Source organism: Nematostella vectensis, chromosome 14 (genome assembly GCF_932526225.1).
Source record: "Nematostella vectensis chromosome 14, jaNemVect1.1, whole genome shotgun sequence".
NCBI lineage: Eukaryota > Metazoa > Cnidaria > Anthozoa > Actiniaria > Edwardsiidae > Nematostella > Nematostella vectensis.
This window is the reverse complement of record NC_064047.1, coordinates 9,397,854-9,652,574: the sequence shown is the minus strand read 5'-3', so window position 1 is coordinate 9,652,574 and position 254,721 is coordinate 9,397,854. Positions and strand designations below refer to the sequence as shown.

The 254,721-nt window shown below is 42.0% G+C and overlaps 19 protein-coding genes and 3 long non-coding RNA genes across 32 annotated transcripts; 8 read left to right on the top strand and 14 right to left on the bottom strand.

Annotated features, from left to right (window-relative positions):
* Nucleotides 1-5,005: 5,005 nt before the first annotated feature.
* Nucleotides 5,006-10,401, bottom strand: LOC5500609. 2 transcript variants are annotated; one of them, XM_032369000.2, is made up of 8 exons: nucleotides 10,247-10,401; nucleotides 9,873-10,045; nucleotides 8,868-8,952; nucleotides 8,355-8,467; nucleotides 7,923-8,019; nucleotides 7,025-7,148; nucleotides 6,460-6,686; nucleotides 5,006-5,317 (listed from the first exon to the last, which is right to left on the bottom strand). In XM_032369000.2, the coding sequence occupies exons 2-8, from the start codon at nucleotides 10,022-10,024 to the stop codon at nucleotides 5,165-5,167; spliced, it is 951 nt and encodes a 316-aa protein (XP_032224891.2). In that variant the 5' UTR covers nucleotides 10,025-10,045; nucleotides 10,247-10,401; the 3' UTR covers nucleotides 5,006-5,164. The 2 variants fall into 2 exon arrangements, with proteins under 2 accessions (XP_032224891.2, XP_048577783.1); XM_048721826.1 differs by having other exon boundaries at nucleotides 6,460-6,629.
* Nucleotides 10,402-11,889: 1,488 nt separating this feature from the next.
* LOC5500611 (WD and tetratricopeptide repeats protein 1) lies at nucleotides 11,890-21,507 on the bottom strand. The gene is made up of 8 exons (XM_001621986.3): nucleotides 21,170-21,507; nucleotides 20,990-21,073; nucleotides 18,928-18,974; nucleotides 18,386-18,497; nucleotides 17,987-18,174; nucleotides 16,699-17,481; nucleotides 15,547-15,779; nucleotides 11,890-13,589 (listed from the first exon to the last, which is right to left on the bottom strand). Exons 1-8 carry the CDS (start codon nucleotides 21,215-21,217, stop codon nucleotides 13,030-13,032), a joined length of 2,055 nt encoding a protein of 684 aa, XP_001622036.2. The 5' UTR covers nucleotides 21,218-21,507; the 3' UTR covers nucleotides 11,890-13,029.
* A 2,085-nt stretch (nucleotides 21,508-23,592) lies between these two features.
* Nucleotides 23,593-48,684, top strand: LOC5500372. Its single transcript, XM_048722035.1, has 14 exons — nucleotides 23,593-23,748; nucleotides 25,818-26,011; nucleotides 28,901-29,161; nucleotides 30,567-30,679; nucleotides 32,544-32,774; nucleotides 33,925-34,037; nucleotides 34,704-35,008; nucleotides 40,931-41,179; nucleotides 41,390-41,601; nucleotides 42,292-42,769; nucleotides 43,292-43,525; nucleotides 44,334-44,466; nucleotides 47,085-47,210; nucleotides 47,753-48,684. Exons 1-14 carry the CDS (start codon nucleotides 23,706-23,708, stop codon nucleotides 48,199-48,201), a joined length of 3,141 nt encoding a protein of 1,046 aa, XP_048577992.1. The 5' UTR covers nucleotides 23,593-23,705; the 3' UTR covers nucleotides 48,202-48,684.
* A 2-nt stretch (nucleotides 48,685-48,686) lies between these two features.
* On the bottom strand, nucleotides 48,687-50,058 carry LOC116606621. The gene is made up of 2 exons (XR_004291968.2): nucleotides 49,762-50,058; nucleotides 48,687-49,544 (listed from the first exon to the last, which is right to left on the bottom strand). It is a non-coding gene; the product is annotated as an uncharacterized LOC116606621 (long non-coding RNA).
* A 32,609-nt stretch (nucleotides 50,059-82,667) lies between these two features.
* Nucleotides 82,668-98,594, top strand: LOC5509892 (M-phase phosphoprotein 8-like). The gene is made up of 11 exons (XM_048721634.1): nucleotides 82,668-82,777; nucleotides 87,238-87,393; nucleotides 87,538-90,906; nucleotides 91,139-91,237; nucleotides 92,261-92,321; nucleotides 93,279-93,508; nucleotides 96,133-96,219; nucleotides 96,643-96,797; nucleotides 96,879-97,033; nucleotides 97,510-97,637; nucleotides 98,018-98,594. The coding sequence occupies exons 1-11, from the start codon at nucleotides 82,712-82,714 to the stop codon at nucleotides 98,141-98,143; spliced, it is 4,632 nt and encodes a 1,543-aa protein (XP_048577591.1). The 5' UTR covers nucleotides 82,668-82,711; the 3' UTR covers nucleotides 98,144-98,594.
* LOC5509891 (pre-mRNA-splicing factor syf2) lies at nucleotides 98,150-103,742 on the bottom strand. 2 transcript variants are annotated; one of them, XM_001630324.3, is made up of 7 exons: nucleotides 103,655-103,742; nucleotides 103,387-103,542; nucleotides 103,142-103,267; nucleotides 101,169-101,286; nucleotides 100,626-100,716; nucleotides 99,754-99,855; nucleotides 98,150-99,524 (listed from the first exon to the last, which is right to left on the bottom strand). In XM_001630324.3, exons 1-7 carry the CDS (start codon nucleotides 103,667-103,669, stop codon nucleotides 99,359-99,361), a joined length of 774 nt encoding a protein of 257 aa, XP_001630374.3. In that variant the 5' UTR covers nucleotides 103,670-103,742; the 3' UTR covers nucleotides 98,150-99,358. The 2 variants fall into 2 exon arrangements, with proteins under 2 accessions (XP_001630374.3, XP_032234825.2); XM_032378934.2 differs by having other exon boundaries at nucleotides 103,151-103,267.
* A 12-nt stretch (nucleotides 103,743-103,754) lies between these two features.
* LOC5509895 (acetyl-CoA acetyltransferase, cytosolic) lies at nucleotides 103,755-110,510 on the top strand. Its single transcript, XM_001630345.3, has 7 exons — nucleotides 103,755-104,182; nucleotides 104,902-105,083; nucleotides 105,883-106,000; nucleotides 107,516-107,659; nucleotides 108,300-108,577; nucleotides 108,732-108,842; nucleotides 109,888-110,510. Exons 1-7 carry the CDS (start codon nucleotides 103,987-103,989, stop codon nucleotides 110,056-110,058), a joined length of 1,200 nt encoding a protein of 399 aa, XP_001630395.2. The 5' UTR covers nucleotides 103,755-103,986; the 3' UTR covers nucleotides 110,059-110,510.
* A 6,833-nt stretch (nucleotides 110,511-117,343) lies between these two features.
* Nucleotides 117,344-118,738, top strand: LOC125559800. The gene is made up of 2 exons (XM_048721565.1): nucleotides 117,344-117,439; nucleotides 117,676-118,738. The coding sequence occupies exon 2, from the start codon at nucleotides 118,076-118,078 to the stop codon at nucleotides 118,631-118,633; it is 558 nt and encodes a 185-aa protein (XP_048577522.1). The 5' UTR covers nucleotides 117,344-117,439; nucleotides 117,676-118,075; the 3' UTR covers nucleotides 118,634-118,738.
* A 357-nt stretch (nucleotides 118,739-119,095) lies between these two features.
* LOC5506308 lies at nucleotides 119,096-122,142 on the top strand. The gene is made up of 4 exons (XM_048721564.1): nucleotides 119,096-119,292; nucleotides 119,393-120,555; nucleotides 120,651-121,030; nucleotides 121,096-122,142. The coding sequence occupies exons 2-4, from the start codon at nucleotides 119,977-119,979 to the stop codon at nucleotides 121,160-121,162; spliced, it is 1,026 nt and encodes a 341-aa protein (XP_048577521.1). The 5' UTR covers nucleotides 119,096-119,292; nucleotides 119,393-119,976; the 3' UTR covers nucleotides 121,163-122,142.
* Nucleotides 121,945-139,091, bottom strand: LOC116616854. Its single transcript, XM_032378953.2, has 14 exons — nucleotides 139,028-139,091; nucleotides 137,770-137,963; nucleotides 136,609-136,869; nucleotides 135,575-135,687; nucleotides 135,070-135,300; nucleotides 133,919-134,031; nucleotides 131,284-131,588; nucleotides 128,933-129,181; nucleotides 128,504-128,715; nucleotides 127,554-128,052; nucleotides 126,566-126,799; nucleotides 125,041-125,173; nucleotides 123,851-123,976; nucleotides 121,945-123,237 (listed from the first exon to the last, which is right to left on the bottom strand). The coding sequence occupies exons 1-14, from the start codon at nucleotides 139,068-139,070 to the stop codon at nucleotides 122,774-122,776; spliced, it is 3,177 nt and encodes a 1,058-aa protein (XP_032234844.2). The 5' UTR covers nucleotides 139,071-139,091; the 3' UTR covers nucleotides 121,945-122,773.
* A 1,725-nt stretch (nucleotides 139,092-140,816) lies between these two features.
* LOC116616847 lies at nucleotides 140,817-159,759 on the bottom strand. Of its 2 annotated transcripts, XM_048721561.1 has the most exons (13): nucleotides 159,605-159,759; nucleotides 158,611-158,871; nucleotides 156,163-156,275; nucleotides 155,647-155,877; nucleotides 154,766-154,878; nucleotides 153,673-153,977; nucleotides 151,383-151,631; nucleotides 150,963-151,174; nucleotides 149,754-150,231; nucleotides 148,936-149,169; nucleotides 147,743-147,875; nucleotides 146,631-146,756; nucleotides 144,511-146,037 (listed from the first exon to the last, which is right to left on the bottom strand). In XM_048721561.1, exons 2-13 carry the CDS (start codon nucleotides 158,824-158,826, stop codon nucleotides 145,574-145,576), a joined length of 2,874 nt encoding a protein of 957 aa, XP_048577518.1. In that variant the 5' UTR covers nucleotides 158,827-158,871; nucleotides 159,605-159,759; the 3' UTR covers nucleotides 144,511-145,573. The 2 variants fall into 2 exon arrangements, with proteins under 2 accessions (XP_048577520.1, XP_048577518.1); XM_048721563.1 differs by lacking the exons at nucleotides 144,511-146,037; nucleotides 146,631-146,756 and adding an exon at nucleotides 140,817-141,022.
* A 2,676-nt stretch (nucleotides 159,760-162,435) lies between these two features.
* On the bottom strand, nucleotides 162,436-165,960 carry LOC125559799. Of its 2 annotated transcripts, XR_007306464.1 has the most exons (4): nucleotides 165,596-165,957; nucleotides 164,785-165,311; nucleotides 164,542-164,604; nucleotides 162,436-162,545 (listed from the first exon to the last, which is right to left on the bottom strand). It is a non-coding gene; the product is annotated as an uncharacterized LOC125559799 (long non-coding RNA). The 2 variants fall into 2 exon arrangements; XR_007306463.1 differs by having other exon boundaries at nucleotides 164,542-165,311; nucleotides 165,596-165,960.
* Nucleotides 165,961-166,932: 972 nt separating this feature from the next.
* Nucleotides 166,933-172,843, top strand: LOC5509900 (extracellular calcium-sensing receptor). Of its 2 annotated transcripts, XM_048721560.1 has the most exons (3): nucleotides 166,933-167,070; nucleotides 167,534-170,437; nucleotides 171,335-172,843. In XM_048721560.1, the coding sequence occupies exons 2-3, from the start codon at nucleotides 168,709-168,711 to the stop codon at nucleotides 172,555-172,557; spliced, it is 2,952 nt and encodes a 983-aa protein (XP_048577517.1). In that variant the 5' UTR covers nucleotides 166,933-167,070; nucleotides 167,534-168,708; the 3' UTR covers nucleotides 172,558-172,843. The 2 variants fall into 2 exon arrangements, with proteins under 2 accessions (XP_048577517.1, XP_001630376.3); XM_001630326.3 differs by having other exon boundaries at nucleotides 166,960-170,437.
* Nucleotides 172,844-174,313: 1,470 nt separating this feature from the next.
* On the top strand, nucleotides 174,314-203,671 carry LOC5509884 (sentrin-specific protease 6). 2 transcript variants are annotated; one of them, XM_048721558.1, is made up of 27 exons: nucleotides 174,314-174,483; nucleotides 175,233-175,356; nucleotides 175,883-175,929; nucleotides 177,323-177,366; nucleotides 177,458-178,004; nucleotides 179,522-180,237; nucleotides 180,377-180,443; nucleotides 180,625-180,666; nucleotides 183,565-183,674; nucleotides 184,070-184,195; nucleotides 184,773-184,809; nucleotides 185,653-185,717; nucleotides 186,254-186,368; nucleotides 187,218-187,294; nucleotides 187,477-187,514; nucleotides 188,278-188,348; nucleotides 189,512-189,590; nucleotides 190,063-190,179; nucleotides 190,430-190,540; nucleotides 190,856-190,948; nucleotides 191,748-191,841; nucleotides 194,701-194,790; nucleotides 195,063-195,196; nucleotides 199,156-199,224; nucleotides 201,581-201,668; nucleotides 201,840-201,908; nucleotides 202,242-203,671. In XM_048721558.1, the coding sequence occupies exons 1-27, from the start codon at nucleotides 174,465-174,467 to the stop codon at nucleotides 202,392-202,394; spliced, it is 3,342 nt and encodes a 1,113-aa protein (XP_048577515.1). In that variant the 5' UTR covers nucleotides 174,314-174,464; the 3' UTR covers nucleotides 202,395-203,671. The 2 variants fall into 2 exon arrangements, with proteins under 2 accessions (XP_048577515.1, XP_048577516.1); XM_048721559.1 differs by lacking the exon at nucleotides 194,701-194,790.
* On the bottom strand, nucleotides 184,410-191,752 carry LOC116616846. Its single transcript, XR_004295488.2, has 2 exons — nucleotides 191,512-191,752; nucleotides 184,410-184,618 (listed from the first exon to the last, which is right to left on the bottom strand). It is a non-coding gene; the product is annotated as an uncharacterized LOC116616846 (long non-coding RNA).
* On the bottom strand, nucleotides 192,033-193,855 carry LOC116616845 (sphingosine 1-phosphate receptor 3). The gene has a single exon (XM_032378944.2). It carries the CDS (start codon nucleotides 193,512-193,514, stop codon nucleotides 192,489-192,491), a length of 1,026 nt encoding a protein of 341 aa, XP_032234835.2. The 5' UTR covers nucleotides 193,515-193,855; the 3' UTR covers nucleotides 192,033-192,488.
* A 2,519-nt stretch (nucleotides 203,672-206,190) lies between the features above and the next one.
* Nucleotides 206,191-209,652, top strand: LOC116616842 (collagen alpha-1(IX) chain). Its single transcript, XM_048721904.1, has 3 exons — nucleotides 206,191-206,364; nucleotides 208,435-208,595; nucleotides 209,188-209,652. The coding sequence occupies exons 1-3, from the start codon at nucleotides 206,342-206,344 to the stop codon at nucleotides 209,544-209,546; spliced, it is 543 nt and encodes a 180-aa protein (XP_048577861.1). The 5' UTR covers nucleotides 206,191-206,341; the 3' UTR covers nucleotides 209,547-209,652.
* LOC116616841 lies at nucleotides 209,588-218,200 on the bottom strand. 2 transcript variants are annotated; one of them, XR_007306551.1, is made up of 7 exons: nucleotides 217,980-218,200; nucleotides 216,555-217,191; nucleotides 212,668-212,857; nucleotides 211,967-212,069; nucleotides 211,336-211,558; nucleotides 210,389-210,651; nucleotides 209,588-210,131 (listed from the first exon to the last, which is right to left on the bottom strand). XR_007306551.1 is itself a non-coding variant. In XM_032378936.2 (6 exons), exons 1-6 carry the CDS (start codon nucleotides 218,034-218,036, stop codon nucleotides 210,455-210,457), a joined length of 1,407 nt encoding a protein of 468 aa, XP_032234827.2. In that variant the 5' UTR covers nucleotides 218,037-218,200; the 3' UTR covers nucleotides 209,588-210,454. The 2 variants fall into 2 exon arrangements, 1 of the variants encoding a protein (XP_032234827.2); XM_032378936.2 differs by having other exon boundaries at nucleotides 209,588-210,651.
* Nucleotides 218,201-221,267: 3,067 nt separating this feature from the next.
* On the bottom strand, nucleotides 221,268-225,706 carry LOC5509886 (protein Mis18-alpha). Of its 4 annotated transcripts, XM_048722005.1 has the most exons (7): nucleotides 225,492-225,706; nucleotides 224,711-224,777; nucleotides 224,374-224,376; nucleotides 224,124-224,210; nucleotides 223,954-223,989; nucleotides 223,753-223,852; nucleotides 221,268-222,874 (listed from the first exon to the last, which is right to left on the bottom strand). In XM_048722005.1, exons 1-7 carry the CDS (start codon nucleotides 225,673-225,675, stop codon nucleotides 222,653-222,655), a joined length of 699 nt encoding a protein of 232 aa, XP_048577962.1. In that variant the 5' UTR covers nucleotides 225,676-225,706; the 3' UTR covers nucleotides 221,268-222,652. The 4 variants fall into 4 exon arrangements, with proteins under 4 accessions (XP_048577962.1, XP_032234847.1, XP_048577963.1 ...); XM_032378956.2 differs by lacking the exon at nucleotides 224,374-224,376 and having other exon boundaries at nucleotides 225,492-225,705; XM_048722006.1 differs by lacking the exons at nucleotides 224,711-224,777; nucleotides 225,492-225,706 and adding an exon at nucleotides 224,532-224,677.
* A 5,377-nt stretch (nucleotides 225,707-231,083) lies between these two features.
* On the bottom strand, nucleotides 231,084-243,005 carry LOC5509899 (importin subunit alpha-7). The gene is made up of 13 exons (XM_001630350.3): nucleotides 242,757-243,005; nucleotides 242,577-242,666; nucleotides 241,859-241,955; nucleotides 241,465-241,556; nucleotides 240,299-240,430; nucleotides 238,191-238,279; nucleotides 237,250-237,349; nucleotides 236,954-237,117; nucleotides 236,227-236,305; nucleotides 235,710-235,835; nucleotides 234,916-235,043; nucleotides 234,171-234,346; nucleotides 231,084-232,454 (listed from the first exon to the last, which is right to left on the bottom strand). Exons 1-13 carry the CDS (start codon nucleotides 242,877-242,879, stop codon nucleotides 232,267-232,269), a joined length of 1,584 nt encoding a protein of 527 aa, XP_001630400.1. The 5' UTR covers nucleotides 242,880-243,005; the 3' UTR covers nucleotides 231,084-232,266.
* A 4,027-nt stretch (nucleotides 243,006-247,032) lies between these two features.
* On the bottom strand, nucleotides 247,033-248,130 carry LOC116616860. The gene has a single exon (XM_032378960.1). The coding sequence runs from the start codon at nucleotides 248,128-248,130 to the stop codon at nucleotides 247,033-247,035; it is 1,098 nt and encodes a 365-aa protein (XP_032234851.1).
* Nucleotides 248,131-248,661: 531 nt separating this feature from the next.
* Nucleotides 248,662-250,596, bottom strand: LOC116616861. Its single transcript, XM_032378961.1, has 3 exons — nucleotides 250,366-250,596; nucleotides 249,994-250,221; nucleotides 248,662-249,900 (listed from the first exon to the last, which is right to left on the bottom strand). The coding sequence occupies exons 1-3, from the start codon at nucleotides 250,594-250,596 to the stop codon at nucleotides 248,662-248,664; spliced, it is 1,698 nt and encodes a 565-aa protein (XP_032234852.1).
* Between the last annotated feature and the right edge of the window lie 4,125 nt (nucleotides 250,597-254,721).

Sequence of the window (254,721 nt, the reverse complement as noted above, 5' to 3'; positions counted from 1 at the left end):
GGGGAAGTTCTAGCACCTAATATTACTAGTCCTAATGAGATTTCCTTTAAACTCTCCTAAGTGTCACAGTGAAATGGATTTAGCATAAGAGGCTTGGGTGTGATGCATAAAAAAAATGCAATTTCTCATTGAGTGGCCTCAAAGGGATATGCCAAGACCAATACTGCCCATGGATTTTCGACTTGCATTTGGATCTGGAGTCGCAGCCATTATTTGTTGTGCCCTGGGTTTGTCCCAACAGACAAGTTTTATACACACTTAACATATGTAAATCATATGGTTTTTTTATGCTTATTTACTATATCTAATTTGTAATCTCTATGTACATCGTGGCTAGTATACAGCTCTTGAATGCTTGAATGCTTTGTTGACAATGAACAAATTGAATAGGTGCTCTGGAATAACACTTATCACATTTGATGTTAATTTAAGTGCATTGATATTTGGCTTTATAAATATACTTGCCATGGTAATATGCAGTCTCTAAGTCTTTCATTGCCATAACGCCCTGAGACGCCTGTAAAATATAGGCCCAACTCCAAAACGTCAGAAATGTAAACTAAACATCACCAGACCCGGATACTCACAGATTCCTCCAAGGCATAGACGGCCTTGAAAAGCGCATCCAAGCAATGTAATAGAATTGACTCTTTTGTCAAAATATCAACCTTGATTTCTGACCAATTCATAAACAAATGCTTGAACTTAGAAACATTTCTTACCAAAAAAGACACAAAATTTCGAACTACAAATAGAGACAAGCAAACACAGATCAAGTCACAAATAGATACCTTTATTGCGCTCCGTCAGGTCCCATTTTACAGCAATCAGTCACAATAATCAATGCTAGAACCTCCATTATAAGCGAGTCACCATGTTTAGCCTATTTTGCATGCCTGCACTGTATCATAGGGGTATTGGAAACACCTTGACAGACAGGCGGGCAATCTCCTCCCCCAGAATCATAAAAGTTTTTTTTATAAGTCTCTTTGCCCCGAAGCCAAAAAAAAATTTCCAGGTCCAAGGAACCCAGAATAGTCTGAAAACAATTTTTGAACAAGGTTGGGTAGCAAAGATGGCCCACATTGGAGAGTATGAGACCATTCACCAGAAAATTCCTCTCTCACTTGGTGAACCCCAGACAAGGAATTATCCCATTGAATCAACCTCAGCGTGCAAACATCCATAAGCACAGCATTAATTATGCCCAAATAGACTTTATGATGTCCTAAGGCAATAAAGCTGTAATTTTTAAGCAAATTACAAGCAAAACTGTTGTAAGCATCAGGCTGTAGCAGTGCCTTCGCTAGAAAGAAAAGGCACGCAGTGCATTGTTGGAAACTTCAAGGCATACCGTCTTGGGTCAGCGGTAGCTTAGCTTAACTGGTAGTGTTAAACTTGAAATAGGGGCGGAGGTTTCTGTTTTTATTCTCTTTTTCTTACAATTTTGCTCAAAAGTACCCAGGAGTAAAAGGGTTAATCAAGGAACAATACTGTTCTTAAAGAATATTGCATTATTACATTAAAATATTGTTTTGTTCCAACAATATTGCAAAACTCATCTCTGCAATGAGTAGCTGAGCTTGGATTTTGGTAGAAGTAGACATGATCCCTACTGAGTTTTATATCACCATCATCATCTTCTACCAGACAGGATCATAATAATTTCATCAGGAGAAGCCCCTAGATGTGCCACTTGGCACTGAGGTGTTGACCAGTGCTGCAAACTGAGAAATTCTCATATGCTTCACTCATGAGCTTTCTCTTGCATGTGTATCAGGCGAGTACACAGGAGGGTGCACAGATTGCATGCTCACCCCTTTTGGCCACAAAAAATGGGTGATTTCTTATTTTTAACTATCCTTTTTCAATATACCTATACCTATGACTGCACACCCCCATCTCAGCCAATCCTGGGTACGTGTCTGTATATCATGATTACGACTATTTCCACATCAAAAAGACAACAATGTGAAAATATACAAGGTAACCCTTTTTCTAGAATTCTGCAATACTGTCAAATTGGAATATCCCCAATATTCATGACTGCACTAGATATGATATATAACAAATGTGTGTGATTGATTATGAATATTGTAATAATCATACCTTGGTTTATTTTGATTGACAGAATGTGAAATTTGCATGTATTCTGAGAAAATGGACTTTACTTACATTAATAACAGTGCCTCAATCGTAAGGCAGAGATGACTATGATTGATAAAAATACTCGAAGTGTACATGTTAAAATCGAGACAGCAAATGTAACGACAAAATAAGCTCATTGAGTAAGATATGTAATACAATTCAATCCAGGAATTTAAAATAACCTTGTACCTGATGTACAGAAGCTACGGGCTTCAGGATACTAAATAGCCTTAATAAAGCATTTTTCTTAAGTAATAATGCTGGTTCTTGCAATTTATTAAGTGTGAATCTGCCATTTTTCGCCGAACAAAACATAATAAATACACTTACCAGAAGACAATCATTTTTCATCCGTTTAATACCGAGGGTTTCAATCATTCACAAACGAAAAGTTGTGGGACTGTATGTTTTTGTAAGCTTTCATGTCGTTTGAAGAAAAAAAAGAGGACCTTAAGGGTGTACTGACATTAGTGTTGCTCAGTAACGACGTTGCTACGCTGGTGGCGTTGAGCGCGCGCATATACATAACAAGAATTCGTTATTTCAAGCTTTACTGAGTAAAACTAATAAAAATATGCGTTTCAAGTTCCCAAAAATTTACTTTAAAGTTGATCTCATCCTTTCCGGGTGAGGATAATTCCAATATTTTGTAAAAACGAAGGTTCAGCGAAGATTTAGTGAAGCCAACCTTTTTGAAGCCAAAGTTTTCAATTTTCACTACCTGCGCGAGCTGAAAACACCGAACGCTTGCGCACGCACTGAAAATTTTATTTCAAAGTAGCGCGCGCTGTATCAAAATTTTAAAATACTTTTTCAATTTTCATCATGACATGACGGATATCGTTCCTTTGATATGTACATACCACGAAACACTTTTGGAATTTGTTTTTATACTTCATTTCAATTTCATAATGTGAGATATCAGTGTGTCTGAGCAGGCCGAATGAGCACGCGCGGGCTTTGTTTCACTTCCGGTTCTGAGTTTTCTAAAAAAAAGCTTTTTTGTCGCCAAGTTATTTCAAAACGCAACATTCTTTCTGTATTCCTTTTTATTAAATGCTTCTTCATATAGCCAAGCATGGATTTAGCGTTAATCTAACAGAAACCAAAATTATATCAAATAATCTGAATTTCAGGACCTTTGAGAAATCATAAACAACAATTACTCAATCATTTCTAAAACGCATGCTTGGCTTAATGCACCCATCCCTCAAGATTCATAAAACGTATTCAGTATTTGTTTTCGAGCAATTTTATTTGAAATATTTGCTTTTATCTGTATCTATGACGTCACATTATGACGTCACGGAGTAACGTCATCATAATAGTCAGCACACCTGTGGTGGTCAACTTGGCAAATATCAGACCCTAAAGACTTTCTAAAAGGCTTTTATGCTTTATTCAATTTTCCTTAGCAACAGACGTCAGTACACCCTTGAAGGATAAAAGTTGAAAATCTGTTGAAAAAATCTACTTTTTTAGAATGCAGGGGTCCACTCCGTTGGAATAACACATCTCTTGAAAGTAATGCTATCGAATATCTAATTGGAAAATACGGGAAAAACCTGTTCTCGCTTATAGCTGCCATGTTCGCGCGTTGCTGTTTTTGACCACTACTTTATCATCGGAAGTAAATTCACACGCCAAAAGTCACGTGACTGAAACCCAAGAATTCTCACGAGCGCGCGCTAGGGTCAGATACATAATGCTCGAAAATTTGAGCATTATGCTTTTGCCGGCATAATGTATCGGCCTAGCGCGCGCTGTTTTTGAAACCTACAACAAAAACGATATTTTCTTTTTTCGCATACAATTCTCGACTTTAAATTATTCTTCGCTTCATTGTGGGTAGCATTGAAATAGAAAACACCACGCCAATATAGTGGTATTGCCGTCTCTGAATTTTAACGGATTAAAGGAAAATACGTTGTTTCAGATTTTCCCGCCAAAACTTGCTTGGAATTATTCACTCGATTCAACTTCCGCGCGGCCAGGAAAATTTTCAAAGATCTGTAGAAAATTCAAATTTCAATCAAATTCAATTTCCTTTTCAGAATTTGAAGGTTTATCTATGCTTTGTTTTGGCTAGATTGATACAAGTAAAAGGTTTTAAGAACTTTAAAGCAAATGCCAACAAACTATATATCAATTTAAAGCTTAATTATTGTACTTTTCTCCTAAAATAATCATTTTTCTACACGCGCTTAATTTTGAGTGATTTTGTCTGGTCCGAAGTGCAAAATCGACCCACTTTAAGCATGCGAATTATTTATACACACCAAAAGCGCGTAACCTCTCGGGGATCTGCTTTATATCCTTCTTCATCTACTGAACTGACAAACCGTGTCTGCATTTGACGTTACACAGCCTCGTTGATTAATAATCAAGGGTCAAAGTTAGGCGTGGAATAGTTTTCCTTCTTTTGCTGGAGCCAAAAAAGGAAAACTAATTAAAGCCGCATTGTCACCAGTTTACTTCCGGTCGATTACCTAACAATATCCGATGATTTTTAAAGGAAAACGCGAAAAATATTTCAAAATATTGAAGCAGTGTGTCTATTGGAAGTTTCTTTGAGGATGTGATTGATTATTTAGAGCGGATGGCCTGTTAAATATCTCGGATTCTAATAGATTCTTTTGTCATTTAACGGTTGAGGTTTCCGTCGGACCTCCGGAAGTAAACTGGTGACAATGCGGCTTTAAATTCGTAGAGAAAAAAGCTATTGATTATCCGCGGCACGGTGTGACAGAAAAATATCTACACAAGACGCTTGCCAAGTTGCGCAGGAATCGGGCGGTTAGAAGTGTACCAGAGCAAGAACTAGAGCACGATAATTCTGACAACAACTACACGCTCCAAAACAGCCAACAAGATCGAGACGCTGATCTCTCTCATAAAGCGGGATAGCGTGATCGGATGTGGGAAAGGCCTGTATCCCCCCCCCCCACCCCCCCCCCCCCCCCCCTCATGTATAAATCTGCGTTGTGCAGAGAACTCTAAATCTACAGAGCAACGCTCACACACCACACTGTCCATGTGGGTCGGGCTCAGAGACCGCTATAGGAGGGGACAAGCGATGTTCAGGCACGTCAGGGACTGGAAACCCAACAACTGGAATTCCAGATTCTGGGTGTGGCTCCACTGCTTCAACAGGATTCCTCCGGTTATCCTTAAAAAATAAATCAGAAAGAAATCTTTATCAATTTTCAGTAGTGGATCTAGGGGGATCCCCTACCCCCCCTTGGGCTGCCGAAAGCCATATGTTCCACACAAAAATACCCTCTCCCACTTTCTCACTGAGCCAAACACTCTTTAGCGAAAAGCTAGATCCATCCCTGGTTTTCATTGGACTGCCTACAAAAAATGTTCGGAAGTTACAAAAAGCAACATAAAGTATAAACTCTAAATACTATTAAAAACTTTAGGACAATGTTTTACTTTCACAGTGTGAGAACCAAAACTATGAACAGTTTGGAATGACTCACATACTTCCGAGGCTTGATTACTTACAAGTATCTGCTTTGAATTACTATGTATGTTTTTTTTTGCTTTCAAGCTTGCATTGAATTTCTAATTTGTCTCAATGCATTGAAAATTTAAAACGAGAAAGAGAAGTGCACTGAGCATGGTTTAGGGAGTTTGTTTGCAGTAAACAGAAAATAAAACCACTTCAAGCCATTTCAATTCAGTTGTTTTCTTTCATCTTTATTGCCATTTTTTCTTATCAAAAATCTCGAAGTTGATTGGAAACAGGCCTCATAACTGCCCATACTTTTGATCACATGCTGTTAATGAACATCTGCTATCGTGGGAGGTCCCAAGTATATAGTAGTGTTGGTATCTTGCATTGTGATTATCTCCAAGCCAATCTTTGATTTATAAGCGCCAGTACCGAAAAACGCAAGACTAGTTCCAGTACCGCGCGGTTAAACCAGCCTTTTTGTTTTGAAATGGCGGCTTTTTACCGGCGAACTGTCACATTTTGGCGAATGCTAAGAAAACTAGACCAAACCTAAGGCTATAATTTTCTTTATGATTTCCACATTATCACACAAATCTGTCAACTTTTGTACAGTATGGTTTTAATGCTGTACAGTTAGTCAAATCAGCCACTGAAGTCAGCCTTTCGTACCTTTTCTCGAACGATTCAACACTACGATTGTGCTTGTTTTCGCCAGAGCAAGCGCATGCGCATACGTTATTCAGCACTGTCTTTATAAGCTAATCTCTAAAATAATCTGGTTATCCAACGGAATGATAACATGAGCTAGCAGAGGAGCTTTGGTTTGTTTTTCCTATTTTCATACTCACCTCAACAACTTCAGGGATCTCCTCATATCCACCCCCCTCATCATTACCCCTGCCTGGGGCGACACCTTCACCTTCCTGAGCATCATTACCCCCATTATCCCCTTGGAGGAGGGGTGGGTGTCCATCTGGTCCAGGATTTCGTCTTGAGACTATTGCTGCAACCACAATTACTAAAACAACAAGGGCTGCTGCACCAGTGCTACCTCCAATTATGTAGTTTGTGTAGTCTAATTGAAAAGAATAAGAAAAAAAGATATGATTAACATCCCTTACACTCATTCTCTTTATTCCAGGGAGTGTTTTGAAATATATAAATCAAAGATTTTACTTATTTGACTTGACCTTCTTGCCTTGTATTTATTGCTAGACTGATCAGGTCTATAGCCAGTATTTAAAGCAAAAAATATTTTATTGACCCAGTTAGTGAACTTTTCATCTTTTAGGTATTTTATCCTAGCTTGCAATAAGTACCAATTGTTTTTTCAGTCGAGTGAGTTGGTTCTTCCAAAGCCCCCACAACCCCCTTACCCCCCTCCCCTGGCTGCAAGGCAGCTATACCTTGTACCTGTTGGCTCTTTGTCTGTAGGGTCAGGTGCGGTAGGGTCAGGTGTGGTAGGGTCGGTAGGCGTGGCTGGGGTAGTGACTAGGCATGCATTAGCACAGCCGCACATATGGGACAGCACATACTCCTATTAATCATACAAATTTATAATGACAGTGAGTTACACACCAGGGGTTTCCATAAAAGTTGACAGTGGTGATTGTTCCAAGGGGGTAGATAGCAGTTGGTCAAAATTTTATACCTTAAAAGATAGGACGATCACTCTCTGTCTACTTCTATGGAGAGTTTTCCCCTTGATGATTGTCTTATCTTTTAGGGTATAATATTTGACCAACTTCTATCCCTTGAGGGTATTCGAAGATTGTTTCAGTTATCTTTTAGGAGGCCTTTAATGGTGTTTCATGCCAGAAACTTAATTTACAGTAAGCCAAAAATCGCATTCCCAGGATTGGCCAATTGGGGGTGGGGGGGGGGGGGGGGTGCACATTCATAGGTATCATGGAAAAAGCAAAGTATTTGAAGATTCCTGTGCACCCTTTGCACCCTCCTGTGTACACGCCTGGAACTAAGTCAACTTAATTTTTTGGTAACTATGGTAGTTTCTTATCATTTATTTTTTGGTTACAGTAAATATAGCTTTGACCACGCCCAATGTGCTATCTTTTAGGGTTAAAAATCGCTTTCTGGCCACACCAAAATTGCTATCTCTCCGCTTTAAAATTGATTTTGCTGACAATAACCCCCATCTGTTTTTATGGGAGTTCCCTAATTTTCATATAGCAATGATAAGTAGCTGCAATTGTAAGAAATTTTGCAATAAATTTGAACATTACGCCTCCTATTTTCAACTTTCATGTCCCTGTGAAAAAATTCCTCACTGTCTCTGATTATTATAACTTACAGGAGAGGCACTGCCTCTTTGAAGCTTGAAAAGTGCATCGTCAGGTTTGACCAGCTTGTGGTTGCATGTCACGTACACAGACACGGTGAATGATTTGCTAAAAGGTAAATGATCATTAGGAAAGTCAAATATCATACTGATCAACTATCAGAGTTGCTAAGGGGGGCAGGTGTGCAATACAGAAAATGTTTAAAAATTAAAAATTGCATTTTTTTTAAAGAAAAAATATATGTTGCATAATAATATTATAGTATAGTTGAACTGTTTTTTTTCTTATCAAGATTCTGTATTCTTTATTTTTGAAGCTTTGCATAATTCTCATACTCTTATACACTTGACTTCGTACACATAAATTTTCTGATCATCCTGCAAGCTGTGCAAGGGAGTAAGTATGCTTGCCCCTACCCTAAGTTTCCCTTTGAGGGAACTTACTCATCAGGCCGCATGTATTTCATCACATTAAACCCATCAACATTGGTGCACTCCATTGACGCCTGGTCGCCGAGGGTTACACAGTCTTTTGTCAAAATGGATGTCTTGCTTGCCTGAAAAAAAAGTTTTAGCAAAGTTTCTCCTGCAGACACAAACAAAACGAGAACGCAAAAGAGCAAACTTGGGACATGGATAAGTGAACTGATAGAAACAAACAGGAAGAAAGTCTGCTAGCAGGTTATAAGCTGTGCCCTAGCTCGGAAAGTTTAACATTTCCATCGTATGTCCTCTCAAAGTGGCACTGAAAGCTAATAACAATGATGTTGATAATAAAGAATAAGAACACTGATAATGGCATTGTAATAGTGAAACATATTCTTATGAGAATAAGCTCCAAGCAAAAAAAAAACATGCTTATTAGATTAGATAAAGAAAAAATTGCTTGAAAGCTATCATAGAGAAAATTAAACAAAGATTGCATAAAATAGAAAATAATTTGGAATATTCACATACAGCAACATCCTTGGAACATCCTGTCGTTTTGTATGGCACACATGGATTGTAGGCAAATGTGTACCCTGATGAATTCACACTGTACCTGAGGAATGACAAACAAAATGTTTTTTTACTAGTATACACCTATTTAAAAAAAAAAAGGAACAAATATTTCGTTACCTATTACAATTTCTTTTATAAAGTAGGTGCATTCCACACAAAGTCGAGTTGGTAAAGCAGATATTTGGAAATGCTGCTCCTGGTACTTAATCATATTAGTCATACTTAGTCGAAAAGGGCCTGGGGAGGGCATGCAAGAAACATAAGCGTAACACCTCTCTTTAAAAAAAGCTAAAAAAATCGTAGCTTATAAAGAAATTCTCAACTTCCTGAAAAATAAAAATTCCCCTCCCCCTCTCTCTCCTGCCTCCCCCACAGGGGCAAGAAATTAAAAATCAATCAATTCTTTGGCACTGTAAATAATACAGATCACAAAGTACATAAATGAAAGTCCTAACAATAACCCAGGGGAATCTGATAAAAATAGACAGGGGTGATTGTCCTCAAAATCAATTTTAACCGTAAGGGATAGCACTATGGGTGTGGTCAACAGCAATTCTTACCCCTAGAGATAGCAAATTGGGTGTGGTCAAAGCATTTTTTAACCCTAAGATATAGCAGAATCGGAAGAACCATTAAACATTCCCTAAGGAATAGCAGTTGGTCAAATTTTATACCCTGAGAGATAGCAGAATCGGAAAAATCCTTTAACACCCCCTAAGGGATAGCAGTTGGTCAAATTTTATACCCTGAGATAGCAGAATCGGAAAAATCCTTGAAGACCCCCGAAGGAGTAGCAGTTTGCCGAATGTTAATACCCTAAAAGAAAGGAGGATCACCCCCGTCTACTTTTCTTGAGAGTTTACCCCCCCCCCCCCCCCCCCCCAATGACATTTAAAGGAGTGTTCAGGCTAAGTGTGTACGAAAGAATCTAAGCTGTTTAGTGTGTAATATGAACTATACCTCGGTCTAAGTCCATCTTGCCATGCTAGGCTTTCCAAATTTACAATGTCTCCATGGAACTCGCATGCACACGCAGATATTTTCTTCTGTGCAAGAATCCTAGTCGGCAGCAGAAGTAGGACAGTTACTACTGCGAATGTCGGTAATTCCATGGCTGCACTCTGTCAGGCTCTCTGTCGTTAAGGGAATCGATGATGAAGCAATTAACAAGTAGTAAAATAAGAACATTGTTATCCAACCTGCACACATTACAATAGACTTCAAAAATCGATCCAAAATGATGATTCGAATTAACTTCCGGTTTGTGTTTTATCAGTAACAAAAAGCAGGCAAAAGATAATCGGACTCTCCTAGCTCCGGCGGAACTCCCTCACCTTTAGTCTTCTCTGCAGCTACTTGTGATTGTTTGCAGCTATATTTTCAGAATTGCGTAGCCCAGCGAAATACAGAGAAAAGAGGCCTCTGCTAGCCGGGAACGTTCTTGCTTGTTCCACGACTCATCAAGAGGCTCACGGGATAGGGAAAATTCCCGGAAAACCTCCCTTCCAAGATTCAGTCACGCAAACTTCCGCCCTCATCTTGTAGAACAAACCACCGTCATAAATCTGAGTATAATTTATCGGGTGTTTGTCGTCCCCCTTAAGTCAACAAGTTTATAAAATTAATTACCGGTTATTTTTTATACTCAATTTTGACTTCCGTTTGAACAGGGAAGGAAGAATTCAAAAGGCTTGTACAGGACCCGAAATGATCCCAGGACCCGAAATGATCCCCAAAAGTACCCCAACTGATCCTCGGACCCGAACCGATACCGAGGAGTCCCCGAAATCAACGCCAAGGAATCGCGGTAATGGACAAAGGGAAAGCAGAAGAAATACTTGCAATTTTGAAGCATAATAAAGGGTTAACAGATACTTGATTTCTAAACAACGTGACTTTAAAATATTAAATTCCAACACAATTCTTCTATTTATTACATTGCCCGGCGTTAAACCCATAAACAGAGTCCAAAACAAATACACAACTTCAAATTGCTACTGAAAGGAATACAGCATAGACATAGCACAGCTTTGCTCAGATCAACCAAACTTTTGACCTTCCATCACACTCTTAACATTTTGCGGTTCCGACACATGACTCTGACACTATAAATGAGAGTCTCATTTCCGGTAAACATCACCCCTAAAAATTGATATTCATTTGACAACCAAACATGTATTTCACCACGAAATCCTGGACCACACGAGCGAATATTTACCGACACATTTTAAGCAGCCGGTTTGGCCGAGAAGATGGAATGACAAAAGCACACTGAGTAATACAGTCGAACAACCCTTCTACTACCGATGCAAAATATTTAGAGGATGTGGCTTTTGTTGAAAGCAATATTATGTGAGTTTGAACTTCCTTATGTAGTCGTGCGTTACACCCCAGCATGATCTCATATGATGAAAATAACTTTAAAACATCTCGCTTCCTATGAAAAGCGGGATGTCCTATCTGTAAAGACTTTCTTTTATGGCTTGCTATGTAAAAATGATTTATCCACGCCGGGTTCTTCAAATTACTATCACAGGAATTGTTAATTTCTGACTCAACCACTGTATTTCCCCCGCAGTCGTATATTAAAATCTTAATACTATAGTTTTAGTTAATGTAAATTTCCTTTTAATAACACAAAACTAAATGTTTCATATGTTTTTAAAACTGAAAGCCAATCCTTACACATTCCTTTAGTTGTCCATTACTGTAATTCCTTGGGGTTTATTTCGGGGACTCTTGGGGATCGTTTCGGGTCCCGGGATCAGTTGGGGAACTTTTGGGGATCGTTCCGGGTCCTGGGATCGTTTAGGGTCCTGGGATCATTTCGGGTCCTGTACATGTCTCCTTCGCAGCCGTCGTGGTCTCTGTCACGCAAGCGCTCGTTGGAACCTTGCGTGACAGAGACCACGGCGGGTGGGAAGGATATATGTTAGAGCATGTTCCGTGCGTAATATTTTAAAAACAAACCGCGAAATGGCTTCCAAGCCACAAAATGGGTTTTATTCTAGCGCTGTCTTTTCCTATTATAGAACAATGAATGAGTTATTATTTGAACTAGTCTGAGGTATATAATTCTAGAGAGTTTGGCCTTTATACGACAGGACTCTATGCTTTTTATTTATTTTTTTTTATCCGTTTTTGTTTAAAGCGACCAGAGAAAGACCTTTCCATTATTAAAGTCTGCCGAAGCATACGGAAACACTATCTGCACATGTCTAGAGTCCCATGTAGATTGTGTTCTGCAGCAAGTTTTATTACCAATTCATAGCTCTTTTTTTATCCTTGAGGCTAAGTTCAAACGTCGTATTGCATGCATTTGCATTGAATTCGGCTCATGGATAATACGACGTTTGAACTTAGCCTAAGGTTTGAACTGCCTCTTGCTTTTATTTAAAAAATGATTGACAAGTGCCAATATTATATTAACCATGTGTCACATAGGGAGAACCAACTGTCACAGCGCTGTGCGGCATCCACCCCCATTCCCCCACCAGTTTTGCTTATAAAATGATAAGAAAATGAGATGTTTGGGTCTTTGGACTTCTGGTGAGCGGACAAACAAAAGGAAGCCTGATACATGGCGAACGTATTTTCGAGATTTTTTGCCTAGCGTGTACCCGATCAGACTGCCCGTGTCACTGCACGTGATTTCAAACTTGGCACTCGTCATGTGTAAAGCTTCTGTATTGTGCCCCCACCCCCTTTTCCAATAGGGACCTTAAGCAACGACGACGGCAACGTGGACGACGACGGCAGAAAACAATGGGATTTGATTCGGAATTCAATATAGCAGCACGTGAAAATGCGTTCTGTCTGATACATTTCAGATGTTATCCATAAAACCACGACGAGAGATTTCCAGCTTTCAAGGTCAATTGAGGATGCGAACGTTTGCTGTGTAAACTCCTCTAACCACGTTCGCTACTGTAGAAATAACGTCCTTAGTTTATTTTATCATCAGAGGAGCTTAATTTAAACAGGCATGTGTCAATCATACTTCATCAGTAAATTGGGGCGCCAAGTCATTACTAATTCACCTTCCTCATTAACTCGCGATCTATATTATTTTGGCAAACATGACTGGCAGATGTCAATCAGGCGTTCTGTAATTCTGTCAATTCGGGCGGCAAGCCATGGGGAACTCATCGCTCTCGTCGTCGCTCCCCTCCGCCACGGAAAGGCGTGTCCTGTATCCCATATTCATCAGCATGACCTCTAGCGGGTCAGCGTTCATGCGTCTTTGATTGGCGCGTGCAGCCGCCTCTAGCTCGTCGACTTTCCGCGTATCGCCGCTGCCATCAACAGGTCGCGGGCTCCACAGCCTGATGACAGGGTCAATGCCACTCGTTGCTAGGATACAGACCGACGGATGCGGCTGGAGGCAATTGACGATGGAGTCGTCACCTTTGAGTACGCGTATTAAGTTCGTGGTATTTCGATCCCACATGAAGAAGGATCCGTCGTCGCTACCGGCGACTATATATTGTCCGTTGTCACCGAAGAAGTTCGCCTCCTTGATGTCCGTAGTCGTATTACAGTGGCCGCAGTACCTCTGGCTGTAGTCGAATGATGTTGAACGAAGTGACTTTTCCTGATCCGAGATTAGGCTGAGGCGCCTGCGCCGACGTGTGCTGCCGCTGGTCTCTGGTTCACTTGGCTCCTCGGGCTCTTTTTCTGGGAAAGGAGAGGGGAGGGTGGTTATGCACAGGGAGTTCGACAATTCTCGACGTCAACTTCGTCATCTAAATATGAGCTATCTTTGCTATATCACCACATTACATTATCACTGTCGTTTACTAACATGGACGATCCACGATAATCCTCATTGACATCACACACAGTAGTGTGTGTCCTTGATGACTGCGGTCGTATTACAGTGCAGGGCCGTAACGGACTTGAAATACTTGGGGAGGGGGACGGTACAGAGACATAAGGAAAACTGGTCGTTTCCATGCAGTTTTAGAGAGAAAAAAACTCTCTCCTATAGGCGTTACGGCACTGCAGTTCCTTCTGCTGAAGTCGAGCGATGTTTAACTGCCATCATTACCGAGATCACCGTCATCATCACCAACATCAAAGTAATCATCGCCAACATCACCGTAATCATCACCACCATCACCGTACCATCACCGTAATCATCACCACCATTACCGTAATCATCACCGTTATCATCACCACCATTACTTTACCATCACCACCATCACCGTACCATCACCGTACCATCACCGTTATCATCACCACCATTACCGTAATCATCACCGTTATCATCACCACTATTACCTTACCATCACCACAATTACCGTACCATCACCGTAATCATCAACACCATCACCGTAATCATCACCACCCTCACCGTACCATCACCGTTATCATCACCACCATCACCGTACCATCACCGTACCATCACCGTAATCATCACCGTACCATCACCGTAATCATCACCGTACCAACCTCGTAATCATCACCACCATCACCGTACCATCACCATTATCACCGTACCATCACCGTAATCATCACCACCATCACCGTTATCATCACCACCATTACCGTAATCATCACCACCATCACCGTAATCACCACCGTTATCATCACCACCATTACCGTACCATCACCACCATTACCGTACCATCACCGTTATCATCACCACCATTACCGTAATCATTACCGTAATCATCACCACCATCACCGTAATCATCATCGTAATCATCACCACCATTACCGTAATCATCACCGTAATCATCAACACCATCACCGTTATCATTACCACCATCACCGTAATCATCACCATCATCACCGTAATCATCACCACCATCACCGTTATCATCACCACCTTCACCGTAATCATCACCGAGATCACCGTAATCACCACCAACATCACCGTAATCATCACCACCTTCAATGTTATCATCACCACCATCACCGTAATCATCACCACCATCACCGTAATCCTCACCGTTATCATCACCACCTTCACCGTAATCATCACCACCATCACCGTTATCATCACCACCATCACCGTTATCATCACCACCATCACCGTAATCATCACCGTAATCATCACCACCATCACCGCTATCATCACCACCTTCACCGTAATCATCACCGAGATCACCGTAATCACCAACAACATCACCGTAATCATCACCACCTTCACTGTTATCATCACCACCATCACCGTCATCACCACCACCTTCACCGTAATCATCACCGTTATCATCACCACCTTCACCGTAATCATCAACACCATCACCGTTATCATCACCACCATCACCGTAATCATCACCGTTATCATCACCACCTTCACCGTAATCATCAACACCATCACCGTTATCATCACCACCATCACCGTAATCATCACCACCATTACCGTAATCATCACCATCATCACCGTAATCATCACCACCATCACCGTAATCATCACCAATACCACAGTGATCATCACCGCCATCATCACCACCACCACCGTAATCATCACCATCGTCACTTTTATCATCACCACAATCACCACCATCATCACCGTACTAATCACCACCATCACTGTCATCAACACCACCATCACCAACATCACACTAATTATCGCCACCATCTTTATCATCACGTCACCCCTAGTTTAACCCTTGTACGAATATACCTTGGGTCTCAGCGAATGCGGCGGCCCTGATGTCCCGCTCCAGGCTCCTGGCTGCACTGCCCTCGGCTTGATCGGGGAACCGCTCTTTGAAGTGATTAAGACAAGATAGGGCCTCTTGGCACCAACGTAACTCGTACAGGCAACGCGCCTGACGGAAATGCGCCTTGGTGTGATTTGGGTCCAGGGTTAGCGCCTTGTGACAGTCACGCAACGCTGCATAGACGTCCCCCTCCCTGAGAAGAGAGGAATGTTAGTCACGTGTGAGTCACGCAATGCTGCATAGACGTCCCCCTCCCTGAGAAAAGAGGAATGTTAGTCACGTGTGAGTCACGCAACGCTGCATAGACGTCCCCCTCCCAGAGAAGAGAGGAATGTTAGTCACGTGTGAGTCACGCAATGCTGCATAGACGTCCCCCTCCCTGAGAAGAGAAGAAGTCACGTGGGGCGAATAGCCACGTCATTTGATAATATCCTGAACAAATACCCTCGAAATAAAAGTTGTAGCTTGTAATCCACAGAAATATTCACATAAGGAACTATTACAATTGTTGCTGTTGATATATAAATATACAAGAATACAAGGATGCCCTTTTAAATATTAAGCATTTAAGTATTTTAAAAGGCACTCGTTTCTACTGATCCCACATAGTAGGGCTTTACAAACATAAAGCACTCAGAAGAAGTGAGAGGCCACATACGCCAGGACAATGCAGACTGGGCAACCTGTAATTCCAGCACAATATACCGAGATTCCCTCACATTAATTAAACCTCAGCGATATTTAGGGGCTATGGTACTATCTCGTTGCTACGAAACTCCGTTGCTACGAAAGGGAAAAGCGCTACATTCGGTTTAATAGATTAAAATCACTCCGCGCCTTCCAACTTGATTCCGTGGCCCAGTGTTTAGCACCTTTGACTCGTAAGCAAGCGCTCCGGGTTCAATTCCTGGTGGAGTCTTAAACTTTCGACATTTTGTAGAAGAAAATGCAATTTTTATATGTTTTTCGAGAATACAAATAGATGGCGAAAAAACAAGATGGCGGCCATTTCCGCGCGAGAAAAACACGTTAAACAGAAGCTTTTATAAAACAAACAAATTTCCCTAGCAACGGCTCAAAAGGTAGTACCATAGAAACAACGCAACACTTACCAGGATCTCTTGATAAAAGCCGCAGCCCTGTTGGCATAAAGCACCGCAGAATTTGGCGCTAAATTCAGCGCCTCATTGTACATGTTTACAGCGGTCAAGAACTGCTGTTTGCAAAAGGCTTCATTTCCTATAGTTTTTAGATGCAGGGCCCTAGGAGGTAGGTCTAGATCTAGGCCCTTGCCTTTAAGATATGGGCTACTCTTGTATACGTGGACGGGAGTCTTCCCATTTAAACCGTTCAGAGTATACCCATTAGTTCCCCCACCGGATGGATGGATTTGCATGCCGTCTATTACATTCTTGACTACACCATTTGTTGTGCCAGTTAATCTTTGATAGCTGACTGGCTTATTCGGGTGATTGATGTCGAACAGATAAACCTGTTCCCCGCCCATGTTCGTGAGAACTTCGCTACCGTCCGGACTGAACGTCACATACGTCGCCACGTACGTCCGGAATTTTTTCGGAAAATCTCGGGTCAACCTCGGCGGGAGGTGGCCGGGTGCGAAGTAAGTCACACAGCCTTCGGGTAAAGTGAAATCTTCGGGGCTCTGAGCGCCAGAGGTTCGGATATCGAGGTTGTATTTTGCTAGCATTCGGTGGTCGTAGATTCGAACGAAGGGGTCGTTACAACCGATCGCCATCATGTTAGGACGAAGTGGGTTGATGGCAATGCATTTGGGCTCAGCCAGCGCACTTGAATGGACGTTCAAGTTGATGAGAACATTGTTGCAATTCTTGCTGTTTGAGTTACAGCTATGGGGCTGCCTCAGGTCGAATTGCCTGTAAAGACAGATAGATCAGTACACGATTGACACACACAGGCAATCAGTTAAAAAGGGTAAACATATAGAGACAGTCAGACAAAAAGTGCAGACAGAGAATCAGATAAAAAAACTACAGACACACAGGCAATCAGATAAAAACTACAGACACACAGTCAATCAGATAAAGAGGCAAACAGACAGAGACAATCAGATGGAAAGAACCACGGGCTGAAGGATAATCGGATAAAGCATGTATCCCTGTACCAAGGCAAATACATCCAGTTGAAGTTATCCTCTAGCCCGTGGAAAGAACAGATAGACACAGACAAAAAGATCAAAAGGCAAACAGACAGAGACAGTCAGATAAAAATACAGACAGACAATCAGATGAAAAAGGAAGCCAGATGGACAAAGAAAATCAGACAATCGTAAAAAGGGCAGAAAATAAAATAAGGGCAAACTGAGGCAATCAGATAGAAAAACACACACACACACACACACACACACACACAGAAACACACCTTATAGTCCCATCTTCTGAAGCACTCCACACAAGTGAAGGCATGTTTGGAGCCACTGCAAGCCTCTTGACTCGACCTATGTGGCAGTGATACACTTGGGTGGTCTCATTCTTTTCCACGCTGTGTATCCGTACTTTGGTGTCAGCTGCAGCCGTTGCTATTATTCGGTCACCAGTGCAGGGCAAGAACTATTGGAAGAAAAAACAAACATTTATTTCTATGTCTTAGCAAAGAATCAGATGTTTCCCCAGAAAATGGGGTTCCATAAGTTCTGACGGAATATCAAGCAGTATTCATCATAGGCCTCAAAGATCTTGTATCGATTATAAGGTGTCTATCTGGCCATTATCCACCCCCCATTTTGAAATCCTGGCTCCTCCCCTGTACTTAGTGGTGTACCTTGATAGAGAAGATGTTGCCTGTGTGGCCAGTAGCGATGACGTATTTCTTCTTGTAGGACAAGGGTTCCCAGATGATAGCATTAAGGTCATCTGAGCCTGAGGCCAGCAGCCTAAAAAAAAGTCCAAGGACAGTTATTAGACAATAGGCCATTTAAAGAGGTACTTGCATGGAGGAAAAGTGATTTTAGTGTAAACTCAGGAAGCCTGAAAATAGTCAAAATCATGTGAAGTAACAAAAAAAAACACCAAGGTTTAGTAAAACCTCTGACCCTCTGACAGCATGTAACTTTCCCTTCAACAGGGACAGATCATTTCTAGAAATGAATAGTAGAAGGAATTCCTCGAAATGTGTTGAGGGTGACTTATCTTCTTCCATAATATGTGTTTAGGTACCCCACTCCCTTCAAGAAATCCAGATAGAGGCTAATAGAGTCAGAATAATAGAATAAAAGAGGCTAGGAAAGATGACAGCCACAACATGCAACCTGCGAGTTTTCTCGGTGCTGTCTTGCTTGGAAATACATAAAAACCTCTACTTACTCTCCAGATTCAGTCCACTCTAGACAGTTAACACAACCAGTATGGCCCTATAATATAAAAATAAAAAGACAGTATTACAGTATGACAATATGATTATGAGAATACAAACAGACAGTTTCCACATAATAAGTATGACACAAATAGACTATCATTTATCACTATTGTGGACACCCTTTCGACGGTAGTTTTATGAGGGGGAAGTAAGGGTTCGCGGTAATGAGTTTTTGCCTTAAATCTGGCACGGCTTTTCAGTTTTTCTTATTTTATTCCACGGTATTGCAGTTTCTCTAGACTGTGCGGTTTATGATTATTGACTTATTTAGGAGGATTTTGGTTTTTGGCGTTTTTTTCTGTGCATTTTTGTGGTTTTCACACCCCCTCTTTTATCAACGTCCATAATCATTTTCTGTATTGTTGGATCAGGTGTTTCTAATGGGCTTAAAATAGTAGCGGAAATTTAAAAAAGATGGCCAAAAAAACAAAGGTGATTCTTGAAACTATTTCATATAAACCTTCACTTTAATTACCAAGTAATTGTTTTAATAGAGGCTATAAATTTGGATACATAATAAATAAAATAAATTAATTAAGAAGCTAACCACTCTCCTCGCAGCTGAAATGCTGAATTACAAGAGCTCAGATACAACATGGACAGGTTGATGGCATGGGAAGGTGTCTCGGGAAGCTGCCATACAACTTTTGTCTGACCATGGATCAGATGGAAATTGTTGGTTTTGTGGAGAAAGGAAAACCAAGGAATCCGGAGAAAAATCCACGGAGCAAAGGCGAGAACAACCAACTCAACTCACATCAGAACTGGGAATCGAACCCAGAACCCAGTGAAAATGTTGCAAGCCAATGGTCCACTGTCCGTAATCTTTCTCATAAACCCACAGAGAAAGAATGTATTTTGCAAATTATAAACAAAGACTAAGAATTTGCGCTTGGACATAATCAACTTAAAGGGCCTGTGTCATCAACACCTTTGTATTGTTTTCATTTAATATTGGAAAGCACATAAAATCTCAAAAATACCATCTGAAAACAAAGTTTCATACTTTATTGACCAAATTCAATCGAAAATATTGTATTGGCTTTCTCAAATCAGCGGATGGAAATGGATGATTTTTTATCAGGCTTGGTACTTTGCTAGGATGACAAAATTGCGGCTAACAGAGGCTGTTAAAGAGAGGTGCTGGTAGGTTTAGTTTTTAGGGCTAGTCATGGTTTGACAATGGCTTCCAATTTTGTTTTGTTTAATAAATAATGCTATTAGCAATAAACTTTTGTCTCTTTATAAACTTATGGAACAAAAGGAGAAACCGTGAAGCTAAGTGTTAGTGCTCAGACAAGACAGTGACTGCAAAGGAAAGTGGTCTTGCATAATTGCTTATGAAAAATGTGTATCACCTATAAATATTTGAATTTTACCTTTGCCTTAAGTCGGTATCAGTGTTGTTATTTCACATCTTCTGGTATACAACCTTAAAATAACTTCCTGGGTGCTTTTTGGTAATTGAATCAAATGACCAGCTAATATTGTTGCTTAAGCACCTAACTTCTCCATGAGAACCTCTCATTATATATAGGATAACAAATATCTGTCACACCTTACATTGCATTTTTTTTTGGGGGGGAGGCTATTTTTTTTAACATTTTATAGGGGTTTTGCCCCCCTCCCCTCCCGCATGACTTTCTATCAGTCTGTGCCTAATGGAAGTTAAAGCATTCATCAGTGAAATGTCGGGACGATTATCATAAGTCATGCAAACAACCAGTAAAACGAGCTCTCGGTGTGACAGACAGGTCAATACATAAATAATCAGTGAGTTAAATAGAAGAGAATATATAAATCATACTTACTCAAACATTCCTGTTTTATATACTGATCGCAAATTTCGAGTTTACTCTGACTTTTGCGCGCACCGGATTTACTTAAAGATACCTTACAATTTAAAATCATTTACAATGATTTTAGGTTAAAATAATAAAGATGATTTTACGAGGTTTTGAGAAAAAATAAGTAAAAACCAATCCGGTCATTATTCTTGCAACATCTTACCTCTAACTCTTTTTCCAAGCCAAGTCGTTCAACAAATGGAGGATAGACATGCAGTTTGCGTAGAAAATTTCGCGTGAGGGACGACTGCAAACAATCAACGACGCGGATTCATGCATGGATTATCTTTACACTTCGATAACAAACTTCCTACTGTAAAACACACAAACTTAAAATGCTTACGTGGTATTCTCTGTTCCTCAAAAGGATCGCTGTGTTTTTTGCTTCCATTTGTCTATCAGGAAGCAAATCCGAAATTAAAAGCTAGCTTCACCATCGACTAAGAACTTTTGGCACGAAACTATACACGAAGTCACGACAGCTAGATGATCAAACATATGCGACGCCATTGGTCCCTTCAGTCCTTTCTGTGAGCAGGGAAATTATGTCTAATTGTGTATTAGGTCTGTTTGTGATTTGATAAGCTGTACTGGCGATCCAACGCCATTTTCTGCCAAGTTTCCCATAAATCGTAACAGATTGCATGAAGAGCTCTTATAAGCAGGTGGCTCAGCCACCAGGCCTTCGTCACGGAGCGCGGAGCATCATGGTTGGCCGCACCCCCCGCGATCTCAACTTGGGACCGCAGGATCACGTGACCTCAAAAACAGTCTTTCCCTTTGCCCAGAGTCTGTTTTGAGTTTAAGGAGCCTTTTCATATTTTCCATCTTAAAGGGAGGACAGTTTTTTTGCGACTGTCATTTTGGTTACATTTATTACCGCCCGGCGTAACTGAACGTTCTATAATCGAAAACCAATTGTTTGGATTTTTTTGATTGGTAAAGCAAAAACAATACGGCCCTCCCCTTAGACTCAAAAAAAAAAAATGTAGAGATAAATTATATAAAAAAAATTCAGTATAAATAGGGGGGGGGGGTGAGAGCGAGTTTTCTAATAAAAATCTGACCACGCCTGAAAGAGCAAAAAGCGATTTTTTTATGCCTTTCCATTATCTCCAAGGGACGTTAATCGTCGGGTTTGGTTACAAAAATGTCTGACATATGGATTGATACCAGAGTGATCTAGCTTATTCTTTATAGTTTTATCAACAAATAGCACGTCTATTACCCTATTGAGAACCGAAAATGGACTTTCGGTAGTTGTGTGGTGTGTGTGTGTGTGGTGTGTGTGTGTGTGGGGGGGGGGGGGGGGGGGTTGTGTTCGCACCCCCTTCACCCCCCTGGGTAAGGACCTTGAAATCATGTGACCACCCCTTTAATGACAGCCAAAAAAATTGTAACCCCCTAAAACCGCGCTTAAAAAAATGTGCCCCCCCCCACCCCCCCCCCCCCCCCCCCCCCCCCCTACATGGATAGATGTACGTCGACGGCAAAGACATCATTCAAACAAGTACATATATGGCGGGGGTACAAGATAATAGGGGGAAGCAAGTCTGTGATTGGACAAGAGATGGAGGCTTCGATCTAGCGAATCATTTGTTGGTAGTGTCACTGTAACTGTAAACATGTGGGATCGAATCCTTAGTCATGCCGAGATTTCCCAATACGCGAGTAGTTGCGCAGGCGCGTATACAGGATTGGCTGAGGAGGGGGGGGGGGGGGGGGCGCAGTCATAGGAATCATATAGAAAATGCATAGTATTTGAAAATTTCTTAATAACTAATGACCCACTTCTTGGCCTTTTGTGTACGTGCCTGTTGCGCCCCGCCTGAGGAAAATTTGGTCAGCTGAAAAAAAGTTCTGGAGAGAGCTGATGAGATAAAGAACTTTTATCTGAAAAACAAAAAAAATCACCGTGTAAGGGTCAGACATCTAATCGTTAGATACCAAATACGTCGTCCTTGTATTAGGCCATTAGATATGGCAACTATTGCCTAGAAATTCTTGCATCTAGCATGCATGCATGTGGCATCTAGGCAAACACGAAAGTAAATAATAAACCTCTCTTTAAGTTTACATGCAAGAACTGCAAAACAGGCAAGAAAATAATACTCCTAAATATGGTATGTAAGGGAGTTTTCCTGTTCTTTTACTACACTGAGGAATTGACAGATCTAAAAAAAACATTGTTTTTTTTACAGGATTTTATAATGTTCATATGATCGAGTCCTTAAATTCTGCTACTGGTGATCAACAGATTGACGTGGGACGGAAAGAACAATAAAAAACGTATTAAATGCAAGAAATGCCATTATAACCAAGGCGGGAGCGAGGACGAAGCAGTTTATTTGCAAAGATCGGTTTATAGTCATTATTTAATCTTATTAGATTTTGTGTTAGCGTGTTACGGCGCAAAATTTAATACCTAACATAAAATCTAATAAGATTAAATAATGACTATAAACCGATCTTTGCAAATAAACTGCTTTTAGTTTGGTTATGACCTGGTATTTGGTAAAACGAATATAATAGGAAGTGCTCTTCAGGAAAAAGCTCCCCGGAAAGATGGAATTTGGGAAGCTTTAAAACCCTAGAAATTCGTAGCTCATTATTACTTTTATTTGAATAGCTAATATAAATTTCTTTTTTGAATTTTTATCTTCCAGCATCTAATGAATAATTTTTGTTCGCCACCTTAAATCAAACAATATTGTCACAATAAATTTACTTGTCACATTAATTTTTCAGTTTTGCGGGTGTATTTTACCACAAAAGTAAAGTGTTCATTTTCCTCGTGTCATTGTTCTACTTGAGAGCTAAGAGGAGAAAACATAGTTGAACACAGAATTTAACAACTTAATTCTTCGGCTAGCAGCAAAATGCAAGCTCTTCTGGTGGTTTGTATTTTCTTTCTTTTAGCGGGTGAGTATGAAACATGTTTCTTTGTTTTACGTGATATTATTTTCATGAAGTATTTGTTAGATTGTTTAAAAACTTGATAGACATAACATATATTTGAATCTAGCTTTTAAAGCGATTTTGATCTGTATACTTATCCCAAAGAATCTTTGATAATTCAGGATAAAGTGTATGGTATGATATTTAAAATAGTATAAAGCCGCTTCTTTTATTGAGATTTAGTTAACCCAATTAATTCGCCTAAAGTAATGGCCTTTGGAATATTATATCTTGGAACACTCTTGTATTGTCAATGCCCGTAAGTAATCAAGACACGCCTAGAAAGCTCTTACTCTCTAGAGGGGGGTGTAAGGTTTTGCGGTGATGCGGTTTTGCCTTAAATCTGGCGCGGCTTTTCGGTTTTTATTCCGTGGTATTACGGTTTCCTTAGACTGCGCGGTTTACGGTTATTGAGACTTATTTTGACAGTATTGCGGAGTTTGGCGTTTTCTGTGCGGTTTCTGTGTGTTTTTCTGTGCGGTTTTGCTTTTTTCGCATCCCCTTACGCCCCCCCACTTTCTAGTTTGGACCTTTTCTTTTATGTCCTTTTTCTTTATTCAAGAAAAAAAGATATTGTTTGGGAAGCAAACGATTTATCAGCATCGACTTTTTATTTCTTGAAATCTACAAAGAATGTCGACTATTCCTTTGTTATTGTTTACAACTGAGAATCCATCGTTTTATTTGCAGGATAACTTTAAAATAACTAACAATTATTAAAGTTCCAATACCTTATTAGTAACGATATTTCATTGAAAGCATCTCAGTTACTTGCTAGCCGATGGAAATGGATGTTTTGTGTTACCAGGTGAGCGTAAAATGGAGGCGAAATTGGCTTTCTTTAAGGTGATTTTGGTCAGTAAAACCTTGAAACGTTAAAAGAACACCAACCTGAAAGTGCTAAACACTTAAAGTTAAAGAATGTCAATCACCCACTCCTTTGTTATTGTTTATCATTAAAAAAACAGGGATTTATTCGCAAGGAACCTTCAAAATAACAGTGTACGAATGAAGTCTGATATGTTATTGAAGGATACAGCTCAATAAACGTTGTCCCATACCGCGAGGTGGTATGGGTAATATATGCTGTAACAGGTTTTCAGTAAATATGCCGCAGTCTTATAGTGAAGACCTTCGCTGGCGAGTTATCTGGATGGTACAGTTTTTTGCATTATCTATCGAACACACTGCAGCATTTCTTTCTATGTGCCGCGTACTATTGTAAAAGGTATCTGCAAAAATAGGGACGACAACGGCAACGCGAAAGACGACGCCGTTTTTCTTCAAAACAACGTGAAAATTCCAAGTTTCATGGTGTAGCGAGGACGGGAACGTGTGCACTGAAAACTAGACTATCCTTGTTCGCTATGCTAGAAATAAGATTCTAGGTTTTATTATAGTTTTTTGGGGGGGAATACATAAACGAGTGAATTTTATCTAAACTAGTTTAAAATTGAGCGCAAATTATGAAAGGTTTTTTGGGTTTTCCCTGCAGTCGGTCGCCGTCGTCGTTGCTATTTCGTTCAGGCACTTTGCCAACAGGTTTTCTTTTAGTGTAACTATGGAGTCTCCGTTTGACACCTCTACGGGATAGGTGCAAAACCTGCTCTTGTTTTCTTGTTTAAGGACGCGCAGATATATATTTAGAAACTTATCAGACTGTACTGCCATTCAGATAGCGTTGAACGAAGTTCGTGTCGGCGGTAAAGGATGGCAGAGCTTGAAACAACATATATTACCCATACTACCTCGCGGTATTGGCGCTCTTTGACAACGTTTATTGAAATAGCTGTATATGATTGAAAATATCTTGGTTGCTTGCTTAAATTAGCCGGTGGAAATGGATGTGTGACTCGCCGGCGAGTGATTGCGGCGTGATTGGCCTTCTTTAATGTCGCAGTAGGCGTTCTCTAAACGCCTACTGCGACATAAAAAGTACAAAATCGTCAAGGATCCTGTTTTGACTTACAAAGTCTGATCCAAATCAAAGGCTAATATACGCGTCGGTATAAAATATAATGCTTTTGTTCTAGACAAAGCCGCCACTCGCTCCTCCCGTAAAAAATACTTCCTGCCACATGATGATGTTGGAACCAGGCGGGCAGATCCACAAATAGTAGCGGGAGCAGCTGAAATAGCGACTGAGCAAACCAATAAAATTATCGACAAGGGTCTTGAAAGAGTTGATGAACAGCAAAAAAGGGCTGAGGACTTCCTGAAACAAAAGGTATAGCTTCCTACGCCTTGGGCTCCCTGTGCACAATCAAAAACAAAAGATAGCCTTCTACGCCTTAGGCTCCCTGTGCACTATCAGAAACAAAAGGTATAGCCTTCTACGCCTTGGGCTCCCTGTGCGCTATCAGAAACAAAAGGTATAGCCTTCTACGCTATTGGGCTCCCTATGCACTTCCTAAAACTAAAGGTAGAACCTCCTACGCTTTTGGGCTCCCTGTGCACTTCCTAAAACAAAAGGTAGAATCTCCTACGCTTTTGGGCTCCCTGTGCACTTCCTAAAACTAAAGGTAGAACCTCCTACGCTTTTGGGCTCCCTGTGCACTTCCTAAAACAAAAGGTTGAACCTCCTACGCTTTTGGGCTCCCTGTGCACTTTCCTAAAACAAAAGGAAGAACCTCCTACGCTTTTGGGCTCCCTGTGCACTTCCTAAATCAAAAGGTAGAACCTCCTACGCTTTTGGGCTCCGTGTGCACTTCCTAGATCAAAAGGTTGAACCTGCTATGGTTTTGGGCTCCTTGTGTACTTCCTAAATCAAAAGGTTGAACCTCCTACGCTTTTGGGCTCCCTGTGCACTTCCTAAATCAAAAGGTAAAACCTCCTACGCTTTTAGGCTCCTTGTGCTACACTTCCTAAAACAAAAGGTAGAACCTGCTATGGTTTTGGACTCCTTGTGTACTTCCTAAAACAAAAGGTATAACCTCCTACGCTTTTGGGCTTCCTGTGCACTTCCAAAAAAAAAAGGCAGAACCTCCTACGCTTTAGGGCCTCCTGTGCACTTCCGAAAACAAAAGGTAGAACCTCCTACGCTTTTGGGCTACTTGTGTACTTCCTAAATTAAAAGGTAGAACCTCCTACGCTTTTGGGCTTCCTGTGCACTTCCTAAAACTAAAGGTAGAACCTCCTACGCTTTTGGGCTCCCTGTGTACTTCCTAAAACAAAAGGTTGAACCTCCAACGCTTTTGGGCTCCCTGTGCACTTCTTAAATCAAAAGGTAGAACCTCCTACGCTTTTGGGCTCCCTGTGCACTTCCTAAATCAAAAGGTAGAACCTCCTAAGCTTTTGGGCTCCCTGTGCACTTCCTAAATCAAAAGGTAAAACCTCCTACGCTTTTGGGCTCCCTGTGCACTTCCTAAAACAAAACGTTGAACCTCCTACGCTTTTGGGCTCCCTATGTACTTCCTAAAACAAAAGGTAGAACCTCCTACGCTTTTGGGCTCCCTGTGCACTTCCTAAAACAAAAGGTTGAACTTCCTACGCTTTTGGGCTCCCTGTGCACTTCTTAAAACAAAAGGAAGAACCTCCTACGCTTTTGGGCTCCCTGTGCACTTCCTAAATCAAAAGGTAGAACCTTTTACGCTATTGGGCTCCCTGTGCACTTCCTAAATCAAAAGGTTGAACCTGCTATGGTTTTGGGCTCCTTGTGTACTTCCTAAATCAAAAGGTTGAACCTCCTACGCTTTTGGGCTCCCTGTGCACTTCCTAAATCAAAAGGTAAAACCTCCTACGCTTTTAGGCTCCTTGTGCTACACTTCCTAAAACAAAAGGTAGAACCTCCTACGCTTTAGGGCCTCCTGTGCACTTCCGAAAACAAAAGGTAGAACCTCCTACGCTTTTGGGCTACTTGTGCACTTCCTAAAATAAAAGGTAGAACCTCCTACGCTTTTGGGCTTCCTGTGCACTTCCTAAAACAAAAGTTAGAACCTCCTACGCTTTTGGGCTTCCTGTGCACTTTCTGTAGCAAAAGGTAGAACCTCCTACGCTTTTGGGCTTCCTGTGCACCTCCTAAAACAAAAGTTAGAACCTCCTACGCTTTTGGGCTCCTTGTGTACTTCCTAAAACAAAAGGTATAACCTCCTACGCTTTTGGGCTTCCTGTTCACTTCCTAAAAAAAAGGTAGAACCTCCTACGCTTTAGGGCCTCCTGTGCACTTCCGAAAACAAAAGGTAGAACCTCCTACGCTTTTGGGCTACTTGTGCACTTCCTAAAATAAAAGGTAGAACCTCCTACGCTTTTGGGCTTCCTGTGCACTTCCTAAAACAAAAGTTAGAACCTCCTACGCTTTTGGGCTTCCTGTGCACTTTCTGTAGCAAAAGGTAGAACCTCCTACGCTTTTGGGCTTCCTGTGCACCTCCTAAAACAAAAGTTAGAACCTCCTACGCTTTTGGGCTTCCTGTGCACCTCCTAAAACAAAAGTTAGAACCTCCTACGCTTTTGGGCTTCCTGTGCACCTCCTAAAACAAAAGTTAGAACCTCCTACGCTTTTGGGCTTCCTGTGCACTTCCTGTAGCAAAAGTTAGAACCTCCTACGCTTTTGGGCTCTCTGTGCACTTTCTGTAGCAAAAGGTAGGCTCCCTGCTCCTACTAGCCACCTTAACCCCTAACCCACAGGAAGCTCAAGATATATAAGCTTCAAGTTCCCTGTTACGTCACACCTCAGATAATCTTCCCCAGGAAACAAGCAGACCGCGTAAATTGGGTTAAGAAAACTATAAAAGATAGCAAAAGCGTTGTCATTTCTTAAAGCGGTGGGAGTATAACAAAATTTTGCATGATATTGAAAGTCAATCAATCAATAAAGTAAAGTACATTAGATGGTATTATATTACATGAAGTTGATTTTTAGTTATATGCATTGGGTAGCTGAGTTATTGGTTTTCATCCGGCATCGCATATATAGTGTAAGTTATAGAATAATAAATTATTAATTCGCCTCCTTTGTAACTCCTCTTTCTGTCAGCCAAATCTTATTAAATGTCTTAACGTGAATGGATAATGTAATTTCTTGATGCGCGAAGATTCCAATGAGTCAAAATACCACAATTCACAATTCCTGAACTTTCTAGTGTTTCCTTGTTCTAATTCGTGCTGATATAAACCACAGATTTCCTTGGACATCAGACCCGACGTTGGATGGAAAAACGATGACATGTTTGCACCACCCGGATTGCATTATGGGATTGGTCTGTCGAGTGACGATGATGGAAATAAAGCGGAGGGCAAAGCGTCAGAAAAGATAGACCCGCCCCCATACTCATACGCCAACGGCTTTGTTGGACCCGCTCTCATGAATGGGTGCTTTGGTAGCGGTTATCAACCCGGGGATCCGTGTTACACCGCCAAAGAAACTACGAATCAATGTCGGGTAAGCTTTTCACTCCTTCAGTTCTGTTATCGTGTCAGGAACCCGCCATCACTAGGATGATGCAACTATGATACTATAAATAATATAATGAGCTTTTCCAAAGGCAATGCCCTTTTTCAGGAAAGAAGGTGAGCCAATCAGAGTAAGACGCATTGCTAAAGCCTGACCAACCAAAATGGCGGCAAATCTCCCTTTCGTGAACGCTCACTACTTCTATTTTAACACTTTAACTGCAGTAGCTACAGCAGTGGGAAGGTTTTTTCAGAAGCGGCAAAAGGCGAACTTTTCGTTCCTCTATAGCAGCATTTCTTAGTCTTGAAACCCTTTATAAAAACCCCATAGAATAGCGGAGCCACGCTTGCCTTCTCCGCAGGCAACTCTACTTTGTAATGGCCTTTATTCAGATTCGGGATACCTGTGTTTGTGATTTTAGTACGGCGGGAGACTAGTACCGCCCCTCCCCCCTGCGTTATTTTTTCCTCTATTTGCCACAGGAACCCCGTTCACAGGAAAACGTTTTTTTCTTTCGGATGAGAGGAGATGCATGCTAGAACCACGATAACTGCCCAACTACTTGAAGTAAAGCTTTATTTAATTAAAAAGTTTAATTAACGTCAGACTCTCTTCAGTCTGAAACAAAAAAAGCAGGTGTGTGTGTGTGTTTTTTTTTTTTAAGAAAGAAGACCCTGTGCGCAGGGTTGACTGGGATACCTGAGGGATTGAATTTGGTTCTGCGATATTTTTGGGCACCTGTGTTGTGACATGTATGACAAAAACTTTTCTGGCATATAAAAACACTCTCCAGAGTTAGGGGGGTGTTTGAAAATTGCTATATCTTAAGAATGGCTTTGACCGCCCTCCATGTGGCATCATGAAGAGGTAAATATTCTGGTGAACCATCCTCAGGGACCCAGGGCGTCGCGGAGATCGGGCACACAAGGACATTTTTAGCCTGCGTGGCATGGAAGGCGATAATGCTTGTCTTAGGTCTTGTGATCCAAAATGTCATTTCTAGTGTCTGGGTACTCATATTGGGCACTCGGAATCTTCCAAGTCTTCTGCATTGAGATGTTTAAACGCCTTGGACGAAAAAAAAAAACGGTGGGCTACCACAGGTTTCCCAGTAACAAACCTTCTATTCCAGCGCAGGGAACTGAAAATTACGGGGGAAGGGGGGGGGGGGGGGGGGGGGGTGAATTTAGGAAGTCCGAGCACAAGCCCAAGTGGCACGTGACACAAAAGCCAGTTTGCAGGGGCTTTTGGGCGTTAAATAAGGTTACACTTAACCATGTTAACCAAGGCCTGCCCCCGTAATAAGGGGAGTCCTGGTGTGAGCAAGGGGCAAGGGAAGGCCAATCAAATTGCACGATTAACCATTTTAAAAGATACGAATGCTTTGTAACAGAACATGATTGATGGAGCTGCGTTTATTGGTGTTGGGTTTGACGGCAAAGGAGAGTTCAGCCCTGAGTCCAGGAAGATGAGCATCATACAGAGGAGTTGTGGAGGACATTCCTAGTAAGTCACACCAGGCGCCCGTTTCTCGAAACACCCGAGAATTCTCGGGCCCGAAAACTTTATTTTGCATTTTTGCCCAAAATTTCGCATGTTTTCCTTTTTGAGAACCGATTTCATGATTTAGAACAGTTTGAACTTCCTCTTGGTTCATATTCTAAATGATTACGCTCAAAAGAGCTATTTTCGAAGTTTTGATTAAGCCAAAAAGTTACCCGAAAAGTCTCGGGTGACTGAGGGGTCCCGAGAACTTTCTTAATATTTAAGACATGTGTTTTTCGGGCCCGAGAAGTTCGGGAAAGATCAAAATCTATAAATCTATAAAGAGAATCATCCTTTACATGAATCTTTGTGGTAAAATACAATGTTTGACAATATTTCAACACGTTTAGATACCATAAATTTTAAAGGAATTAGCAACTGTAGCAAGCTTTTCAAATTTAAGAAATAAATCGTTTTCGTGCCTGAGAATTCTCGGGTGTTTCAACAAACAAGCCCCAGGAGGGGATCTAGATTTTGGCTAAGGTGATGGTGGGGTGGGCGGGGGGCGTGAGGGGGTGGGGAGTTCAGCCCTGAGTCAAGAAAGATGAGCATGATAGGAGCTATGTGCAGGACAATCCTAGTAAGTCCATTCTCCCCACCACCACCACGAAAGGAAATAGATATTAGTGTCAACTTTGTGTATAGTACAGAACTTCCTGTGTCCAAATTTGAAACAGTTTTAAAACTTTCTGAACTAAATTTTTTTTATAAGAACGTCTAATTTTCACTTGAGGCTAGACCGTTCTTATTTTTTGGCATTTTAAGGCTGAATATGTTCTTAACGTTGTTATTAAATTTAAGTGTATAAAAAAATATAATACCCAATGAACTATAAGGACCAGAATTACACAAATGATCAATAGCAATAATAAGTTTGTTACTATGACCACAATTTGATTCTGCATTTTAGAACGCCTAGGCATGTTCATAGCATGTTCTTAAAATTTGTTGAAATTTCAGGGTGGACGTTCTTATAGAAAAGGTTTATAAAAAAAGTGTATACACAAATCTGATGGACGAGTTTATAGAAGGTTTTTATAAACTACATCCAAGATTTAACAGGCGCGTACAGGAGTGTACACGAACCCCCCCCCCCCCCCCCCCCCCCCCCTATTCGCGGCCAAAAAGTGGGTCATTTCTTATTAAGGAATCTTCAAATACCATTCTTTTACCATATGATACCTGGGCACCCCCCCTCAGCCAATCCTGTTTATTTGGCTTTTTTTAAAATATGTATGCAAACTTCCAAAATATAGTAAGTACGATATTATGAGAAAATTTTAGAAGCTGGGCAACTTTTAAGACTTTATAAAAAATCATTATTTAAAATTTTCCACAAGCTTGTTCTGGGTCAATTTTGTTTAATTTTTATTGCGTCGAACGAAGCCCATTATGACTGGTCGAAAACGGGAAAGGTGGAGAGGCCCTCTCTTCCATGAGAGTAGTAAAGGGATCCTTTTACTGGAATAGAGCAGCTCATACCACGTCCACGGATGAAATGGGGAATAAGAGAGGTGTACCAGGGCAAGGGGTGTGGCAATGGGGCCATCTACTCCCCCCCCCCCCCATAATATCTTCAAAAAGAAAAGGAAATGACCAGTTGGGGTGTGGCTGTGCCCCTTAGTATTATCTTAATGTTTCTGTATTGTGCCCCCCGATCTTACGTGGCCTTTTACGGCTCTGTGTGCAGCGCTGTTATATATACTATTACCAGAGCAGTAGCAAGCCCCCCCCCCCCATATTTGGGGACCAAATGATTACAGCATTAGGAAAGCATGACAAAATAACCTCTTTTCCTTCTTATCTCCTTTAATTTCTTGTCCAGCTACGACGATGACCAGGTTCCCGACACGATGAACGTCCACGGCATCTACGACACGTCCGCCCACATGTACACGTTCTCGTCACGATCCGAGTATCAGAGTTTCCTGCAGAAGGAAGCTGGAGTCTCGGGGTCTTTCTTATTTTTCTATGGTGGAGTCAAGAAAGCTTGGGGAACCTCTGAGAGCTCCAACACACAGCAGTATCTGTCTATCTTCGACATCGATGTTACAAGGTAAAAAAAAAATATCACCATCACCATCATCATCGTCGTCATCATCATCATCATCATCATCATCATCATCATTATCATCATCATCATCATCATCATCATCATCATCATCATCACCATCACGTCACGGTTTCAAACCGAGCACGCAAGCATACGTAAGAAATTCGGACGTTGCGACACGCCCGTAGCCAGGGTTGGGGTGGTTCCTTTTTTTTTCCATTTCAGAGGAACAAATTTCCGGTATACCCCTCTCCTCGCCTTTTTACATTAGGTAAATCAATCTTGTATAGAAAATGTTATTAAAATGGTGCTTTTTAACATATATCGATAATAATAAAAAAAATTATTATAAAAAGATTTTTATAGTCATTTTAATAATATATTGATGTGCACGGTATATCTCCAGCTTAACGTTATATATTTTTGTTTGTTCTGAGCGAATCTTCAAGCTGGGTGGGGAGGGAGGGTTTCGTCCGAACCCCCGAGCCCCCCCTAGCTACGGGCCTGTGCGAGTAAGCTGCTGCAATACTGCTTGTGTTCAATCTTTACCATTTTAATATCTGAAGTCTTTCAAGGGAGTATGCATTGGAATTCGGAAAAACGCGGCGGATTCAAGTTTCATACTCTAGAGTGACGTGACGACAATCGGGTTTAAAAATTTACAAAAAATCCTTGAATACTTTAAGTATGTCAGTCCGTATTCAGACGAACCCGGGCCCGAACACTCGGCTTTTCGCACAGTGACCATCATCACCATCATCAGAACCATCATCAGAACATGACCGTGGCAGGGCATGAAATTTTTGGTCGCACAATTCAAACACATAAAGATGTTCCTGGGCACTAAAGTGACGCCACTACTCGTCATATCCTTATATCTTTAAGAAATACTGTCCCCTTCCTTCCCTCCCCCTGCTTCGGCCCTGCACTGATTTTATTATTAATTATACAATGCCAATCCAGCAGCAACAACGCCATCCCTCATTGTTAATTACCATTATCATTTCATTATGTTGACATGTTCCAACACATTTGGAACTTTGTTGTCGTTATCTCAGCATCAGCATCATCATCAGCGTTATTGCCATAGATATGGCTAGTTTTGATTTTCAAATTCTATAGTCTTCAAAATAATGTATTGCTTTTTTTCCAGATATGAGATTTTCAAGGACGAAGTAAAGCCATCAGACCTCAGCCAGTCCTTTCTCAAAGAGTTTTTAGACTTACCTGAATCATATTCGAATTCCAATGAAGCCAGGGCTTTTCGTAAGTAACTGTTACTATTAAAAAAGGCAAAACGATTGTTTGCAATAGTTGTTATCTTTTTTACTAGGCCTCTTGATACTTAGTTGTTATAAGAGCCTGCTTACTGCGATTTTTAATATGTTGCGAACTCTCGTGGAAAAACCTGGAGGTTGCTTACTGCTGTTTTCATTTTCATCGAACTTTTCATTTTCATCAATTTCCAAGTGGCGAACCGTTACTTTTCTGGCTTCTGTCATCCGAACTAACGGTATCGCATTTGTGATACTTTTTAATTGGTCAGTGCTTGCGGAGAAGTGACATGATTGGAAACCATTTCAGTGCTGGCCAATAAAAACTCTTTAAGGATTTTGAATGACGGAAGACAGTAGGCAATTGAGCTGTTGGAAATCGCCAACCTCGTCCCCAGCGCCTTATGGGTAGTTTTCAATATTGCGTATTACCCAGAAGACCCTGGGAACGAGGTTGGGAAATCACCGGCGGGATTTCGCAAAATATTGGAAAATAATACAGTAATAATACTTTTTCCCAAATCATCATAGTTTAAAAATGAAACATTAAATTACGGTTGGAGATGACCTTTGTATTTTCAAACTTCTCAAATTTAGTTAAGAAGTGTTTAAACTATAATTCTCTTTTCTTTGACCCTCTTCTTGTAACGCATTGCAGAGGACTTCATCCTTCGCTGGGGGACCCACTATGTCAAGTCTGCAAAGTTCGGTGGGCAGCTCGAGTTCAGGAAAACCCTCCAAGGCACCTCAATAGCATCAAAAGAGGAAGCGTCCGTTGTCATGGAAGCGGAGTACAAAGGCTTGTTTACAAGCGGTGGTGTTAAGTACTCATCTAAAGAAGGGAAAACCGAAAAATCAGAGAATAAATACTCCGCATCTTCGATTGTTGTTCAAGGAGGAAGTCACGAGATTGCTGCTGTCATTGCCGATGAAGGCACTCCTCTGTTCAAGAACGAGCTAAAGGTGTGTTACTATCTTCAATATTTTATCACTTCCACCATAAGCACCTACTATAAAGATTATCATCACTAATCATTATAATCATCATCATCATTATCAGCTTGATCGTCGCCATCATTGCAACCACCTTAATGGGCGATTTTGAGTTGAGAGCTCATGCTAAAATAAGCACAGAAAAAATAAGGCCTTTCTGACATATAACTTTTTTGGTTTCTTAGTAAGCGCTGGAAAAGTTTTGTTGTTGTTGTTGTTGCGCGCAAGTTTGGAAAAAAAATAGCGTAATTTCTTAGTGCATTCGCACTCATGTTATGATGATCTGATGCGCCATCGCCATCGCCATCGCCATCGCCATCGCCGTCCACGTCACCGTCACCACCAACACCACCGTCACTGTCACTGTCACCATCACCATCACCATCACCATCACCATCAGTCACCGTCACAATCACCAACACCAACACCATCACCTTTACCATCACCGTCACCGTCACCGAAACCGTCACCGACACCGTCACCGTCACCATCACCATCACCATCACCATCACCATCACCATCACCATCACCATCACCATCACCATCACCATCACCATCACCATCACCATCACCATCACCATCACCATCACCATCACCATCACCATCACCATCACCATCACCATCACCATCACCATCACCAACACCATCACCATCACCATCAACACCACCACCATCACCATCACCATCACCATCACCATCACCATCACCATCACCAACACCATCACCATCACCATCACCATCACCATCACCATCACCATCACCATCACCATCACCATCACCATCACAATCACCATCACCATCATCACCACTGCCATCACCACTGCCATGACCATCACCATTGCCATCACCATCACCATTGCCATCACCATCACCATCACCATCACCATCACCATCACCATCACCACCACCATCACCATCACCATCACCACCACCATCATAATCACCGCCACCATCACCATCACCATCACCATCACCATTGCCATCACCATCACCATTGCCATCATCACCATCACCATCACCACCATTGCTATCACCATCACCATCACCATCACCAACACCATCACCATCAACACCACCACCATCACCATCACCATCACCATCACCATCACCATCACCATCACCATCACCATCACCATCACCACCACCATCACCATCACCATCACCATCACCATCACCATCACCATCACCATCACCATCACCATCACCATCACCATCACCATCACCATCACCATCACCATCACCATCACCATCACCATCACCATCACCAACACCATCACCATCAACACCACCACCATCACCATCACCATCACCATCACCATCACCATCACCATCACCATCACCATCACCATCACCATCACCATCACCATCACCATCACCATCACCATCACCATTGCTATCACCATCACCATCACCAACACCATCACCATCACCATCACCATCACCATCACCATCACCATCACCATCACCATCACCATCACCACTACCATCACCATCACCATCACCACCACCATTGCCATCACCATCACCATTGCCATCACCATCACCATCACCAACACCATCACCATCACCATCACCATCACCATCACCATCACCATCACCATCACCATCACCATCACCAACACCATCACCATCACCATCACCAACACCATCAACACCACCAACACCATCACCATCAACACCACCACCATCACCATCACCAACACCATCACCATCACCATCACCATCACCATCACCATCACCATCACCATCACCATCACCAACACCATCACCATCAACACCACCACCATCACCATCACCATCACCATCACCATCACCATCACCATCACCATCACCATCACCATCACCATCACCATCACCATCACCATCACCATCACCATCACCATCACCATCACCATCACCATCACCATCACCATCACCAACACCAACACCATCACCATCAACACCACCACCATCACCATCACCAACACCATCACCATCACCATCACCATCACCATCACCATCACCATCACCATCACCATCACCATCACCATCACCAACACCATCACCATCAACACCACCACCATCACCATCACCATCACCATCACCATCACCATCACCATCACCATCACCATCACCATCACCATCACCATCACCATCAACAACACCATCACCATCACCATCACCATCACCACCACCAACACCATCACCATCACCAACACCATCACCATCACCAACACCATCACCATCAACACCACCACCATCACCATCACCAACACCATCACCATCACCATCACCAACACCATCACCATCACCATCACCATCACCATCACCATCACCATCACCATCACCAACACCATCACCATCACCATCACCATCACCATCACCACCACCACCACCATCACCATCACCATCACCATCACCATCACCATCACCACCACCACCACCATCACCACCACCATCACCACCACCATCACCATTGCCATCACCATCACCACCACCATTGCTATCACCATCACCATCACCATCACCAACACCATCACCATCACCATCACCACCATCACCATCACCATCACCATCACCACCACCATCACCATCACCAACACCATCACCATCACCATCACCATCACCAACACCATCACCATCACCAACACCATCACCATCAACACCACCACCATCACCATCACCAACACCATCACCATCACCATCACCATCACCATCACCATCACCATCACCATCACCATCACCATCACCATCACCAACACCATCACCATCACCATCACCATCACCATCACCATCACCACCACCAACACCATCACCACCATCACCATCACCATCACCAACACCATCACCATCACCATCACCACCATCACCATCACCATCACCACCACCATTGCTATCACCATCACCATCACCATCACCAACACCATCACCATCAACACCACCACCATCACCATCACCAACACCATCACCATCACCATCACCATCACCATCACCATCACCAACACCATCACCATCACCATCACCATCACCATCACCACCACCAACACCATCACCATCACCATCACCATCACCATCACCATCACCATCACCATCACCATCACCATTGCCATCACCATCACCATCATCATCATCATCACCATCACCATCACCACCACCTTCCATCGCCATCACCATCACCATCACCATCATCACCATCACCACCACCATCACCATCACCATCACCATCACCATCACCATCACCATCACCATCACCATCACCATCACCATCACCATCACCATCACCATCACCAACACCATCACCATCACCATCACCACCACCTTCCATCGCCATCACCATCACCATCACCATCATCACCATCACCACCACCATCACCATCACCATCACCATCACCATCACCATCACCATCACCATCACCATCACCATCACCATCACCATCACCATCACCATCACCATCACCATCACCATCACCACCACCAACACCATCACCATCACCATCACCATCACCATCACCATCACCATCACCATCACCATCACCATCACCATCACCATCACCATCACCATCACCATCACCATCACCATTGCCATCACCATCACCATCACCATCACCACCACCATCACCACCACCATCATCATCATCATCACCATCACCATCACCATCGCTATCATCACCATCGCCATCGCCATCGCCATCAACATCACCATCACCATCACCATCACCATCACCATCACCATCACCATCACCATCACCATCACCATCACCATCACCATCACCATCACCATCACCATCACCAACACCATCACCATCAACACCACCACCATCACCATCACCAACACCATCACCATCACCATCACCATTGCCATCACCATCACCATCACCATCACCACCACCATCACCATCACCATCACCATCACCATCACCATCACCATCACCATCACCATCACCATCACCATCACCATCACCATCACCATCACCATCACCATCACCACCACCATCACCATCACCACCACCATCATAATCACCGCCACCATCACCATCACCATCACCATCACCATCACCATCACCATCACCACCATCACCATCACCATCACCACCACCATTGCTATCACCATCACCATCACCATCACCAACACCATCACCATCAACACCACCACCATCACCATCACCAACACCATCACCATCACCATCACCATCACCATCACCATCACCATCACCATCACCATCACCAACACCATCACCATCACCATCACCATCACCATCACCACCACCAACACCATCACCATCACCATCACCATCACCATCACCATTGCCATCACCATCACCATCACCATCATCATCATCATCACCATCACCATCACCACCACCTTCCATCGCCATCACCATCACCATCACCATCACCATCACCATCACCATCACCATCACCAGCACCATCACCATCACCATCACCATCACCATCACCATCACCAACACCATCACCATCACCATCACCACCACCTTCCATCGCCATCACCATCACCATCACCATCATCACCATCACCACCACCATCACCATCACCATCACCATCACCATCACCATCACCATCACCATCACCATCACCATCACCATCACCATCACCATCACCATCACCATCACCATCACCATCACCATCACCATCACCATCACCATCACCATCACCATCACCATCACCATCACCATCACCATCACCATCACCATCACCATCACCATCACCATCACCATCACCATCACCAACACCATCACCATCACCATCACCATCACCATCACCATCACCACCACCACCTTCCATCGCCATCACCATCACCATCACCAACACCATCACCATCACCATCACCACCACCTTCCATCGCCATCACCATCACCATCACCATCACCATCACCATCACCATCACCATCACCATCACCATCACCATCACCATCACCATCACCATCACCATCACCATCACCATCACCATCACCAACACCATCACCATCACCATCACCATCACCATCACCATCACCATCACCATCACCACCACCGTCACCATCACCATCACCATTGCTATCACCATCACCATCACCAACACCATCACCATCACCATCACCATCACCATCACCATCACCATTGCCATCACCATCACCATCACCATCACCATCACCATCACCATCACCATCACCATCACCATCACCATCACCATCACCATCACCATCACCATTGCCATCACCATCACCATCACCATCACCACCACCATCACCACCACCATCATCATCATCATCACCATCACCATCACCATCGCTATCATCACCATCGCCATCGCCATCGCCATCAACATCACCATCACCATCACCATCACCATCACCATCACCATCACCATCACCATCACCATCACCAACACCATCACCATCACCATCACCATCACCATCACCAACACCATCACCATCAACACCACCACCATCACCATCATCAACACCATCACCATCACCATCACCATTGCCATCACCATCACCATCACCATCACCACCACCATCACCATCACCATCACCATCACCATCACCATCACCATCACCATCACCATCACCATCACCATCACCATCACCATCACCATCACCATCACCACCACCATCACCATCACCACCACCATCATAATCACCGCCACCATCACCATCACCATCACCATCACCATCACCATCACCATCACCATCACCATCACCATCACCATCACCATCACCATCACCATCACTATCACCATCACCATCACCATCACCATCACCATCACCATCACCATCACCATCACATCACCGTCACCATCACCGTCACCACCACCACCACCATCACCATCACCACCACCTTCCATCGCCATACCCTTTCGATACCATCATGGTTTACCTAATGTCATTTGCTTGATGTCTGATCTGCAGGAATGGTTAGCCAGCATCCCCAAATATCCCAAAGCATACAAGTTCCATTTGGGGAGCATCACAGAACTCGTCAATTTTCGCGCGGGCGAATTGTTCCCTGAGAAGTACTCAGGCAAAGGGTGCGACAGGGCTGCTCTAAGTATGGAGCTAGATAAAAAATGCAAATTTAAAAGTCGCAAAGCGTTGGAAATAAAGATCAGAAAAACAAGAAAGAGCCTAGAGCGAGCGGTAGAAATCTACTTGAGTGAGGTATGCTTCAAATTAAGACGAAGTCCGCAACAAAATATCTCTCCCTTATGAATTTTGAGGGTCTTTAAACATAAATATTTATTTGGACTATCAAAAACTTCTTTGTTATTACTGGGGTTAGTACATATGACTTTCTAGTAAGTAGTTTTTAAAGATAGCGGACATTTATTAGCAATTAAGCTTCTATTTTATTTTTATGTTAAATTCCAGAATCCTAATTTATCGAACGAAATCGTTATCGGCCCCGGTTCCCCGTCGTGTGAACTCGGCCTTGGCGGACCTACTGAAGTAAAAACGCATCCGACATGGGTTCAACTTAAGGAGACAACAAACATCGCGGAGGTGGAGTTTGACATGCGCAAGCCCCTTTACGGGAAACATGCAACTATAGCAAAGGACATGAAAAGGCGGATTAAATTCAGGTGGAGTATGAATGCGGTACCAGGAAGGAGCGAACTATATTTTAATTCGATAATAGAAGGGAGGGGGGTCAAGGTTAGCTTGGGGTTTCAAGCTTGCAGGTAACAAATTATGTAATCAATCTAATCGAATTTGATGTAATTCAGTGAATAAGGACATGACGGAAAAACCTGGAAAACGCGCAATTCCAGATAGAGAGAAGACACAATTACATACAATGGCTATAGGTTCCTTATATTACGGACTGATTTTCAAAACACAAATAACGTGAGACCGAAGTGCACATAACCAGATTTGGTTTTTTAATATAATTTTTCCTTGATCATCATTGCCCTGTGTATCAGCTCAGGGACGAAAAGCTCAAATTTCAATGACACTTTACAAAAATTCGCATCGATTTAAAAAAAGTCGCACTTGATATTTTGTTTTGCTATAAGTTACTAAGTACTCAGAGAAATTCTCCTCCTTTATTCGATGTGAAATGGGCTTATTTGACGCGTCACGTCATGTTTTTCCGTCATGTCGTGAATAAGCTGATTGCATATGCGATCGAAAGGCGTTTGGGTTATGAACCGAATAAAATGACTTGAGACATTCGGGTAAAAAAAGAACTAGTTATATTCCAAAAACACTTACTTTCGTAAGGCTTGACCAGTCAATAATCTGTAAGAAACATTTTTCATATCCTTTAGGAATAACAAATGGTTCACGAGTGACGAGACCGGAAAATTCGTTCTGTACAACGCTTATCCTGAGAAGACTTCAGACAATAAGAAGATCATTACGATACTTGGTGTAGAATTGGTTTACAACGAGGGAACAGGTTTCCTCACGCTAAACGACGCCTACTTTGAAGGGGAAAATAAACCATACAACATAAAACTGAAGGACATACCAGTTGCTTTAGTTACATGGCCGAGAAGCGGTAAGCAAGAACGGCCCTCGGGTAAACGTGAAATGGTAGAAAGGGACGAACTGAGACAGATCCTATGGCCTTGTAATGTGGAATGGCTTAACGAGAACATGGTCAAGCGGTCACGGGAAGGCGAGTGTATACATTTCGCAGCGGCCAGTGCAGGACCGATCTACGTCGTGTTCTCATTGAACCCGAGCAACAAGGACACGTGGTACCACCTAAGAATTGGCCAGGAAAATGTTGCTATCTTTAAGGTAGGAAAAACTTTACCCTCAAAAACATGAGTAACTATTAAAATTTGACTAAAAGATGTTATTATATCCAATGTATCTAAGGTAAAGACCTAAAAACCTTAAAGATTTTGTCTGGAAGATGAATTTAAGGTATTCAAGGCATTATATATTTATTTTAAATATTGGTAGTGTACTATAAACTACAGCCGAAAAAATTGTGACATATCAGCTATTGCTTTCCTTATGTCTTCTCTGAAAGAATAGCTCCAAATCATGGCCTTGTAAACATGTAAACATCGTGACATAAATGTAATGTTAGCACAATAAGTGCGTAGTTAGGATTAGGGACATACTTTTCATATATTCAAAAAGTTTAAGAAATTGCGACTCATCAATATACAGAAATACCTCTTTTGGTAAAAATAGGATGGATGGCGCGCCGCATGCGTTAAAGCGTCAGCCCTTGCTACGCGTGCAGAACTCAATTTGAATTTTGTTGTGTGCAGTTGAAAGTAATTTGGTAATTGGATATTCTTAATACAGAAAGGCCTCCATAAAGTTGGGACTACCCACAAAAGTGCCCTTGGACTTGGTGACCCGTTCCTGTTCCAGCCGTACTTCGTGTGTATAAAGGAGGGCGAGGGGAGTACTGTTATTGAGTACGGGAAATCTCATGGACGTGACCACAAAGGAGACGTGTATTTATCCCTTGTGGACACAGAGAATCCAATTGATGCTTCGTACTATGCGTTTGGAAACGGCGAAAAGTCTCTGCAAGTAAGGAAATAGACCGTTTTCACCATGTTCCGCGCGTCCAAAATGCCACAGACTGGCGGGCCATCCGAAATGATGCGGACAAAGGGGAATTTGACTCTAGCGCCAAAACTCTGTAAAAGAAGCAGTCTGGCAGATTTTTCTAGAGCTTCGTCTGTAAACTCCGCCATTTTGGATCAGCTGTGGCCCGCCACTCTGTGGAATTTTTGAATGCGCGCGCAACATCGTGAAAATGGTCTATATAAAAAACAGGGGCGGATCTAGGGTTTCCATAAAGGCGGGGGGCGAATCAAGGGTTGCAGGCAAGGGGAGGGTTCATTGTTTTTCTAAGGATTTCCTTATATTTCATATCAGTCAATCTTGTTTGAAAAACTGTCGTTTTTTCTAGCAGGCGCGTACACGGGGGGAGGGGGGTCGCCGGGTGCGCGCGGACACCTTTTGGCGGCATAAAGTGGGTCATTTCCTATCAAGAAATCATCAAATGCTATTCGTTTTTCACATGATACCTATGACTGCGCACCCCCCCCCCCCCCCTCCCTGACAATCCTGTGTACTCAACTGTCTAGGGATGCAAACCTGCATGAAGATTGCCCCCGTCCTTCCCTTTAGATAAGGGTGAAGCATAAATTACTAGCACTTCGGGGTAGAACGAGCTAACTAAGAGAAAATGGTACCCTTTATTGGTAAATAAACTCACCCCCCCCCCCACCCCCTCCTCCTTTCCTCCTTTCCTCCCGCACAAAATCCTGGCTACAGGCCTGTTTGTCCCTCCCCTTTAGACAAGTGTGAAGCATATGTTTGGTATTTGTAGGTCAGTAATGTCCACGTGGTTAAAGGGAGAGCCTCAATCCAGACGAAATGTAGAGGCGTTACTTTAAGTCCCGAAGAAAACAGCCCATACTGTGTTAACAAGCCATGCCACAGACTCTGCGATCCTTTAATGGGTAAGAGTTAAGAGATTAACAGGGACTCTCGACCACGCAGAAAGAAGGGGGGACTTATCAAGAAACATGACGGAGAGTCCGACAGAACCCAAAATTACACAACAACAGAACCAGAAATAACAAGAATGGAGACTGTTAACCCTATTCAGACTGACATGACGTAAAAACATGACTTAACGCTTCAAATAAGCTCATTTCAGATCTAATGAGTCGGAAAATTTCTCTAAGTACTTTTTGAGTAATAGCAAACAAAATATCAAATGCGACTTTTTTAAAATTGGTGCGACTTTTTGTAAAGTGTCATTGAAATTTGAGCTTTTCGTCCCTGAGCTCATACATAGCGCAAGGATGATCAAGGAAAAAAATATCTTAAAAAGCAAAAATCTGGGTATGTGCATTTCGGCCTCACGTTATTTGTGTTTCAAAAATCAGCCAGGGATACAAGGAACCGATGGCCATTGTAAGAAATTGTGTCTTCTTTCTTTATCTCAAATTGCGGTTTTTCCGTCATGTCATTCAGACTGGGATTTTTGGGGCTTCCTCTGACCAGGGGGCGGGGGGCTCTCTTGTTCCCCACCCTCCCCCCCCAACCGTAACTTTGGAACCATTGGAGCTATTATGAACAAATTTTTAAAGAATCATTATCTGGCAAAGAATGGTGTTATTGTGTTGCCATAGCAACACAATATGACGTCATTATGACGTCATTTAAGGGCATCTTAAATGCCTATCGTTCGAAACTGCATAGAACATCCAAAATCCAAATACGCTATCATAATCAGTTCGTATTCAAAAACGACTGATATTCTTAAAAAAAATGTCTTTGTGACGTCACGATGACGTCCCTTAAGTGAGCAGAAACGGGCAATATTTTTGTTTTTTTAGATATGTATTTCTGTATGTCTTTTTCAGATAACCTTATTATCCTTGCAGTAGACATATATTATTAGTGACACTGTTTCTATGACAACAATATATGACACCTGTGACGTCATTGATTGGCATGGTACCTTTAATATAGCATAAATTTGCGAATGGACTCTCAATTAAAGTAATAGTTTAAATCTCTTTCCCCCCCAAAAAAATTCTACTTTTTATTTAAAATAAAGTAACAAAAAAAGGATTTTGCCAAATTTAGATGTTAGTTAAAAAAAATTAGCCTATTATGTGACATCAGCATCCGCCATCTTGGATCCGCAATCTTGGATCCGCCATCTTGAAATTAATGAAAGTTATATATTTTAATCAATAAAAACTCGATGGCAAGATCTGAAGCTTTTTGACAATATTTAATCTTCGTTTCAAGTTGTATTAATGATTTCAGGTGGATATGAATGTTTTTTTTTCTATTTCCACAAGCACTAATTCGAGAAGGTTATAATTTGACAAAAAATATCGTCAGCCCTCCCCCCTAAAATAAAGATGTTTCATCAAAACTTGGTATAAAATATTTATATGACATGGACTTACGTTGAACAAATCGAAACTTGGTTGCTATGGTTATCAGGTTACACATATCAAAATGTTGTTTACACCAAACTGCTCCCAGATAAATTTTAGGAAATGCTCTAGCCCTACTAGTTCAAAGATTATTACAGCTCAAAGGTGCTGGAGGCCTCAAAAGCCCCCCCCCCCCCCCCCCCCCCCGGTCTGAATAGGGTTAAGTTTCTAACACACCCAGAATTCCTCTTCCTCCCTCCTCCCCTTAAAAACACAAAAATTAAATGGAAGGGAGGGGGGTACTTAGCTATAGACATAACGGAGAGTCCGACTGAGCCCGAAATTACACATCCCAGAAATACAAAGGATATAAACTAACAACACCCAGAATCCCCTCACCCTAAAAAAATAAAAATAAAAACAAATAAAATCAAAATTCGAGCGCAAGCAATAAAGAAAAACATTCCAGATAAAATACTTTGAGCAGGAAATTCTACTTTCCCTGTCACACAGATGAAATAGTTGGTCCCTGACTCGCCCTCGCACACCTGACAACCAAATATAGTATTTAGTACTGTTTGTTTGATGGGAGCCAATTTGCAGACTTACGATTTACATTAATTTTATTTTTTAAAATATCAAAAGGAATGATAAATATTCGATAGCTTGAGCAGTTGTTAGGAGTCGATTGTTAAGATGATAGATTTTTTTCCCTACAGGCTGCCCCCAAAATGACACATTACGCCAATTGTTTTCCCTCCTAAAAACCTGTAATACCCGGATAATCCCCCACGCTCCTGATGACCAAATATGTTGTTTACAGCACTTTGCAAGTCGTTCGAAGTGAAGAGTGACCTGTGTTATATACACCTCAACGTTGGCAGAGCAAATGTCGAATAGCAAATGGAAGTTATAAGACCGAACTGTACTTTGTGTCTCGTTATATTTCTACCGTATTCAGAGAAAAGTGGGAAAAATAATACGACAATCTATTAAAGACCATCAATCAATTGCTTTGGTATAGTTGAAGTTTATTTATCACATTTATTTGTACGAATAATTAGAACCCAGAAGCAGCTTTCGGTCGTAGAACTGCCATTTGGCATTTGCTATTCGCCGTTTGCATATTGACAAAGGTTTTTTTTTTCGGTTTCTGACAACGTCTTTTTAATGTAAAGGCTGTTCCAGCCAAGATGACCCTTCACAATGTGGGCGATGTCGTCACGCAAAAATTGGAAATACTTGTGTTGAGAGGTGTACTGTAGAAGGACAAGAACCCAAGGGCGAAGATAAACTATGTATAGGTACGTGTTCTAGCCGTTTCAGGCGGTGGATGGTGTTTTATCGCCAAACAAATCGATCGGCCGCCATCTTGGATCTGGGGCTACGCGCTGTCAATGAGAGGACTTGTTAAAATTTCCGCTAAAAAGTCACGTGATTTCTGGGGCAAATAACCTATGCACAGTATGAAACAAACAAAATTACGTTATCTCCTTTTTATATCGTGTAATAAGATGTGACTTATGTGTCGATTTTCTGTGCCTCGTGGCGTCACGAGGGTTCAAAATCCCGTAAACTGCAACTCCGGTGGTGTTACTATACGAAATATTTGCTTACATATGAAGAAACCGTTGTCGTTTTAGGCGTCTGGTACCGAGGAATTTTAGTTTCTTTTCAGAAGCTTTCTCCATTGACTAAAGATGGTCAAAGTCACTGTTTTTCTCTTCTGAATACAATTCACAAAGTTTGCGAAGCACCTGCGGTACGGCAGCCCTAAAAATGACAAGAATCGTGCAGGTTTTCCAAAACGACAATTTTTGGCTAAATTTTGTTGATACGTTTTTAGGTTTATTCGCATGTGGAATGAAAAACAAAGTCATCCCTGACGGTGTAATCTCCGCGTCCACCATGTGGGACAATAGACACCGTCCCCAGCGATCGAGGCTCGACACTGTGGCAGACTCAAGGGGCACCGGCGCCTGGTCCTCGAGAGTCAATGACAAAAACCAATGGCTCCAAATCGCGTTTGGCGGAATCACAAAAATTACAGGAATTATCACCCAAGGGCGGCAGGATTATGACCAGTGGGTGACCGAGTACAAAGTGGAGTACAGTGAGAATGAATCAGATTTTACCTCCTACGATGGCGGGAAAATACTCACAGGGAATACGGATAGGAATACAAAGGTGCAGCACATTTTCAGGCCAACAATTTCAGCCAGATTTATCCGCGTGAGACCTGTAACTTGGCAAGGACATATCTCTATGAGGATGGAGCTATTATGCAATGAATAATCTTTATATAAGTAGTTTCACGGCGTTTTTTTATGGACCAGGCTATCTTTAGATGCGCGCGCACGAACGGGTCAATCAGTTACGTTTACGCTTGTTGCTCGCGCAAATTTCATTTAGGAAGAATTAATTTTAAGTGTTCATCACCCGTCGGTTTGAATTTGTTTACAAAAAGAAATACTGCAAATTAGAATTCAAAGTCGTTAGAGTTGGATCTATAACCTCAAATTCAAGAATAGAAAATATACGAAAGTCAAAGTATCGGAGAGAGAACATAGCTTTTTGTTTGACACTGCGCGGGCATATGAGTTCAGTCAAACGTCAACAAAAAGGTCGCATCTTATTGGCTAATCCGCGCGTCTAAAAATAGCCTGATTCATGAAAATGCTGCATTCTTCTCTTCTTCCACCCGAACAAGAAAATGTAAAAAATTGTTGTATCGGCGTGTTGGGGGATTAAAACTACGATTAAAACTATGGAAAGAGTGCTTGTCTGAATGGGTTTTTAATGAACTGAACAAATCCCTCGTGGACTCAACAATAATAACGATAATGCAATTTATGAATGTCAGTTATATATGAGTTCAGACAATTGTACTCAATTAGTGAGATCCAGGTTATTACAGTTGTGTGCAACTTGTTATTACAATTGTGGGTTTAGTACATTTGTAGACAACTTCTTATTACAGTTGTGGGATGATAAATTTGTGGGCACATTACATTTGTGACCCTACCTCTTTTACCAGCACTCTTATGAGTGGCATATTTTAATAGGCTCTCTTATCAATGGTAATCGCAAATACTATTTACTATTAAATGTATCTAGCAACTTTATGGTCACACCGTTTTTGCATTTCTCATATATCAAAGTTTGCTTCTTGCTCAATCTTACATTTCCATTTTTAACTAAAAACTACATTAAACGCCCAAAACTAATAAGAAGCACCAGCGAATGGTTAAAATCTAATGCACTCCTGTAATTTTAAAGATTTGATAGCCATAAATATATACGGTATAGAGTATAGCAGCCTTTGGTTGCCCTGTGATTGTTGACTATAGACAGGACAAAACTACGCTATTTTTCGAAAACAAAGAAGAATTAGGAATACACTCGCATTTCTGTTTCTACAAATGCGCACCAGAGATTGAAGTTATATGCCAGTATCCTCTTTTCCCAAAGAGTCCTGACAAGATCAGCAAAGTTGACAAACTTTCATCTCTTCATGGACATTTCAGTGCTGTTGTGTTTTCATCGTTTAATTGTTTATGGTACAATGTTCTTGTGAAATATGGGCTTATCTTTACTAGATTCTGGAGTGGCTCGGCGAGATTATTCGCGGTTTATGCCTGCAAAACAAAATATTGAGACTGTATGAGATGAAAAAGCCACAACAGAATTCGAGGATTGATAGAAGCGAAGTTAGTAATATGTATTAATAAGATATGTTGGACTTCTGAAGGCGAATTTCCGCTATCTTTAAGCGAACATTCAAGGATAAATTTCGCTATGTAAACGAAATGAATTCTTGTATTAAACACACGTTATCATCATCAGTACTCTTACCTTAAAATCTAAAACGTTTCTTGTCCAATTCCCGACCTAAATATGTGAAATTTATGGGCAAAGTTATTTGTATTTGGCGGCCGCTTCCAAAGTTCAAACTGTCGCAGCAGGCCTTCTAACACAGGTAACCCGAACGTTTTCGTCGATATGTCGATAAGTCGATATGCAGAGGAAGTATAAGCTAGTAAGAAATGTTTGCTTATTCTAAATACTATGAAATTTCGAGTTATATTGTTCCGGTAATTCTACGATTGGGAAAAAAACGTCTTGCAGAAGGCCCAAGGTTTGAACTACCAAGATGTGCCGGCGTCCTTTGCTTAAGTGTCTAAGGGGGGGGGGGGGGGGGGGGGGTCTGGATTAAATGCGCTGCAACGCAAGCTGTAACGGTCGGTCATTCCCTTACAGTAAAGTTAGGATAGGAAACGTATTATTCCAATCTGTATTAACAGTGGCGGATCTAGGATTTAGAAAGTGGGGGTGACGTCTGTCGCGATTTTTTAAGGAGTATATATTTCATATTACAAATTCGTCTACGAAATTTCGAGAATACTTTTATTTTCCCTGTTTGTGAAAATCGCGTTACTTATTTCTTGTTTTTTGAAAAGTGACCTTCTAAGAACCCCTCGAACGAATTACAGAAAACTAAAAGCATACACCAGCTCCTCTTACTATCTGGAGGAATACTTAGAAAAGAAGATAAAAATAAAATACTAAATAAACAAATACATTGGAGTAGCTAATAACTCTAATTGCAGCTGGGAAGCTGAATCACGAGAGCGCAGATTCAGACGTAGTCGAGTTGAAGGCATGTCAAGGCAGCCGCCATTCAACTCATGTCTGACCACGAAACACAGCTAATATCGAAATTGTTGGTTTTGGGGGAGGGATGAAAACCGGAGAACTCGGAGAAAAACCCTCGGAACAAAGGCGTGGCCAACTAACTCTACTCACGTAGGGACCGGGAATCGAACCGGAACCCATGGTGAGAGGTACAGGCACTACAGAGCGACGCTCTGCCAACTGCGCCACCTGGGCCACCACCATCCGCCATGGTTGCGCTGCCTTAAAACGCCTACAGACCTCCATCGATCCACACTATTGCATATCCTATAGTGCAACCCAGCAAATTTTGCAAAAATCTTCTAGTTTGCGCTTTCTATTTTCGGGTGCGAGTGCATCATTAACAACACAATTTAAAAGGAATTCTGCCGGCGAGTTGTCGAAAAACTTGAAAAGCTCATGGCGAGAACCCAGCATATTGCGTACTATATCGCAGGCGTGGCATATGACTAGATTCAGTGAATGAAGGCAGCATCCTCGATATTTGGCATCTGTTGATGATTTAGCTATTCCCACATAACCTCTTATCCGAGCTCATGGGTGAGCTCATATGTCTATGCCCGCGGCAGTTGGTCAAGTCAATCTCATGTTTAGCCCGGGATTCTTGTATCGTCGCCAGGCGGCTCTCCATAAGAGTAGACGATAGCGTGATCGCCCTATCTATAAAATTCTCTCGCTTTTGCTATCTCTTAGGGGGTCTCAAAGTGATTTTAGAGCTTAGGGTTAGAATTCGACCACACCCACTGTGCTATCTTTTAGGGTTAAAAAATCTTGAAAAGTGCTATCCGATGGGGTTTTCGGCTTTTCTGTTCCGCCATTCAGACCATTCTTGGCCTGGCATTTTGTCTTGTTTTCGTCCAGTGAATATCGCGATACATCAAATTCCAAAAAAATGCGTTTTTTTCCGCCCAACAAGGGGGTGACATGTCACCCCTGTCACCACCCCTGGATCCGCCACTGATTAAAGTCCGCAGGTCCGTACCCTGGGTACCAGAGTCTTGAGCTTCGTTCGTTTACAATGCGCTGACTACTGAAACAAACGAAGCTCGAGACTCTGGTACCCAGCATTCCCAGAAATAAGAGACAACATGGCCGCCACGCATGCGTAATAGTGCACATACAATGTCAAAATGGCTGCCATTTATTATAAGGAAAGGGGGGACTGAGTAGTTTGAGTGAAACCCCCCTGGGGGCCGCGGCGGGCCCCTCCGACCCCCCCAACCCCATCTTAGGCTAGGGATCCGCGGATCCCCCCTCCGGGCCCCCCAGCCCCGTCTCTATATATCAAGCGTATAATGTTTCACGTACATGAATAATTAGGGCAATCGTTCATGTAGGCCGGGCGCGTTTCGCGTACATAAATAATTAGGGCAATTGCTAAAGTAGGCCGGGCGCGTTTCGCGTACACGGCTTTTTGGGGCAAATAGCGATGGCGTCGGGGAGGGCCGCGAAAACGAGGAGGGCCGCCAACCTACGGGGCGCGGAATAACCGTTTTTCGGCCGTAAATTCAAAGCCGCTGGCGTGGCGTTTACACCTGAGTTCTACTCGAACACCTCGCTCCCGAACTCCTCGCGAATTTTTCGCAGTCTCTTTTTCATCTTTTCGCGTGCCTTCAGGGAGGGCCCTTTCCCGCTTTTTTTATCACGCGATGTGAGGCCGTATCGAGCTCTGATAGCGGCCTTGAGCGCGTTGTATCTCTCTTGTTCCTGAAGTATCAGCCGAAACTCTTCGTCTGAGATACGCCCGTCTTGCAGAGCCTTAGAGACCAGCTCGCTGATCGAGTTTTTCTTACTCTCCGCTAAAACCATCGAGTCTTCGTGTTTAGCCACCTTGGTCGTAAGACCCCTGGAGGCTACCCCCGCGCCCGCGCCCACGATACCGACCAGCCCAGCGACCCCTGCCAGCGGACCGCCGATCAGAATCCCCATCCCACTCAAAGAGACTCCCACCCCGGCACTGGAGAGCGCCCCTGCAGCGATGCCGGATGCCACAGACACAGCATGGGTAACGGCAAAGGCGCGCTTATACTTCTTCCGCACCTGTCGGTAATGCGTTATCTCCTTGTCTAGAGCCGCCTGAGTGTCACGTATTATCTGGAGTCGGAAACTTTGCGCGTCGCCGCCGATGCTTGCCGGAGCGGTAGGCGTCATGTGCGTTTGCGGGGTGCAGACGCTGGGAAGCGAGGGGTATATGGCACCGCTGCTAACGTCGCTGTTTGCCATGCTTGTTATGTCGGACCTAGGTTAGCTCTAATACGAGGCGAACAGGCTTGCCCTTAAAGTCCACCCGTCTACCGCGGTCATCCCTGATCCATATTCGGATACTCGAGACAAACTCAGAGGAAGATGCTGCGACACAAACGGGGATGTCGGGCCCATAGACGACTTTCTCGTGCGGCCTCCCGCGGGTTTCTAGGCAAGCGAGAACGTTTGAAGGCTCGTCTAAGGCAAGGCATTGCGAGCGGTCTACGATATCGCAGAAGATGTAGAGGGCCTCTATTTTCGGCAAAGTCACCTTGAGGGCCGGGGCGCCCCCAGGGGCAGTGCGAGGCCCCGCCCCCCAAACTGATCGTCTTTAGCCTCTAGGCCAAATAGTGCGCAAAGCTCGGCGTTCAGGAACACAATGACATTGGACACGAGTACGATCTTCCCGGTGAGGGGATCCACCTTCGCGGTCAGAATCTTGCTCTCAGCGCGGTTGATCGTTTCCACGATGGACTCGGCCGTGTGCGACGGGTGGGAGGGAGGCTATAGTCGTTATCTGATGCTCCCGCTCGAGATTATACCAGTTGTTAAACAGCGAGCACTGCCGGAGCGCCACGAAGCGTGGGCGCCTTATCGGCTGCTCGAAGAAGAGCGTCAGTTCGCCTCCGGTGAACACAGCATGTAGGACCACCATTGTGTTGAACATAGACCGGCTTCGTGTTTAATAGGGCTGAGCATGGATTGGGAAGGCTGGCGGATGCTGAACGAGGTTCCCCGAAGGAAGGAGGAGGAGACGAAGAAGGCGGCGGTTGCGGCGGGAGCCTCTATAGCCGAGCATATCAAACACGCTATAGCCGAAACAGTCAAAAAACCGGTTTCCCTAGGTTTCCCTAGGTCTCTGACCCTCGCGCAAAAGCTGCTCTACGCCTTGCCCGCGACCCCGTGGAGAGCACGGCCTCAGACATCACCCCACTAGTCACGCAGCTGGAGATACATGTGGCTGAGGACAAATCATTCACGACTAGGGTCCCGAGACATATTCAAAGAGACGGTAGTCACGCACAAGTCCGCCAAGGAGTCTCGCCGGTGGCTATCGGAGCCTTCCTATGGGTACTGGCCACAGCAACTCAACTTTGCGGTCTGGTGCGCAACCGCCGGGTGCGGGGTGTCCCTAACAGACCCCACTTTCGCCACGCTCCCCTCTGTCATCAGGGGATTTCTAAGGTTTCACGTCTACTTTACCACCCGGAGGATACTCTACGAGCTCGGCGCCCCCCTGCCTGGCGACAGCCCGTTCACGCAAAAAGGTAACCCCTACAAGAAGGCCGCTTTCGAGCGTCTATGTATAGAGTTCGGTTTGCCGCGTAAGCCGGACTTCAGATGGAAAGGCGGGCGGAACCACGGGCTAGGCGACGTGTTTGTGTTCTACCCTGGGGAGGGGTATCGCAACGTGCACGTGATCCGTGGCTACGACACGGCGGCGGACGAGTACCCGAGCCACCTCAATCTGTTTAGCGACGAAGGTGGGACGTACAATAATGGGAAGCAGGTGGGTTACATACGCAACGACGACCACGGGGGCGTGCAATATAGCTGGTTTGCGCCTCCCAAAGGTGAGGGGCTGACGAAAGCAGGACTAGGAAGACTCGATCGCTCGGTCGAGGCGTTCGTCTACACAGTGCTTGGCGCGCAGGTAAACGTCCGTTCCTCTATCGCGGGGACCGGTGGGCCGGCCATGGAGGCGCAGGCGGAGTTCACGAAGCTGCTCAAAGACGCGATCATAGAAAACGACATCGCTCAAAGCGTGCAAAGGTACCAGTTAGTCGTGCAGGAGGCCAAGGTGAGACTGAGTCTTGCGGTCGCACCAGGAGTGTGGCTGATGCCGAGCGATCTGGTGATAAACACGCAAAGCGTCGTGGGCTACAACAATAAGATGCAGAAAGCCACAGACTCTATGACGCTCGGCGCAAACGCGATCAACACCGAGACAAAGCCAGTCGGTGCTCATAACATGTCCGGTGGGCATCCTAGGGTGCAACACGGGATCGACCGCGTGCCGTCCCGGCGGCAAAGCAAGGGTTCCGCCCCTGCGAAAGTGCACGCAGAGGGCGTGGCCCCTGCCCCCTCTCCACGTACGCACGCTGTGCATAGCATGTCGGGCGAAAAAAGTGACCACATCGCCCTCAAGGCGGGGTTGTCGGCACTCGCGGTGGCCGCGGCGTATTACTTGTTCCGATGACTGCTTTGCTATCGACGAACCAAGAACGTGGCTACGGCTAGAATGAGCAGCCACGCATTTTTGCCAAGGAATTTCACCGCTTCTCCTGCAGCCTTAAACACGAAGTTCGCGATGCTGCCTACTAGCCCGGGGAGAAGCTCGGCCAGCTTTTTCCCGATGGCCTTAAGCCCGTTACCGACCCCTCTGGCCACGGAGGAGAGCGACTTGCCGAGCTACGTCACAATGGCCGCGATCGTCGTCGCTACGGCCAACCCGATGGCGGTGACTGTAAAGCCGTACTTTTTGAAGATTGCTTTGATGCGCTCTCTTAGCGTCTTTCGGGTCTCGAGCTCTCGGTTTTCGCGTTCTAGTTCGTCAATCTCGGACAGCCTCTCTTCGTTGCGCTCACGGGCCTCTTGGCGGCTACTCTCTGACGTGTTAGGGTCGTCGATGGTCTCCCTGTCTGTGGCTACCACCCCTTGCAGCTCTTGGACCCGTTCTGTGTTCTCCTGGATGACCGCGTCTACCTCTGCCACGGACCCCATCGCCAGCTTGAAGCCTTTCAGATTTGCGACGTCCTGTCGGACGCCCCCGTCCTCGTTGAACAGCTGTCTTGGTTTAGACCAACCTCCTCCTTTGCCGAGGTTGCGAACCTGTATTAGCGTCTTTCCCCTCCGGTCTGACTGGAACCGTAGCAGATTCTCGTTAATGTCTGGGTATTCCTCCCTGAGGGACTGGAGACCGAGTCTTGTCGCTGCACCCTCTGTGATGAACGAGGTTTCAGCGCTTGCCGTTCCGGCGGTTTGCGTTGCGCTTCGCGTAACCATGCCATGCGCAGCATGCGTACGCGACGACGTGCTCGTCATTGGGATCGACTCCCCATCGTCGGGGTCAAACAGGATAAGGGGCGTCGTCTCGTCGTCCCCCGCCCCGCGATCGGCGGACGCACCCGGCAAGGTATCGTCAATGTCAACGTCAACATCACCAATGATGCGTGCGCATAACTCGTGCTATGCTATGTTAGACATGTCTAACAGTCTGCACCATAGCCATGCGACTTCGTACTTTATGTGTATACACGTATACGATGTCAGTCAGCGATAAACTTGACCCCCAACGAACACCCAGAACTCCTCTGGGGTTGAAAGCCGAGAGAACTGTTCACCGGGTCACTCTCAACCCTTCGACGGCCTCCCCAGGCGAGACGCTATATGTGGCGGTCCCAAAGCTATCGGAAGGCGTCACGCTCGTGCCTGGCTCCTTGAGGGTCGGTCTCGGTCTCTCCATCTCAGGCCATGCAAATAATACCGTCCTGAACAACGTCGGCCGAAATCTCGTGAGCCGCCTGAAAATCACAGGAGAAACGCTCCAGGACACCAACCGCTACGACGTCTTCAAGACGTATGAGGAGCTTTACCTGTCCAAGGTCGAGAGAGAGGACCGCCTGGAGCAGGGCATACAGTCAGAAAACATGCGCAAGCTTCGCTCCAAGGCTGGCGATAAAGCGACTAGTAACGCCAAGGAGAACGCTCTAAACGCCTCCCACGGGGCGAGGTACACCATCCCGCTAGACCATTCTCTGCTGACGGACCACGGCGTGCTGTACCCAATGGCGCTCTCCGAGGCGCTGCTCTTCGAGATCACGCTCGCAACGGTTGACCAGGTAGTAGTCGGAAGCGATGCTACCAAATTATCCTATGCCATCAAAACTCTAGAGCTGGAATACGAAAGCCTGAGGGACGACATTCTCGCCCGGTCTGCAGCCGCCGCCTACCAAAACGGCATAACGTTCTTCTACGAGAAAGTGAACCTTCACAAGACCTTCCATATTAGCAAAGGGACGGACAGCATAATCAACGAGAGTGTCAACCTGCCGCGAAGGTCTATGAGTGGTCTGTTGCTCCTCTTTGTGGAGCCATACACGGCAGGGGCTCGCGACTCTGAGAAGTTCGTGTACCCCGACATCAAGAGCGTTCGCGTTACAATCGACGGCATGCCAAACAAGGTCTTCAGCCAGGGGCTGCGCCCCACGGATTTCTGGAGGGAGGCGAAAAGGCGGTTTGTCCGCCACTCCCCGGGGGGGGGCACAGCGGAGCGCCCGCCGCCCCGGCAATCGGCCCCGAGTCGTTCTATGGCGATAACAAGTTTGCTCTGTGGATCGACCTTCGAACGACGGACGACAGTGCTATCCATGGGGGTGGTCTCCGATTGGTCAATACCCGCGACGGTGTGCACCTCGAGATAAAACGCACGGCGAGCGGCACGGGTACCGTTAACTGTCACGTGTTTGTGGTGGCCGACGCCCAGATGAACCTTATGAACGGACAGCTAAAGTCCATACAATACTGAGCACATACGCCTGAGCGTGTTTCTGCGCGAAGCGGTATGGACCCGAAAAAGATCCCATTTAACGCTCTCATCGTGGGCCCGACGTCATGCGGGAAGACCCAATTCGTAGTGGACCGGCTGCGCGGCCCTTTCCGGGGCAAGTTTGACTACGTCGTACTCGTGTGCCCTACCTTTGTCTACAACTAAACATACGACGGCTTCGGCGAGGGCGACAATCGTCTGTTTGTCATCGCACCTGAGGCGGGTCAGATCGGCATACTGCTGAGGTTTGTCTCCGCTCTCTTCGAAGGCACTAATACGCTAATCATACTCGACGACTGTGCGGCCTCGAAAGACGTAAAGAGGCGCTCTGACCAGCTCGTCAACTTGGCGTTCAGTGCGCGCCACGTGGGTATCAGCGTGTGGGTGATCACGCAGCAGCTCACCAGCATCACGAAGCCGTTCCGCGAGAACATCGCGGCCCTGGTGGTCTTCTATACCCCGAGCAAGGCGGACATGAAAGCTATCCTGCATGACTACGGCGCGGAGCTCTCATAAGAGAAGATGAAAGAGTACATGAAGGCCCTCAAGACGAAAAAGTTCTAGAAGTTAGAGTTTTGCTTGCGTCACCCTTATACCATCGCCCTAGTTGAACGGTAACCACCGCCCTAGGGCATAACGCATATATACGTATATATACACACGTGTTGCACCTTAGCCACGGCATGATGAGCGACGAATACTTTGAGAGTCTTCTTGCGGGGGGCGCCGCAGGCCTCCCGGCCGTCGAGTCGTTGGACTGCTCGACGCATCCTGCCGGAACGGCAACCGGAGGTGAGCAAACTGAGATAGCAGACGCGAGGGAGAAACTCGCGATTCTCGTAGCCTCGGGGAAGTCGAAAGAAATGGTAGGCAAGGCCCTGACTCACGACGACGTCAAACGCATGAGCGCCGAGGAGGTGAGGAAGTACGAGAGGCGATACGAGACCGCTCTAGCCAGCCGGACTACAGACGCCCTGGCAGACAGCTTTCTGAATGTTACGACCAAGCTAGTAGGCATGGCGCTGCCGATAGACAGTGTGGCCGTTCTTCACAACGACCTAGTGTCGGACTACATCATCAACAACGAGCTCCGCACATTGTGCGGAAGCCTGTCTCTGCGCTGCGGTCGTTTGATGGCTTTAGCCGCCGGGGCGTTACACATAGCACGTCATGTGAACACCGCCGGAACGGCAAGCGCTGACACGCGGTGTTAACACGAGGTAGCAGCCGCGGACTCACCTGTGGTTTGCCCGCCGGAACGGCAAACGCACAGTGGTGAGTCTGCCACTCCAGAGAAGACGTTCATTTGAAAGTTTGCCACTTCTTCTACCGCTTGGTATCAAGTAGTTGACACCGCGTGTCAACACAAATGGAGGAACCTCGAGGAAATACTAGTGCCCAGCCTGCCGGAACGTCAGCGGAACCTGACAAACAAGCTGCGGAGCAAGCTGCTCAAGAACCTGCTCGATCGCCGCGTCGAACGCCACCCCATCCCACTCCTCTCGAAACACCTCAAGCTGTTGGGAATCTGGCTGACACCAAATCCGGCCCTTTATGTCGTGGAGCCTGGAGGAGGGCGCGGCAGAGCCGCAGTCGCATGTACTGTACGGCTTTCCGCAGTCTTCACACAGGCAGCGGTAGTCGGACTCGAACCAGCGGATGTTCCCTTGTGCCCACTCCTTGAGCATATCGTGAGGCCCCTCTTTATCTCCCCAGGGCGGGACCTGCCCATAGTCGCCACAACACACTACCTGACACGGCCGCGTGGCGAGATACCCTAGGATGGCGCGTAGCACTTTAGTCTGTACCTTGCAGCACTCGTCAATGATGATTACTTCTGCGAGACGGTCGAGTTTGTGCCCCAGCTCGGAAGGTCTCCACTCCTCTATCGGCTTCTCCGCTGGTATGCAGAGGTAGTGGTGGTAGGTTTGAGCCTTCACCGCGAGGCGCGGGTTGTTGCGATGGTCGTGGGCGAGGTCGTTCTCGAGGGTGAGCACCACAACGTTGCGGCCGCGAAACATGCTCACCGCCCACTCGGTCTTCCCCGATCCTCCCTGGCCGGCTAGATACATCCTCGCAAAGGTTGCGGCCACTAGATCGCACAGCAGACCCGGCGCAGCTCCCTAGCCAAGCACCCCGACCTCTTCGGACCCCAAGCCGCTTCGGGTCGCCACTCGTACCCAGGCTTCTTGTGGCGCCACTCTCCATACCTCGGATTTCGCTCCACGAGCTTCACACCACTGGGCACCGCCTTTGCGTATATGGCATCTGTGCACACTCGGAGGACGTCTTCGCGAGGGATCCGCCTCAACATGCGTCGCAACGCTATGTTTGTGTAAGCCAAGACGAAGGCCCTGATATGGTACCATTGTGAGCGCCGGACACCGTCTTTGTATTGGATCAGATGAGCCCCGTCGGCATGCTCGAAGTTAAGTAAGTGGTCGGTGCCCGCAAGGAGGTTTGTCAGATACGCGGCCTCTTCACGGTCGCGGACTATGATCGAGGACTCGTCGCCATGGCGAGCGCACTTTCCTACGAAACGGACAGCAAGGTCTCGACCCTGCGAGTCTTCGCCGCCGGGGCTGGAGTGGGGGAACTTGATGGAGTATGGTACCATGGAATATGGTACCATTGTGAGCGCCGGACACCGTCTTTGTATTGGATCAGATGAGCCCCGTCGGCATGCTCGAAGTTAAGTAAGTGGTCGGTGCCCGCAAGGAGGTTTGTCAGATACGCGGCCTCTTCACGGTCGCGGACTATGATCGAGGACTCGTCGCCATGGCGAGCGCACTTTCCTACGAAACGGACAGCAAGGTCTCGACCCTGCGAGTCTTCGCCGCCGGGGCTGGAGTGGGGGAACTTGATGGAGTCCTTTTTTCCGACGCTATACAACACCTCCCTCGCCGCGGCCATGGCGAGGTCACCCGAGTCTAACAGGTCCTTGAGCTCTGGCGTGGTGATCCAGCCCTCGTTTTGTTCCAATTGCTGCCCTACCCTCCCGGAAGTGTAGGGGTGGCAGGCCTCACAGAACCCCCACTCGGTCAGCTGAATGGCCCCGGTCAGTTTAAGAACCTCGCTCAATGGCCGTCCCGCAACATCCGCGATACGATACACGTTCGTAGGGAAGCCGTATTTCCGTAACAAATCAATGGCGTCCGAGGCGCCGCCGGAGAGACTGTCCTCGCATCCTAGGTACGCCGCACGCATGTCGATGTGCGCATGAGGCTGCGCCCCTAAGTTTTCCTTGCTATTCCACACTTTGGACTCAACCTGCGCCGCTCGCCAGACGTCCCTGTATTTAAGAGGCGTTGGCCTGATGTGCTCTCTTTTGGTCCACTTCTTGAAGCGATACCCTATTGCGCCGCCCATCGAGTGCGTAGCTTCGGTGTACTCTTGGTAGGCTGGGTGATCATCAGGGAGCCATTGAGGATCATGTCCAGCATCGTCTGTAAACGCCCTGTCGATAGCCGCCCCGTCCTGTCCCGACCGGTACAGTTTGCCTTCGTGCGTGACTATATCACGCCCACACAGCCAGATCCTCGTGCTTCTGGGGATCGCCCTGTTTATAAAGCGGATGAGCACCTCTCGCACCTTCGCCTCGCGCGTCTTTGTGGCGGCACTGGTGGCGCGAGGCGCTGCCTCCCCGTGGCATAACGAACGAAGCTCCCTCTCAGCCTCGAAGTCTAGGCCGTGGACGCTCGCGATCGCAGGTGGTTCAGTCGGAAGCTCCGCCCAGGCGTGGTTATTGTGGCAAGGGATGCGGATTTGTGTGTACCCCCTCTCGTACTTCCCCGAGTCCCACAGGACGTTGCCCAGGGCGTCCACGGCTACCAGCTTTATCCCGAGCTTCTTTTCCATCTCAAAGAGGTCTTCTTTGGTGCATCCCGTAGTGGCCAGCTTCTTATCGAATCGCTCGAGGATCTTGCCTCGTGTCTTGGTTAGACCAAGGGAGCGCGAGGTGCCGCGATTCCTCAAGAAGTCGGCAACATAGCTCACAACACAGTTAGCGAAGGCGTCACTCCCCTCTCGCTAAAACATTGGCCCAGGCTCACCATTTTGCTCAGGAAGAGGGCGAAGCTCGTATCTCACGTAGACGAGGTACTCTCGTCCTTTCTCCCAAATACCCGCATCGATGCCTTCCAGGGCACCGACTGCGATTTGGCCCCCTCTTTTGACTAACGACCCACCGATCTTGTGCTCCGAGCGCCCTTCCTCCTCTGTGATTGGCGCCAATGGCTCTGCGGGGGCCTTACCAACGACCGTAAAGAGTCTGTAACGCCGGCCGGGGTCTACCATCTCGAGCACAAGCGGAAGCACTGCGTTCGCCCGCAGTGACTCTCGCTCGTGCGAGACCCACCACACCGAGCCGTCGTCATTAATATCAGGCCCCCGCACAACCGGCTTAAGAGCAATGACACCTGTTCCACCAAGATCTCGTATCTCCTGGTAAACACTGGCGCTTATGTCTTGGCCCCGAAGATGGGCGTCGCCGACGAAGAGAGGGTGGTACTCCTCGGGGTCTAAGCCCTCTGGGCCCTCTTGCCACCGTCCCGGCAGCAAAGGGTCGACTTCCTCTGTCCACACTTTCTCCGGTACGAGCGGCTTAAGCAGCTTGTGTTTGACATCGTCGGGGATGTCCTCGTCCAGGATGTTCTGGACCAGCCCTGCCAGTACGGAAGGCGCCTCTTTGTCAGGCATGCTATCGAGAATCTCCTGGTAAACACTGGCGCTTATGTCTTGGCCCCGAAGAGTGGCATCCACGCTTGGGAACCGAAGATGGGCGCCGCCGACGAAGAGAGAATAGTACTCCTCGGGGTCTAAGCCCCCTAGGCCCTCTTGCCGCCGTCCCGGCAGCAAAGGGTCGACTTCCTCTGCCCACACTTTCTCCGGTACGAGCGGCTTAAGCAGCTTGTGTTTGACATCGTCGGGGATGTCCTCGTCCAGGATGTTCTGGACCAGCCCTGCCAGTACGGCGGGCGCCTCTTTGTCAGGCATGCTATCGAGAACCCCCTCTATGTAAGCGTCCATGTTTGGGTATACCCTGCGCCACCCAGTCTCCGACTGCCCGTATCACAACCGGAGGGACGAGTGTTCGGGTATGACCTATGCCACCCAGTCTCTAATTGCCCGTACCACGGCCGGCGGGACGAACGTCCGGGTATGACCCACGCCACCCAGTCTCTAATTGCCCGTACCACCGCCGGCGGAGCGAACGTTTGGGTATGCCTTGTGCCACCCAGTCTCTGACCGCCCGTACCGCGGGCCGCGGTGTCGGACAGGACGAGCGTTTGGGTATGCCCGTGCCACCCAGTATCAATCGCCCGTACCACGGGCTGCGATGTCAGACAGGACGAGTGCGAACCGTTTCCGAGCGCGCCTCTCGACGCCACGCATCCTCTGCCCTTCACGATTCGCTCCGCAGGGGCGGCACAACCGCGTCTCCGACCGAGTCCCTACGCCGCAGACCCTGCACGGCACGGGGAGGGGGATGCCCTTACGGAGCCTTTGGAGGTGCACCTTGCAGTAGGTGTCTGCCCTGAAGAAGTCTTATTAAAGACGAAAATTTGGCAGAGTCAATTTCCAGTTTTTGGTGTATTGCAGCAGGTGTCCATGCACCTCCAGGCCGCACGTGCCTGCGTGGCCGACCTTTAGCCACCCGCAATAATCCTTTCCGCACCTCATCCTTCGAACGCTCGGTATACCACAGGACAGACGGATGTCTAATTGCAAGTCCTTGGGGGTTCGAACTGCATCATTGGAAAAACATAACTGTGATACTTCATAACAGCTTCATTTACTAGAGTGCGAGTCACAGAGTCCTTAAAAACGTATGTCATGAAGTACCAAGCTCGATTGCCCCAAAAAGTCGTGTACGCGAAACGCCCGGCCTACATTAGCAATTGCCCTAATTATTTATGTACGCGAAACGCGCCCGGCCTACATGAACGATTGCCCTAATTATTCATGTACGTGAAACGCGCCCGGCCTAATACATGAACGATTGCCCTAATTATTCATGTACGTGAAACATTATACGCTTGATACATAGAGACGGGGCTGGGGGGCCCGGAGGGGGGATCCGCGGATCCCTAGCCTAAGATGGGGTTGGGGGGGGGGGGGGGTCGGAGGGGCCCGCCGCGGCCCTCAGGGGGGTTTCACTCAAACTACCCAGCTCCCCACCCAGGAAATGTGGGGAGACATCACAATTTATCAAATTTTCTCGTTTCAGAGATTTTGGGCTCACGATGCAGGACTCGAAAAAAAACCCTTGCCATTCGAGTGATACGCTTTCCGTTCAAACGATGCCAGAGAAAGCCCTATTATTGTTCCTTTTGTTCGCTTGAGAGCATACAATCCTTCATACATTCTCTGTAATTTCATTGAAATCGGGCATAAAAGTAGTCGTTTAAAAGGTAGAACTGTTCGCCGCATCACAGGTGCAGGACTCGAAATTGGTAAATCGACTATCCTTCCATCAAATTGGCCAATAAAATAGGCAGTAGCGCCTTTCAATCTCGTTCCCGAAGAAATAACATTTGATGTAGTTATGCCTAGTTCAGGAACCATTATTGTTGTCTTTAAGATACAGACTGAAGCAAGGAAAACGGTGCGCTCCGCAAGAACAACTTCTTTCCGTTCGTCCGTGCTCCATTTTGTTTTTAAACGTCCCCACGGCTTTCTGGGTAGACACAGGGGAACCATAAAGCCTTTCTAAAATACATTTTTTTTTAATTTGCGCATATAATGTTTTCCAACCTCAGCAAGACTGCCGCACTTCCATTATCATTGGACGTATCAAATCAGAGATGCCCCTTGCACGTTTAAATACCGCTTATACTACTTTTATTAGGAATTTTAGTCAACCTGATTAAAAACTTCTAGTGTAACAACAAAAGGGAAGCCCCTGTGCTGGCAGGAATCTCGTTTTTATTTGTGATACCGCTGTTATTCCTCGCGGGCCTAGCAAAATGTGAGCCCAGAGAAACCGCTGGCTAATGTCCCTTATTTCTGGGAATGGGGTAGTTGGTCCGACTTGATAATGTTGTTTTGTTTTTGATATCCCAAACTCTAATCATTTTTCAAAATACAATTTTCCCGTCATTATTTGATACTTTAGAAATAGAATGGAGGTGTTTTAGATGTAGGATGGGTTGAGATTTACCTTGGATTATAGCGGATTGAATTTAGTGAGATGAACATGATCTGCGCAGGGGTCAGGGTCCACAGTATACAAAACCATACGTTACTCAGGTCAGACCCAGGGACTTGAAGAATGTCACTCACCCACTCCTTTGTTATTGTTTATCATTAAAAATACAGCGGTTTATTGGCAAGAAAACTTCAAAATAACAATCGGCGAATGAAGTCTGACATGTTATTGAAGATATTTGATTGAAAATATCTTGGTTACTTGTTTGAATTAGCCGATGGAAATGGATGCGGCTTTTTTGACTCGCCATTGAGCGGAAGCATAAAATGGCGGAAGGATTGGCCTTCTTTAACGACATATCTGGGTATTTACAAAAACAAGTATATTTTCTTGGCGGAATCTGTAGCAATACGATAGAAATCAATCAATCAACTTTGTATAAACATCTCTGTTTGTACAACAAAGAACTCGGTATTTAGACGTGTGTTTTTTTAACACAGAAGCAGATTACAAAGTTTTTCTCAAATACATTACAAATCTAGCATCATGGTTGGTGAAATTAATAATACAAAATCTACAGAATATCGATTCATTGATGAATACTCTCCCTTACACGACCCTTACCCCAATATCACAAAACTTGTGAATAAATACAAAAAGCCCAAATAGTCGTGCTCGTGAACCAGAAAAATGAATACAATACACCAAAAACTGGAATTCGACTCTGCCAAATTTTGTTTTTAATAAGACTTCTTCAGGGCAGACTGAAGAAGGTGAATCGTTACAAGCTTATTTACATCAGAATAGTGGCGCGAGACGCAAAAACATTACAACTATAAAAACGCGCATATTATAGATATTCATCTTCCCCACCCCTCCCTTGGTGTCAGAACTTTGCGTGTGCGTGCGCTGAACCGTTCTTTTCATGTCGCTTGTTATCAGTGGAAATGACAAATGGCAAATAGTACTTCTAAAATTAATCTGTCTGCTTTTAACTATACAGTACTTACCCGCTGTTAGCCTCATTAAATAAGAACATTTTTAGCCTAAAATTTGAAATAGGTTCTTATTTTTTTTTTTTAAATGAACCTTTAAGATCTCCAAGCAATGATGAAAATCATGATTCTTAGCAATATAATGAGAGTTTAGATATATATTAAGGGGTCTTAACCTGTTGACCACATATTGTACGGGCCAGGCCGGTATTGACATTTCATCAATCTAGATATCCCACTTCTACCAGCCATTAAGAACCGAAGAAGCCGAAAATCAAAAACCCGTTAACCCGTTAAATAAAAACCTGTTACGGCTATCCTGGAAAAAAAAACAAGGATCTTATAAGCGGGCAAGTGCTGTAATTCACATTCCCAAGATAAACAAAAAGCTAATCGCACCAAGTAATTAACATTTTTCTGCATTCAGTAGAAATATTACGATGGTATTTACCAATTGCGCTAACTTGCGCTATCTAGAAATAGTTGTATGTGGTGGCATTTAGAACTGCACATTAAAAAAAAACATGAATCACTGGATGGAGATGCCATAACACCTCGCTTTCGCCTTCCCACTTCTCCCCTGACATCTCAACGCTTGTCACTTCTCCTCCCCGCCCCTCCCCTGCTAACGTCACAGCTCAGCGCGCGTGCTGAAAGTTTGTACGGAAATGTGTACGGTGTGCTTTCATGCCCAAAATAGCAGCGTAACGAGCCAAATGCCGTAACCGAGATACTAGTTTAGCCTGCTATAAGGTCTTGGAATTTATCAATACGTCTGAAGCGGGCCAGCGAACAATTGATAGAACCGCATACCTAGCATTTCAAACCCGCGTTCTATTATTACCCCTATGAAGTGTGTAACTACAATCAGAAAAGGCAGAACTACGCAGAGTCACAAGTTTTAACACACCCCCGATACTAGTGTGTGACTGGAGTCAAACCTTGAACGTACGAAGGCTGCGCGTGAAGTTCAGAAGCTGGTTTTACAGAATTGCACACTTTGTTCATCATATGGCTTGCTACGATAAATCATCCTGTAGTCAAGTCGGTAAAAAGTACCCGACTTCTACGACCGAGGGGCAGATGGAGGATTTATGGTACGTGGACAGGGTTGATGATACCGTATTGATGGAGATGATAGAGGAGTTTGGACTTAGCACAGACAAAGAGCTACCTGACTTGAAGGATGTGCTTCTATTGAATAATAGTCCTGTTACAGAGGATGACCCTGAGAGATGATAAAAAAGTACAGGGAGAATTATATAATATTAGCGACAGAGCCCCCCGCGGTTAGTGTTTCGAATCTAGTCTCTCTGCTGGATTGCTTAATAAGAGCTTGGACGTGCACTGGTGAATATATTGAACATAGACTGCTGAAAACTTGAAAGCTTTGATGAGCATATGAAATTGTATTGGTCATTATAAACGGTATACACCCGTGAATATCGATGAATATTCGGAGTGTGCGCGGGTGTATATCCATGTGTATGGTCTGCGCTGGTGTATTTATCTGATAAAAATTCTAATGGGGCCTATAGTTTAGCTGAACTGGACTACAGAAGAGGGTAGAGCGATCGGCACTTCACAGAGTTTGCATCAGAAAAGTGATATCTCAATAATATCTTAAAAAGGCTCGGTATTCTATAACGGGAAGGAATTAGCGTTAATGGGATATTGCACTGTGTTACTAGTCTCCCTAGAGATTTATTACGGACACTGCGCCCATTCATGCTCGACTCCTAAGGTCAACACATACACAAAAACGTGTCAGAGAGATGCCAAGAATTAGGCAACCGGAAGTTCAAATGTTTCCTTCTTCCGTAAAGGCTCGTTCGAGCTCAATGAAAGTAGACGGATCTGCTCCATCCACCGGGCTTACACAAGAAACCTGGAAGCGCTGCAGTACCATTAAAGACAAGAATCCTCTACTTCCGGTTGCTGGAAGAACCCAGTCAAAGAGATAGCTAACCAAAACAATGACACACGGGGTATCAATAATTGCGTACGTCAGCGGCTTGAGGTAATGAGGTTGTATTTCAAAGAAAAATATGCACAAGGAATTATGCGGTGTTGTTGATGTAATCGGCTTAGAGAGGGTTGAATTCGACTGTTTTGACACGCACATTTTGCTGAGAATGTTAAATAAAGTGCTTTACGATAGAAAAGGGGGAGAAATGAAGACGTATGATAATCATTGCAAATCAATCTAAGGTGCGTCGATCAACACTCTAGGCCCTGAGGGAATTGCTTGATGTCAAGACGATTAAACCACTTAAACTAATGAACCCTTTATGCGCATAGTATAGACACAACATCCCCACCCTTCCCCGGAGCTTATCGTCTTTTGTCACTCAACTCCAAGAAGGCGGCCACGGAGCTTATATTTCGAGTTTATTTTCGAGTTTATTTTTTTCTCAGAAAACAGCATCCAAAGCCTGTACAGGATCTCGATTTTTTCTAGATAATTCATTTGTGCTAATTACTCACGTCTCCCCCAGGGAGAGGGCCCGTACTCGAGGGAGGGAGAGAGGGGGGATGGTGTTAGCCTACCTGTTGGCTTTGATAGTTTTTCCGGCACGAAAACCCCGGAAAAACTCCCCCTCCCTCGGCCCCGCGCATTTTTCGTCCCCCTCCCCCTGCGGAGCGCATTATTCAGGATAGCGGCCGGGTTGTGCGAACTCCGTGTTTTCGGGGCTTTGTGCCGGAGAAACTATCAAAGCCTGCAGGTAGGCTAGGGAGGGGGGTCTTTAGAGTAAAACTGATTAGGATTAGGATAGGGGTGATGTGTTCGTCGGAAAATTCGAAAAAAATACTTCTAAAAATACCCTCTCACGTAAAGAATTGCTAAGCTAAAAAGTGCCCCAGAAGCATTTTCTCAGATACCCCCTAAAAAACACACGAAGCCCAATTTTGATTCCTGGTTTTAGGGTAGGGGGTGCCCTTTTTTAAGGCTCACCATTATAAGTCCAAATATTTACTCTAGTCAACAAAAGCCGCGTTTCCAATTGTCGCGTTTCCAATCGCGCGAAAGGTATTCTCAAATTGCACTTGCTCGATTTCCAGTTTTTTTCTGTGAACCCACAGTATGTGCAGCTGAGGCCTAGCAACGGCTGAAAATAGAACTCCTTTGTTATTGTTTACTACGAGTGAGGTGCGAAATGTTATTGACGATGTTTGATTGAATATATCTTGGTTATCAGCTTGAATAAGCCGATGGAAATGGATGCTTTGTGTGACTCGGGATTGAGCGGGAGCATAAAATGACGGGGTGATTGGCCTTCGATCAGGCTATCAAGAGTTGTCAAGAATGTTTTTGGGACCCGTAAGGTACTCAGACGGGGAGGGGAGGGGGGGGGGGCAGCGCCCAAAAGTTCTACTTAAAGCCGCATTGTCACCAGTTCACTTCCGGTCGATTTGCACCTGCACCGTAACAATCTCCGATGATTTTTAACGGCAAGCTATTGGAAGTTTCTTTGAGGATGTGATTGATAATTGAGAGCGGATGGCCTGTTTAATATCTCGGATTCTATATAATAGATTCTTTTGTCTTTTAACGGTTGAGGTTTCCGTCGGACCTCCGGAAGTAAAATGGTGACAATGCGGCTTTAAGTGAAAACGATAATAATATTAAAGATAACCAAACCTGAATACTCTTTCCCGATGTACGTTTCTGTTACAGTTCAGAGTATTATTTTCTCTCGAGCTTGGGGTGGTATAGCCTCCCTCGCAGGCGTTTTTAGGCAGGCGTCGCTCCCTTTCCCTCCCTCCTGCGAGGGAGGCTGGGGCGGGGTGGTATGATAAAATTACCTACAGGCAAAATGTTTATCCCAAAAAAGTAAAAAAAACAAAAACAAAAAAACAACAAACAGATCAAAGCTAAAGAATACACCTAGCCCACCCACCCTCGTGTAAATACCCGATTCGCCCCCCCCCCCCCCCCACCCCCTCTCTGCCCTTGTTCATCCTTTAATCCCCTTTAGGCGCGTTCCCAGGATTTGCCGGGGGAGGGGGTGCGCAGTCAAATGAATCTTATGGAAAAAAGCATAGTATTTGAAAGATACCTCAATAAGAAATGACCCACTTTTTGGCCGCCAAGGGGGGTGTGCACGCACCCTGCGCACCCCCCCTGTGTACGTGATTGATAAAAATTACCCTCATCACCCTTGGAATGTGATCGGCATGTTAAAAACAACAACATATGTTTGTTGTAAGACAATATTGACACAAAAATTTGGAGTCATTGCCTTTATAACCACTGAGAATTTTTAGCTTTTATGCAGCCGGGTAATGTGACCTTGGAATGCAGTAATTTCAATCCTTTTTAAAGTTTTTAAAATACTTTTTAAAATACCTTTTTAAAATACTTAACATATGCTACAACACATGTGCTTGCTAGTATAGGACTAAGATAAGCTCTTACGTAGAGCGTACAAGAGACGTATAGGACAAAATGGTATTTATTCGAACTACGGGACAGACTACAACGGGCGCATCTAGAGACAAGCGCAGTTTGGGGTCCAAGTAATTTACTTGCCACGGATCAGTTGTGTTTAAATCGGCATCATTTGACCTTGTAACGGGTCACTAAGTCAATCTAGAAACTTTTTCTTCACAAATAGAATTAACCATCTTTTCAAGGAGCCAAGCACATTTCGTCATATGGGCAGGCTGGGGTCCGGACCCAAAAGTGAATAGACAAATTATAAAAAAAAAGGGAAAAACAATCCAAAGATAAAGTCTTATACTTTATTTACCAGATTTAATCGAGAATATTGCAATAGCTAACCTAAATCAGCCGTTGGAAATGGATGCTTGGTATTTTGGAAAGTATAACGGCTGACAAAAAATCTTAAACTTAACCATGTTATTTCTGTGGGTTACTATTGCATAATAGCTCAATCCTCATACATATACCACTATGAAACGTTTGAGGGTTTACACGGATGTATCTGGCCTTAATGGACGGCTTAAAGATATGTTTCACCTTGCTATTTTTATCCTCATTTACACTAAAGATATGTCCACCATCGTACGACTGAAAGGAATTTCCATCCTGGCCGTATTCCACCTTGTAAGTAGTTACCCACTGATTGTAGTAATTGTTGTTGCGACCTTGGGTTATTATTCCTGTTACCTTGGTTGGTTGAAGGAGATCGATTTGTATCCATTGATCCTTGCTCGCCCCACCGGGACACCAAGCGGCTCGCTGTCCTCCACTAACCGGTTCTGCGTCGAGGCGTCCATGGCGTGCGCCGTGATTGGAGTTCCATTTAGATGAGGCGCTTATCTGGTTGTCTTTGATATGTTCGTTTTTCATTGCACAAAAATACAAACCTACCAAGGAGAAAGTGAAAATAATCAATGCGTTTGAATTAAAGCAGAATTGTCAAAAGTTTACTTCCGGAATGGTGACGGAAACCTCAACCGAGAAGAGACCAAAGAATCTATTAGAATCCGCGCTATTTGACAGGCCATCCGGTTTAAATTATCAGTCACATCCTCAAATAACTTTCAATAGACACACTGCTTTTATAAGTTTGAAATATTTTTTCGCGTTTTCGTCAAAAGTGATCCTAGATTGTTACGTAATCGACCGGAAGTAAACAGGTGGTTATTCCTAAATCTTAAGAGGCATAATTGGTGTTTTTTCCATAGATGAGATCCCTGAATTGATATTTATAGGTATTTACCAAACAGACATTTAAACATTCAAAATAGAATTGTCTCTCAATTTGGAGTCCTGTAGTAACCATAACAAAAGGCTTCACCTAAAATAAAACAGTGCGTAAAAACAAAATGACCGCTTAACCAGCATACTCAAGAAATCTGCTGGTCAATCGCAGGCTCATTGGATGAACAATGAACAATGTTACATACCAATACATTGTTTATCCTCGCCCTTGGGCTCCGGTCCTTCTACCGTACATTTCTCAATACAAGTATTTCCCTCTTTTGCGTGACGACATCGTCCACATTGTGTGGGATCATCTGGACTTGAACAGACTTTAGATGACGTGAAATACATTTGTAATGAAATATGTTATGTTGGGCTCCCTTTGTAGGCCAGGTTACCTGGCAACTGGGCAGATTGCGTATTCAAAACGTATTGTGAAACTATGCTCTTTGTTTATGATCATTTTAAGATTGAAAAAGGCTCCTAAAAGGGGGGGGGGGGTGAATAGGTTCGCGGATTGGCGGATTCAGCCCCGAAATGCTCACGGATTGCGGATTTTGATGATTATTTCAGCGGATTGGCGGATTTTGAAAATACGGCGGATCACGCTGTTGACAATTTGGGCACGGATCTCGGATTTTGACTGCTTTGATTTTATATGAATGTCAATCGATGCTATTGTTTATCTGTCAAACCATGCGGATCTAAAAATATCTGCGGATCCACGGATTTGCCCCGAAAATTTTGCGGATCGGCGGATTTACATACCCCTATTCACCCCCCCCCCCCCCCCAAAAAAAAAAAAAAAACACACAACAATTAGCGACGAAATGTGCCCAATTAGAAAAAGGTACCGTTGTACACACATTCTCTTCTCGACTCACCCATTAAAGGATCACAGAGATGGTGACAGGGCTTAGGCACACAGTAGGAACTCCTCCCTTCAGGATCTGAGAGAGTATTGCCTCTTCAGTGGGTCCTTATGGAAGCTAGTTTTTACTACCATTTCACCTACTCCCCCATCAATTAATCTCGGGCCCCCTAAATACCTCTATACTGGCAGAATACACCAAAAACTGGAATTCGACTTTGCCAAATTTTCGTCTTTAATAAGATTTCTTTCTTCTGTCTGTCTGTCTGTCTGTCTGTCTGTCTGTCTGTCTGTCTGTCTGTCTGTCTGTCTGTCTGTCTGTCTGTCTGTCTGTCTGTCTGTCTGTCTGTCTGTCTGTCTGTCTGTCTGTCTGTCTGTCTGTCTGTCTGTCTGTCTGTCTGTCTGTCTGTCTGTCTGTCTGTCCGTCCGTCCGTCTCCTCTAACACAAAAAAAACAAGCCCAAATGTGCCTCACGTTACTTACTTGTAAAGTCCTCTCTCCGTTCCCAAATGCATAGTAATTAACGTCAAAAGGATCTTCCGTGTCCAGAAAGGACAAATACACATCTCCCCTTCCGTCACGTCCCTGGGATTTCCCGTACTCGATAACAGTACTTCCGTCCCCCTCCTTCAGACACACGAAGTACGGCTAGGAACGGGTCTCCTAGTCCAAGGGCACTATTATGGGTCGTCCCAGTTTCTGCAACACCTTTCTGTCATCACAAAGATTTTATTTGTTTATCATCTTTCCTACGATAATATTAATCTAATTTTACTCGTCTGAAGACTTTTGATAGTTGCTCGTCCTTAATAAGATTGTAACATATTCCTGGCCAATTTTTACGTTTTGTGGGAGTATTCATGGCCAATTCTTATGTGGACTTTAAAAGGAAACTAGCATACACACATTGGCATCAGTCGGGCCAAGACGGGACGCTAGCACAGTCTATTACCCGTGCAGTTCGGCAACCACGGACAGCTGTTTCGTCCTTATTAGGACTCGTCAGCATGGCATAGCCGGTTTACCTCAGTTAAACTTCATCGGCAAAAGACTGCAGGGCGACTTCGACTCGAACGAAGTGCTTTAAACCACAGCTCAGATCCATGTGGGATCTAGAGCTGCGACCGGGCTAGCGTGATGCCAATTGTGCGGATCACGCATGCGACCTTTGCTAGTCTAAAACTCCGTCGGATAGCCAAACTATCCTTGCGTATGTATACATAAATGTGGACTTTAAAAGCACACTAGCATACACACATTGGCATCAGTCGGGCCAAGACGGGACGCTAGGAAAGTCTATTACCCGTGCAGTTCGGCAACCATGGACAGCTGTTTCGTCCTTATTAGGACTCGTCAGCATGGCATAGCCATGGCATAGGGTAATAGACTGTGCTAGGGTCCCGTCTTGGCCCGACTGATGCCAATGTGTGTATGCTAGTGTGCTTTTAAAGTCCACAATTCTTATGTTTTGTGGGAGTGAGTGGAGTTCCTAACCTACTACTCCGTTTCTCCTACCCCTCCATTTCTTCTGGCCCTCATTTTTTCCCTACCCCTCCATTCTCCCACCCCTCCATTTCTCATAACCCTCATATTCTCCCTACCCATCCATTCTCCCACCCTTTCATTTCTCCTAACCCTACGTTTTCCCCTAAACCTCCATTTCTCCCTCCCCCTCCATTCTCCCACCCCTCCAATTCTCCTAACCCTACGTTTCTCCCTAAACCTTTATTTCTCCTACCCCTCCGTTTCTCTCAAAACCTCGATTTCTTCCTACCCCTCAATTTCTCATACTTCTCTGTTTCTCTGACCCCTCCGTCTCTAGTACCCCTCCATTTCTCCTAACCCTCCATTTCTCCTACCCCTCCATTTCTCATACCCCTCTGTTTCTCCTACCCTTCCGTCTCTAGTACCCCTCCATTTCTCCTAACCCTTCATTTCTCCTACCAATCCGTTTCTCGTACTCCTCCATTTCTCGTACTCCTCAAGTTCTCCTACTAATCCGTTTTTCCTACTCCTCCGTTTCTCGTACACCTCAATTTCTACTAATCCGTTTCTCCTACTCCTCCGTTTCTCGTACTCCTCAATTACTACTAATCCGTTTCTCCTACACCTTATGGGTTGCCATAGCGCATGTCGACGGAGAAGAACCTCCGCAAAAGGAATTCCCCCAATTCGGCACTAATTCCATGCTAACTATACTACTGCTATATTTAAAAGAGTTCAAGCTTTTACCTTAAAGATGGTAACATCTTTCGGACCAATTCTCACGTGATACCACGTGTCCTTGTTGCTCAGGTTCAATGAGAACACGACGTAGACTGGTCCTTTACTCGCCGCTGCGAAATGAATGCACATGCCTTCCGGTGTCCGCTTGATCATATTCTCGTTCTGCCTTTCCACGTTACAAGGCCACAGCATCTCCATACCTTTATTTAAGACCTGATCATGTTTATGAGTATTGTTGGCGCCAACATAATCACTTTGTTTATCCTTCCTCAGCCATCTTACCATCGCTATGGGAATGCCTTCTAGGTTTTTATTATACAGACTCACGGCACCACTGAAGTAATCATCTTTGAGCTTAAGTAGGCCTGTGGTTTCATCATAATCCAGTTCCATGCCAAGAAATATTATTATTTTTTTATCATCTTCACCTTTCACAGGCGTGGTTCCAGGGTAAGCGTTGTATAATAAGAATTTGCCATTTTCGTCACTCGTGTACCATTTGTTGTTCCTGAAAGTTTTTAAAAAAGGAGTTGCAAAATCTAAATTTCAACCAATATCATGATGCACAAAATAAATCTAAAACATAAATACTAAAAGTAGATATTGAATTAATTTTGAATTTACAAGGGGCAAAAGACCATTTCACAATGCCCATATTATATTTTATTTACAACGAAGAAATGTCAACGGATTACCTGTATTTAATAAGCCTTTTCGCGTCCTTTGCTATAGGTGCATGGTTCCCGTAAAGAGGCTTGCGCATGTCAAACTCCACCTCCGCGATGCATGTTCCGTCAGTAAGTTGTGTCCATGTGGGATACGTTTTGACTTCAGTAGGACCACCAAGACCGAGCTCGCATGCCGGGGGACAGGGACCGATTGTGAAATCTGGAGAAAAGCTGAGTCCCTGTTGATTGAAAAAAAAATGAGAAAAAAAAAACACAAAATGACACGATAAAGTTGAAGATGTTTTCAGCATATTTGATTAGGTGTTTCAAGAACATTTGACTAGCAATTGATTGCTGAAAATAAACTAATGACAATTAATATTTAAAAGAGCGTCTGCGTCGACTTTTACTGTGCGATCGGTTACCTCGTCCATGTAAACATCAATTGCTCGCTTCAAGCTTCTCCGTTTCCTTCTGATTTTAAGCTCTAGCTCTTTGCGGCTTTTGAAGTCACAATAGATCTTGTTGCCGTTCTCTACGTAGAAGGCCTTTTCGCCCTCAATACCCAGAGAAGCCTTGTCGCAGCCTTTTCCTGTGTGTTCTGTAGGAACAACTTGCCAGCGCGGAAATTAACTAGTTCTTCGATGCTCCCCAAATGGAACTTGAATACTTTGAGGAATTTCGGGATAGTGTCTAGCCATTCCTTCAACAAAAAATCGCGACTTTTAAATAAAGGTAAGGTAAGGTAAGGTAAGGTAAGGTAAGGTAAGGTAAGGTAAGGTAAGGTAAGGTAAGGTAAGGTAAGGTAAGGTAAGGTAAGGTAAGGTAAGGTAAGGTAAGGTAAGGTAAGGTAAGGTAAGGTAAGGTAAGGTAAGGTAAGGTAAGGTAAGGTAAGGTAAGGTAAGGTAAGGTAAGGTAAGGTAAGGTAAGGTAAGGTAAGGTAAGGTAAGGTAAGGTAAGGTAAGGTAAGGTAAGGTAAGGTAAGGTAAGGTAAGGTAAGGTAAGGTAAGGTAAGGTAAGGTAAAGTAAGGTAAGGTAAGGTAAGGTATAAGAAAAGTAGTGGTAATGATGGGTAAATTCGAGACGCCGTGACGCCGTGACGCCGCGCCGCGTTTCAGAATCCGAGCCCGGGACTTTTGTCAAATTTCAGAATCTGAGCCCGATCTTGTTCTCTGATCATTTGCTCGAGGTAAGTCATGAATAACACCATTTATTGAAAAAAAAGAAGTAGAGTTACAATAAGATTTTGCTAGAGCTGCAAAAGTTTCTGTTTAACTCGAGACTCGAATAAGAAGGAGAAACCCGTAGCATGGTAAACAAAAAACAGATAGCGTTTAAAAATCCGAGACTCCGAGATCGTTGTAGAAAAAAAAACGAGGCTGCGAGACTCCTAAAATTTTGAAAAAACAAGACTTCACTTCGAGACTTGCGTTAAAAGGGGCCGAGATTCCGAGACTTCGCGAGTTTTTTTGTGATACTCTTTTTTAGAAAATTTAGGGTTACCCATTGCTACGCCTGGTAAGGTAAGGTGAGGCAGGTAAGGTTATGTAAGGTAAAGAAGGTTAACTAGCAAGTTAGCTTATTCCTGTTGCCATTCGCAGCAATAGGCGGGATTACAGAAACAGAACAGGCGACATCGACAAGTAAACATTTTATTTAGAAACTTGCGTGGGGCAGCTCGTAGATAAGGTGAGGAATATATGTGAGGTGAGGAAAGGCAGGTTAATTGAGGTAGGTAAGATAAGTTCAGATAAGGTAAAGGCAAGTTTATCAAGATAGGTGGGGTTAGGTTAGCTAGGTGAGCTGAATAGATATAGGAAAGCAAGGTAAGGAATTTGAGCAGAGACATACGTGTAATGCACCATGATTTTCCTACCTTTACTTCATTCTGCAATGCCGGTGTGCCCTCATCTGCAATAACTGCGGCGATTTTTTTACTTCCACCCTGTACAGCAATCGAAGATGCCGTGAACTTGTTCTCTGTCTTCGTATCTTCCCCCTCTTCTAGATATAGGAAAGCAAGGTAAGGAATTTGAGCAGAGACATAATGCACCATGATTTTCCTACCTTTACTTCATTCTGCAATGCCGGTGTGCCCTCATCTGCGATAACTGCGGCGATTTCTTGACTTTTACCCTGTACAGCAATCGAAGATGCCGTGAACTTGTTCTCTGTCTTCGTATCTTCCCCCTCTTCTGAATGATATTTCGCACCAACGCTACTAAACAGTCCCTTGTATTCCGCTTCCATTTGAATAAACGCTTCCCCTTTGGATGCTATTGAGGTGCCTCGGAGAGTTTTCCTGTATTCAAGCTGTCCACCAAACTTTGCAGACTTGACGTAGTGGGTCCCCCAGCGAAGAATGAAATCATGTTAAAGTATCGGACACATATTAGATTCAGTGTAATGATGGTTTAAACAATTACCCACTCTAGATACTTGGCCTCTCCAAGGCCTATTATTGAGAAACGAAGTTAAACGGGGTGACGGGCGAACGTAACCGAATAGCGTAACGGAAAAGGGTTTTGAGAATATGTTATACTCACGCAAAGCATGAACTGCCCCGGGATGGAAATACGAGTCGGGTAGATTCAAGAATTCTTGTAGAAAGGCCTGGCTAAGGTCTGCCGGCTTGACTTCATCTTTGAAAATCTCATATCTGAAAAAGAAAATTTTGACATCTGTAAGAATGACATAAATGTAGGTTGATTAAATGATTGATTATAATAACGATATTTATGAATAATGGGGACGATGATGATGACAACGAATTTGATTGTAGTGACGATTGTAATGGTATAATGACGGTTGAGGAGGGCTTTGATAGTTGTGATAACAACATTTTGATGCGATGCGATAAATGTGGTCATGTAGACATGACGGAAAAACATGACGTGACGCTTCAAATAAGCCCATTTCACATCAATAAGGCGGAAAATTTCTCTGAGTACTTAGTAACTTATAGCAAACAAAATATCAAGTGCGACTTTTTTTAAATTGATGCGACTTTTTGAGTGTCATTGAAATTTGAGCTTTTCGTCCCTGAGCTGATACACAGGGTAATGATGATGAAGGAAAAATTATCTTAAAAAGCCAAAATCTGGTTATGTGCACTTCGGCCTCACGTTATTTGTGTTTTGAAAATCAGTCCGTAATACAAGGAACCTATAGCCACTGTAGAAATTGTGTCTTCTCTCTCTATCTGAAATTGTGCGTTTTCCAGGTTTTTCCGCCATGTCGGTCATGTAGACAATACATCTAGTCACCTTGTAACATCGATGTCGAAGATAGACAGATACTGCTGTGTGTTGGAGCTCGACGAGCTTCCCCAAGCTTTCTTGACTCCACCATAGAAAAACAAGAAAGATCCCGATACTCCAGCTTCCTTCTGCAGGAAACTCTGATACTCGGATCTTGACGAAAACGTGTACATGTGGGCGGACGTCTGATAGATGCCGTGGACGTTCATCGTGTCTGGAACTTGGTCACCATCGTAGCTGGAGAAACAAAGTTCCACGATCAATGAACTTAATAAGCTAAAACCGATATATATGAAGGAGGACATCCGGTACCCAGGGTAGCTGTTTCGTTACATCTGCAATATTCTGTACACAAAATTCTAAATATTTCTGGACAAGTATCGAAGAGCGTCGTCCAAGAACAAGATTAAATTCAAAAAGTCGACTTTACTCTCCTAAAATTTCTTTAATGAGCGGACAATCTTTCTTACCTAATTCTGGCATTAATACAAAGGTGACTATATCTGCTCAGACGAGGTGTGACTTACTATGAATGTCCTGCACAGCTCCTCTGTATGATGCTCATCTTCCTGGACTCAGGGCTGAACTCTCCTTTGCCGTCAAACCAACACCAAAACGCAGCTCCATCAATCTTGTCCTGTTACAAAGTAAAATTGTTTCAAAAACTTGATCTTCAGGACGGAAATAAGCATTCCTATTTTACGGGAAGATAGTCCGCGTTTTGTCATATTTTCTATAAAATGCCCTCACGTCGTGTTTGTGTTCGCCTTCGTGGGCGAGTTTCCAGAGGCGTGTGCTGTTTAGTCAGGAAAGGTAATTGGCGGGTAATTTTTTCATAAGAAAACACATTGTTTCACAAGAAGTTGACACACATATTGTTTCACAAGGACACACGTACTATTGTTTCCCAAGGACACACGTATTATTTCATTGGACACACGTATTGTTTCAAAAGGACACGTATTATTTCACTGGACACACGTATTGTTTCACAAGGACACGTATTATTTAACAGGACACACAAGCTCTACGAAGGGCAAGGTTTCGGTGGAGGTTTCGGCTTATACTTACTCGGCATTGTGCTGTAGTTTCTTTGCCGGTGTAACACGGATCCCCGGATTGATAACCGCTACCAAAGCACCCAATCAAGAGAGCGGGTCCAACAAAGCCGTTGGCGTATGAGTATGGGGGCGGGTCCATCTTTTCTGAGCTTTCCTCTTCCTCCTTATCATTGTCGTTTGACATGCCAATCCCATAATGCATTCCGGGCGGAGCAAACATGTCTGGATTTTTCCATCCTATATCTGGTTTGATGTCCAAGGTTATCTGTGGATACCAGGTATCGTTAGAAGGCGTTCATGTTCATTTTTTATATATTTTTTTCATATGTTCTCATTAACTTATCTATAAAAAACGCCCATATTCCTCTAAATCTTATAACGGGTAAAAAGAATATAATTATTTATCATACATGTTTAATCCAATTGCTGGAATTTTTAATATTATGCAAAGTCTCGCAGGAGATTTCTGGCTTCCGTCTTTAAAAATCCTCATTGTCACCTGTTTACTTCCAGTCGATTACGTAACAATATCCCATGACTTTAACGGAAAAAGCGAAAAAAAAAATCAAAGTTGTAAAAGCAGTGTGTCTTTTGGAGGTTTCTTTGAGGATATGACTGATAATTTAGAGCAGATGGCCTGTTAAAGCCAGCGGCGTAGGCAGGATTTTGAACAGGAGGGGGCCCAAAGGGGCTTTCAAGGAATTTTCTCCTGTATTTTATATAATGTCTTATACATTTACTGTATTTTTTGCTGTTAAAAAGGGGGGCCCTAGGCCACCCCCTGGCTACGCCCCTGCATATCAAACATATTCCCAACGGATAGTGTCCTTCGTATGCATTGCCTTATATGGGCATTGATGCCCATATTTAGAAGAGCTAAAGTTTTCCCGCTCCCTGATCTCCAGAAAACATGGTGAAAAATGCTGATTCCTGTCAATTTGAGACTCGAGGCAAACATGTGTCAAAAAAACTTTATCGCTTGGTCAAATCTTTATCACACAAGCCTTGAAAACCCCTTAGGCCCAGGCCTCCAAGAGATTGGCCGAGCGAGTTTTAAGGTCACCCAAATATTGATATGAGGTTTTGATACATTGTTTTGTCTCGGTTGAGGTTTTCCCGTCGGCCCTCGGAAGTCAAGTGGTGACAATGCCGCGTTAAGGGGCCGACCATTTGACTTTTGAGGGGGGGGGGGGATGGGGTGGATGATTTGGAAAAAAACATCCTGCACCAATCTTGCACGCCAAATGCTTTGGAAAAAAATATCATGCGCACCTAAAAACCCCCCTCAAAAGTCAAATTGTCTGTCTCTAAAGTGGATTCATCAGTCAGCACTCAAAAATGGCTTCAAAACATGCCACCTCTACGCCGATGCCACCATGCCACCTCTACGCCAAAAAGAACTAATAGTATAATACCGTTAGTGTGAATGACGAAAGCCAGTCTGTCAAAACTTGTCATAAACAACAAGTAATCCTTTTAGTTAAGCAACACATAGTCTTTGTAATTGTTCATGGGCAGTTAATACAAACACTCTATTTTGGAAGGGCTGCTATCATTGCCCATGGTTTGTTCCAGTGAGCTCTATTCTTACTTTCTTTTTAAGGAAATCTTCAGCTCTTTTTTGCTGCTCATCAAGTCTTTCCAGACCTTTGTCGATTACTTTCGATGCTTGTTCCTTAGCTATTTCTACCCCTGCAGCCACTATTTGCGAATCTATCCACCGAATCCACCGAATGTTTCGCCCTTATTTCGCCTAACTAAACTGAAAGGATTGTATAAATAAGACCCGCCTACGTTTTCGACATATCTTTTAGTAACTATCCCCCCAAAAAAGTAAATAGGATCGAAGCCGGTACTTACTGAATGTTAAGAAACCAAGGCAAAGCACCAACCCTCCCATAGTGCTTATATCTGTTAAAAAAAAAAAGAAAGAAATTGAGTTGTCCATCACTCCTACCTCCAACGCCTCTTGGCCACAAATGAACTAAACTCCCAGTCAAGTTGATTTAGTGGAGCAGCCATCAAATACCTGCGCCCTACAACACATCAATAATAAACACATCTCGATTCAGGTGGAATAGTCAGTGCCGTACATTACTCATCTCTGATTGGTTAATCAGATTGTTTATCAAATATAACCAAAAATGGTAATGTTCCGCACTGATAGTATCAAGTGTGATGGATCAGGTGCAACAGTCTTGTACTTTCGACCCTGTGAATTTTTCAGTGAAATATATAACAAAAACGTTTTTTTGCGAGGAAATTACACGGCTTTCTTGTACACTTTATTTCTAGAAAACAACATTTCTCTAAGAAAAGTATATTTTTTAGTTTATATATATTTGAGGAAATTTTTTTTGAATTTTGGCCAAGTATGCCAAGTCATGAATAATTGAATTCCTATAAAATATTAATTGATTATTTACTTTTTTTGTATTTTATTCATTTCATTATTTATACAACCGCTTATCCATAATCCGCACCAGGTATTCACTCTGTCTGGAGGCTGATGACACGAGAGACGTGCAAAATACCAGTTAATATCTAGACTTCTCTAGAAAAAAAAATCGGGTGGCATCTCAAAACCAGAAAAAAGGCCGCCCCGTCTCCTTAAAATCTTTTGGTACCTCCGATTTTTGTTTTGTTTTCTTTACTGTTAGTAAAAGAATAACAAACGTAATTCAAAGAACAGTGCGTAGGCAAAACGCCACTAACTCTTCTACAGTCCGTACGTGCCGCTCTCGCTCTCTACGACTTTTTTTTCGCCCACGTACCAACGTACCACATACCACGTACCAACGTACCACATACCACGTACCAACGTACCACATACCACGTACCAACGCCAGTACATACGCAGCCTATAAAAGCCCTTGGAGATGGTTTGAGGCGAGGCTCCGCTATAGATAACACATGGATGTGCATTCTGTTACTCCAATCTCTTTATAGGCAAAGCCCAAACACAGCGTACGTCTGGAAGTATGGTCTATGTTTTTTCTCATTCTTCTGAAATTCATGAGGTCATTTAGCTCGATTTTTTTCCTGTAAGTTATCAGTATTGTTATATGGTTTTTTTTTATATTTTTACTTGTTATTATTTTTCGATTCTTTTCGTACTGTACTCGATCATATAATATACTCTTTTTTTATAAGAACCTTTTTTTATAAGAACGTCCAGCCTAAGGTTTCACCAAGTTTTAAGAACATGCTAAGAACACGCATAGCAAAAAAAAAAGTTTTCTTTTTTAGTCCTGATGCAGAATCAAATTGCTCATATAGTAAATCTGAGGAAACGAACTTTCTTATACAGGTATCCCACAAATCGACTTACTGTTACACGAGAGGGCTGGTACTGATAAACATACCACTGACCGCTAAGCAACGAGTTATCTGGGCTCAATCTCCAAACAAAATGGCCGAAGATGAGCAAGCCGAAGAACTTTTTGAAGTCGAAACTATCGTTGACACCCGGACAAAGGTACTGTAAATGTTCACCTGTTTTTTTTTATTACAGTACTTTTGGATCCGTACTTTTGATGACAGTTTTTTGCAGCGTTTATGACGAAAGTCCTTAGCTCGCAAACAGAACAAGTTTCCCGGCTACCGTCACCTGCCATCGATTCCATACTAAAATTAGAAAAATAAGTTAATATAATTTTCGCTTTGTTCTGCTTTGTTCTGCTTTGCGCACTACTTTCGCTGTGTTCCTAATGTAACAGAGATAGATCGTGTTGCACTCTAGAAGATTGTGTTGACTTTTATTCCCCAGGTTTATTTATATCTACGGTGTACGGGTTCTGTATGGGTTATATTTAAGTTATGTCATAATGATAAAGTTAACTCGCGCGCTCTTCGAATGATCTAGGAAATAGAACAAGATTGAGCTCCATGATTGAAATAACACTGATATTTAACGTTGTGTATAACATACAGTTTTCACTTCAGATTAGGTTTGTGTTTTCAAGATCTCGAAGCTTATGCTACTCATATTTATTTGGCAGATACTCTAAGATTATATACACACAAATTAATGGATACTTCTCAAACATAATTTTTAACGCAAAGACATATTAATATCACGCATTATCTATTCGCCGCTATGGCGAATTATGTTTTACTAAGTTTCTTTTTTTTTGTTAATAACCAAACTTCGAATAATAAACTTCGAATAACCAAAATCGAATCATACTATTTTTGTCTTGTTTTTCTGCAATTAAAATCAATTGATATTGATTATTAACTTCGAATAACCAAAATCGAATCATACTATTTTTGTCTTGTTTTTCTGCAATTAAAATCAATTGATATTGATTATTGATTCTACTGATTGAATATGTTAGGCAATTTTTTACTTGTGCTTCAAAGTATTGACATAGCTGTCAACGCACCCACATTAGGCGGGTATCACAAGATTTTGGACCTTATCACAAGCCTAATTTCTGTGAGAATGTTCATACATACTCTGTATTCACCCACATTGGTTCTCTTATTTGTTTGTTTTTTTAACATATTTACAGTATTTAACCACATTCCAGAAGATTTCTTTACAAGCTGGATTGACAGCTATGTATTTACCAAATGAAAAACGGATTTCTGTTGCTTCTAACTGTATACTTGGTCATTCTGTTTCTGCTTTGAATATTTTCCCACATTCTTCTGGTGCTGCATACCGCGTCTGTGATAATCAATCTTATAATGCACTTCTCATCGGCTTGCTGGTGGTCAATCCCCAGGACACCTCTTTAGAATGCCAGGGAAAGAAAGCGTTTCTTTTGAAAAAGTATCCCCAAGGGGTGGGGGCATAGCCCAATTTTGCCATTTGTGGCCAATACCCTGGGGAAAGACCAACAGGATTTGTAATTCAGTCAGCAGTTACAAATAACAAAACTAGAAACAAAACTTTTGCTTATTTGCAAAAGCTTCTACATTTCAAGTAGTTTCTTTTTTTATTATTCTCTGTACTTTCTTGTGGACCATTGCCATTTATTTTTTCCTAGTATCACACCTGGTATTATTTGAAGAGGTATTTATGTTTTCCAGAAGCTCATAATTCTTAAAATATTGAGCATTGTAGTGCAAAGTAATGTTTCATATAGTTTTGTGAAAACATTTGACTATGTACACCACTTCATGATGCCAGGGGAGGATTGTTGTAATTTTGATGCAGTTTATATATCCAGAAAAAACAAATTCTGGAGTTAATTAACCAGGGCAGGCTGATGATAAGTGCATAAGTTTTGCTTTTCTTGGCTCAAAAATAGCAACCAAATGGTTACATTAGGGACTAGATTTTTTCAAATGGCAGTGATAATTGTCAAAAAACAACAAAATATATTGGATTTATTACCTTGTGTATTTTAGATATTAGAGTTATTAGATTTTTCATATACAATAAGCAGCAAAATGTGTTGCTCTGTAACAAGTCGTTTGCCTAGCTGCAGTATTCTGGGAATCTGTGTTATGCTGCCTACCCTGTGACTTAGATTTGAGCTGTTTGACAAAAAATCAAAACCTGTGCAAAGTAAAAATTGATTGAAAGCTTTGAGCTTTTTTTTGCTCCCCTTCTGTATTCAAAATACAATAAATAGTGATGAAAACTAAAAAAAAAAATGATATAAGTATATTCCCCCTCTTTAATATACCTCCCTCTCAACCCCCCCCCCCCCCCCCTTCTTCTCGGGGGCAAAAAATAAAGAAGTCCCCAGTCCCCAGAGCTTATTAGTGCTTTGCCATGTTCTTCAACTTTTTATCTATTAGCAAAGCATGGACAAGTGTATTTATTCCTAAAAATAGAAAAAAGTTGGCTAGGCTGTTCATGGGCAGCAAGGCCGCCTTTTTTGAGGGAGAGCATAGCATGTCAAAACTGAGAAAATGTTTGAGAGATGCTTCCAAAATTAGCATATATCCCCCAATGATCCATATCAACAATGAATTGGAAAGGAAAGAGTACGTAACAGGTTTTCTTTATGAATTTTTCAATAGCTGACATGGCCTACTCTTGATAACAGTGATTTTGAATTATGTAATTGCTGATATTTATTCATTTCTAAAAAAAAAAAAAAATGCAAAGTCCAGAATAACTCACACTGCTTGACCCTGATGTAGTCGTTGACTGCTTTGTTTTTAGTGGAAACTCAAATTGCTGTGCTTTCGTTTTCCCTGCCGCTATGGCGAATTATGTTTTACTAAGTTTCTTTTTTTTTTTGTTAATAACCAAACTTAAGCGGTAAACAAAATTATGGGAGGATTTTTCCTGCTGGAAAAGAATTAAAAGTTATTATTGCGTGTATTTATCTTTAAATGTAATTTCTTTATGTTCTCTTTTTAAGGCTGCTACAACTGATTAAAAAAAATGCCTCACCCATTTTTCACAAAACCGCCAGAATTTACGAGATCGAACATCCCTAATCAGCCATACTATTCGGAATCAAATTATGTGATACAATCTAATAATCACGTGAAAGCAACGTTATTTCTTATTTTATCAGCAGATAAATGGATGCTTTTTCAACATTTGGTGTTTCGCTAGCCTGACAAAGAGTGTGAAAGAGACCTTCCCTAAAATTATTGCGAATGGAAACGTCTATCCATTTTGTGTTATATAACCACACCTGTTCTCCGTTGAAAAAAAACTAATGTTTCTAATTGATACTTAGAGATCCCCGATCACTATAGGTACGTTGATATAACGTTGACGAAATGACATGGTAAATACCTAGCCCAATAAGAGGATAACCAATTAGCCATCATGTGACCATATTTCATATTTTAATTGTCTCGCCAAGAGTCTTTTTTATGACTACGTGTTGTCTGAAACTGCTAAACAATCTCCAATCGAGCTTCGTCTTGGCACCACCAAAGTGCTAAGTCGATTTATTTTGTTTGAAACATATCAACGCTTAAATCTCAATAACGTGGCTGTTTTTAGGCATAGCCAACTCTGTTTAGTGACCACCCTTTAAATCTTGGGTTCTCCAATATACAGTGACCGTCAATCGACACAGCTGACAGTTCAATCGCTCAGAGTCCGTCTGTTTACGCATTTGATCTTGCTGTGGGATTTCAAATGGAGTCGGAAAGAATCATTTCTTTGCAACCTTAAATCTGGTGCCACATCGCTGCTGGAGTGAAGCATAATATTAATTGCTTATTTTTCGTGTCGTTTAGATGGCAAGTTCTCTATGTTTTATATCATAATATCTTGCCATAACCAGGTAAATATCACTCAGCTGGCGAAAATGAAAAAGGTTTACTGCTAATATATGTTTTTCCTTCGTTTCCTCAGCTTGAAAATTAAGTTTTCTGTGTTTCTACCAAATTTAGCGGAAAAATAACGACGAATATAAAACGGAAGAAGACGCTCGGTTTTCAAATGAGTTGGGGATCCCCACCTGTCCATTGCACAGCGATTGATTGTCTTTTATCAATAGAAATTTCAGAAAAATTCCGATTGTCCATTTTTTTTCAAGAAATACCGGTAAGTGTAATTTCGAGTTGAAAACTTGAAAAATCCTAAATTTGTCTTTGTCGTGATGGTTTGTATTTCATTGTCTGAGCGCGTTCTTACCGCGATGCTTTTCGGGCGTTTATGCCGTTTTGGAGACTAGGTACGAACGTTAGTTTAGAAGCATGTGAGTGAGCTTTAGTAAACTTTCTTGTGGAAACGCTCAAGAAAAGAAAAGTCTGCGCTAGAAGGAGGCAATGCAAAGATTTGAAGAATTGTTTTTATGATAGCTCTATTCACAGATGGTTTCATTAAAATCTTAAAAAAAACCTAGAATAAAATTTAGGAATAACCATATTTTTTTTATTTCCCAAATGCAACCGAACATTTTGCAATTGACTCCCAAAATCAGGCGATGGAAATGGATGCTTTCTCACACTTTGTATTTTGCTAAGATGTCAAAATGGCGGTTAACAAAGACTTTTGTTGCTCAGGATGGCGTGAGGTACTTTAAGGTGCGATGGAAGGGATACACCCCTGACGACGACACTTGGGAACCGGAAGAGAATGTGTTCGAGTGTGAAGACGTGCTGGAGGAATTCTGGAAACGCAGGAGAAGGAACCGGGAACGGCGGCGGCAACAGATACAGGTAGCCATTGATGATATGGATATATAACTGTTGAAAATATTAGGGGGGGGCATGTGCCCCTAGTGCCCCACCTCCTGAAACGGCCCTGCATTATCATCAACACTATCATAAAATAAATCATACTTGCACACCCTTTACTTTTAGAAACGCAAACTCCTTGCCGAGAAAGAGGAGGAAAACAAGCGGAAAAAGTCATCGACCAGCGAGGATGGCGGTGAGCATTTGGAAAAAGTCCTGCAACACGTTGAGCCTCTTGGCATGACAAGACTTGCCAGTAAGGAGCTCGCCCTCTTCTCCTTACGCAAAGAAGGCCTTTTGCCTGAGAGACGGGATGACAATTACACGCAGGCGACTTCATCATTTTATGATGATGATGATGATGATGATGATGATGATTCTCAGAATGATGATATTTCTGAGAATAATGATAACGACGATTCGCAGAAAGATGATGATTTCCCGAATGATGATGACGACTCTCGGAATTCTGATGTTGATTCTCGGAATTCTTTTGACGCTTCTCGGAGTGAGGACGCCTGCAAAAATCCCACTAAAGTTTCCTCTCAGGATTCAAGATCACCCTTCAGTTCGCCGATCAATAAGCCACCGAGAAGAAAAGTTGAGGTTATATCATTATTGAGTGACACAGACGAAGAGGAGGTAGAATCATCCGGTGCTCATGTTGGCTTTTCTTCTGGGCCTTTTGCAAAGGTAACCAAGCGTCCTAAAAGCTCTTTTGTCGCCGCGGGATCCGAATTTTGCAAAGGTAAGAAGAATGTTACGGGTTCTTCAGATATACCTAACAAAGCTAGTACATTAAAGAAGAAAAACGGGCAGTTATTTAAGCAAGGAAAATCGTTGTTTCATGATAAATGGAGCGAGAACGGAGAGGACAGAAACAGTACAGGAAAAACGAATTCTTCAAATGAAAATATTACGGTTAGCAATAGTGTTCGAATGTCTGAGGGTAAAAGTGTTTTTAAACGAAATCGACCAACTGAGCCAGCTTCTGTCCCCTCTACTGAGACAAAAGAGGCAAACCCAAATGTCACTGCTGATACCAAACAAGCAGAACAAAATGAAGGATCAATGTCTGAAGGAACAACAAGTAAGACAATCACTGAGAACAAAACGACGAACATGGAGACTTTGAGAAAAGAAATGTTAGAGTTTACAAGGTTAGAGGCGGAGAGAAAAAATAAAGGTGAGCTGGAAAACCCTGTTGTTGGTTTGACGGCTGATTTTAGGGAGAAGAAAGGACTGGACTCCAGTGAAATACCCATAGATGTGCGTAATTTAAAGGATACCATGTCGAGGCTGCCTCTTTACCGAACGGAGAAAACGTTACATGATGCAACTGGACTTGAATTGGGAATTAGGAACAACGATGAGGTCGAGGGAGATATCAAATCTGATAATTTGATCTGCAAGAAAGACATTTTTGAAGGGTGTATAGAGGGCAAAGTTAAGGATGAGGACGGTGAGAGCGATCCATTGAAAGAGAGTCACGGTGCTAAAGGCAGCCCCAAACTTGCGAAAGAATGTAACAAAGAAACGACAGACAACGATGATAATGGTAATGATGGTGATGACCTTAGTCGTTCTATTGGCGGCAAAATTGATGATGATGTGAACAACATTAATAACGACGATAAAAAGTCTCTAAAAAGACAATCCCTGCGACAACATTTTTTCAATGAGGAAACAGAAGCTCAGACTGTCCAGCCCCCAATATGTATCCCCTCCGAGGTTACATCCTCAGCCGGTTCACAGGGCGACCCCTCTAAGGAAGCAAGAACATCCCAGACTGTGTCTACCTCCAACAGTGTAAATCCCAATACTGAAGACAAACTTGTCGTAAAATCCATCGAACAGACGGGTATTGAAAAAAATGATGACTCTGTAGGAAAGATGGCCTATAATGAAGCAACTAAGGATCCGAAATCTAGCCAGATATTAGCGGCATCAAGTGATCAGCAGAAGTCAGGAATTACCCCTAAAGGTCTGCTCAAGAAATTCCAAGTCCTAAAAGCGAAAGTTGGGAAAATGAATTTGGGAGCGCTGTCTAATTCGCTGGATAAACGAGAATTGTCTGAAGGTGATGCTGACAAAGATGAGAAAGAAAAATGTAGAGAAGCGGAAAACAAACGTGATCAGGAAGATTCACAAGATAAATACAATTGGATAGAGTCTTTGGACAAAAATAAGCGTGAAGGAATAAAACCAGGGGATGGCTCGCGGAATGATGTTGGCAAACTGGAAAAAGGCCATACTGAGGCTGACAATGAGATTTCCAGTGAGGTGTCACAGACAAAGGACGATGATGGAGAGGATAAATACCTTAACGAGAATGCTTACCATACTAGAAAGGCTGGTCATACGATCTTGAGTGGTGTATCTAGGGCAGAGGACGCGAGTGGAAGCGATGTAAACCACAATGAGAATGCTTGCCACCCTACAAAGGCTGGCCATAAGATCTCGAGCGGGTTATCTAAGGCAGAGGACGCAAGTGGAAGCGATTTAAACCACAATGAGAATGCTTGCCGCCCTACTAAGGCAGGCCATAAGATCTTAAGCGGGGTATCGCAGGCAAAGGACTCCAGTGGAGGTAATGAATACTACAATGAGAATGCTTGCCAAAGGCTGGGTGGTGGGGAGGAACATCAGGATGACGAGCCCAGAGAGCTTGGAGATCCCAACCAGAATAATAGTGAAGTGACGAGCAAGGTAGCGGAGAAGCTTAAGGAAAACCAGCAAGGAATGAATGAGGATGCTGTTACGTTAACAGTGAGTAGAAGTTCCTATCAAAACAATGGCTCCGATATTGTGTGTAAAGAAGGCGATGATGAAGAAATTGCGAAAGAAATTTCCTCAACTGCTGTGGCAACGGAAAATATGGAAGCCGTAATCGACAAAAGTTCAACATGTTTAACTTCTCAGGAGAGAAATCCGGAAAGTTTTTGTATCGCCCCATCTGAAAGGGCAAAAAAAGGGGCACGAAAAACCGTTGTGAAAAATATGAAGGGAGGAGGAGGAAAGTCAAAGGGAGGCAAAAGGAAATCACAAGACAGTTCTGGAGGGGCTAAGACAAATATTACGGTAAATGGTAAAACGGATGTCGGTCACGATGGCCGAGGAACATTAAAGAAAAACGCGAATGGGATTTCAAAAATGTCTGCTAGTAATAAGAAGGCGAAGAAACTGCGAAAAGCGAGCTCCTCTGAGACTAACACTTTTTCATTCATAGATAATTTATTTATGGTCGAGGAGGTACCGAAAGTAGGGAAGAAAGTAAGAAACAACACGAAGAAAGAGTCATCCGTTTCGGAGAATGTTGGGAGCAAAGTCACCGTCGGTGCACAGAGCAAGAAAAGAGTAGTGCAAATGCCATCGGTTTCGGATGAAGATGTAAACATAGGGGGGATGGACGGAGATCTGATTGGATCGATTTTACAACAAGAGGCGTTGCCATGGCGACTGAGTGAAGAAAAAACGAAACAAGAAAAATCTAAGGTAAGATAGTTCTATGTATTAGCTGTCGTTATTGTTTTTGGTGTTATTTTTGTTGTTGTTGTTTGCTGCTGTTCATGGTCGTTCTCTCGTTCTTCCGTCGTCCTTATAGTGGCAGTGATGTTGTTGCTACCGTTGTGGTATTTGAGGGAAGGGTCCGTTAAGGGGGCATATCTTTCTAAGACCCATAAATCGATAAATTTTTAGGTTAAATACTTTTGTACTATTTGAACAGGCCTGCACTTCGAATGACACCCTTGAAGAAGCAGAAGATCCCCTTGACTTTGTCTTCGACTTGGACAGCTTCCCCATCGAGCGGCTCGTCTATGATGTGGTAATTACCATCGCCTACTTACACGTGTTTTAGATAAGGTTTCACTCGAGGATCTATGTATCATAACTAGCATAACTTTCGTTGGTGTCGTATAAATGACTGAGTATGGTCTCTGAAAGACAGGTGAATGTTTACAGACACATAAACAAGGATAACACGGCTTTCTTAGTTGGTTTTCTTTTAAATTTCGCGTATTTTTCATTTATTTGATCACTGAAATACAATCACCAACTTGGCCGCCGGTTTCAAATGTATTATATATACTGTTTAGCGGCCAGTAATCTCATTATTGGGTATAAGAACTCGTTGGCGGCAAAAATTGATCATAAAAGTTGGCAGATTGCTGTTAAAAAAGGCCAATCACGCCGCCATTTTATACTCCCGCTCAACGGTGAGTCACAAAAAAAATCCATTTCCATCGGCCATTTCAAGCGAGTAACCAAGTTATTTTCAATCAAATATCGTCAACAACATATCAGACTTCATTCGTTGATTGTTATTTTGAAGTTTTGAAGCGCATAAACTGTTGTCTTTTTAATGACAAACAATGACAAAGGAGTGGATGATCGGCATCCTTTAAGAGATATAACAGTTTGACGTAAAACGAGCAATCAAGCGTCCATTGTGATTGCGGCGGCTTTTATCATTAAGGTTCAGTTTCATTTATCAGTTTCATTAATTTCCATGTGTACACCTATTTAGAAAGTAACCTTTATTAAGGAGTCTCTTAGCAGGGTCCCGAGGGTGGTCGCTTGATAAAGATACCACTTAACAGTGCTTAGCCAATGGAATGAATGCCTTCCATGACTCAGGGGCGTGGGCGGCCATGGACGGATCTAGGGGTGGACCGAACGGGCCCCCCTATTTTAAGATATTGGCTTAAAAGTAGCAAGACATATAAGGAAATGGAAAAACAATGAATCCCCCTTTCTTGAAACCAATGTTTCGACCTACCTCATTTTGGAACTCCTGGACTACCCCTGGCGGTATAATGATGCTGAGATGTGTTTGTGTTGTTTGCAGGAGATGACTGCCCTCCAGGAGGTTCCATCACCAGAAGTCGAGTCCAGGAACGTACCGATAAGTAAGCACACAGTGTATACTGTATACTTTAACTATACTTAGTCTTAAGAACGGCAGATTAGGTGGGTTGAGGGGAGGTATAACCAAAAAATACTGTTTCATTTTTTAACAATTACGCATCTTAATGTATACTTAATTAGCCCGACCGCGTCAAATTGCGTTCAAGTAGGAATCATATCCATTAATTTCTTTCATTTTTTTCTAAATTGTCTTAACGAGCCTTGGAGGAGCGATTAGAGAACCTGTGATGTTCTAAAATGTTAAGGCCCTGTCACACGTACGTTTTTTCTCTTGCGACCTGTCTCGCAAAAAAATTGTTGCAGGTCGCACGCGCATTTTTTTGCGTGTGACACCCCCTTTGCAACTTGTTTTGCATTACTCAAAGTGGCACGAAAAGTAGGACGCTCCTCTACTTTCTGCAACAAATTGCTTCAAGTCGCAGTGTGACAGGGCCTTTGGGGTCTGGGCCTTATTTAAAAAAATACCGTCCTTCAAAATTATAGCACGAATTCGTGGTAATTTTCGTCGTACACAATTGTAGCGCGATCCATCGGCAGATTTGGCTCCCACAAATCCACAAATCAGCCGACGGATATGGGTGCTTTCTCACGCTTGGTATTTTGCTGGAATGTGTAGTTCCAGAAAATATCCATACCCCCCCCCCCCCCCCCCCCCCCCCCCCCATGGAGGGATTTAAATATTCCGGAGGGGTTGGGGGGTCAAACCCCAGGAATTTCCAGAGGGGAATGGGGAGGGGGGGTAAAATGCCCTTTATTCCTTAACAGTTACTGTATTTTTTTCCCAGTAGGGTTGGAAATTTGGAAAATTCTAGAGGGGTGGGGTCAAACCTCCGACCCCCTCCATGGTGGGGGGGGGGGGGGATTGGATATTTTCCGGAACTACACAATGACAAAATATCGGCTGACAAAGGCACTTATTTCGTAATGCCTGTCCCTAGGCCGGCTCAAGCAAGCTGTCAGAGAAAGTGACCTCGATACAATACGAGCAGCACTGGCGTCAGGATACTACGACCTTGAGAGAGTTGACGGCTTATCTGGTATGAGCCTGCTCCAATGGGCCGCTGCCGCTGGTCAAGACACCGTGGTCGAATTGCTACTGAGGCGGAGAGCCGACGTGAATGCGACGCAGCGAAACGGCTCGACGGCGTTGATGCTCGCTTGTGAGCAGGTGGGTCTCTTTTGCTCTTCGGGAGGGACTCGGTACTATTCGTGCATGTCTCGCTTACCATTCGGAGGTAGTTCGGTCATATTTTAATCTTACTGCACCTATTCTGTGTACCTGTCATGAACTTGGGAAAAGTTCTGTCAGTTGCACCTCAAGAGAGTTTTATTCGGAGGTAGCTAGGTCCAGTTCAAGGCAGCTATACTGTAACATGTTGATTCACTCGTGTTGCCTTGGTTGCACTTCGGGAGGGACTCGGCCATACTGTAACATGTTGATTCACTCGTGTTGCTTTGGTTGCACTTCGGGAGGGACTCGGCCATACTGTAACATGTTGATTCACTCGTGTTGCCTTGGTTGCACTTCGGGAGGGACTCGGCTACAGTGAAACATGTTGATTCACACGTGTTGCTTTGGTTGCACTTCGGGAGCGACTCGGCTTTACTGTAGCATGTTGATTCACACGTGTTGCTTTGGTTGTACTTTGGGAGTGACTAGGCTATACTGTAACATGTTGATTCACACGTGATGCCTTGGTTGCACTTCGGGAGTGACTAGGCTATACTGTAACATGTTGATTCACACGTGTTGCTTTGGTTGTACTTTGGGAGTGACTAGGCTATACTGTAACATGTTGATTCACACGTGATGCCTTGGTTGCACTTCGGGAGCGACTCGGCTTTACTGTAGCATGTTGATTCACACGTGTTGCTTTGGTTGTACTTTGGGAGTGACTAGGCTATACTGTAACATGTTGATTCACTCGTGTTGCTTTGGTTGCACTTCGGGAGTGACTAGGCTATACGGTAACATGTTGATTCACACGTGTTGCTTTGGTTGCACTTCGGGAGTGACTAGGCTATACTGTAACATGTTGATTCACTCGTGTTGCCTTGGTTGCACTTCGGGAGTGACTAGGCTATACTGTAACATGTTGATTCACATGTGATGCCTTGGTTGCACTTCGGGAGGGACTCGGCTACAGTGAAACATGTTGATTCACACGTGTTGCTTTGGTTGTACTTTGGGAGTGACTAGGCTATACTGTAACATGTTGATTCACACGTGATGCCTTGGTTGTACTTCGGGAGGGACCCGGCTGTATTGTAACATGTTGATTCACACGTGTTGCTTTGGTTGCACTTCGGGAGTGACTAGGCTATACTGTAACATATTGATTCACACGTGTTGCTTTGGCTGCACTTCGGAAGGGACATATATGAACTAATAGTACTATTTGTACTAATTTCTGGTACTATCTAGCCGAAGCTCATGTAGTACTTATACAGCACCTGCATATGACGGGATGGGGGGGGGGGGAGGGGTCACTTTGGCAGGTACCAGAACTGTCCCTGAGTTACACGGTTACTACTCGGAAGTAGTAATCGAGTAAGTAGCCAAATCCAAAAGTGGCTCCGAGTTCTAATCGAACTTTATTCTGTACTGTACATGTACAAGTTACTCGGCTACAGTGAAACATGTTGATTCACACGTGTTGCTTTGGTTGCACTTCGGGAGTGACTAGGCTATACTGTAACATATTGATTCACACGTGTTGCTTTGGTTGCACTTCGGGAGTGACTCGGCCATACTGTAACATGTTGATTCACACGTGTTGCTTTGGTTGCACTTCGGGAGGGACTCGGCTATACTGTAACATGTTGATTCACACGTGTTGCTTTGGTTGCACTTCGGGAGCGACTCGGCTATACTGTAACATGTTGATTCACACGTGATGCCTTGGTTGCACTTCGGGAGGGACTCGGCCATACTGTAACATGTTGATTCACATGTGATGCCTTGGTTGCACTTCGGGAGGGACTCGGCTACAGTGAAACATGTTGATTCACACGTGTTGCTTTGGTTGCACTTCGGGAGGGACTCGGCCATACTGTAACATGTTGATTCACACGTGTTGCTTTGGTTGCATTTCGGGAGGGACTCGGCTGTATTGTAACATGTTGATTCACACGTGTTGCTTTGGTTGTACTTTGGGAGTGACTAGGCTATACTGTAACATGTTGATTCACACGTGTTGCTTTGACTGCACTTCGGAAGGGACATATATGAACTAATAGTACTATTTGTACTAATTTCTGGTACTATCTAGCCGAAGCTCATGTAGTACTTATACAGCACCTGCATATGACGGGAGGGGGGGGGGGGAGGGGTCACTTTGGCAGGTACCAGAACTGTCCCTGAGTTACACGGTTACTACTCGGAAGTAGTAATCGAGTAAGTAGCCAAATCCAAAAGTGGCTCCGAGTTCTAATCGAACTTTATTCTGTACTGTACATGTACAAGTTACTCGGAACTATTGAAAATTGTTGTTTTTCTTTCAAGTCAAATATGTTCATAATTAATAGTAAAATTTGAAAGTTTTTTTGTAATTCTCTCAGTAGTAAAATACGAAGGAATTGTACAATGGCCATTTGAACATGATTCAGGGCCATAGCAGGCATTGAAATACTGAGGGGGGGTGGGGTGACGCACAAAACAGGAACATTAAGAAAAATGGGGGCACGGTCACGCCCTCTCATCAAGTTCTTTTAATTTTAATTTAAAAAATAGGGGGTCTCCCGGCCCCACTAGGCATTACGGCGCAGCATGATTCCTTACTTGATTTGCAGGGCTCAGCTGAAACTGTTGACATCCTTCTGAGATGCGGAGCGTGCATCAATATGCAGACGAACAAAGGCGAGACGGCACTCATTAAGGTACTTAGCTAAACGATGATGGTGATGATGATAGTGGTGGTGGTGATGGTGGTGGTGGTGGTGACGCGTCGCATGGTAAACTTTTCGTGATGTCCACGGTAGCGCGCATCGCATGGTAAACTTTTCCTTGGTGGCCACGGTAGAGCGCGTCGAGTGGTAAACTTTTTCTTGGAAACCACGGTTGCGAGCGTCGCATGGTAAACTTTTTCTTGGTGGCCACGGTAGCGCGCATCGCATGGTAAACTTTTTCTTGGTGGCCACGGTAGCGCGCGTCGCATGGTAAACTTTTTTTGAAAGCCACGGTAGCATCCGTTTCATGGTTGATTTTGTCTTGATAGTCACGGTATTGCGCAATATAAGATTATATTTGGTGGCTGTTGTTTTTCTTGGTGGTGATACACTACATCAATACTCTGATTCCAGGCTTGTGAAAAAGGCCAGACGGACGTAGTTAATATTCTGCTACGACATGGAGCAGACACCCAGCTGCACTCGAACTCAGGCCCCTCGGTCCACCAGCTCGCCCGCCGATCTCTGCATCCTGAACTAATGTCATTACTGGTCGAGCATGAAGCCAGGTAAGACAACTTTGCTGGCCCAGCAATGCTGGCGGGTGTTGGCGCAGTTTGCACAGGGCTTAATGCTTTCAATCCTTTCAGACTTGCCCAGGCCACCGAAGCTGCTATCTCATCGTGTGCGGGCGGCACCATTTGCCTATGTGCACCCCCCGTATTTCCCTACAGATGCTTGGCGCCTCAGGAGGGAGCACGGTTCACATTCAAGTTTGACTTCTCCCCGGGGCGTTACACACAAGGTAAAACATACTCGAAACCCTAAGCTACATAGAGCCCATACTTTTCGCACTAGACTTTTTTTTGACAAGCCTTTTCGCGGCTGTTTTACCACTAACACACGCCCTCAAATACCATTAGGTATGCTAGCTATGAAATAAAGACAACCCTAGCTTTCTCAATTTCATTTGCACAAATTTTCATATCAAGCCCTCCTTCATACCCATTGTTTGTAATAGTGTATTTAGCGACGGGGAGATCATTTTTCAAGTACATTTAACTTGAATACTCCAGTCTTCTCGGCATTTCATCGCCTGACGAATTGTTGAAAATAAAAATAATATACGGTCCGACTTTTGCACGTTTACTTTAGATACTTTACAGCCGATCAAAGCGCGAGTAAAAATGAGTTCAAATATGCAATTCTAACAAACCATTTTTTCTAGAATTTCCAAAGTGATTGTATGTATTTTTAACTCTTTTTCTATTTCTTGCTTAGAAACAGAAATTGTTGTGTTCTGCATCAAAGCCGACTTCAAAGATGACAGACTTCTGTTGACATTCTCTGGGGACAACGGGGTGCGGTCTGTCCATCTGAATGGCGTGAATCAACTCCCAATACTTCATGTACGTTAGACACGCCATCATCATAGCCCCAAAATATAGTCTCCAAGGGTAATGGCATTATTACCCTGAATGCTCTATTGCTCCCATCCCTTTAGAGCCAACATTTAGCTCTCCCTTTCCCTCATCACCATACTTCGCAAACTTGTTGGTACTTAATAAAAGCTAGAAAATGGAAGGTTTATGCAAGTCTGCTTCCGCAACATTTTCGTTAGATTCACAGCATCAACACTGGACCAACATGATATTCACTCGTCAACTCAACCCAGTCCCCGCGCAACGTTAGAATATAATAACAATGAAAAGGATACCAAGCCTCTTTTTGGTTCCGCTTCTGATTTGAGATTTTTTGTGGCACTTAACTTGCAGTTTTTAATCCACAGGGGGTTCGATCAGCGTATGACATTCTCCCCGATCACGGCCAGAACGAGCTGATCATCAACACCCACCACTCCCCGGCAAGACTTATCGTATGTGCCTACGCCTTAAAGTCGAAGCCAACAAGCTGACCACAGTTATCTTAAAATTTTTAATCAGGAAAAATATGAAGTCATAATACCATCATGGTTGGATATTTGGCCCTAGGAAATTTTTTTATTCCTTATCTGGAAAGGTGCTGAAATTTGTTATCATTATTGGTAGGAAAAATAAGGGCATAAACATCTTTTAAATGTATTTGGGGATATCTGTAATAAGAACAGATTGACACGTCTTTTATAAATAGATCCTAAAATCTGTCATGTCAAAGCTATAAAAGTATTAATGATACAATCATGAGATGTTATCTCACAAGTAGCAAAGTATTTATAACCAGAGATGGTGTTGCCATATTGGACTTTGGTTTGAGAAGTATTTTATATTTAAAAACAAAGCATGAACATTTTTAAGGGCACGATCTCGAAATGTAATTCTTAGAAGTTTTGTAGATATGTCATTATGAGTAAAAGTTCTTACAACACTGATTGACTGAATGTTGTTTTAAAGCCCCCTCACAAGCTAACAAATAGTTTGCATTTTTTTAAACAGTGTCCCTACCCCAATATATGTTTTTGCTTTCTTATACTATAAGTGTCCAAAAGCGCAAATCAGATTTGTGCAACTTGTGCAACATCTTCACTGCCTTCAAGTAAACCCTTTTCTCTTCAGACAATCAAAACACATTTTTGTATTAGTATTTTTAGATAACTTTTAAACTAAGAATATAATTTAAGACAATGTAATGTAAAACAAATCTAAAATGACCCCAGGACTCGCATTTGAGGTTGGCTTTTGAAGCTGGCTACAAAGCTGGCCCTCAACACGGCCCACTTTTGATGCCATTACTTACTGTAGGCAGCATTCATTGGGATCAAGGACGTTGGGGACAAATGGAACCCTAAGGGACTAGCAGGGCCTTAGCAGGGGGTGGGGCACTGGGGACACGTGCCCCCCCTAATATTTTGAAATATTATAAGGAAATGACCAGTTGGGTCTTGGCTGTGCCCCCAATATTTTCTTAATATTTCTGTATTGTGCCCCCCAATATTTCGAGGCCTGCTACGGCCTGAAATGTAGTTCCTCTATCTAAGTTTAGCATGATCTTAGCAGTAAGGAAATCATAGAAGGGTGCAATTTCTTGTGGAATTTCATGTTTCTCTTGTTGATGTTATCAGCCTTGTGCATGTGCCTTCAACTGAACATGCCTACACACTCAGGGTGTCACTGCTTAGTGAAAGACTCAAGGTTTAAACAGCAGTTCCTCTCTCCAAGTTTTGCTTGATCTCAGCAGTGAATGGATCATAGAAGCGTGCAAGTTTCTTGTTGAATTTCATATTCCTCTCGTTGATGTAATCAATGTCGGCGTCATCATAGTGTGCGCGTCTGCGACTGAACTTAGCCCTCTTCTCAGCTCTGTAATAGAACAATGAGTAGAGACGTTTGAATACAAGTTCCAGAAGCCATTGTGTTACTACTTTTGTTCAATAAATCAAATTCTTATATTTTATTCCACCACTGATACTTCATATTTGAGTAAGATAGGGAACTTACAAATAGGAAATTGAAGTCAAATTCCATTATGCACTTTCACAATGAGCCTTTTTTTCAGAAGCTTAAACAAACAAAAAAATTTATTACTTACTGTTTTTCTAGGTCTGCAACCATTCTGTCAATTCCAGCTTCGGATACCTTGCCTTCGCCCCCATAGCTTAAGTTATCAACGGATGGAGTGAATGCCTCCCCTCTAAAAAAACATCAAAAACAACAACAAAACATCAGGATTTTAGAACACTTACCCTTTTGTCACCAATTCTAAATTCATGTCCTTATTGTAGGTCGTACTGAAATGACGGAAAAACATGACATGACACTTCAAATAAGCCCATTTCACATCTAATAAGGTGAAAAACTTATCTTAGTACTTAGTGAGTAATAGACAACAAAATATCAAATGGGACTTTTTGTAAAATGCCATTTAAATTTGAGCTTTCCGTCCCTGAGACCATACAAAGCGCAAGGATGATCAAGGAAAAATATCTTAAAAAGCCAAAATCTGGGTATGTGCATTTCGGCCTCACGTTATTTGTTTTTGAGGATCATTCCGGGTTACAAGGAACCAATGGCTATTGTAAGAAATCATGTCTTCTTTATCTATCTCGAATTGCACATTTCCATGTTTTTCCGTCATGTCGGTCTTACTACTGTATATAACCATCCCTGCAATGTTTAATACTTAAAAACATAAGTGAGCTGTTTCAATGGATTGCATTTTACTGTGGATATTGGTTCATACTGAAAGAGTGATATCTCATTTGCACCACACAGGTAGGATCACACAAGTCTTTACATATGAAGAAGGTACTGTTCAAATATCTTAATGACTCTTTTACTTCAGATGGTGAAACTACCAGCAAGCTTATGATGTTTAAAAAAAAACTGCTGATGGCGCAAACAAAAATGAATAATGTGACCACAAAAAATTAAAATAATTAATAAAAGACTTTGTGAACTTACAGCTCATCTTTTTGTTTCTTGTACTCTGACATGTCAGGCTTCAGCTGTTTGGTCAAGCGACTGTACTGCCTTTGCTGGGCTTGAGCAAAATCTGTAATAGAAAACAAGAAGTTATATGCAGGTGGTAGTGTTGGTTATCATGTCATGTCATGGCTTTCATGAAAGGCAGGGCTTTCGTGACAGGCAGTGCTTAAGTGATAGACAGTTCTTTTGTGATATGCAGTGCTTTTGTGATACATGCAGTGGTTGGATGCGAAGGATGAGGTCTACTAGCAGGGCCCTAGCAGGGAGTGTGGCCTGGGGCATGTGCCCCCCAATATTTTTAAAATATATAGGGAAATAACCAGTAGGGGCGTGGCTGTGCCATTGTTTCTTTCATGTTTCTGTATTGTGCCCCCCCCCCCCCCCCCCCCGATCTTTCAAGTTCGGCTATGGCTATGACTAGCATTTTGTACATTGGGTGTCAAATATTGGGCTCTGACTCCTGCCCCCAAGTTTACAGCTGAGTACATTGCCATGTGGTGAGGCCACACCATTCCTTACCCGCAAACCCTTGATCAGGGTTTCTCTTCTTCTTTTTCCTCTCTAATCGTTCTGCTTCATCGGCTGTCATAGAAAGCATCTTGACTCTTTCAAAGTCCTCTCCCTTCGCCTCTGCTGCCTGTAGAGGTGGAAAAGCAACTCAAAATCACCTATAGAAGAAAGCAAGAAATATGCCACCTACTTGGCATAAACATCACTAGCCAGCTACTGTATGTAGCTCTCCCTCAGTAAACCCATGGAACTGCTACATTACTTATACAATTAAATAAAAACAGTACAGTACCTTACAAAGCTATAAATCAACACAAGTTTAAAATAGTATGTTGAACATCTCTGTGAGACATAGTAGTTGCGCTGACATTTCGAGCGTTAGCCCTTGGTCAGAGGGTGATGATTCATAGCTTGTCTACACCATGCCAATGCAGATCATCTAGTTTTTCTACAGCTTGTCTGTTGTCTTTCTAGTTCTACCATTCAGTACTTTCCTGGCCTCATCTGGGCTAAACTGCAGAATACCAGTCCACATTTTTAAGGCCTCTAAATTTCAGTGGTCCGTGGTCCGCGGTCAACGACTACTCATTTAAATACCCATAATGCTATGCAGGCTTGTGGGGTCTACCAGAAACTGGCACTGCGGTCCACGGTGCTGCAGTCAAGCCAAATGAATATTAATAGATTTAAAAACCGCCATACCTGTTCTAAAAAAAATGCCACTGTGGTCCACGGTGCTGCAGACAAGATAATGTATTTGTTCATTGTTGTGTGTATATAGCTTCTACAACGAAAAAAATATTGAAAAAAAAAAACAACAACATTTTTATTTTTTTTTTTGCATTTCTATATTTTAACTATATTAACTTGTTCTAAAAAAATAACTATACTATTTGAAATAAAATACTCAAACTGTGCATCACGATTAGTAATTAGTTTGGAAAAAAAATAACTTTTACAATTACTTTTACAATTACCAATTAAAAATTACAATTACCTCGTTCTTAAGAAACATCCTTCTCACCAGTTTTCAGATTCAAGTCGCCTTTTAAACTTTTAATATTCATATAGCTTAAATGCAGCACCGTGGACCGCAGTGCCAGTTTCTTGTAGACCTTTGAATCTATTTATATTCATATGCCTTGACTGCAGCACTGTGGACCGCAGTGCCAGTTTCTGGTAGACCTTTGAATCTATTTATATTCATATGCCTTGACTGCAGTACCGTGGACCGCAGTGCCAGTTTCTTGTAGACCTTTGAATCTATTTATATTCATATGGCTTGATTGCAGCACTGTGGACCACAGTGCCAGTTTCTTGTAGACCTTTGAATCTATTAATATTCATATGCCTTGACTGCAGCACTGTGGACCGCAGTGCCAGTTTCTTGTAGACCTTTGAATCTATTAATATTCATATGCCTTGACTGCAGCACTGTGGACCGCAGTGCCAGTTTCTAGTAGACCTTTGAATCTATTAATATTAATATGGCTTGACTGCAGTTTCTTGTAGACCTTTGAATCTATTAATATTCATATGGCTTGACTGCAGTTTCTTGTAGACCTTTGAATCTATTAGTATTCATATGCCTTGACTGCAGCGCTGTGGACCGCAGTGCCAGTTTCTAGTAGACCTTTGGAAGATTAACGAAATCGCATACATTTCAGAATTTGGCTTGGAGGGCTATTCCGATTGGAGTCCGATGGTGCCACCGGAAAAATTGCATATCATTCTGGGCACTTAGAAGTATTTTATGGTTCGTGAATGATTGAGGCACTCGCAAATTTCGCTGGATCAGCATGACATTTGGATCTATTATTCATATTTTGATTACAGCACCGCGGACCCGGCTCGTATAAGAAGGGGCTTAAAATCGTGGACGGGTATTCTGCAAACGCTCCCTCGTCTGTAGTCTTTCTAGTTCTACCATTCAGTACCTTCCTGGCCTCGTCTGTAGTTTTTCTAGTTATACTATTCAGTACCTTCCTGACCTCGTCGTCCTGTTGTTCCCACTCAACGCGGCGCTGCTTCGCCTCCCAGTTTGCTGGAAGCTTCTTTTTACGGTCCTCCTCGACAACTTCTTGGTGGTTCATTTTACGAGCTTCGTTCTATGATAAAAGAACGATGATAATGCATTGTTAGGAAAATTGTTATTTGTTTCATGACATTACTTTAAGAAAGATCTTCCATTTCGGAAAACAAGCAAGAGTAATATGTAGATACTCACACGTCTTAAATGCAACTGCTGAAGTCTTTTCATTCTCTCTGCTCGTTTTTCGGCGGCGCTTTTCGACGAAGAAGTCGATGACGCAGTTGAGGTTGTTTCACCCACTTCGCCATCTTCACTCGAATTTCTACTCGTTTCAGCAACTTGATCATCATCCTGTAAAATGTACGAGTCGTATTAGATAATAATGTTCATAAAATACTCGCTTCTGATACACCTTAGCTAAAATATCGTTGTAAACATTCGACGAAATGGAGTTAAAACTCACTTGTGTGGACGCCATTTTGTTTTCAAATGAAACTAGTGGAGGTCAGCGGTCGTCAACAAAATGTTAAAGAGCACAGGAAGACCAGAACTATATTTCCATCCAACGAAATGAAGGAACATGTATCCCCTTTAAATCTTTTAACAACGAAAAAATGAAGTGAAGAAATTTGCACGAGAAGCAATTTTCTTCATTTTCAAAGCATCATTTTAAATACTTTTTACTTAGTGAAATTTTACGGGCTCCCTGTGGTTCATTTGTTTTCACAGTTTCGCACCTTGAAAAATCTTATCTCGATCTCGTTCTATTGACATTTACAAACTTCCCTACGCAAAATGAGCAATTCTTACCAAGAGCGAGATGTAATTATCGCTTGTGCAGTGCGAACTCCCGTGGGTTCACACAACGGAGACCTCAGTTCGCTAAAAGCTCATGAACTCGGTTCGATTGTTGTGAAAGAGGCGCTTTGCCGGGCCTCTATCTCTCCTTGTGACGTGTCAGAGGTTATTCTCGGCCAAGTTTTGACGGCCGGTAAGAGCACACTGATTGCAAAACGCAAACGTTATATCCCAAGTACTTATTGATGAATAGCTCCAGCTCCATGTTATTATCTTAGATGTTTTTATTGTTGGATTTGATAGTCTAGGAAAATGAATGAAATAATGGAAAATTAAACCAACCCAGACCTTTTATTTCCTGTGCATATTGTAATTACAAATTAGTCTAGTGTTCGCTGTTGTAGACCCAAGCTTAGACCAGTGCACCTGCTTAACCACTGTTTTTTTGGTACAATACGTTTGTATGTATTTACCTCTGTTTGGCAAAAAAAATGAACAAATTTAACCATTTATTTTGCAGTTTTGATCTTATCACATTTTTCTTTCTAACATAGTCGTAGTCAATCATACAATCAAAATCACAAATTCTCGTGCTGTGTGCAGTCAAATGGTTTATGATGTGACAGTGAAATCATAAAAGCCATTGATTAGTTTTGACAGTTGATTGACTATGCTCTATTCCCAAACCAGACAAGGATATTGGATTCACAAAGGTGGTGCAACAACAAATTTGGCTATAAACTACATAAAGCATGATAAAATCAGGATGGCATATTCAAGCTCACAGTGATTTAGATTGAATTTGGGAATCTATGGCAATTTCTTTTATTGAGTTTAGCCTTCCAATATTGACTAAAAACAATAACAAAGGTGTAGAGTTTTTTCATTTTCATTTTTCATTTTCATTCTTAGGACAAGGTCAAGGTCCTGCTCGCCAGGCTGCAATGCATGCTGGGATACCAGCCTGTGTTCCTGCATATGGAGTTAACATGCTGTGTGGATCAGGCCTTAAGGCTGTTGCCCTTGGTTACCAAGCTGTTGCCATGGGAGACTCTAATATTGTTGTAGCAGGTGGACAGGAGAGCATGAGTCAGGTAAAAGAATTGAAATTCTTTTTGTGAGGGGGGAGGGGATCGCGCCTGAGTTGTTAACATAAGGGGTGTTCACTGTAATAAATTGAGAGATGTGAGATTCCCCTCTCCTTTTTAGCCTTTTAATAGGGGACTTGTGCTAAGGGATCACATGAGTTTTGGGGTGGCAAACTAGCACACGCTCAGGCTTTTTAGCCGCAAAATAACATCAACAAAAAGCAATTTATTCAGCACTTACAAATCAGACAGAAAGTTTCTTTGTCAGAAAACGTTCATTTAAACATTTTTTTGTCGTTTTTTGGTGTGATGAGCACAGTAATTTCTGTGTTCATTTTGGCTTAAATTTGCCCCCCTAAAGGTCATGTGATCTCTTAGCGAAGTCCCCTATTGATGGTCGCTTAATAGAGGTACAGTACATGCAACTAATGTTTGCAAAGTTAAAAGGACATAGGGGATCGGATCTGCACTACTACACACAGCTTTTTGCAATTGCAGTGTACCTCTATTGATTGACCACCTTAAAGATGGATAATCTGACACCATTTTATGCTCCTGCTGCACATTACTGAGTCACACCTTTCAATTTCTATTGGCTAATGCAAGCACATAACCAATATATTTTCAATCAAATATCATCAATAATGTATCTAACTTCATCCATGGATTGTTATAATTGAGGTTTTTTTTTTAATAAACCCATGTAATTTCAATTGTAAACAACAACAAAGAAGAAGTTGACAGACAGTTGACAAGACATTTTTTTTGATAGAGGTATAAAACAAAGTTCGTTTTTTTGTACCAGGCTCCCCATTGTTGTCACATGCGACCTGCTCTGAAGTTTGGTGACATGACGCTGATAGACACAATGCTTAAGGATGGATTAATGGACTCGTTCAATAACTATCATATGGGAATTACAGGTAAGATAATGCCTTAGTTGCATTTTGAAGACTAAAAACAGGCCACAGTTCATGAAAATTGTTTGTCGTTAGAGGAGGGACTGAAGCAAGAATGTTTTTGGTTCTTGTTGTCAAGAAATCACAAATAGAATGCATATCATTAGAAATATTTTACATATAAAATGGAAATTTGGCAGTTTGTTCAGCTTGTGCTTTGGAACGATACAAATAATAGGGTAATTTGGGTTCAAAATGGCACTCATATACATATTATCCTCGTAATTATGCAGGAGGGGCACAATACAGAAATATTAAAGAATGTCAATCAACCACTTCAAATTTATTATTGTTTACCTTTAAAAATACAATAGTGTTTTTGCAAAAAATACAAAATAACCATCCACAATTGAGGTTTAATACCTTATTTTAATTTTTTTTTAATGCATCTCATTTACTTACTTGAATGCAAAAAATACAAAATAACCATCCACAATTGAGGTTTAATACCTTATTTTAATTTTTTTTTAATGCATCTCATTTACTTACTTGAATAAGCCGATGGAAATGGATTCTTTGAGGGAGTCACTACTGTACAGAAGCATACGGCGGCGTGATTGGCCTCCTTGAAGAATTAAATTTAGGGGCACAGCCACGCCCCTTCTGGTCATTTCCTTATAATTTTTGAAAATATTGTTGGGCGGGGCGGGGGTAGGGGCACGTCCCCCACTCCCTGCTTCACACCCCTTGTTGGCAAAAATGCTCTTGAGAAATCTTAGACTTTTTGCATATTGTCACCTCTTTCGAAAAAGGTTGCACTCAGAGAATTTATGTGTAGTCACAACCTGCATTGATTCATGGGTATTAGGCAAATAGGTGTGTATAAAAACAACTCTAGGTTTGGATAACTGTGGCATTCTAGTTTATTTTCCTGTAAACATTCGCATCGTTTTCAAAGAGAGGATTCAGCCATTTATGTGTTACCCATGAGCCACTGCGGGCTAGGACACATGGATTCTCTACGTCAACCTTATTCCATATAGGTGTATAAAGCTATGATTGCTCAAGTGTACTTTTCTTTTCCTTGTGTAAGCTCAAAGCTGGCATACTTTTTTTTTTGAGAAATTAGCATAAGCCCATTCTCCGGGACCCAGGGCTTCGCGGAGATCGGGCACACAGGAAGCGCGCGAGAAAATTGGGCACTGAACGACATCTTTCAGTGCTCTTTTGTGTGCCCGATCATCCGAGGATGACATAAGCCATGTCTTATCGTGGAAGCCAATCTCTGTAGAAGAAATGACAGATAATATTCTTGTGAACAATCGCTTATTCGTGACGCCTTTTCAACTAGCACGCATGCTGTACTGTATGTATTCAGTAAAGTCAACCCTTTTGATTGATGGAAGAGCATTTGTATTTTGAATTGCTTTTAGGTGGCCTCCGATTTCAAACTGTAAAAGCGATCTACGTATGTCGTTTAAATATAAATGGTATTTTATAGTATGTTGAATGAGGATTTCCTGCATTTCCTTCTAAAAGCTGAAAATGTGGCGAAACAGTGGGAAGTCTCACGGGAGGAACAAGATAACTTTGCTCTGACGTCACAGCAACGCACTGAGACTGCGCAGAAAGCTGGATACTTCAGTGACGAGATTGTTACGGTTTCTATCAAGACGAGGTCTGGTTAGTATTGTAGAGGAAGACGTGGGGGTGATGTTATTCCAGACGTAGGCAAAAAAAAACTAGAAAGTGAATGTGGGTGTACACAAATAGAAAAAAAGACCAACCACCATCAAAATCAAAGAGCATTGCGCTTTGATATGGCGCTATTTAATCGCACTTCTCTGATTTTCTGTGATTCTGAGTTTTCCCGTGTACTCTACCATCTATTGTTCTGCTCCTTTTTTCTCATAATTCTAAAATTCATTACGCTCATTATTTAATTATCTACGCGCACTGCTCTTTGTTTTCTAATAATTCCGTAGCGAATTGAAATTGTGTGACAAAAAAGAGCAGTACGCGTAGATAATTTACCCGCGTGGTAAATTGGAATTGTGAGACAACAAAGAGCAGTGCGCGTAGATAATTTACAGACGCGCGTGGCAAATTGAAATTGTGAGATAACAAAGAGCAGTAGGCGTAGATAATTTACAGACGCGCGGTGTAAATTGGAATTGTGAGACAACAAAGTGCAGTGCGCGTGGATGATTTACAGACGCGCGTGGCAAATTGAAATTGCAGTTCTTGTTGTTCATGCGCGTTTATTAATCATTTACATAAACTGAAAAAATCTTATGTTCTTATTGTAACCTTCCTTTTCCAGGTCTTACTGAGGTCAACTCAGATCAGTTCCCACGCCATGGCTGTACAATCGAAGGTCTAAGGAAACTTAAACCTTGCTTTCTGTTTGATGGAAAGGGCACTGTTTCCGCGGGCAACACTTCCGGGCTCAACGACGGAGCAGCTGTAGTGGTGCTAATGCCATACGCAGAAGCAAATGCCAGAAACGTCAGTCCGCTTGCTAGAGTAGTATCATGGGCTCAAGCTGGCGTAGACCCCTCGGTTATGGGGACTGGGCCAATTCCTGCCACTAGAAAAGCTGTAAGTTGCTTTTTATAGATCAAGATTACTTAGGCCTCGTCGAAGGTTTCATTTCCCCGGATCATTCCAATATGTCTACCTATACATATACCGATCAATATTATAAATGACAAGCCTGACAAGACTCGAAAGAAGTTTATTGTTATATTTGTAGTTGTCTAAAGCTGGATGGAAAGTTGAAGACGTGGACCTTTTCGAGCTGAATGAGGCTTTTGCAGCACAGTCATGCGCAGTCATCAGAGAACTGGGACTAGACCCTTCTAAGGTGAGACACAGGGAACTCTGGGTATACACCCTGCTAATGCGAGACACAGGGAACTCTGGGTATACACCCTGCTAAGGTGAGACACAGGGAACTGGGACTAGACCCTGCTAATGCGAGACACAGGGGACTCTTGGTATGTACCCAGCTAAGGAGAGACAGGGAACTGGGACTAGACCCTGCTAATGCGAGACACAGGCAACTCTTGGTATACACCCTGCTAAGGTGAGACACAGGGGACTGGGACTAGACCATGCTAATGCGAGACACAGGGGACTCTTGGTTTGTACCCAGCTAAGGAGAGACAGGGAACTGGGACTAGACCCTGCTAATGCGAGACACAGGCAACTCTGGGTATACACCCTGCTAAGGGAGAGACACAAGGAACTGGGACTAGACCATGCTAATGCGAGACACAGGGGACTCTTGGTTTGTACCCAGCTAAGGAGAGACAGGGAACTGGGACTAGACCCTGCTAATGCGAGACACAGGCAACTCTGGGTATACACCCTGCTAAGGGAGAGACACAAGGAACTGGGACTAGACCATGCTAATGCGAGACACAGGGGACTCTTGGTTTGTACCCAGCTAAGGAGAGACAGGGAACTGGGACTAGACCCTGCTAATGCGAGACACAGGCAACTCTGGGTATACACCCTGCTAAGGGAGAGACACAAGGAACTGGGACTAAACCCTGCTAATGCGAGACACAGGGAACTCTGGGTATAGACCCTGCTAAGGTGAGACACAGGGAACTCTGGTTATAGGACCCTGCTAAAGTGTCACAGAAACTGGGACTAAGCCTCCTTTCCATCCTTTTCTGGGATGCAGGGAACTGGGACTAGGTCCATGGTAAGACACAGGGAACTCCGGGTGTGAATCCTGCTTTGCTAAGATGCAGGGAGATGCTTGCGACTTATAAGCTAGAACGAACATGCACCTTGGAAATAGTATTTGGGTAGCCCGCGTGTTGTAGAAAAATAAGTATTTGAAAGGCGGCGGGAGTAGCCAATTGTTTCCATGGTAACGGATCTACACTCTTCACCAGGTGAACATTAACGGCGGCGCCATTGCTCTTGGTCATCCAATAGGAGCATCTGGTTGCCGCATACTCGTCACTTTGCTTCATAACCTTAGACGCACCGGCAAGCGAAGAGGCGTGGCTGCACTCTGCGTAGGCGGTGGAATGGGCGTGGCAGTGTGCGTGGAAAGATTGTAGCAACCAAGGAATATAGCATTTATAAACAAATTATGAAAGCAAAACGTTTCTTTTCGTAGAAGATGGTTAGTAGCGGGACGTATAAGTATGAATAGGCTCCGAGTGATGGCGTCACGTTTAAAAGCATTTTTGACAAGTCGGCCAAATTGGGGTTTCAAAGAGATGCCACGCGTCGGTCCTGGCTTGTTGGTAAAATGCCATTTTCCTCTGTGAGAACGGAATAGTTTAAATGACGCTGCGACTATTTGCCCCATCTACGAAATTACTCTGTTTTCATAAAGACATAAACATTTAATTTTTGCCACAATCACACCATCCGCCCTTTTATATCACCTTACCCCATCCCAGTCCAGCGTATGTTTTGCCAGGGCGGTAACAAGGTATAGTAGTATATATATTGTTTTCATTTTATTCCGATCCCAGGGCTAAAGTAAAATGATCCGTGATCCCGAGAGAATTGTCGTGATTCCAATATTTTGAAAATGATCCCTATCTCACCAGCATATTCTTGATACCTGATCCCCAAATAAACTAAGCTGGTCCCTGATCCCATATACCCTGTCATGCTATTATCATACCATCCCAACCTCCCTGGTAAATACAACCCTCTCTATCAGCTTTCTCCATCCCTTTCCAGTGTATGATTTCTTAGTATTAGATCATTCCACCATCACTAGTGTTATGTAAAGCGTCTCTTTATATTACCTTTTTCCATCCCTGGAATTTTCGTCTTTAATAAGACTTCTTCTCTTGAGTCTGCCCTGAAGAGTCGAATTCCAGTTTTTGGTGTATTCTATTAATTCTTCTGGTTCACGAACACGACTATTTGGGTTTTTTGTATTTATTCCTTTCCTGTGTATGATATTCTAGTATTAGATCATCCAACATAACTAGTTTGATGTAAACTGTCCTTTTATATCACATTTTCCCACCCCTTTCCAGTGTATGATATGCTAGTATTAGATCATCCAACAGAACTAGTGTTATGTAAAGCGGCCTTTTATATCACATTTTCCCATCCCTTTCCTTGGATGATATTCTAGTATTAAATCATTCCACCATTCCTGGGGTTTATGCAGACCAATTTTCTTTGTCACCTCTCCACATCCCCTTTTTTGTATGCGTATAGTGCATTAAACCCTGAACCCTCACCCTCATACTCCATCCCTGCTCCGATGACCTTCTCCATCACGTGACAATCCTCCTGCACCCGCATTCTCCCCACCCCCCCCCCCCCCCCACCTTATATCGCTTGGTGCCTGGCCCCTGCTTCTGCATGTGTTTATTCTATTAGCTTTGTTGTGTATCAACTGACGTTCCCATATCGACTGAAGTTTTAAATATTCTTCGAATTCTAACCGACAATTTCCAACATATTTTAATGTGTTGTGGATATATCGCCTTGGCCTCCTTTCTTAGAAATATTTGAATGTTTTCATTGTCCAGCACTGAAATGGCTTCCAGTCAAGGCACCACTCAGCAAGGCGCTAGCTCAAACAAAAAGAACCAAATCGCAAATATAATTCCGTGACTTTGGCATGTACTTCATGGCATAAAGACTACAACCCCAGCGTTAAACGATAAGCGACACCCCAACTTCTTACCCTAACCCCAGGGTTAAACGATAAGCGACAACCCAACTTCTTAACCCAACCCCAGGGTTAAACGATAAGCGACAACCCAACTTCTTACCCTAACCCCAGGGTTAAACGATAAGCGACAACCTAACTTCTTGCCCTAACCCCAGGGTTAAACGATAAGCGACAACCCAACTTCTTACCCTAACCCCAGGGTTAAACGATAAGCGACAACCCAACTTCTTACCCTAACCCCAGGGTTAAACGATAAGCGACAACCCAACTTCTTACCCTAACCCCAGCGTTAAACGATAAGCGACAACCCAACTTCTTACCCTAACCCCAGGGTTAAACGATAAGCGACAATCCAACTTCTTACCCCAGCCCCAGCGTTAAACGATAAGCGACAACCCAACTTCTTACCCTAACCCCAGGGTTAAACGATAAGCGACAACCTAACTTCTTGCCCTAACCCCAGGGTTAAACGATAAGCGACAATCCAACTTCTTACCCCAACCCCAGGGTTAAATGATTAGCGACAACCCAACTTTTTACCCCAACCCCAGGGTTAAACGATAAGCGACAACCCAACTTCTTACCCTAACCCCAGTGTTAAACGATAAGCGACAACCTAACTTCTTACCCTTACCCCAGGGTTAAACGATAAGCGACAACCTAACTTCTTACCCTACCCCCAGTGTTAAACGATAAGCGACAATCCAACTTCTTACCCCAACCCCAGGGTTAAATGATTAGCGACAACCCAACTTCTTACCCTACCCCCAGTGTTAAACGATAAGCGACAATCCAACTTCTTACCCTAACCCCAGGGTTAAACGATAAGCGACAATCCAACTTCTTACCCCAGCCCCAGCGTTAAACGATAAGCGACAATCCAACTTCTTACCCCAACCCCAGGGTTAAATGATTAGCGACAACCCAACTTCTTACCCCAGCCCCAGCGTTAAACGATAAGCGACAATCCAACTTCTTACCCTAACCCCAGGGTTAATCGATGAGCGACAACCCAACTTCTTATCCTAACCCCAGGGTTAAACGATAAGCGACAATCCAACTTCTTATCCTAACCCCAGGGTTAAACGATAAGCGACAACCAAGCTTTTTACCCCAACCCCAGGGTTAAATGATTAGCGACAACCAAACTTCTTACCCTAACCCCAGGGTTAAACGATAAGCGACAACCCAACTTCTTACCCCAACCCCAGGGTTAATCGATGAGCGACAACCCAACTTCTTATCCTAACCCCAGGGTTAAACGATAAGCGACAATCCAACTTCTTACCCCAGCCCCAGCTTTAAACGATAAGCGACAACCCAACTTCTTATCCTAACCCCAGGGTTAAACGATAAGCGACAACCAAGCTTTTTACCCCAACCCCAGGGTTAAATGATTAGCGACAACCCAACTTCTTACCCCAACCCCAGGGTTAAACGATAAGCGACAACCCAACTTCTTACCCCAACCCCAGGGTTAAACGATAAGCGACAACCCAACTTCTTACCCTAACCCCAGGGTTAAACGATAAGCGACAATCCAACTTCTTACCCCAGCCCCAGGGTTAAACGATAAGCGACAACCAAACTTTTTACCCCAACCCCAGGGTTAAATGATTAGCGACAACCCAGCCCCTAACCCTCACCCTAACCTTAGCCAGGGTTAGGGTTGTCGTTTATACGGGGCTTTCATCTATATGGCATTCAGCCATGAAGCAATTTAATTAAATGACGGAAGCGAGAAATGTCCAAGAAATGTCCCATCCATTTGTTGTGTTAAAAATAAGCGAGCCAAATGCCGGGGTCTCGTCTCTACTAAGCGAAACCTTTGCGACGTAATTTGATATCAAATGGAACCTATACCAGCCTGTCGAAGGAGGCAAAAGAACCGCTGTGATCCTAGATACAAATCCCCAAGATACTAATAGATACTAAAAACGGTGAGGGGGGTTACTTCATAAAAAAATAGATAATAAAAATAGCTATTTACCGAGTGAAAACAGCTAGAATCGATGGAAAGGTATTATAAATATGTTTTCTTATTTACAGCAACTTTTGTAATTTGTGTGGATCCTAGACTAATGTCTGATTACAACATACCTTGACTGGTTTCTGGTTTAGACGCTTGCATATTTCTATGAAATACGCAATAAAATAGTTATAATATGCATTTCTGAAACGTTTCTATACCGATTGCTAAGTTTTAAAACAGCAATCGTCTACTTTTGTACTTTTTGGCGCCGACAGAATGTTGTCGACTGTGAGACACGCTTGGATCACGCGCTTGGACGTCACGCTTACGGAGCGTTTAATATAAACAGGACTCGAATTGACCGGGATAAAATCAAATCATCCGAAAGAAGGGGATTTTTTTCCTTTTGAGATCGGCATATTTTTTGGACCAGTTTCTGATTTTTTTCAAACAAAAAAAAATGAAAGAAAGAAAGAAAAATGTTCCTACCCAGCTGCTATTTATAGAACAAATCCAAATTCCTACCCCCATATTTTTTATTCAGTTGTATTAAACTATGTGTATGTGTAGGATCGCCTTTTGAATATTTCACGCTAGTGATGACTGAAGTAGAAATTTAGCCTAATTCTGCTAAATAGAGCACAAATCGCTGTAAAAAAATATTTTGACGTATTTCTAGACGTACTCTATAATCCTATGCAGAAAATAGGTAAATTTGATTTTTTTTTCGTTATTTACAATTAGTCCCCTTGCTATTAGTATCTGTTTAGTTTCTGTTTAGTACTAAGAAATTTTAGTATCCAAGATCACCGCGGTGGCAAAAGAAATCCAAAAACGCGATGTCCATGGTGAGATGAAAGTTTTTCAACTTTGCTGATCTTGTCAGGGGCTCGTTTCTCAAAACATCCGAGAATTCTCGGGCCCGAAAACGACTTATTCTTTAAATTTGAAAAGCTGGCTAGTTTCTATAAAATTTATGGTAATACCATAAAATGAGTTGAAATATCGTCAAACGTCGTATTTTACCACAAAGATTCATGTAAAGGGTGATTCTCTTATAGATTTATAGATTTTGATCTTTCCCGAACTTCTCGGGCCCGAAATTCACATGGCTTTAATATTAAGAAAGTTCTCGGGACCTCGCAGTCACCCGAGACTTTCCGGTAACTTTCTGGCTTCAGCAAAACTTCGAAAATAGCCCTATTGAGCGTAATCATTTGAAATATGAACCAAGAGGAAGTTTAAACTGTTCTTAAACATGAAAGCGGTTCTCAAAAAGGAAAACATGCGAAATTTTGGGCAAAAATGCAAAATAAAGTTTTCGGGCCCGAAAATTCTCGGGTGTTTCGAGAAACGGGCGCCTGGCCACCACCAGTGGACAAAAAGATGTTCCACGAATCTGTAACGCTCCATGAAACTCTCTATTGTTTTGGCAAGTACCGCAAATCTGCTGTACTACGCTCGCTTGAGGAATGTGATAAGCGCAATTACCCCAGTGTTGCTATCCCCGCCATCAGAAGTGGTATCTTCGGTTTTCCAAAAGAGCGCTGTGCAGCTATCCTTTTTTTTGTGGTGATAACTTATCTACGTTCTACGAATCCTTGTTCTCTCGAACTAGTTCGGTTCACGACCTTTGATAAGCCGTTTTTAAAGAGCGCGCGTTATTGATACACCAAGAGCTGAAGGATTATGTGAATTGACAGTCAGTAATGTTTCGCAGTTGGGATAAACGTCTAAAGTTGTGTATTAACAAAGTACTACAGCCTCAAAGCCGTAGCAGGCCACGTCAGATTGGGGAGAGGGGGGGGACACAATACAGAAACAATAAGAAAATATTGGGGGTACAGCCACACCCTATTGGTCATTTCCTAAAAGAGGATACTGGCATAAAACTTTAATCTCTGGTGCGCATGTGTAGAACCAGAAAAGTGTAATCCTAATTCTTCTTTGTTTTCGAAAAATAGCGTAGTAGTCTAGTCCGAAAGGAGGCTTCCCGTGCACCCCAAAGAGATACTCGGCTAATATACATATTTGTAATCCTTAGAAGGAGTCCAGAAAGGATATTGATGTTCCCAATTTGAAATCGTGTCCCATCACCTCGAAAACGGCAGCTAAAGATTTGAGCAAAAAACCACAGGGTACCCGAGTCTGAATTTTAGGGAAAATCGCCAAATCTATCCCAAAATGACTATAAACTATAAATAATTGTTAGATTCTAGTAGGAACTCTTTAAAAGTCCCCATTTCTGCTAAATGTTTCAAGAATAATGATAAAATCGTATACTTAGAAGCTAACACCGACTTCAAAATTACGTGATTGCCCACTCTGTTTGCTTTTTTTCATTCGGCTGTTTTGTATTGCTGCTGTTGCATTGTTATCTAATAAATTTAAAGTTGATTTGAAAATTTAAATAGATTGAGAACTGCAAATGTTTGGTATTCCTTTGGAAAAATGCGAACGCCTGGAGACTATTTGTGGTCGACCATTTTGAAACGTCTCTTGCTAGACTGCAAGTATGTAGCCAATAGAATTACTCTCGAAAATGGTAGATTAAGGGCAAAATCATGCCTCCAAAGCTGCAAAAACGTAAGTTAGATTCTCCAGCCGATACAGGCGGAAAGTCAAAGCGTAGTTCCGATATTGTGTGTATTTTGCACGCCCGAGATATCCAGCATGGCGATTTCACACCACTGAGCATAGTACGAGGGACTCCCGAGGAGAAATTGCAACAACTTACCGATATACGGGAAAGGCGTCTACAGCAGGATGAAGACTCTCCTTATCGCTATGAGGATATATGCAGTCAAATACCCAATAACCTTGATGGAATAGATGTAGAGGTGACTGGATTCCACAGAGGTTGTTACCAGAACTTGACCAAAAACCTCGACCGTCTGAAGAATAACAACCAAGAATAACCAAAGCCAATCCATCGCTCTCCCCGAAAGTTATCTGGCACGTTTGGAGTCGAGAAATTCCCTCTTACTTGCATTTTCTGTGAGAAGCTGGAATGTAAACTTAAACGAAAAACTGAACGTTGCACTACGTTTGCCGTCTATAAAGATAAAAACTCTCTGTTGGAACCGACATGGAAACAGGTAGAGCCTCGGTCCCTGGAACTAGGGGAAAATCGTCTGTTCCGTATGATGCAGGGTCAACACCTCTTTGCGAGGGAGGCCCATTTTCACACCTCATGCCGAAAAGCCTTTAATTTGCGCTATTTACATCATGTGGATCGGGAGCCTAACCCAAGAGCAAACGACACAGACGAGGATCGAAGAGAAGCCTCCCGAGAGATGGCGTTTACAGTCGTCGTGGACTATATACAGGAACACGTCATCCGGGAAAAAGAAGTGGTGGAGCTGTCAGCACTTCGTTCTGTTTACGTAAGCGACTTAGAGAAAGCAGGTTTCCCGAATCCCCAATATAGAGGCGAGAAATTGAAAGCTCGCCTCGAACATCATGCCGTCGGGGAGTCAATTAACTTTACGAAAGTGAATCTGGGTGATCGAGGTGCATTTGCTATAACCTCGTGCATAGCGCAGATATATCATTTGCTGATGCGATAGCACATGGTTACAAACTGGGATCGGTGGATAAATACAAGGACGTTGCCCTCTACCTCCGTACTCTCATCAGACAAGCCTTTATGCAATCGCACCCCCTCCCCTGGCCACCTACTGCTGACGACCTCGACATAAACGTGGCTAACGAGGTTCTGCCCTCTGAACTGACGAATTTTTTGAATTTCGTTCTTTCCGGGTCGCCAGAGCCCGAGTGTGAGAAGACAACTCGCATCGTTAGTTCTATTTGTCAGGTAAGATGTTATTGATAATAGTGTACAAATTGTATTGTATTGTATTGTGTAGTCCGGGTTCGGTCCCAGGCTTGGCCTAATTTTACTTGTTCCTTAGTCTTTCGCACAAACATTCTTTTATAAAAACAAAATAAGCTCGCCCCATCACCCAAAACTCTGTGATTCATTTCGCTAGGCTATGATTGAAGTTGTAACAGTAATTCTTGGCCCAACTCAGCCATATCATTACCTTTTAGGACATCTGTCGCGCAACGACTAACGGCGAATGGAAGTTACCGAAGCACATCCTGCTTTGTACTACCATACGGCAACTCTATCGAAGTAAACAGCTAACCACCATTATCAGCAGATTAGGCCACTGCGAGACTTATGACTTCGGGCTCGAACTGGAAACTGTAGTAGCGAAGGCTCTAGATGAGGTTTCAACATTTCTAAGTCCACAGATTGTCACAGGAGAGGCAAATGGCGTGTTCCATCTCGAGTGGGATAATATGAATAAGATCACGACTAATATCCACGGCTCAAACGTCGTGAATAGCACTGCGGGCATTATGGTGCAAGAAGCAAACCCAGAGCTTGACAGCGAAAGTCGAGGGCGAACCCTAACCTCTTTACAAGAGGGATACTAGTCGATCAATGCACGTAGATACCCCGGAGACCCTGGCACCATTCCATATCTACAACCGCGTAGGCGCCAAGCTTCCCAGCGGTGCTGTATTCACCTCGCCGGCTAGAAATGCAGTAGTGTACCAGCAGTCATTAAGGGAGTATGAAGTGTGGATTCTCGCCAGAATCATAGGAAGCAAGGGAACGAAGCAGCTTGTCTCGGCATTTGGAGGTCTTGTATCTGCTACAGGCTCCAAACCAGCAAGGAAATCCACAGTGGAGTACCTTACTCCGATCCACCAGCCCTTTACAGAGTATGCAGTTATCAAAGAGCTTTTACAACGTTCAGAAGATGCAACAAAAGAAGTAGGCCAGTTATATGTGCTCACTACTTTTGACCTTGGCGGATGCATGAAGGCCCTTCCGCTTATCTGGAGGTACCCAGAACGGTATAAGTACCACATCTTCCTCACCGGCTCGTTCCACACTGGCATGAACCACCTTGGCATGTTAACTGGGAACAAATGCAGGGGCTCGGGGTACAAAGAAATCCTCATAGAAGCCGGACTTGTGACAACGGGATTTTAGCGAGTGTTCTGAGGGAAAAGGCTTATGCGAAAGCTCTGTTTTGCATAAAAACTGTCAGTGAAGCAATGGAAAGATTGATGTTTGAGAAATTCATCGAAGACGAGGAAGTGGACGTGACAAAACCTGTGATACTGTTATACCTCGTTCAAGAATGCAATCGTGAAAACCTTGATCATGCCTTGCAAGATCCGTCAACAGTCACAATTCTGGAGAATTATGAATCGTTTCAAGATAAAATGGATACCTCGGCAAGACAGCTACGTTTTGGCTCAGAGTGATAGACCAAGCCCGACTAAACTTCATGCTTCAGTACGCAGTGAATACAAATAACCTGGGGTTATTCCATCTGTGCAATGCGAATATGGCGGACCTCTTCTTTGCATTTGAAGGCCAAACTACGCGAGGTAAAAATCGTTACTAGTGTATTATGTGAATGAGCAATTGATTTTTTTTAATGTCTTTATTCTATTTCTATACATGTTACCGGTACTTGGCTTGGTTTGACTTGTTCTTGACGAATATTGAGCAATCGCATCCTGGTGCGAAGGTATTGCTGGAGAATGGTGCCATCGCAATTGCGCGGTCTATGATACCTGGAGCCCTCATCGCCGTCGACAAGACGATGGAAGAGACGTTCATGAAGTTTTCAAAGTCATCAGGTGAGCATGAGTTTGATAGGAACACTTTGCACTTTGTGCTCATAAAGTGTTAATCTTCTAAGTAATAGCGTGTTTCTAATTTATAAATAACGTTTTTTAGGTAGATTTTCTGTTCTTTTCTCCTTGTTCGGAGCATACCAACGATGGTGCCGAACAACTTCGACCCGAGTCCAGTACTTTGAGAAGATGCTCGAGACATGCGGCATGGTTGACGACCCTGACTTTCCCAAGGCTGGGAGGCACCGGGAACTGGAAAAATCACAGATCAAGAAGTCAGAGGAGGCGGTCCAGCGCACCATCACTGGGATTCGTAACTTTACCAATCCCTTTGATGTAACCGACAAGGAAAACCTCTACTGCATTGCTTCTGGTGATCCAATCCCCCCCGATGTGGCAGCGGATGTGCTCTCTGCCGAGGCCAGAGGCAAAGAAGCCAAGGAAGCATTTGTACAAGAGCGTTTCATCGATGGATCTTCAGAGGATCTATTCTTCGAGCCTATTAAACGACAGAAGCTTAAAACCATGGAGGCGACAAACAAAAGCGTCAAGCTCACTGGCTCACAAGGAAAGTTACTGTAACACGTATCAATGCATTCTCAGAATTGATGTAAGAGTCTTAATTGTGTCTATTATGTGTATTTTCTTCAGGTCCTTCAGTACAGAGAGCAAAGCGATCTTGCCTTTATGCTTCTTGTGAAATCCCAATTCCTGGAGGAACCAGTTGACCTAGATGAGCTCATGACATATTCACTCACGCCAGTCCCGCACAGCCTTGGCACTCCCGATGGCTTCCTGAATAAGGCCAACAAAGCAACGATACTGCACTTCCTGATTGACGATTACGATGGTGATGCGCTCTATCCATCCGAGAAGTGTTTGTATATTCAAGATGGAAATGCTCTTTTCCACGCTCTTACTCAGCTTCCGCCGACATTTGGCGAGATTTGCCTGCAGATGCTAGACCAGATGGTGACGAAGAAGGATTTCATATTTTCCACAGACAGCTATCATGAAAACCCCATCAAGAGTCAGGAAAGAATACGACGTGGAAGCTCTCCGAAATACATAGTTGACGGACCGGCGACAAGAAAGCCCGCCGAGTTCAAGCTCTTTCTGTCCAATGATGCCAACAAAGTTCAGTTGTGTAGACTCCTTCTACGAGTGTGGGGAAGCAGCGTAGCGGCAAGTCGCCTGGAGAAATGCGATCGTGGAATCTTGGTTGTGGAGGATAAAGCTTACGAATGCGAACCATTGAACGGTGACGTAAGTATCTAACCATTTTGAAATATTTCTCAGTTGTGGTATCATTTTTTAACACTGTTATATGTTTGATGCTAAAATACGTTATTAAAATGAAGGTAACAACGCATGAGCTCCATGAACTGACATCAAACCAGGAGGAGACGGACACCCGCGTTATTCTGTATTTGAAGTATGCCGTGAGGATGGGATACGAGTCCGCCGTAGTCAGGACCCCAGATACTGACATCTTGTGCATCCTCATGCACTATGCACCGTCACTTGATGTCAATATCTACCTGGACATCGGAACTGGAAAGAACCGTAAGCTTATCAATTTCAGCGAGCTCGCCGAGTCAAGGGGAGGCGAATACTGCACAGCCCTCCTTGGTCTTTACGTATTCACCGGCGAAGATGCGACAAGCGCGTTCAAGGGCAAAGGAAAGGTCGGCCCTCTAAAGAAGCTCCAGAAGCATCAGAAGTACCAAAGGTCGTTTAGGTTTGTACATTTATAATTGAACATGTTTTAGTTAAGGATTTGGTGCTTTTGTGATACTTTCTTAGTAAACTGGGCATGGAATGGACCTTGGATGGCGAAACGATGATGAGCTCGAGGCGTTCACCTGCTTGATGTACGGGTATCCCAGAGAGACCTCGGTCAACATGGTTCGCAGCATCATGCTGAGGAAGATGATCGGAGAGAACGAACGGTTGACAATCAAGTCAAAAGTGGAACAGTCTCGCCTCCCTCCCTGCATAGATAATCTAGTGCCGCACATGCATCGTGTCAAACACCGAGTTGCGAGTTACAAGCGTGCAGACCAAGCCGTCTTCTGGCGTCCTAATCCCTTTGAACCCGGGCAAGGATGGGAAAGAAATGACGACGGCCTCTTGGAACCGGTGTGGTCTTGTGGCCCCGTACTTCCAACCAGTCTTATTGACATAGTCGAGTCCACTGTAGACGAAGAAGAAGACGAGGAGGAAGACGGCCCAATTGAATTCGATGAAGCCTTTAGCGATGAAGACGAGTAGAGGAAAACTCAAGCAAGTCGAAAATTATGCAATTATTATGCTGCATAAGGCTTTTTTCCTTTGCAACAACATAAACCAGATGATTCAAAAGATATATTTTGATTATCTATAGATAATACGTTATTTCGGGACAAATTTAGCGATTTTCCCTAAAATTCAGACTCGGGTACCCTGTGGTTTTTTGCTCAAATCTTTAGCCGCTTTCGAAGTGATGGGACACGATTTCGAATTGGAAACATCAATATCCTTTCTTGACTCCTTCTAAGGATTACAAATATGTGTATTAGCCGAGTATCTCTTTGGGGTGCACGGGAAGCCTCCTTCCGACTAGACTATAGTTTTGTCCTGTCTATATTCAACAATCACAGGGCAACCAAAGGCTACTGTACCGTATACCGTATATATTTATGGCTATCAAAGCTTTAAAATTACAGAAGTGCATTAGATTTTAACCATTCGCTGGTGCTTCTTTATTAGTTTTGGGCGTTTAATGTATTTTTTAGTTAAAAAAAGAAATGTAAGATTGAGCAAGAAGCAAACTTTGATATATGAGAAATGCAAAAACGGTGTGACCAAAAAGTTGCTAGATACATTTTATAGTAAATAGTATTTGCGATCACCTTTGATTAGAGAGCCACTCATAAGAGTGCTGGTAAAAGGGGTAGGGCCACAAATGTAATGTGCCCACAAATTTATCATGCCACAACTAATAAGAAGTTGTCTACAAATGTAACAGACCCACAATTGTAATAACAAGTTGCACACAACTGGTATAACCTGGATCTCACTAATTGAGTACAATTTTCTTAAATTTTCTTGTTCGGGTGGAATAAGGGGAGAATGCAGCATTTTCGTGAATCAGGCTATTTTTAGACGCGCGGATTAGCCAATAAGATGCGATCTTTGTGTTGACGTTTTGGCTTAACTCATCTGCCCGCGCAGTCTCAAACAAAAAGCTATGTTCTCTCTCCGATACTTTGACTTTCGTTGTTCTGTTCTTAAATTTGAGCTTATAGATCCACCTCTACCGACTTTGAATTCTAATTTGCAGTATTTCTTTTTTGTAAACAGATTCAAACCGACGGGTGATGAACACTTAAAATTAATTCTTCCTAAATGAAATTTGCGCGCGCAACAAACTTCCAAACTGATTTCCCCGCTCGTGCGCGCGCATCTAAAGATAGCCTGGTCCATAAAAAGAGCCGTGACACTACTCATATAAAGATGATTTATTGCATAATAGCTCCATCCTCATAGAGATATGTCCTTGCCAAGTTACAGGTCGCACGCGGATAATTATGGCTGAAATTGTTGGCCTAAAAATGTGCTGCACCTTTGTATTCCTATCTGTATTCCCTGTTAGTATTTTCCCGCCATCGTAGGAGGTAAAATCTGATTCATTCTCACTGTACTCCACTTTGTACTCGGTCACCCACTGGTCATATTCCTGCCGCCCTTGGGTGATAATTCCTGTAATTTTTGTGATTCTGCCAAACTCGATTTGGAGCCATTGGTTTTTGTCATTGACTTTTGAGGACCAGGCACCGGTGCCCTTTGAGTCTGCCACAGTATCGAGCCTCGATCGCTGGGGACGGTGATTATTGTTATACATGGTGGACGCGGTGATCACACTGTCAGGGATGTCTTTGTTTTTCATTCCACATGCGAATAAACCTAAAAAAAGCACATATTTCGTATAGTAACACCACCGGAGTTGCAGTTTACGGGATTTTGAGCCCTCGTGACGCCACGAGGCACAGGGAATCAACACATAAGTCACATCTTATTACACGATTTAAAAAGGAGATAACGTAATTTTGTTTGTTTCATGCTTCGCATTAGTTATTTGCCCCAGAAACCACGTGACTTTTTAACGGAAAATTTTTGCCAAAATAAACAGAAATTATTACCGCTATCTTGAAAAACAAAAAAACAATAATATAAATAAAGCGCTGAATAAGTTGTTTGCGTTGTTGGTATTTTAAGCCGGAGCGTGCGTTTTTGCCACCGAAAACGTCGCGTAATTATTTAGTTCTAGTCGCCTACCACTTTCTAGAATTAGCCGACGGAAGGGGAAACGTTGTATCGTGCGTTATTTGCACGTGAGCGCACGAATAAAGGCATGATTGGGCTTTTTTTTTTTTCAAAAAAATTATCAAATTGAAGAAAATTTAACAAGTCACTCCCAGTGACAGCCTGCAGCCCCAGATCCAAGATGGCGGCCGATTAGCTGATGGGTCGATTTGTTTGGCGATAATTCACCGCCTGAAACGGCTAGAACACGTACCTATACATTGTTTATCCTCGCCCTTGGGTTCTTGTCCTTCTACAGTACACCTCTCAACACAAGTATTTCCAATTTTTGCGTGACGACATCGCCCACATTGTGAAGGGTCATCTTGGCTGGAACAGCCTTTGCGGGAAAAAGACGTTGTCAAAAACCGAAAAAAAACCCTTCGTCAATATGCAAACGGCGAATAGCAAATGCCAAACGGCAGTTCTACGACCGAAAGTTGCTTCTGGGTTCTAATTATTCGTACAAATAAATGTGATAAATAAACTTCTGCGATACCAAAGCAATGGATTGATGGTCTTCAATGGATTGTCGCATTATTTTTCCCACATTGTCCTGTATACGATAGAAATATAACGAGACACATAGTACAGTTCGGTCTTATAACTTCCATTTGCCATTCGACATTTGCTGTGCCAACGTTGAGGTGTATATAACACAGGTCACTCTTCGAACGACTTGCAAGTGGTATAAACACCATAGTGTAGATAGCAGGGATTATCCGGGTACTGCAGGTTTTTAGGCGGGAATACAAGGCGAGAAAACTATTGGCGGGAAAATTATTGGCGTAATGTGTCATTTTGGGGGCAGCCTGTAGGGAAAAAAAAATCAATCATAATAACAATCGACTTCTAACAACTTCTCAAGCTATCGAATATTTATCTTTTCTTTGATATTATAAACAAAGGGGAATTAATATAAATCTTAAGTCTGCAAAGTGGCCCCATCAAACAAACAGTACTAAATACATGGGAAGTAGAATATATATTTTTCCTGCTCGAATTATTTTATCTGGAATGTTTTTTCTAAAGATTATGGCGTGCGCTCGAATTTTTATTATTTTTGATTTTTATGTTTTTAGGGTGGGAGGGGAATTCTGGGTGTGGTTAGTTTATAACCTTGGTATTTCTGGGGTGTGTAATTTCGGGCTCAGTCGGACTCTCCGTTATGTCTATAGCTAAGTACCCCCTCCCTCCCTTCCATTTAATATTTGTGTTTTCAAGGGGAGGGAAGAGGAAAAGGAATTCTGTGTGTGTTTAGAAACTTAAAAGTCTCAATTCTTGTTATTTCTGGTTCTCTTGTTGTGTAATTTCGGGTTCTGTCGGACTCTCCGTCATGTTTCTTGATAAGTCCCCCCTTCTTTCTGCGTGGTCGAGAGTCCCTGTTACTCTCTTAACTCTTACCCATTAAAGGATCGCAGAGTCTGTGGCATGGCTTGTTAACACAGTATGGGCTGTTTTCTTCGGGACTTAAAGTAACGCCTCTACATTTCGTCTGGATTGAGGCTCTCCCTTTAACCACGTGGACATTACTGACCTACAAATACCAAACATATGCTTCACACTTGTCTAAATGGGAGGGACAAACAGGCCTGTAGCCAGGATTTTGAGCGGGAGGAAAGGAGGAGGGGGGGGGGTGAGTTCATTTACCAATATAGCGTACCATTTTCTCATAGGTAGATCGTCCTACAACGAAGTGCTACTAATTTATGCTTCACCCTTATCTAAAGGGAAGGACGGGGGCAATCTTTATGCAGGTTTGCATCCCTAGACAGTTGCGTACACAGGATTGTCAGGGAGCTAGGGGGGGGGGGGGGGGGGGGGGGGAAGTGCGCGGTCATAGGTATCATGTGAAAAACGAATAGCATTTGACCCCCGCCAAAGGGGGTCCGCGCGCACCCGGCGACCCCCCTCCCCCCGTGTACGCGCCTGCTAGACCTAAAAGGCGACACTCAGACATTGGTAGATTCAAAAACAAAAATGGTTACGCTTATAACACACGCTTTTCTTTCTGACAAAAAAATTCTGGATGATTCGTAAGAGCTGGATAGCTTGCTTTACTCTGTTGTTTATCTTACAAAGTCAAGTGATTCATTAGTTTAAGTCGCCTTATCGCCCTGGTATATTCGACCTATTAGGTCTTACGAACTGAACTCTGTGCGTACCGACACCCATTTTGCATGAATGAGGGGAATATCGGTAGTATTAGTATATTAATGTCCCGTTATAACATGGATGGGCATACTATATATGGCTAACAAATAATAAGCATGTCAATAAATGGCTGTCGTTTTTGTAAATGGTCTAAAAGAGCCTGAGGCGAGCGCGCTTGAGACCTGTGATATTCTAAAACGATAGGGACTAGACTCCATTTCCAAGATGGCTGCCAGCAAAATCGTAGTAAACACAAATTCCTGCAAGTTTACGTGGAAATTCTCGACTTACAAAGTTCCATAGCGATAAAAAAGCAAAAAAATTGATTGAAGCGGGACTCCCAAATATGGTATGTAGTGCCTAATAAGGAAATGATCGAGCGAGCTAAAAAAAACGACAGTTTTTCAAACAAGATTGACTGATATGAAATATAAGGAAATCCTTGGAAAAACAATGAACCCCCCCCCCCCTTGCCTGCAACCCTTGATTCGCCCCCCCCCCCCTTTTCGGAACCGCTAGATCCGCCCCTGATTTTCCTATAGACCATTTTCACGATGTTGCGCGCGCATTCAAAATTCCACAGAGTGGCAGGCCACAGCTGATCCAAAATGGCGGAGTTTACAGACGAAGCTCTAGAAAAAGCTACCAGAGTGCTTCTTTTGCAGAGTTTTGGCGCTAGAGTCAAATTCCCCTTTGTCCGCATCATTTCGGATAGCCCGCCAGTCTGTGGCATTTTGGACGCGCGGAACATGGTGAAAACGGTCTATTCCCTTACTTGCAGAGACTTTTCGCCGTTTCCAAACGCATAGTACGAAGCATCAATGGGATTCTCTGTGTCCACAAGGGATAAATACACGTCTCCTCTGTGGTCACGTCCATGAGATTTCCCGTACTCAATAACAGTACTCCCCTCGCCCTCCTTTATACACACGAAGTACGGCTGGAACAGGAACGGGTCACCAAGTCCAAGAGCACTCTTGTGGGTAGTCCCAACTTTATGGAGGCCTTTCTGTATTAAGTATATATGAAAAGTATATAATAATAATAATAATAATAATAATGACGACGACGACGACGATGATGATGATGATGATGATGATGATGATGATAATAAAGACTTTATTTAAAGAGGAAGCACTTAATAGCCAATTTGCTAATAACCTTGTGGCCCTCACCTAAAATATTACATACCAAAAATTTACAATTACACTTACTAAAAATATATGACAAAAATGGCAGAGAAGTATATATAAATATATATCTATATATAGCTATGTAAAACTATATCAACACTATAAAAATTAAACGTTAAAATGTTGCAAAATCTTTTGATCATGTAGAGCTTTGTTCCATAAATTAATTTTAAAACATCTAAGAGAGTCTACTTTTCTGGCTTATTGTGCTAACATTACGTTTATGTCACGATGTGTACATGTTTACAAGGCCTTGATTTGAAGCTATTCTTTCAGAGCAGACATAAGGAAAGCACTAGCTGATACGTCACAAACAAAATGATTGCTTGAATTTTTTCGGCTGTAGTTTTTAGTACACTACCAATCTTTTACACGTAAAAGTATTTAAAATAAATATAAATGCCTTGAAGATGGGAACATCGCCAATTCTAATAGAATTACCTTAAATTCATCTTCCAGACAAGATCTTTAAGGTTTTTAGGTCTTTAACTTAGATATATTGGATATAGTAACATCTTTCAGTCAAATTTTAATAGTTACTCATGTTTTTGAGGTTAAAGTTTTTCCTACCTTAAAGATAGCAACATTTTCCTGGCCAATTCTTAGGTGGTACCACGTGTCCTTGTTGCTCGGGTTCAATGAGAACACGACGTAGATCGGTCCTGCACTGGCCGCTGCGAAATGTATACACTCGCCTTCCCGTGACCGCTTGACCATGTTCTCGTTAAGCCATTCCACATTACAAGGCCATAGGATCTGTCTCAGTTCGTCACTTTCTACCATTTCACGTTTACCCGAGGGCCGTTCTTGCTTACCGCTTCTCGGCCATGTAACTAAAGCAACTGGTATGTCCTTCAGTTTTATGTTGTATGGTTTATTTTCCCCTTCAAAGTAGGCGTCGTTTAGCGTGAGGAAACCTGTTCCCTCGTTGTAAACCAATTCTACACCAAGTATCGTAATGATCTTCTTATTGTCTGAAGTCTTCTTATTGTCTGAAGCTACGGGCTCAGGATAAGCGTTGTACAGAACGAATTTTCCGGTCTCGTCACTCGTGAACCATTTGTTATTCCTAAAGGATATGAAAAATGTTTCTTACAGATTATTGACTGGTCAAGCCTTACGAAAATAAGTGTTTTTGGAATATAACTAGTTCTTTTTTTACCCGAATGTCTCAAGTCATTTTATTCGGTTCATAACCCCCAAAAAATATATATTAAAAAGCCAAATCTGGTTATTTGCACTTCAGTCTCACGTTATTTGTGTTTTGAAAATCAGTCCGTAATATAAGGAACCTATAGCCATTGTATGTAATTGTGTCTTCTCTCTCTATCTGGAGTAGCGCGTTTTCCAGGTTTTTCCGTCATGTCCTTATTTCACTGAATTACATCAAATTCGATTATATTGATTACATGATTTGTTACCTGCAAGCTTGAAACTCCAAGCTAACCTTGACCCCCCTCCCTTCTATTATCGAATTAAAATATAGTTCGCTCCTTCCTGGTACCGCATTCATACTCAACCTGTATTTAATCCGCCTTTTCATGTCCTTTGCTATAGTTGCATGTTTCCCGTAAAGAGGCTTGCGCATGTCAAACTCCACCTCCGCGATGTTTGTTGTCTCCTTAAGTTGAACCCATGTCGGATGCGTGTTTACTTCAGTAGGTCCGCCAAGGCCGAGTTCACACGACGGGGAACCGGGGCCGATAACGATTTCGTTCGATAAATTAGTATTCTGGAATTTAATATAAAAATAAAATAGAAGCTTAATTGCTAATAAAAGTCCGCTCAAACTATCTTTAAAAACTACTTACTAGAAAGTCATATGTACTAATCCCCGTAATACCAAAGAAGTTTTCTATAGTCCAAATAAATATTCATGTTTAAAGACCCTCAAAATTCCGAAGGGGAGAGAAATTTTGTTGCGGACTTCTTCTTAACTTGAAGCATACCTCACTCAAGTAGATTTCTATCGCTCGTTCTAGGCTCTTTCTTGTTTTTCTGATCTTTATTTCCAACGCTTTGCGGCTTTTAAATTTGCATTTTTTATCTAGCTCCATACTTAAAGCAGCCCTGTCGCACCCTTTGCCTGAGTACTTCTCAGGGAACAACTCGCCCGCGCGGAAATTGACGAGTTCTGTGATGCTCCCCAAATGGAACTTGTATGCTTTGGGATATTTGGGGATGCTGGCTAACCATTCCTGCAAATCAGACATTAAGCAAAGGACATTAGGTAAACTATGATGGTATCGAGAGGGTGTGGCGATGGAAGGGGTGACGATCGACGGTGATGGATAATGATTATGGTGATGGTGGTGGTGCTAGTTATGTTGATAGTGATGATAACATGCTCAAGGTGCGAGGCGTATCTTAAAATTGACATTATTAGCGAGATGTAAATACGAACCAGATCTTTAGTAGGTACTGATCTCCTTAGGAAACTGAGTGCATAAAGGCGCTTATTTGCCTTCTTAACTATAAAATCTATATGAATGTTTCGAGTTAAGTCTTGGCTAATGTGAACGCCCAAGATCTTTAATTTTCTACGCGCTTGATAACTGATCCCAAGAAAAACAGGCTATTGAAGGGGGTGGGCTGATACTGAAAGAAATTAATTACCATTTCCCTGCTTTTTGGGGGATTTAGGCGCATCCCCTGATAGTAGCAAAGCGGTAGATATCATTTGTTACACACGGAAGATAATGATGGTGATTGTGTTGGTGATGTCGACGGTAGGTGACGATCGACGGTGATGGCTAGTGATGATGGTTGTGCTGGTGCTGGTGATAATAATGATGGTGATGGTGTTGTTGATGGTGATGGTGATGATTCTGATTATGATGGTGTTGTTGTTGTTGATGGTGATGATGATGATGATAATGATGGTGATGATGATGATGATTATGATGATGATGATGATGGTTGTGCTGGTGATGGTGATGATGATGATGTTGATGGTGTTGGTGATGTCGACGGTAGATGACGATCGACGGTGATGGCATAGTGATGATGGTTGTGCTGGTGATGGTTATGATAATGATGGTGATGGTGTTGTTTGTGGTGACGACAATGGTAGTTGATGATCGACAGTGATGGCTAGAAGTAGTGATGATAATGATGATGATGATGAAGGTGGTGGTGGTGGAGGTGGTGATCTTGGTTGAGATAATGGTGTTATTGATGATGACGGTGACGAGGACTTGATCTTCGGATCATCATAACATGATTGGTGATAATAGACGAATGTACTAAGAAATCGCGTTTTTTTTTTTTGCAAACTCGCGCGCAACAACAACAACAACTTATTCAGTGCTTACTAATAACCATAGCAAGAAAATTTAGCCAAAAATTGTCGTTTATCCGGTCACTTCCATATAAGGAAACTAACATCTTCCTTATTTGGAAAACCTGCACGCCATTCTTGTCATTTTTAGGGCTGCCTTACCGCAGGTGCTTCGCAATCTTTGTGAATTGTATTCAGAAGAGAAAAAACATTGACTGTGACCATCTATAGTCAATGAAGAAAGCCTCTGAAAAAAAAAACAACTAAAATTCCTCGGTACCAGACCCCTAAAACGACAACTGTTTCTTCATATGCCAAAAAGTTATATACCAGAAAAGGCCTATTTTGATTATAAAAAAATTGTTTTCTTGCTTTTATTTTTGTTGCTGGCATGAAGACCGTAGCTATTTCTGTGCTTATTTAAGTATGAGTTCGCAACTCAAAAGCAATGATGACGACGATCAAGCTGATAATGATGATGATTATAATGATTAGTGATGATAATCTTAAAAGCAGGTGCTTATGATGGGATTGATAAAATATTGATAGCTAATAACAGGGTCTGGATGGGGGGGGGGGGGGGTCTGCATGTCTAAAGTCAGTTAAAATTTCCATAATTTGTCGGTAAGAATTACCGGTCTTTGTCGGTAGTCGGTGAATCTAAGTTAGTATTCGCTTTTGTACCGGTTTTATGTTTAAACAAGATTAAACATTATTTAGGATTGATTAGTAATGAATAACTTATTGATAATAACTTAATTATGGATAAATAATTGACAGAAAAATTGATGCAACAGGAAATGCATAGTGCAGATTCTGAAATGGCCGAATTTAAGTAGATTGACGATGAAAGTAAAGAGTAAAAATACCGGAAATAATAAAATGTCGGTAGTTGGCAAATCCTTTTTTTGTCGCTAGTCACTAATTTTTTTCATGTTATGTCGGTAGTCAGTCGGTAGTCTTTTTAAGCCGTTTGTCGGTAGTCGGTTAACCCCATCATCCAGACCCTGTAAAACACACCTTTAGCTCGTTCTTGAACAGAGGAGTGCCTTCATCGGCAATGACAGCAGCAATCTCGTGACTACCTCCTTGAACAACAATCGAAGATGCGGAGTATTTATTCTCTGATTTTTCGTTTTTCCCTTCTTTAGATGAGTACTTAGCACCACCGCTTGTAAACAGGCCTTTGTACTCCGCTTCCATGACAACGGACGCTTCCTCTTTTGATGCTATTGAGGTGCCTTGGAGAGTTTTCCTGAGCTCGAGCTGCCCACCGAACTTTGCAGACTTGACATAGTGGGTCCCCCAGCGAAGAATGAAGTCCTCTGTAATGCGTGACAAGGAGAGGGTTAAACAAATAGGAAAAAAAAAACAAATTAAAGATAAACGTACTTCACTAAATTTGAAACATTTAAAAATACAAAGGTCATTTTGCAAGAAAACTTTAAACATGATAATATTTTCTGATTGGAAATCATCTCAGCAACTTGCTTGAATAAGCAAATAAAAATGATGCAGAAATTACGATATTGTGCAGGTTCATTTCCAACCGTAATTCAATGTTCCATTTCTGGAGCTATTTGCGCATGCGGTAAGTCGTCGTGAAGCGTGGTTGCCGGCTGGCTGGCTGGTTGGGTTTGGCTGACTGGCTTGCTTTGCTTCCCAAATGAACTTTGGACCCTTCTTTCAGGTTCAGGTACCACCCCTCCCCCAGTGTCAAATTGTTTCTTGTGAATCCCCTACCACCCCTCCCCTTTTCAGTAGATGTCTCGTCATGTGCTTATTTGCTAGCGTGGGTATCCTGTGTCGTGGCCCACTATCTTCTTATCAACACGTTACTTGCGAGCGAATATTTATAGGCTAGTTAATTGCTGTAGAGACAACCATGTGGGAAGCTAGTTTGATGGAAACGCCCAAACTCACAAAATTTCGATTCTTAACCCATATCAATTTCACACTTTTATAAATGAGTTCGTAACTAATGCTTTTATTTTTTTTAATTGTATAACTCGACAAACGATATAACTCTGACTACGCATGCGCAGTAAAGCATAACTACCTCATTGTGTACATTTATTTTTACTCCGGCATTTTTATACTCAAATTAACCAAACTCATAAAGGTACCAAACTTGTATCAAACTCATTTCCCGTTATAACTCGAACTTTTCGTGCTTGATCGAGTCTTGTTTATTATCCATGCAACAACTGCAAACTGGAATCTGACAGTGAGCGTTTAGCGCCACTCCCGACTGAATTATTCCGGCAAACTTCCTTGGCAACTTCGGGAAACAGCAAATCGCCGTATGAAATTCGTAACACAATTAGACTTGATTCCAGAACTCCTATACGAAGTTAAGAGACTCAACCGAAGTATGTATTGATATTAATAAGACTGACAACTCTGTGATTCAGGCTCACCAAAAACTTGGACTCGACTCTGCCAACACGACTATTGGGTGTTTGGATTGATTTTTTTTACTTAAAAGTACTCTGTGAGTCACATCTCAATATTCTATCTGTGTGCCCTAAACAATTCTGTTAGATAATAGGAACATTATGGTTGCTTCTCTTAAAAAGGAACTTCAAAGGATTCAAAATAATTTTTTTTGTCCTTTCAGTTTGATTTATACTGATATGGTTTTACATAAATATAATTTTGTCATTTATTAATTTTTTTATTTCCCAAAATGAGAATAATATTTCAATCTTCTTATCAATACCAACTTCCTTAAAACATGGATCTCTCCACCTAATTTCAGGAGGTTTGATAGAAATTATACAATATCTCTAGTTAAAAGGCAGTCAAGGTATACATTTTACTTTTGGTTTTAGTAGCCAGCCGTTTTAGTTTGTCATTGGTGGACTAAAACTGTAGAAAATATAGGTGATCTGTGTCTGCTTGGTGGAGACAACGCTATGGCCCTGTTATTTACAACACATTGTCAGCTTGGATTCAAAGAAACTGAGTTCTGTATTGAAGCTCATTCCATCTTGTGCTATTGAACAATCAAAATCTCACCCCCCCCCCCCCCCCTCTCTCTCTCTCTCTCTCTCTCTCTCTCTCTCTCTCTCTCTCTCTCTCTCTCTCTCTCTCTCTCTCTCTCTCTCTCTCTCTCTCTCTCTCTCTCTCTCTCTCTCTCTCTCTCTCTCACTCTCTCTCTTTCTCTCTCTTTCTTTCTCTCAAACAGATACTGACAACTGCAGCTGTATCAAAAAGGTTGGGTCGTTTTGGCCAAGGGAAAAAGGAAAAGATCCTGGAAGGTGTTTAGAGAACTTGCTAGTGAAAAGGTCTAACACAAACAGACAAATGTCAGGTGTCTGAAAAGGGTAAATTAAAAGGCTCAACAGCTCAATTGCATTCTAGCTCCTGTCATTTAAAATACTTAAAACGTTTTCATTGGCCAGCAATGAAATGCTTTCAAATCATCCTTCTTCGCAAGGCGCTGACCAATCAAAAAGAACCAAATGCGATACCGTTAGTTCGAATAACGGAAGCCAGAAAACAGTTTGCTAATTGGAAATTGCTGACGAGAGTTCGCAACATATTAAAAATCGCAGTAAGCAGACTCTTATAACAACTAAGTATCTAGAGGCCTATTAAAAAACTATTGCAAAAAAACATTTTGCCTTTTCCACTAGTAACAGTTACTTACGAAAAGCCCTGGCTTCATTGGAATTGGAGTACGATTCAGGTAAGTCCAAAAACTCTTTGAGAAAGGACTGGCTGAGGTCTGATGGCTTTACTTCGTCCTTGAAAATCTCATATCTGGAAAAAAGCAAAAAGTAATTAAATGCTTGAAGACTATATGGCAATAACGTTGACGATTACCGTGAAGATGATAATGATGATGATGGTGAAGATGACGATGACATTGACGATGATGATGATGATAATGGTGACGATGATGATGATGATGCTGAGACAACGATAACAAAATCCCAACATAATGAAATGATTATGGTAATTAACATATATTCTGATAACGGAAATGATGATAGTGATGATGTTAATGATGGTGATTATGATGATGATGGTGATAATGGTGATGGTTTACAGTCGCGAATTCAGGATTTAGAAAGTGGGGGTGACTGAAGTATATATTTCATATTACATTACGAGAGCGCAGATTCAGAGGATTTCAAAGGAATTCTGCCAGCGAGTTGTCGAAAAACTTGAAAATCTCATGGCGAAAACCTAGCATATTGCGTACTATATCGCAGGCGTGGCATATGACTAGATTCAGTGAATGAAGGCAGCATCCTTGATATTTGGCATCCGGTGCTGATTTAGCTATTCCCACATAACCTCTTATCCGAGCTCATGGATGAGCTCATATGTCTATGCCCGCGGCAGTTGGTCAAGTCAATCTCATTTCAGTCAGTCAATACATTTTTCTTGTATCGTCGCCAGGGGGCTCTCCATAAGAGTAGACGATAGCGTGATCGCCCTATCTATAAAACTCTCTCGCTTTTGTTATCCCTTAGGGGGTCTCACAATGATTTTAGAACTTAGGGTTAGAATTCGACCACACCCAGTGTGCTATCTTTTAGGGTTAAAAAATGTTGTTGAAAAGTGCCATCCGATGGGGTTTTCGACTTTTCTGTTCCGCCAGTCAGACCATTCTGATTCATAATTAATGCCCTATTTAGCCTAGTGCAGTGTCCTGGCTTTTTGTCTTGTTTTCGTCCAGTGAATATCGCGATACATCAAATTCCCAAAAAATGCTTTTTTTCGTCCAACAAGGGGGTGACATGTCACCCCCGTCACCCCCTTGGATCCGCCACTGGGTTTAGATGGGTTTACCTTGAAACATCGATGTCATAGACAGACAGATACTGCTGTGTGTTGGAGCTCTCAGAGGTTCCCCAAGCTTTCTTGACTCCACCATAGAAAAATAAGAAAGACCCCGAGACTCCAGCTTCCTTCTGCAGGAAACTCTGATACTCGGATCGTGACGAGAACGTGTACATGTGGGCGGACGTGTCGTAGATGCCGTGGACGTTCATCGTGTCTGGAACCTGGTCACCATCGTATCTGGACAAGAAATTAAAGGAGATAAGAAGGGATAGAGGTTTTTTTCATCATGCCTTCCTAATGTCGTAATTATTTGGTCCCAAAATATTTCGACGCCTGCTACAGCTTTGGTAATAGTGAATATAACAGCGCTGAACACAGGAGTCACGTAAGATCGGGGGGCACAATACAGGAACATTAAGAAAATATTGGGGGGCTAAGCCACGCCCCCACTGGTCATTTCCTTATAATTTTTGAAGATAATGGGATAAGCCACACTCTTTGTGCGACTTACTTGGAATGTCCTCCACAGCTTCTCTGTATGATGCTCATTTTCCTGGACTCAGGGCTGAACTCTCCTTTGCCGTCAAACCCAACACCAATAAACGCAGCCCCGTCAATCATGTCCTGTTACAAAGCATTCGTATCGTTTAGAATGGTTGATCTTGGAATCTGATTGGTTTGTCCTTGTTCCCATATCTTACGATCCGGACTCGATATTGTGACTATGCTTGTGAGCAGCATACATTAATTTCTTTTCACAGGGGGCCTCTACAATTTTCAATCCCCTGCGCTTGAATAGAACGTCATAATGCCAATTTTTTTCTCGGATACCCCCTAGAAATACCCGAGGCCCGATTTTGACCCCTAAAAAATACGACGCCAGAACACGCGCATGCGCATACGTCATTCAGCACTGTCGGTTCAAACTTGTATTCACAAGACGTGTCTGGCTCTTGATTGGCTGGCCTTATTTCTTAAGATAGCAGGCCCGTACCCATGTAACCACATGGGGTGCGAACGCACCCCCCACAACAGCAGAAATTCCACTTTTTCTTCTCAATAGACGTGCTATTTGTATACAAAACTATAAACCATAAGCTAGATCACTCTGGTATGTAGCCAAATCCGACAATAAACGTCCCGTGGAAATACTGAAAAGACATAAAAAAAAACCTTTTTTTCTTTCGGAGGTGGTTAGATTTTTATCAGAGAACTCACCCCCCCCCCCCCCCCCCCCCCCCGTTAAATTTAGTTCCACATTTTCGGATTTCGCACTTCGCACCCTCCAAAAAAAAGGCCTGGATAGCCAGTGTTATTGAAAAAAACTCATTATTATTTTTAGCCCTTGTAGTATCACAGAACAATGACCGTTTACGAAGGGGGGATTCGCCGCCATTTTGGTTGAGTCAGGTAATTCAAAGACGCGGTTCACCGTCTTTTCTAAAAATAACCAGTGTTTTTTTAAAAAAGCTCAGTTGCACGCTCCTAGTGATGGGTTCATTTGTGGGTTCCCGACACGATAACAGGAAGAAAAGAAATGCTTACCCGACATTGTTTCGTAGTTTCTTTGGCGGTGTAACACGGATCCCCGGGTTGATAACCGCTACCAAAGCACCCATTCATGAGAGCGGGTCCAACAAAGCCGTTGGCGTATGAGTATGGGGGCGGGTCCATCTTTTCTGACGCTTTGCCCTCCGCTTTTTTTCCATCATCGTCACTCGACAGACCAATCCCATAATGCAATCCGGGTGGTGCAAACATGTCATCGTTTTTCCATCCAACATCGGGTCTGATGTCCAAGAAAATCTGTGGTTTATATCAGCACGAATTAGAACAAGGAAACACTTAAGAAGGATCAGGAATTGAAAATTGTGATATTTTGACTCCTAATGTTCGCGCATCCCAGAAACTATCTTATCCATGCAGCGTTAAGACCTAAGGGGAAGGGGGAAGAGAGTTACACAGGAGGCGAATCGAATTTTAATTCGATTAAATTGAAATTATTTATTATGCTATAATTTACGCTATATCTGCGATGCCGGATGAAAACCGATCACTCAGCTTCTTAATGCATAAAACTAATAATTTTAACTTCAGACAATATGATACCATCTAATGTATTTTACTGATTGATTGATTGGTTGATTGATTTACATTTAATATCAAATAAGGTTTTGTTACACATGACCAAACAAATTTGAGCCACCACCCCTCCCACCGGTTCAAGAAATGACAACTCCTTTGCTTTCTTTTAAATCAAGTTTTCTTAACCCAATTTACGCCGTCTGCTTGTTTATTCCTGGGGAAGATTATCTAAGGTGTGACGTAACAGGGAACTTATTGCTCATCTATCTGTAAAAAAAGCCCCGATAGGTGCGGGCTCCCTGTGGGCTAGTGGTAAGGGTAGTTAGTAGAAGCAGGGAGCCTACCTTTTGTTACAGGAAGACCACAGGGAGCCTAAAAGCGTAGGAGGTTCTACCTTTTGTTACAGGAAGTGCAAAGGAAGCCCAAAAGCGTAGGAGGTTCTCATTTTTGTTTCATGAAGAGACTATACCTTTTATTTCAAAAAGAGCACAGGGAGATCAAAATCGAAGGAGGTTCTACCCTTTTTGTTTCATGAAGTGCACAGGGAGCCCAAAAGCGTAGGAGGATCTACCTTTTGTTTCAGGAAGTGAACAGGAAGCCCAAAAGCGTAGGAGGCTATACCTTTTGTTTCAGGAAGTCTTCAGCCCTTTTTTGCTGCTCATCAACTCTTTCCTGACCCTTTTCGCTAATTTTGTTGCCCTGCTTAGCCGCTATTTCAGCTGCTCCCGCTACTATTTGTGGATCTGCCCGCCTGGTTCGAACCTCATCATGTAGCAGGAAATATTTTTTACGGGAGAAGCGAGTGGCGGCTTTGTCTAGAACAAAAGCATTATATTTATTTTAGCCTACCTGTAGGCTTTGATAGTTTTTCCTACACGAAAACACCGAAAACACGGAGTTCGCATAACCCGGCCGCCATCTTGGCTAATGCGCTCCACAGGGGAAGGTAGAAGAAAAGTGCGCGGAGTATTTTTTCTCCCCCTCCCCCAGCGGAGCGCATTATCTAAGATGGCAGCCGGGTTATGCGAACTCCGTTTTTTCGGGGTTTTCGTGTAGACAAAACTATGAAAGCCTACAAGTAGGCTATATTTATTATATATCGACGCGTAAATTAGGCTTTTGATTTGGATCAGATCAGGATCCTGGACGATTTTGTACTCTTTATTAAAGAGAACGTCTACTACGATATTAACTTCAAGTCCCTAGCAATTTCAGGTTGATGTTGTTTTAACGTTTCAAGGTTTTACTGACCAAAAACACCTTGGGAGACCAATATCGCCTACATTTACGCTTCCGCACTGTACCGACTCACACATAATAAAAAGTCGATGTTAGTAAATCGTCGCTTCCCAAGCTATCCATTTTTTTCTTTAATAAAGAAAAAGAAAAGGAAAGAAAAGGTTCCAACTAGAAAGAGGCGGGCGTAAGGGGGCGCGAAAACAGCAAAACCGCACAGAAAAACACAAAGAAAGCGCACAGAAAAACGCCAAAAACCGTCTAAATAAGTCAACAACCGTAAACCGCGAAGTCTAGAGAAACCGCAATACAGCGGAATAAAAACCGAAAACCGCTCCAGATTTAAGGTAAACCCGCATCACCGCAAACCCTTACGCCCCCCCCCCCCCTCTAGAAAGTAGGAGCTTACTTTGGCGTGTTTTGATTGCTAAGGCCATTAATAGTTTTCTTTAGGCGAATCTATTAGGTAAACGAAAGCTCAATAAAAGAAGCGACTTAATACTAATAGGATAAGTATAAAGATCAAAATCACTTGTGACACCTATATTCAAATAAACGTTATGTCTATCAAGTTTTTAAACAATCCCACAAACTTCAATGAAAATAATATCACGTAAAACAAAGGAACATGTTTCATACTCACCCGCTAAAAGAAAGAAAATACAAACCACCAGAAGAGCTTGCATGTTCTCCTCTCAACTCTAAAGCAGAACAATGACACAAGGAAAATAAACACTTTACTTTTGTGATAAAATACACCCGCAAAAATGAAATATTTATGTGACAAGTAAATTTATTGTGACAACATTGTTTGTTTTAAGGTGGCGAACAAAAATTATTCATTAGATGCTGGGAGACGAGAATTCAAAAAAAGGACATATATCAGCTACCCAAAATAAAGTTAATCATGAGCTACAAATTGTGCTTATGGTAACAACTTTATTATTGCTATTGATCGTTACAAGCGTATTTACATCAGAATAGTGGCGCGAGACGGAAAAACATAAAAACTGACAAAAACGCGCATATTCTAGAATAGCGCGCGCTATATACAAAAAGAATTTACATATCTCTACTTGGGTTCCTACTACAAAAAAAAGTCGTCACTATTAAGACCCCGCGGGTAGATAGGCTTAAGCCGATACGCCCACTGACTTCCCTTTCCCTAAAGCTGTGCCTCAGAGTTACACTTATCTATAAGTTGTACCATAACATTATTAAGACCTAAATGATTGTCGCAATAAAAATGTTGATAGATAAGGTCATCCGTAACTCTTTCACTAACCGGTAATCTAGGGTACTAATTTAACCTACTTTTGTGATTATTAAAACGCTTCCTAAAAATATTGATAGTAGAACCTCCGTACTGCTTGCCCACATGGAGCAAGTAATGAGATGAACAACAAAATCTGAATTACAGTCCAAGTCAAAATAAATGACATATTTCTTACTGGTAACCGTACTGCGAAACTCCCGCCCTGTATTAAGAAAGTTACACGCCCTAACCTTTTACCGCCACACTTACGACAACCTATAACCTGAGTACTATCATTTGGGTCTTAGTAATCCATAGCACGCGCTATTCTAGAATACGCGCGTTTTTGTCAGTTTTTATGTTTTTCCGTCTCGCGCTACTATTCTGATGTAAATACGCTTGTAACGAGTTACCTTCTTCAGTCTGCCCTGAAGAAGTCGGATTAAAGACGAAATATTGGCAGAGTCGAATTCCAGTTTTTGGTGTATTGAATATATATGTATGTATATGTGAAAGCGAAGTGATGCCACGCGCCACGTGAAAGCGAAGTGATGCCACGCGCCACGTGAAAGCGAAGTGATGCCATTTTTAGCTGATAATGCAGCCACCATTTTCGACCTGCAATCAAAAGGCATAACAGAGGTTTTTGTTTTGTATTCTGTCTCAGGCGCGTACCAAATTGTTTGGGAGTGGACTATAACTTTTGGTATATTTAAAAAATCCGCCAAAATCAGCTCTTCTGGTATTCGAATAGTTAGACCAGTCGAATGTGCAAACCTAGAGCATTCTCAAAATAATATGGAATTTTGACGAATACTTTGATCCGTGAGGGAAACTATTATAGACTAGACTGCCAGTTTGATAGTACGACCGCGATTCAGCCCTCCCCCCTCCCCCTCTACCTACGCGCCTGTGACTCCCAGGTGAACAGGCGGCCATCTTGAAATAACAGCCAATTAAAGATGTATGTCTGGACCATCTTTTAATGAAAATGATCCATTCCCTTTTAATATACCATTATTGGGTGCTAAACTGACCTTTCCTTTGCACTTTTGTATAGCCAATCTTTGATTCCGAAAACGACGTTTTCGGAGAAATATCCGTTGAATAACCTTAAGAGTATTTTGTTATCTTTCCAATAAGTAACGGCGTAGCTTATTACTATTGTACGACGGTCAAGTGCTAAGTGACTTTTATTATCTCAAAACCATGACGTCATACAACGTCACGTAATCATACATAATACAACAATTACACTCCCACTAAACTGTTTTTTCTTCTTGATTCAGTAGCATATTGTGATGTCTTCAAAGTCTCCTGGTTTGATATCCAGCATGACATAATTCTCGGTTCCTCTAGTCGCAAACTCAAGGTCGTATAAAGCTGAAACATAATCACATAAAATATAATGTCAAATCAATGATATGTGTATGGCATCTCTGTAGTGCGAATGTACGACATGACATGAAATGACGCTTCCCAAGCCCATTTCATATCTTTAAGGCGGAAAATGTATCTAAGTATTTAGTAAGTAATAGCAAACAAAATATCAAGTGCACCTTATCTTTCTAAGTCATGCGATTTTTTGTAAATTGTCATTGAAATTTAAGCTTTTCGTCCCTGAGCCTACACATAGCGCGAGGATGATCGAGAAAAAAAATTCTAAAAAGCCAAAATCTCGGTCTCACGTTATTTGAGTTTCAAAAATCAGTCAGGGATACAAGGAACCGATGGCCATTGTAAGAAATTGTGTCTTCCTTCTCTATCTCGAATTGCGTATTTTCCAAGTTTTTCCCATGTACAGTTAGGGTCATAACTAAAATTGGAGGCATTTTGTAAATAAAAAAATTATCCAATCACAGCAGAGTACCCACCCCCATGGTATTTGCATGCCAATCGATCACTTGAAACAAAATGGCGGCAAGAAGGGAAGTATAAATATACAGCCTCGAAATACACGCACTAATAGTTCGCTTAACGATGAACACAGACCGGGGAGCACTGTCTACTCGATGCGAATCCCATGCGAATGCGTTTTGTAATAAGATAAGTACAGCAACTTAAACACTACTAGTGTCAAAGTTTCACTTGATACAAAATTAAATAGAGAACTTCTGACTTTGCACTTCTGTGGTTCTATCTAAATCACGAGGTATTTTAGTAATTTTTACTGCTTTCAAGGCAACCACTTCATACCACGTGTCTACTATATAGCTTGTTTCACGTGTGATCAAAATGCAACAGATGTACAGTGAATGTGTCAAACATTGTACATAAAAAATAAGCGAAAGAGAGGACAGGGGGCTTAGATGTGTAGATGCTCCCACAAACTTGAACAACCTAGTATTCTGGGTGCAAGTTTACTTGTGTGACCACAGTCATTGTACTCCACAGGACACTAAAATCTTTTTTTGCTTCAAAAGTTCATATCTTACTGATTCCCCCCCCCCCCCCCCCCCCAAAAAAAAAATGTAGTTTATTTCACAATTTAATTATTTATTATCAGGGCTTTGACTATAGACTTTTAAGTTTGAAAGTATTTAAAATTAGGAGGGTGGTATTTTTGGACACAACCCCTGTATTCTAGCATAAAATTCAAGGTGCTAAGCAATTAATAATAGTTTTCAGTACTTAACTTAATTGTTGGTCAAGCCGTCCTTGTGTATAACTTCCCCTTCTGGGGAAATTTCATTTGCCACCATGTCAACTAACTGAAATTCATATAAAATAAATTTTATATAAATTTTAGTCTAGTGCACACTAGCAACAATTGTTGTTATTTTGGCCTATAAGTGTGGTAAAGCAGCAGGAATAAGAGTGATCATGATTTTGAATGTAATATGCTGAGATTGCATTGTTTCTAGTATATTTTGTGCTTCTTTAAGTCACTTTTTGTATTCTAGCGGGGGAATTATGCGATGCTGTGCTTTGCTAGTATGTTCCAGAAATTAAAACTAGCCACCATCATTGCCAGAAAACCAACAGGGAAAGCAATGAGCAGAGGGTAACTATTACAAGAATGACATATGAGGAAAATTTGGTGACAGTTGTATGAGAAATTTCTTCAGAAGAAAATCACCCCCATTGCCACCCCTGGATCTGTCTGTGTATGGGTGTGTTCATTAGGAATAAGGTATAGACATGAAAGCCCTACAGAAAATATAGGACAACAGACAGAATCATTTTCAAACATTAAAAATTATATTTTTGATATCAAATCAGGCATCCCATTTTAGCCTGACAATGTTTTGAAAATAAAAAATAATATGACCATTGTCAATTCTACCCACATGTTCTTTCTTCCCAGATCCTTACGAGAAAACAGTTATGTTTATGTTCCACTGCTTTAGTAAAATAAGAAATAGAAAACATTCATAATCAATCAAGCAAGCAAAAGTTAGGGACTAATGGAAATAGATAATAGTAAATTAGAAGATTCAGTAAGAAAAACTGACTTCTTTTTGTAGGTGAAGATGCTCAAGTTTGCGATTTGCTTTGAGCAAACTATTTTATTCAACTTGGACAGAAATCTCGTGAAATCGTACTTAAATACTTGAAAAAACCCAAGAGAGCCAATACAGGTGAATACATATATGTTATTTACCAGCTGGGAGGTCCGTATCGTGAAATACCGTGACCGAGGTCTTGAAAATACTGAGTATTTTATTCAACTTGGACGAAAAAAATACTACGATGAAAATACTGAGTATTTTCAAGGCCAGGCCGAGGTCACGGTATTTCACGATACGGACCGACCCTTAGCTGGGAAATAACATGATTTATTTTTTTTCTCAATAGATTTTCCAACTTTGTTTACCTTACGGGCTTATGGTTGCACGAGGCGAGGTTTCGCTTGTGACTTTCGTCGATGTTCTTGAAGATGTTGCTATGTTGTTCGCTCATGATCATTCAATAACTCCATTTTGTATTCCCACACAACGCTTTTTATCCTCCAGAAATATAGAACCCCCAAAGAAGACATTCTCTGAGTTTTGACCAACAATTTTGTAAAATAATTTAGTCCAAATTGATACGTCGTTCTTAACTCGAATTGATCGTAGAAATGTCTTCTTTCGCTTTAAATCCTCCACAGACGATAAGATATATTCACTAAAGAACTTCTCTTGAATGAGGATACGTTAAGCTGGTTATGCAGGTAAATTCCTAAAGTGATTTGTCGTTTTTCTATGTATGCAGAGACGATTTGGTGCCTTTTTTTACCCCAAATAAACTTTCAGCAAACTTGAAATTGTCGCGCGCGTTGCAAAATCATTATGGCAGGAAATTGTCAAAACACAGGGAGCTGGAAGCCCGGATTTTTCGTAAAGTCAATGATTCTAGATAAAATGACAAATAAAATGCCGTTACAATGTGAAAATCTATAATCTTGGGAGTAAAAAGCCAGTTTTCTATGGTAATTTTACAAATCAAATCATCATTTCGAGCTTTGGAGGTGAGCGGTCCTGTATCGCGGGGTCCGGACCGTAGGAAAATAAATAACTTACGAAATTGTTTATAATTTCTGAATGTTAATTTCTCCACAATTTAATTATACATTTAATTATATTTAATGTATTCATATATTCTCACCTTTCCATAATGCATTTTTACAGAATCGATCACCCTCCGCAATTCTCCAGAAGGCATTGGGAACTAATCACTATATATAGGTTGAATATTCATATTGTAACCCAGATCCTTACGAGAAAACAGTTATGTTTATGTTCTACTGCTTTAGTAAAATAAGAGAATAAGCCATGTAAAAAATTAAGAGATCATGCTGGAGGGAAGTTTGGGATGGACAGGAAAAGGGATTCAAATGTTAAATGATGAATATGGCAAGCTTTTGGACACAGAAACTACACTTGGCATCCATTTAGAACAATTTTTAATTAATCATTAATACTTCCCGTCTCTCACAGTTGGGAGATTTACAACATCCATGTGTCATTATTATTATAATTTTATGGATTACCTTAAAGCATGATTATTCTATAAAAAGAAACCAAACAACATTACCAAAAACTGCATTAAAATTGTTTCTATATTATTGGAGGCCATGTTTGAGAGAGGTTGAAGGTTTATTCAATATTCTCTAGATCAACTTTGAGCAAGAAGGATGTAGTTAGAATGAGATACTTTCTACGATGTGTTGAATACATTTTTTCACCATAGGCTTATATCCTAAAGCTGTTGGGAAACCATTGATGAATAGAGTGGTTTCAATAAAAGTGGTTTTCATAAACCTGTGCAACAAAGTGAAATAGTCAAAGTGTGATCAAAATGCAACAGATGTACAGTATATCTCAGTGAAGCGGGATCCTAGATCCCCCAAAATTACCTCGATCAGTCAACACAAAACGTGTTCAATGCTGGCTCCGCTTTTTAGTTCGTTCTCTTACATCTTGGTGCCCAAATTTAACATGCCACAACTGTAATAAGAAGTTGTCTACAAATGTACTAAACCCACAATTGTAATAATAAGTTGCACACAACTGTAATAACCTGGATCTCACTAACTGAGTACAATTTCTTAAATTTTCTTGTTCGGGTGGAATAAGGGGCGAATGCAGCATTTTCGTGAATCAGGCTATTTTTAGACACGCGGATTAGCCAATAAGATGCGACCTTTGTGTTGACGTTTTGGCTTAACACATCTGCCCGCGCAGTCTCAAACAAAAAGCCATGTTCTCTCTCCGATACTTTGACTTTCGTTGTTCTGTTCTTAAATTTGAGCTTATAGATCCACCTCTACCGACTTTGAATTCTAATTTGCAGTATTTTTTTTTTGTAAACAGATTCAAACCGACGGGTGAGAACACATAAAATAAATTCTTCCTAAATGAAATTTGCGCGCGCAACAAACATCCAAACAAACAACCGCTCGTGCGCGCGCATCTAAAGATAGCCTGGTCCATAAAAAGCGCCGTGACACTACTTATATAAAGATGATTTATTGCATAATAGCTCCATCCTCATAGAGATATGTCCTTGCCAAGTTACAGGTCTCACGCGGATAATTATGGCTGAAATTGTTGGCCTGAAAATGTGCTGCACCTTTGTATTCCTATCCGTATTCCCTGTGAGTATTTTCCCGCCATCGTAGGAGGTAAAATCTGATCCATTCTCACTGTACTCCACTTTGTACTCGGTCACCCACTGGTCATAATCCTGCCGCCCTTGGGTGACTATCCCTGTAATTTTTGTGGTTCCTCCAAATTTGATTTGGAGCCATTGGTTTTTGTCCATGACTTCCGAGGCCCACGAGCCAGAGCCCCTTGAGTCTAACACTGTATCGAGCCTCGATCGCTGGGGACGGTGTCTATAGTCCCACTTGGTAGACGCGGTGATCGCACTGTCAGGGATGACTTTGTTTTTCATTCCACATGCAAATAAACCTATAAATAAGCAAATATTTTATATAGTTACACCACCGGAGTTGCAGTTTGCGGGATTTTGAGCCCTCGTGACGCCACGAGGCACAGGGAATCGACACATAAGTCACATCTTATTACACGATATAAAAAGAAGATAACGTAATTTTGTTTGTTTCATACTTCGCATAGGTTATTTGCCCCAGAAATCACGTGACCTTTTAGCGGAAAATTCTCACCAAAATAAACACAGAAATTATTGCCGCCATCTCGTAAAAAGAAAGACAATAATATAAATAGATCCTTTCTAGCTGATTCATAAGCGCTGAATAAGTTTTTTGCGTTATTGGTATTTTACCGCCAAAAGCCGAAGCGTGCGTTTTTCCCACCCAAAAAGTCACGTGTTTTTGAAGTAGGAGTCGCCTATGGAAGTGAAAACTTTTTATCGCGCGTTATTTGCATGTGAGCGCAAAAATAGGGGTAGGTTTGAAGAAATTGAAGAAAAGTTTAACAAGTTCTCCCATTGAAAGCGCGTAGCGCCAGATCCAAGATGGCGGCCGATCGATTTGTTTGGCGATAAAACACCATCCACTGCCTGAAACGGCTAGAACACGTACCTATACATAGTTTATCTTCGCCCTTGGGTTCTTGTCCTTCTACAGTACACCTCTCAACACAAGTATTTCCAATTTTTGCGTGACGACATCGCCCACATTGTGAAGGGTCATCTTGGCTGGAACAGCCTTTACAGGAAAAGACGTTGTCAAAAACCGAAAAAACCTTTGTAAATATGCAAACGGCGAATAGCAAATGCCAAATGGCAGTTCTACGACCGAAAGTTGCTTCTGGGTTCTAATTATTCGTACAAATAAATGTGATAAATAAACTTCAACTATACCAAAGCAATTAATTGATGGTCTTTAATAGATTGTCGTATTATTTTTCCCACTTTTCTCTGAATACGGTAGAAATATAACGAGACACAAAGTACAGTTCGGTCTTATAACTTCCATTTGCTATTCGACATTTGCTCTGCCAACGTTGAGGTGTATATAACACAGGTCACTCTTCACTTCGAACGACTTGCAAAGTGCTGTAAACACCATATTTGGTCATAAGGCGCGTGGGGTATTATCCGGGTATTACCTTTTTTTTAGGCGGGAAAACTATTGGCGTAATGTGTCATTTTGGGGGCAGCTTGTAAAGGAAAAAATCGATCATTATAACAATCGACTCTAACAACTGCTCAAGCTATCGAATATTTATCATTCCTTTTGATATCATAAAAAATAAAAATTAAATTAATTAAGTCTTCAAAGTGGCTCCCATCAAACAAACGGTACTAAATACTATATTTGGTTGTCAGGTGAGCGAGGGAGAGTCAGGGACCAACTATTTCATCTGTGTGACAGTGGAAGTAGAATATATATTTTTCCTTCTCAAAGTATTTTACCTGGAATGTTTTTCATAAGATTTGGTCATAATAGCTCCAATAGTTCAAAAGTTACGGATGGGGGGCCGAACAAAAGACCCCCCCCGGTCAGAGGAAGCCCAAAAAAGCCCGGTCTGAATAACAGTCTCCATTCTTGTTATTTCTGTTTCTGTTGTTGTGTAATTTGTGTAATTTCGGGTTCTGTCGGACTCTCCGTCATGTTTCTTGATAAGTCCCCCCCTTTTTTCTGCGTGGTCCAGAGCTCTCGCAAGTCCCTGTTACTCTCTTAACTCTTACCCATTAAAGGATCACAGAGTCTGTGGCATGGCTTGTTAACACAGTATGGGCTGTTTTCTTCGGGACTTAAAGTAACGCCTCTACATTTCGTCTGGATTGAGGCTCTCCCTTTAACCACGTGGACATTACTGACCTACAAATACCAAACATATGCTTCACACTTGTCTAAAGGGGAGGGACAAACAGGCCTGTAGCCAGGATTTTGAGCGGGAGGGGAGGAGGAGGGGGTGGTGGTGGTTGTGGTGGGGGGGGGGGGGGGGGGGTGAGTTCATTTACCAATAAAGGGTACTATTTTCTCTTAGGTAGCTCGTCCTACCCCGAAGTGCTACTAATTTATGCTTCACCCTTATCTAAAGGAAAGGACGGGGCAATCTTTATGCAGGTTTGCATCCCTAGACAGTTGCGTACACAGGATTGTCAGGAAGGGGGGGTGCGCAGTCATAGGTATCATATGAAAAAAGAATAGTATTTGATGATTTCTTAGGAAATGACCCAATTTATGCCGCCAAAGGGGGTCCGCCCTCCTCCCCCCGTGTACGCGCCTGCTAGACAGGCGACACTCAGACATTGGCAGATTCAAAACAAAAATGGCTACGCTTATCACACACGCTTTTCTTTCTGACCAAAAAATTCTGGACGATTCGTAAGAGCTGATAGGTTGTTTTTTTTAGTTTAAGTCGCCTTTTTGCCCTGGTATATTCGATCTATTAGGTCTTACGAACAGAACTCTGTGCGTACCGACACCCATTTTGCATGAATGAGGGGAATGTCGGTACTATTAGTATGTTAATGTCCCGTTATAACATGGATGGACATACTATATATGGCTACTAATAATAAGAAATATAAGTAAATACTTGGAAAAACAATGAACCCTCCTTTGCCTGCAACCCTTGCTTCGCCCCCCCCCCCCCCCCCCCCAAATGGAAACCCTAGATCCGCTCCTGATTTTCATATAGACCATTTTCACGATGTTGCGCGCGCATTCAAAAATTCCACAGAGTGGCGGGCCACAGCTGATCCAAAATGGCGGAGTTTACAGACGAAGCTCTAGAAAAATCTGCCAGAGTGCTTCTTTTGCAGAGTTTTGGCGCTAGAGTCAAATTCCGCTTTGTCCGCATCATTTCGGATAGCCCGCCAGTCTGTGGCATTTTGGACGCGCGGAACATGGTGAAAACGGTCTATTCCCTTACTTGCAGAGAATTTTCGCCGTTTCCAAACGCATAGTACGAAGCATCAATGGGATTCTCTGTGTCCACAAGGGATAAATACACGTCTCCTCTGTGGTCACGTCCATGAGATTTCCCGTACTCAATAACAGTACTCCCCTCGCCCTCCTTTATACACACGAAGTACGGCTGGAACAGGAACGGGTCACCAAGTCCAAGGGCACTCTTGTCGGTAGTCCCAACTTTATGGAGGCCTTTCTGTATTAAGAATATCCAATTACCAAATTACTTTCAACTGCACACAGAAAATTTCAAATTGAGTTCTGCACATGCGCGTAGCAAGGACTGACGCTTAAACGCATGCGGCGCGCCATCCATCCTATTTTTACCAAAAGAGGTATTTCTGTATATTGATGAGTCGCAATTTCTTAAACTTTTTGAATATATACAAAATATGTCCCTAATCCTCACTACGCGCTTATTGTGCTAACATTACGTTTATGTCACGATGTTTACATGTTTACAAGGCCATGATTTGGAGCTATTCTTTCAGAGCAGACATAAGGAAAGCACTAGCTGATACGTCACAAACAAAATGATTGCTTGAATTTTTTCGGCTGTAGTTTATAGTACACTATCAATCTTTTACAGGTGATACTAATAAATATATAATGCCTTGAAGTTGGGAACATCGCCAATTCTAATAGAATTACCTTAACTTCATCTTCCAGACAAAATCTTTAAGGTTTTTAGGTGTTTACCTTAGATATATTGGATATAGTAACATCTTTCAGTCATCTTTTAATAGTTACTAATGTTTTTAAGGTTAAAGTTTTTCCTACCTTAAAGATAGCAACATTTTCCTGGCCAATTCTTAGGTGGTACCACGTGTCCTTGTTGCTCGGGTTCAATGAGAACACGACGTAGACTGGTCCTGCACTGGCCGCTGCGAAATGTATACACTCGCCTTCCCGTGACCGCTTGACCATGTTCTCGTTAAGCCATTCCACATTACAAGGCCATAGGATCTGTCTCAGTTCGTCACTTTCTACCATTTCACGTTTACCTGAGCGCCGTTCTTGCTTACCGCTTCTCGGCCATGTAACTAAAGCAACTGGTATATCCTTCAGTTTTATGTTGTATGGTTTATTTTTCCCTTTAAAGTAGGCGTCGTTTAGCGTGAGTAAACCTGTTCCCTCGTTGTAAACCAATTCTACACCAAGTATCGTAATGATCTTCTTATTGTCTGAAGTCTTCTCAGGATAAGCGTTGTACAGAACGAATTTTCCGGTCTCGTCACTCGTGAACCATTTGTTATTCCTAAAAGAAATGAAAAATGTTCCTTAGAGATTATTGACTGGTCAAGCCTTACGAGGAAAGTAAGTGTTTTTGGAATAATACTAGTTCTTTTTTTACCCGAATGTCTCAAGTCATTTTATTCGGTTCATAACCCAAACGCTTTTCGATCGCATTGTAAGCCATCAGCTTATTCACGACACGACGGAAAAACATGACGTGACGCGTCAAATAAGCCCACTTCACATCGAATAAGGCGGAGAATTTCTCTGAGTACTAAGTAACTTATAGCAAACAAAATATCAAATGCGACTTTTTTTTAAATTGATGCGACTTTTTGTAAAGTGTCATTGAAATTTGAGCTTTTCGTCCCTGAGCTGATACACAGGGCAATGATGATCAAGGAAAAATTATCTTAAAAAGCCAAAATCTGGTTATGTGCACTTCGGTCTCACGTTATTTGTGTTTTGAAAATCGACCGTAATACAAGGAACCTATAGCCATTTTATGAAATTGTGTCTTCTCTCTCTATCTGGAATTGCGCGTTTTCCAGGTTTTTTCCGACATCTCCTTATTCACTGAATTACATCAAATTCGATTAGATTGATTACATGATTTGTTACAGGCTATGCATAGAGGAAAAACAACTTGTTACCTGCAAGCTTGAAACTCCAAGCTAACCTTGACCCCCCTCCCTTCTATTATCGAATTAAAATATAGTTCGCTCCCCCCTGATACCCGCATTTGTACTACACCTGAATTTAATCCGCCTTTTCATGTCCTTTGCTATAGTTGCATGTTTCCCGTAAAGAGGCTCGCGCATGTCAAACTCCACCTCAGCGATGTTTGTTGTCTCTTTTAGTTGAACCCATTTCGGATGCGTTTTTACTTCAGTAAGTCCGCCAAGGCCAAGTTCACAGGACGGGGGACCGGGGCCGATAACGATTTCGTTCGATAGATTAGGATTCTGGAATTCAATATAAAAATAAAATAGAAGCTTAATTGCTAATAAATGTCCGCTCAAACTATCTTTAAAAACTACTTACTAGAAAGTCATATGTACTAACCCCAGTAATACCAAAGAAGTTTTTGATAGTCCAAATAAATATTTATGTTTAAAGACCCTCAAAATTCCGAGGGGAGAGAAATTTGTTGCGGACTTCGTCTAAGCATACCTCACTCAAGTAGATTTCTATCGCTCGTTCTAGGCTCTTTCTTGTTTTTCTGATCTTTATTTCCAACGCTTTGCGGCTTTTAAATTTGCATTTTTTATCTAGCTCCATACTTAGAGCAGCTGTGTCGCACCCTTTGCCTGAGTACATCTCAGGGAACAACTCGCCCGCGCGGAAATTGACGAGTTCTGTGATGCTCCCCAAATGGAACTTGTATGCTTTGGGATATTTGGGGATGCTGGCTAACCATTCCTGCAAATCAGACATCAAGCAAAGGACATTAGGTTAACTGTGATGGTATCGAAAGGGTATGGCAATGGAAGGGGTGACGATCAACGGTGATGGATAGTGATGATTATGGTGATGGTGGTGGTGCTAGTTATGTTGATAGTGATGATAACATGCTCAAGGTAGTCCGGTAGGGCTGAACATAGGGCGAGGCCTTATTAGTGAGATGTAAAAACCGATCAGATCTTTAGTAGGTACTGATCTCCTTAGGAAACTGAGTGCATAAAGGCGCTTATTTGCCTTCTTAACTATAAAATCTATATGAATGTCTCGAGTTGAGTATTGGCTAATGTGAACGCCCAAGATCTTAAAGCTTTCTACGCGCTTGATAACTGATCCCAAGAGAAATTGGCTATTGAAGTGGGTGGGCTGATACTGAAAGAAATTAATTACCACTTCCCTGCTTTTTTTGGAATTTAGGAGCATCCCCCTGGTAGTAGCAAAGCGTTAGATATCATTTGTTGCACACGGAAGATTATGATGGTGATTGTGTTGGTGATGTCGACGGTGGTGACGATCGACGGTGATGGCTAGTGATGATGGTTGTGCTGACTCTGGTGATAATAATGATGGTGATGGTGTTGTTGATGGTGATGATGATGGTGATGGTGATGATTGTGGTTATGATGGTGTTGTTGTTATGGTGATGATGATGATGATGATAATGATGATAATGATGGTGATGATGATGATAATGATTATGATGAAAATGATGATGGTTGTGCTGGTGATGGTGATGATGATGATGTTGATGGTGTTGGTGATTTCGACTGTAGGTGACGATCGACGGTGATGGCTAGTGATGATGGTTAGGCTGGTGATGGTGATGATAATGATGGTGATGGTGTTGTTGATGGTGATGAAGATGATGATGATGGTAGTTGATGATCGACAGTGATGGCTAGAAGTGGTGATGATAATGATGATGAAGGTGGTGGTGGTGGTGATCTTGGTTGTGTTAATAGTGTAATTGATGTTGACGGTGACGATTACTTGATCTTCGGATCATCAGATCATCATAACATGAGTGGTGATAATAGACGAATGTACTAAGAAATCGCGTTTTTTTTTGCAAACTCGCGCGCAACGACAACAACAACTTATTCAGCGCTTACGAATAACCATATCAAGAAAATTTAGCAAAAAATTGTCGTTTTTCCGGTCACTTCCATATAAGAAAACTAACATCTTTATTTGGAAAACCTGCACGACATTCTTGTCATTTTTAGGGCTGCCGTACCGCAGGTGCTTCGCAAACTGACACATTGACACATTGACTGTGACCATCTTTAGTCAATGGAGAAAGCCCTTGAAAAAAAACTAAAATTCCTCGGTACCAGACCACTAAAATGACAACTGTTTTTTTATATGCCAAAAAGTTATATACCAGAAAGGGCCTATTTTCATTTTAAAAAAAGGTTTGCTTTTATTTTTGTTGGTGGTTGGAATGATGACGACGATCAAGCTGATAATGATGATGATGATTATAATGATTAGTGATGATAATCTTAATAGCAGGTGCTTATGATGGGATTGATAAAATATTGATAGCTGATAACAGGGTCTGGATGGGGGGGTCTGCATGTCGGTAGTCAGTTAAAATTTTCATAATTTGTCGGTAAGAATTATCGGTCTTTGTCGGTAGTCGGTGAATCTAAGTTAGTATTCGCTTTTGTACCAGATTTCATGTATAAACAAGATTAAACATTATTTAAGATTGATAAGTAATGAATAACTTATTGATAATAACTTAATTATGGATTAATAATTGACAGAAAAATTGATGGAAATACATAGTGCAGATTCTGAAATGGCCGAATTTAAGTAGATTGACGATAAAAGTAAAGAGTAAAAATACCGGAAATAATAAAATGTCGGTAGTCGGCAAATCCTTTTTTGTCGCAAGTCACTAGTTTTTATTATGTTATGTCGGTAGTCAGTCGGTAGTCTTTTTAAGCCGTTTGTCGGTAGTCGGTTAACCACATTCAGACCCTGTAAAACACACCTTTAGCTCGTTCTTGAACAGAGGAGTGCCTTCATCGGCAATGACAGCAGCAATCTCGTGACTTCCTCCTTGAACAACAATCGAAGATGCGGAGTATTTATTCTCTGATTTTTCGGTTGTCCCTTCTTTAGATGAGTACTTAGCACCGCCGCTTGTAAACAGGCCTTTGTACTCCGCTTCCATGACAACGGACGCTTCCTCTTTTGATGCTATTGAGGTGCCTTGGAGAGTCTTCCTGAACTCGAGCTGCCCACCGAACTTTGCAGACTTGACATAGTGGGTCCCCCAGCGAAGAATGAAGTCCTCTGTAATGCGTGACAAGAAGAGGGTTAAACAAATAGGGAAAAAAACAAATTAAAGATAAACGTACTTCACTAAATTTGAAACATTTGAAATTACAAAGGTCATTTTGCAAGAAAACATTAAACATGATAATATTTTCTGATTGGAAATCATCTCAGCAACTTGCTTGAATAAGCAAATAAAAATGATGCAGAAATTACGATATTGTGCAGGTTCATCTCCAACCGTAATTTAATGTTCCATTTTTGAAGCTATTTGCGCATGCGTCATGAAGCGTGGCTTCCGGCTGGCTGGGTTGGGTTGCCTGACTTGTTTTTCTTCCCAAATGAACTTTGGACCCTTCTTTCAGGTTCAGGTACCACCCCTCCCCCAGTGTCAAATTGTTTCTTGTGAATCCCCTACCACCCCTCCCCTTTTCAGTAGATGTCTCGTCATCTTCTTGTCAACACGTTACTTGCGAGCGAATGTTTATACGCTAGATAACTGCTGTAGAGACAACCATGTGGGAAGCTGTTTGATGGAAACGCGCAAACTCGTATAATCAGGATAACCGCGACATCACAATGTTTCGATTCTCAACCCTTATCAATTTCACACTTTTATAAATGAGTTCGTAACATGGTTTTATTTTTTTTTAATTGTATTGGAAATTTCTGACGAGAGTTCGCAACATATTAAAAATCGCAGTTAGCAGGCCCTTTTAACAACTAAGTATCAAGAGGCCTATTAAAAAAGATCACAACTATTGCAAACAATCGTTTCGCCTTTTTCAATAGTAACAGTTACTTACGAAAAGCCCTGGCTTCATTGGAATTCGAATATGATTCAGGTAAGTCCAAAAATTCTTTGAGAAAGGACTGGCTGAGGTCTGATGGCTTTACTTCGTCCTTGAAAATCTCATATCTGGAAAAAAGCAAAAAGTAATTAAATGCTTGAAGACTATATGGCAATAACGTTGACGATGACCGTGAAGATGATACTGATGATGGTGAAGATGACGATGACATTGACGATGATGATGATGGTGATGATGATGATGATGATGATGATGATGATGATGATGATGATGATGATGATGATGATGATGATGATGATGATGATGATGATGAGACAACGATAACAAAGTCCCAACATAATGAAATCCGAGCTCATGGATGAGCTCATATGCCTATGCCCGCAACAGTTGGTCAAGTCAATCTCATTTCAGTCAGTCAATACATTTTTCTTGTATCGTCGCCAGGGGGCTCTCCATAAGAGTAGACGATAGCCTGATCGCCCTATCTATAAAATTCTCTCGCTTTTGTTATCCCTTAGGGGGTCTCACAATGATTTTAGAGCTTAGGGTTAGAATTCGACCACAACCACTGTGCTATCTTTTAGAATAATGGTGTTGAAAAGTGCCATCCGATGGAGTTTTTGGCTTTTCTGTTCCGCCAGTCAGACCATTCTGATTCATAATAAATGCCCTGTTTAGCCTAGTGCAGTGACCATTCTGAGTCATAATTAATGCCCTGTTTAGCCTAGTGCAGTGGCTTGGCTTTCTGTTTTGTTTTCGTCTAGTGAATATCGCGATACATCAATGCCAAAAAATGCTTTTTTTCACCCAACAAGGGGGTGACATGTCACCCCCGTCACCCCCCTGGATCCGCCACTGGGTTTAGATGGGTTTACCTTGAAACATCGATGTCATAGACAGACAGATACTGCTGTGTGTTGGAGCTCTCAGAGGTTCCCCAAGCTTTCTTGACTCCACCATAGAAAAATAAGAAAGACCCCGAGACTCCAGCTTCCTTCTGCAGGAAACTCTGATACTCGGATCGTGACGAGAACGTGTACATGTGGGCGGACGTGTCGTAGATGCCGTGGACGTTCATCGTGTCTGGAACCTGGTCACCATCGTATCTGGACAAGAAATAAAAGAAGATAAGAAGGGATAGAGGTTTTTTTTCATCATGCCTTCCTAATGCCGTAATTATTTGGTCCCCAAATATTTCGAGGCCTGCTACAGCTTTAGTAATAGTGAATATAACAGCGCTGAACACAGGAGTCGTAGCAGGCCACGTAAGATCGGGGGGCACAATACAGGAACATTAAGAAAATATTGGGGGGCTAAGCCACGCCCCCACTGGTCATTTCCTTATAATTTTTGAAGATAATGGGATAAGTCACTCTCTTTGTGCGACTTACTTGGAATGTCCTCCACAGCTTCTCTGTATGATGCTCATTTTCCTGGACTCAGGGCTGAACTCTCCTTTGCCGTCAAACCCAACACCAATAAAGGCAGCCCCGTCAATCATGTTCTGTTACAAAGCATTCGTATCGTTTAGAAAGGTTGATCTTGGAATCTGATTGGTTTGTCCTTGTTGCCATATCTAACGATCCGGACTCGATATCGTGGCTATGCTTGTGAGCAGCATTCATTAATTCCTTTTCACAGGGGGCCTCTACAATTTTCAATCCCCTGCGCTCGAATAGATAGTCATAATGCAACTGTTTCTCTCAATGCAGAAGACTAGGAAGATTTCTTCTTTTTAGATTAGTGCCCAAAATGAGTAACTCTTTCAACTTCCAGAAACTAAAAATGACATTGTATTGGGGTAACAAGAACTAAGACAAGCAATTTATCGCATTCCATGCCACGCAAGCTAATGTGTCTTAGTTATAGTTAAAAGATGAACCTTTTGTGTGAATTTTGTTAGGACAAAAAACTGATTAGACAGTTCAGGAGATATAAGCATTTTTAAATTAGAGAAACGAACTTTTGGGAAACCATGTTGATAAATTGATAGATTTCATAAACAAAGGAAAAAAATATTGTTAATACAACTTGCCTCACTTTGGATTCATCAGCAAATTTACCTCTAAAAATGATAGTACAATGGAGGGCGGTCAAAGCGATCCTTAAGTTATAGCAGTTTTCAAACACATTTTCAGTTTTCAGCCTCGTCTACTTTCACATATCAATCAATGGCTGTCGTTTTTCTAAATGGCCTAAAGGAGCCTGGGGCGAGCGGGAGACCTGTGATATTCTAGAACGTTAGGGACTAGGCTCCATTTCCAAGATGGCTGCCAGCAAAGTTGTAGTAAACACGAATTCCTGCAAGTTTACGTGGAAAATATCGACTTACAAAGTTCTAGAGCGATAAAAAAGCGGAAAAATGATTGAAGCGGACTCCCAAATATGGTATGTAATGCCTAATAAAGAAATGACCAAGCGAGCAAAAAAAACGACAGTTTTTAAAACAAGATTGACTAATTTGAGCCCCCCACCAACCCTTGAGAGAGGATGCTAACATTTAAAATAGTACTAAAAGATTGTAAATATATTTTCATTCAAAGGTGGCATTTTTATATGATGCGGGGTTCCTGTTGCGAATAGAGGGGGAAATAAGGCAGGGGGGAAGGGGCGGTACTAGTCTCCCGCGTCCTAAAATCACAAACACAGGTATCCCGAATCTGAATAAAGGCCATTACAAAGTAGAGTTGTCTGCGGAGGAGGCAAGCGTGGCTCAGCTATTCTATGGTGTTTTTATGAAGGGTTTCAAGACTAAGAAACGCTGCTATAGAGGCACAAAAAGCTCGGAAAAAACATGTTCTAGCCTTTTCTGAAAACCTTCCCACAGTATTTAAATAGAAGTAGTGACCATTCACGAAAAAAGGGAGATATTGCCGCCGTTTTGGTTCAGACGACAGTACTGAAAAACGCAAGACTATTTCCAGTACCGCGCGGTTAAACCAGCCTTTTTAATTTGAAATGGCGGTGTTTTAAAGGCGAAATGTAACATTTTGACGAATGCTAAGAAAACTAGACCAAACTTAAGGCTATAATTTTTTTTATGACTCCCTTATTAGCAAACAAATCTGTCATCTTTTGTACAGTATGGTTTTAATGATGAACAGTTAGTCAAAAACAGCGACTGAAGTCAGCCTTTCGTGTCTTTACTCGAACGATTCAACGCTACGATTGTGCTTGTTTTCGCCAGAACACGCGCATGCGCATACGTCATTCAGCACTGTCGGTTCAGACTTGTATTCACAAGACGCGTCTGGCTCTTGATTGGCTGGCCTTCGTTTCTAAAGATAGCAGGCCTTTATTCAGGGGAGGGGAGGGTGCATGGGGTGCGACCGCATCCCCCCACAACGGCCGAAAATCCACTTTTGGTTCTCAATAGACGTGCTATTTGTATACAAAACTATAAATCATAAGCTAGATCACTCTGGTATGTAGCCAAATCCGACAATAAACGTCCCGTGGAAATAATGAGACATAAAAAAATCTTTTTTTCTTTCGTGTGGTTAGATTCTTATCAGAGAACTCCATTATCCCCCCCCCCCGTAAAATTTAGTTCCACATTTTCGGATTTCGCACCCTCCAAGAAAAATCCTTGGCACAGGCCTGGATAGCCAGTGTTATTGAAAAAAGCTCATTATTATTTGTAGTATCACAGAAATATAAGTGACCGTTTACGAAGGGGGGATTCGCCGCCATTTTGGTCGAGTCAGGTATTTCAAAGACGCGGTTCACCGTCTTTTCTTAAAATAATAGTGTTTTTGAAAAGGCTCAGTTGCACGATCCTAGTAATGGGTTCATTTGTGGGTTCCCGACACGATAACAGAAAGAAAAGAAATGGTTACCCGACATTGTTTTGTAGTTTCTTTGGCGGTGTAACACGGATCCCCGGGTTGATAACCGCTACCAAAGCACCCATTCATGAGAGCGGGTCCAACAAAGCCGTTGGCGTATGAGTATGGGGGCGGGTCCATCTTTTCTGACGCTTTGCTCTCCGCTTTACTTCTATCATCGTCACTCGACAGACCAATCCCATAATGCAATCCGGGTGGTGCAAACATGTCATCGTTTTTCCATCCAACGTCGGGTCTGATGTCCAAGGAAATCTGTGGTTTATATCAGCACGAATTAGAACAAGGAAACACTAGAAGGATCAGGAATTGAAAATTGTGATATTTTGACTCTGAATCTTCGGCATCCCAGAAATTATCTTATCCATGCAGCGTTAATACCTAAGGGGGAGGGGAAGGGAGTTACAAAGGAGGCGAATCGAATTTTAATTCGATTAAATTGAAATTATTTATTATGCTATAATTTACGCTATATCTGCGATGCCGGATGAAAACCGATCACTCAGCTTCTTAATGCATAAAACTAATAATTTTAACTTCAGACAATATGATACCATCTAATGTACTTTACTGATTGATTGATTGGTTGATTGATTTACATTTAATATCAAATAAGGTTTTGTTACACATGAACAAACAAATTTGAGCCACCACCCCTCCCACCGGTTCAAGAAATGACAACTCCTTTGCGGTCTGCTTGTTTATTCCTGGGGAAGATTATCTCAGGTGTGACGTAACAGGGAACTTATTGCTCATCTATCTGTAAAAAAAAGCCCCGATAGGTGCGGGCTCCCTGTTGGCTAGTGGTAAGGGTGGCTAGTAGGAGCAGGGAGCCTACTTTTTGTTACAGGAAGTGCACAGGGAGCCCAAAAGCGTAGGAGGTTCTACCTTTTGTTACAGGAAGTGCACAGGAAGCCCGAAAGCGTAGGAGGTTCTACCTTTTGTTACAGGAAGTGCACAGGGAGCCCAAAAGCGTAGGAGGATCTACCTTTTGTTTCAGGAAGTCTTCAGCCCTTTTTTGCTGTTCATCAACTCTTTCCTGACCCTTGTCGATAATCTTTTTGCCTTGCTTAGCCACTATTTCGGCTCCTCCCGCTACTATTTGTGGATCTGCCCGCCTGGTTCGAACCTCATCATGTTTACGGGAGAAGCGCGAAGCGTTTTTTTTTCCCTCCCCCAGCGGAGCGCATTATCCAAGATTGCAGCCGGGTTATGCGAACTCCGTGTTTTCTGGGTTTTCGTGTCGGAAAAACTATGAAAGCCTACAAGTAGGCTATATTTATTATATATCGACGCGTAAATTAGGCTTTTGATTTGGATCAGATTTCGTAATTCAAACTAGGATCCTGGACGATTTTGTGCTCTTTATTAAAGAGAACGTCTACTACGACATTAACTTCCAGTGCTTAGCAATTTCAGGTTGATGTTCTTTTAACGTTTCAAGGTTTTACTGACCAAAAACACCTCAAGGAAGACCAATATCGCCTACCTTTTACGCTTCCGCACTGTACCGACTCACACATAATAAAAAGTCGATGTTGGTTAATCGTTGCTTCCCAAGCTATACATTTTTTTTTTCTTTAATAAAGAAAAAGGAAAGGAAAGAAGAGGTCCCAACTAGAAAGAGGCGGGCGTAAGGGGGTGCGAAAACAGCAAAACCGCACAGAAAAACACAAAGAAACCGCACAGAAAAACGCCAAAAACCGTCAAAATAAGGCAATAACAGTAAACCGCGCAGTCTAGAGAAACCGCAATACCACGGAATAAAAACCGAAAAACCGCGCCAGATTTAAGGCAAACCCGCATCACCGCAAACCCTTACGCCCCCCCCCCCCCCCCTCTAGAAAGTAGGAGCTTACTTTGGCGTGTTTTGATTGCTAATCTATTAGGTAAATAAAAAAGATCAAAATCGCTTGTGAAAGCTTTATTAAAATTAACGTTATGTCTATCAAGTTTTTAAACACTCCAACAAATACTTCAATGAAAATAATATCACGTAAAACAAAGAAACATGTTTCATACTCACCCGCTAAAAGAAAGAAAATACAAACCACTAGAAGTGTTTGCATGTTCTCCTCTCAACTCTCAAGTAGAACAATGATACGAGGAAAATAAACACTTTACTTTGGTGATAAAATACACCCGCAAAACTGAAATATCAATGTGACAAGTAAATTTATTGTGACAATATTGTCTGCTTTAAGGTGGCGAACAAAAATTATTCATTAGATGCTGGGAGACGAGAATTCAAAAGAAGGACATATATCAGCTACCCAAAATAAAGTTAATCATAAGCTACAAATTGTGCTTATGGTAACAACCTTATTATTGCTATTGATCGTTACAAGCGTATTTACATCAGAATAGTGGCGCGAGAAGGAAAAACATAAAAACTGACAAAAACGCGCATATTCTAGAATAGTGCGCGCTATGGACAAAAATAATTTACATATCTCTACTTGGGTTCCTACTACAAAAAAAAGTCGTCACTATTAAGACCCTGCGGGTAGATAGGCTTAAGCCGATACGCCCACTGACCTTCCCTTTGCCTAAAGCTGAGCCTCAGATTTACACTTATCTATAAGTTGTACCCTTACATTACTAAGACCTAAATGATTGTCGCAATAAAAATGTTGATAGATAAGGTCATCCGTAACTCTTTCACTAACCGGTAATCTATGGTGCTTATTTAACCTACTTTTGTGATTATTAAAACGCTTCCTAAAAATATTGATAGTAGAACCTCCGTACTGCTTGCCCACATGGAGCAAGTAATGAGATGAACAACAAAATCTGAATTACAGTCCAAGTCAAAATAAATGACATATTTCTTACTGGTAACCGTACTGCGAAACTCCCGCCCTGTATTAAGAAAGTTACACGCCCTAACCTTTTACCGCCACACTTACGACAACCTATAACCTGAGTACTATCATTTGGGTCTTAGTAATCCATAGCACGCGCTATTCTAGAATACGCGCGTTTTTGTCAGTTTTTATGTTTTTCCGTCTCGCGCTACTATTCTGATGTAAATACGCTTGTAACGAGTTACCTTCTTCAGTCTGCCCTGAAGAAGTCGGATTAAAGACGAAATATTGGCAGAGTCGAATTCCAGTTTTTGGTGTATTGAATATATATGTATGTATATGTGAAAGCGAAGTGATGCCACGCGCCACGTGAAAGCGAAGTGATGCCACGCGCCACGTGAAAGCGAAGTGATGCCATTTTTAGCTGATAATGCAGCCACCATTTTCGACCTGCAATCAAAAGGCATAACAGAGGTTTTTGTTTTGTATTCTGTCTCAGGCGCGTACCAAATTGTTTGGGAGTGGACTATAACTTTTGGTATATTTAAAATATCCGCCAAAATCAGCTCTTCTGGTATTCGAATAGTTAGACCAGTCGAATGTGCAAACCTAGAGCATTCTCAAAATAATATGGAATTTTGACGAATACTTTGATCCGTGAGGGAAACTATTATAGACTAGACTGCCAGTTTGATAGTACGACCGCGATTCAGCCCTCCCCCCTCCCCCTCTACCTACGCGCCTGTGACTCCCAGGTGAACAGGCGGCCATCTTGAAATAACAGCCAATTAAAGATGTATGTCTGGTCCGTCTTTTGATGAAAATGATCCATTCCCTTTTGATATACCATTATTGGGTGCTAAACTGACCTTTCCTTTGCACTTTTGTATAGCCAATCTTTTATTCAGAAAACTACATTTTCGGAGAAATATCCTTTAAATGACCTTAAGAGTATTTCGTTATCTTTCCAATAAGTAACAGCGTAGCTTATTACACTCCCGCTAAACTGTTCTTTCTTCTTGATCCAGTAGCATATTGTGATGTCTTCAAAGTCTCCTGGTTTGATATCCAGCATGACATAATTCTCGGTTCCTCTAGTCGCAAACTCAAGGTCGTATAAAGCTTAAACATAATCACATAAAATATAATGTCAAATCATTGATATGTGTATGGCATCTCTGTAGTGCGAATGTACGACATGACATGAAATGACGCTTCAAATAAGCCTATTTCACATCTTTAAGAAGGCGGAAAATGTATCTAAGTATTTAGTGAGTAATAGCAAACAAAATATCAAAGCGCCTTTCTTTTTAAGTCATGCGACTTTTTGTAATTTTTCTTTGAAATTGAAGCTTTTCGTCCCTGAGCCCATACATAGCGCAAGGATGATCTAGAAAAAATATCTAAAAGGCCAAAATCTCGGTATGCGCATCTCGGTCTCACATTATTTGTGCTTTAAAAAAATCAGTCCGTAATACAAGGAACCGATGGCCATTGTAAGAAATTGTGTTTTTTTTTCTCTATCTCGAATTGCGTATTTTCCAAGTTTTTCCCATGTACAGTTAGGGTCATAACTAAAATTGGAGGCATTTTGTAAATAAAGAAATTATCCAATCACAGCATAGAACCCACCCCCTCCCCCTTGGTATTTGCATGCCAAGTCATCACTTGAAATACTTGAAACAAAATGGCGGCGCGAAGGGGAGTACGAATATACAGCCTAATCGTTTCTTTGAAGCTGTTTGACATCCTGAAAATAATATGCCATTATCAATATCGAAAAACACGCAGTTATAGTTGACTAAACGATAAACACAGACCCGGGAAGCACCGTCGACTCGATGCTCGTATGGGTGTGCTCATTAGAGAAAGCCCTACAGAAAACAACAGACAGAATCATTTTCGAACATTATATTTTTGATATCAAATCAGGCATCCCATTTTAGCCTGACAATGTTTTGAAAATTACAAAATAATATAACTGAATGATCAATTACACCCACATGAACTCTCTTCTTTTGAACAGAAATTCTGTCCGCTTGACTAAAGGGTGCAACTTAGTTTACACGAACATTTCATCCTTATAAAAGAAAAGATAACAGGGGTTTGATGTATAAGCACTTAACTTCTGATTCCTTTCCATGCAGAAGTCATTAAATGTAGGCATGTATCTTTATACCAAGCCAAAGAGAATACGGCAGAAATTGCTTTGTTTATTTGGCAGTACCCACTCAAACTTTGCATCATGCACTGGATTTACGTTAAATAAGTTGTCATCTAGCATGGTTTAAGATAGGTATACAATGATTTATTGTAGCATACTGCAGAAAATTCCGCTTGTCATGTATCTCAAGAGCATCATAACTCTTTAAAAAATATCCCAGATAAATAAGCTCATACTCATGTGCTCACTAGTCCAGTTTCTTTTAAGTTCATCGGTTATCTTTATTCGCAACTGCTACTGTAGCACCCCAACCAAAAACGAAAAGACAAGAAAAAAAAGGTTTACCACAACTCTGCTTCTTGCTTGTTTTAGTCGGTTACCTTTCTTCTGCGACTTTGATGTATGCGAGTTACCTCAAACACGTTCTCAGGTACTGGACGTGAGATTCCATGATACGGCATGTCACTTGCGAAAACGTAAACAAAAACTAAATAGCGGGGTACCCATGGGGTACCCACGAGGTACTCGCTTATTCAAAGCATCAAAATGATGACAAACTATTGCAGATTCTGCCGATGTATTCCCTTTTTTGCTGACACCGTCCGGACCTAACGAAAATCCCAACTTTATCAGATCGATCGGGTACACATGAGGTCGAAATTTTGAGTGACTTTGGCCGTAAATCTTGAAATAAATATGTTCTCGCCACGATCGCACTGATTCTCTTAACAAAATGGCGTCCAGGTTCCTCTAGCATGCAGTAAACGCAATAAATTATGGGTAGGAGGATTATTCGGCCGACAGAAGAACGTTTTCTGCGTGGTTCTCCCGCTGCAGCTATGGCCGCCATTTTGCATTATAAGGAGGTAAACTGATACCTTTAATTTTGTTACGATCCTAACTGGACACAGGTTTTATTCGATCCTACGATTTATTGATACGCATTTTTTGTACCTCCAATTTCTCCCTTTTCTGGCTTTGCAACTAGAGCACATTTGCTTCCCTAATACCTATATCCTGTAATAAAAAATGAGAGAAACACATTAGGGGATAGTAAATTGTTTTAAACAAAACAGTATTTGCATTCGATGTCCGTTGAGACAGCGCCCAAGTCTAGAACGATAGTATGCTAAAGTCAGTCACAAATATCACATTATTCCTGATCGTATCACATCAAAAAGCACATTATACACTAACCTTTAACTTTAGTCCGTGTTCTGCACATCGAATCCTCAAAATAGGTAGAGTTGAATAATGAGAAGACACGCAAATACACATTACATTTAGCGACTTCGGTAAGGAATGAGCTAAATCAACTGTACACTAACTTGTTCAAGATTCACTTATGATAGAAGATTATTTTCCCCTGTGCCTTTAATGGAAACATTATTATAGTATTCATAAGAATATTATTGTACTGTATGGGTCATTTAATGATTTAGAGGTTTTAAGTGTTTATTGTCTCATTCATTCCTAGATATTTCGCGCTTTTAAGTGGATTTTAAAAAATCCACATATGCTCTGCCCCATCTCCTCCCGCAAAGAAAAAAGTTTTGCGGTGTTCAGGCCGTAGCAGCGGGGGAGTTCGTTTACCCATAAAGCGGGGACCATTTTCTCTTAGATAGCTCATGCTATCTTGGTATTTAATTTTCCTTATGGCCAAATCACAGGTAGCCCAGGCAATGGTTTTGAAACTTGTTCGTAGCTTGGAATCGGCTGTTATTCTTAGAGGTAAAACGAGTGGATTGAAGTCGCGATTTTTTGTGAAACATTGCCAATAAAATTGCCTTGAAACTTAGAACATGCCTTGTTGTTGTCATATTTATGTGTAATATACGATTTTGGGGGGTTTTCGTAACGGAATATATGACTTCTCTCCCCCTACTAAGGAAAGAAACAAGGTTGCAGGCGCCATTTTCGGTAGCACTCAAATACCGTCGAAATTCGCGAGAAAAATACAACAAACGAAATATTTTTATCCCGCAGACCTATGCCAGGGTAAACTTACATTCGATATGTGGCAAAACATCCGAGCTAAATCATTTTCCCTGGCCGCTAGCCATTTTTTAAAACGAGTAAGCAGCGATTTGAATCCTTGACCGGCGCCGTTGGACAATTAATTACGCTCGGCTGAACACGGAGCGAAGCAAACAACTTATAGCTCGAGGCTGTCACCGGCCCATTCGATACGGATTTCATAATTTTTCGTGGTCTAAAATTCAGAACTATCAGTTTTCGAAGCAAGGTAAGTAATCTGTTATCTCTTATTTTTGTTTAATTTATATAAGAGATTACTATGCGCCGATGACAGCCTTGCAGACTTTTCACCTCGCAGGCTAATAATAGTTTGCTTCGCTCCGTGTTCGGCCGAGCGTACCTAATTGTCCAACGGCGCCGGTCAAGGATTAAAATCGCTGCTTACTCGTTTTAAAAAATGGCTAGCGGCCACGGAAAATGATTTAGCTCGGATGTTTTGCCACATATCGAATGTAAGTGTACCCTGGCACAGGTCTGCGAGATAAAAATATTTCGTTTGTTGTATTTTCCTCGCGAATTTCGACGGTATTTGAGTGCTACCGAAAATGGCGCCTCCAACCTTGTTTCTTTACTTAGTAGGGGGAGAGAAGTCATATATCCCTTTACGAAAACCCCCCAAAATCGTATATTACACATGAATATGACAACAACAAGGCATGTTCTAAGTTTTAAGGCAACTTTATTGGCAATGTTTCACAAAAAATCGCGACTTCAATCCACTCGTTTTACCTCTAAGAATAACAGCCGATTCCAAGCTACGAACAAGCTTCGAAACCATTGCCTGGGCTACCTGTGGCCAAATTCGTTGTTGCGCTGCGCGACCTGTACAGGACCCGAAATGATCCCAGGACCCGAAATGATCCCCAAAAGTACCCCAACTGATCCTCGGACCCGAAACGATACCGAGGAGTCCCCGAAATCAACCCCAAGGAATTGCGGTAATGGACAAAGGAAAAGCAGAAGAAATACTTGGAATTCTTGAAGCATAATAAAGGGTTAACAGCGACTCGATTTCTAAACAACGTGACTTAAAAATATTAAATTCCAACACAATCCTTCTATTTATTACATTGCCCGGCGTTAAACCCATAAAAAGAGTCCAAAACAAATACACAACCTTAAATTGCTACTGAAAGGAATACAGCATAGACATAGTACAGCTTTCCTCAGATCAACCAAACTTTTGACCTTCCATCACACTCTAAACATTTTGCGGTCCCGACACATGACTCTGACACTATAAATCTCGTTTCCGGTAAACATCACCCCTAAAAATTAATATTCATTTGACAACCAAACATGTATTTTATCACGAAATCCTTGTTCACACGAGCGAATATTTACCGACACATTTTAGGCAGCCGGTTTGGCCGAGAAGATGGAATGACAAACCAAACAATCAAAACCAGACAAAAAAGAAGGAAACAATTAAACTTTATTCAAACTGTAAGTAAAGTTTCCTGTGTCCTTGTCTTTGAGGAAAGAGTCAGAATTTAAAAGTCCCCAACCCCATTTTCTCCCTTAAAGCAGCCAAAATGGTTTTAAAATATCAGCTGTAAAATAAATGATGAACTTAGGTGCTTCAGAATATTAAAAGCCAATGTGTGTGCATGAATAGTAGAACATAAAAATTGGTTCTAATTACCTGAGCTTTGTCGGCGTTTATGAACGAAAATATTTTGGCTTCGCGGAAGATGGATCTAATTAGGTAACAAAATTTTAAAGTCTGAATACTCATTTTAACACACGCGCTCCCCAGTAAAAGATATGATCCTGATACAAGAATACCAAACAGGAAGAGATGCTCTTAGCTGCTAATTAGCTCTGAATTTTAATTTGAAGAATTATTATTAAGTATTTCAGGTAATCTTAAATGAATGTTTATTTATAGTGTGCCAATTTTTTGCAGCCTCGGACCTATTGGCACACTTCTACTCAACCGATAAAGTTGAGCACTCATATCTGTTTGTTTTTTCCTCCAATCTTAACAAAATCTTCAGTTTTGAGCCGAATATCAACAAAGGTTTTGAAGACCTTATTTTTGTCTGGTTCCTGTTTGTTTTTCAAGGACAATTATTAAAAAGAGAAAAAAGGATTTAAGAAAATTAAATGAATGAAACCTTTTTTGGAATCATTGTAGATATACTTTTAAAAACTCCGGATGACACAGGATCGAGCTATCGGATTTTATATCATATTTGAAAACAATATTTCTCGAAATATCTTGAAATGGGAATGAGAAAATAAACACGTTTACCACTAAATTATTCAATGCAGAAGCAAGCAATGAAGGGAGCCATTCAATAATATTCTTATAAATAATAGAATAATTTTTCCATAAAGATGCATATGGAAAAATATTTTTTTATCCAACGAATGTTGAGTTGGTTGAACTCGAGGTTGGGACACGGAATTTCCATGCCATTCATAAAGTCTGCTCACGGCACGTTCGTGCCGGGTTATCGAAAATCGACTAATCGACTACTTGAAAAACAATATCATTTTCGCAGTTTGTACAAGAGGGGTTTATATAGAATTGCGAATATCACCTAGTGCAATTGACCTAAGTTATTTGATTTAGAATTACAAAATTGCGAAGATCAAAATTACGTCTCACGCGAGATGAGCGCCGAATATTCATTACGATTTGATCTCATCGGGAAAAATATAAACCAAAGTAAATTTCGGTTAATGAGAAAATCTAAAGAAAGTGGTTTACTCCGATGTTTAAATCTATCTTCATTTCAAATGCAAAAGAATACAGTGGTGCCATGGCTGAACAGAATATATTGCGAATCAAGTTGAAGGAGAACAAAAGTTTCACGCAGAGTTGGACATTTTTTGTACTGCGCACCTAAAAACAATCATGGTTATTGAATCGTAAAGTGGACCAGAAAACAATGTGAGAGCTTTACACAGCACAATGGGACGCGACAAGCCGAGTGTGGCCATATGAAATCTACTTTATTTACACACGATTTATGAAGGTTTTACAAAATACACTTTTAACTCGGCACTATTTACTAAAAAGATCAAAGTCTGGCAATTTATCTCGCAATTTTCAGAGAATTCTGCAAAAGAGGGATGAAAGATTGGCTGATGTTGGTCTTCTTGTGGTTTATTTTCGTGTCTGTGAGTTTATCTAGGAGTGAAGGTATTTATAAAGATGGTGACGTTGTGCTAGGGGCACTGATAACTGTAAGACACAAAGACGTGGAAGATAAATGTCGTGAGCTAAAACCACAGGGATTGGCTTACGTAGAGGCAATGTTATACGCGATAGAAACCATCAATAATGACCCAACACTGCTAGAAAACACGACTCTGGGCTATGATATCAGAGACAGTTGTGATAGCCCTACACTTGCTAACAAATACGCCTTTGAGTTCGTCACAAGAAATAGGGCTTTGGATAAACTTTACAGTTCACACAACAACAGCGAAGTTCAAAGGCTGTACCAAGCAGGGGAGATATTAAGGCCAATAACAACTGTCATTGGTGCTGGGGATTCGAGCAGCTCAGTTGTTATCGCAAGCATGCTACAAATAGGAGACATCCCTTTGATAAGCCCGTTTGCAACAAGCGAAGAACTTAGTCTACCTTATTTTAAGACATTTTTCAGACCTGTTCCGCCTGATGGTCAACAAGCTAAGGCACTGGCAGATATTATAGATTATTTCGAATGGAAGTACGTGACGGTTGTTGGGGTTGACACCTCGTACGGTCGCTATGGAGTCATGGGGCTGGAGAACGAGGCGCAGGAGAGGGGAACGTTTTGCATCGCACAAGTGTCCTACTTTCCCTCCACTGGCTACCAGACGAAGATAGCATCCTTAGTCACTAAGATCAAGACAGCAAACGACGTGAATGTGATTGTCCTGTGGGGGGATCCCACGACTTCCATAGCTTTTCTAGAGGAGGTACGAAAGCAGGGTGTCACGGGAAAAACATGGCTTGCCCCAGAGGGGTGGTCTGAGGCGACGTCTTTGTTCAAGCCAAAGTATATGCCAATCATCGGGGGATTCGTGGGGACAAAATTAAGAGATTACGATCTATCTAGATACAAGAATCACTTATTCAATCTTAGTTACCAGACCCCGAGAGTGCGCAACCACACCTGGTGGAGGGAGTACTGGGCACTACAGAAGCAGTGCTCGTCCCAGTCTTCCTGTGATCTCACAGACTTCCGCATCACGAACGCACATTTCGTTAATTTGTACACTGCTTATCTCAGCTACGTCATCGACGCAGTATACGCTGCTGCGCACGCTATAGACGCCATAATCCGCTGTCCAAAGCATCGTGTTGACTGTCCTCTCACAAGGCCTTACATAAGACCATCGGAGGTGTTGAAGGTGCTACGAAATGTGACCTTTGAAGGGATCACAGGCATAGTGCAGTTTAACAATAATGGCGACTCTATCCGCTCTGCCGCTTACGACCTCGTCAACCTACATCCAGGACTTAAAGCTCCGATGCTACAAAACGTGGGACACTGGACCCGAGGACTGGCACCGCGCCTGAACATCAACGGATCAGCAATATACTGGACCAACGGTAGTTCCCAGGTCCCCGAGTCGGTATGTAGCAGGCCGTGTAGACCTGGGTTCCTTCAAACGGAGACTATAATGTGTTGCTGGAAGTGCATTAAGTGCCCACTCGAGAGCATCAGCCCGTCGTACTCTTCGCCTAACTGCACTATGTGTCCGTGGGACAAGATGCCAGACAGTACGCAGTCAAAGTGCGTGGATCTACCGGAGATCAATATCAAGTTTACAGATATCCACGCTATTGTGATCCTCGTCATCGCAGGTAATTTAAGGGGAGCCTATTTGGCGCAGTTGGCAGAGCATCGCTCCGTAGTGCCTGTGCCTCTCACCACAGGTTTCCCGGTCGCTCTGTAGTGCCTGTGCCTCTCACCATAGGTTTCCCGGTCGCTCTGTAGTGCCTGTGCCTCTCACCACTGGGTTCTGGGTTCGATTCCCGGTTCCGACTTGAGTTGAGTTAGTTAGTCTCGCCTCTGCTCCGAGGGTTTTTCTTCGCGTTTTCCGGTTTTTCTCCCTCCACAAAACCAACAATTTCGATCTTAGCTGTGATCCGTGGTCTGACATGAGTTTTATGGCGGCTGCCTGAGGCGCCTTCCCATGCCTTCAACTCGACCACGTCTGCATCTCGTAACTTAGCATTTAGCTGCAATGAGATCATTCAATAGCAATGACTGTGTACGCGCCTGATACGAGTAAAAAGCGGTAGTACTGGATAGATGTGGGTTTCTTGTGCAGAAATTGACTATTTTCCCAACGTTTACAAAACAAGTGCAATCAGAGTAACTTGACGACCGGACATTTTCTTCGTTTATAAGCTAAAAGGTTCAGTCGAAACCGATATCATTTTTTGTTCATCGGAGTGAAAGAATCTGCAATGATCCCTTATTTCATGCTAATAAAAAAAACTTTAGGTTCCGCGTATTTTCCTTCATCGTTCGGATTTTTCTAAAATGTTGTATTAAGCTGTCATATTAAAAAATGCCATGCCAGGCCTTATTTAAACATCGTTGGGAAAATATTTTTCAAATTGTTGCCTCTAACAAAATGGATTCTAAAAAAACGCAGCATTCTGATTAGGCTCGGCATTGTTGGGTATTCTGACATTCTCATTTGAGAAAAAATTCCCAGATGCAATATTAACATGTGGACTGTTTCATTGCAGGCATAGGTGCACTGGGCGTTGTATTCGTCATAGGGGTAGGAATAAGGTACCGAGCCACCCCTGTGGTAAAATCCACCAATCGCGAGATGAGCCTGCTATTTCTTATCAGTATTCTGATTGGTCTAGCTGGCGGGGTGTGTGAGCTGCTAAGGCCCTCGGATATCATCTGCCTCATCACTAATCCCATCTACAGTTTTTACTTTACGCTTTGCATCTCAATTCTCTTCGTGAAAACCAACCGACTAGTGAACGTCTTCAACGTGAACCTAGATCACTCGAGCTTTGGCAGTCGCATTTGTCAAGGGATTCAAAACCAGTTTGTACTGCTTTTTCTCTTGAATGGGATCGCTGTGGTGCTGCTGATCACGTGGCATGTTTTGGATCCACCATATATGGACATAGCCGTCCTCCCGTTGTTACATATTCAACGAGGGTGTCGAGACCACCGAACTACCACAGGGCTTATTTTACAGGGGCTTCTCTTCGCGTACGAGTTCGCACTTTCTCTATGCTGTGCTTATTATGCTTTCAAAGCGAGAAAACTGCCGGCAAACTTCAGCGAGGCGAGATTCATCGCATTTGCCATGTATATGCAGCTATTATGTAATATCTGCTACGCTACGCTGCAAAATAGCGTAAAGGGAAACTTCCTAGCGACATTTTCTGCCGCGATAATCATCCTAAGCGCGTATGGGTTTTTGGTCTGCATGTTCGTACCAAAGATTTATGTAATCTTTAAACATCCCGAGAGAAACACGGCTGAGTACGTGAAAACGATTGTCGCTAATCATACTATGCGGAGTAACTTCTCTCGTGTAACAGTCTGCAGTAAAAACGGAATTGCAAAACCGCGCTCGGAAACGGTCATGACCGTTATATCCGCGCTTTCGTCGGGACGGAAGACGTCAGCGGAAGATCTTTCGCGCATGCGTAAAGCTGGATGTACATTTTACGAAAACGAGTCTACAGAGCCTTCCAATCAGGTGGGAAGTAAATGGACTAAAGCGATTGGTTCCATAAATTCCCGCTTAAATTCTAATGCCAACGGTATGAGCGATGCCAGCAATGGTGGAATGCATATGAATGGTACGACACCACCAAAGAACGAGACCGTTCTGGTTATCAAGGACCAGGATGGGTTAGCTGCTATATCAGAAGAACTCGATGTGGCTGTGCTCGGTCGTACTAACGAGGGCTTTGATTTTTACGAGACCCGTTTATAAAAAAATAACAACAAAGAATAGAAGCAGCACAGTCTACCTACTTATGAGGGCCTGTGATTTCCAATTAAGCATAAAAAAGATGTGAGAGTTTTAAAGAAGATACTAGGTTCTTGAATAACTTCTTAAGTCCTGTGCACACAGCACCAAAATCAGCCAGCAGTACTAGCGAAGTCTTGCTTAACTGACTGGCCAGGGCTGGATAGCTTTGCTAGGCCAGCGTTTGCACAGAGTTTAATGATTTTAAAACCAACTTTAGATTAAATAAATAAAAAAAATACAAACAGTCTCCTTGTTCAATCATCATTATTTTGTACAGCACATTACTGAAGCCAGCGAAATAAGGTTTTAGATGAGCAGGAGTTCAACTAAGTACTCTAAGGTTTGGGACAGAATTGGCACCAGCAAATTTTGCATGGGTGATAAAAATTTGCAATGTTGCACATTTATACACCTATTTCAAATAAAATTGCACTAGAGAATCCATGTGTCATAACCTGCAGTGATTCATGAGTTATAATGTATATATGGCTGATTCTGACCTCTGAAAGCCATGTGAATCTTCACAGGCTCATAAACAAGAAAGTTAAAGCTTTCCAGACCTGTATATGCTTTTATTTATGCTTGTTTGTTTGTTTATTTGACACCCATGGAGCACTGCAGGTTACTGCAGCAAATGGCGATTGTCAAATGGCACTTCTACGACCAAAAGGACCCATGGATCCAAAAATATTTTATCCAAATTCCCAAAAAATATCTATAAAACATATAACACCTATCTAATATAATTGTCTATTGATATATGGTTCTGACATCACTTCAGTTTATTTATAACCTTCATTCTGCCAATTAGTTACTACCCATAAAAAGAACTGCCATTTAGCAATTTAATTGCCATTTGGCGTTTGCGGACAGCCTTTATTAAAAAAGGTGTATAAACCCATTTCATACGAACTTTAATAAGACTTCTTCAGGGCAGACTCTCTAATTATGAGTCACTAATGACTCACTAATTATGAGTCTGCCCTGAAGAAGTCTTATTAAAGACGAAAATTTGGCAGAGTCGATTTCCAGTTTTTGGTGTATTGTATTCATTGTTCTGGTACGAGATCGCGACAGTTTTGGCTTTTTGATTCTATTCCCATTTCATATCGAGGTAGCACTCAGAGCATCCACGTGTCATAACCTGCAGTGCTCCGTACTACATACTCTACATCCTTAACTAGTAGAGGACCTCTCTGACAATTTAGGTCAGATCATCTCCCCTCATTTGGAATCCAAGTGTTTTACTAATTAATTTTATCAGTCCCTGATTTAAGATACAAACAGCTTTTTGTGAAGTATCTGTGAACGTACCTTTCTCTCTATTTCTGAATCATTATCCTTATTTTCTCAGGAAATTTCTTGTACTCTGGATTCTTAGCTTAACCATTCAATCACCCGATGCTATCAATAGCTTAAAATAAGAAATTTTTGTAATAAGTATATAAAAAATTCTCTTTTCATGATTGTTTTTGATTTTGGCGCAGGTTTGTCTTTTACCACCAGGCGTTCTTTGCTGAGACACAGAGAGCTCATGCGGAAGAGGCTAGGCAAATAAAAAAAAAAACTTTCCAAATCCAAAATTATGTGGCAATTAGAAAAACCTGATGTTTTTAACGCATCTTGGTAATGGTACTTAAAATGTGATGAATTCATAAAGCAAATTCATGAAAAAGCTTCTTAATTATAACAAGTCGCGGGGCCTGGAGCCTAGCATACAATCGAGGCAGATAAATCTCGCGCGCTTCATATTCAAAATGGCGGCGGCCGAGGTGCAAAAGGAACTGAACGTATTTTAAAAATATCAACTCCTCAAAGGCACACCAATCACTTACTAGAACCATGAATGAAGAGGAAACTTTGTCATAATGTCGAGACTATATAAAGGTGGGTGATTAGTTTAATGTTAGGGTACAAGTGGTGTAAATTTAAAAGAAAATCGAAAAAAGCTCACTCGAGAGCATTAGCTGTTCATCCTTTCTCCCATAGTCTATCACTGGATCCGATATTTATCTTTTTGATTTATCGTATATTTTAAAGAGTGTCATTTCTAGAGAATATTTATAATTTTAAATAACACGTCTAGGAATATTTTGTGTAAATTTTGATTATTTACTTGTGATTTTGTTGTTTTCGGGTTATTCGCGTTTCGATCGCAGATTGTATTCTTTTCCACCAGGTTGGTCAGGTTGTAAAATGGGTGCTTAAAATGTTAAAATTAAGCTTGCGGGTTCTTTAAAGATATTAAGATATATAGATTAAAATCTCTAAACTTGGTTCTACATGTTGCCAACCTTGAAAGCTCGAAAACCAGGAGATTGTGCTTCAATTACAAGAACTGAATAAGAAATTCTCGATGGATTTTCCCAAGAGATTACAGTAAATTTATAAATAGTTTCGATTTTCTGCTGGGGGATGAAGGATAAAAACGGAGTCTTTATGAAAACTGGGAGAGTTTACTGTCTTGGGTGTTTATTGTCTTTAGCATTTGGTCATACTCCACCCTCTGGACTCAACATGACTTGCCTATATTACATTTTGCCAAAATTACATTATCATTTTTAAGACCACTAGGGAAATTTTTGACAAAAGTGGGAATTTTGGAAATAATTTAACTTTGTTGTTATTTTCAACAGGACTAGAAAAAGCAGAGAAAAACCCTGAAAAGGGATGGAATACAAACTTTTCATCAAAACCGGAGGCACAGTCATCTTCTTCGGTAGAAATATCCCCAACGTCTTCTGAGAGTGCCGAGGAAGAGTGAGTTTAAACCCCAAAATAGTGCCAACATCACCCAGCTTCAATTACCACACCCTTAAACAAATTGTTGACAATAAACTTTGGATCACCATTTAACATGGTGTAAAAACAGCACTTTCTGGGGCTTTGTTATTCTTAACAATGTCCGCATTGTTTATTCTAGTGATTGAAAATTGGCAATTACAGAAACAATCAACCAAAAACAGAATTTGGGAGAAATGGCCCCCAAATTTGTCTACCATGTGCAATGAATGAATTTTCTTAAGCTTATCACTCCTTGTAAGATACAACAAGAAAACAGATGCATCACAGTTGAGTTAAATTGGAATAATATTATTATATTTATATTATTATCAAACCTTGGTGCATACTGTATATAGCCAGGACATGCCTATAGTCGGAGAGTATGTCATAAAATATTATTTGTGAAAAGACTGTGTTTTTGGAAGCTAAGGAGTGGAACACATAGCCTTGCATCCATCACCCTATAGTATGTTTTCTGTTAATATTTTTGGCTTTTTTTTAGTGATGTTATGCTGTTGACGCCTCAAAAGACTGACAAGAGGCAAGCTAGTAAGTTACAATGCATGTTTAATAAGAATTAAAATTAAAAACATGGGCGTTGGAGTTTATAATAACAAAACATCCTGTCTATTGATCGTGAGAAAAAAAAATCAGTGCACAAGACGTGAAACCTGAACCCTGTTTTATTATTGTTGTTGTTGTCTTTGTCGTCTTTGTTGTTAATGATATTAGGAGCTCATACATCCCTGTAACATACAGTACTGATGGAAAGTGATGGAAAGGAAAGTTCCCTGAATTACCACAAACACATTCGAAAACACCCGAACTTCTGCAATTGTCGGCACGGCCGAAATTCTTTTGTTTTACACGCTCCCAATCTTCGGCGATTTTTTGCCTAAGCGATGATTCTAAGGTATTCTAGCCAAATTTCTCCGTATTTCGCCTTCCCAAATTTCGGATAAGCTAATATGTACAGCAGGAAATCCAGAGAATGTACAGATACTGAATGTTTGTTGGCAGAGCGACACAGGGTCTTATCAATTATCCAATTCTCAGTTCGAGTTGATCAATTTTATAATAAATAACCTGAAAGCCGCGCGACTTCGTCACATATGTATAATAAACATGGAGATGGTCTGATGCGTGAAAAAAAGCTTCAAGACACCAGTGCGAAATGCGGTTCAAGCAAAACAAAAATTATTTCAAATCAAATAGAGATCCTTGTAAATAACTGTATTTGTTTACAGAAATGTTATGTGTTTCTAAAAAAACGTGTTTAAATGTTGTGACAGCGTGACACGACATTATCATAACAATTGTTTTGTTGTGTCTTTTCCGCAAGTTCTAAAAATAACAAGTCACGTTTTGCAAATATGATTGAACTGCATGATAAATATTTGACTAGGGAAACCAAAATACTTTGGACTAACATAACATGGTTGTTATATTAAAGTTTAGAACAGCGAGATGAATGTAAAGATCTTGAGATGCGTGACATTTCCATTGTCTGGACTACGCAACAGCAACATGCTTTCCACATTACACAAGTAAACATCAAACTCCGAACAATTTTGATAAGAATGAAATCTATTTTCCATGCTTAACATCTTTGTTATGTCACATGTGTTGTTCGATGATCGCGTGTGTGTGGAACTTCGATAATGAAGCTGACATTAACAATACGAAGAAGTAAATTTTCCCTCTTAAAAGTTTTTAGATTTTTCGGCCTGCGTTAAGTTAAATTTACTTGCCTTAAGTGCAGATTGTGTGTTCTTCAATGATCACATGTGTCTGTTCTCCTAATAAGCCTAATAGAGCCTGATTGTGTCTGGTTACCATTTGGGGACCTTCTTCATAGACATACCTGTCTCGGCTCATCACTTAAAGCATATTATGTGGGGTTGATAAATGCTAATTAATAAAACTTTCAAATTGGTTTTAGGTGGAAGCAAAAGATGCATGTCAGATTCTGCAAGAAATGCGTCTGTAAGTACTGTTAAAGCGACATCATACTTATGGTTTATTGGAGTATTATCTTTTTAGTTCTCTATTATTAACGATTTATTTTATTCCATAGGACTTTAAAGCTGAACACAAAGCCTATAAAATTCCCAAGATCACTAAATCATCCACACCAGCCCGACCAAACTGCTCCTCACATTCCAGCAAGACTTCAGGTGACCCATGGGGGTTTGACAGTGCTTTTGCTGACAGCCCTAAAGGATCAAACAATAGGGCATATATGATTCGCCGACAAGCTGAACTAGGGCACAGTTGTTTACGGCCTGGTGTCTCTGCTGTTAGGGGAAGGGCTCATAGAGACAGTCCATTGAAGGGAAACCAGCACTCTAGCTGTCGATCAAATGATCGACGCCAGGGCAGGGCATTTGACACTGAGATTGAGATGTTCCGAAAGAACGGTCGGTTTAAGCATGCTGATTGCTTGGGATTTTTGAGAGAGGAGTCAAGTTCTTATTGTAATGATTCCAGTAGTGACAATCACCATGGTAACAGTAAAAGTTGTTCCCTTGGAAACAAAAATGGTAAAGATACAAGAAATCGAAATGGTAATGACAGCAGTCATGTTGTCGTTAATGAAAGTCTTAGTGGCGATGGAAATAAAGGTATGTAAAATGAAGTGTGTTTGCATCAAACCCAGAGTCAATAATTTAAAAGGTCTTTGCTCACCAAGTTTTCATCGACTCATTTGGGAAAGCTGTTGGGATATTTTTTTTTAATTTGGCGAAAGCATACTGTAGGCTTTGATTTTACACTAGGTGGTTATTTTTAGATTTCTTCTCTTAGTTTGTTTCACTTGGTTTAAAACAATAACAAAGGTCAGGCTGACAAGAGCTCTTTAAAAGTGATTTACCAAACATGGTGCATTTTGACTCTGTCTGTTAAATTCTTTTCAATATTTGACTGCAGTACTTAAATACTCTGACCATTTAAAAGATACAGTATTATAGATTGGATTAATTAGGTAGGGATTTTAAATAATATGGCAAAATTTTAAGTTTTTTTAAACGTTATATGAAAAATGATGATTGTAATGGAGTTTGAGGACGCGTCCGCATATAATATGCCCCCAATTTTTTTAGCGTATATCCAGAAAAAAGAAATGAGGAACAAACACAAAAAAAACAGAAGTATCGAATATAGAATACAGTATCCTGTACTTTACAGTACTTATTGTTGTAAGATTATCACAAATTAGAAATTTATACTCTATGATGTCTTCCAGTATCGAAATTATTAAAAATTAGATCCATACAATTAAGCACAAAGTCAGCTTTTGCAAGCAGACTTAGCCAAAGGCAAACCACACAGCATAGTTTGACTGCTGTACTGTACTGTACTGTACTGTACTGTACTGTACTGCACTGCACCGCACCGCACCGCACCGCACCGCACCGCACCGCACCGCACCGCACCGCACCGCACCGCACCGCACCGCACCGCACCGCACCGCACCGCACCGCACCGCACCGCACCGCACCGCACCGCACTGCACCGCACTGCACCGCACTGTAGGTATCTAGGGGTTTCTTAAGTTTCATCCTTGGCAGTGGAAATTGATAAGTAAGGGGTGAAAGTTATTTGTTCAAATAAAAGCGACTTTTAAAAAATGTAGTCAGCACTTTGAAAATAGTAGCTGGCGGGCCTAAATGAAACCCAGTATCATTTAGGTTAATACCTAACCAACATTGATTAACAAAATCAAACAGTCATCATGCCAATGATACATGCATCATAAAGATTTAAAAATGTTTAGTTTTTAGTTGTGTAAACCTGCAAAATTGATACTGACATCAATTTCAGAACTGAAGTCTTCCAATGTAAGGCCTGTAGCCAAGATTTAGAGGGGGACCACTTTCTTGTCCTATAGCTTGCAGTGCTACTTAAGTTTCCTTTAATAAGGCGGACCTTCCAGTTCAGTGAGGGGGATTCTTCCAAACCTTCGAGTCCCCTCCCACAGGCTACTACTCCAGTATTCTGTATATAACAACTGTATAATATTCTAGTCTAAGTGAGTACAGTACCATAACCGGGATACTTACAGTATATTAACTAAAATATTTTTGTATCAAAATACATGACATTCTCCTGATCTTCCTAATATGAACCATGTTCTTTTTAGTTTCAGACAAAGTTTGCCACAGGATTGATATAACTTCTTTGTTGGTGCCCTCAGTGGTCTTGTCACAGAGAGAGAAGCATCTACAAAATCCCATTCACAAAAATAGGACAATTGATACCCCGATAAAGACATCATGCACGCAAAGGCCTACTTCTTTGTGCAAGGCTGATTCTATGCACTCTGATTGTTCAGAGGAGTTTGAACCAAAGACAAATCACTTATCTAAAGTTTATGATCAAAATGATGCCAAACTCAATGACAAAGATGCTGCTGATGATGATAAATTAGATTGTTCTCAAGACTTTATATTGACCATTGACAAAAAGAACACAAAGAACTCCCCCTCTTCTGCAGAATCTGACAATGATAAGGGGTCTATGACAGCTGGCCCCATTAACAGCGATCTTTTCAAATGCCAGTTCTGTGGGAATTACTTCAAAAAGAATAGGGCCTGTAATAAATGTGGAAGGGGGTTTTATGTACCCCCTGCCACACCCAGGGCACCTTTACACGAACTGAAGAGGGACAAAACAAAAGAAGATTCTTTATTTGGTGAAGAAGAAGGACATGCTAATGCAAAATCATTCTATGGAGGTCAAAAGTCTTATTCATTTAGTGGGAAAAATAAGAAGGCAAAATCTTCAAGCTTCAAAAATAATGTTGGATCACAAACCACAGAAATTCCTAAAAAAAGGAAGGGGAGGCCACAAAAAAAGGTGCGAATTGTCCATAAAGCTTATATGGTTTTTCACATCGAAACTACTGTACTATGTACTGTATAGATTGTTGGTAATTTTGGATTTTTTTTCTATTTTGAGTCTGAGGCTGATTGTAGCCCTTTTGATCCCCTTGCAGAGTTCAGAGAGCAACACTAAAAAGAAAAGCATGGAAAAAACAAAGTCTCAAGAACCAAATAAGCCAGGTCTGTGCAGTGTGCATTAATCCAACAATTATGCAAGACTATTTTGTTGACCGCCATTTACCAAAAATACCAAATTTGGGAAGCATGGAATGATATACTTTCAACTACTGTATACCTAATGAGTGGTTCATTGGCACTTTATTAAATAATCATGTTTTCTTACCTTTTTGGTTGTTTTCAGTTTGTGTTTTGATATCATCAAGTGATGAGGAAGACAATGAAGGTATGTACAAGCTACTAACAGAGTGATACCAGAACAATGATAATAATAGTAGTAATCTTTATTTCTACCTTTTTGCAGCAATAGTTAGTAGCAGTAGTTGAGTTACAAGGAGTGTCAGAAACATTAATACAATAATAATTGCATTTAACCCTTTCTATAGTTACCCTGGTTCCAGAGCCTCGAGCGTCTCTCTATTCAGTGGCAAGCGAGGTTGAGACGAGGCTCTGGCCTCTCGAAGCGCTATTTTGACTTCTGCCTCACTTCCATGTTAACTTTTTGTGATTAGCATGTGTCAGTTTCACATGATGCTACAGTACCTTGGATGTAAGCATCTCTTCGCTCAGGAATCGAATTCTCGAGTATGAAAAGCGCATGAACACCTGATTTAAAAACAACAACATTCGTCTGAAAACCCATGGGGTCATTACTGTAGAGTTAGTGACAAGAATCTGCCCATAGGATGTGGGAAATACAACATTTTCTCGGGAAATGGCTTCAAGGAGGAGAAAATCGCGGATAAGCTCGCAGCAGTTATCCTCGGAACGAGTCTATCAAAGAACTCAAGAGGCAAATAACCAGTACATTTGCCTGCTTGGAATAGTTGAATCCAATATGGTTGAGGCGAGAGCAAACGCTGGGAATAAGCTTGGAAAATCAGCGATTTTCCATAGCCAGTCGGCAGCACAGAGAAGACAACTCGCTGCTTGTTAACTTCGTAAAGAGACTCCTTTAGAACAAACCTTAAATTTTTAATACTGAAAAATCTTGTAACTAATTCGAACTGAGCACTATAAAAATTACGATCGAAATTACAGTATCTATCGCTCGTCTACTTCGTTCGTTTAGATGCTTGTTATTGCGAACAATAGGAATTAAAAACTGGTTTTGACCTTTTGAACTTAAAGCGAAAATACAATAAAAAACTGTCAGAATTTCTTGGTTTTCATGACCACACATCAATTGGCTAATCAGCGACCAAGTTTAGATTCTGAACCTAGCAGAAGTCGAAATAGCGCTTCGAGAGGCAAGAGCCTTGTCTCAACCTCGCTGGCCACTAAATAGAGAGATGCACAAGACTCTGGAACCAGGGTGTTCTATAGTAGGCTCTGGTGCCTCACTGTACAGAAGTTCACAGTCACAGGATGTGTTCCTGACCTCAGAGCATATAGTCTTTTGTGCACACTGGGAGGAAATAGTATGTGAAGCAGCAAGGAGGAGGAGTAGGTGCCGTCATGCTGCAAATAAGGGAAATTGGTCTTAAGTGCCTTTTTTTGCACAGATTCAACTTAAATATGCACATATACCGAGCCAGCCTAGATTGGGCTCACATATTCCAGGACAGACATGCTAACACTACAGTACACCAATATTAAATGCTTCTCTAGTAGTTTCATTATGTTTCAGAGTAGGCGGTGGAGATTGATAAGTAAGGGGTAGAAGTTATTTTATGTTCTTTATTCAAATAAAACTAAAATTAACTTTTTTTCTAAAAGTACCCAGCACTCAGTGGAACATAGTTAGCAGTTCAGCCGGCCGTCTAATATAACCCCTGCTTCCCAGATAACCCAAATTTTTTAGGAAACAAAGTGCATCGAAGCACATATGTACTCCCTTTCTTAACAATATGGGAGACAGGCATGTTACAAGTAAGGGAGCCTGACACATAACAGCTTATAACTAAGGAACCTTTCAATCAGGGAGCCGCTAAACACAGTAGGAGCTGGTGTCAAGGGGCACTCTGAAAAAAAAACTACAATACACATTTCTTTGCATTTCATACTGTAGAGCATAATATCAGAGACAGTGAGATTCAAATAAAAAGGGGTTACCTGGAAAAAACCTCCATGGCCGTAGCATCATGTACATATACTTTGTACAGTGCAAAGCCATGTTGTTCACAATAATAACAGAAAACAACAGTCTACCTAATACCTGTCTTACAACAGTCTACCTAATACCTGTCTTATGACAGACTACCTAATATCTGTCTTACAACAGACTACCTAATACCTGTCTTACAACAGACTACCTAATACCTGTCTTACAACAGACTACCTAATACCTGTCTTACAACAGACTACCTAATACCTGTCTTACAACAGACTACCTAATACCTGTCTTACAACAGACTACCTAATACCTGTCTTACAACAGACTACCTAATACCTGTCTTACAACAGACTACCTAATACCTGTCTTACAACAGACTACCTAATACCTGTCTTACGACAGACTACCTAATACCTGTCTTACAACAGACTACCTAATATCTGTCTTACGACAGACTACCTAATATCTGTCTTACAACAGTCTACCTAATACCTGTCTTACAACAGACTACCTAATACCTGTCTTACAACAGACTACCTAATACCTGTCTACAACAGACTACCTAATACCTGTCTTACAACAGACTACCTAATACCTGTCTTACGACAGACTACCTAATACCTGTCTTACGACAGACTACCTAATACCTGTCTTACAACAGTCTACCTAATACCTGTCTTACAACAGTCTACCTAATACCTGTCTTACGACAGACTACCTAATACCTGTCTTACAACAGACTACCTAATACCTGTCTTACAACACTGCTAGTACAGGAGAGGAACATGCAACATTGCTTTAACTAGTTTTGAGTAATTTTAGAAAAAGTAGTAGTATGTGCATCTTTGCTGTAGTGTTTAAGGCAAAACGAAAGAAGCAAAATTTAATGTGACAAAATAAATATTACTTTGCCATAAAAAAATTTCCTTGTCAACATTTGGCTTGTGAAAATGGACTTTTTTCTAGACATGTATATTAATGTTACTGTGACCATGCATATGCCTCTACCATTTTATAATATAAGTAAGGACTTACGTTATTATTAATAATATCATCTGTTACCAACAGAAGCAGATAGTGTTTCTAAAGATGAACCCCAAGATAAGGAAGACGATGATTCTGAAAATTCCTCAGAACAAGCGGAAGACAAGAGAGAACCTGACCCTAAGAAAACCAAGGTTTGTGAACTCTGTCTTTCTGTCTGACCCAACCATAAGTAACCAAGATTTGTCCATCGACCTAACTTTCTATCTGCAACATGATGGAAAAACATGACTTGACATTTCCAATAAGCTCATTTAACATCAAATAAGGCAGAAAATTTCACTAAGTACTAAGTAATGTCAAATGCAACTTTTTTTTAAAATTGATGCAACTATTTGTAAATTGTCATTGAAATTTGAGCTGTTTGTCCTGTTATCCACCTGTCTGCTAATGTCTGTCTGTTCTTTTGTCTTACTGTCCTTTTATTCCTTAGTCTGTCCATCTGTCCGTTAGTCTGTCCGTCCACCTATCTGTGCATCAGTCTCTCATTTCCTTTATCATAAGTACTGATTCCAATAATGTTGTTTAGGACTCGCCCAAGCCCTCCCCTGATCCTGTAGACCCGTTTGAGAGGGATTCCTTCTCTGCAAACATAGCACTGGGTGACACTGTCATGCTTGGTACCCTGTCAGGCACCCCGATTGGGAATCTTGAGGTACTGTGCATTCTAATAGCAACTATTGTGCTGTGATGCCTAAACGATCTGTGTTCTTCTTGCCAATTCTATGTACAACTTCTGACTCGCTTGACTTGGTTTTTTTTTTCTTTGTTGACGTTAGTTAGCCTGCATGCAGCCGGAAATAGTTCCATTATTACCATTATTTCCATTATTAGTAAAAGTGGAACTATTTCTGGCTGCACGCAGGCTAACGTTAGTTGAGGACATGAAAGGAAATGATTATTGATTACTGCAAATTTATAGATTGCACAAAAATGGCACAAAAACATAAATAAGTTTAATCAATTAACACTTATAAAGCATTATATTCTAGTCACTTGACAGTGCCATCAATGATAATTATAATTTTTACCTCATAATGTGGTATTTCCTCATGGCCAGAATAGAAAGGATTCACACCTGAAAATTGGCAAAAAATATTTCCATGATGTTCTCTTAAATAATTATCCCTGTAATTTTACAATCCTACACAATAACGGTCTACCGTGCATTACAGCATGTGTCCTGGCTCTGTGCAATGGATAAACTTGAAAATATTTTCTGTCTATTGCAGCTGAGTGTTAATATGCTGAAGTGGATGATGGAATACAGTAAGTCATGTCTTGCTAGAGCTTTTACCATATTCACACATGGTGTTCTTTATTATTGCTATTGAATGATGCAGAAAATAAAACTCAAGATGTGCCTTATACATACTGTCCAAAGAAATGCAACTGAAATTTGCTGAAAACATCCTTAAGTTTTGCAGCACTAAAACTCTTTTGTTTCACATGCTCTTGAAATTATGGTGAATTTTTGCCTAATCAAAGATTTTAGGCAGACATTTTGTAGCCAAACTTTTACCTTCCATTATTTGGGATGAACTGATTAAATGTGTACAGCAGAAAATGTATATGAAACTTTCTCATACTATGCATTTGATGGATATGGTAATTCAAGATTTTTATTTTTGGAATGCAGCTCTGGCCATCTCCTTGTAATTTTTATTACTATATATTTTTCATACAGTACTATTTTATCCAAAGCTATCGTTGTACCTATTGCTGTTTATTAACAGGAAAGGGACATTGTTGAAAATTTTATTGTTAACATAAACTGTATTGTATCAACATCACATGATACATCGTTATTGTAAATCAAATTTCAAAATACAATTATACTGTACAGAATGTTGTTTTCAGGCTGTAACACGAGAACTATACTCTTCAATCTGGATGTTTATTTCGTGAAATTGTGCATTTTTCTTTATTCTATTTTCTACCCTTCTTTTTCAAGCAATTTATAACATCTATCTGTCTTTTTTTATTTGTGTATTTATTATTTGTTTGTTTATTTATTTTTATTTGTTTGTTTGTTTATTAATAAATAAATATGCAAATATAAATGTCTACTGACTGTAAAAGTCTTATAAATCTATGGTTTCTATGCTACAGATGAAAAAGATGGCAAAAGAAAAATAAATATCTATATTGAGGGAAGGGATCTCACATCATTTAAGGTACTGCACTATATCTATAATTTCTACAATAAACAATAACAAGCCTGCATAAAATAGACAAGTCACTTTATGAACCCTGGAGAACATGGCAACCAGGCTGGTTACACTTGTGGAGTGAGTTTGTTAAGCAATCTTAAGTCAGGATTAAAACTTGTGCAGGGGTGTGGCCAAGGGGGTGGCCCAGGGGGCCCGGGCCCCCCCTTTTAGCAGCCAAAAATACAGTAAATGTATGAGACATCAGCTAAAGTACATGAGAAAATTTCTTGAAAGGGCCTTTTGGGCCCCCTCCTGTTAAAAATCCTGGCTACGCTGCTGTTGTTTACGGCTATAATGTTGTGTAAGAATGATCAAATTACAACTAATTCTTTACAAAGAGTCAATAATAAACTGGGATAATTATATAGCTATTAGATAACAATCCAATACCCTACCCCACATTTTTCTTTCTATTTGTTGTTGTTGTTGTTTTGGCCAACTGGCGATGGTCCCAGCAGTAACCAATTTCTTTTTTTGCTTCTGATTTGAATCTCTCTCAGATAACAAGAGATCAAAACCCTAAGCTGATAGTACTAGGTGTTACACAAGCTCTGGCTCTTAGATTTCAATACAAGTTGAATGGCAATGGAAAGTTTTTAAATCCAGGAAGTGCAGGTAATACCATTTTACATTGCACTGGTTTACTCACACTCGCTCACTTCCATTTACGTCATTCTGTCTCTTCTGAGTGGGTATTATTTTGCATGGCATTGTTCACCATTTTCTCCATGTGTCCTGTTCACTGCCAGACCGTAAGACAGACCATACATAAATGCTCATTTAGATACCTCTATAAAGTGTTTATTTACATCAGTGTAGCATTCTAAAATTGGCACAGTAAAAACCAGCATGTGATTTAAGAACCCATAAGCAGATACTTTGGATTTTAATACCCCAAAATATACATAAAAATGTACTAAGCCAAAAAAAAATCGAAAGGTTCTTGGTTACTCCATAAAAAATGAAACAAATTATGGGGCTTCGATATATAAATTTGCTGGACATTTTTCTCTTAGAAGATAACAGAAATAACTTATTTACTGTACAATAGGATATCTTTATACAAAGTGGCTATATGTATTCAGTCACACTTCTCCAATTCTCCTATCCTATGGCACTAGAAAAGATCCCAACAGTAACCTATATGAATACATCAATCACAGACACAGGTTTGTTTGGGTGAATAGAGATTTATTTTCAAGCCAAGAAAATTTAAAAAGGAATACAAACTATGAGAAATAGATCTCTGTCCACCAAACACTCAGTATGAATCCTACTGTTGATTAAGCAACTTTGAAAAAAAAAGGAACTTAATAAGAACCAATTTTGCTTATTGGTAAGTAGGTATCCCAAAATATAAGAACCTGTTTTGCCAGAATTGAAAAAGTGTAGGTTCTTACACATGAGTTTTTACTGTATGTTCCCTTTGTAATTTAATTTCCATCATAATGTTTGTTTGTATAGTGACAGCAGAGAGGGACATTGTTCTTGAAGTAAAAGATACAATTAAAGATGAATTAATAGCTGACCTCGAAGAATGGGTAAGAGCTTGTCTGTCTTGGAGTATTGATTTCATAGTCTATTTTTATTTTTATATTTTATCTCTATTTTTTCTTTTATTATTCAAGGTGAAAAAGCAGGTTAGTTGTTGGTGGTTATTATACTCATGATAGCAAACACATCTTTTTAACACAGCAAGTTACAACCTATTTTTTTTTCTCAGGTAACAGACACTCTAAGTAAAGAGTTTAAGAACTTGAGGTTGGTGGACACTATTATTTCTTATTGAAGCATCAAATACTTTTTATTATGTTAACCAAATGGTATTAAAACAATTTGTTTAATTTTAGATATTGTAGTATATAGTTTTTCACGTATTCACGTATATTATTTACTGCTTTAGCAAATGGAGCTGTTTTTATTGGCATGTAGATCTCATCTGTGTGTGAGTCTGTCCTCTAATAGATGTACAGATGACGTCACAGCTTGTCATGAAAAAAAAGTATGCAACAAGACGCAGTCGAGTGTTGTTCATGACACCCTGTAGCGTCTTATGTGTATGTGTTAGAGGACAGATGCACAAAAGAATTAAAACTATTTGTTTTATACCTATTTCAAATAAGGATGCACTCCTTATCTGTGAATATGAGAATCTGTGTATCGCAATCCGCAGTGCTTCATGGGTATCAGGTTAATAAGCAAACAAGCGTAAATAAAATACAAATCCAGGTTTCAAACGCTGTAGAATTCTTGTTTACATTCTTATCCACATTCACATGGCTTCCAGGTACAAGGATTCAGCCCATTATACGCTGATGCGCCATGATACACCGCGGGCTATGACACATGCAATCTCGAGTGCAACCTTATTCGAAATAGGTGTATCCAACAAAATAGATATTTACAATCTAGTTTTTGGGAGCGTGTACGTATTTTAACATTAGTTGCACAAGTAGTGTACAGAGCCTTTCAGAGATGTTTGTATGGTAGATGTCTGTATGGTGCATTTAATTTCTTTTTCCAGTGTAGAAGAAGCTGAGTCCATAATCACCTGTGTTAAGCCTTTCAAGGATTCATGTACCAGATGCAACAGCGGTATGTACTGCTAGCAAATAAAAGGATTGTTCTCGACTGTCTTGAGGTGTAGTAGACGTACAGACAGATTGGCAGCTAGGAAAAGAGCTAGACAGATAGAAACTGAAAAATACTATAAATATGAAAATGAACAAACAGACAGAAAGACAGGAAATAAACGGACAGAAATGCAGGAAAATGAACAGACGGACACACATTCTCGTATTCCTCATTGGCAACTATGATTGTCATTCTGAAAACTCACTCATATTACATGCCACTGCGATTCTATAATTCCTGGATTGCCTTTAAAAACACTGTGGTACAATTTGCCTAATCCTCGACTGATGGAAACCAACAAAGCCAATAAGCATGCGATGGTCACAGTATTTATTGCTTCAAACTTCATAACCAGGAGACTTTCGTTGTGCTTTAACGTACACTTGCTTGCTTGGGTAGTTCAGACAAAGCGTTTCTCGCATCCTCATTCGTCTTCGCTTTCAGTAAATGTCAGTTAAGCCACCCTAGCGCGCATCACACTGTTATGCTATATCATTTTCACCTTAGATAACGGCACCGCCTTAACCCCTACAACTACAGTAATTCAGACATCCGCGTATAAGAACCTAGAGAATAAGAACCTTAACTGAAATTTGACACTTTTTATAAAAACCTTATCAGCCTGGTGGGAAAGAATAGGTTCTTATTTGTAAGATAACTTATATGTTTTGTCAATATTCCGATTTTCGGTTAAATAACAAGAGAGAAAAGATACTTTTCGTAGATTTTTTGTGCATTGCATACAACATGGATGGATATGTTGTGTTCAGCGTTGATTGTTATTGTTATAGTACTGTCTTTGCTCTGTGTATATGAAAAAAAGAACCAATTTAGAACCTAATCAGCCTTATTCGTTTAGCGGTCAACTCACCCGCATTAGGCGGGTAGCACAAGATTATAGACGTCATCACAAGCCTAATTTTTGTGAGAATGTTCATACATTCTCTGTATTCACCCGCCTGTCTCTCTGGTATTTTCACATATTTACTGTATATCACCCGATTTCATAAGGTTTCTGTCCAAGTTGGGTTGACAGCTATTGATTCGCATAAGATACTCTGATTTATAAGAACCTTGTTTTATCAGGCACACTTGATATTTCTCTACTTTGCTATATTATTCAGGTGAACCATCAGCTTCTAGATATAACACCAGGTCAAATGACACCTCTGCCAAACAAAAGAACAAGCCTCCACCGGAAAAGTGAGTCTTCCTGTGTAACTTTTCATCCAGTGGTTTACGTTAAACAGTGGTATTTGTCGCAAACTTTAATTTCTGCGTAATTCAAAATTTCACCCAATGCTAATTTCATGAAAAAAGTGCGAAAATATATTCGGTCTAGCCAAAGAGATGATTATACGGGCATTTTTTAGCGAAAATGTAGAAAATGTAGTACTTACTTTTGGCGAAAAAAAAGGAAAAAAGGTGCCCGTTTGAGCCTCTCTTTGGTGTGAACCACAGGCCTCCCAAGTTTCTGCGAAATAGTCTATGACTTAGCCTAATGAATTTTTGCTACGAATAGCTTTACGCTAGATGCAGACACTCCTCATTTTTTATTAAAAGTCTACTGTGTTCTTGGAGATAACTAGAAATGGAATGGAAGTGGGAAATAATTCTACCCATTCCTCGCCTGTTGGTGGATCTCTTACCATTGTCTCCTGTCCCATAATTATAGCCTGCTGGTCTACCCTCCTCCGCCACAGCAGGGCGGTATCAACATCACCACAGCGGATCTCGATTGTCTACAGGAAGGGGAATTCCTCAATGATGTCATCATCGACTTTTATCTCAAGTAAGAGATTCTCACCTAAGGGCGGATCCAGGATCTCCAAAAAGGGAGGGGGAAGGCGGCGAAGTAAGGGTTTCAAGAAAGGGGGGACTAATTAATTGTTCTTCCGTGTATTTTCTCATATTTCTTGTTACTTTCAAGCCAAATAGGGGTCACGCTTGGCCCACCCCTAGAACCATTTGCACCCATATACTGATTTTACCTCGCTTGATCTTACCTCAGCTATCCTATAATCATCACTCTTGTTCCGTAGATATATCTTTCATGAGAAATTAACAGATTTCGATCGTGAGCGGACACATATATTCAGTTCCTTCTTCTACAAGCGATTGACACAGAGAGCCAGCAGTGAGACTAACTTAAGGTACCTGCTTTTTTAAATTCACATTCTTTAGAGCTGGCCGTTTAGTATTAATAGTTTTATTTAATTGAGTTTTACTGGATTATTAAAAATTTCCTGGACTTTTTCATTCGGACGCTTCGACATTTCTTCGTGAAAGTTGAAGAGTGCGAATGAGATCTACAGTTGAGCAGTTTTTTTGCGTAGCTTTGAAGTACTTGGAAATAATCTTTGTTATGATTCAGAACTGTATGAAATAGTCCTAATCACAACTCGGACCTAGAGGTTTGAGGGTTTTAGGGGGGCTTTCTGTGTAACGTTTTCCACTGTGTATTCCAGTGTCATTGAACGAATGCATAGTCAAGTAAAGACATGGACCAAATATGTCGACATCTTTCAGAAAGACTTCATCGTCGTACCCATAAACGAGAGGTTGGTGGGGCTGTCAAATGCCGCTTGTTATGTAAAGCCAATGAATACCACTAAGGTGGTACAATACAATACAATAAACTTTAATTATCGGGAGTAAATAACCGTTTAAAGTTTTCTAACTTATGTCAAAACACATACAAAGTAGACACCCTCTTTTAAAGAGCCTCTGTGAGCCGCATTTTGTCATCCTATCAAGATACTAAGTAAAATAAAGTACCCATTTTACATTGGCTGAATTGGGAAAACAATAGTTTCTAGAAGTGGATATTTCGAGATTTCTTCAAATAAGTTGTTTGGATAAAAAACAATAGCAAATGTGTGGCTGACAGGAGTTATTTAAGGTCCCGAGGGTTACGCATGTCTTTGTAGGCTATACAAATAATTTGAATTCAATAGCGAACAGCGAACTAAAACTTCTAAAGCAAGGCAAACTATTCTATTTCTAATATAAGATATTACAGTGTTCAAATAAAGGCATTTGGGAAAGCCATGTGTCATAACCGGCAGGGAACATGGGTTACGACACATGAATTCTAGACCTATTTGAAAAAGGTTTATCTTACCGTGTTTTTATCGAATAACGTAAAACATCTAGAATTCATCTTGCATTCCAACTTCATAACAACAACTCACATTGCGTAAAATCGCCCCATCATTCATTGCGGGAGTAGGGTACAGGGGCGCGCGGCTTAAAACCCCACAGGCATCCCAACACATTGTAATGCCAATTAGAGTCTTGCTGATTCTTGTCTGTCAAGCTCAGGCGATTGTTTATCTCATTGTCTTCCTCCATTTTCAGCTCTCATTGGTATCTCGCCATTGTATGCTTTCCTGGCCAGGACGGGCCAGTGTTTAAAGTAAATTCAGAAGAAGGAAGTGATCATGAGTCCGAGGTATGCATTTTTTCTCCCTTTTAAAGCCGCATTATCACCAGTTTACTTCCGGAGGTCCGACGAAAACCTCAACCGTTAAAAGGCAAAAGAATCTATTAGAATCCGAGATATTTAGCATGCCATCCGCTCTAAATTATCGATCACATCCTCGAAGAAACTTCCAATAGACACACTGCTCTCAATATTTTGAAATATTTTTCGCGTTTTCCGTTAAAAATAAAAAAAAGATTGTTATGTAATCGACCGGAAGTAAACTGGTGACAACGCTTCATTGAGTATTAACCCACAGGGGTCGGCACGAACAGAACAGGGCCCATGCAAGATGGTGTCCTAAAACATCACTTAAAAATTATTATAGAAGTAGATAGTATTATACAAACAACACAACAGAACAAAAAGAGTCAAGTTCGGTGGCAGCGACAAGGAGGGGCCGATATTTGAAATCAGTATGAAGGTGGATTCAAGTTCTGTGGCAAACAAGTATTCTAGAAAAGGCAAAAATGGTAAATACAGGGTGGGTGAATACAGGGTGGGTGAATACACGGCTGCTAAAAGTTCAATACAATCCCCTTCTTTTTCGGAATGTCCTTAAGAACTAGACAATTGAGACCTTGTGGGGATGTCGTTTTGAGCTGTCGGTAAGGGATTTATCGTAGCTGTTGTGGGTCGGCTTCGGCCCTCTCTGTGCTATACATACAGCTTGGGATATCATTTCGGGCTGATGGTGCAGTATTTATCATGATCAGAGAAGGCTGTTCTCTACCCTCCCGGTGCATCATGGTTAATATCGGTTCACCCCTGAGTTTGGATGTCTGTAAGTATTTTGGCACGACTTCTTGGGTTGTTTCTCCGCGCATACATGATGAATAACACGCCCTAACTTTTCGATGCAACTCTCTCTTGAAGTCCTCCATTCGGAATGAATACACCAAGACATTAATGAAGGAGTTGATATATAGTATTGGCCAAGCGAAATGAATGTCCAATTTATTATCATCACCGTTATTTATCAGAATCTCGTGCGACGCTATAGCAACCGAGGGAAGAAAGCAAAGCAGTGACACAAAGGTCATGAGGAAAAGCGTGACTGTCAGTTTAGCATTGCTGTTTTGTCTTCTACTCGGGAGAGGGGTAAAGAACTTCACCTTGATACAGATGGTTAGGTAGCAAACCACTAATACGCCGAGAATAAACAACGCCAAGTTGATCAAAACCGCGAGGAGCATTTTGCTCGACAGTTGAAGGATTTGTCTGCTGGCTGATACAAATGCGTATACCCATGTCATAGCGATACCAATGATATAAGGTTTCTTCCCGAGCAGGCGGTGTCTGAAGGGAGCAAGAACTGCGTATGCCCTCTCAACAGAGATGGCCGTGAATGAGCATAAGGACGCATTGAGCGCGACGAATCTAAAGGCATTGCTGGCCCTATTATAAGCACCCGCCTTTATGCTGCTCGCATGGTAGACTGAGAGGAATATAACACTCGTTCCTACCATCAGATCAGCCACGGTCAGATTGATAAGAAAATAAGTCGACTTCTTCACACGAAATGTCTTGCTCAAGAACGCAGCAAGCGCCAGTGAGTTTGCAAATATGATCAGTACTGCCTCCACAAACTGGACGCCGATAAGAATGTTCAATGGTGTTGTAGAAGTCGTATCGTTTGTCATTTCGCTCTTGGTGATACTCTGAGTTATCACTTCTTTTTTGCTGAAAACGAATTCCTTAATCACTAGGAATTGTACTGATTTGCTAGAATAAGCTGATAAAACAAAGTAAATGTTGTGAACCTTAATTTAAAAGCAAGATCCTTGAATAAAATATCAATCAGTCATTGGATATACCCTTGGCGGCGAAAAAATGTTGGCTTGAAATTATGGTACAGCGTGAGCCTCTCCACTTTCAATACTGTTGTTCCGTCTATTTTTACGATCAGGAGAATGGCTTGAAAAATAAGTAATCACGTCAAAAGTCTAATCGGCTTTTCGCCTTGTCCTTCCTTTTACCTACAACAGATGGTTGATGCTATTATTATATGTCAAAGCCCAAGTGATCTCCAAATGACTATCAAAATATTTCACCTAAAAGACAAAGCAATTAACTATGGAAATTGCGTTTCCTCGAAAGGAGAAAAAAAAGCGCGTTTCAGAAGTCAAATATAACACTCCGTGTCGATCACCTAAATAGCTGACCTTCTGTTTCACTGGATAGAACGATTCTGATTTGCATACTGCTGGAAAGCATCGATGATGCTCTTCCGTGTTAAAGAGAATCTGTCAGCCGCTATTTTGTCATCCTAGCAATGTACCAAGTATGAGAAAGCATGACTTGGAGGAAATGAAGCGACATTTCCTGTTGAATTTGGTAAATAAAGTATGTTCCTACTTTACGATTCTTCTCAAAATTTGACTTACAATATTGGGTGAATGTCAAAGGCTGGCATAGTGTCTTTTAGGATGGCATTAGCAGGGGTTTTCGTTGTAAATCATCTTGTTAAATTGGTGCTTAAAATTTCCCATCTAATTCCCAAAATTAACTCCAGAGCTCCTGTCAACCCGGGTGTCACAAGAGCCGATTCATAAACTACGGTCAACACAGCCCAACCAGATGGCTTTAACTATTTACCCAACATATTATTTTTGTCTGTTGTGAAGTGTCCAAAGCAAAAAAAAATTCCTTTATTTTGGCGGAGCGCCAATAAGAGTTTCGGAAGATGTTATGCTTTCAGTACTATGTCCATTTTTTTCGAATTGTCTTCACGTTTCTTGGGAACTAGCTGATTCGTTTAATTTTGATAAAGTACAGAGTAACCAAACTGTTTTGACGTGTTTTTTTTTTATTAATTTATTCCAATAGGTTCGACAAGATGTTTACTCTGTTAGGCAAAGTAATGAAGCATTGCCACAGAAGCCGTCGCGTTATTTTTTGGAAACAATTTTACGCAAAGTAAATGAAATCTTTTTCGGTTTTCAATAAGATTATTTTGCTCACACATTTGCATTTACATTGATTTCTCTGGGAAATGGTGTAAACTTGAATAACATTATAGCCGTCGTAGAATATAGCAAGCATTAGAGTTTTCCCATTGGTTGGGACGTGCCCAAGAGTACCCTACTAGATATCTTAAACATACCAAAGCTTTTTCCCATTTAAGGAAATAATGAGCACGGCCCAGTTCTAGTCCTTGGGCGCTTCTATATGTGTCGGTTGTTTTCCAGACAAGCGTCTCAGAAAAAAATGACGATGCCACGGATGAGGAAGAGAAAAAGACTTTGAGCGCTGATGCAGGGAACCCTCCCATAACTAACGCGACTAATCCCGGCTCGCAACCCAAGGGAATCATCGAATCATGGTATGTATATCCTACCACGCGTAGCTCAACGCCTAGACACCCTGTGTAGAAACACGCTAAGACAACCTTCCGCGTATAGATACACTTCTAGCTACACCACGTGTAGCTACACGTCTAAAAAACCTATACACGCCTAGTCATCTACCACATGGAGTTACACGTCTAGACACCCTACCACGTGTAGTTACACGTCTAGACACTCTACCACGTGTAGTTACACGTCTAGACACCCTACCACGTGTAGTTACACGTCTAGACACCCTACCACGTGTAGGTACACGTCTAGACACCCTACCACGTGTAGGTACACGTCTAGACACCCTACAACGTGTAGGTACACGTCTAGACACCCTACCACGTGTAGGTACACGTGTAGACACTACCACGTGTAGTTACACGTCTAGACACCCTACCACGTGTAGTTACACGTCTAGACACCCTACCACGTGTAGTTACACGTCTAGACACCCTACCACGTGTAGTTACACGTCTATACACCCTACCACGTGTAGTTACACGTCTAGACACTCTACCACGTGTAGTTACACGTCTAGACACCCTACCACGTGTAGGTACATGTCTAGACACCCTACCACGTGTAGTTACACGTCTAGACACCCTACCACGTGTAGTTACACGTCTAGACACCCTACCACGTGTAGTTACACGTCTAGACACCCTACCACGTGTAGGTACACGTCTAGACACCCTACCACGTGTGGTTACACGTCTAGACACCCTACCACGTGTAGTTACACGCTTAGACACCCTACCACGTGTAGGTACACGCCTAGACACCCTACCACGTGTAGGTACATGTCTAGACACCCTACCACGTGTAGTTACACGTCTAGACACCCTACCACGTGTAGGTACACGTCTAGACACCCTACCACGTGTAGGTACACGTCTAGACACCCTACCACGTGTAGTTACACGTCTAGACACCCTACCACGTGTAGGTACACGTCTAGACACCCTACCACGTGTAGTTACACGTCTAGACACCCTACCACGTGTAGGTACACGTCTAGACACCCTACCACGTGTAGGTACACGTCTAGACACCCTACCACGTGTAGGTACACGTCTAGACACCCTACCACGTGTAGGTACACGTCTAGACACCCTACCACGTGTAGTTACACGTCTAGACACCCTACCACGTGTAGGTACACGTCTAGACACCCTACCACGTGTGGTTACACGTCTAGACACCCTACCACGTGTGGTTACACGTCTAGACACCCTACCACGTGTAGGTACACGTCTAGACACCCTACCACGTGTAGATACACGCTTAGACTCCCTACCACGTGTAGTTACACGTCTAGACACCCTACCACGTGTAGGTACACGTCTAGACACCCTACCACGTGTAGTTACATGTCTAGACACCCTACCACGTGTAGTTACACGTCTAGACACCCTACCACGTGTAGTTACACGTCTAGACACCCTACCACGTGTAGTTACACGTCTAGACACCCTACCACGTGTAGGTACACGTCTAGACACCCTACCACGTGTAGGTACACGTCTAGACACCCTACCACGTGTAGTTACACGTCTAGACACCCTACCACGTGTGGTTACACGTCTAGACACCCTACCACGTGTAGTTACACGTCTAGACACCCTACCACGTGTAGGTACACGTCTAGACACCCTACCACGTGTAGGTACACGTCTAGACACCCTACCACGTGTAGTTACACGTCTAGACACCCTACCACGTGTGGTTACACGTCTAGACACCCTACCACGTGTCGGTACACGTCTAGACATTCTACCACGTGTAGTTACACGTCTAGACACCCTACCACGTGTAGGTACACGTCTAGACACCCTACCATGTGTGGTTACACGTCTAGACACCCTACCACGTGTGGTTACACGTCTAGACACCCTACCACGTGTGGTTACACGTCTAGACACCCTACCACGTGTGGTTACACGTCTAGACACCCTACCACGTGTAGTTACACGTCTAGACACCCTACCACGTGTAGGTACACGTCTAGACACCCTACCACGTGTAGGTACACGTCTAGACACCCTACCACGTGTAGTTACACGTCTAGACACCCTACCACGTGTAGTTACACGTCTAGACACCCTACCACGTGTGGTTACACGTCTAGACACCCTACCACGTGTCGGTACACGTCTAGACATTCTACCACGTGTAGTTACACGTCTAGACACCCTACCACGTGTAGGTACACGTCTAGACACCCTACCACGTGTGGTTACACGTCTAGACACCCTACCACGTGTGGTTACACGTCTAGACACCCTACCACGTGTGGTTACACGTCTAGACACCCTACCACGTGTAGGTACACGTCTAGACACCCTACCACGTGTGGTTACACGTCTAGACACTCTACCACGTGTGGTTACACGTCTAGACACCCTACCACGTGTAGGGTACACGTCTAGACACCCTACCACGTGTAGGTACACGTCTAGACACCCTACCACGTGTAGTTACACGCTTAGACACCCTACCACGTGTAGTTACACGTCTAGACACCCTACCACGTGTAGGTACACGTCTAGACACCCTACCACGTGTAGGTACACGTCTAGACACCCTACCACGTGTGGTTACACGTCTAGACACCCTACCACGTGTAGGGTACACGTCTAGACATTCTACCACGTGTAGTTACACGTCTAGACACCCTACCACGTGTAGTTACACGTCTAGACACCCTACCACGTGTAGTTACACGTCTAGACACCCTACCACGTGTAGGTACACGTCTAGACACCCTACCACGTGTAGGTACACGTCTAGACACCCTACCACGTGTAGGTACACGTCTAGACACCCTACCACGTGTGGTTACACGTCTAGACACCCTACCACGTGTGGTTACACGTCTAGACACCCTACCACGTGTGGTTACACGTCTAGACACCCTACCACGTGTGGTTACACGTCTAGACACCCTACCACGTGTGGTTACACGTCTAGACACTCTACCACGTGTGGTTACACGTCTAGACACCCTACCACGTGTAGGGTACACGTCTAGACACCCTACCACGTGTAGGTACACGTCTAGACACCCTACCACGTGTAGTTACACGCTTAGACACCCTACCACGTGTAGGTACACGTCTAGACACCCTACCACGTGTAGTTACATGTCTAGACACCCTACCACGTGTAGTTACACGTCTAGACACCCTACCACGTGTAGGTACACGTCTAGACACCCTACCACGTGTAGGTACACGTCTAGACACCCTACCACGTGTGGTTACACGTCTAGACACCCTACCACGTGTGGTTACACGTCTAAACACCCTACCACGTGTAGTTACACGTCTAGACACCCTACCACGTGTAGGTACACGTCTAGACACCCTACCACGTGTAGGTACACGTCTAGACACCCTACCACGTGTAGGTACACGTCTAGACACCCTACCACGTGTAGGTACACGTCTAAACACCCTACCACGTGTAGGGTACACGTCTAGACACCCTACCACGTGTAGGTACACGTCTAGACACCCTACCACGTGTAGGTACACGTCTAGACACCCTACCAGGCAAAGTTACAAGCATAGACATCCTACAATGTGTAGGTACAAGACACCCTTCAAAGTGTAAGATGTGCTATACAATAAAAGAATGGCGGAGGGAGGGAGGGTTGATCACAAGAAACAAGCTTGAGTTAACTCTTAAATCGAGTTTCATTGATTGTGTTTCACTTTTTTCATATAGGTTCTCTTAAAAAACCCACAATAACTGAAAAAAGCTACTAAAACAATTCAGATAATTTTCTTTCCATAATATGCTGGGAACCTGTAATATTATTTTTGCTCTAGCCTGTGTTTTTTTGTGACAAATATATTTTTATTTAGTGGTCGGTAATTTTTTGCTCTGTAGCAATTTTATGGTGATGTATTTTTGTCACATTGAATGTCTTATTTTGCAGCCCGTGTATTCTAGTATTCGACTCCCTTGGCGGATCCGGGAGGTCGAGAGTCACATCCAACCTGAGAAAGTAAGCCATGAATATTGAATATTTTCAATACAAAGCTCCCCAAGCCATATCCTTCCAAACCCCCCCCCCCCCCCCCCCCCTCACCACTCTTTAGCACAAGACTCTCATCTCGGCCCACATTACCTTTTACCTCACCTTTTGTACCCACCCTTCAATAGCCTTACCTAAACTTGCTTTGCATTGCCATACCTTTTCTCGTCTGGCTGTGAATCCATGTCAAAGTATGCCTATTGATATTTATTTTTATATCCAACCTATTAGACCATCACCCACCCTAACACCCCTTACCATACTTCAACATGTTTGCCCCCCCCCCTTCAACACCTTACCATACTTGCCTCATCCCACCTCATCTTCCATTCCCTTCACTCTTGCAATCTCACCTACCTCATCTTGCATTCCCTTCACTCTTGTAATCTCACCTACCTCATCTTGCATTCCCTTCACTCTTGTAATCTCACCTACCTCATCTTGCATTCCCTTCACTCTTGCAATCTCACCTACCTCATCTTCCATTCCCTTCACTCTTGCAATCTCACCTACCTCATCTTGCATTCCCTTCACTCTTGTAATCTCACCTACCTCATCTTGCATTCCCTTCACTCTTGTAATCTCACCTACCTCATCTTGCATTCCCGTTACTCATGTAATCTCACCTACCTCATCTTCCATTCCCTTCACTCTTGTAATCTCACCTACCTCATCTTCCATTCCCTTCACTCTTGCAATCTTACCTACCTCATCTTGCATTCCCTTCACTCTTGTAATCTCACCTACCTTATCTTGCACTCCCTTCACTCTTGTAATCTCACCTACCTCATCTTGCATTCCCTTCACTCTTGCAATCTCACCTACCTCATCTTCCATTCCCTTCACTCTTGCAATCTCACCTACCTCATCTTGCATTCCCTTCACTCTTGTAATCTCACCTACCTCATCTTGCATTCCCTTCACTCTTGTAATCTCACCTACCTTATCTTGCACTCCCTTCACTCTTGTAATCTCACCTACCTCATCTTCCATTCCCTTCACTCTTGTAATCTCACCTACCTCATCTTGCATTCCCTTCACTCTTGTAATCTCACCTACCTTATCTTGCACTCCCTTCACTCTTGTAATCTCACCTACCTCATCTTGCATTCCCTTCACTCTTGCAATCTCACCTACCTCATCTTGCATTCCCTTCACTCTTGCAATCTCACCTACCTCATCTTGCATTCCCTTCACTCTTGTAATCTCACCTACCTCATCTTGCATTCCCTTCACTCTTGTAATCTCACCTACCTCATCGTGCATTCCCGTTACTCATGTAATCTCACCTACCTCATCTTCCATTCCCTTCACTCTTGTAATCTCACCTACCTCATCTTGCATTCCCTTCACTCTTGCAATCTCACCTACCTCATCTTCCATTCCCTTCACTCTTGCAATCTCACCTACCTCATCTTGCATTCCCTTCACTCTTGTAATCTCACCTACCTCATCTTGCATTCCCTTCACTCTTGTAATCTCACCTACCTCATCTTGCATTCCCGTTACTCATGTAATCTCACCTACCTCATCTTGAATTCCCTTCACTCTTGTAATCTCACCTACCTCATCTTGCATTTCCTTTACTCTTGTAATCTCACCTATCTCATCTTGCATTTCCTTTACTCTTGTAATCTCACCTATCTCATCTTGCATTTCCTTTACTCCTGTAATCTTACCTACCTCATCTTGCATTCCCTTTACTCCTGTAATCTTACCTATCTCATCTTGCATTTCCTTTACTCCTGTAATCTTACCTACCTCATCTTGCATTCCCTTCACTCTTGTAATCTCACCTACCTCATCTTGCATTCCCTTTACTCCTGTAATCTTACCTATCTCATCTTGCATTTCCTTTACTCCTGTAATCTTACCTACCTCATCTTGCATTTCCTTTACTCCTGTAATCTTACCTACCTCATCTTGCATTCCCTTCACTCTTGTAATCTTACCTACCTCATCTTGCATTCCCTTTACTCCTGTAATCTTACCTATCTCATCTTGCATTTCCTTTACTCCTGTAATCTTACCTACCTCATCTTGCATTTCCTTTACTCCTGTAATCTTACCTACCTCATCTTGCATTTCCTTCACTCCTGTAATCTTACCTACCTCATCTTGCATTCCCTTCACTCTTGTAATCTCACCTACCTCATCTTGCATTTCCTTTACTCCTGTAATCTTACCTACCTCATTTTGCATTCCCTTCACTCTTGTAATCTCACCTACCTCATCTTGCATTCCCTTTACTCCTGTAATCTTACCTACCTCATCTTGCATTCCCTTCACTCTTGTAATCTTACCTACCTCCTTTTCGTTTTTACAGTTACCTTATGCACGAGTGGAACCACAAAAAATCCGAGGAAAAGAAGAGGGACTTCTCTAAAGAAACATTCAAAGGAGGCTTTCCTAAGGTACTTGTTACTACAGTAGATGTTCCCGAGTAATGCGTAATTTTTTGTTTTTTGTTTGTATAATGGTAAATATTGATGTTTGATAGTGGTGTTTTTTATTGATGATGGTATCATGATGATTATCATGATGATTACAATGCCGGAGCTTAGTGTAGCCTTCGCCCCTTACAGGTCCCAGAACAAGATAATCACTGTGATTGTGGAGTCTTCCTACTGCAGTACGTCGAGAGCTTCTTTGAGGTGAGTAGACCGAGACGGTCTTTGGCGGACAGACAGACAGACAGACAGACAGACATAGGAACGGATGGCGACAGAAAGATAGACATTCTAGCAATTTCGACGCAGCGAACCGGTTTACTTAAAAGGGAAGATTTTTAATTAAAATTTAAAAGAAATAACATAAGTGTACATTGGTTTAAGTGTTATTTTTCCCACCGTCCCTCAAAACCCAGTGCAGCAGTAATATAAAAGCAGTGTAATATTTGTTAACCAGTTGTATGAATATCCCCACCTCAGAGTGAACTATTTTGTGCTGCTCAATCAATAAAAAGTATTGCGGGTTTTTTTCATCAGGATCCTATCAAAGATTATAGGATGCCGATACGCCGAATTGACTGGTTCACCCAAGAGCGGATCGCACGAAAGCGGCAGGAAATTCGAGATCTAATCTATGAGCTTAAAGATAGGACATCATCAACCTCATCCTCAGCAAAAAGCAAGACTTGACTACAAACCCTTGCTTGTCGCACGCGGCAGGAAATACGAGTTCTAATCTGAGCTCGAATACAGGACATTACTGACCCCAGTCTTGATCACGAAATCTGGCTTGTCAGCCCTCGGCTCTGTCTCCAGCTGTTGTTGTATGTACTTCATGTTACCAATCTGGATTGTATCAGAATATAAATTGGCATGCCTCATAAACGAGCTTTTCGCGCGCGGGTGAAGATCGTGGTTGCACTACGACCACTACGGCGGGTAACTCAGATTAAGGGTACCTTCTAATCTAAGAAAATTGGCCTAGGAAAAACGCCTAGGTTATTAATAATAATATGGTCATTTCTATAGGGCTAAATACACCTATTTTAAAAAGGGTTGCACTTGAGAATCAAGGTGTCGTAACCCGCGGTGGTTCATGGGTAGCGTATAAACGGCTAAATCCTTGTATCTGAAAGCCACGGTGAATGTTCATGAGAACATAAACAAGACTTCTACAACTTAAAACCTGTATTTGTGTTTTATTTTATTAAAGCTTATTTTCTTATTTACTTGATACCCATTACAGCGCGACCAAGAAAACCGTGAACACCGGAAACATGTATGGAATGTTTGTTCTGACCAATCACTCGCGAGATATTCAAACAGTCAACTGGAAACATGTCTCAGCAAGTCTCAGTGTCTGAATTCACGCGTCTGATTCGTGAGAAGACAATAAACATTCCACACATATTTTAGGTGTCCACAGTTTTAATGGTTATGCTGTAAGCACTACGGGTTATGGTAAACAGATTCTCAGAGTGCAACCTTATTTGAAATAGGTGTATCAATAATTTCTCATGGTTGTTTAGAGTACTGTTATTAAAAAGTACTTGAACTCTTCAACCAGTATTGAATTTTGCCATTGCCGACTAAGCTGATCAAGTGGGTTTTTTGGTAACAAACTTAAACAAGACACCAACACGCGGAAGATGGCTGCGGTAGTCACGCCATAAAAGGACGAAAAAATTATCAATGAAGATAAAGTCAAGACACGAAAACGTCCATGCTGAAGCCGGTTCCTCGAAATATTTGGGGGAGGGGGGTTACAGAAACATTAAGATAGAATTGGGGGTGACTTCAACAAACCTTAATTAATATTTTATAATCAAAACAGTGATTGTCGCATGTTGGCCAACTGGCCAACTGGCCAACATTTTCTTAAATTTGCCCCTAATGGCCACGAAGAAGCTCGTCAAACTGTAAGATATTTATTGAAATCACTTAAAATAAATGAAAAAAAATGGTCAGCTCTTTGTTTCATTAACTTTTTCTTGCATTCTTATACCCCAGAACAAGCACTGCCAGTTTACTTCTCAAAACACGTTACGTCCAAGTAAGGACTGTTTACATTTAGAACAAGGTTATTCGAGGCAGAAGATCATTTAAATTATTGATTGTCATTAAGGATCAAGGCTATCGATCTATAGCTCTGGTATCGTTGGCAGTGGCTTGTCCATGTTCTAGGGGTTCTAGATACAGCCATGGAAAAGACACGATTAAGTAGACCGCTTCATTGCAGACTCACATCATCACCGATGAGGACAAACGCCCCCAAGTAATAGTGATGACTGTATCGGTCCTTGGCGTCAATCATACATCAGACCTGTGAGAAGGTGGTCATAGAAGTACCCATAAATGGTTAGCACGGCCTCGTCATTTACCATCCACAGGATGGCCAACACTGATCGAGCACCTGCGGCTAAGAAAGCTCGGGCTAGGCCCATCACACCCTCGGCTCTGATCTTCCCTGTAGCGCTATGGCAACCGCTGAGAACGACAAGTCGAGGGTTGATGGAATATGAGATCTCATCCATTGTAATCACACAGTCTTCGCTGTATATCTGTTTGCCAAAGCAGGTATCTGGAGCGACAATCATTTGTCTTGTGTTTGGCTCTGCATGCGTTGCGTTATGGAAGACACTGTAGCCTTTCTTCAGCTCAGAGATGATCGCATTCTTCCTCTCTTGTGTCTTCCTTGAGTCTTGATCGATGAAGAAGGCTTTTCCAGATCTTCATCATCCATACTTGTCGAAGTCTACTACTGACCAATGAGCTGATGTCATGAACATGTACGCCTTCATAAAGGGTTACGTTTTTTAATCCGTCTTTAGGCTGTCTACAAGAGCGCGCGGACGACCTTGTTCGGAGACTAACAAGGAACAAGGCTTATTATCTGTTTTGCCAAGTAAAACTGAAACTTGGGCAAGTGCGCGAAATGTTTCGACATACGTATCAACAAAAGTGATTTTTAAATCTACTAACTCCCCAAGTTTCACAAAAAGTTTTTCATAGAGCTTAAAGCTTTCCAGGAGATTATTCTCAGCTTCTCGAAACCTCGACAAAGATAAAAACAGAAAACCTGTGGACTACTTTACCTTTAAAATTTTGTCAATAAAACTGGATCACATGCTGATATAATTCTTGTAGACTTTATAGAGGGGTTTGGTGAAATTTTTAGCAGCGAAAACCCGGCAGGTTTCGTTCACATGGCATCGTGAATCGAGGAGTCGAGCGTGTGGCGAGTGAGGCTTGGGGAGAGTGGAAGGCGAATTACACAGGTAGACCAAGCTAAGCTTTTTTTGGAAACGGAAGATCAATACAAAAGGTCCAAATAGTCGTGTTCGCGAACAAGAAGAATAAATGAGTAAGTACGCAGCTGCTTTGTCTCCTATTATCTTTGTTCTACAAAAGAGTTCTTTTGTCTCTATTCTTCCCGTTCTTTGTGTCGAGGTGCGGACATTGTTCATTCGCCCAATCAAATTGCAGCTTGTAAGAGCTGCGTACTGACCCGAATAAATACTGTACAACAAAAACTAGCATTCGACTCTGCCAAATTTTCGTCTTCAATAAGACTTATTCAGGACAGACTCCCGATTCAGAGTCGAATACCAGTTTTTGTTGTATTGTTAACGTAGATGAATGCTTCCCTGCTAGCAGAGGCCTCTCGCTGGGCTGGCGTTCGCGAGGAAAAGAGAACTCTGCCATGGGTCGAGGCTGTTTTCGTTGTGCATGCGTGAGCGTTTCTAAGCGACCTCATGACGTGCCAAAATCCGTACACCATTGCGCGAAAGCTGTCAATATGCGAATATGCTTTGCATGGGTTTTGTCGCAAATTTTGAACCATCAACCAAACAGGTGAATGCAGAACGGCGGAAAGGAAAGGAGGAGATCCTCGCGCGCAAGGGTTCACCCCTGACATATGGGCAAAACGCAGATTTTTCTACAGCAGTCTATCCCAGGCACTCTTTTCGGGTACCCTGTAAATGAATATAAACCGTGAAACGTGTGCAGCGTTTCCGATTTCCCATCATGTCACTTCTTCGATAAACGATCACGGTGTCAAAACTAGTCTCCCGAGCAGCCGTTCTTTGTGTCAGTCACGCAACGCTCCCATTAGTGGGGATATCAGCGTTGCGTGACCGACACAAAAAACGGCTGCGCGAGAGACTAGGTCAAAGCGGAAACCGAAATTCGGGTTCATTCCAAGCTGAAACAGAATTTGAATTACCGGGAACGGCCTTTGTGGTTAACAGCCTTACATAATACGTTAGAGTTGTTGTTTCTCTTTTTTGTTAGTGGATGGTCCCACGGATGAGCGTTAGATACTGATAAGTTCGTTTAGTAAAACTTTGCTTTTTAAAAAAGCAAAATAACCATAAGAAAGAAGTGAAATAAGAGGGAAATAAGAGGAAAGTAAATGTCCAAGAATGATAAGCGAATCTGACAATATTTGACTTCCCCCAAAAGCCAAACGTGTTCTGTCAAAAAACAGTGCTGATCGTTTGCTGAAGCTGAAAGGAAAGTTTTTATCAAACAAATAGGGATAAATTGGACTGAATTGAACTGGATAGATTCCTGAAGTCATACAACCGAAATTTTTTCGAACGGATCATTACATCTAAGTAAGAGGGAGAAACATGGATGACGAGACCGTTCTGCGGTGAGCACAACACAACTACACTATACTAAGTCATATGGATATATATTATAAAATAAATAAGAGGAAGGTTATTAGTTTATCTAACAAATAATAATTAGTATATATTAGCAGTTGTTTTTTAACTGCTTTTGTCATTGTTATTCACCGTTCTTGTACCGACATTTTTTTTATTGCTAGTCATAATTGTTCATCTTCAATTCCCTGTAGAAGATTTATTTTAAGAGCGATTTTCGGAGTTTTCTCAGACTTCATTAATTATACTTTGCTTTATCAGATGACGTTAACTACTACTATCAACTACTATTTGAAGTAAAATTTAAAAGTTTTAAACAAAACGAGGCAATATTTTGACTTTTAGTCACCTTGCAACAGCGTATCAATGGATCTTAACCCGGAATGGTTTATGGGTAACGTAAAAAAGTTTGCCTCCAAGGTTTAGGTCCTCTGTGACGTTCAATGGCTACATCAACTTGTGTTTAAGGGACGACTTTGGAATGAGGGGATCAGTATTGTACAATATTAAATTTTAGATACTCAATTTGAGGGCATTTATACAGATAAATTTGAGAACTAAAGAATTTCTTCATCTTCAAGTTTGAGAAAATATTGCTTGGTTCTAAATAACTAAGCGTCGATACGGCTACGCAAGAACTAGCTCGCACACAGGGGGGTTCGCAGGGTGCGCGGGCATCCTAAACTTGCGTCATTTCTTATTAAGGAATCTTCAAATACTATGCTTTTTCCATATGATACCTATGACTGCCCACCCCCCCCCCCCCCCCCCCCGCGGGTACGCGCCTGCTCCCTTCATGGCGAGGCTGACATGACGGGAAAACCTGGAAAACGCGCAATTCCAGATAGTGAGAGAAGACACAATTTCTTACAATGGCTATAGGTTTCTTGTATTACGGACTGATTTTCAAAACACAAATAACGTGATGCCGAAGTGCACATAACCAGATTTTAGCTTTTTCAGATAATTTTTCCTTGATCATCATTGCCCTGTGTATCAGTTCAGGGACAAAAAGCTCAAATTTCAATGACACTGCAAAAAGTCGCATCGATTTTAAAAAAAGTCGCACTTGATATTTTGTTTGCTATTTGCTACTTGGTATTCAAAATTTAAAATATTGAAACATAGTATTCGGAGTTATAAAATCGGATGGTGTATTTTTTAACCCCCCCCCCCCCCCCCCCCACCCTTTGGGCTGCCAGAAAGCCATATACTAGACCTTGTGGGTAGGAGCGATATTTGGCTGACTGACACAAACACTCCCGAAGCAACTTACAGTTTTCTTCAACAAAGGCTTTATGGCATTGAACAACAGACATGGCTTAGCTCTATTCAAAATGACAACAGAAAAGACCAAGCACAAAATATCAAATTGCGTACGCTCAGAAAGTTTAAACTGTCCCACAATTTAGAAGATTATCTAACGGACGTAAAAAATATTGACCATAGGATTGCCCTTACTAAATTCAGGCTAAGCAATCATAAGCTAGCAATTGAAACTGGAAGGTATGAAAAGCCATATAAAAAACCTAACAAAAGAAAATGCTTAGTATGCCAGACAGGTAAAGTGGAGGATGAAGAGCATTTTCTGTTAGAATGTCCGGCCTATAAAGATGATCGGGATAATTTACTGGATTTCCTTAAAACGCATGCAGGTATCAATGTTAGACACCATGCCAACAAAAAAAATAGCTTCGTCAGAATTATGGGATTGAGCTGGAATGAAAACGTGAATCGGCGCTTAGCGAAACATATTTTTGAATGTATGAAGGCAAGAAATGTGAAGCTTGATGACGACGTACGGTGACGTCATCTTATCATTCGAAACAAGAAAAAAAATCCAAAAGGCAAAGTAAGAAAAACATTTTATTTGTGGATTTACACCGATATAAATGTTTTATAAGGTGCCATTAATAAAATCTATCTATCTATCTATCTATATGTAACAAACAATATTACCCCCCTCAACTTTGTCACTAAGCCAACCCCCCCCCCCCCCTTTAGCAAAAAGCTAGATCCGTCAACACGAGATATTTTCACTTTTATTCAATTATTAGAAAGTCGAGCTCATCCTCAAAGGTCGTCTGGTTGCTTGCGGTGTTTACCATCTTGGCGACGAGTGCAGAGTTCATAAGAATCGAGATAAAATTGAACAAGAACTCGTTCAAGGTTGATGACCTGAAAGCCGTGACAGTGGGGGGATGCCATGGCAAGGAAGGTAAAGGAAGGTTTTATTTTTAGTTAAATCTGAGGAAATTTACCATGCATAGGAGCCAGGCCAAAGGCAACCCATAAACGTACAGCAAGTGTAAGAACCTCATCATTAAGGAATCTTCAAATACCATGCTTTTTCTATATGATTCCTATGACTGCGCACCCTCCCCTCCCCCTCAGCCATTCCTAGGTACGCGCCTGCCTTTATTTTACTAGTGTAGCTGGGGTTGTTGCAGGGAGGGATGGGTAGTGGTTCCAAGGGGACGGGCGGGTGGTGGTTTTAGGGGGGAGGGGTGGGTGGCGGTTCCAAGAACGCTGTTCAGTTCAACAAATTTGTTGTCCGTCATATAAACCGCTTAAAACCCGTTGGTTTAAAAATACGTTTATATATAAAGAAACGTCCGCTCAGAAAAGTGGGGGGGGCGCCCCCCGACCCCTCCTCTTCCGCCGCCCCTGCTCCAATTCGTCGGGGGAAATGTCCCCCCCTCCCCTGCTTGCCACAGGAATCCCGAACCCCCAGGAAAGCAATTTCCGAATTAACCCTGGAGGGCCGGCTAAAAGAGGGCCGGGAAAAAGCTTTTATTGGTGCTTTTCAGGTTTAACTAGTGCTCCGCTGTCCATGCGTCGGCGCCGCGAGGCTCCGCAAGACGATGTCCCAAGCATCAAACGGCGAATCTCACAGATTCAACAAACGCTTCACATCCTCACACTCCGCAAAAAACAGTCACAAAACGCAGGAGCACCGCGAGGCTTGCCGGGTAGTCCAGGCCCCAGAGGCGTCAAGGGACCACAGGGTGACCGAGGAAAGCGCGGGAAAAAGGGAAAAATGGGCCGGCCCGGGAGACAAGGATCTGACGGGAAACCTGGGCACCAGGGACCACAGGGTTTCAAAGGCGAAAGAGGAGAAAAGGGGCAGAGAGGAGATGTTGGGCCCAAGGGAGCGAAGGGAGATTAGTCTCCGCCATCTTGATATGTCAACATGGCTCTTCTCCTGTATTGTTGTCTTGCCGTGGTCTTTATTGTCAAAAGCTTTGCAACATTAATAAAAATACGTCAATATCGTCTGTTATTATTGTCACACAACACATACAATGGAACCTCCATAAAACGAACCTCAATTTAACTCTGTATAACAGACACTTTCAAAAGTTCCGAGTTCACAGAGAGAGATTTTTATGTACACTATAATCTAACTGAAAGGTGATCTTGAACCCTATTCTAGAGTTTGAAAGAGTCAGACCCACTTTTTTAGTGTGTAATTCAACTGATGTATTAATTTAACTGATGTAGCCTGGGCAGCGGCTCAAGGGAAGGCTACGCAGGCTATAACTGGTACAACAATGGATGATTTTCTTTAGGGACAGACCATTCGAAAAGCGAAGGGGGGGGGGGGGATAAGAAACAAAAAGAATTATAGCTTCATGCACGTCTTGGAGACAAAAAAAAAATGCACGACTGAAACTAGCCCTCCCCCCCCCCCCCCTTCACTTTTCTAAAGGTCCGTCCGTTATCACGTGGTGAATACACCTACTTCAATAAAGGTTGTCAGCACAAACGGTGAAAGGCAATGCCAAATGGCAGTTCTACGACCGGAAGGTGTTTATGGATAGCAATAATTTGTAAAAATAACTTAAGTGGAACAGAACCATTAAATGGATAGCCGCATGTTTTATTGATATTTTTCTAAATTTATTGATATTTTTCCCAAATATTTTGGGATCTACGGGTCCTCTCGGTCGTAGAACTGCCATTTATCAATGGCCATCTGCCATTTGCACTGACAACGCTTTATGAAATAGTTGTATACTGTATAATGAATACTATAATAGTGTATTATAATATTTCTGGCATCACAGTATCAGGCTAAGCCATTTTTGCTTCGCTTATTACAGCAGTATTAAAGTATGCAACAATACTTAGTTCTGTTGCTTTGACCCAGGCCTTCTCGGGCAAAGATGAAGCCTTGTGGAACACCTGTTTCACATCTACGGTGAGGAAAAGATCATCGTGATCTTCAGTAACTATAGCCTCCCCTTGGAGCAACAGAAACAATGTGTCTCCTGGAATAATAGGAATATAAAATATCAGAACAAAGCAAGATAATATTTTTGAGATGCTGATTTTTTATTTCGATTGGCCTTAAGTGCAGATATGAAATCCACGCAATTATTTCTTCAAATAAATAGTCATACTAGATTCAAATTGTATCAAATAATATAGTGGTTTTAAAAAATCCCGAGCAATAGTCAAGCCAGAATAAAAGAAAACAAAGAAATTATAGTGTATAAGTACTAAATAAACTAAATAGTATTTCACGGATTTTTGAAAACAACTCTAACAAAAATGATTAGATCGATCAACACGCATGTATTTTAAGCTTTTTCATTTAATATTTTCAAGACTTACTGCCGATCATTGACCCAAGCCTTTTGCTTGAGTGTTGTACTATGCTTTAGAGTTCATTAGATAAAAAAGATAGGAAAGAAACAAATAGTAGTTATAGTTGTCACTTTTCTATGCTTCTTCTGAATGCGTAGGCCTTCTTAGTAAACTAGGACCGATAGGTTGTTGTAATCCGCCTACATTTCCACTACGGCGTAAGTAGCACAGCTAAAGTACAGTTGAAGTGTAGACGACTGGTGCAGTTGAAGTTTAGATCACTACAAATTCTTTTTCCTAGACCCTTTCAATGTGAGAGCATCCGTGATAAACCAGGACTGACAAGATTGCCGTAGTTCGCTTACCTTTTTTGTACTGCGCATGCGACAACACAGCCTGCTCCTCTTGGATTTCCCTTACAAGCATAGATAGTGCGATGATATAGATGAACCCTGGAGGGCAGTCCTTGAAGAATGCACTCTGCCTTAAGGTCATCCTGAGCATCTCAAGGTCTAGTGCTCCGCCATACTTTTCATACAACTCTTGGTCTCTCTTGCTCAGGTTTTCTTTCCACTTTTCATTATAGACCTATAATAGAGGCAGAGATTTGAGGCGGCTAACATTGGGTAAATGGCTGCATTGCAAGTTAGAGTAAATGGGTATTTAACAAACACCTGCATAAAACTGGTTTCTGGGATTCGATATGATGGACTAATTTATTCGTTAAAAATAAAATGAAGCCATTTTTATTGTAGAATAGATTGATTTTGACAGAGAATCAATTGGATTTTTATTATTTGGGGCAAACAAGTTGAAAATGCTTCACCTTTAAAAGGGGCTCTAAGTAGGATATACTTCTCGCTGAAAATTTAAGGTGGCTCTGAAGCAAAGACAAAACTTTTTTAGTCTTTGGTATTCTGGTGGGCAAGAGGGAGTGGCTCCCAAGAGCGTACGCCCCGACCCCCAACCTGCCACCACTGAATTTCCTCAGCTTACCTGAAGTATGACCTTTTCGTTGGGATACTGGTTGAGAATGTAGTAGAAGTGGTGCTTCTTGAGGGTGATGATCTGGCATGGAGTAAGGGCCTTGATAGTACACCTATACCCCACCAGGCGAAAGGTTAAGGGTACTATACGAGGGTGATGATCTGGCATAGAGTAAGGGCCTTGACAGGGAACTATACGAGGGTGATGATCTGGCATGGAGTAAGGGCCTTGACAGTACACCTATACCCCCATTGCTAGCTGATGTTAAAGGCATACACATGTCTACATTCCGAACCAACAATTTCGCCATAAATAGTATAATAACCAAAAGTCCATCCTATAACTTGTCCAACCAATGTATTATGTGTTGTTGGTTAGTGCAAAGGCATTCTTACTCGTATTTGCCCATCCTCAGATTGTATAAATACCTAATGGTCCATCCCATTTGCCCAATCCATGTGTATTGCTGGATTCTCTATTTATATATATATTTGCCCCCCCCCCCTTTTTTACCACCTAATTATATGTCCAATTATTTGTTTAACCTATATCTGTTTTGTTGAATGAGGTGAAAGGCTGCCTTTTCTCCCATTTGTGTATTGCTGGATTGAATGAAAGGCCCGCCTTTTCTCCCATATGTACATTGTTACATGAGGTGAAAGTCCTTCCTTTCCTCACATGTGTTCTGTTAGATAGCGTAAAAGACCTACCTTTTCTCCTTGTCGGTAAAGAATCCCTCCTCGCCGAAAGTGAACCCTCTCTTGTCACCGCTATCAAACACTGCCAGCTGGTGCCCTTCTGCAAAGAGCCCCACCCGCCCATGGACCAGGACATACATCTCATGGCCTGGGTCACCCTCTCGGTAAACAGCACTCCCACAAGGGTACAGCACTATGATTTCTGATATGTAAGAAGAAAACAAATTTGGTTACAGGTACAGTAAAAACCCATGTGTAATTCTGTCAAAACAGGTTCTTATATTTTGGGTACTAACTAACAATCAAGGCAAAATAGATTCTCTTTACTGTAGGTTCTTACTTTTTTTCCAAATGGCTTTATCACAGTGATTCATATCTTTAGAAGTGTGACTGAATGCATAGCCAGGTACTTACTAACAATCAAGGCAAAATAGATTCTTATTACTGTAGGTTCTTACTTTTTTTCCAAATGGCTTTATCAACAGTGATTCATATCTTTAGAAGTGTGACTGAATGCATAGCCACTTTGCTATAGAGATATCCTTACTGTATGATGTTATATTGTAATCTTATCTTTATTATTTAGCAAATTTTATTTCAAAGCCCCATAATTTGTTTCAGTTTTCATGAGGTAACCCATCATATAAGAACCTTTTGAATTTTTTAGCTTTGTACAGCATACCTGTCAACTCTCCCACAATAGGCGGGAGTCTCATGATTTTGGAACCCTTCTCCCGCTCTCCCGCGTTGGGCACCAAATCTCCCGATTTTTGGGGTTTTTTATTGCCTCCGAAAAATAATTCTATAGAAAAATCGTTATTTTGCCTTTTTTCTATTAAAATATTTGAAACAACAAATCCCTTGCGTAGCACAATTTATCTAACACCCTTGTGAGATCTATAAGTGGATTTGTTCGCGAGAGCTTTCTATACGGCAAACGCCTGCAAGGTTAAACCCACCTCTCCCCAAAAAAAATGAATATACCCCACCCATCCCCCCAAAAAATTCTCAAGCCTTGAGATTTTGGGAGGTTGACAGGTATGGTACAGTAGGTTCTTATTATTTTATTTTATTTTATTTCTGCCTATAGGTTCTTAAATCACTAGGTTCTTACATGCCGGTTTTTACTGTATTTTCATATTGCTAGTGGTTTGGCACATAAACAGGATTGTGATAGGGAGGTGGGCTGTCTTAGGTATCTTACAGAAAAAGGAAAGTACTTGACCATTCTTCAAAAAGAAATAACCCACTTTTTGGGTCTACAATTAATGATTCTTTATTAAGCAAGAGACTGCTTTTTGGCAGGTGATATGTACACCCCATGTGCGTGCCCCTATCTACATAACAGTATGTACCTGTCACTTACAAAAACTAAAACAAACTACGTTTATGCTTTTCTTAGCATGGGCATAGCCAGTGAGCCGCACTAGCAGTAGTGGGAGGCAGTAATGCACGTTCTGTAGTCTTTTACAGACAGGGGTGTACGCAGGATTTTAACAAGTTGCAGTCAAAGCATTCAGAAGCTGAATGAGGGTGTGGCCCCTCATCCGGAATCCCGTGAAGATTTCATAGCTCTCACTTTTGGGTTTGAAATTGGCGTCAATGCTTTTGAGAATATTACACGATCCCCTGTAATCCTCGATCTGAAATAGGACTTTAGTCGTCGCGTGGCACTGAACGACATAACAATATGCTTGGAAATCATCTGTAGACTACCATGAAAAGAAAATTATAGTTTTTATCCTCATCATATATATAAACCTAATATGTACATAAAAATGAATGAGTAAACATTTGATTTTTTTCCTCTCTTTATGCAAATAAGATGGCCAAATTTTTTTTGCAGTCCACTGACTGCAGGCCTATAGGCTGCGTACACCCGACAGATAAGTCCACTCTCTTAGAGAGTAATACATAGATTTAGGCATAGCCTAAAAGCGCAGCGCTAAACCACCAAATCTTTGATTATTTTCGCTTAATAATAAATATTATTATATTTTTGTTTTTGACGACGTCAACGATTTCACAGACCACACGACCACACATTGTTATGCCCCCTTCCCCCCACATCTACATGACTCATAACAAGTTCAGTTGTCATTCGATGTTTCGGCGTCAGGGAAGTTTTAATTTATTAATGTTATCGATGACGTCAAATGAGCATATCATTGCACTACACTTGAAACATACATCACACCTACTGAGGTGTCACACAATGTTTCTTTCAAGAGATATGAATGTTTTTGCTTTTTATCACGATTTTGCTTTAAGTGACGTCACCCACACGTGACCATATTGTTGCATCCCCCTTGACACCTACATGACACCTACCGAGTTTGGTTGCCATATGATGTTTCCTTTGTGAAATATAAATATTTTTTGTTTTGATGACGTCAGCATATTTTTTTATTCTAGTGACATCATCAATAACGTCACAAATCACATGACCACATATTTGCACCTCCCTTCACACATACATGACACCTGCCAAGTTTGGTTGTCATACGATGCTTTTAAGGGACGGACGGACATCGCGTCACGAAAACTCGAGTCGATGTGTTACCAATATTTGTTAAAATATTTGTTTTATATGCCACTTTTTCTTAGGTATGGGGCTCCGCTCACGCGGCACGGCTCCACTATGAAAGCACGATCAACAAGCAGTAGAGAGAGGGATATTGTATTTGTATATTACATTACTAGCAGAACCATAAAACATCATCAAGGGGGATTGTGGATATTAACTTGCGTTGTGGACAACTTTTTTTTCATTTCTCTCAGCAATAGCGATTAATTACTCGCTCTTCCTTTGCAAAAAGATTATTGGAATGTGGACAATTACCAAGAGCTAAATGGACAAGGTATAGAAGGATATTTTAAACAGCCGTGTTTGACTAAAACACGCTCAAAATTTACATCTACTTATCTTACTTTGTAGACTGCTTCTTTCGGTTAAACGCATTTGAGAGAGTTACTCCAAGCAGAGACCTGGTTATATTGTAGAGGTAAGATTTAAAAGTGTGTATGTTGCTTTTGACGGTAAAATGGGGTAAAATCTATTTTGTTTTGAAGAGCTCACTTTTTCAAGTGAAATTTATTTATTAATTGTGCAGAAAATTCCAGCTATCAGATGCATTTCAAAATGATAGGTAAAAAGTTTACCTATTGGGCTACACAACAAGAAGAGGAAGAAAAAAAATCTACTGTGTCTTTATCGATTAAGAAGCCTTAGTTTCTTTTCCATAATACACTTATATCTCAAAATATACAAAAAATCTTTAGAATATTTTAGTCTCTTTCAAAGCTTCAATATCTCAGCTACATGCTCTGCAAAAATTAGAGATTGGAGGCCGTCTTGGGGTAAAAAAGATTTATAAGGAAAAGTTGTCCGTGACGCAAGTTAATACCCGCGATCCACCTTAAAGCAACCCCTGAATCAGGGTCACATTACATTAACTTTTAGATTGCATCTATTTAACAAATATCTCAACTTATTTTTGTGTGCATATCCGTCTGTACACGAACAGATGCAGGCCCGTAGCCAGGATTTTAAGGGGGGTGGTTTGTTTTTTCTATTTCAGAGGACCAAATTTCTGGTAAACACCTCTCCTCACCTTATGTGCCCCTTACGTCATGATGATGTTTCTTATGGCCCAGTATAGTGTGAGTCATCTAATATGTCGAGGTGTGGACAACCCTGGGGGTGGGACCCTGGGGTGATCGCCCTATCTTTTAGGGTATCAAAATTTGACCAACTGCTATTTCTTAAGGGGTGTTCAACAGTTCTTCTAATCCTGCTCTCTCTAAAAGTCCTCCCTCGGGGTTGACAACCTTTTTAAGTTCAGCTGCATATTAATACAGACAAAATACATACTTCAAGCATACAGTAGCAGTCATACCTTGCTTCATTGCTTTAATAAGGTCCTTGATGGCGGCCTCTTCCCAACCATGAAGCACCGGTACTTCCCTAAGCACATCCAGTGCGACCATCTTACTCAATGCCTGATCCTCAAACAGATGGGCAGTGTCCAGATACCTCCTGATGGAGCACAATCTTAGCATTGGCACCTCCAGGGGAGGAGTCAGGATCCCCTGCACATCGGCAGCCCTCAGCAGTATGAGCGAGGCTTGCGAGGGAACCCTCACATTTGCAATGCAAGGGATATCATACAGAACTGATACCTCACCAAAACACTCCCCTTCTGTAAACACTCGTATGACATACTCTTTTGATTGAACCTGATTCAATTCAGGATTGCTGTTTTGGTTGCTAGGGCCCTGGTTGCTAGGGCCCTGGTTGCTATGGTGATAACTGCTAGGATCCAAACTTACAACTTCTGCCTCACCACATGTTATGATGTATACTCCAACTGGGTCAGAGCCTTTTGTGATTAACAATTGTGGTGTGTTTATTTCAACAAACGTTGCAGCTTTATAGATAGCTTGAGTTTGGGTTTCATCTAGTGTGAATGGGGCGTTGTCAAGCCAATTTTGAAGACGTTTCCTTATTGAGGGATGCAAATTGGTATTGCGGACCTGTTAAGATAATAACAATACAAAGTAGGTACACTTAAAAGCTTATTGGCACTAGTCATTTGAAACCCGCACCCCCATGGTCCCGGGGGAAGTGTGGGGTTAACGTGGGGGTTTAGAGGACTTTTGAACAAGAATCTGCATAGAGAGGGTGGGGGAATTGACAGTTTTTGACTCTAAGACTTATCCCCACCGTGGGCGCTTGGGGACAAATGAATAACATAACAAATGTACTTTGCAAAAGTCATGTCAATTTCTGGTTTGAGACTCTTTCTCTGTTGTAGCAAACAATTCCATGTATCAGCGTCAGATATAGTTGTCCAAAAAATAAATTTAAACCCTAAGGGATGGCAGTCTTCCAAGACAAATCATATCGGACTTCTGTATTCTATTAACAGTCTCTTAATACATCCAAGATGGTTTGGATCAGTCCCCGGTAACGCTCAAGTAGTCACCCCTAAAGTCTAACGACAGCAGTGAGCTTACTTTTATCCTTCTAGCAGAGCCTTTTTCCTGTTTGTTTCTATCAGTTCACTTATCCGTGTCGCGACTCTGTTCTTTTGTGTTTTTGTTTGTTTAGAAAACAAACGGAAAAGAACGCGTAAGAACAGAGTCACGACACAGATAAGCTTAAGTGAAAGGTGAACAGGAAAAAACTCTACCAACAGGGTAGCTTACTTTACTTATAAAAGTATAAACATGTATATTTAACAGAAAAGCGGATGAGGAATTATGGAGTCCATTGGTCAGCATAATCACAAATATTTTGAGTGCAATTTTCGTAGTCTTACCTTTAGATTTGATGATCGATCAAGGGTCTGTGAATTCCCACTCGCCCCGTTTCCCATCAAAGCAAAATAAAGGAATCTGTTTTCAACACGAAAAGCTTGTATCGTATCTTAGCATTTTTCTTATCTTCTAGAGAAAATTATAAACACTCCCGCTTGGTTACCGATGAAAATGTCCGCCATGTTGGAACGGGAAGCAATTTCCCACGGACGTAGATTGTGGTCGAGTCCGCGGCCATACAGCGGTCATACCCAACCTCTCAATCGGAAACTTCCGAATAAACATCTTCGGAATCGAGCATCATAAAAGAAGATGGCGGCCATATGACAAAAAAGTCTCTCTCTTATGTACCCATACGAGTAAGAGAGACAATTCCTGCCTTTGTCGTATGCTGAATGAAATTTTCCAACCATTTTCATTTAAATTTTCAGATAATGTATCTTACATAACTTTGAACCATGACAGCTGGGGGGTGCTTTTACTTTTTTTCCTTTGTTCTATTTTACTAAAGTTATAAGCGTAAGCTTAATTGAGCACTTTTTTTACTTACTTTAATGGGTACCTCTTAGCATATGAAGTTATATTCACAATGGATGTACATGGATATATACTCGTCATCATAAGTAACTTATTATTATAAGTACTTTAAAATTTTCAATTAAAACTCACAGAAGAGTCTAAAGAAATAACATCATGAATTGGCATTTTTTTCAGATAGGTATTATATGATACCTATGGCTGCGCAACCGGGCTTCTACAAAACGAAGACCTAAAACCTAAAACCTGTGACCCCAAAAGCTACGACCCCTTAGCCTATACCTTGTTTCCCAAAATGGCTACACAGCGTGGAAGTTTCATGTGAAATCAGTGATCCTTATGAGATAATAAGCTTATTCAATTTGTTTTTTTAATTGGGAAATAGTGAAATACTTGTGTTTCCAAGTGGTCGTTTCTTAAAACGCCGATAAACTCAGAAACCCGAAATGTCACCCGGTAAACTTTTTCGGGTGTTTCTTCCAAAATCATAATTGCCCGCTAACTTTATACGGGAAATCGCTTCATGTTCTAGTTGTAGAAAGTTTTCATCACAGAGAAAACCATTCCACTGCCCGGAAAAAGTGGGCTAATCAAGGCTTACATCATTTTATCGGATTTCCTTTCAACCAATCAGGTTTCATCTCTGTCAAATGATTTGACATTGAGCTGTCACAGTACGCCTAAAAATATAAACAGCTTTGCGAAATTATTAGAAGTTTTTCTAATGAGACTTTATTTACTTGTTCTTGTCTTTCTTTCGAAAAATGTCGATGCCACAGCAATGTTTGGGGTGCAAGTTGTCTACAGACATCGACAAAACTTGGATTTCAATAACTATTTAGCCAATCTATTCATAAATTTGGAAATTATAATTTACTTGTCGGGAACCCGTATCGGCACGCTACGCAAAAGCTTTGTTTTGATTAACACTCTTCCTCGCCAGGGAGTTCGAAAACTTTTCTGGATGCATTTTTCTGAATTACCGATGATTGCCGGGTCTGTTAGGTTACCGGGAGAGTTTTTGGGATATTTTTTCGGGCAAAGGAGCGTGTCTAAAAAATTAGTGCAATTACGACGATTAAAAATAGTTCTTGGCGCGCACATGAGAATATTTCCTCCATGAAAAGCACAACAAAATCCGCTGAATTGCCTCATAAGGATCACTGATTCCATATGAAACTTTCGCGCTGTGTAACCATTTGGGAAACAAGTTAGACTAAATAATAACTGAAATTTTTGGGGGATCGTAGCTTTTGGGGTCTAACAGGTTTTAGGTATTAGGTTTTAGGTCTTCGTTTTGTAGACACCCCTGCGCAACCCCTTCACCCCCATCAGCTAATCCTGTGTACGCGCCTGCTATGTTTGCGTTCTTATGATTACCAGGGATAAAAGGCAAACGAACCCCGCGTTCCTAAGTCGAGATTAGGAAAATAATTGGCTGACTCACTCGTCCGTTCTTGCTTATTTAATTTTTTAATCTGCCTGACGACATATAAATTAATAAACACTAACTAAATTGAGTAGACTAAGACTAGATATTTATATGGTCTGTCACCACACACAAAAGTCGGATCGCCATCTTGGATTTCTCCGACAATCTCGCCCTTTCCGGAGATGGTGATCGGAAAATTCCGACTGTGAGGTTGGGTATGACCGCTGGGAGTCCGCGGACTCGACCACATTCTACGTCCGTGGGAAATTGCTTCCCAGTTGGAACAGACCTAGACCCATTGCTGCTCGTACACAGGAATCCCAAGCTTCCGAGTATAGCATTTTTATTTGTTATCTTCCTAAAAAAAGTATCAAATAAGCGCCCCCCTCTAAGAAGTAAAATATCAAATAAGCACCACCCCAATAAAACGATGTTGTAATGACCTAATGCATGCTTCTACAATCATTTTCCGATTTTTTAATAATATAATTAACTTTTTACAAGCATGAAAGCCCCAAAAGAAGACATTATAATCTAAATTAATCTGAACTAAATAATATAATTAAGCAAATATAACCCTACTACACCTACTCTTCTGCTTTTGTTGCGGCCAGTTAGCTTGCTCTTTTTTCCCCTTCATCTCTGTCATCTGGGATGTTATGCCTTTTAGCCAAGAATTGCTTGTCCCTTTTATTAAGCCAACACGGTCTTAAACAGTCCCTGTCAGAAGCCATTTCAATACCTGTCAACCTCCGAAAATCTCATCAAGGCTTGACAATTTTTTGGGGGAGGGGCAAGGTATAGGTTTTTACTTTTGAGGGGAGGGCTGAGTTGGGTATACCCTCAGGCATTTGCCATATAGTAGGTTCTTGCACACAAATTGTGCTCGCTCAAATTATTGTTTAAATTATTCTTATAGAAAATAGAGGAAATGTTGATTTTCTATAGAATATTTCGGAGCAATAAAAATAGATCGAAAGCGGGAGATCTGGTGCTCAATGCCAAATACGGAAGAGTTTACAGGTATACATTTTGTCATCCTAGCAAAGTACCAAGTTCTAAAAAGAATCCATTTCCATTGGCGGATTTGGGGAAGCCAATGAGACATTTTAGATTGAATGGTAAATAAAGTATAAAACTTCATTTTTAGATGGTTATTTTGAGATTTTAGTACATTATGTGACTTCTAATATTAAATCAAAACAATAATAAAGGTGTGACTGGCAAGGACCCCCTAAGGAAATCTGTGTCAAGAGAAGGGACAGGAGGCCCAGAGTACCCACCCATTGCTTATCAATAGCTGAAAAAGAAGAGTACACTATGAAGCAACAAAACATTTTATAATATATTTTCTCCAGGAGTTCACATCTTTATTGGTGCACCACCATGACTGAAAAACCTATTGAACATGCACACTTCGAAGAGAGAGAGAAAAAAGACTGATTTTTCCTTTTCAAAATACAAATAGTGTGAGGCCAAAATGCACACTCAGATTTTGGCTTTTTAAGATATTTTTCTGATCGTTCTTGTGCTATGTGCTGCATGGGCTCAGGAACGAAGCTCAGATTTCAATAACATTTTACAAAAAGTTGCATAAATTAAAAAATGTCGCATTTGATATTTTGTTTGCTATTACTCACTAAGTACTTAAAGGCATTTTCATCATTATTTGATGTGAAATAAGCTTATTTTAAGTGACATGTCATGTTTTTCCGCCATGTTGGGTGCAGCAAGAGGGCAGGCGTGAAAGAAGCAAATCATAGACTCGACCACTTGCTGTGCAGAGTCTCCCTCTTCAAGAGATCTATCACTCCCCTGCCTCGTACCCAGGTGCTTACTAGCGTGACAGGGCTCTCCCATTGACCCTTCCCTTGTTCCTTTGTACCAGCACTAAACCTTCCCATGGCCCATTGTGCTTACTAATATATTTTTCACTTGTTTTTTTACTGACTTGAGACGCCTGGGTACGAGGTGGTCATTCCCCTGTATGGAGAATTGTTTTTATACAGAGTTTTCCCTCTGACACTTTATGGTAGCAAGAAAGCACATTGTACCTAAGGGCCATAGGCAGGAAGCTACAGAGAAAGTACTGTACCCCCCCCCCCCTCCTCCCAGAGGTTGCAGTGGGGAATAATGCTCTACTTCTCAGTCAAGTAAAGGAGCTGGTCTGAACTTTTCACAAACTTTTCAGCCACATCACCACCCACCTCTCGAGCCACCCCTCCCTTTTCTCTGGATCAAAGGAGCACGGCAGAATGTGTTTCTATTTAACGCGCCATTGATATTATTACAAAAATAAACCACTTTGTTATGCAATATCTCATGGGTGTTTGTTTTATAAGGGGTAATCAGTTGCGCTGTTTGGGGTGTTGGGCTCGCATTGGCTTGACGGATTATGTTTGTCAACAGGGTCTTTGTTCGTTTATCGGTTACAGACAGCGAGAGAAGTGATTTCGGCATCAAACAAACAAAAAACCTGTTGACAAACATAATCCAATTCATAATCCGAGCCCTACACCCTGAACAGCGCAACTGATATCTCCCCTTACAAAATGTAATAAAATCAATCGCATGTTAAATAGCAATACATTCTGCCATGCTCCTTTGTCTGGGCCACAAGCTTATGCTAGACTCACAATGGTTTGAAAGTCCACAACTGAACAGTTTTGGAGCCCTTTCTCTTATTCTGCAAATCCATAGGGAAGGTCAGGTCCTTATACGCTTTGAATGCTTGATGTTTTGATGGACAGTCCCCTTTTTCTCCATCTCTGTGTATGCCCTTTTATTGTTTAGGCTATGTGGAGGCTGTCTTTCACTGTATGTATTATTGTCATTGTTAATAGTTGATATTCCAATTCCATCTGTTTCTGGGATGACTTTTTCCACAGATTGCAGCCTTTCATTCAATGACACAACAACACTTTGTAGCTGGAAAAAGATGACAGAGGAAAAAAGAGTAAAAAAATGAGAAGAGAAGTTTGTTTGATGGAAATGCTGTGATATATGTGGGATTATGGATGACCTAGTGTGTCAGCACCTTAGCATATATGGGGCCTCTCACCTCTGCTGAAACGGGTTCGATTCCCAATCAAGACATGGATAGTATCATTCTGTCTCTCAGCCCAGAATTTTAATTTTTGAACATATGTGAGCTTCCTAGAAGCTTGTGTTTCTCAGTTCCAGGCTATTCTTGAATGCGTATTAGGATTTTAAATGTAAAAGTGTCGAGTAAATAGGATGCTCTAAAAAACATTTTTTTTTTGTGACTATTCCGCACTGTCTGACTGATGGTGTTGCCAGTTGAATGCAGACTCAGAACTCAGGGGTTTGTCTGACCTCAGTTCATTCAATTTACAGTACAATAAAGTAAACAGCTTAATTGTCTCTTTTATAACTGAACCTATTTTTACCATTAATAAGACACTTTTTTTACTCAAAAAGGACATCAAATCATGGTGCATGTTATATACTAAACCACATTTTATTCAACCAATCAATCAACCAATCAATCAATCAACAATCAACCAATCAATCAATCAATCAACCAGCCAACCAACCAATCAATTAACCAATCAATCAATCAATAGTCTTTACTTTCAGAGGTTGAACATTCTAACCTGGTGCAAAGTTTTCTAGCAAATGGCCCTCATTCATAAAAGGTCAATAAACTTATTGTTTTAGTAGTTTGTATGAACACATTCAAACACACATAATTAACAGAAAATATTTTTTAAATGCATTTTCTTCCTTTTTATGAGTATAGCCCTTGAGAGTTCAAATGCATCTAGGTAAATATGATAACTCACCTTCAATATTTCATTTTTTAGATCCTTTGCAGTAGGTATGTCTAGAAGTTCATCTGCTGTTTTATAAGAATTCTTTCCAGCTTGAGTTCCTAACTCATAACTGTTTTAAAGTGTGAAAAACACAAAAATACATAAAAAAAATTGTCATACAACAATTGTTAAAACTCAATACTGTGTAAATTTTTTTAAAAAGTACAATACCTTTTAATACTAGAGCAATCCAATGAAAAAACATCCCTGTAATTACAATGATTTCACTTATTAATTCATTAATAAATATGAGAACAACATGAAAACCTAAACTAATGAGGCAATCATTAAATGTTGATAAGATAATTTTCAGGTTGATCAATTGGGTTGAGTCTGTATACCTTATCATATCAAGTTCTAGAGGTGTGGTTCTGTAAATTCTACCAATTCCAGATTTGCAAGACTTGCATCTCAGTGGAATAAATGTGCTGAAAAAAAGGAAACAGCATATCTATTATTGAAATATTTTTATCAGTTCAGGAATTACAAGAAATTTTAACAGGCAAGAAGAATATCATTGTGACTCCCCTCCATATTTCCATGAATATATACAGATATCATCGCTTCGTAACAGTCCCCAGTGAATCTTACAGACTGAGAAAGAAGAGGTGAGTGTCAGATGAATTCTGGGTGATGGCATCCTCGGGTATTCAGGGCGACAAGGTCAGCATAATGAGGCGTGCTAACTACATAAATCTACTTTCCTACCCCCTCCCCTCCGCCAGCGTTGTTCCGTCACCTTCTCCCACCTGTGACCTTGACACCCTGGGTTCCCAAGGATGAGCTGACGGACACTTGAATATGTCTGGGCAGTTCTATTTTTATTCAGCTCAATCTTCAAGCTAAATTGGGACAAGGACAAGCCAGTAAATGTCATCCCATGAAATGCTATGGAAAGTTTTTGACAAACTGCTCATCAAATACAAACCTGCCAATATCCTGTCCATCTGTTGACGTCTCCAATCCTTCTTCTATTGACACATTTGATGTGACAGCTTTATAACAATGAAAATAGCTTCTAAGTTTCCTCTTCAAAAAACCAGGGGTGGATCCAGGATTTCAAAATGGGGGGTGGATAATGGCCGGATAGACGGCTTATAATCAATTGGTTTTTGGTAGGTCACTACATAGATCTTACAATACTTCACGCTGAATTTGATTGGTCGCGTCAGCAACGTCCAGAAGGGAATTGGCCACTCCCTCCGTCCTTCAGACATTTATTCTCTTTAAACAAAGTGACTTTCCATTTTTTTTACTCAAAAAGGGGAGTGGATATCCACCCAATCCACCTCCCCTGTTTCAAGTGAATTATTGTTTCAAATATTTTAATAGAAAATAGGCAAAATGACGATTTTCTATAGAATAATTTTTCGGAAGCGATAAAAATCGCTAAAAAGCGGGATATTTGGTGCTCAACGCGGGAGAGCGGGAGAAGGAATTAAATATCTTGGGACTCCCGCCTAATGCGGGAGAGTTGACAGGTATGAGTGTGTGGCGCACATCTAACTTAGACAATCATGGGTACGCGCCTGTAAAAAGGCAGCTAAAATTTGGAGAGTTAAAAATCATTAGCTCCCAAAATGAAATCCTTATATCGATAAAAGTTGCCCTTTTAACCAGAAGGTTTAACTGTACAATTACTTTGGCTAGTAAGATGTCTAGTAAGATACGAGTACGATTCACAAAGCGCAACGTCTCACATAAGTTACCTGACAGAACCACAACTTGCAGGTCTTGATCGGCACAAACCCAAGAAAAACTATCTCCTAGAATAACTTGACAGCTAAGGCATTGGAAAACTATGGGTAAGATATCGTCGACGGTTTCTGGAGATGCGTTTTGTCCACGATCTGACACGGTACTTTGATCAACACTTGCTGTCACATCCGCCATGTTCTTTAATGTTTTTGCTCATATGCGCATGTCAGTCAGAACCGCTGACAGCGTGTTTCCCGCCAAAACTTAATCTCTTTCCCAAAAGCCTAAGTAGTCAGATCAGATAACGTGTAATTTGTGTACCAAATACATCTGTAATTTGTGTACGTAATACAGGACCGCAGCAGGGGGGGGGCACTAGCCTAATGCTTAAAAAAATGCCCAGTAAGTGGTGTGTCTGTGCCCCCCCCTATTGTTTTCTTAATGTTTCTGTATCGTGGCCCCCATCCAATAATTCGAGGCTTTTTACAGCTATTGTAATATATAGATTTAGGCACTGCCTAAAAGCGGAGCCAGCATAAACACCTTTTGTGTTGACTGATCAAAGGTATTATTGGGGGGTCTAGGATCCTGCTCTCTACTGAGATTTATTTATTGTACCAACCAAATGGATCCAGGCCTTATTCAATAATTTAAATTATGCAGTACATCAAAGTTAACAAACACAATTCCTGGTGTGTAATGGCTATCAAAGTTGTCAAGAGTCTAATGGTAAATTCTTATGTCCCATCATAGAAGTTCCATTATGAATATCTTTTTTTTTAATCAAAACAATACTTCCACAAGCTTTGCCCTTGTGCAGAAAATGTCGTGGATGTAACAGCATTCCAAAGATTCAAAATAATATATTGAGACTGTTTAGATGCCATACTGTGATTTTTATGTATTGATTTAGTGGCGATTCTCTCCTTCATTGGACCGAATATTCAGAAAAATGTCTGGAAGTTAAAATCCAAAAATATATCTCCTTTCATGCATTACATATTGGTGCACCCCACTTTACCATATAGTGGCCTTGTTGTTGGTGGCCTACTCCCAAATGAATGCAATGAAGAAAAAAAGATTGAAAATAATAACTTCTAATTTCAAACCAAACCCTTTCATTGAACTATGTTTGGGGTAGAGAGGAATCAAAGAATATCAATTGACTAAAAAATAATCGACGGGAGAGGAGATATAAAGTGAATTGACTCAACTTGAAAGTATCTTGCCCTAAAAAACCCTTCCCCTTAATAAAAGTTCCATTAATGTAAATTTGTAAAGCTACATTCTGACAAGCTTTGTTCTTGCGAAGAACAATGGATGAAACAGAATTTCAAAGATGGAATATAGTTTTAGATAAGATGCAATGCTGAAGATTTAATGTACCATTTTAAGTGGTGATTTTCCATCCCCATGGGAGTTAATATCTACAAATATACATCCAGTAATGCATTATAGTTTTGGTATTTTGAGAAACCCTGGATCTAACTATTCCAATGAAATAAATCTAAACATCTAAAATAAATGTAATGGGCAAGAGACTTGGAAAGAAAATCCTAAAAAGAAAATATAAAATGAAAATTTCTAATTTAAAAATCAAATCTGTTCATTAATTTATTTTTGGTGTAGAGGGGAAATAGCAAAGAGCATCAATTGCATAAAAATAGTCAACAGGGAGAAGAAAAAGGAAGAAATATGACTCTTCCTTAAATTTTTGAAGAGAAAATACAATAACAATAATGTGATAATTATATTCAGTACTTTTCTAAAATATCCCCTTTCCCATTATCTTTAGGTTGATAGAAAACTGTTTTCTTTACAGATTTATTATTTAAAAAGCAAAAGTTTGTTTTTAGTTTTATATTATATAAGTATCTTGTTCTAAAAAAACCTATGAGTGTATACTGCTGAATCACATAGTAATGAACTAGTCATTTGCGCCCCCTCCCTTATGGTCCCGCAGAAGTCAGGGGTTAATGTGGGGTTTTAGACCACTTTTTAACCAGGATATGTCAAGAGGGGTGGTGGTATTGACTGTTTTTGACTCTTAACTTGGAAACAGGCTTTTATTAAAGTTTAATCCCCCACCCTTCCCTGGGACCATGGGTGTGGGGGTATCAAATGACTAGTGAATAAGAACATCCTACTGTTCTCTTCAAGACATGATTTTTAATTCTCATGTCTTTCAGTCTTTAGCATTCATCTTGGCCCTCAGGTAGTTCCTGGTTCATAAAAGAGTGAAAACAATGGGAATTCATATATTAGCTAACTTAGCAAATTAACTTACTAGTACTAGTAAATGAAATTGGGGGCGAGAAAGTTTAGTGGTATTTTTTTGAAATTTTATGATTTTTTATGCTCAAATTATTTGAGCATAACAGGTTTTGTTTTGACATTCTTCGTTTTATCTATATTCTTGATTGTGTTGAATAAAATACAATACAACAAAAACTGGAATTCGTCTTTAATAAGACTTCTTCAGGGCAGATTGATTGTGTTGAGATATTTCATAAAGGCTAACCAATATCGTGTTGCATTTCTCTAATACTGCTAAAGAAGACCGTTCTTGTCTTTATATCCTGTGCTCTTAGTCCTAAGAAGAGGGAATTCATATAAATGAAAAACGACAACACGCCCCGAGGTTTGGTTTATTCACGGGAATTAGGATACTTTGTCACCGATTTCTCTATAAAATAAACAAAAATGAATCCCCAATTTATGTTGAATAATGAACTCGGCTAATAAAATATTTCTAACCTTATAATCCGAAAGGTCTCCTGTCTTTTGAGTTAGCGAAACCCTTTTTAGTTTCCTCTCGTTCCATTTCTATTTCTCTTGTCTAAAAACCCTAGGGATCGTTGTTTTCACTCGAAACATTTGAACGGTACTGTGTAACCATAGCCTCTTTAGGCCCGAGCCCGAGCCCTCTCCAACCTAACTTCGTATTTAGGTTCTATATAAAATAAGAAGGGAGTGATTGATTCCATTGTTCGAAAACCTGCCTAGTTACGGCCAATGATGTGATGTTGGTATGAGACATGATTGATTGACAGCTCACCTTCTCTTTGAGCTGATCTCGCCGCCGACACACACCCAGGCATGCGACAAGTGCTGTGATCGGGGCTTCTTTTTAAAATGTTTCTACGGTCCCAGAACCGTATCCAGGGGGGTGGGGGGTTGCAGGGGGTGCGAACGCATCCCCCTACAACGGCCGAAAGTCCACTTTTGGTTCTCAGTAGACGTGCTATTTGTAGACAAAACTCAAAATTATAAGCTAGATCCCTCTGGTATTAGCCAAATCTGGCAATAAACGACCCGTGGAGATACTGCAAAGGCATAAAAATGTCCCTTTTTGTTCTTTCGGAGGTGGTTAGATTTTTATCAGAAAACTCTCTCCCTCCCTCCCCCCCCCAAGAAAAATCCTGGGTACGGGCCTGCTTCTTCATACAAAAAGTTAAATGACAGGAGATGGTCAGCTGATTAGTTGATTGGCTCTATCCCCCCTTCTCCACTTCGCCATTAATAGAAACACTTTGCCCTCTGCCGATAACTTGCAGAATTTTCTGTTTTCTTATTACTAGTAAACCAAATCTCGGAGAGTGTTGTCATTTTTGCTTTACGCCCAGTAATTTCTTGGTACTAGTAAACCAAATCTCGGGGCGAGTTTTCGTTTTTGCTTTACGCCCAGTAATTTATAAGTATTATAATTACTTACTACTAGTAAACCAAATCTCGGGGCGAGTTGTCGTTTTTGCTTAACGCCCCGTAATTTATAGGTATTATAATTACTTACTACTAGTAAACCAAATATCGGGGCGAGTTGTCGTTTTTGCTTTACGCCCCGTAATTTCTCGGTATTATGATTACTTACTACTAGTAAACCAAATCTCGGGGCGAGTTGTCGTTTTTGCTTTACGCCCCATAATTTCTCTGTATTATAATTACTCAATAGTAAACCAAATCTCGGGGCGAGTTGTCGTTTTTGCTTTACGTCCCGTAATTTCTCGGTATTATAATTACTTACTACTAGTAAACCAAATCTCGGGGCGAGTTGTCGTTTTTGCTTTACGCCCCGTAATTTCATTTAATAGTATAGTTATTGTTATACTAGTAAACCAAATGTCGGGGCAAGTTGTCAGATTGCTTTCTCTCCCCTAAATTTTGTTTACTAGTATTTTTTTATCTATAAAATTTTTAAATTCTATAAAATTTCAAAATAATACCACTAAACTTTCTCGCCCCCAATTTCATTTACTAGTACTAGTAAGTTAATTTGCTAAGTTAGCTAATATATGAATTCCCTCTTCTTAGGACTAAGAGCACAGGTATAAAGACAAGAACGGTCTTCTTTAGCAGTATTAGAGAAATGCAACACGATATTGGTTAGCCTTTATGAAATATCTCAACACAATCAATCTGCCCTGAAGAAGTCTTATTAAAAACGAATTCCAGTTTTTGTTGTATTGTATTTTATTCAACACAATCAAGAATATAGATAAAACGAAGAATGTCAAAACAAAACCTGTTATGCTCAAATAATTTGATTACTAAGTTAAGTACTCACATTCTCAAAGCATACAAAAAAGACAACATATCCTCAATAGACAATACAAATCGTCGTCCGAAACTCACCTTGCATTGTTTTTTTTTTGTTTTGTTTTGTTTTTGGTCGCTTTCTTGTGGTTATGTTCGCTTTTTAATGTGAACTGTTACTTGCTTAAATTTACTAGCTAAAACCAGATAAATCTTGGCGTGGATGAATGTTAGTAGATCTCCTCTAGTTGACTTTATCCTTAAGTCACAAAAGTTGAGGCAAAATAAATAATCATCGCATAATCGACAAGATCTTTTTCCCTTGCTCCGTGCTTGTATTTAGTCGCCATTTCGGGGATGAGTGGGGCCTGGGAGTCGCGCGGCTGACTGGCTGGCTGGCTGGCTGGCTGGCTGGCGAGTGACACCACAGGGTACCCGCGCGATGACCACAAAAACCAAGTCGCATACCTATACCATATTTCTATGCCTATGGGGCTACGCGCGCGGCCTGCGGCCGCGCTTGGCTCCGCTAATATATCTGTAATAATTTCTTGAAGTCGTTAAGTTGTTCTAGATCCGTTTTATCTGGGATTGATTCACAACCATTGAAGCTAATTTTCTTGCCCCCATTTTCTTGATGTCTCTGAATCCCCCCCCCCCCCCCAGAATTTAGAAGCCTGTTACAGTCCTGTAACTTGATTAATATTTTACCAGAAAAAAAAAGAAAAAAGACTCCATCAGTATGATCGAATGTTAATAGGCCGTTTGCGACGCCCCTCTCCCAATCGTTTTGTTGTACTCTAAAGAAAATAGCAAAAGGACTCGAAAGAAATGAGTGAAGCAGCAGCCTCGAGTCCCCAGGGATTCGTGTCCAGCGTAACGAGGCGCGAGAGCGAGGCGGTGGAAGGGGAGGGAGGAGGGGGGAGGGGTAAGGAGCGAGAAAAATTCTTCTCGCTTCTTTCTCTTCTCTACCGCCTCTCCCTGCCATTGGCCTTGTTCCGCCTCGTTCTCGCGCCTGTGACCTCGACGCCGGGTATCCGAGAATGGGAAAGCAACTAAACAATAACCTATCAAATATCTACTGTTTATTACAATAATAGACGTTACACTTGTCATGTTTATCATTTATTATTAGTTTTCAACTAATAGAGCGTTCTGCATCTAGTCCGTTAACTTTCGATAAATGACAAAAAGCCTTTATTGTCCGAATAGTTTTGACGGGCAATTCAAGAACTGTAATTTCAATTGCACATGCGCGATCATATCTGCTGACCAGGCTTTGTCACCATTATACCATCACTTTACGCGAACACTCCAATCATGGCCAATGCACTTTCAACATTGTGACGCCAAGCATTAATCGAAGTTGTTTAATAATTTCTTGAATTTATTCTGCAGTAGTGTTCATATTTGTTTGTTGTCGTTGATAAGATTCTCACGTTTCTCACAACATTTCCCCATAGCTCGTTGCTACTCGTTATTTACAAGAGTTACAAATTACAAATGGTTATTTTTAGCATTGAATACTTAGGACCACCCCCTCTCATTCAGCAGAAGCACTGGTCGTATTAACACCTCGCAGTTGTGTAGCCAGAATCCCCTCAGGAATTAAGGGGGGGGGGGGTGCACAGGCATCATAAATATCACATAAAAATAAGCGCCGTTTGAGTAGGGTCAAAAAGTAAAAGGAGGGGGGAGGGGACGGGCAGCGCCCGCCCATGCACCCACCCTAGCGACGCACCTGGCTTTGTTATAGTTTTTGTCATTAGTAAAGAAGACAAATCCAGTATTAAGGACTATTAATTAAGTCCCCCCCTACCTTTCGAGTTAGTAATCAAGTAACTCTCGGACCTCGCAATTTTAGGTTGGCAATTTTAGTTTTTAAATTTAATATGAGATTCGAGGGTAATTTTAAATCCTCTTCAACACACGCTCCCGTGACAACCAAAGACGTCACCGCGAATTACAAACTATTAGGCCTAAAGTGAGTTTAAATTTTTCGTAAAATAATTTTTTGAGCCCTATAGTTCAGTTTCTATAAAGCCGAGCATTTTCAAGAGGAGCATTTTCTTATATTTTATCTATCGAGTAGGGGACTGCTCCACTCGCTGCGCACGCACGCTCTCTCAGTCGCACCGCTGTTTCTCGATATCGCGGGCTTGTGCACGGTAATGTACCGCGCCAAAGCTGAGCCCGCGACCCGCAAACCGTCTGTCAGTTTGTATTGCGTCCCAGTATATTCACGCGCAAGGGCTAAAACTGGAAGCCTTCTTGGGGCATTTCCCTGGGACCGAATTGGTATTGCGCTGCGGAGGGGTCTGTAGAAGGGATCAGCTTTTCGTCCTCGTCGTCCGCGCTGAAATAGTTCTCGATGATCTCGAATGATTTGCGGTAGATTTGCTCGTTGTCGTGTCCTTGGAGAAATTCCATTTTGTCCAAACCTTAAAAAGAAATGAATGGATTTTAGTGTGGCCATAACAACTTTTGGCATTTCCCTGTTCTTGTAACGGTATTTAAGCTTGTTACGCACCATTATTGTGACCATATCACGTTAAGGTCTTTCATTGTCCTGACCATATTTAGGCTCGTCCCACCCCGCCCCCCCATGTCTAACCTTCTTGACATCAACCCCCTCCCCCTTCTAACACAGTCATACTCTGCACCTTCATGCCCTGCCTTGACGCAACTACTCTCCTCACCCTAACACAACCCTACACTTTACCTCCACCCCCTCCACCATTCTAACACAACCCTACACTACACCTCCACCCCCACCCCTCTCCCCCCATTCTAACACAACCCTACACTGCACCTCCACCCCCTTCCCTCTTCCCCCATTCTAACACAACCCTACACTTCACCTCTGCCCCCACCCCTCTCCCCCCATTCTAACACAACCCTACTCTGCACCTCCACCCCCACCCCTCTCCCCCCATTCTAACACAACCCTACACTTCACCTCTGCCCCCACCCCTCTCCCCCCATTCTAACACAACCCTACTCTGCACCTCCACCCCCACCCCTCTCCCACCATTCTAACACAACCCTACTCTGCACCTCCACCCCCACCCCTCTCCCCCCATTCTAACACAACCCTACTCTGCACCTCTGCCCCCACCCCTCTCCCCCCATTCTAACACAACCCTACTCTGCACCTCTGCCCCCACCCCTCTCCCGCCATTCTAACACAACCCTACTCTGCACCTCCACCCCCACCCCTCTCCCCCCATTCTAACACAACCCTACTCTGCACCTCTGCCCCCACCCCTCTCCCCCCATTCTAACACAACCCTACTCTGCACCTCCACCCCCACCTCTCTCCCACCATTCTAACACAACCCTACTCTGCACCTCCACCCCCACCCCTCTCCCCCCATTCTAACACAACCCTACTCTGCACCTCTGCCCCCACCCCTCTCCCCCCATTCTAACACAACCCTACTCTGCACCTCTGCCCCCACCCCTCTCCCCCCATTCTAACACAACCCTACTCTGCACCTCTGCCCCCACCCCTCTCCCCCCATTCTAACACAACCCTACTCTGCCCCCCCATGCCCTGCCTTCACACATCTACTCTCCTTACTATAAACGCTAGGCTAAACATTCAAACATGTTTGTCAAACATTACATTTGACTCAAATGCTAGTATGTTTAGCCACCCAAAAAACATGGCACTCAATTCGCTTACACATCACGTCCAGATGTTTGAACGAACAAAAGGAATGTTTGCCGTTTTGTCACTCATCAAACAGAATATTGCGTACGCTTCGAACTTTTTCCCAATCAGAGCTAGAGATTTCCATGGCACCACGTTTATCCATCGTATATCCATTACAAGGGAAAAGCACGCGCTAGTCCACGGGTAACCCAAGCTGATAGGGGATCAGGGGGTAACAAAATATAGGAGAAAGGCAGACCTAGAAATTTGTATGAAATTGTTAATAAATGACGCTGAAACTCACACTGTCTAGTTGTTGGGGGTGTTAGTGCCCTGGTTGAGTTTCGAGAAAAAAATCCCTGCGATTACCCCTCGAGGTGTTCACTTTCTACCCCCTGATCCCCTATGAGCCTTGGGTTACCCATGGCTAGTTTTCCTGATCATACATTTGGGCTATCTTTGACAATATTCCTGATCATATATTGGTGATATAACTTACCATACGCCTCCTCCACCATAATGGCATAAGGGTTTGGCATCCCAGATTGTTTGGAGTCCTGCTGGCCGATCTTCAGGATGTTGTCCAGTGCGTTTAGTCCAACCTGCACAATCTTGGGGTTGAGAACGGTCAGAAGATCACACAGCGGTCTGATCGCACCTTGGCTTACAATATACCTGTGGAAATAAATTGCCATTGACACTTTGTATTATGACCATGAAGACATTGTTGATGTTGATGTTGTTTTTGCTACTGCTGTTGATCTTGTTGTTGTTGATGTTGATTTTGTTGTTGTATGCGTTGTTTTTGCTGCTACTTTTGAAGTCAATGTTGCTGTTGTTGTTACGATTATTGATGTTGTTACATCAATAACATAAACAAAGGTGTGGCTGACAAGTCTCTTTAATTGTTCAGCTTTAATTGTTCATCTATGAGTTTGCGTAGGTCTAATGTAAAAACACCCGTATACACAGCATCGTCTTAAAGCCGCATTGTCAGCAGTTTATTTCCCATTGATTACGAAACAATCTCAGATAATTTTGAACGGAAAATGCGCAAAAGATTTTAAAATTGTAAAACCAGTGCATCTATTGGAAGTTTCTTTGAGGATGGGACTGATAATTTAGAGCGGATGGCCTGTTTAATAGCGCAGATCCTAATAGGTCTCTTGACGGTAGAGGATTCCGCCAGCACTCCAAAAGTTAACTATTGACAATGCGGCTTTAAACAGTGGAAAATAAGGTACCTAATTTGTTCAGCTGTTCCGCCAGATGTGGCATTTGCTATTGCCCACGCTGCCTCCTTTCTGGTTTTGAATTCTGCTTTATTCAAAACGTCTATAAGCATTGGTATGATATTGGCATCTATGACAGCCTGTGGATATTGAAATAAAAATGTTCATAATGTCTGACAAAAATCTGACAACAGTATTTGCTATAGCAACAGTCTTCTCTTGTTGCCATTTGCTAAACCTATGTCAACAGAGGGTATTTATAATTTGACAAGTGTGATATAGAATAAACTCTAATTCATTCATGTCTGACATATAAGATGCTACCAAATCACTGTCATTAGACAGTGAATCAAATCAAGCTAGGAAACTGTGTATGGTTGTTTAATACAAAGCAGAATATCAAGAGACAAGCATATAAAATAACACAATCCTTACCTGGACCTTCCTGCCCCACCTTAAAACCTCTTCCCCTCACCCACAGAATCCTACCCACACCACCCAGCACCCCCCCCCCCCCCCCTCATCCTAACGCAATCCTACCCCGCACCTCACTGCACCGCCCCCCATCCTAATGCAATCCTACCCCTCACCTCACTGCACCGCCCCCTCATCCTAATGCAATCCTACCCCACACCTCACTGCACCGCCCCCTCATCCTAATGCAATCCTACCCCACACCTCACTGCACCGCCCCCTCATCCTAATGCAACCCTACCCCTCACCTCTCTGTCCAGTCTTGACACATTAACCTTCTCAAACATAACCAACCCTACATTGCCCCTCCCTCTCCAACCATCACCCTTCACCTGTATCTGAAGGCGGTTCCCAGCCGTGATATTGGAGATGGTCCAGCAGGCTTCTTTCCGGATACTCTCTTTCGTGCTGCTCAATAGATGCAGCAGATTTGGCAATGCATGACAGTTTAGGATAACCTGCCAATTAGGTAGGGAAACTGTTAGAACATGTTTGGATGAATCAGTGCTATAAAACAGGCTATTCACTCGAAATTATCAGTCACATCCTCGAAGAAACTTTCATTGGACACACTGCTTTTACAATTTTGAATTTTTTTGCTTTTTCCGTTAAAAATCATTGGAGATGACTTTAACCTAATTGACCAGAAGTAAACTGGTGACAATGTGGCTTTTAATCTCTAAATGCTGTACGTAATATGTAAATCTTACGTCTCCTCTTCCTTCTCTGTATCTGTTTTCTTAGTGAAATGCCGATTTTAGGAACGACCATACAAAATTGAGGGGGGACTATCGGGTGTGTTTAGATCAGGAATCCATCGTACAGCAAATGACAATTGAAAATGATCACCTGTGTCTGTATGTCATCACCAGTGACAATGTTGCCAACTGCTCTGAGTGCTGCCGATACCACACTGTTCTGGTTATGACTGAAATGAACCATAAAATGGATCCATGAAAATGCCTACTCAATGGCAGTGTTCATTAAGTGCTGAGTAAAGTCTAAACGGCCCTTTTGGCCGAAAAGCTTGCACAAGTTTGCATTCTCTCTACATAACAAACGTACATTACAACCAATTCAAAAATAATAATAGCGATGGAAAATAAAATTGTTGGTTGTGAAGATGATAATAGACAGACCCGTACTTAGGGAAGGGTGCAGGCCGAGGGTCCACTTTCAGTTCTAGATACACATTCTATTTGCAGACAAAACTATAAACCATAAGCTAGATCACTCTGGTATGTAGCCAAATCCAACAATAAACATCCCATGGAGATACTGCAAAAGCAAATCCATTTTTCATTTTTCGGGAGATCTTACTCCCCCCCCACCACCCCAGAAAATTTAAGTCCACTTTTTCTGATTTCGTCCCCCCCCCCCCCCCCCCCAAGAAAAATCCAAAAATCCCGGGTACGGGTTTGATAGTTATGTGAATGTGATCACGATGATGAAGATTATGGTCATGGTAATAATGATGATGGTGATGACAATGTTGATCAATGATGACAATAATGATCAAAAAGAGTACAGTATGATGATAAAGAAATACATTGTATAATTAATAACACAAACTCACTCCAACAACTCCACAAGCCGTCTGCAAACACCAGAGTCAATGACAGCTTGGATTTTCTCATTTGGTCCATCAAGCAGATAAGAGAGTGCCCAACAGGTATCAGCAAGAACTTCTGCATCCGTACTGAATAGGAGTCGACTTAAGAGCGGGAGACATGGCGAAACCTATAATGGATAATAACAATGATATAGGGGAAAAAATGCTCCCAATAACAAAAACAAAAAAAAAGTTTCCTGTGAGCAGGGTTCCTTTTAAATGGAAAAGTTTCTAAGAGAATATAATACTGTAGGACCAACCTTGGCAAAATCTGGAGGAGGATGTCGTCCTCGGCAGAGATTAGACAGCGCCCAGACTAAATTTCTTGTCATTGATAATCTGGTAGACTTGGTCAATAAACTAGAAGGGAATTACAATGTAAGATAATTAACAATATTTTAGGTCATTTCTAAAACTAAAGGGCTTTTAGTGGAGCTTGCATTCTGCTTTTATTGGCTTGTTTGAAAAAGAAATGTGATCATCAATGAAATAATTCTATACTGTGATATTCATGGCCATGGTTAGGGGGCATGCAACGAATAGGCATGATGAGTGTGAGATTTTACGCCTCCAAAAATACAAGCTGCTCAACTGCAAATCCAAGGGCATGGGGTCAGTACGACGCTCTTACAAGCTGCAATTTGATTGGGCAAATGAACAGTATTCGCACCTCGACACAAAGAACGAGAAGAATAGAGACAAAATAGCTCCTTTGTAGAACAAAGATAATAGGAGACAAAGCAGCTGCGTACTTACTCAGGGCATGGCAGATTTTAGCGGGCCATAAAGGACAATACAAAGGACATTGAAAACTGAGGGGCATAGCCACACCCCTACTGGTCATTTCCTTAAATTGAATAAAACTGGGGGGCACATTACTCCTTGTACTTCACATTCAAAGAAGTCTAGCATTGGTTTACAAGATATAACCACACCCTCCCTCATTTTACAATGTGTTCTTTTCCCCATCCAACCCCAAAAAGGCAACAATTTCAACCTTAAAAAGTAACTGGACCTAAAAGCTGATCATGAAGGCCCCACAGCCCCACACCCTTTCCTTGGTGACAAAGAATACAATTATAAAATCAGTCTAGTATCCCTAATGTTGAACTTTGATCATAGTCTTTATGAGAAATGACTCCTCTTGTAATGTTTTACTAACTGTCGATATAGAGGAGAGATGATAAACTTTATAACTTACTTTAGAAAGGGTGTCAGAACTCCACAGTTCAACACATAGTCTCTACAGTCCGCACTGTCTCCTGCTATATTTCCAAGTGCCCACACAGCCTAGTGACCCAAAAAAATAGCATGACTATGGCGTTACTGCAATTTTGAAAAAAACACAGACATTTTGCCTATTTTCAATTAAAATAATTAAAACAATAATTTCCTTACAAAGCGCAATTTAGCAACACCCTTGCAAGATCTATAAGTGGATTTGTGCGAGTGAGCTTTCTATACGGCAAATGTCTGCGATGGTATACCCAACCCTCTCCCAAAAAAAATTCCTCAAGCCCTGAGATTTTCGGAGGTTGACAGGTATGCAGCTATGACAACCAATAATCAACAAATCCAAGTGGCCACAGAGACATACAAAAATAACATGGACTATGATGTTTAACAATAAGGAATAAATCCAAAAAAAAACAATTGTCTACTTCTATACCTAAATAATTATCTACGCAACACAGGATTTCACTTCACTTTAGCTGTAATATGTAAATAAGATTATCTGTGCTTGTAAGTAAAAATAAAGTCCTAGGCTTTTATGAGGCTTTTTAATTGATAATGCAGGGCTGAAGCTCAATGTTTCTTTTGGGTGCATATGTGCTGGGTTTTTATCATCTATTGTCCATCAAACAATAGCTTTGCTGACGTTTCAAGCGTCAAAACTTTTACAGTATTATCATGAGGGCGAGTGCTGATACTCAAACATAGTCAGCCTTTTCAAAACCCTCCAGCTGACGGCTCAACAAGCTGCCTTCTCTAGAGGTTTGAATAAAGTCAAAGCTCTCTGAGCGACCGCTCTTGTAAGCGACCAGCTCCGATAACAACGATTATCACGAATCACTGATTGAATTGTCACACAAACTCTGTAATTCTAAGCTCTCATAAGCAACCAACTTATCGGTGCGACCAGCTCCGTTAAAGACCACAACTTCAAACCACCTACTGAGACCACCACAATGATTTTTGGCTTTACAACATCAGTCAACACCTTATAAACATCATATCCAATGCATGCTGAAATCACATATAAAGCGGAAATGTTGTAATGTTTTACAAAATCTGTGTGTTGCCTTTCAAGTAGGCAACTATTAAAGAATTTCATAATTACAATTTTCTAACTTCAATTTCAACTATGGGATTGACATTTCTTTGTCTCCAGAAAATGTAATGCAAGGAATCTCTAGTCCATCGCAAGCTCCACGATTTATCCTTTATCCAGTTACAATAGCCATCCACTTGTTTGTTGACGCCATGCAATCGTCGTAGATGCAGAAGAAATTCTCATTGCGAAAAGCTTAAGATATAAGCGAGCAACTTTGCGTCGAATTAAAGCCGCATTGTCACCAGTTTACTTCCTGTCGATTACGTTACAATCTCCAAAGATTTTTAACTGAAAACGCAAAAAATATTTCAAAATATTGAAATATTGTATATTGCAAGTTTCTTCGAGGATGTGATTGATAATTTAGAGCGGATGGCATGTTAAATATCTTGGATTCTAATAGATTCTTTTGTCTTTTAACCGTTGAGGTTTGCGTCGGACCTCCGGAAGTGAACTGGTGACAATGTGGCTGCAATTGCTATTGTATAAAACATCTCACTCTCATGATAAGTCAAATACCTTCTTTTAAAATCAAGCAATAAACCAAAATATTACAGTGTTGTTATCACAATAATTTTTAGATTCCATTTTAATTAAGCTTCCGTACGCGACCAACACCTATTGTTCAAGTTTTTGGTGCCCAGTGGTTGCTTATGGGAGCAAGCTCTCATAAGAGACCAGCTCCGTTAACGACCACAATTTTCAGTTCCCAAGGTGGTCGCTTACGAGAGCTTCAACTGTATCTCCAACCAGAAAATTTTTTTTGCTTTGTTACTGACAAGGAGAAAGAAACCTTCAGCGCCAAAACCACTTCCAAACTTATAATGACCTGCTCCTCAAAATCTTTTTGAGAAGGTTGATAGCATACAACCACATATACCACAGCCAGGTTTTAAGATATTATAATGAACATTGACAGATGATTGATAAACAAAAACATGCAAAAAACAATTGAAAAAAAAAACCTGACAAACCTGCTCTTGCACTTCCTCCTTTGGAGACTCCAACAGCTTGATAAAACACGGCACTGCACCTGCATTGACTGTTTCTCTGGTTTGCATTGACGTCCCTGATGCAATATTTGTCAATGCCCAGGCTGCTTCAAACTGTGAAACAATGTTCAGTTGAGCCTTTGCAGGTTCTCACTCAATGTGAGAAACAGCGCTAAAACCAGGGGGAGGGGGGGCGGCCAATGAATAGGAGGCACATTTGGGCAAATAATTGAAATTTTGAGTTGTCGCATTGCAAAATATGTGACATTTTTTTACATTCTAAACTGCTTTCTGGATATAATTAAATTTGAGTTCTAAACAGGAGCAAATTTTATGCACCATTTTTTGCCCTGAGATGTTCAAGTTTGTTCAAGTTGAGAATATGTCATGTTCAAGCAATCCTACCCACACCTCCCTGCACCACCACCTCATCCTAACACAATCTTACCAACACCCATCTGCACCTCCCCCTCATCCTAACACAATCTTACCCGCACCTCACTGTACCACCCCCCCCCCCCTGTTCAAGTTGATAAAATATAATCAGAGGCCTTTGATGGCTGGTCTCTGAGAAGACCTCAAGCCTTTTAATTGTGAGAAAGTCACCGCATCATAAATGCTCTAATAAACGCCCTGTTTATTAATTACGATGGTTTGAGTTGGACATTAAATAGATAGGAGGCGTTTATTAGAGAGGGGCCTTCATTTTAAACTATAACTACAATAAAACATCCCAAGTGAATCAGGTTTTTAATTTCAGTCAGGATCACATTAAATCCTAGCTAAATTGTAGTATTTCTTAGCATTGAGCAAGTCTCACCTAGTAGAACCCAAGCTCAGATTAAAGTAAGAAAGTAATTAAATTTGATTTATATTACCAGAATTTCTATGTCATATGTTTTTAATAGCTGGGAGGGAATGTGGGCATTTGTTAAAGGGGGGGTGTTCAATACAAACTTGTAAACTTAGGGGGGCATTCATTAGATAGGAGGCATTCTTCAGATACCGAGCGTTTATAAGATAATTTACAGTGCATTTTGTTGATTGAAATACCTGTAGAAAATAAGAGTTCTCGGAATTCAAGCAATAAGCAGAAAGAAAAGTCAGAAATAGCAAAAAGCAAAATGTAGCAAACAAAAGGTCCCCACCTGTAAAGCACTATTGTCTTCTCTTTGAAGGAATTCCACAAATTTAGGAATAACACCACACTTTATTACATCATCAATTGGGGGGTTGGGCTCTGCAATGAAGGACAATGGTAAAACTAATGGCAACAGGGAGTATTTTACTACAAATCATTATGATGATATTAAATGGAAAGTGAGTGATTAAAAGTACTTTATGTTTGGACAGAGCCTTCAGAGAGGTGGCGTGACTGGAAACCATTTCAGTGCTGGCTAATGAATTTAATTCAAGAATTCTGAATACGCCGGCAGGCAATATAGCTTTTGGAAATTGTCAGACAGAGTTCACAAAATATTGAAAACTGCAGCAAGAGATATATTGAGTAAAATATATTCTACTTTTTTTTACAGCACATACCTTTTGAGAGTATTTTTCTAAACCTCTGAGTAGCAGCAAGCTGCATTTCGACATCATCAGAAATGATGGCTTGAACCATATCTTGGAATAATGGCCCCTGCCACCAAAACAAGAGAGAATTAGACAGACAAACATAATAGAAGGGTTGGGTAATAAATGGGGTTGGGTGCATGGAAACATTTTTCACATTTTTTTTTTTGGTATTTTGTTGTTATCATGTTTTTGCCAGATATTTGAGGCATAATTAGCTAGTAAAACTGTTGCTCTCTCATTGTCATTATTATTATCATTATCATTATCAACAATATTTTTCAGGATAGTCCCTTTGGCATTATGATATCAGTGCGATTAGGGTTATTTTTTACTATTATTTTATTTTGTCTTAATAAGAAAACCCTATAAACAAGAATATGCAATAAAAGATGTGAAACCTCACAAATTAGTGTTTATGCGGTGGTGTTTATGTCAGCATTGTTAAAATGGTAAATGTGGTTCAACTATACCTGCAGTTCATAAAAATAAAATAATTTTCTAACTTTTCCAATAATTTTATTAAATCCATTTCCAATATTCAAGAAGGGATATTTTTCTAAATAATTTTGAGGCATAAAGATTTGAGAAAATAAATATAAGCAATATTCAATTGAGATTAATTTGCACAATTTCAATTGTACTTATTACACGGTTTTACAGCCAAAACACTATGGACGTAATTTACCTCAGCCATGTAATCACTCGTTAGCAATTCCTCCAACTCGCTGCCTGTACTACTCGTCCGCGTAACTTCCACATTGCGCCTTTTAAACATCTAAAGCCAGGTATATTTATCCGTTAACAAGAGCAGTCAATATACATTATAACGTTATGTCAAACTCGAGTCAATCAGAGGCATACAGACCTGTTCTTCCCTCTTGGCCTTCCGGAGCTGTACTCCCTCTTCTTCGCGTCTTCGTCGCATTTCTGACACATCAAGCGACTTATTTTTGTATGCTTTTATCCGAGGGTTTCCTTTAGAAGCCATGTTGGTGTAGTTTAAGGCGTGGAGCCTTGTCTATGGCGAGCAAACCAGCCCAGATCTGTAAAAATTGTGCTCCACACTTTTCTACATAACGGCTCAAGTCTGCCTCGTATCGGACAGCGGATACTGTAGACAAGTATGCGCACTGCACGAAAGGTGACCGTCCCGAGACGGAGAAAGACGGAGAAAACAGGGAACCCAAAATAACAAATAATACATTCTTGGGGTGCGACGATCGATTCCTGTTGATCCTCGAGGCAAAAATGTGTCAAGAAAATATTTATCTTACAAATCTTGAAAAGCCCTTAGACCGAGGCCTCCTAGGGATTGGCCGAGCGAGTTTTAAGGTCACCCAAATATTGATATGAATCGCCATCGGGGGCGTAGGGAGGGCAAAACAAGGGATGGAGTTGATGTAGTGGTATACAATAAAAGAAAACATTTGTTTCAATATTTTTTATAGTGCGTCACTATTTCAAAGAATCAGCAGAACAACCTTAGTACAAAACCTTTGTACAATGTATCAGCTTTTAAGTACACCAAACTATTGTATAGCTACTAAAGGTACAAAACCTTTGTACAAAACCTTTCCGTACAAAACCTTTGTACAATGTCTCAGCTTTTAAGTACACCAAACTATTGTATAGCTACTAAAGGAATGCCTGGGGCCGGTTCCTGAAAAATCATCAGTTAGCGCTAACCCACGTTTGAATTTTTACCCCCGGATTTGTTCTGTTCCCGAAACGCTGGTTAGCGCTAACTCTGTGTTAGTTTGGACGCTGTGTCTACTTGCACGGCTTCCGGTAAAGGAGGCTGTCTCCAATTTTCAATTAACAAGTATCTGACTATAAAACCCTTCTACAATTATTTAGAACAGCCAAGCGATGTTTTTTAGCTTAAAAGGCTATGCAACGTGCAACCGCAACCGCAACCGCAACCGCAACCGTGCAACCGCAAATGCTCGGCACAGTATGAACGAAGCGTGGAGTTCGACACAGTCGTTTTCGCCATCGATCGCCAAACCACACCTGAAACAGGTAAGAACTAAGTAAAAATATTTTCTGGCGCTAATCTATGGATTACTTTGACTGCTTTATCCACCAATTTCTGGCCACCACTAAAAGCCAAGAAACCACACTTTTAATAAAAAATCACACCAAGCCAAAAGAGGGCGTGAAAGAGATCCATAAACCCTCGGAAACGCTAAATGCACGGCTGTCACATATATCCGGTTCGCTTCCAAAAACTCAATCTAAAATCAAAATATTGAACATCTGAATTGTTAAAAATCGGATCAGTGAAAATATAAACACAGCAATAAATTTCTAGGGCCCAACAGTCCTATCCGACAACATAACATAACCACAGGCTTGCTTGTTCGTGACATAACCCCAGGCAATGGTTGCTTGTTCGTAGCTCGGAATTCGGCTGTTCTGCTGAGAGGGGACGAGTAAAGCGTTTTTTGTGTGAAATATTGTCAATAAAATTACCTTAAAACTAAGACGATGCCTTGTTGTTGTCAAATTTACGTGTAATACACGATTTGGGGGGGGGGGGTTTCTTAACGGAATTTATGACTTCTCTCCCCCTACTAAGGAAAGAAACAAGGTTGGAGGCGCCATTTTCGGTAGCACTCAAATACAGTCGAAATTCGAGAGGAAAAAACAACAAACAAAATATTTTTATCTCGCAGACCTATGCCAGGGTACACTTGCATTCGATATATGGCAAAACATCCGAGCTAAACTATTTTCCCTGGCCGCTAGCCGTATTTTAAAACGAGAAAGTAGCCACAAGCATCCTTGACCGACGCCGTTGTACGGTTAGTTACGCTGGACCGCGCTGGGAAGGAGCACAGGTAGCCCAGGCAATGGTTGCTTGTTCGTAGCTCGGAACTCGGCTGATCTGAGAGGGGACGAGTAAAGCGTTTTTTGTAGAATGTTGTCAATAAAATTGCCTTAAAACTTAGAACATGCCTTAATTTTTAGAATTAGTGTGGTGGCACATTTATTCCTAAGAGCTCTTATGAAATTTCTCACATTATTGTTTTATTTCTGTGTGTTTGTGTATCTCCTTTTATCAGCCCGCCAGATACACGCCATTCACTTCTCTCGATTCTTCGTATTCCTGCCGTTTCTGCTGCCTGTGCATCCGCATATTATTTTCGCTCAATATAGGCCATCGCATAAACTCATCGCTTATCAGCCACTATCTTAGAGCGCGCATCGTTACACAATCTCTCTTTACACGACACAATATAACACCCCGTACTCAAGGAGCCAACTGTCCTATACTTATATAACCACTATCTATCTCCTATTTGCTGTCCATTTCTTTCTTTTATACCGTATCTGCACGCCTTCATATTTTATTCCTATAACCGGCCTTGTAATTCCATTTAATTGTCTGCAGGCTCGCATTGCGCTCCACAAGATTGAACAATATGTTATCACAAAAAGTTATCAACATGTAATTATCGCCTTCCTCCTAGGGTCAAACACACAGTTCTCCCCTAACATCTCACTGCTAGCCTATTTCTGCCTCTCATACATAGCCACTACTCCGACCCTTACAGCCCCCAATGCAATACACCATATAAAATAGCCACACGTACACACTTTAACCCACGCACCAACGTCCATTACCACACAATTTATCACCCCACACAGCCACAGTTAAGCCCCGACGCCTCGGTACGAATACCAGATTAAAACCAAAACGGTGGTAATACTCCGATGCAGCGTTCCCAGGGCCTGTGAAATCGTAGACCAGTAGACCGCAGCCTTTTTCAAACTCGTCCCTGGAGATGTTCAGCCCCCACCGCGAAACGTGCCGCACACATTGTCAAACAGCATGTGGTACAAATCCACTCCTTTTCCATCAGCCCTGCTGAGCGCATTGTAAGGGGTTTCTTCACCGTCCACGGTCACCTTGATGTCGGTCAGTTTGTCTTCCAGCTGAAAATTGAAGGGGTTCTTGGTGTAATCTCCGTTGTATGCTGCATCCCCACGAATCCCAGGATCATCCTTTTTGGAACGAGTCCATTGAATAGGTTCGTGGCTTCGAAGGAGCGTACGCCCATGGGTATCTGCCGAGTTTTCACGACTGCTGACGTTAGTGGATACATGCCCATCTTGGGAGAGGAGGGAGAATGCATGATCTTCGCATGGGATAACCTGACGGTGTCGGATGGTGTGACGTGGTGCAGGCGTATGAGTGCTGACTCAACTTTGTATTATTCAGTAGCAGGTGAAGTTGATCCTGACATGAGGCAGAACTTGGGTTCGTGAAGTTCCAGTCTGATTTTATTTCCATGTTGTTCACCAAGTATCGGTCAGAATGGAATAGGTCACAGAAGAGAGGTCCTGCCAGACCAACCAATTTGCTTTCTGCCGTGTACGCTGCACGACGCATCAATCCTTTGTTGGGGGCAATGCTAGCACCGGAACTAGCGACCACTGTACTCAAATGTTGTTCAACGGTATCTTTGTCCCAGAGTGCCCATTGCAAGTACGAATTTTGGGCTTCACCCGGGTAGTTGAGGAGTGTCTCTATGAAGGCTCGGTAAATCTCTCAAAAATCATTAAATCTCTCAAAACCCAAGGCTCGGCCCACGCGTAGGACGATGATCAGCCGTGTCATGTAGGCCAAAGAAACCGTCATCGTTTTATCTTTTTCGTTTAACGTTACGGTAGCATCCATCACGGATTGCCCTAGGCGTCTCCTCGTGTCCGCACGAGATTCGTTGAATTTATCAATGCCCTTCTTGAGACTGGTTGCGATATCAATCCAATCTGGCTTCACGAAATCATCCAACTTGATCTCGAACAATTCGTGTACAATATTTCTTTCACCAGCGACGGCATTTGAGTTGTTTTGATTAGCGTGTAGCCATGCTTTTTTCGGTACCTTGGTCCATATCCAGACAATGTGTTCGTGAAGGGCAAAACTGAGCCACGTGTTCGGATAGATCAGGGAAGTTAAACCGATTTCCCAGTCACCATCACGCAAATCCAGTGTCTTTGGCGTACGTATGGTGAAATTGGAAATGGTGTTGCCCGGAAGAGCACCCTCCAAGGCATTACTGGGTAACGTCACGTAGAAATGATGTTGGTCTGTCATGGTGCACGAAACAACTGGACCCCGGCCACGTGGATCATGAGATTTTATGCACTTGTTGGGCAGACACCCAACTGTTGTACTTGTCAGGCCATCCACGCCATTGCACGAAATACTCTTCGTTCCGACCCTTCCCTCGCGTCCTGATCACCCGTTCGATGCGGAACAGATCCCGTTGCTCGTCGAGACTGACGTGTTGCAGTTCGGGTTCGTAAAACCGCCCCTCTAACCACGTTCCATCGTATTCGCGAAGTCGGTACGCGTAGTTCTTTTGATTCGTGTTGTTGTACCGCTGACCCACCGTAAACACTTCTTCGGTCCAATTGGGAATGTACCCTTTGGCAAAGACGTGTTTGATTTTACTGATCCGCACCCTATCCCCCACGTTAAATTTGGGTGGAGCTCTCTTCTTCTTTGGGTCCCCCGGTCTTTTCTTTCCGTACAAGATAGCCCAAACCTCCTGAGCATCGTCGTACGTGACCACGTCCGCAGGAGCACGTCGGATGCTACGATGGTACGAGTGATTGTAATTGTGCACCAACTGCGGTAACATATCCACGTAACGGCATGTCTCCTTGTTGGTAAACCATCGCCACATCCAGGTCTTGAGAGTGCGATTGAATCGTTCGACCACAGAAGCTTCCAATTCACTTCGCGTGGAAAAGATTCGGTTCTTGAACTCGGTGCCATCGTTCGTTTGAAGTTTTTCTGGCTGGCGTCCACCCTTGAAAATCGACTCAAACGCCTCGACGAGCCGTTTGCCCGTCTTGTCCTTGAGAAGGACCACCCAAGCGTACTTTTTCAACACGTCAATCACGGTGAGTAAGTAGTTGTACCCTTCATTGTACGAGCGTAACGCCTGCATGTCACACAGATCCGCTTGCCATTGTTCGTCCATACCATTCACCACCACCCGTTTGCGTGGGTAGCGACGACGGTACGGTTCATGGAGCGTGTAGGTGGGTTGGCTCCGGAGCCACGAATTCACTTGGGCACGACGCACTCCTTTGTAACGTACCGCTCGGACTAATTTGTCCACTCCCCCCAAGGCTGCTGGATGATTCGGATCGTAATAAATTGGGCGAAGAAGACGATCGATCGTCTTCTGAGTCATCGTCTTCTTTTTCTTCTTCATACTCGTCTTCTTTTCGCGCACGGATGATGGTGGGTGTGGGAGGGGGTGGGGCTGGGGGCCATCGAGTTGCGAGGCATGAATTTCGATTCGACCCCCGCAACACGCAAAGAGACACCGTAAACGTTCCCACACCGTACGACAATCGAAACGCGGTTGAAGAGGATCCGCACCAAAGCAACCCATGCTACAAGTGATTCCTTCCCTACCAATCCTCACCTTATTTATATACAAAAACAACAACCTACTACCAGAAAAAAAGGCTTTTATTAATCTACATCTCTCTTTAATTTTACAACTTAAAATAACCATAAGGGTAAGTGCGCATGCTCTGTCGCACGCGTTTGTTGTACACGACACGAAATGTCTTGTGCGCTTGCACCGTGTGTAGAGTTCTGTCGTGCACATTGCTCTTAATGGTGTAAGGGAGAGTAACGTGACGCTCTTCTGCAACCGCGCCTTCAACGCGCAAGAGTTCCAACATGCTGGTCAGGTTCACGATATCAGCCGTACGAAGGTTGATGTGACGTCCCTTCACTTTACACGTTGCGTGGTATACCCGTAACTCTTGGGTCCCGTGGACGAATAACGATCGATAAAGTCTCCAGGCTCCAACTCGCTCGTCAGGTCTCCTAGATGGTCCCCGAGGGGTGGTTTCCACTCTCCAGGGCGATGTAACAAAATGACGCTGTCTGTGTCATGATACAGACAGCGTTCCCCTAGGCCGTTCAGCACGTCGTACAACTTGAGGCGGGCGTACGCTGTGGTGAAGGCAGCAATCACCACGTTGGTGTGTGGTTTCAATTCTTGAGACTTTTCCCCCAGCCTGTAGTGAACTTGAATGAGGCCGTCGTTCACGATAAGCACATCATGTACCTCGATACTGTTGTTGTTCAGCAGAGCAAAGTAGGCTTTGGGGTCGTCCACGTACTCGGTTCGTTGGGGGTTGGGCTGCTCACCAAACTTTCCCCACATACAATTCAAGCCCATCTTTGCCACGGAGTGGAGGCCTGGGTTCTTCTCGATCTTGCTAGGATCCATACGGACGCCTTGGTGACGCTCGTAATCGTCGACGTACTGCATCTTGTCTGCGTCGGTGGTGCACCAGCCGAGCCAGCCCGACGTTTCTTGTTTGTACTTCAAAAAGGTCTTGATGTACTCTTCAAACAACGGTGCCCAGCGCTCCCAATGCCACACCTCGTACACACAAATCACGCAATAGCCTTTCTCTAGAACTTTGTAAATTTCACAATGGGCCAACGTTCCCGTGAACGCCCGCTCCTCGTCCAAATGCGTGCACGAGCCTTGCTCTTCCACTTGGGCACACCGGTGACACAGAGAGAACATCAACTTGTCGTTGACACGGACAGGAAGGACGGGGAAGAATAGGTCGCGAGGCGGTAAAATACGTAGCTTCATCAGTCCCTTGTACGCGTGAAGATCTTCCTTGAAATTCTCGGTAAGGATCGCGTCGGGGTGGCCCACGGGGTAATCGCACATGGCATTGACCCACGGGTACAACGATGTAAAGTCATAGTGAATCTCTTTGCACTGCTCCACGTTGGCTTCGCAATGCAGTCGAATCGCGTTGGTCCTTCCTCCGAAAAAAGCATCACGAGCTTCAAGAGGTTTTCCGTGCTCGACATCCCCCACGAGAGCACGCAGTTCGGGGTGCGTGTTCAGTTGCGCGTCAAACTGGCACTCCCACACCTCTTCGTAGTTGTACCCCTGAGCTTTAAGACGCAACTCCACCGCGCGCGTATGCTCACGAAGCTATTGCATCGTGGTGTTCGTCAAAGGGTTGACAGTGTGAGTCTGGAAACACGTGGTGCAACCATGGCAGAAACACCCGTGGTACTGATACACCGTGTTGGTAGACTCGGCATACCCGTCCACCTTGATCCGACCTGCCAAACGCACTTCGCCACGGTTCCCGGCATGCTGAATAAACACTCCTTCTCCCTCGCGATGTTCGATGTACTTCAACCACTGCAACGCTTTCAGAGATTGCACGTCGTGGCCACGGTACCCGCGCGTGGGTATCAGTCCAATAGTCTTCTCCTCCAGAAACTTGGTGCGCAGTATACGGCTGGACTACGAGGCAATGGTGATGGCCACCTGAAACGGGTGAAGGCCTGCAGCGGCCATGATGAGCTCGTCGAAAGCGAGTACCGCTCTCTTGAGCACCTCAACGTCCAGATGACAGTAGGAAGCGAGATCCTCTTATAAGTGAAACACTGTGCCACGAGCCACTTCGGCTTGGTGCCAGGCACGTAGGGCGCGGGCATCTTCTTCTTTTATCCCTTGAAGGTCGTAATAGCTCAAGTCGGGCATGGGTCCCACGTAGTCTTGGTTCTCGGGGGTATTGAAAAAATGAGGAAACGTTCCCTTTTGGGTCACGTGATCAAACCCAAAAGCTTTGGGGAGCTTGCTCAAAGGCATCTGCAGAAAGTTCAGGGTGCACTTCATGTCGATCCGCAACGACTTGATGTTTAGGTACATCACCTTTCCTCCCGTGAAAATCACTTCGGGTTTAAAGCCATTCGTAAAAAGGTATTCGAGGATGAAATAGGAGTCGTAACCTTTGAAATTGTGAGCCAAACACGTTTAGCCAGCATTACTCCCATCGAACAGCCAGTCGCAAAATGCTTGTACCGTGGTAAAACTGCGTTTGCGAAGTCCACGCGTCTCGCACTCCAGGCGATCTATAGACCATTCCTTGCAGGTCTCACACAGTTTTTGCACCCCGACAAAATTCACAGTATGCTTGGCTTCCAGAGGCATGGCCTCGAAATCAAAGATGATCAAGCGCATCGAATCGTCATCATAATCATCATCGTCAGTGCTGTTCTTCTTTTTCGGGAGAGCATCGTCACCCACCGTCACGTAACACAAATGACCGGGGGGAACCACTTCCTTGCACACGGAGCACTTGTACTCTCCACACACATGATCTCCTTCCTTTCGATTCATCATATCGACGCGTTTACCACACGTCTCACACTTGTGGTACCGTTGGCAATACGACCAAGAGTCCTGGGGATCACCACCACCACCACGCTTCTTAGCTCCTCGAGGCTTGACACGTCCGTGGTTCTCGAAACACGTCTGCGTGCGAAAGTACCGGTGACACTCGTCACAATACTGCCACTTCCAACGATGGTCTTGTTCGGCGGGTGGAACCAAGAGGGAACACTCTTGCTCACCACACCCATAGCACAGGTTGTTACACTTGTGATTTTTTCGATCGTACCCCTTTTGACAACTCGTACAATAATAACACCGGCCAAGCATCCCCGGCATGCTATTGATATAATCGAAATGTCCCTCGACACCACGTTATGCTCGAAGCCGCGCTCACCCAGATAGCGTTGAATTTGCTGGATCTCGGGAAGACCACACGGGCTCTCAGGGACTCCCGCATTGCGATGCAGTGCTCGAGCGCGCTCCGTCTGAAAGGGAAGTCTAGCACCTCCAGCTTTTGGGTTGTACAACTTAGCGTAGTCAGGATCCTGAGTGAGATGAGCCATTCCGATCACGAGTGCTCGAGCCGCGCACAGTTCGTCGTGATTCCTAACGCGTGTGATGCTCTTTCTTCCCTTAAGCCAAGTCTCTAAATCCCCCGTATCCAGGGTAGAGGAATTCTTCTTAGACTTTCCCCGTTTCCCACCCCCATAAGGCATGTGCGTGCGTACGACATGGAGATGGAAATTACCTTGCAACACAAACTGCTCGTTCGATTGCACCACAGTCTTAACGACTCCCATAATGCGTTGAGGGGTAAGTTGATGACGGCGCATAAACGGTAAAGCAATGGGATTCTTGAGAGCAGGGGCATCGAGATTAAGGCGCGCGTAATCGTGCTTTTGCACCCCGCGTAGCGTGTCGTCGAGGACCCGGTCTAACACCCGCTCCACATCCTCCAAAGCTTCCTTGATAGTACCACGAGTAGGTAGATCGACCGACAGTTCGTAATCGGTACAGTCAGTACGCATTTTGGTAGAATGCCGAGTAGTCACTTGACGTAAATCATAGTAACATCGTCCTCCTCCTCCTCTTCCTCATCATCATCATCACTATCAACAGCGCGTTTCTTTCCACGACCTTCTTGTTGTTGCAACCCGGAAGGACCAGGTTCGTTCAAAAATGGATCTTCAAACGAAATCTCCTCTCCCTCCCCCTCTAGAGTGCAATAATAGTCAAATAATTCGTCAAAGGAGCTAAATTGAGGTAAGTCCGACTCAGCGAGATCATCGTGAAAAAAATCAGGAGGAAGTTGTTCACTCTCTTCTTCTTCGGGATCGGGTAACACTTCTAACAATTTGATAAGCCACTCTTCATCATCACCATCATAAGCCATGGCGAAGTTCGCGAAGAACAAACTGAAATGCGAGTGAAAATGCAACCTCTTTTATAGAACTCTTATCCAATCAAAAAGCTTGAATTCTAGTAAGCTAAAAATACTTTTTCTAAAAACAACCAATCATTTCTAATTTTCAACCTTTTTTCTACCCTCTCATTGGACAAATAAAAAAATATTTAACCCAATCAGTGGCGTTCCTGATGATCTCATCAATACACAGGGATCCCGTGACCATTATTTTATTTTTAAAAACACTCTATACTGTTTATAATAACATTTATGACAAAAAAGCAAATGAGAGGGGGAGGGGTGGGTAAAAAATAAACCATGACATCATTAGTATGACGTCTCCCGATACACAGGGATACCGTGACCATTATTTTATTTAAAAAAAAAACACTTCAAGCCCTTAATAACAAAAAAGCATAAAGAGAGTGGGAGGGGAGGGTAAAAATACACCGTGACATCATCAGTATGACGTCTTCCGTTTTTCCAAGCCTCTGATTGGTCAATACACCCCTTAGCCAATCAGAAGCGTTCCCGATGATCTCTTCGATACACGTGACCTACTTGAAGGTCTATAAAAGACGACGACGAGCCGGGACCACTTCACAGTCAGACCAAGACTCAATAAAACTACACAATAAAAAAATATAAAAATACACAAAATAATAATAGTAATGGATCAAGATGAATGTCTCATCTGCCAAGATAAGGAGGGGGAAATAATGGCAACCGTTCCATGTTGTAAAAAATCAATGCACAACAGCTGCCTCACTAAATGGTTTAGCAACCAGCAATTACAAGGTCTACGTGCTACCTGTCCACACTGTCGTGGAGAAATTTTACCAACACCACACCCCAAGATGAAAAAAAATTACAATAACCATCACCGAAGAGGATATGATCTCAGGAGCTATCACCACTACATCAAGAGAGATTGATTACCGAGACGGGTGGCTGTAGAAGATTGGATGGTGGCACCCCCACACAGGGACTTTTCTACAGGACAGAGAAGAGGATAAAGGGACACTTTTTTAAAGAACATTTTTTATCTAAAACATTTTGCAAAAATACAAATGGTTAATAAAACGTTTATAACAAAGCAAATGTCTCTTTTCTCTCTTTAAGAAAGAGGGGTGACGGGTAAAGGGGTTTCCCCTGCAATTTGACGCGCAATGTCTCTGGTCACACCCCAAACTTGGTCCTCTCTTCCCCGCAACAAGCCAGGCAACTCCGCCTTCTGGAGCATCATCTGGAATATCCATACGGGGGACATAAAGTCCAACAAATCTTGAATATAAGATTTCCAATGCTCTTGCACAGCAAGCCCAAGTCTATCACTCAGGTTTCGCAGTCCCTCCCATGTCAATTCCATACAGTCCCTCAGGGTGGCTCTGGCCTCATAAAAGGCCTTTTTCCACAGCTCATGGTCACGGTGCACCAAGGGATCCCACTCGGCCATTAGGTCTAGAATCCTAGAATCAACGCCTCCACATAATGATCCACGACATGCATGATATTATACGTATCAATCACATCGTAAGTTGCCTGAGGGTCATCAAGTTCGTTATAAGATTCCATGGACTCTTCCTCTTCCTCCCCTCCTCTTCCTCAACCCTAGTGTCACTCTCGACGACAACTACTTTTTCGGCTTCTTCGCCATCGGTATCACTTCCACTACATCCGGCATCTCCTCCTCCTCCTCCTCCACATCTTCTTTTATGGGTGGGGGGACTGGGACGCTTACGTTTACGCAGGTTGTAGGGAGCTTCTTGCCTTTGCCCTTGCCCTTGACCTTCTTCTTGGAGGGTGGTGTCCATAGTGACACTGCCTTCGTCTTCTTTGCTTCCTTCGGAGGCTCCGCCCACACAAACCGGTCGCATTTCTTGTTTGGAGGTCTCACGTCACACGCAAAATACACACGACCGTTGGAAAACTGACCGCGGCTCACTCCGACACGGCAAATGAGGTTATGTTCACACACTGGAAAATCGGTGACGTTAACTCCCTCCTCGACAGCCTCTCGCACTGCTTTGACCTCGTCTTGATTGAAATAAAAGCCACACCCTATCTGGTCTTTTGAAAAATCCACAGGAGTACCGCACTTTAAGGCAGACCCTATACTTTTTTTATTCCTACGTCACAAAAAAACTTCATCATCAACAAACAAAGCAGCAATGTTCTTCGCTTCAAAATTTCCATCTTATATATTCTTTTTTAGGGTATCC

What these genes read in the sequence shown, in the direction of transcription:
- LOC5500609 (XM_032369000.2), bottom strand. Translation starts at nt 10,024, where the DNA reads ATGGAATTACCGACATTCGCAGTAGTAACTGTCCTACTTCTGCTGCCG. An exon ending in AAATACATGCGGCCTGATGA is followed by an intron (nt 8,020 to 8,354) that starts GTAAGTTCCCTC and finishes TTTACCTTTTAG; the next exon opens with CAAATCATTCACCGTGTCTG. An exon ending in AGATCCCTGAAGTTGTTGAG is followed by an intron (nt 5,318 to 6,459) that starts GTGAGTATGAAA and finishes TTATTTTTTAAG; the next exon opens with GATAACCGGAGGAATCCTGT.
- LOC5500611 (XM_001621986.3), bottom strand. Translation starts at nt 21,217, where the DNA reads ATGGAAGCAAAAAACACAGCGATCCTTTTGAGGAACAGAGAATACCAC. An exon ending in TCAGAAGATGGGACTATAAG is followed by an intron (nt 17,482 to 17,986) that starts GTGTGTTTCTGT and finishes CTGTCTTTACAG; the next exon opens with GCAATTCGACCTGAGGCAGC. An exon ending in CGCATTCGCTGAGACCCAAG is followed by an intron (nt 13,590 to 15,546) that starts GTATATTCGTAC and finishes CTCCTTTCCCAG; the next exon opens with AAAAAGAGCCCGAGGAGCCA.
- LOC5500372 (XM_048722035.1), top strand. Translation starts at nt 23,706, where the DNA reads ATGCAAGCTCTTCTGGTGGTTTGTATTTTCTTTCTTTTAGCGG. An exon ending in AAACTACGAATCAATGTCGG is followed by an intron (nt 29,162 to 30,566) that starts GTAAGCTTTTCA and finishes GCTTTGTAACAG; the next exon opens with AACATGATTGATGGAGCTGC. An exon ending in TTCGACATCGATGTTACAAG is followed by an intron (nt 32,775 to 33,924) that starts GTAAAAAAAAAA and finishes CTTTTTTTCCAG; the next exon opens with ATATGAGATTTTCAAGGACG.
- LOC5509892 (XM_048721634.1), top strand. Translation starts at nt 82,712, where the DNA reads ATGGCCGAAGATGAGCAAGCCGAAGAACTTTTTGAAGTCGAAACTATC. An exon ending in CTGGTCGAGCATGAAGCCAG is followed by an intron (nt 96,798 to 96,878) that starts GTAAGACAACTT and finishes CAATCCTTTCAG; the next exon opens with ACTTGCCCAGGCCACCGAAG. An exon ending in ATCAACTCCCAATACTTCAT is followed by an intron (nt 97,638 to 98,017) that starts GTACGTTAGACA and finishes TTTAATCCACAG; the next exon opens with GGGGTTCGATCAGCGTATGA.
- LOC5509891 (XM_001630324.3), bottom strand. An exon ending in AAGAAACAAAAAGATGAGCT is followed by an intron (nt 99,856 to 100,625) that starts GTAAGTTCACAA and finishes ATGTTTTTTTAG; the next exon opens with AGGGGAGGCATTCACTCCAT. An exon ending in GTTGCAGACCTAGAAAAACA is followed by an intron (nt 99,525 to 99,753) that starts GTAAGTAATAAA and finishes GTTCTATTACAG; the next exon opens with AGCTGAGAAGAGGGCTAAGT.
- LOC5509895 (XM_001630345.3), top strand. Translation starts at nt 103,987, where the DNA reads ATGAGCAATTCTTACCAAGAGCGAGATGTAATTATCGCTTGTGCAGTG. An exon ending in CTATCATATGGGAATTACAG is followed by an intron (nt 106,001 to 107,515) that starts GTAAGATAATGC and finishes TCCTTCTAAAAG; the next exon opens with CTGAAAATGTGGCGAAACAG. An exon ending in TGGGACTAGACCCTTCTAAG is followed by an intron (nt 108,843 to 109,887) that starts GTGAGACACAGG and finishes ACTCTTCACCAG; the next exon opens with GTGAACATTAACGGCGGCGC.
- LOC125559800 (XM_048721565.1), top strand. Translation starts at nt 118,076, where the DNA reads ATGCACGTAGATACCCCGGAGACCCTGGCACCATTCCATATCTACAAC.
- LOC5506308 (XM_048721564.1), top strand. Translation starts at nt 119,977, where the DNA reads ATGCTTCTTGTGAAATCCCAATTCCTGGAGGAACCAGTTGACCTAGAT. An exon ending in GCGAACCATTGAACGGTGAC is followed by an intron (nt 120,556 to 120,650) that starts GTAAGTATCTAA and finishes ATTAAAATGAAG; the next exon opens with GTAACAACGCATGAGCTCCA. An exon ending in AAGTACCAAAGGTCGTTTAG is followed by an intron (nt 121,031 to 121,095) that starts GTTTGTACATTT and finishes ATACTTTCTTAG; the next exon opens with TAAACTGGGCATGGAATGGA.
- LOC116616854 (XM_032378953.2), bottom strand. Translation starts at nt 139,070, where the DNA reads ATGCAAGCTCTTCTGGTGGTTTGTATTTTCTTTCTTTTAGCGG. An exon ending in TGTTCAAGAACGAGCTAAAG is followed by an intron (nt 129,182 to 131,283) that starts GTGTGTTTTACA and finishes TCTGATTTGCAG; the next exon opens with GAATGGTTAGCCAGCATCCC. An exon ending in CGAGGATAAACAATGTATAG is followed by an intron (nt 123,238 to 123,850) that starts GTACGTGTTCTA and finishes TGCTTTTTTTAG; the next exon opens with GTTTATTCGCATGTGGAATG.
- LOC116616847 (XM_048721561.1), bottom strand. Translation starts at nt 158,826, where the DNA reads ATGTTTGCACCACCCGGATTGCATTATGGGATTGGTCTGTCGAGTGAC. An exon ending in AAAATGTTGCTATCTTTAAG is followed by an intron (nt 149,170 to 149,753) that starts GTAGGAAAAACT and finishes TTCTTAATACAG; the next exon opens with AAAGGCCTCCATAAAGTTGG. An exon ending in CGAAGATAAACTATGTATAG is followed by an intron (nt 146,038 to 146,630) that starts GTACGTGTTCTA and finishes GCTTATTTATAG; the next exon opens with GTTTATTTGCATGTGGAATG.
- LOC5509900 (XM_048721560.1), top strand. Translation starts at nt 168,709, where the DNA reads ATGAAAGATTGGCTGATGTTGGTCTTCTTGTGGTTTATTTTCGTGTCT. An exon ending in TGTGATCCTCGTCATCGCAG is followed by an intron (nt 170,438 to 171,334) that starts GTAATTTAAGGG and finishes GTTTCATTGCAG; the next exon opens with GCATAGGTGCACTGGGCGTT.
- LOC5509884 (XM_048721558.1), top strand. An exon ending in GAAGTGGATGATGGAATACA is followed by an intron (nt 184,810 to 185,652) that starts GTAAGTCATGTC and finishes TCTATGCTACAG; the next exon opens with ATGAAAAAGATGGCAAAAGA. An exon ending in TGGAAACAATTTTACGCAAA is followed by an intron (nt 194,791 to 195,062) that starts GTAAATGAAATC and finishes GTTGTTTTCCAG; the next exon opens with ACAAGCGTCTCAGAAAAAAA.
- LOC116616845 (XM_032378944.2), bottom strand. Translation starts at nt 193,514, where the DNA reads ATGACAAACGATACGACTTCTACAACACCATTGAACATTCTTATCGGC.
- LOC116616842 (XM_048721904.1), top strand. Translation starts at nt 206,342, where the DNA reads ATGGATGACGAGACCGTTCTGCG. An exon ending in GATGACGAGACCGTTCTGCG is followed by an intron (nt 206,365 to 208,434) that starts GTGAGCACAACA and finishes TTCAATTATTAG; the next exon opens with AAAGTCGAGCTCATCCTCAA. An exon ending in GGGATGCCATGGCAAGGAAG is followed by an intron (nt 208,596 to 209,187) that starts GTAAAGGAAGGT and finishes GGTGCTTTTCAG; the next exon opens with GTTTAACTAGTGCTCCGCTG.
- LOC116616841 (XM_032378936.2), bottom strand. Translation starts at nt 218,036, where the DNA reads ATGGGAAACGGGGCGAGTGGGAATTCACAGACCCTTGATCGATCATCA. An exon ending in ATCGATCATCAAATCTAAAG is followed by an intron (nt 217,192 to 217,979) that starts GTAAGACTACGA and finishes TTATCTTAACAG; the next exon opens with GTCCGCAATACCAATTTGCA. An exon ending in TATTAAAGCAATGAAGCAAG is followed by an intron (nt 212,858 to 216,554) that starts GTATGACTGCTA and finishes CTTACATATCAG; the next exon opens with AAATCATAGTGCTGTACCCT.
- LOC5509886 (XM_048722005.1), bottom strand. Translation starts at nt 225,675, where the DNA reads ATGGCGGATGTGACAGCAAGTGTTGATCAAAGTACCGTGTCAGATCGT. An exon ending in GATTGCTCTAGTATTAAAAG is followed by an intron (nt 223,853 to 223,953) that starts GTATTGTACTTT and finishes ACTTTAAAACAG; the next exon opens with TTATGAGTTAGGAACTCAAG. An exon ending in TAAAAAATGAAATATTGAAG is followed by an intron (nt 222,875 to 223,752) that starts GTGAGTTATCAT and finishes ATCTTTTTCCAG; the next exon opens with CTACAAAGTGTTGTTGTGTC.
- LOC5509899 (XM_001630350.3), bottom strand. Translation starts at nt 242,879, where the DNA reads ATGGCTTCTAAAGGAAACCCTCGGATAAAAGCATACAAAAATAAGTCG. An exon ending in CGAGTGATTACATGGCTGAG is followed by an intron (nt 241,956 to 242,576) that starts GTAAATTACGTC and finishes TTTTGGTGGCAG; the next exon opens with GGGCCATTATTCCAAGATAT. An exon ending in AAGACAATAGTGCTTTACAG is followed by an intron (nt 240,431 to 241,464) that starts GTGGGGACCTTT and finishes ATTGTTTCACAG; the next exon opens with TTTGAAGCAGCCTGGGCATT.
- LOC116616860 (XM_032378960.1), bottom strand. Translation starts at nt 248,130, where the DNA reads ATGAAGAAGAAAAAGAAGACGATGACTCAGAAGACGATCGATCGTCTT.
- LOC116616861 (XM_032378961.1), bottom strand. Translation starts at nt 250,596, where the DNA reads ATGAAGTGCACCCTGAACTTTCTGCAGATGCCTTTGAGCAAGCTCCCC. An exon ending in CCGAAGTGGCTCGTGGCACA is followed by an intron (nt 250,222 to 250,365) that starts GTGTTTCACTTA and finishes ATTGCCTCGTAG; the next exon opens with TCCAGCCGTATACTGCGCAC. An exon ending in ATGCCGAGTCTACCAACACG is followed by an intron (nt 249,901 to 249,993) that starts GTGTATCAGTAC and finishes ACGATGCAATAG; the next exon opens with CTTCGTGAGCATACGCGCGC.